Source organism: Aquarana catesbeiana, linkage group LG04, assembly GCF_042186555.1.
Source record: "Aquarana catesbeiana isolate 2022-GZ linkage group LG04, ASM4218655v1, whole genome shotgun sequence".
NCBI lineage: Eukaryota > Metazoa > Chordata > Amphibia > Anura > Ranidae > Aquarana > Aquarana catesbeiana.
In genome coordinates, this window is record NC_133327.1 from 216,365,517 (window position 1) to 216,653,874 (window position 288,358).

The window sequence follows — 288,358 nt, forward strand, 5'->3', positions numbered from 1 at the left end:
CACCAAAAATTGCAAATATGTTTTGATATACTCACAAAAAATGCATGGGTAGATGATATCCCATACATTGTGGTGCAATGTTGGCCCGGGTACATTGACTCTCCCCCGGGGTTGAGGCAGAGAGCACGCTCCGTAAGACCGTCGGCCCCGACCGATAAAATGGCCGGAGCACCTGCAAGGGCCACCAAGAGGGAAGGTGATGAGGCCCAGGGAGTGGGAAACACACTGGGAATGAAAAAAGATTATATGAGTGTAAGTGGCATGAGTGAGAGATAAGTAGTGAAAGTGGAAAGAAGGACAAGGAATGGAACCCAAAGTGTGCATAGATGTGGAAATGTGAGTAACCCAAGACCAAGGGGAGGGGTGTGTGAGGCAGAAAGTGAATGTGCAAAATGGGAAGCCACTGCAGGTGTCAGTGGAGGATTGTGAAGGTATGCAGGGGGAATTACCTGTAGTGAGACTGCCGGGCCAGATGACGTGCCCCCAAGGAGACATGATGAGCGCTTGAGGTGCCCGGCCAGTGACGGCCGTTTTAAAGCCGAGGGCTAGGGGCGTGCTCACGCCAACGTCATGAGCAGGCGTGATGACGTGGGGGGGGCGGGCAGCCAGAAACATCGTACGGCCAACCTCCCAACCCCGCAACGTCAAAGCCATAGATGGTGATTCACCAAAGGAGCTCCGCCTCTGGCAGCCGGAGGCGGGACCTGGGAGTCATGACGCCGATGCGTCGAGGCCAGGGCCCGCCCCGTCAAGGGTAGGACGGGTGGCGGGTCGTGGGCTGGACGCAGCGCAACCCCGGGAGAGGACCAGATAGGTCCCGGCACCAACTGCATCAAGGGGTAGTGAAAACATAATATGCATGAGCGAGGAGAATAAAAATGTAAATATTATGAGAAAAGAAAAGAAAAAAAAAAAAAATAAATAATAATAAAGTGGAAAGAAAAAATGAAGTAAACAAAATGAGCAAGCCTTATAAAAGGCGAGTAGTCTCCCCTTTGTGGGCGGAGAAAATAACATAAGGGCCACAAAATCTTGCAATGAAGAAAATCATTGAGCAAGAGAGTGTGGAGATAATTAGCTATAGCTCTGAATAATTGTAGGGTATGACTAAGGGGAAAACCGAAATAAAAGGGTAAGAATAGGGAACAAATAGGAAGAAGGTATATAAAGATGAGAACATAAATAAAAACGCACACAAAAAAGCAACAAACAAACAAACAAAACACAGAAAGCAACTTTAGCCCTGAATTGAATCAGTTTATATTGTCTGACTAAAGGAAGAAAAACAAAAAACAAAAAGAAAAAACAAAAAACAAAAAAGAAGAAGAACAACTTTAGCCCTGAATTGAATCAGTAATTACCTGACTAAAGGGGGAACAATAGCAACATAGATTTTTAGCCCTGAATTGAATCAGTATTATTTTAGCTAAAAAAGGATATGCTGGCGGTATCGATAATAGTGTTAATGTAACTCTAGCACTGAAATAAATCAGTAGGCGAGAGGGGGACCATCGGTCTCTATAACAAGAAAGATACCAAGGAGAAGAGGAAGACGACAAAAACAAAACAATAATAAGGGATGAGTAATGAAAGGGAGTAGAGGGTGAGTAGAATGGGAATTGGGTGAGTATGGCAAGAGAAATAAATAGGGTTGTGAGGATTGAACTAAACAGGTGGATTATCAGGTCACAGAGAACGGGTGTCTACCACCCTGGTAATTATGTGTTAAAATTGGAGTTGTGACCTGTCCACTTATTTTTGTATATATGCACCAACATGCCTCCATCCCATAGTGTGCAGAAAAAATGAAGATAGAAAGTAGGACTTTGTGTGAGGCGTGTTGGTGAATGGGTCCACATGACAAGAATTGTTGAGAGGGAATATCTGAGGTAGATCCTATATTGAGTGATGATACCCACAACATATATTACAGGAAAAATGATGTATACTTTAATACAAACAAATGAAAAACAAAATACAATATAAAAAGAGTACATTTGAGCTACAATGAGACATGTTAGCATACGTCAGTTTACAGACATAATTGGAATAGTAATTGTACATATACATGTCACAATAAGATGGTATAGTATATATCGGTCGGGGCCGACGGTCTTACGGAGCGTGCTCTCTGCCTCAACCCCGGGGGAGAGTCAATGTACCCGGGCCAACATTGCACCACAATGTATGGGATATCATCTACCCATGCATTTTTTGTGAGTATATCAAAACATATTTGCAATTTTTGGTGTCCATTTTTCCACATTTTTATTGACACATAGTCATTTTTTCAATGTAGCTATACTGCATCAGACTCCTGACGATTGGTTCCAAGCCAAGAAACGCGTAGAGTTAACATCTATTGATGCATACTCTTATCCACTGTATTATATACTATACCTTGACTCTCCCCCGGGGTTGAGGCAGAGAGCACGCTCCGTAAGACCGTCGGCCCCGACCGATATATACTATACCATCTTATTGTGACATGTATATGTACAATTACTATTCCAATTATGTCTGTAAACTGACGTATGCTAACATGTCTCATTGTAGCTCAAATGTACTCTTTTTATATTGTATTTTGTTTTTCATTTGTTTGTATTAAAGTATACATCATTTTTCCTGTAATATATGTTGTGGGTATCATCACTCAATATAGGATCTACCTCAGATATTCCCTCTCAACAATTCTTGTCATGTGGACCCATTCACCAACACGCCTCACACAAAGTCCTACTTTCTATCTTCATTTTTTCTGCACACTATGGGATGGAGGCATGTTGGTGCATATATACAAAAATAAGTGGACAGGTCACAACTCCAATTTTAACACATAATTACCAGGGTGGCAGACACCCGTTCTCTGTGACCTGATAATCCACCTGTTTAGTTCAATCCTCACAACCCTATTTATTTCTCTTGCCATACTCACCCAATTCCCATTCTACTCACCCTCTACTCCCTTTCATTACTCATCCCTTATTATTGTTTTGTTTTTGTCGTCTTCCTCTTCTCCTTGGTATCTTTCTTGTTATAGAGACCGATGGTCCCCCTCTCGCCTACTGATTTATTTCAGTGCTAGAGTTACATTAACACTATTATCGATACCGCCAGCATATCCTTTTTTAGCTAAAATAATACTGATTCAATTCAGGGCTAAAAATCTATGTTGCTATTGTTCCCCCTTTAGTCAGGTAATTACTGATTCAATTCAGGGCTAAAGTTGTTCTTCTTCTTTTTTGTTTTTTGTTTTTTCTTTTTGTTTTTTGTTTTTCTTCCTTTAGTCAGACAATATAAACTGATTCAATTCAGGGCTAAAGTTGCTTTCTGTGTTTTGTTTGTTTGTTTGTTGCTTTTTTGTGTGCGTTTTTATTTATGTTCTCATCTTTATATACCTTCTTCCTATTTGTTCCCTATTCTTACCCTTTTATTTCGGTTTTCCCCTTAGTCATACCCTACAATTATTCAGAGCTATAGCTAATTATCTCCACACTCTCTTGCTCAATGATTTTCTTCATTGCAAGATTTTGTGGCCCTTATGTTATTTTCTCCGCCCACAAAGGGGAGACTACTCGCCTTTTATAAGGCTTGCTCATTTTGTTTACTTCATTTTTTCTTTCCACTTTATTATTATTATTTTTTTTTTTTTTTCTTTTCTTTTCTCATAATATTTACATTTTTATTCTCCTCGCTCATGCATATTATGTTTTCACTACCCCTTGATGCAGTTGGTGCCGGGACCTATCTGGTCCTCTCCCGGGGTTGCGCTGCGTCCAGCCCACGACCCGCCACCCGTCCTACCCTTGACGGGGGCGGGCCCTGGCCTCGACGCATCGGCGTCATGACTCCCAGGTCCCGCCTCCGGCTGCCAGAGGCGGAGCTCCTTTGGTGAATCACCATCTATGGCTTTGACGTTGCGGGGTTGGGAGGTTGGCCGTACGATGTTTCTGGCTGCCCGCCCCCCCCACGTCATCACGCCTGCTCATGACGTTGGCGTGAGCACGCCCCTAGCCCTCGGCTTTAAAACGGCCGTCACTGGCCGGGCACCTCAAGCGCTCATCATGTCTCCTTGGGGGCACGTCATCTGGCCCGGCAGTCTCACTACAGGTAATTCCCCCTGCATACCTTCACAATCCTCCACTGACACCTGCAGTGGCTTCCCATTTTGCACATTCACTTTCTGCCTCACACACCCCTCCCCTTGGTCTTGGGTTACTCACATTTCCACATCTATGCACACTTTGGGTTCCATTCCTTGTCCTTCTTTCCACTTTCACTACTTATCTCTCACTCATGCCACTTACACTCATATAATCTTTTTTCATTCCCAGTGTGTTTCCCACTCCCTGGGCCTCATCACCTTCCCTCTTGGTGGCCCTTGCAGGTGCTCCGGCCATTTTATCGGTCGGGGCCGACGGTCTTACGGAGCGTGCTCTCTGCCTCAACCCCGGGGGAGAGTCAATGTACCCGGGCCAACATTGCACCACAATGTATGGGATATCATCTACCCATGCATTTTTTGTGAGTATATCAAAACATATTTGCAATTTTTGGTGTCCATTTTTCCACATTTTTATTGACACATAGTCATTTTTTCAATGTAGCTATACTGCATCAGACTCCTGACGATTGGTTCCAAGCCAAGAAACGCGTAGAGTTAACATCTATTGATGCATACTCTTATCCACTGTATTATATACTATACCATCTTATTGTGACATGTATATGTACAATTACTATTCCAATTATGTCTGTAAACTGACGTATGCTAACATGTCTCATTGTAGCTCAAATGTACTCTTTTTATATTGTATTTTGTTTTTCATTTGTTTGTATTAAAGTATACATCATTTTTCCTGTAATATATGTTGTGGGTATCATCACTCAATATAGGATCTACCTCAGATATTCCCTCTCAACAATTCTTGTCATGTGGACCCATTCACCAACACGCCTCACACAAAGTCCTACTTTCTATCTTCATTTTTTCTGCACACTATGGGATGGAGGCATGTTGGTGCATATATACAAAAATAAGTGGACAGGTCACAACTCCAATTTTAGCGAGTATTGTAAGTAACTGGTAAGTATCGTGAGTAACTGGTGAGTATCGTGAGTAACTGGTGAGTATTGGGAGTAACTGGTGAGTATTGGGAGTATCTGGTGAGTATTGTGAGTACTGGGAGTATTGTAACTGGTGAATATTGTGAGTAACTGGCGAGTGTTGTGACTACTGGGAGTATTGTGAGTAACTGGGGAGTATTGTGAGCACTGTGAGTATTGTGGGTAACTGGTGAGTAATGTGAGCATTGTGAGTAACTGATGAGTACTGTGAGTAACTGGTGAGTAATATGAGTAACTGGTGAGTACTGTGAGTAACTGGTGAGTATGGTGAATAGTGTGAGGTCTGGTGAGTTGTGAGAAATTGGTGAGGATCTGTGAGTAACTGAGTACTGTGAGGTTAACTGGGCAGAAGGAACCGTGCATTCATCTAAGGCTTGCCATTTCCTAAATGTCTTGCAGGACAATTTCATGGGTCAGATGGTGAATGCACCAACAAGAAACAATGCGTTACTAGACCTACTAATTACTAACAATACATTGTGGATCACAAATGTAGAAATACAGGGCAATTTAGGAAACAGCGATCACAGGTCAATTCGTTTCAGTATAAATCACCTGAAGGGTTCGGTATGGATTTTTTCGGGGTACCCCTACACCATTTTTTTTAATTTGGCGCAGGGTTCCCCTTAATTTCCATACCAGACCTGAAGGGCCTGGTATGGATTTTGGGGGGGACCCCAATGCAATTTTTTTTTTGTGGTTCGGGGTTCCCCTTAATATTCATACCAGACCCAAAGGGCCTGGTAATGGACTTGGGGGGGGGGGGACGCATGCTGTTTTTTTCAATGAGTTTATCTATATTGCCGAGACCCGACAATTCATTACAGCAGCAATCAGTTTTGAATGACAATTTTTCCTTTAGAAATGTCATTTTGCTGTTTTAATCTACTAAACACGGGAAAAATGCACCACTTTACAGGGATACTATAGACACCCCCCCGGCATGATATTTAAAGGAATATTTCATTTTTACTGTTTCACTTAACTACTTTCGGACCGCCCACCATCGTTATACATTGGTACTTTGAAGGAGGATATCGTTGTTATGGCAGCAGCTAGCTGCCATAACCCCGGTATCCTCGTCTTCAGCGGGCAGTCCGTTTTAGGATAAAAGTGGTCTCAGCAGTGGATTCGCCGCAAGATCACTTTTATCAGAGGCGGGAGAGGCCCCCCTCCCGCCGCGATCCGGTGCCCTCCACCGCTTACCAGAGCCGTCGGCAACGGCGGAGGCGATCATGTCTGTCCCCTGCCTGGGTATGGAGATGAGTGAGGGGAAGATGGCCCCCACCCGTCTCCATATCACTGCAGGGCGGAAGTGACGTCAAAACGTCACTTCCGCCCATAGCTCTTAAAGGGCCATTTTTTTTTCATATTTTTAAATGACAACATTTTTTTTTTTAATTGCATTTTAATATAAGTATGAGATCTGAGGTCTTTTTGACCCCAGATCTCATATTGAAGGGGTCCTGCCATGCTTTTTTCTATTACAAGGGATGTCCTTGTAATAGGAATAAAAGGACTTTTTTAAAAAAAAAGGTAAAATAAATAAGAAAAAAAAAATTTAAACTCGCCCGTCCCGACGAGCTTGCGTGCAGAAGCGAACGCATACGTGACTAGCGCCCGCATATGGAAACGGTGTTCCAACCAAACATGTGAGGTATTGCCGCGATCGTTAGAGCGAGAGCAATAATTCTAGCCCTAGACCTTCTCTGTGACTTAAAACATGCAACCTGTAGAATTTTTTAAACATCACCTATGGAGATTTTTAAAGGGTAAATGTTTGTCGCCATTCCACGAGCGGGTGCAATTTTGAAGCGTGACATGTTGGGTATCAATTTACTCGGCGTAACATTATCTTTCACAATATAAAAAAAAAATGGGCTAACTTTACTGTTGTCTTATTTTTTAATTAAAAAAAGTGTATTTTTTTCCAAAAAAAGTGCGCTTGTAAGACCTCTGCGCAAATACGGTGTGACAGAAAGTATTGCAACAACCGTCATTTTATTCTCTAGGGTGTTAGAAAAAAAATGTATAATGTTTGGGGGTTCTAAGTAATTTTCTAGCAAAAAAAACTGTTTTTAACTTGTAAACAACAAATCTCAGAAAGAGGCTCGGTCCTTAAAGCGGAGCTCCACCGAAATGTTTTTTTTTAAAAAGTCAGCAGCTACAAATACTGCAGCTGCTGACTTTTAAAACATGGACACTTACCTGTCCAGGGGCCCGCGATGTCGGCACCCGAGGCCGAACCGTCTCTCGGTCCTCGGGTGCTGCCGCCTCCATCTTCGGGAAGGGAATCAGGAAGTGAAGCCGTGCGGCTTCACTTCCCGGTTCCCTACTGCGCATACGCGAGTCGCGCAGCGCAATACGGCTGGTCCCTGCTGTCTCTGGGACCCGTGTGTTTCCCAGCAGACAGCGGGGGGGGATGACAGGATGTGGCGTAAATAACCGCAGATTCTGCGGCTATCTACGCCGGAAGTGGGTACAGATACCTGTAATATACAGGTATCTGCACCCCCCTCCCCCCTGAAAGGTGCCAACTGTGACACCGGAGGGGGGGAGGAATCCGATGAGTGGAAGTTCCACTTTTGGGTGGAACTCCACTTTAAGTGGTTAACGCATTAAAAAAATCACTGCTCCTGAAAAAACTGACTTATTTTAAAACAAATTTGCATTGATACACGTCCCCTGGGGCAGTACCCGGGTCCCCAAACACTTTTTATGACAATAACTTGCATATAAGCCTTTAAAATTAGCACTTTTGGCTTTTCATGTTAGTGTCCCTTAGACTTTAACGGTGTTCCGCGGCCTTCGAATTTGCCGCGAACACCGCATAATGTTCGTTGTTCGCCGAACAGCCATACAACCAAAGTTCGGCCGAACTTATGGTTTGCCCGAACCGTTCGCACATCCCTATTGGTCTATAACTATGATGAGTTGCCCCATTGGCCAATAGTAATGTGCAGAAGGTAGAAAAAGGCAGACAAGCTTTACCTGCAGTAGTTTCTTAGGTTTTACTGTCCAATTTTAAATCAGGCAAAGTATCAGGCAATACTAGCTCTTTAGTAGAAACAAAAAAATAAGACTGACACATACTGTATTATTATCTGACATAGACAAGTAACCTCAGACACAGCAAGACTTTCACTGCCCCGATACATACCAATTATATTTAATCCTGAATCATAGTCAAAGCCATTAATTCCTTTCGTAATGTTCAGCGATGTTGTCCTCAGATGGGTTTTGCCTTTCTCTCTCCAGGCCAGAATCACTGTGTTATTGTCACTTGTACTACACGACAGAAATGCCTCCAAATGAGAGCTGTAACTAACTGCGGGTGAACACAGAAATATCCTCATTAGTTTTGCGCAAGATGCTATTTGAAGTTACATCTGCAGCCACGAAAAATGTCAAGCAAATCCGAAAATGATCTTTATTACCATGACAGATTGAAAATGTTACAAGAGTACTACAGTTCTATTAAGGTCAATTAAGAAGCTGTCATATTTTTAATCAAACCTTTTCTACTGAAGCAAAACATTTCTTGAAACTACCTGTGAAAATGGGCAGCCGCGTTGTGTGACTTCATTACACCATAATGCACAGAACATGCTTTTTCTAAATGTACTGGAAATAGGAATATCAATCAAAGGGTTTTAGGTCAAACTAGACAGGAGATTGCAGGTATGCTTCTTTGTGCAATTAGATTACAATATTTCTGCAATGTTAACAGGGAAGTATTGTCATCTTCTGAGCAGAAAAATGTTGCCTGAAGTATCTGAAGCAAAACCAAAGCATATCTTTAGCAGTAACCTTCCAACTGCTAAATGTGATGTGATATTATTCAGGAGAAAGGATTAAATACTGTTACATTAACACGGCTGAAAGAATTGCAGTGTTCGCTCAGATTTTCATTTAAATGTGCCGTCCTGTTGGAAAAGTTCAGCCCAGCAGTAGACAGCTGGAGTTACTTTGTCTGCTTATTACATAAGGTATACATCATCCTTAGTCACTCAGCAGATGATAGGATTTATAATTTATCACATACAATTGTTCTCTATTTTGTACCTAAATGCCAATTACCTTTTTTAGAACTGCTATCAATCACGTTTACACATTTGTAAGAGTTTGTTTCTTTTTAATTAGAGTAGGACTAAAGACAAAACTTTTTTTCCCCTTTTTGATACAGTAAGGGAGGATTACAAACTGTCATTTTTTTTTTTTGCCATTGAGGGGACTTCCCTTCACTTCCTATTGCAAAAACAGGAAGTGAGAGGAAATCCCATCAAAGTAAAGCTGGCTTCACACTATACAATTTTATTTCCTTTAGATTTACCAAAACCATATAACATAAGGTCAAACATAAACACTTTAAAATTGTATGCAATTAGGCAGGCCCTTGCACTACATAGCTGAAGGTAAATCTAAAGGAAATTGAACAAAACTTGTATAATGGCGTATCCAGCTTGTCACCAGAACTAGGGTTCCATTTGAGGATTTCTCATCTTGTACTGATCTGGTGACAACCCAACATTTGGGATTTTCTTTCACTCTCAATGATAACGGTAAACAGGACAACAGGTGATCAGACAGCAATAACAAGGTTTATCATTAAAAAAAATAGCTTTTAGTAATACTTTATTTAAATGCAAGTACAAAGTGCCAATGTATTCTTGGCAACTGATATCTAGGGTAAACATACATGTCATGCAGGCAGCTACCTTTAAATTATCCTATCATAAACTTAAGATATTCAATCTCTTCTCAAATGTTGTAATCTGTGGTTGTTAAGATGATAAAATTCTATGTACTACAATTTATTATGACTATTTTTCTGTAAATCTACAGATTTGTTATTTTCTCCATTCTCCTGAAGAAGTGGGTTATATCCTGCAAAATGTGTTAGGGAAATAGGATCCCTATGACAATTTTGATGCACATATGGCAATCCATTGCCTTACTAGGTCTTCAGTTATAAAAGTCGATGCTGTTTATGCTGTTTAAGATGTTTTAATAAATTGTACATTGTAATAATTTTTAATAACAAGTGTGTAGTCCTTAGGCACCTAAAAAGTCAATTTCAGTTGGAACTTTCGATAGCTCTTATGTAATCAGGATGTGGTGCCCCAATACATAACCTGTCACAATGACATACAACTATTTTGCATTTTTGGGCAAATGTGAAGTCTTTCAAGTCCGAAGTGTCATTCAGGCAGCTACTTTTAAATTGTCCTATCATAAGCTGAGGAAACTCAAACTCTATTCATGATGAAAAACATATCATCCAAAGTTACCTTTTAGTGAAAACTGTTGTCTTGATTTACTAAAGCTTCATTTCAATGGGCTGCCGTATGAATAACAAATGCAGCAAAGTAGCTCATGTACTGTACTTTTTTGAGCATCAAGCTATACATGTTTTTTTAACTGCATGTTTTCTGCTTGCTGTGTTTGGGTTCCCATTTACAATGAATGGCACCACAAGCACAGCACAGGGTTTTTATGTATTTTTTGTGCATTAATGAAATGCTAAAGTGTAAATGCAGCCTTAAAGAGAATATCTATTTGCTTCTGTCCCAACAGGGGTTTTTAATTTGTGCCCACTCTGTACAAAACTAGAAAACAATGTTTTCGGCTTGACACAGTATTGTTCATACAGTTTACAGTACATCATACCAGTTTACATGAAAGGCAAAACTTAACATATTTCTTTTAAAGCCTATCTTTAGATTAAACTTTTTTTTTACGTTTTAATTATATATAGCAGTTCATTTATGTATATTTGTGATAAAAATACCTGCATTTCACTGTTTGGTGTTACAATACATTTGAACTGAGAATGTATTTGTGTGTTGGTGTGCATGATAATATAGTTATATACTGTATACTTTGAACCACAGTAAAATATAAAACATGCAGTCAAAAAAGCCAGATCTCCAGAAGTAATCTGTTCTTCACACTGGCCAGGGAAAGAACTAATACTGATCCAAAACTGGTGTAAATTGTCTTTTATATATAATGGCATAAACTGTATTTTATTTGTAATGGTGTCAATTGTATTTTATTTATTACAATATGTCACAAATTGTATTTTATTTTGCTGCTATGCATTCTTTAAAAGAGCTATTTTTTACTTTTGAACTAGAAGTCCTTCAGTGTGGGTTACTCGTACTTAGTACAACTAAGTACAAGGTTACTTGTAACTCAGTGTGGGTTACTTGTAACTTAGTACAGTATTTGCTTTTCTTGTTTATGACAATGGTTTAACTGCTGTACAGGGTAATATTTGGATGGGGCATGTGATTTATCTTTCACTTAGGTATGCAAAGGCCATGTTGGGCTGCCCTGCCTCCTCCCTCTCTTAAAATTTTTTTTTTTTTTTAAGTTTTATTTGTGCAGAACTTCTGCAAGTTTCACCTAGGCAAGAATTTCCACTCCCTGTGCGTGCATAGATGTGCTGCGCGGCTTGGGTACAGAGAGAGCAATACAACATATCCGCACATGCGCAAGGTCTCCCAGGCATCTGTGCACACGCAGGGTTTCCCACACATGAAAAAGAAGGCAGCCAGAGAAGAGTGAAATCTTCCCTGTGTTTGTGCAGGCATGTCGACGGGCTCTGCCAGGAGTCCATGGGTACATCTGAACATTCGCCATATTGGTGGCATCTGAGGGGGGAAGAGCCACCAGGGAGGAGGAGTTTGCTTCCAGGGAAGTTCCATTTTACCAATTAGGTTTAAATTGTGAAAATACAGCTAAGCAACACCATCGCCATTTTCACTCTTCTGTTAAAAGAGATTTTCTACATTGTATAATTTTATAATTACATTTTTTTATCATAAGTTATAAAAGCTGTATTGTGTTTAAGACAATTAGATCGATTTATTAAAGGACTAGAGGCTGTTCACTTTCCTTAGTAAATAGGATGAAGTTGTGTTCATTTAAAATCTAATCATTTGAAGGGGAAATTTAAATAAAACAGGACCCTTGCTCACACATGATTAGACATTCAGGGGAAGACAGGTTTACTTCATTCTGTAAGCTAAGTTATCATTTACATTACAAAGTGCGCATGCTCTATTCAGCTAGTAAAACAAACTCACTAACTCCTAACTTAACTATGGCCAGTCTCTATTTTGTGTAAAGGCTAAGAGCCCAATTTAGGAACAATCTCTAATCACAATATATATGTTCTCTGCCACATGATGTGTGCACTTGTGGGAGCCCTCCATCCACCTCATTTGTGTAACTGAATGAAAAAAAAACGAACAGTGTATGGGAAGCTTAAGACTTTGAGAGAGATCTAGAAGATATTGAGACCAAGCTTAATGTCTGAGAACCAGTGTATTTGGGGATATTCTGATCTGTACCTCACCCTCAGTCCCATGTGACCATGTGCAATAAACTTGCGATAAACATATTTTCTTTTGTAAAATCTATTAAAGTGACTGGCACCCTTTTTTTCTGAACATCCAGAGAAGGGAACCACATCTGAGATAAATGTTTCTGGGACTTTACTGTAATTAAATGAATTTAGAGCATTCTTAAGTTGTTTTCATATACAATAAAAATATAATCAGCTTATACTAGGGCACTCTCAGGTTTAAAAGTACAGTATTCAGGTTTATTGTAGGATGTACAGATATAGCATAGATGTATAAAATCTGGATATAGAGCAGAAATACAATACCTTGGCGCACCCAGTTGCCTTCATGGAGTTTGTGTTTTAAAATACTACAGCATTTGTGGAAGCCGGAAACTAACTCATTCCAAGCAATGTAGAGAGTCATCTGTTGGTCTTCTGCAGCATTGGCAGGGCGTTCAAACAAAGATATCAAAGCTATTGTGAAACAAATAGCCTGGACCTGCAACAACAGCAAATCATATTAAGATAGTCAAAGAAAATGAGTTTGATATTATTTTTTTCTAATCAGGTTGGCAAAAAAATGCTAAAAATAATTATTCTTATAGAACTGCTACATTCTATAAAGGGACAGGATGCATGTGGTTTTGTACTGCATAACAAGCACATTATAGCCAAAAAAAAAACCTCCACAGAAGGTGGTTGATCATACACCTACAGACTGTCAATTGCCTATATTCAATAAGCTGTTACCCTGTGCTATATTGCTTCATCTTCACTGCAGGGTATAATGAACGTACATTTCGAATAAAGGAAGGAATACCTAGGGATATTATTTTTAATTTCCAAATAGTATATGGGCAGTCTTTTTACAAACAAGCAAGTTTACATTGGACAAACTTCCATTTTGGGTCATTGGATTAGGCTTGTTTTGGGGAAAACAATAGTTGGTAATGGTTAGGATTGTGGAAAGGCCTACAAACATACAAATGTTCCCTGATTAAACTGCTAATGACCAGATCACACAACAATTCTCTTTAGTCTAAGGAATGTAGGGTGGATAGGGTATGGTTGGTATACTGTAACAATAACGTGGACCTCTCTGATAAAAAGTGAAGCTAAAGAAAAAGACTATTATTATTGTTATTAATATAGTGCTGGCTATTTATGCAGCACTTTTTATACTGTACATTTATATTAGTCCCTGCCCCTGCCCTTAAGGAAATGTGCTCACACACATACATACACACGTACTACGGTCAATTTAGACAGGAGCCCCAACAATTAACCTACCAGCATGTTATTGGAGTGTGAGGGAGAAGCAAAGGAAATCCACAAAAACACATGGAGAACAAGCAGTGTCCTGATCGGTGTTTGAATTGAGGACTCCAGTGTTGTAAGACAGAAGTGCTCACCACCAAACCACTGTGGTTAGCACAGGAAAGAGTCCTAGACAACCAATCAGCATGTCTTTGGAGTGTGGGAGAAAACCTGAGTACCTACAGGATATCCACACAAGCACAGAGAGAACATGCAAACAGTGTCCTGGCTGGGTTTTGAACTGAGGACCCAGTGCTGCAAGGCAGAAGTGATAACCTCTAAGCCTCTGTGGTTAGCACAGAAAAGAAACTGGTGGGTAGGCACCCTGGTACCTCGCCAAACATAGCTTCTCTCTGTAGCAGCTGCAGCACTGGGTTAACTTGCAAACCTCATTTTTTGTAGAACGTTACCTGGCCATTAACATCTCCAATTGTCAGAATGGCATTGTTACCATCTTCATGGTCATGCCAGTAGTCCATAGATATTGGTGTACCAGGAAGTCCTTGAAGTTTATACTGACAAAATATGTCCTGCTTGGAATTCAGATCATAGAAGCATATCTCCTTACTGGTAAAGGCAACTGCAATCTACAAGGTGTAAACAAAAGAGAGGTAAGCTTACCTAAACTGAGACTATAATGTATTGAGCATAAATTATTGTTATTAAATATTTTATCTTTCTCTCAGAAGGAATGCAGTGTTTTTAATAAATCAGCCAATATTAATTTGTATTGCGTAAGAGCAGTAAAGTGCAATTTTTGTGTAGCACTGCAAAGCAGGGAACCAATTCTATGTTGGTAATGGGAAACTCAGGCTAAAATACATTTACAAATAATACATGGAAATAACGTTTTTTGGAACATTTAACACTTTTTTTTTATAAAATTGTTCACAGCAAGCCTCAAATGTCTAGGCTCTTGGTCTGATGATGTCTACTGAAGGCAAGGATCATAGTTTAGATGTTCTTTGTTTCAGTGAACCCTTAAATTATACAATTCCTAGGCATTTGGGGAAGTGACCAGTTGCCAAGGCATGATATAGTAACATTTTTTTCCAGGCCAAAATGTTTAAGGCTTCCTCTTTAGTGTAAGTAATGTACAGTATTTATGAAAGGGAAGGGGGTAGCAAGGGATTTATATTAATAATAGGTTTGGCTAAGAAATGTACAGTGTAATAATCTGGCGCTAATAAAGGATCTGCACATAGAGTTAATTTTAGCCTCTCTCCTTTGAGTCCAAATGAATACAAACATAATACGCCTTCCCATGTATACAGCACGCAATGGGGGAGATTTACTAAAACTGGTGCACACAGAATCTGGTGCAGCTGTGCACAATAACCAATCAGCTGCTAACGTCTGCTTGTTCAGTTAAGTTTTGACAATAAAACTTGGAAGCTCTTTGAATACAATGCACAGCTGTACCAGATTCTGTGTGCACCAATTTTAGTAAACCCCCCTCACTGTCAGTGATATCTTGGAAACAATAATAAAAAAAAAATACAACATTATAGACAGTTTTTTCCTTCATGGTCACTCAAACATGGGTGTCTGCTAAAGTCTGACAATCAGTAAAGCCACCCCACTCATTAAATGATCCTCCTGCCCTTAGCAAGATTTAGTGATGTTTACCAATTGTTTAGGGGTAGCTTAAATCTAATTGGTGGTTTTAGACAACCCCATTGTGTTTTCATTATTTCTATTGTTATAAATGAATTTGTTCAGAAAAATAGTTAAGCTACACACGGGCTGAAAATGGTTTGGTAGTTACGGGCCGACGTTTAGCCCATGTATACAGCTCCTCACCCAATCGGCTTATGAGCATGCTGGAAAACCAGCATCCAATCAGTGCTCGCAGCCATTGGTGATCAAGCACAAAGGGGGGGCAGAGTAGGAAATCTAAAAACTCTACTTTGCAGTGGGGCCACATCCGCATTCCAAGGGTTAACTGGTCATTTGTGTCTAGAGGACAGAAAAGCCATTTCACTTACCTGATCCTCTGCTCCCCCAGGTGGTGCACTCCATGCTCCAGCGGTGGACTGTTCTTCAGCATCCTCATTTCCAATGTCAGATGGTCCATGCATCAATCTTGATGATGTCAGAGGACATTGGACCACTGAAATATAGGGGAGAAGAGGCTGCAGGGACTGGTCTAGCAGCACAGAGAAGCCTGCAGGAGCAGAGGATCGGGTAAGTAATAGTACTTTACCAAATGATTTTGACATAAAATAGCAGTCTACCCTTGCAGAGCAAGTGCAGGCCTCATTCCATGGCTGAGATTCTGGGTTTCCTGGAGTTCAGCTTCAATAGTAGGGATATATCTCCCACCCCCTCTTCACGCAACCCCCTGGGAACCCACCTCCCACCCCCCCCTTCTTTTTTTTGTTTTCTCCTTCTCTCTTTCTTCCCCCCTTATTCGGTGCTTTCCTCTCTCCTTTTTCCCCTTCTTTTCCTCCCTCCCTGTCTTCCTATACCGATTTTATATAAGGAAAGAGTTGGTGTAGCGAGCCGAACTGGGGTCGGGCGCTACCCATCTTTTTTACATGATCTATAGTACAACCAGGGCTTGTTTTCAGCTGAAACTAGTGGAACTCAGTTCCACCGCTGGCTCGAGACCTTTGCTCCCTGCTCAGCACTATCACTTGTAAACACAGAAGTCCGACTTCTGTGTCAGAAGTGACAGCTTGTCTCTCAGCAGCTCTCACAAATCTGGTGTCCTGAGTGGCTCCCACTGAGTGCAGGATGGGGGCAAGGGAGATGTGGGTGCCTGGGGTGCAGTGCAGATGTTGACACCCCCACTGGATGATCTCCCTTCAAGTTAGAAAGGCGGAGCCATTTACAGTGTGCGGGGGGAGGTCCTGGAGCCGGCTGGGAAGAGGAGTGAAAGTGAGATATGGATGGGGGAAGCAGAGGTAAACAGCTGTGGAAGAAGGCTGAACTCTGCACTCTGTGTGTAGCACAACCCTGAACTCTGCACGTAGCGCACCCATGAACTCTGCACTTTGTGTGTAGCGCACACCTGAACTCTGCACTCTGTATGCAGCGCACCCCTGAACTCTGCACGTAGCACACCCATGAACTCTGCACTCTGTACATAATGCACTGCTGGTATTTAACCACTTGCCGACCGCCTCACGCATATATACGTGAGCAGAATGGCACGGGCAGGCAAAATCACGTACCCATACGTGATTGCCTTCCCGCGGGTGGGGGGTCCGATCGGACCCCCCCCCCCCCCCCCGGTGCCAGCGGCGGTCGGCATTTGGCTATAAGCGATGAGAGACGAGGGGGAGACCATCCGATCGTGGCCCCCCCCTCGCGATCGCTCCCAGCCAATGAGGAACATCCCCTGCCTGTGTATAGTACACACAGGCAGAGGATGTGATGTCATCTCTCCTCGGCTCGGCAGTTTCCGTTCTAGCGCCGAGGAGAGAAGACATGTAAGTGCACCAACACACACACACACACAGTAGAACATGCCAGGCACACAAAACACCCCCGATCCCCCCCCGATCGCCCCCCGATCCCCCCCCCAATCATCCCTCCCCCCTCCCTATCACACTGACACCAAGCAGTATTTTTTTTTTTTTTTTTATGATTACTGCATGGTGTCAGTTAGTGACAGTTACTGTGGTAGGACAGTGAGTGTTACCCCCCCTTTAGGTCTACGGTACCCCCCTAACCCCCCCTAATATGTTTTAACACCTTGATTGCCCCCTAGTTAACCCTTTCACCACTGATCACTGTATAACTGTTACGGGTGACGCTGGTTAGTTGGTTTATTCTTCATAGTGTCAGGGCACCCGCCGTTTATTACCGAATAAAGGTTTAGCCCCCTGATCGCCCGGCGGTGATATGCGTCGCCCCAGGCAGCGTCAGATTAGCGCCAGTACCTCTAACACCCACGCACGCAGCATACGCCTCCCTTAGTGGTATAGTATCTGAACGCATCAATATCTGATCCGATCAGATCTATACTAGCGTCCCCAGCAGTTTAGGGTTCCCAAAAACGCAGTGTTAGCGGGATCAGCCCAGATACCCGCTAGCACCTGCGTTTTGCCCCTCCGCCCGGCCCACCCAAGTGCAGTATCGATCGATCACTGTCACTTACAAAACGCTAAACGCATAACTGCAGCGTTCGCAGAGTCAGGCCTGATCCCTGCGATCGCTAACAGTTTTTTTGGTAGCGTTTTGGTGAACTGGCAAACACCAGCCCCAGGCAGCGTCAGGTTAGCGCCAGTCGCGCTAACACCCACGCACGCACCGTACACCTTCCTTAGTGGTATAGTATCTGAACGCAACAGTATCTGATCCGATCAGATCTATACTAGCATCCCCAGCAGTTTAGGGTTCCCAAAAACGCAGTGTTAGCGGGATCAGCCCAGATACCTGCTAGCACCTGCGTTTTGCCCCTCCGCCCGGCCCAGCCCAGCCCACCCAAGTGCAGTATCGATCGATCACTGTCACTTACAAAACACTAAACACATAACTGCAGCGTTCGCAGAGTCAGGCCTGATCCCTGCGATCGCTAACAGTTTTTTTGGTAGCGTTTTGGTGAACTGGCAAGCACCAGCCCCAGGCAGCGTCAGGTTAGCGCCAGTCGCGCTAACACCCACGCACGCACCGTACACCTCCCTTAGTGGTATAGTATCTGATCAGATCAATACCTGATCCGATCAGATCTATACTAGCGTCCCCAGCAGTTTAGGGTTCCCAAAAACGCAGTGTTAGTGGGATCAGCCCAGATACCTGATAGCACATGCGTTTTGCCCCTCCTCCAAGCCCGGCCCAGCCCACCCAAGTGCAGTATCGATCGATCACTGTCACTTACAGAGCACTAAACACATAACTGCAGCGTTCGCAGAGTCAGGCCTGATCCCTGCGATCGCTAACAGTTTTTTTGGTAGCGTTTTGGTGAACTGGCAAGCACCAGCGGCCTAGTACACCCCGGTCGTAGTCAAACCAGCACTGCAGTAACACTTGGTGACGTGGCGAGTCCCATAAATGCAGTTCAAGCTGGTGAGGTGGCAAGCACAAGTAGTGTCCCGCTGCCACCAAAAAGACAAACACAGGCCCGTCGTGCCCATAATGCCCTTCCTGCTGCATTCGCCAATCCTAATTGGGAACCGACCACTTCTGCAGCGCCCGTACTTCCCCATTCACATCCCCAACCAAATGCAGTTGGCTGCATGAGAGGCATTTTCTTTATGTCCTCCCGAGTACCCCTACCCAACGAACCCCCCCAAAAAAGATGTTGTGTCTGCAGCAAGCGCGGATATAGGCGTGACACCCGCTATTATTGTCCCTCCTGTCCTGACAATCCTGGTCTTTGCATTGGTGAATGTTTTGAACGCTACCATTCACTAGTTGAGTATTAGCGTAGGGTACAGCATTGCACAGACTAGGCACACTTTCACAGGGTCTCCCAAGATGCCATCACATTTTGAGAGACCTGAACCTGGAACCGGTTACAGTTATAAAAGTTAGATACAAAAAAAAGTGTAAAAAAAAAACACAAAAAAAAAAAACACATACAAAAATATAAAATAAAAAAAAAATAGTTGTCGTTTTATTGTTCTCTCTCTCTCTATTCTCTCTATTGTTCTGCTCTTTTTTACTGTAGTCTATTCTGCAATGTTTTATTGTTATTATGTTTTATCATGTTTGTTTTTCAGGTCTGCAATTTTTTATACTTTACCGTTTACTGTGCTTTATTGTTAACCATTTTTTTGTCTTCAGGTACGCCATTCACGACTTTGAGTGGTTATACCAGCATGATGCCTGCAGGTTTAGGTATCATCTTGGTATCATTCTTTTCAGCCAGCGGTCGGCTTTCATGTAAAAGCAATCCTAGCGGCTAATTAGCCTCTAGACTGCTTTTACAAGCAGTGGGAGGGAATGCCCCCCCCCCCCACCGTCTTCCGTGTTTTTCTCTGGCTCTCCTGTCTCAACAGGGAACCTGAGAATGCAGCCGGTGATTCAGCCAGCTGACCATAGAGCTGATCAGAGACAAGAGTGGCTCCAAACATCTCTATGGCCTAAGAAACCGGAAGCTACGAGCATTTCATGACTTAGATTTCGCCGGATGTAAACAGCGCCATTGGGAAATTGGGAAAGCATTTTATCACACCGATCTTGGTGTGGTCAGATGCTTTGAGGGCAGAGGAGAAATCTAGGGTCTAATAGACCCCAATTTTTTCAAAAAAGAGTACCTGTCACCACCTATTGCGATGATAGGGGATATTTACATTCCCTGAGATAACAATAAAAATGATTTAAAAAAAAAAAATATGAAAGGAACAGTTTAAATATAAGATAAAAAAGCAAAAAAATAAATAAAAAAAAAAAAAAAAAAGCACCCGTGTCCCCCCTGCTCTCGCGCTAAGGCAAACGCAAGCGTCGGTCTGGCGTCAAATGTAAACAGCAATTGCACCATGCATGTTAGGTATCACCACGAAGGTCAGATCGAGGGCAGTAATTTTAGCAGTAGACCTCCTCTGTAAATCTAAAGTGGTAACCTGTAAAGGCTTTTAAAGGCTTTTAAAAATGTATTTAGTTTGTCGCCACTGCACGTTTGTGCGCAATTTTAAAGCATGTCATGTTTGGTATCCATGTACTCGGTCTAAGATCATCTTTTTTATTTCATCAAACATTTGGGCAATATAGTGTGTTTTAGTGCATTAAAATTTAAAAAAGTGTGTTTTTTCCCCAAAAAATGCGTTTGAAAAATCGCTGCGCAAATACTGTGTGAAAAAAAAAAATGAAACACCCACCATTTTAATCTGTAGGGCATTTGCTTTAATAAAATATATAATGTGTGGGGGTTCAAAGTAATTTTCTTGCAAAAAAAAAAATTTTTTTCATGTAATCAAAAAGTGTCAGAAAGGGCTTTGTATTCAAGTGGTTAGAAGAGTGGGTGATGTGTGACATAAGCTTCTAAATGTTGTGCATAAAATGCCAGGACAGTTCAAAACCCCCCCAAATGACCCCATTTTGGAAAGTAGACACCCCAAGCTATTTGCTGAGAGGCATGTCGAGTCCATGGAATATTTTATATTGTGACAAAAGTTGCGGGAAAGAGACAATTTTTTTTTTTTTTTTTGCACAAAGTTGTCACTAAATGATATATTGCTCAAACATGCCATGGGAATATGTAAAATTACACCCCAAAATACATTCTGTTGCTTCTTCTGAGTATGGGGATACCACATGTGTGGGACTTTTTGGGAGCCTAGCCGCGCACGGGACCCAGAAAACCAAGCACCGCCTTCAGGCTTTCTAAGAGCGTAAATTTTTGATTTCACTCTTCACTGCCTATCACAGTTTCGGAGGCCATGGAATGCCCAGGTGGCAAACCCCCCCCCCAAATGACCCCATTTTGGAAAGTAGACATCCCAAGCTATTTGCTGAGAGGTATAGTGAGTATTTTGCAGACCTCACTTTTTGTCACAAAGTTTTGAAAATTGAAAAAAGAAAAAAAAAAATGTTTTCTTGTCTTTCTTTATTTTCAAAAACAAATGAGAGCTGCAAAATACTCACCATGCCTCTCAGCAAATAGCTTGGGGTGTCTACTTTCCAAAATGGGGTCATTTGGGGGGGGGGTTGTGCCACCTGGGCATTCCATGGCCTCCGAAACTGTGATAGGCAGTGAAGAGTGAAATCAAAAATTCACGTCCTTAGAAATCCTGAAGGCGGTGATTGGTTTTCGGGGCCCCGTACGCGGCTAGGCTCCTAAAAAGTCCCACACATGTGGTATCCCCATACTCAGGAGAAGAAGCTAAATGTATTTTGGGGTGCAATTCCACATATGCCTATGGCCTGTGTGAGCAATATATCATTTAGTGACAACTTTGTGCAAAAAAAAAAAAAAAAAATTTGTCACTTTCCCGCAACTTGTGTCAAAATATAAAACATTCCATGGACTCAACATGCCTCAAAGCAAATAGCTTGGGGTGTCTACTTTCCAAAATGGGATCATTTGGGGGAGGTTTATGCCATCTGGGCATTTTATGGCCTCCGAAACTGTGATAGGTAGTGAGGAGTAAAATAAAAAATGTACGCCCTTAGAAATCCTGAAGGCAGTGATTGGTTTTCGGGGCCCCGTATGCGGCTAGGCTCCCAAAAAGTCTCACACATGTGGTATCCCCGTACTCAGGAGAAGCAGCTAAATGTATTTTGGGGTGCAATTCCACATATGCCCATGGCCTGTGTGAGCAATATATCATTTAGTGACAACTTTTTGTAATTTTTTTTTTTTTGTCATTATTCAATCACTTGGGACAAAAAAAATTAATATTCAATGGGCTCAACATGCCTCTCAGCAATTTCCTTGGGGTGTCTACTTTCCAAAATGGGGTCATTTGTGGGGGTTTTTACTGCCCTGCCATTTTAGCACCTCAAGAAACGACATAGGCAGTCATAAATTAAAGGCTGTGTAAATTCCAGAAAATGTACCCTAGTTTGTAGGCGCTATAACTTTTGCGCAAACCAATAAATATACACTTATTGACATTTTTTTTACCAAAGACATGTGGCCGAATACATTTTGGCCTAAATGTATGACTAAAATTGAGTTTATTGGATTTTTTTTAGAACAAAAAGTAGAAAATATCAATTTTTTTCAAAATTTTCGGTCTTTTTCCGTGTATAGCGCAAAAAATAAAAACGACAGAGGTGATCAAATAGCATCAAAAGAAAGCTCTATTTGTGGGAAGAAAAGGACGCAAATTTCGTTTGGGTACAGCATTGCATGACCGCGCAATTAGCAGTTAAAGTGACGCAGTGCCAAATTGTAAAAAGTGCTCTGGTCAGGAAGGGGGTAAATCCTTCCGGGGCTGAAGTGGTTAATGTCCCTTTAAGACCCTCCCACTGTTAGTGAAATATGACTACACCCAGTATTTGATGATGTTTGGAGAGTGTGTGTGGGGATCAAGGGAGTTTTGGGGGGTCATGGTTGAGTTCCTGCACCTATTTTCTGAGAAAAAAAGCCCTGTAACTATATACTACCGTATGCTTTTTTGCTCTAGCCCTATCCCTTAAAAGCATTAATAGGTTTATAATGCACTGCTGCAATCCTTCTCTTCTTAATTATGCCTCGACAACTTCTTCAGGGAACTTTAGGAAATTTCTGTCTAGACCTATTAGGGTATAAGAGTTTCGGGCACTGACTATTGGTTTGTTTTTGTTTACAAGTGATTGAACTTTGATATTTCCTTGAAACCAAGTATATTTGTCTACACATGTTTGTTATTGTACTTTCTGTATCACATATGAAAATTTTCAATAAAAAAATTTGTGGGAAAAAAAATAGTAGGTGTATACATAAACATAAGAATTACAGTTTAAAAGTAAATTCCACTTTTGTTAAAAAAATATATTATATAAAATTTCAAAATATATCATCACTTGAGTTCATCTTTAACAAATGTATTTTCTATTCCAACATGAAGTTGCTGTAACTTTCCAAAACTGGCAAAAAATTCAATGCAACGTGGCAACCTGGAGGCATTCTGTAAACAGTTGGTATATAGACAATCCCCAGAAATGTCATTCCTGATTGTGTGCTTGGTTCACTGATTTTCTCAGATGTCTGATACAAGTAAAATTTTAGGCATTTCATTTTTGGTGAGATGCCCTCTAAGGGTTCATTACTTTTAAAGGGATGCAGACACTGCAACATTCCTCATTAGAGCACTGAAAGTTTGTCATGTGATTATAATGAAGTCCCTCCCATTCAGGAATCAGTCTCGCCAGAACATAGAGGAACAAATAGCTTTTTATTCTGAAAAGAAAGGCTGAGTTCACACCTAGCTATCAATGTTTTACTGTGCAGTCTAGTGCAGTGTCTGCTTTGACAGGGAGTAATGTAATGAGTGTTTCATCATACTGCCTGTTTTTTATTTCTTCTTTTTTTTTCCAACTTTTTTTTATGTCACTGCACAACAGCATGCTGCATTGCACTGCCATGCAGGGACATGCGGTGCCATTCAGTTTGGCGCATAAAAAATGCAGACATGCACTGCACTGCAATGCACCTCACATCACACCAGTGTTGTGGTGTGAACAGGGCACAAAGAAAACTATTTTCTAAGTTCTCCAGCAGTGACCTTTGTTTATCCAATGTGGAAAAACGCAGATGAGGGCATATGGTGCGATTAAGACCAAAGTTTGGTAAAGTCTTTGCAATGTACATTGATCAGAGAGGATCGTTTTACACAAAACTGCAGTTTTTATCTCTGTGTGTACCTTTACAAATGAACAGCCAATCAACAGCAGCTGACAACAAATGATAAGAGAATCTGATTGATTCCAATAGGCAACATTTGTACTGTCCTCTTCCAGTTATGATAGTAAGTTATGAATGAGCTGTTGGGATGAATCACTTTTGTACTCTGTTTACTAACCCTATTGGTATTCCTCTCCATAGCGCCATATAATGGATGTACCGTTTTTATTTATTTTATTAGATTTATGCCTTTCATTACTCGTTGACATTGCTCGTTTATTTAGCCTTTGTACAATGACTGGCAATTACATTTCCTGATCCTGATCCTATGCTGTGCCAGCACAGAACACCTCTCGCCATGCTGGAGCGGTATGACAGACAGAATTAATAAGACAGACAATGGCTCCCCACCTTCTGCATATTGATATATGCATTACTTATATTTACATCCATATTTACCTTGTTTACATTGGCCAGAAACACCAAGCCCGTCGCCCATAAATCTTTCGGCTTGACAGTATCAGTGCAAATCCGCAGGCTTCTTTGTAGTTTTAAATTCTCTCCCCAGACTGCCAGTAATCCATCTTTGCTCAAAGTTACGTAGCGGCAAGAACCTTTCAAATAAACTACTTTTTGGATGTTTTCCTTGTGAATTAATGGGAGGCTGCGAATATCCCTCCACTGGGGAATTACTGATGATTTCACTCGTTCATCTTTCTCGTAAAGCTCAAGCAGCATGAAGGATGTTAATTTGTCCCAATCAATGAAACCTTCGCGACTCACATCTATCTTATCAAATAAATCGCCGTATTCCTCTTTCAGTCCGTGCCCCACGGCCGCGTATGTTCTCTCCATGAAATCCTCTTTGTTCATACATTGTGGCGGCTCTAACTCCGGGGACTGCAGAGGAAACACAGATATGTGACATTGTCTTCAGGAGGTGCCACAAAAATTCTATAATTCCAGAAACAAACAAAAGCAATAACGCAATATGATTGAACCCACAGAGGACAGGTTAGAGCAGCACTTGGGACAAACTGTTCACACAAAACCATCTGATCTTTTTCTTTTAGTTCAAAGGATATTACATTCACATTTTCCAAAATTCACAGGGACAAACTAGATTTAGATTTTGTCCCTTTGGCTATCCTAGGCCCTGTGCATACTGGAGATAGTTGAAAAGTACATCAGTTCTTGGAAAGGCAAGACTAGCCCACACAGTAAAGTGCAGTCAGCTACCAACCTGAGATCCAGCAGAGGGCAGTACAATGCACATTTAAGTGTATTGCAATGTTTATGTTCTCCTTTTTTTTAACTTTAAAGTATTATACAGGTTTTATATAGCGCCAACAGTTTGCGCAGCTCTTTACAACATGAGGGCAGACATTACAGTTACATTACAATTTGGTACAAGAGGAATCAGAGGACCCTGCTCGTTAGAGCTTACAATCTAAAAAGGAAGGGTCAATTGATACAAAAGGTAATAGCTGTGGGGGGGATGAGCTGATGGAGGAAGTAAAACAGTGTTGGTTAGAAGCAGGATAGGCTTCTTTGAAGAGAAGGGTTTTCAAAGATCGCCTAAAGATGGATAGATAGATAAAGTTTTAAATAAAGTTTTACAGAGTGACACTTCATTCATGTCTCCACAGCAGCATGGTGTATTGTTCTGTAGTGCAGTGACATGCAGTGCCATCCAGTGTGTCTGCATTTTTCCACACTGCATCACACCGCACATCGTTCTCTATGGGTCCTTGCAGTGACGGGTGTTTATGCAATGCGGAAAAACACCAGTCACTGCAGATAGTATGAACAAGCTCGAAATGCATATCTGTTCACTTCATAGGAAAAATACAATCACAAAAATTGTGTTTAACCTCTTCAGAAAGATTTTACCCCCTTCCTGACCAGAGCACTTTTTGCGATTCGTCACTGCGTCGCTTTAACTGACAATTGCACAGTCGTGCGACGTTTCACCCAAACAAAATTGATGTCCTTTTTTCCCCACAAATAGAGCTTTCTTTTGGTGGTATTTGATCACCTCTGCCGTTTTTATTTTTTGCGCTATAAACAAAAAAAGAGCGACAACTTAAAAAAAAAAAAAGCAATATTTTTTACTTTTTGCTATAATAAATAGCTCCCAAAAATATATAAAAAACACATTTGTTCCCCATTTTAGGCCAATACGTATTCTTCTACATATTTTTGGTAAAAAAAATCGCAATAAGCGTATATTAATTGGTTTGCACAAAAGTTATAGCGTCTACAAAATAGGGGATAGTTTTATGGCATTTTTATTATTTTATTTTTTTTACTAGTAATGGCGGCGATCTGTGATTTTCATTGTGACTGCGACATTATGGCGGACACATCGGACACTTTTGACACTATTTTGGGACCATTGTCATTTATACAGCGATCAGTGCTATAAAAATGCATTGATTACTGTGTAAATTACACTGGCAGGGAAGGGGTTAACCACTAGGGGGCGGTGAAGGGGTTAAGTGTGTCCTAGGGAGCGATTCTAACTGTGGGGGGGATGGGCTTCAACTCACATGACAGCGATCACTGCTCCCGATGACAGAGAGCAGTGATCTCTGTCATGTCACAAGGCAGAACGGGGAAGTGCCTTGTTTACATAGACACTTGCCCATTCTGCGGCTCCGTACCGAGTCCGCCGGTCCCATAGGCACGGTCACCCTGTATGCGGCGGGCGCGTGCGTGCCGCTAGCCCCGCCAATTAAAGGGGACATACAGGTACGCCCATTTGCCCACCACTGCCATTGTTCCGACGTATATCAGCGCGCAGCGGTCGGCAAGTGGTTAAAGAGAAACTTCAGGGCCCTTTAGCTTGGGCCTTGCCATCCTCTCTGTTAGTCTGGCGCATTCAGAGATGTGCCAAGGGACATTGCCCTGCCATTGGGTCCTGGAAGAGCCCTGTGGCAGATCTGTGTGGGTGCAGGGGGTTTTCCATGCCTAAGCTTGCGGCTTCCATATTAGCTCCGTCTTCAATCATGCACGGGAAACTCATGCATGTGCAGATGTGCTGCAAGGCTCTGCCAGGAACCGAAGCTCTGTGGAACATCCCTGTACGTGCAGGCTCCAAGCGGGGGAGTGAATGTTATTCTTGCCTAGGTGAGAAAGACGCTATGAAGACCAAAAAAAATGACTTTCAAACATGAGAAAAGGAGGTAAGAGATGGCAGGGGAAAATACATTTTTACGTCTTTTGTTTAGAAGAATAGGGAAATGCATTCTGTTAAAATGTAATCTAGAATCAACTATATTTTTTCATATTGTGCATACATACATACAGTACTGGTAAACCGGTCGACTTTTGGTACATGTGTACTCAACTTTAGTTTGGAAGGTAAAGCAGCAGCAGAATGATGAAGTCATAACTAGGCTCACTTTGCTCCTGTCAGCATGTTCTTTGGCAGCACATGTGCATGCAGCAACCTGGTTGACACCTAATGCTACCCCTCCTCACCCCTAGTTCTTCAGGAGGGGATTACCTGATGTCATTACAAACTCAGTGCTTACACTAGTTGTAATTAAAATACATTTTAAGTGACACTATCACTATATATATATATATATATATATATATATATATATATATATATATATATATATATATATATCAAGTGAATCAATTGAACAGTAATAACTAAGACCAAGGCAATATAGCTCAATACTATATTCAGGTTGCTTTCAGGGGATTCCAAACCTTAGAATAATCCCAAGAGCAGAGGAAAACACTTCAACAATACGATCACTAATGGCGACTTAACCATTTCAGCCCCGGAAGGATTTACCCCCTTAATGGCCAGACCATTTTTCGCGATACGGCACTGCCTCGCTTTAACTGACAATTGCGTGGTCATGCGATGCTGTACCCAAACAAATGATGGCTTTTTTTTTCCCCACGAAAAGAGCTTTCTTTTGGTGGTATTTGATCACCTCTGCGGTTTTTATTTTTTGCCCTATAAACAAAAAAAGATTGACAACTTTGAAAAAAAAAAAAAATGTTTTTTTTACTTTTTGCTATAATACATATCCCCCCAAAGAATGTAAAAAAATAAATGTATCCATCAGTTTAGGACAATATGTATTCTGCAACATATTTTTGGTAAAAAAATCCCAATGAGCATATATTGATAGGTTGTGCAAAAGTTATTGCATCCACAATATAGGGGATCAATTTAGGGACTTTTACATTTTTTTAATTGTTTTTACTGGTAATGGCGGCGATCTGCAATTTTTAGCGGGACTGTGTCATTGCTGTGGACAAATCTGACCCGGAGTGACACTTTTTGGTGACCAGTGACACCAATACAGTGATCAGTGCTATAAAAATGCACTGATCTCTGTATAAATACACTGGCAGGGAAGGGGTTAACACTAGGGGGCTTAAGTGTTCCCTAGGGAGGGGCTTTCTTACTGAAGGGGGAGTGGACTAACAGGGAGTAGAGAGAGACCGCTGTTCCAGATCACTAGGAACAGCAGATCTCTCTCTCCTCAATTGTCAGAACGGGGATCCGCCTTGTTTACATTGGCAGATCCCCATTCTGCCTCTATGAGGATTGATCGTGAGTGGCTGGCGGACATCGAGACCCACGCGCCCACACGATCACATGCACAGACCGACATACTGGTGGCCGCCTTGCAGCAGTATATCTGTGCTGGGCGGTCGGCAAGTAGTTAAATCAGATTGGTTACCTCCACTTAAATTGGCTCTATGAGTCCAGACAGGAGGAGAGCAGAGGAATGACCCTCTCTTATGTCAGACCTCTCTCTTCTATCCCCTGACACCACAGGTCCAACTACAAACACTGTACCCAAATCAACATTCAATGGCTTAACTTCCGAGTCAGACTATCCCGCACATACACCACACATACAGAGCCCTGAGTATGCGTGTGCGTGTCCATATGACACCAGTAACTTTAGTCCCTTAGAAGAAGAATGAGGCCTTGGAGGCCTCTTCAGCTAGCCACTTTAGTTGGTGCACTTAAACTCCTGCTTGACAAAGTTTAACTGTGGTATGCTGACAGTATCCGGATATCAAAGGCGGACACTGTGACTGCTTAACAGGGCGTCAATGAGACCCAGGTTCTGGTAAGTGTGGGCAAAGTGAAGTAACTCTGTGTGCAGTGTCCTTGTTTCCTGCAAGTGGGCAAGTGCCCTCTCAACAGTCCTGCGGTCAAGGCCCAATGAACGTCCTGGAACAGGCAGGCTCTTCTGGTAACCCCCACCATTCCCTCCTCACAAAATGTGACTAACAGTAGCAGGAGCCAACAGCTCCACTGCTCTCATTGTCTCCTGTGAGACCAGGAAGAAAGAGCAGCGGCGCTGCAGATGGAGACAGCCCTGGATTGAGAGAGAAGTCAGCTAAGTGTTTAAGGAGGGGTGAAGGTATTGGAGGTTTTTTTCCTTAAAGTATAACTTAGACCCTTTTCACACTTGTGCGACTTCAAAGTCGCACGATTTTACCGCGATTTCGTGGCCACGATTTTACCGCGATTTGGGAGCAATACTACTTTGTACGACTTTGCTACAACTTTGGCATTAACCATTCTCAGCTTGTGCTTACAAAGTCGTACGGAAATTGCGTCTATATTATTCAGGTATGATTTGCATGCTACTTGAGGGTTTAACATCGAGGTCTATGGACATCAACTCGCATGGAAGTTGGACCAAAGTAGTGCAGAGACTACTTTGAAGTCGCCACAACTTAAAGTCGTGCCAATATGAATGGTAGTCATTGAAAATCATGGAGAATGACTTTTGCAGTGCAAAATCGTGGAACAAGTCGTATAAATGTGAAAGGGGCCTAAGGGTAAAACTTTTTGGATAGAGTGCAAAGGGATTAGAACACGTGTCAGTTGTTATTACTGTCTGTGCCCCTGTTAAGGAGATACACCCTCTCTATTTGTCCTGTTTACCATTATCATTTAAAGTGAAAGTAAAAGAAAATCCCATATTTTGGGCTGTCCCCAGAAAAGTAATAGAGAGGAAATCTTCCAAAGGGATCCCCGGGTTCTGATGACCTGGTAATCCCAAAGGAATTCCCTCAATTTGCAGGGATTTCCTCTCATTTCCTGTTCGGCTGTGGGACAGGAAGTGAAGGGAATTCTCTGCAATGAGACAAAGATGGCAAAAAAAAAAAAATCTGACTCTGAGGTTTTGCCTTGCCCTATCCAAAATGAAAAAAAAAGTTTTGCCTATAGCGCTACTTTAATGCAGAGAATGAACCTTTTGAGTTTAAAACCACTTTGAGAGTACATGTGCATGCTTAGTATTACCTAACTCAGGAGAATACTGGTACTACAGGAAACACCAGATCATTCACATCAGTTTCTGTCCCCAGAGGATCTTACAATCTACTGACCCTAAAACAATCATACAGACACACGCAGAACGGGAAAGATGTCACTTTTGAGACATCTGTGCCCATTCATTGTTTTGTTCGCATTTTGACAGCAGACTTTGGCAGACCCGTGTTGGATCTATGGGCTGCCAGATGTAAATGGACTGTTTACATCAGGCTACCTCTGATCCATCACATTTAGGTATGGAAAATAGAAGACGACACAGTCCTTTTTTTGTTTTTATTTATTTATTTTGAGCTGGAAGGACTCTGATGTAAACAGACAAAAGTCGATTTACATTTGCCTGTCCAAAGACCTGCATTGAGCTTCTGCTCAGGTCCAAAAACTGACAGGTGAGGCGGACCTGATCAGAAAGCCGGTATAAAAAGAGCATTAGTGTCCATGCTTTTTTGGGTTGTGGTAAGGAACCCGAAAATACACAGGGAGAACATACAAACAGCATTTATTTAGAGTTCTTGCTGGTAGAAGGTCAGGATGCTAACCACCGTACAGTCAATATGTTGACTGAGACAATGACAAGCAGATGTTAGGTTACCCATTGTTATTAATAGAAGGTTTACCCACTTACAGAAGCCCTAAGGCCGGCCATACACAGTGCAAATTTCTTTCCTGCAACCATAGGCATGATTCCCCCTACAACACAGACAGTGCTGACCAGGGAATCAGCAATTGTCTTCTCCCAGCGGGGATGGGAAGCCAGTGATTATCGCTAGAGGCTATAGCAGCCACTTGCGATGATCGGAAGCGAATCTAGCAGGCTGGTTGTACCCAAGTTGATCGATCAATCAACTTGGTACATTCAGCCTGGCCATTAACAGTTTGAATGAATCGGCGGATCAGACAATGAAAAAGTCTTCGGAAATCTCCTTATGATAAATAATCAATCATTCCCTTTTACTTCTTTACGCAAAACCAGGAACAAGATTGCAAAGGGTCCCAGCACATTCAGTGACACCAAAAGTCCATCATTGTCAACGAGTCATCTGCCTGTGTATGAGCATCTTTAGTCTGCTTTTGTTTGAAATGTATTAAAAATAACACAATGCTTAGCCTAGGTTCACACTACTGCAATGCGATGTACTGCAAACTTGAATCATTTTTTGTCCTGTGTGAGGTGCGAATTTGCCTTGCGTTTTGAGGTGGACAGGTGCGAATTTACTGGGATCTTATTGCAAATTTACCGCCATTTTACCACAAATTTCAGGAGGCAGACAGTGAACAATTCGCAGAGATGTGAACTATGTGCTGTGAGTTTACTGCAAGTTAAATTGAAGCCTATGAAGATAAAATTCGCACTGCACCGTAGGAATTCACCCACAGTCAACGCGCACAGGACCCTTTTTTTTTTCTCGCACCAAATTTACAACGCATAGATGTGAACCAAAGCCATGAAATACTATGCTTTTTATCTGACCTGTGAATCTGTGTGTTCCTAAAGGCATCAAACCCGCTGTGAATTCGCATCAGTGTGAACCCAGGCTGAATATTTACTTCCCTTAAAAAAAATACATGTAATCAGTATGTATGGTGTAGTTTTTACATTTGTATGCTTACAGTGCCTTATGGAAATCTTGATATTTGATTTATTCATTGCAAAGATGCACCTTTTGATAAGTATACCTATTTATAGATCGCCTTCACCTATTTATAGATCACCTGCACAGCTTCTCTACAAAGATTAATATTTAACATGTCATGGCATGCTTATCTGAGAGACATTTACTCTTCTCATACAGAGCATCCTCCTATGTGTATACTTTGACCCTCAGGTACATTAGGGTTATTTCTGCTTTTCACCATTTAGGACTGTAAAATGAGTGGTTATGTAAAACTACTGAAATGTGAAGCAAACGTTTATTTTCCTATAATTATTTAGTGAAGGCTGACACAGGTAGTCCATTACTGGCAATGAAAGAAATGTTATGTAATAAAAGCAATATATTTTAACTTCTATCAGAATTGGGTATGTTGTTGGCTTGGAAAATGTCACGTACAAGACAGCCAGACCTATTCAGTTGAGCCTTACCTCTCCATTTAATTTAAAGTGATAGTGTCAATAACCAATCAGATATTTTCATATTTTACTCTCTGAGGTTGACTGCTAACAGGTTCATAGGACTTACGACCTCTTCCCTTTCTTGCAGTTATTCTACATGACCATGACGGAGATCTTTTAGAAAAAGGGGGTGATCTTTAAATGTCTCATTTATCTGTAATGCATTTTCTTATGATTGATTACTAAGGGCCCTTTCACACTGGGGTGGGCGTCGGCGATAAAGCGCTGCTATTGTAAGCGGCGCTTTACCGTCAGTATGCGACCTCTAGCGGGGCGGTTTTACCCCCCGCTAGCGGCCGAGAAATGGTTGAAAACCACCACAAAGCGCCTCTGCGGTATAGCCGCGCCGTCCCATTGATTTCAATGGGCAGGAGCGGTGAAGGAGCGGTATACACTCCGCTCCTTCACCACTCTGAAGATGCTGCTAGCAGGACTTTTTTTACCGCCCTGCCAGCGCATCGCTCCAGTGTGAAAGCCCTCGGGGCTTTCACACTGGAATGAAAGCAGCGGCACTTTCGGGTCGGTTTGCAGGCGCTATTATTAGCGCAATAGCACCTGCAAACCGCCCCAGGGTGAAAGGACCCTTATGGCAGGGGTCTCAAACTGATGGCCCTCCAGCTGTTGCAGAATTACAATTCCCATGAGGCATTGCAAGGTTGACAGTTACAAGCATGACTCCCATAGGCTGAGGAATGATGGGACTTCTAGTTCCACAACAGCTGGAGGGCCGCTAGTTTGACTCCTCTGACTTATGGCCACTGAGCAAGTGGGCCTCACTCAGGGTTATGCTTTAGCCTTGGTTCACACTAAATGCGACTTTGAAAATGTGCTACTTCACTTGAATTAGCATGATTTTAAAGCTGCAGGTCAGTACAATTTTAGGTGCGACTTGCCTGACATCGGCGCGACTTCACACACAGATCTCTATTCAAGTTGCACCTGAAATTGGCAAAAATAGTGCAGGAACCTTTTTTTTCAAATCGGTGTAGCACCACAAAGTCAAAGTCACACCGATTTGAACCCCAGCAATAGGGTGCGACTTATCGTATGATTAGGAACTGTCAAATTGCATGACAAGTTGCACCAGTGTGAACGAGGGCTTAGAGACTCCATGTTTATATTTGATATACACATAGGAATCTCCCTTGAAGTCTTCTTTTCTCCATCATTGCTTTCATAGGAAAAACTGAGATAACATTTATATGGCCAGGAGTGACCTTGGTTGCTAGGCAGTCAATTGACACGTAATCTATGCTTCTCTCTTAGCTGTGGAAAAGTATTTGTCGATTGTAAAATAAAATTAGATATCTTTCAGACTACCATCACAGACATCCCAACCTGCAAAAACTCATTTCAGGGAGGTGGCAAACTCATTTCAGGGAGGTGACGCTTTGTGCCTGTGCAGGTGTCTGTGAGCCCGCAGCCAAATGCGGGAGACTCCCGTGACTCGTGGGAGACTTGGGATGTCTGCATTCTGCAAAGTAAAGAAAATGAGGTGAAAAATCACACCTGTAAAAATTAATTAATGAAGTTGTCCTGTGCAACACAATATCCCCAACACATGTACGGTGGCGATGGTGTACCTAGCATAGGTGACATCCAGGCAAATTATACTGCTTGAGCAGTACAGTGTCAGGTTAGGGCAGTAAAGTGCCAGGCCAAAGCTTTATATATTTTTTTTCATTTAGGATAGAGTAAGAGAGGGGGCAGTATAGTGACAGGCTAGATCTGTATAGGGGCAGACTAGGGCTCTATAGGGGCAGGCTAGGGCTCTGTAGGGGCAGGCTAGGGCTCTATATGAGTAGGCTAAGGCTCTAAAGGGGCAGGTTAGGGCTTTATAGGGGCAGGCTGGGGCTCTATAGGGGCAGGTTAGGGCTCTATAGGGGCAGGCTAGGGCTCTATAGGGGCAGGTTATGGCTCTATAGGGGCAGGCTAGGGCTGTATAGGAGCAGGTTAGGGAAGTGTAAGTCACCAGCTGCAGCAGCCTGGACAGTGTGAATAGTATTGAGCAGATACCGCTGCGAGAACTAACTCCATGCAGTGTTGCCTGAACATCAGCTGCTGACTGTGGAGACAATAACCTCTCTGCTATAGTGTGTCATATACAACAAAGCTGGGGCATGAAGGGGTCAGAAAGGAGGCAGCTTTCTTTTCAAACATGCAGGAGGTTGATAGTGCTGGGCACATGTCTCCTGGTGGGTCCCAGCACTTTAGCTGCCATTTTCCAAATAATTAGTGCTGCCGGCCACTGTGCTGCAACCTGCATCAAGCCACCTGCCATGTTATCACAGAACAGCGCATAGCTCTCCATTCCCGGCTGGTAGAAGCGGTATTGAGCAGATCCTGATGCTCGAACTAACTTACCCCCATGTGGCTCACAGGCTGTGACTGAACATCAGCTGCTGGGGGAGAAGGTAGGGGGGGGATTGATATCCGTGTTCTCTGTGGGCACCCCATCCGGCAGCACACACAAATTCCTGCCTCCTATGATACACTCAGCCACAGACATAAGACAGAGCAGCCTGAGGGGCCACTGTGGCCGTACTCCTAGGGCTGCTCGGGCTGCTCTGTCCTATGTCTGTGGCTGAGTGACAGGCTTAGCTGAGAGATCTCCCGGTGCTCGCGGGTGTCCGAGAGCCCGCAGCCAAATGCGGGAGACTCCCGCAACCCGCGGGAGAGTTGGGATGTCTGCCATCAAATGTGTGTGTGATTTCTCTGTGTACACAGCTTTAGGCATATTTTTGCTATATTTTATATAATAGTATACAGGAGATAGCTTCTGAATTTAACACCACTCATCAAATTCATTGAAATATTTAGGCTGAGTTCACACATGTGCGGTGCGAATTCCAGTTCCGTTTTCTCTGAGAAGAGGAAAAACAGCTGTTCAGCGTTTCCTCTCTGTTGTAGCTGCGGATCAGTGAGCAGGGAAAAGGGGGAGAGGGGGGAGGTGTAGTGAGGAGAAGGAGAGAATTTGTGTTCAGAACGGAATGCATCTGTGAATCAGATGCGTTCCCATAGAAGATAATGTGCTTGTATTTCGCACCGCAATGCCAAGAAAACTCACACGTTTTTTGGGCAATGCACAATGCGAATGCAACGCACGTATGTGAACCAGATGCATTCAAATGAATGTGTTTTAAAATGTCCTGCGAATTGGATGCGGTGTAAGCCGCATCTAATTTGCATAGGTGTGAACTGGGCCTAAAAGTACTGAGTGGACTTGTGCTTCTCTGATAAAGAGGAATAATAGGATGAAACTCCAATCAGTCAGGAGTGTCAATCTCCTGTGTCCTTAGTAGCACAGTGGTTTCTCCTGCCAACCCATACATCACTAAAGAACACATTAGTGATGTAAGGGCCAGAGGGAGAACCCAGTGAACACTGAGTAGGGAGTCGGAACACAGGAAATCGACACTTCCAGAAGTGTCAGGTTTTTTTTTTTTTTACAGACTTCATTTAGCAATTCCTCTTGATTGGAGCAATGTTTGGGGGCACGGGCAGCTTAAGAGGTTGATATTTACATATATATATATATATATATATATATATATATATATATATATATATATATATATATATTTTTTTTTTTTTTTTTTTACAGGGGCATGATTTTTTTTTGTACTTTAGACTTGATAACATTTAGGCTGGATGTATAGTGTTGCACTGCTTGCATGCTTTATGTGCACTGCTGCGCGGCTGTGCCATGCATTCTGTATTCAACCCCACACACCTGTGCTACAGCGCAATACAATGCCATGTGTTGTGGTACACTGCTTTAGTACAGCTTTCTTTGTACAACTGGTGCGTTAGGCAGCCTATAAAATAAATGTTCCAAAGTGTTATCCAAGAGTTGTGAGGTCTTCAATGCTTGTTTATACAGAGCAGCAAAGGTCACTCTGAGAGCGCACTGGCTGTAGTTAGGCGGTTCACGTGCAAACAGGGCTACCTTCCAACAGGTCCAAAACAGCTTTAATGATTCACAAAACAACGGTTAATGCATTTTGGGGGCAAACCAAGCTCCACCATCATCAGGGTTCAGTAATATTTTGAGACGTTTTAATGGATTCAGGGAAGCAGATGGCAGATACATTTTAGGCTTGTGCCCCGTACACACGGTCGGAATTTCTGACAGAAAAAGTCCGACGGGAGCTTTTCATTGTATATTCCGACCATGTGTATGCCCCATCGGACTTTTTACGTCGAAAATTCAGACGGACTTAGATAGAGAACATGTTCTATATTTTTCTAATGGAACAAATTCCTATCAGGAAAACCGCTCGTCTGTATGCTGTTCCGACGTACCAAAAATGACGCATGCTCTGAATCAAGTACGAGATGTCGTACGTGTTGTCCCGTCGTACGTGTTGTACGTCACCAAGTTCTTGACGGTTGGAATTTGGTGTGACCGTGTGTATGCAAGACAGCTTGAGCGGAATTCTGTCGGAAAAACCTTCAGAGTTTATTCCGACGGCAAAACCGGTCGTGTGTACAGGGCATTAGTGTTTAGAAAGAGATCAGATGTGACAGAATTATGTCAGTAAAATTGATGACCAATGGTCAATCAAATAAAAAGGCTTTCTTTGTGAAATGAATACTAATGCACTTCACAGATGTGAATCCAGTATTACAGTTTAAATGTGTAGATAAATATAAAAACATAGTCCAAAAAAAGGTAAAAAAAAAAGAAAATTGACATAATAGTGTATACCTGTTCACAGATACAATAAATGCATGGTGCGCAGAGAAAGGAGAAATACTTTATAGAGTAATTTCCTGAGGCTATGCTCACTGGGTAAAAATACCTACATAAAAAGATAGTGGGAAAACAGGTTACTTTTTTCAGATTTTAGGCACTTAAAACAAAAAAAAATTGATGTCAAAATTCTAACAGAGAAAGCATTTATTTTCCTGGGAAAACGTAATTTTATACACAAAACTGAATAAAAAAACAGAAAAAAAACTACAGCATTTATGTTAAATAAGATCACATTTTCCCACTGGGTTTGTTTGGGGCAATTTCAATCCCACCTCCTTTTTGAAACCACCATTCAGTGTCTTTAATTGCAATAAAAAATGGAATTGGACTTTTAGTTACGCAATCAAATTGCCACATGTATGGTCAGTAGGGATGAGCCGAACACCCCCCCGGTTCGGTTCGCACCAGAACCTGCAAATGGACCGAAAGTTTGCGCGAACTTTAGAACCCCATTGAAGTCTATGGAACTCAAATGTTCAAAATCAAAAGTGCTAATTTTAAAGGCTAATATGCAAGTTATTGTCCTAAAAAGGGTTTAGGGACCCGGGTCCTGCCCCAGGGGACATGTATCAATGCAAAAAAAAGTTTTAAAAACGGCCATTTTTTCAGGAGCAGTGATTTTAATAATGCTTAAAGTGAAAAAAAGTGAAATATTCCTTTAAATATCGTACCTGGGGGGTGTCTATAGTATGCCTGTAAAGTGGCGCATGTTTACCGTGCTTAGAACAGTCCCTGCACAAAATGACATTTGTAAAGGAATAAAAGTCATTTAAAACTGCTTGCGGCTTTAATGTAATGTCGGGTCCTGGCAATATGGATGAAAATCAGTGAGACAAACGGCATGGGTACCCCCCCACCCCAGTCCACTACCAGGCCCTTTGGATCTTGTATGGATATTAAGGGGAACCCCGCACCCAAATTAAAAAAAGGAAAGGCGTGGGGCCCCCAGGTCCTATATACTCTGAACAGCATCAAAACTCTGAACTCCCATTAAATGATTCTGTGCAGCTATTGCCTTTTGTACCATCACCCCCTCCCTTTAGAATGTAAGCTCTACGAGCAGGGCCCTCCTGTACCTTTTGTATTGTACTGTAATTGTGTTGTCCCCCTATACATTGTAAAGCGCTGCGTAAACTGTTGGCGCTATATAAATCGCGTATAATAATAATAACAGCAGTATACAAACAAGACAGGGACTGTAGGTTTGGTGTTAAGTAGAATCTGTTTGTAATTTTGAACTGGTAAATTTTTAAAGTGTAGCTCCAGCCAAAAAATCTATTTGTAAGCTTTTTGGAAAACATAGGGAAGGGTTATCACCCTTGTAACATTTGTTTTGCTGTCTGTGCTCCTCTTCAGAAGATTTTACCTCACTTTCTGTTTCAATGACAAATGTTTTTAGTGAGTGGGGTTTTTAGTGAAACAAGGATTGGTGATAAAGCATCAGTGAAGAGGAGAAACGTTTTTCCCATATTAACTCTTACAGGAGAGAATTTCATCTCACTTCCTGTTGTCTCCTTCCGTTTGCAAGTAGGAGTCGTTTGGAAGTTGGATGTTTGAAAGTAGGGGCCTGCCCTATATACTCTGCAGAAATTGGGGCCTTAGGTGTTGGTGTTGCCACAACACTGTAAGCCCTCACAGTTACTCTTGGTGGGCACAGGAACGGGACCTGCTGTGAAATATTAGATCAAGAATTGTAATTACATGCCATTGTTGAACAGTGGTAGAAAAATTGGGCCTTTGGTGGTGGTGGTGCTGCGGGTGCCACAACACTGTTATGCCCTGTACACACGATACGATTTTCTGATGGAAAATGTGTGATAGGACCTTGTTGTCGGAAATTCCGACCGTGTGTAGGCTCCATCACACATTTTCCATAGGAATTTCCGACACACAAAGTTTGAGAGCAGGCTATAAAATTTTCCAAGAACAAAATCGGTTAAATTCCGATCGTGTGTACACAAATCCGACACACAAAGTGCCACGCATGCTCAGAATAAATTAAGAGACGAAAGCTACTGGCTACTGCCCCGTTTTTAATACTGACGTACGTGTTTTACGTCACCGCGTTCAGAATGATCGGATTTTCCGACAACTTTGTGTGACCGTGTGTATGCAAGACAAGTTTGAGCCAACATCTGTCGGAAAAAATCCATGGATTTTGTTGTCGGAATGTCCAATCAATGTCCAACCGTGTATACAGGGCATAAGTCCTCACAGTTACTCTTGGTGGGCGCTGGAACGGGCCCTACTGTGAAATATTATATCAAGAATTGTAATTACATGCACCTGTTGAACAGGGGCAGAAAATTGGGCCTTTGGTGGTGGTGGTGGTGTTGCCACAACAGTGTAAGCCCTCACAGTTACTCTTGGTGGGTGCAGGAATGGGCCCTGCTGTGAAATATTAGATCAAGAATTGTAATTACATGTCCCTGTTGAACAGGGGCAGAAAAATTGGGCCTTAGGCACTGGTGCCACAACACTGCAACCCCTCACAGATGCTATAGTTGGAGCGCAGGAATGAGCCCTGCTGCAAAGTATTGCATCAAAAATTGTAATTATACACCCCTGTTAAACAGGGGCTGAAAATTTGGGCCTTGGGCACTGGTGCTGGTGCCACAACACGGCAACCCCTCACAGATACTCTAGTTGGAGTGCAGGAATGAGCCCTGCTGCAAAGTATTGCATCAAAAATTGTAATTACACGCCCCTGTTAAACAGGGGCTGAAAAAATGGGCCTTGGGCACTGGTGCTGGTGCCACAACACTGCAACTCCTCACAAATACTCTAGTTGGAGCGCAGGAATGAGCCCTGCTGCAAAGTATTGCATCAAAAATTGTAATTACATGCCCCTGTTAAACAGGTGCTGAAAAATTGGGCCTTAGGCACTGCTGCCACAACACTGCAACCCCTCACAGATGCTATAGTTGGAGCGCAGGAATGAGCCCTGCTGAAAAGTATGGCAGCAAAAATTGTAATTATACGCCCCTGTTAAACAGGGGCTGAAAAATTGGGCTTTGGGCACTGGTGCTGGTGCTGCAACACTGCAAGCCCTTACAGATACTATAGTTGGAGCACAGGAATGAGCCCTGCTTCAAAGTATTGCATCAAAAATTGTAATTACACGCCCCTGTTAAACAGGGGCAGAAAAATTGGGCCTTGGCCACTGGTGGCGGTGCCTAGAACCAAAAATGTTCTTACAAGCTATCAGCATGAAAATTGAGGAGGAAGAGGATTGTCACTCAGCATAACAGGATAGTCACTCAGCGTCAGCATAGGCAGTCTTGAAGGGATCTCACATAAAAAAAAATCAATCGGTTACATCAGCATCAGGTCCTTAGTAGCTGGTGATCCAAGACTGATTCATTTTTATGAAGGTCAGCTGATCTACCGATTCGGTGGACAGGCACACCCTGTGATTGGTTACAAAGCCTCCAGCACCACTGAATGTGCGTTCCAAAAGAACGCTGGATGCAGGACAGGCCAGTAGCTCAATTGCATACTGTGCAAGCTCTGGCCAGTGATCCATCCTCAAGACCCAGTAACCCAGAGGATTTTCGGTGGGAAAGGTGTCCAAGTCTGATCTTGCCCCTAGGTAATCCTGCACCATGTGAATCAGACGCTGGCGATGGTTGCTGGAACCGATCAGACCTTGGGGCTGCGGACTAAAAAATTGTCTGAACGCATCGGTCAGACGGCCACCTTCTCCACCGCTCCTTCTGTGACTGACCGAAGCCTCAGCAACACGTTGTCCAGGAGGACCAGGAAATTGTAACCTCCCAGGCTCTGGAAACGCGTTGCACAAACCTTTCTGCAAGGCCTCCTAAAGATGTTTCATCCTCTGCTCCCTCTGCAATGGCAAGATAAGGTCTGCAACCTTATCTTTGTAACGTGAATCAAGGAGGGTTGCCAGCCAGTAATGATCCCTCCCCTTGATACCATGAATACGAGGATCCTTCCGCAGGCTTTGCAGGATCAGGGAGGCCATGCAGCATAGTTTTGCTGAAGCATTCGTTCCAGAGTCCTCTGGGTCACTAAGGACGACATGATCCGCAGCCACCTTCTCCCAGCCATGTACAAGTCCATGGGTTTCTTCAGACTGTAAATGATCCCTTGAAGACTGCTGCTGATGCTGAGTGTCAGGCTCCACCTCCATGCTGACACAATCCTCCTCCTCTTCCTGTGTGATCGGCGGGCACACAGGAACACTGTCTGGATGAAGGGGGCCTTGAGAGGTAAGGAAGTCCTCCTCTTCCTCCCTCTGTTCTGCCTCAAATGCCCTGTCCATTATTCCACGCAGCGTGTGCTCCAACAGATGGACAAGAGGGACAGTGTCACTGATGCATGCACTGTCACTGCTCACCATCCTCGTGGCCTCCTCAAATGGTGACAGGGCAGTGCATGCATCCCTGATCATAGCCCACTGGCGTGGGGAAAAAAAACAAGCTCCCCTGACCCTGTCCTGGTACTATAGTCGCATAGGTACTCATTGATGGCCCTCTGCTGCATGTGCAGGCGCTGCAGCATGGCCAACATTGCGTTCCACCTGATAGGCATGTCACAGATTAGGCGGTTCTTGGGCAGGTTAAATTCCTTTTGGAGGTCAGCCAGCCGAGCACTGGCATTATATGACCTGCGGAAATGCACACAGATTTTCCTGGCCTGCCTCAGGACATCCTATAAGCACGGGTACCTGCCCAAGAACCGCTGCACCACCAAGTTAAGGACGTGAGCCAAACAGGGCACATGGGTCAGTTGTCCCTGTCAGAGGGCGGAGAGGAGGTTGGAGCAGTTGTCACAAACCACCATACCTGCCTTAAATTGGCATGGCGTCAACCACCTCTGAACTTGCCCCTGCAGAGCTGACAGAATCTCTGCCCCAGTGTGGCTCCTCTCCCCCAAGCACACCAGCTCAAGCACCGCATGGCATCTTTTTGCTTGCGTGCTTGCGTAGCACCTACAGAGCACTGCTGGTTCCGAGGACAAATCAGCACAGGAAGAGGCTATGGAGGAAGAAGAAGAGGAGTGGGTGGAGAAGAGAGGTGTGGCGGAATCACCACTAGTAGAATTTTGGAGGCGTGGTGACGGAACAACCTCCAACACTACTGCACCCTGTCCTGCATCCTTCCCAGCTGCCAGAAGAGTCACCCTGGCTTTGGCCAATTACGGCTCTCTGTACAGACGGCGCTGTGATTGGCCAAGCATGCGGGTCATAGTGCATGCTTGGCCAATCATCAGTCAGCAATGCACTGCAAAGCCGCAGTGAATTATGGGCCGTGACGTGCCACTCGAATTTGGCGCGAACGGCCCATAGCGTTCGCAATTCGACGAACGGCCGACCAGGCGATGTTCGAGTCGAACATGGGTTTAACTCGAACTCGAAGCTCATCCCTAATGTTCAGCTTTAGATATTTAGTTGGTATGTAGGTAAAGACAGACTGTTACAAAGCAAAGGGCATGGTGATAGCTTACCAGTGCAGTTAGTGATATGGGGATAAAGGATAAAGTTGGCCATAGATGGTGTCATTTTCTATCATGCAACCTAAGTTGCAGTAAATATAATCGCTTGATTCCCCCATTAACACAGGCAGCATTGATGGGGGGATTTCTCCTGCGGAGCCATTGTGTTCTCCCGGCAGGAGGGGAAGCCATGCTTGCCCGGGAACACACACATTATGACAGCCGCTAGCAATAATCGCATGTAAACTCTGGCAAGCTGGATGTACCCATGTAGATCAATCAATCAACTTGGGTACATTCAGCCTGCCCATACATGGTTTGAATCTTGGCCAGTTCAGCGGGAAAGAAAATCGCACCGTCTATGGCTGGCTTTATCCTATATCTCTAGATCACTAGCTGCACTGATAGGTTGCCACTGTGATCTTTAACTGGCTTTAGTCACACACCACGTTTGTTGGCATCCACTGTCAATGGAAAAAAAAGGTGAGGGTAAATCTATCAGTGGGGACACAAGTTTAGTTGCAGCTATCTCAGATAGAGTTTTCTCTAAAGTTGGCTGTACACCAGTAACATTTCATTTGAATGTTCATTCCTAAATTCAGAAAAATCGTTTATAACAAAATCTTTCAAACTTTCATCCAATTGCCATGCCAATGTTTTGAATTTTATGTTCATGGTAAGTACATTTTTTTTTCAGAATGAAAACTGCATTCAAAGATAGAATTTCATTTGTTTGAGAAAAGAATGTCCATCCTTTCACTACAATTTCCCATGTCACTTCAGTTGAAAATGATCTTCAATTTGATCCTGATAATGTAAATGGAGTGTATGATACAAAGACACATTTTTCTACTGGTGTATGGTCAGCATTGGAAGAAATTCATTTTACATTCTGTTTGGTTTCTGGGACACAAAGTGAAGGAGAATTCCCGCAACAGAACACACACAGCACTGGAAATGCGTATCTCAATGCAGCCATTGGGAAGCATGAGCTGAAGTTTCCATACTTGTACTCTGCACTGCAGTGCAAGCACTTCCATGGCATCTCACAAACTGGCCAGCATTATAATGAGTCCATGTAAAAATATGATGTACCCGGAAGGCATTTCTCCTCTCAAAAGAAAGAAATCTTTCTATTTGTGTATTTGTATTTTAACTCACCTTGAACAGATTTTGAATTGCGGTGAAATCCTTTATACTGAGCCTGTTTTCAATCGATTCCCCTAGATGTCGGCCTCCTTCAGACCCTTCCTCGCTTAACGGGACGGCGGCAGGCACACTGGGTTGTCTTTCATTAGGGTGAAGGAACTGGCTGTTCATCTTTGCTTTCTAATCAACACCTTTGTGTTTTGCATTGAAAACATGTCAGAGGTAGATTACAATCAGGGATTTTCATTGGAACATACAGAACAGATACAATGTGAATTATTTATAGTTTGGTAATAAGAAGTACAGTGAAGTTTTCTTACATACCTCTGTAAACATGAAGTTTGAACTTCTTTTTCACATTTGCAAAGCTGTCTTCTGCCCAAAGATTTGCTGGGTGTGAGAAATTGCATTGACAGGAATGGAGGAATGTTTATGTCTTTACTTCAAGGCTTCTCAGTGACTGGTTACTTGGCAACTCTATACAAAGCTGAGCAACACACACCCCTACCCGTCCCAACCAAGTACTTTTCATATGACCTACTCTGCTAGCCAGGGCTCTTCAATGACACAATGCAACGTTTACACGTATTAATCAGACATCACACTGACAACTGACTTTATGTCACAAAAAGCAATGTAGTGCACACCAAATCCACCCTTCTCACAAAGTGAAAAGCAATAGAGATCCTAAGTGCATTGAATTATGAGACAAATACTGATATCCTTATACTAGCCAACAAAAAGTGCTGTGTTCTTATTCCGAAATTAGTGATTGAGATCACTGAAGAGCATTTTCACATCGACAGATGAGGGAATATAGATAGAAATTGAGAAGGGTGCATCAGATAGCACATCTGTCTTCTGTTCATTTCATCCATATACGATGTATACCTGTTAAATTTTACAATGTCCATATTGTTTAACCACTTCAGCCCCGGAAGAATTTACCCCCTTCCTGACCAGGCCATTTTTTGCTATACGGCACTGCGTCGCTTTAACTGCCAATTGCACGGTCGTGCGATGTTGTACCCAAACAAAATGTATGTTCTTTTTTCCCACAAATAGAGCTTTCTTTTGGTGGTATTTGATTACCTCTGTGGTTTTTATTGTTTGCACTATAAACAAAAAAAGACCGACAATTTTGAATTAAAAATAATATTTTATACTTTTTTGCTATAATAAATATAGAATAAGAAACATTAAAAAAAAACGAATTTCTTCCTCAGTTTAGGTCAATATGTATTCTTCGACATATTTTTGCTATAAAAAAAAACGTAATAAGCATATATTGATTGGTTTGTGCAAAAGTTATAGCGTCTACAAAATAGGGGATATATTTTTGGCATTTTTATTACTAATTTTTTTTTTTACTAGTAATGGTGATCAGCGATTTTTAGCGGGACTGCGGGCAGATCAGACACTTTTTGGGACCATTGACATTTATACAGCGATTAGAGCTAAAAATAGCCACTGATTACTGTATAAATGTCACTGGCAGGGAAGGGGTTAACACCAGGGGGCGATCAAGGGGTTAAGTGTTCCCTGAGAGGTGTTTCTAACTGTGGTGGGAGTGGAAAGAAGAAAGAAATGGCCGCACATCCAGAACTTCCGTTTGCCTTTTATTTTGTTTCACAAAGATAACACCAAAGACACCAAACTGTGGTCACGTAGACACGTTTCACACATACATCTTATGCTTAATCATTAGGGGGGAGTAGACTGGCTGGGAGTAGAGAGAGATCGCTGTTCCTAATCACAAGGAACAGCAGATTTCTCTCTACTTCCCTGACAGAACAGGGATCTGTTTGTTTAGGTTGACAGATCCCTGTTCTGGCTCTCTGCGGAGCGATCGCGGGTCGCCGGTGAACATCGCGGCCACGTGCATCAGGTCCAGCATCGCACTGCAGGAGCGTACCCCCTATAGCTCTTAAAGCGGCCTACGTACACCTACGGCAGTTTGCGCAGCCTGCCACAGTATGACAGCAGGTGGTCGGCAAGTGGTTAAAGGATAAGTTCACCTGTACAAAAAACATAATAAATGTACTTTTCTTGCAGGTAAAAAATTATTTGGAGCCTATAAAGCTTTACACCCCCGATCAGCAGATCACAGGTGTAATACCAGGCTTCTGCAGAATGTCTGTGTAGCTGAGGAAGTCCCGCCCACTGGGATGATACAGGCGCAGGAAGACTCTGTGACGTTATCCGCAGCCACCTTTCATTGTCTGATTGAGACGCTCGCTGTATGCTTTGCATACAAGCACTGGGATATCAGTGCTTTGTATGTAAGTGCATTTTTTACTTAAATAAATTATGTTTCAAGCCAACCAGAAAGCACTATGTACCTTTCATTGATTTTTACATGATTACCACGTCTCCCATCTGGCATTGATGAGTGTGCCATTCTGCCGCTGCTGTGGAAGTGTATGAGTCCAATCCCTGGATCCTTTAAAGGCATCAACCTTGTTACCTACTTGAGTGGGAATGCTTGACCTGTCTGCTAATTCAGGGGTGCACAATCTGAGGTGAGCGGCCCGCATTTTTTGTGGTGGAGGCACTGGCACGGATGCACATAGAGGATTTTACTTTCTGAGCACTCTGGTCACCATTGAGGAGAACAACTTACGTCTGTTAAGTGTCTCACCTCTGTGTGGTATTCCGTTTTCAACCTTTTGGATTGGCTTTAATCTTATGAACTGGGACTTTTATATGGCCTCTCTTGTCATAATTGATTTTAATTACTTTTAGTGTAGATTTGTTTTTAGCGCTGCACTGTATTCTTTTTATGTTTGTATAGCTGTCTGCCTGTACCTCCGATACGGGCAGGCAGTTAGTAATAATGTTTTTTTGAGATATAACTCAGAATGTGGCACCACATCCAAAAAGAGATCGTGGAAAGATACTGGACTTTAAATTGGTAGCCACTTGTAGACCCAAATGAAAAAGAGAGAGTACTCAGTATAGTAAAATACTAAATTTATTATGGCAACATTAAAAAGAATCACTTTAAAATCATGGAATGAATTCAAAATAGAATAGTACACATTGTATACATATGGTATCGTTCCATGTGGGTTGATCCTATGTATGTGCAATATGGCCATAGATATGGTGAGCTTGAGACTTGAATTAAGGTTGGTCATCCATATCAGGGCCCCACAGAGAGTGAAAAGTACCAAGGGATCACTTGGTACTTTTTAACCCACATGGGACGATACCATATGTATACTATTATTAATATTATTATACAGGATTTATATAGCGCCAACAGTTTGCACAGTGTTTTACAACATCGGGGAAGACAGTACAGTTAGTGCCGGTTCACACAGGGGCGACTTATCAGGCGACCTAGTCGCCTGACAAGTCGCCTCCCGTTCTGTACAATGGAACCGTTCTATTAGGAGCGACGCAAGTAGCTCCGACTTAGAAAAAGGTTCCTGTACTTCTTTTGGGGCGACTTGAGGCGACTTGCATAGACTTCTATACAGAAGTCGTTTTGCAAGTCGCCGTGGATGTCGTGTGCAGGTCGCCTCAGTGAGGCGACCTGCAAGTCGTGCCGCCCCTAGTGTGAACCGAGCCTTACAATACAATTCAATACAGGAGGGATCAGAGGGCCCTGCTCGTTAGAGCTTACAATCTAGAAGGGAGGGTCAAGTGGAACAAAGGGTAGTAGCTGTGGGGGATGATCAGATGGACAAAATTAAAATACAGTTGTTAGGTGTGGGTAGGATAGGCTTCTCTGAAGAGGTGGCTACCAATTTAAAGTCCAGTATCTTTCCACAATCTCTTTTTACAGGCAGGCAGTTACTGAATGACAGGAATCTCAATGAACTTCCTAGAGCACTTACCAGCACCCTTGTAGTTCATTTAGAACTAAAGGGAACTTGATAACTAGCTACAACGGCTCGCGCAGGGGAGCCAACCTGCCGCAGTATAACTGCGGCGGTTGGTCGGGAAGCGGTTAATGTGGTTGTAAAGCTCAGACATGAATTATGAACAAAGCATATCCTTCTATAGTGTGTACTTGTCTCAATCCAGTGCACGCGTTGCTGACTGCTGTTTCATTCCTCTGCTATTAGCATGATCATGTGGTACTGGACAGAGGGAGCATTAACGGCGGGCAGACTCCTCTTGAGTAGGGGGTCCGTCACAAGTCGCTTCTGACAAGTTTTCCTGACACCAAGAGAAATGAGATGACAGGGAGGGATCTCCAGCTGATTGACAGCCTCAGCTCTGTTCCTGTGTGCTGTGTGAAGGAGGGTGTGTCCTTTTCCTCCAGTCAGCTCTCAAAGTTCCCCTCACTGTAACTTCAGCTCCCCACCGCCTGTTTTCTGAAAGCTTAGACAATCTTTATAAATTCTGGACTTTGAACTGATGTAGCGAAGACTGCAGATAGAGAGGTACAACTTATGTAGGAGGATTTGTTTCCTCTCCGTGTACAACCTGAGGCTAGTCACTTCACTGGATATATGTAAAGATTTACATCCACTTGAAATTGCCGTAGTTTGCTTGTGTATATATCTCCACTGTATCACTGTACTGTTTGAGGTACAGCCCCAGTCATCAGAAAGGAGTTGGATGAGTGTCCACCCCTTGCCATAATGACACCTTTCCACACTTTTCCTAAACACAAGATGGATACTTCCTGTACATGCCCCACTCTGTCCCCAACATCAGTCAAATGAGCCCTTGACCTTCACTTTCTATTATGATCTATACTTATGACATCCATTTACTTCACTATGCCTGCATAAAAAAATAAAAGGACACAAACTTATTATGTCTCCCCATGACTAAGCTCCAGGGGCAAAGCAAAACACGTTGGGAGGAGCGTGGCCTGGTTGGAGCCCGGGCTGAGGTAATTATACTTCCCCATGTTGGATCTGTAGTGATGTGCAGCTTACAGGACACCTTTTTCCCTGTACATTGATGTTGGAGCTGGGGCAAGCTCTGGTCCTGGCTGGCACTCACAGCGGTTGGCTTAATTATTGGGACCCTTAGGCCCCTTTCATACATATACGTCCGTTTTGATGGACTCCACTTGCTCAGCAGGGATGGATCCATTGATCCACGCTGAGCTGGCGGATGACAGGTCTGACTCCGCTCACTGTGCAGGGACGGATCTGTCAGAGCTCCGCTCTCCTCTATGGGGGATCGGATGAAATCGGATCGCCTGTCCGTTTTCATCCGATCCCATCCGCTAGACGGATGGAAAATAGGGTTTCCATCCATCTGCTTTTAGCGCTGACATCCGTCGCTCCATAGAGGTACATGGAGCGCCCGTTCAGGTCCGCCTGAAAAACTGAAAGGGCAGACCTGAACGGTCCGCATGTGTGAAAGAGCCCTTAGAGCCTGAGCGGCGCCTATCCTCTCTGCTTTCATTCTGTTTCTAATTGTGGACCTAAAGAGACTGATGGTTTTTAGTATACATCTGCGGTGGATCACTTTTCAGAGGGCATTTGACAGGCGATATGTCACCTCCTCACCACGTGTTTTAACCTTCAAAATGCTACACCACCACCACACATTGCATGTGGTTGTGTTACGATCCCATTCACTTAAATGAGTTACATTTGCGTGCAATACCACTGCCCAAGAGCAGTTGATTTTTTGCCACAGAATGCATATTGCCCTGAGCGGCTGCATGCCCTTGTTTAGACAGTTGGTTGAGGGGCTGTAAAACCGTGGCTTAACTGCCTGATTTTGCCATCCAACTGGCTGCTTATGTGACCAAGCCCGTACTGCCTGTTTCCCTTTGCAAAAAAGAAGGGAAATTTTAAAAACGGACATATAGAATGCCTGTGTGAAAGGGGCCCAAATGTTTTTTTTTTTTTTTTCCAAACTGTAACCTCAATGAGTACCATTACAAAAAAAAAAATATACAACAAGTAAACTTCTCTTTTCTTTGAAGCTGTTTTCAAGAAATTACACCTATGTTCCTGTGTGACATGCTTAAATTGTACCTAAAGACAACACTTTTTTTTTTTGTATTTTTTGATAGAGTAGGGAATGATTAAAACCCCTGTCATTTTTTTTTTTTGCTTCGCTTCCTGTCCTGTAGACACAACAGGAAGTAAAAGCAAATTACGCTAAATTGAGGTAATTCTCTGCTTACAGTGGAACTATACCATACTATCCTTTTCAGCTAAGGAAGCTACCATCTTAGCTTCTGTTTGGTCTGCAACTGCTATGATGCTGCACATGTGATCAGTTATGACACCAGCCATTTGATGGTTTGACAGTTCAGTTGAGAGCCCAAACATATGTGACAGTTAACATTTCCATCATGGAGGGAATTTAACTGCTTTTTTAAACCATATATTGATGTGTTTCATTCCACTTTAAACTGTTTTCAGTCAGCCAGCATGCTGGAAAAAAAAAAAACATATCTGCCCCACCGAGACATTGTATTCTGACATTGTCACCTGCCGTTGCCAGAATACACTGATTAGCATATGCATTTTATTGTTGTAAAAAATTAAAGTTACACCCAAGCACATAAAATCTCCCCCAAAAATGTTTGAGGCCCCCCCACCCCCACATACAAACGTAAACACATACAGTGGATATAAAAATGTTACACACCCCTGTTAAAATGTCAGGTTTCTGTGATGTAAAAAAATGAGACAAAGATAAATTATTTCAGAACTTTTTCCACCTTTAATGTGACCAATAAACTGTACAACTCAATTGAAAAACAAACTGAAATCTTTTAGGTGGAGGGAAGTAAAAATTAAGAAATAAAATAATGTGGTTGCATAAATGTGTACACCCTCTTATAACTGGGGCTGTAGCTGTGTTCAGAGCAGTGGTGTCGCTAGGGGGTGGCTTTTGGGGCTATAGCCCCGAATCTGGGGCCCATAGCCCCGAGCCTCTGCAGGGGTCCCCAAGGGGAGGGGAGGCTCTCTGGGGACCCTGATGTAAGTGGGGGGGTCTCTGGGGACCCTTATGCAAGGGGGAGGCTCTCTGTGGACCCTGATTTAAGGGGGGCTCTCTGGGGACCCTGATGCAAGGGGGAGGCTCTCTGGGGACTCTGATGTAAGGAGGAGGCTCTCTGGGGACTCTGATGTAAGGAGGAGGCTCTCTGGGGACTCTGATGTAAGGAGGAGGCTCTCTGGGGACTCTGATGTAAGGAGGAGGCTCTCTGGGGACTCTGATGCAAGGAAGGGGCTCTCTGGGGACTCTGATGTAAGGAGGAGGCTCTCTGGGGACCCTGATGTAAGGGGGGGGTTCTCTGGGGACCCTGATATAAGGGGGGGCTCTCTGGGGACCCTGATGTAAGGGGGGGGCTCTCTGGGGATATATACACACACGTCTATTACTGTATATACATGTGTATGCCCACCCAAGCCTAAGACTTTCTTTACTACACTGCTATGGGCTCTAGCCCCAGATCTTTTGTAGACCTAGCAACGCCCCTGGTTCAGAGTTAAGCAACCACATTCAAACTCATGTTAAATAGGAGTCAGTACACACCTGCCATCATTTAAAGTGCCTCTGATTAACCCCTAAATAAAGTTCAGCTTTTCTAGGAGGTCTTTCCTGACATTTTCTTGGTCGCATCCTACAGCAAAAGCCACGTTCCGCAATGAGCTTCCGAAGCTTCAGAGGGATATCATTGTTAAAAGGTATCAGTCAGGAGAAAGGTACAAAGAATTTGCAAGGCATTAGATATACCATGGAACACAGTGAAGACAGTCATCATCAAATGGAGAAAATATGGCACAACAGTGACATTACCAAGAACTGAACGTCCCTCCAAAATTGATGAAAAGACGTTAAAGAAAACTGGTCAGGGAGGCTGCCAAGAGGACTACAGCAACATTAAAGGAGTTGCAGGAATATCTGGCAGGTACTGGCTGTGTGGTACATGTGACAACAATCTCCCGTATTCTTCATATGTCTGGGCTATGGGGTAGAGTGGCAAGACGGAAGCCGTTTCTTACCAAGAAAAACATCCAAGCCTGGCTAAATTTTGCAAAATCACATCTGAAGTCTCCCAAAAGCATGTGGGGAAATGTGTTATGATCTGATGAAACCAAGGTTGAACTTTTTTGCCCATAATTCCAAAAGATATGTTTGGCGCAAAAACAACACTGCACATCACCAAAAGAACACCATACCCAACGTGAAGCATGGTGGTGGCAGCATCATGCTTTGGGGCCGTTTTTCTTTAGCTGGAACAGGTTCAGGGTAGAGGGAATTATGAACAGTTCCAAATACCAGTCAATATTGGCACAAAACCTTCAGGCTTCTGCTAGAAAGCTGAACATGAAGAGGAGCTTCATCTTTCAGCATGACAATAACCCAAAGCATACATCCAAATAAATAAAGGAATGGCTTCACCAGAAGAAGATTAAAGTTTTGGAATGGCCCAGCCAGAGCCCAGATCTGAATTAGATTGAAAATCTGTGGGGTGATCTGAAGAGAACTGTGCACAGGAGATGCCCTCGCAATCTGACAGATTTGGAGTGGGCAAATATTGCCAAGTCAAGATGTGCCATGCTGAAAGACTCGTACCCAGAAAGTCTGTGTGCTGTAATAAAATCAAAAGGTGCTTCAAGTATTAGTTTAACCACTTGCCGACCATGTCGTGTACATTTACTGCAGCACAACGGCACCGCTGCACGAAATCCCGTACCTGTATGTGCCGCACTCGCGACCATCGGATTTGTTTCAGAATCGATCAATCTTCAGGTCCAGGCCAATGATTTATGGCCTGGACCTGCTAATCGGTTCTGGCGCATTAAATCCTTCTCCTGCCTGTAAGTGTAAACACAGGCAGGGGAAGTGATGTCATCTCCCCTTGTGGAACTATTTTCATTCCAGAGAGGGGAGAAAGAACATCTCACAGTAAGTTGCACCAACACTACACTAACACCAGTACACGTAGGTACACTTGTCACCCCCCGATCACCCCCCCCAGTTAACCCCTTCACTCCCTGTCACAGTGTCACCCAGTGCAGTTGTCAGATTTTTCACTGATCACTGTACTGGGGTCACTTGTGACACTAATCAGCGTTAGGTCAGTTAGTGGTATTCCCAGGTAGCTCTAGGGTACCCCCCTAACAAAGGTTTAACCCCTTGATCACCCCGTCACCAGTGATAACCGTGTTAGTGTTACGGGTGACGCTGGTTAGTTAGTTATTTTTTGATAGCGTCAGGGTACCCACCGTATATATCACCTACCTACCATATATACCTAAGTAAAGGTATAACCCCCTGATCACCCGGGGGTGATATCAGTTAGGTTTTAGTGTCAGTTAGGGTCTGCGTTGCCCCAGGCAGCGTCAGATTAGTGCCAGTAGCGCTAACACCCATACACGCACCATACACCTCCCTTTGTAGTATAGTGTCTAAACGGATCAATATCTGATCAGATCTATACTAGCGTCCCCAGTAGTTTGGGGTACCCAAAAACTCAGTGTTAGTGGGATCAGCCCAGATACCTGCTAGCACCTGCGTTTAGCCCCTCACCCAGCCCAGCCCAGCCCACCCAAGTGCAGTATCAATCGATCACTGTCACTTACAAAACACTAAACACATAACTGCACTGGTCACTGACAGTCAGGTGCTCTTTTTTTCCTGTGAGTCTCACTAGTTGTACCAGTAAATTTAGAGGCCAAAATGTCCAATTGAAGGTACACTAGTGAAGAGGCCTACACGTTTCTGAGCATGACAGATGAAAGTGAAGAGGAAGTCACCCATCTGTCAGATTCAGGCTCAGAATACGATCCTGTAGACAGCAGCAGCAGCACCCTGACAGATAGCTCTGATGACGGAGTAGTGGTCCTTGCCAAGGTCAGGCGTACCCGACCCCGCTTTTCTGCTGTTGTTGAGGTGCAAGAACCGCAGGGCTCTCGTATGGAGCAGAAAGCCAGTACTAGTACCGCTGATCCTTCTGGTGAACTGGCAAGCACCAGCGGCCTAGTACATCCTGGTCATATATCCAGCGCTGCAGTAACACTTGGTGATGTGGTGAGTCCCAGAAGAGGAGTACAAGTTGGTGAGGTGGCTAGCACAAGTAGTGTCCCACTGCCACCAAGAAGACAATGACAGGCCCATCAAGCCCATAGCGCCCTTCCTCCACCACTTCTGCAGCACCTGTACTTCCCCCATTCACTGGCCAACCAGTGGAATTCAGGTGGAAACAGTTGATTTTACGTCACTTGATTTTTATTCGCTGTTTTTCACCAAAGATCTCTATAGATCTATTGTGGACCAAAGCAATTTGTATGCTGGTCAATTCATCACCGCTATACCCCAGTTGACCCTTGCCAGAGATTGGAGACCTATTACGGTCTCCGAATGTAAGACCTTCCTGGGACTATCTCTCCTCATGGGCATAATGAAAAAAAGTGAGTTGCGGTCATATTGGTCCACTGACCCAATTCACCATATGCCCATGTTCTCTGCTTGCATGACCAGGACACGATACGAGCAGATCTTGCGGTTCATGCATTTCAATGACAGTGAACTCTGTCGTCCTCGGGGTGACCCTGAATACGATCGGCTCTACAAAATTCGGCCCCTCGTAAACCACTTCAACCAACAGTTTTCAGCCTTGTTTACTCCCGATCAAGTTGTCTGCGTTGATGAGTCCCTGATTAAGTTTTCTGGCCGCTTGTCAGTCAAACAGTATCTTCCCAGCAAGCGTGCCAGATATGGGGTCAAGATGTATAGGCTCTGTAACAGGGCAACAGGCTATACATATAGTTTTATAGTTTACGAGGGAAGAGATAGTTACGTAGAGCCAAAGAACTGCCCAGACTACATAGGGAGCGCTGGTAAGATTATGTGGGACTTGGTGTCGCCCTTATTCGGAAAGGGTTACCACTTGTATGTGGACAATTATTACACAAGCATGCCACTTTTTAGTCACTTGTTTGATCATGGAATTGGCGCATGTGGCACCGTGCATCTAATCGCCGGGGTTTAACCCAGCAGCTTGTAGATTCACGTCTTAGGCTGGGGGAGAGAGCCTGCTTGAGATGTAATAATTTGCTCACTGTGAAGTGGAGGGATAATAAGAATGTTTTCGTTTTGTCCTTCCTTTACGCAGACACGATGGTCCAAATTCAAACAGCGACTGGTGTTGTGGAGAAAACCCTCTTTGTCCACGAATACAACCTTAATATGGGAGGGGTGGACCTCAACAACCAGTTGATGGCACCATACTTAATTGCCCATAAGGCCAGACGCTGGTACAAAAAAGTGTCTGTATACTTATTCCAATTGGCTCTGCTGATTGCTTATGTGCTACACAAAGCTTCAGGACTAACTGGATCCTTCCTTAAATTCCAGGAAGAGATCATCACGGCCCTTCTGTTTCCAGACGGTGCTGTGGCCCAACTTCCCAATGCAAATGCAATGAGCCGGCTGCATGGGAGGCATTTTCCGTATGTCCTCCCTGGTACCCCTACCAATTGATTACCCCAAAGAAGACGTCGTGTCTGTAGCAAGCACGGATTTAGGCGTGACACCCGCTATTGTTGTCCCTCCTGTCCTGACTAACCTGGTCTCTGCATCAGTGAATGTTTCGAACACTACCACACACTAGTGGAGTATTAGCGTAATGTACAGCACTGCACAGACTAGGACACACTTTCACAGGGTCTCCAAAGATGTCATTGCATTTTTAGAGACCCAAACCTGTAATTGTTACAGTTACAAATAAAAGTGTAAAAAAAATAAAAATGAATAAAAGTTGAAAAAAAAAAAAAATATATAAAATAAAAAAGACAAAAATAGTTGTTGTTTTATTCTTTCTCTATTCTCACTCTATTGTTCTGCTTTGTTTTACTGCATTTTTTAACTGCAATGTTTTATTGTTACTATGTTTTATCATGTTTGCTTTTCAGGTACGTGATTCTTTTATACTTTACTGTTTACTGTGTTTATTGTTAACCATTATTTCCTGTCGCATCATGGCAGCATACACTTTGGGTTGTGACTCCGCCTCCACAACCTGATAGGACCACATAGCTATAAATTGATGAGTAGGCACCTGCCCCAGTATTCTCTTATTTTTCCTCACCTGGCAGGACCGCACGGATCAGCACCCCCTTACCGCTTCGCCCCAGCCAGGTTCTAGCCTCTCCTGGGTGGAAGTCCTCCCTGTACAGCCTCTAAACGAGCTAAATGGAAGGAGCCCCACTCTGGTGATCTCAGGGGCACTCTCTTTTTTTCATATGTCTGCCTGACCATGATATAAGCCTTAAACAGGCTTGACGTGTTAGCAGTCCATATATGGCCTTAAATAGGCTTGCTGGAGGAATGGCCTCTGAAGTTTCAGTTTGGTCTCAGGAAATAAGCCTTAAATAGGCTTAGATGTGTGCAGTGGTCTCCCCCCTTCCCCCTCTTCTACTCTCTCCTACCTGCTGGGCTCTGTTGTCCTCCAAATCATCCTCTGTGGTCGCCGAGCGTCCTCGGCGTTCTCGCGCATGCGCAGTGCGTCGTCTCAGGGCGCTTCTCTGCCTTTGCCAGGTTCTAAGATGGCGCCGGGCATCTCGCGGCGCTACTGCGCATGCGCGAGCGCTCTGCGCTAATGGTGGCAGATTTAAAAAGCCCCAGTGTCAGTTTTTCCTTGCTGCTGCTGCATGACTGACCTGAGACAGTTTTTTCTCTTAGAAAACACTCTACAAAAGTAGGTATCCTGTCTTTTTGTCCAGCTGTCCCCTAAACCTTATTTCTTTCTGTATATCTTAATCCTACTGTTTCTGCGGGTTTCACCACTCTTCCTTTATGGAGACCACCGCCCCAGCAGATCACCGCCAGCCTAATAGGTAAGGGGGGGAAGACATGGTAAGTAGTGAAGATTGAAAAAGAGAGCTCTACTAATGCTACCTAAATTGGTCAGCCCTACCAGGTCCTCAGGAACGTCTGCTTCACGACAGAGAGAGACCTCGCATAGAAGAAGTCGCTCCAGACACAGACGGAGCCGTTCCTATCTCAGGAGAAGCCGCTCGAGAGGGAGTCGCAGAAGGAGACGGTCTAGATCATATTCTAGACACAGTCGATCCCGCCATAGAAGATCTCCTTCGCGCAGACCCCGGTCTCCCGCACGCCACTCCCGTCCCTCCGGGAACGCCTGCTGGATTTGTGGTGCGGTGGCCCTCCCGGGTAAACTGGCCTGTCAAAAATGTCTAGAGGAGGCCACAAAAGAAAGGATCTCAGATACCGGAGAATCTGCTGGAATCTCAGCTCCGCAGGCCTTGATGGCGGTTGCAGATTTTTCTACCCACAGTGCCTCTCCAGCCTGGGCCAGCACATCAAGGGAGCAAGACTCTCTGTCCGATAATGAGGGTCTGGAGGTATCGGCCGGATTTGACTTCTCTCTAATAGAGCCGTTTGTCAAGTCGGTCAAAGAGGCAATAGGATGGGAGGACCCCCAGGAAGTTCAACCAAAACAAAGGAAATATTTCCCTCACCTTAAGAAGGATCCAGAGGCCTTTCCGTTTATAGACAAACTGGATGACCTGATTAAGGAGGAATGGCAAAGACCAGAGAGGAAATCTAGTCTGAATAACAGACTTCTTAAGCTGCATCCGCTCAAGGAGCCTAAAGTGACCACCCTGGTGTCCCCTCCGGTGGTGGATGCATCTTTGATGCACCTAGCCAGGCACGTTACTCTCCCGTTAGAGGACACGATCGACACGGACCTCAAGAGGGCTTACCTGTCGGCAGGAGGCGCCTGCAGGCCTGCGATAGCGCTTGCAGCAGTAGAAAGAGCCATCTCGAGCTGGTCTGCAAGCACCGAGAAGCTCGTATTGAAGGGTGCAGACCAAGAAAAAATAGTTAAAGCTTTGCAAGAACTAAGCTTGGCGGGCGACTTTGTGGCAGAGGCCTCTGTCGATACCATTAGGTCTGCATCAAAGTCTATGCTGGCCTAACGGGCAGAAGAGCGTTATGGCTGAAGCCCTGGACGGCGGATCCAGCCTCCAAGTCCAATTGGTGTCGCATCCCGTTTGACGGGGAGAATCTCTTCGGGACAAAATTGGACTCAGCCATCTCTAAGGTGACTGGTGGCAAGTCTGGGCTCATCCCCTCGGATAGAAGGCCCAAACAGCAGAGACCTCCTCCCTTTAAGCAAAACCTTCCGGAAAGGTATAGAGACGCAAAAGCGTACAGACCTAGGAAAGAGTACCGAAGGAGCTGGAAAAATCCTCAGTCTTCTTTTATGAAGTTCTAAAAGCCCAAGACCCCCGCTTCCAGTGACCAGAAGCCCTTTTGAAGGTGCGCCCGTCCAGCTAGCAGTAGTGGGAGCAAGACTCTCCAGATTCAAGCTGGTCTGGGCGGAGACCATAAAGGATACCTGGACTCTGGCCACCATCAGTTTTGGCCACAGGTGGTCCTTCAAAAATCGACCCCCAAGGGATCAATTTTGTCCAACCCGCATTCCTCCATCTCGGGAAAAAAGGTTGTCACTACTGAATTATGTTCAGGATCTTCTCCAAAAACGGGCAATAGTAAAGGTCCCGCCAGTACAAAGGGGCAGGGCATTTTATTCTCCACTATTCCTCGTCAAGAAGAAATCGGGGATCTATGTCCAGTTCTAGGTTTAAAGAACCTCAACAGATCCATCTGGGTGGAATCATTCAGGATGGAAAGCTTGCAGTCTATCCTCCAGGCCATAAATCTGGGAAACTGGATGCTTTCCATAGATCTCCAGGACGCCTACCTGCATATTCCAATTCATGCGGCATTCCAGAGATTCCTGCGATTCTCGGTGTGTCATGGGCACTTTCAGTTTCAAAGTCTTCCCTTCGGGATCTCGACAGCCCCCAGAACATTCACAAAGGTCCTATTACCAGCAATAGCCTCCTTAAGAGAGAAAGGTCTAAGGGTTCACCACTACCTGGACGACATCCTCCTCCTCTCAAACAGCCGGGAATCACTGGTGCAACATCGCGAGATCCTAGTTTCCACTCTAAAAAGTTTGGGATGGATAATAAATTGGGGAAAAAGCAACACCCAGCCTACCCAAAGGATGGCCTTCCTAGGGGCCGAACTGGACACCCGAGCAAATACAGTGGAACTGCCACGGGAAAAAATATCTCTACTAATCCAGAAAGTAAAAAAAATCAATCCCGGCTCCATTCTTACCAGCCAGGGCATGCCTCAGCCTCCTGGGTTCTCTATCAGCAACCATTCCAATGGTCCAGTGGGCGCAATGGAATACCAGACCCCTTCAAGCCTCCTTCTTGCGCTAGTGGGATGGTTTGTCCATGTCCCAACTGATTTACATCTCGGAGGAAGCCAGCCTATCTCTGCAGTGGTGGACACGCCCCTACAATCTCAGCAGATGCAAACAGATAGTCATCCCCCATCAGATAGTAGTGACTTCGGATGCCAGCCTGGAGGGATGGGGAGCACACTACCTACATTATGCAGCGCAGGGCCGCTGGCATTTCAAAACCCAGGACTTGGTCTCAAATGTTCTAGAGATGAAGGCAGCCTTCCAGGCCCTTTTGGCATTCAGCACCTTTCTGAGAGGGAAAGAAGTTCTCATAAAGATGGACAACTGAGTGGCAGTAGCCTACATCAACAGGCAGGGGGGTACCAGGAGCGTCTCTATGATGCAGGAGGTCGGCCCGGTGATGCGATGGGCCCAACTGAACCTTCTGGATCTGAGGGCGGCTTATATTCCAGTCGTCAAGAACCTCCTAGCGGATTCACTCAGCAGAACATTCATTTCCAACGAGTGGTCTCTGAGCTCCCAAGCATTCGCCCTCATATCCCAGACATGGGGTCGTCCGGACATAGACCTCGCAGCAACACCAGCGAACACGAAGTGTCAGAGATTTTTGTCGAGGATTCCTTTTCCCTCAGCGGAGGGAACGACTGTCTCCCACAGCCCTGGAACTTCCACCTAGGCTACATTTTTCCACCAACTCCTCTCATAGCCAAGTTTCTTCTGAGGCTCAAGCATTCAGCAGCTCTAGTGCTGGCTGTGATTCCCTTCTGGCCACGGAGGCCTTGGTTCACTACCCTCCTACAGCTGAACACAGCGGATCCACTTCCACTCCCAGTGTCGGCAGATTTACTGACCCAGGGCCAACTACTCCACCCGAGCCCGGAGACGTTACACCTAACGGCCTGGAGGCTGAGAGGTCTAGATTTCTAGGCCAAGGCTGCTCTCAGAAGGTAGTGGATACCCTGATCCAGGCTAGGAAGTCTACCACGAATAGTACCTACGGAAGGATTTGGGAAAAGTTTATTTCCTTTGCTCAGAAGCAAGGTTGGGACTCTTCTTCCCCATCAGTAGCACAAGTGCTCGAGTTCCTCCAGTCAGGCCTGGACAAAGGTCCAGCACCCTAAAAGTACAAGTATCTGCCATCTCTGCCTTGACAGGAGTTAAGTGAGCCCTCAATCCACTGGTGGTTCAATTCCAAAGGGCCTGTCTAAAACTAAGGCCTCCTAGAAAGCCTTCATTTCCGACATGGGATCTCTCAACTGTCTTGGAAGTCTTATCCAGAGAACCATTCTTTCCACTTGAAGACATCTCCCTTTGGGACCTGATACTAAAGGTCTCATTTCTAATCGCTATTACATCAGCGACGAGAGTCTCAGAAATGCAAGCCTTGCTAGTCAAAGAACCGTACCTGATGATCTACCCTGACAGGCTAACCCTGAGGCCCTCGGATCGATTTATCCCAAAAGTCTCCTCTTCATTTCACTTTAACCAGGAGATTGACCTCCCAGCCCTTGTCATGGATCAGGGCTCTCCTCATCCACTGGATGTCAGGGGCAATGTTTTGCAGTACATCTCAATAACCAAGCCGTTCAGAAAGTCTGAAAACCTCCTAATCATCCCACACGGGTTTAGAAAAGGCCAAGCGGCATCTGCCCGTACCATCGCCTCATGGTTGGTAAAAATTATGAAGAAGGCCTACTCCTTGAGCACCCTGCAGATTCCAGAAGGCTTAAGGGCGCATTCTACCAGGGCAGTGGCTACTTCATGGGCAGCTTACTGTAGAGTCTCAGCGGAAACCATTTGTAGAGCGGCCACCTGGTCCTCCAGAAACACCTTTATATCCCATTATAAAGTGGATGCTGCACGCCTATCAGCAGTAGAGTTCGGGAAAGCCGTTATACAGGCCAACTCTTCTATTTCTTGTCAATAAACTTACTTTGCATTCCCACCCAGTCTGGCGAGTTACTCCCCAAAGTGTATGCTGCCATGATGCGACAGGAAAACGGAAAATTGTATACTCACCTTTCCGTAATTTTCCTTTCTTGTCGCATCTGCATGGCAACATGCAATCGCCCACCCTTCTGTGATTTATACATACAGAGAATACTGGGGCAGGTGCCTACTCATCAATTTATAGCTATGTGGTCCTATCAGGTTGTGGAGGCGGAGTCACAACCCAAAGTGTATGCTGCCATGAAGATGCGACAGGAAAGGAAAATTACGGAAAGGTGAGTATACAATTTTCCATTTTTATTTTCAGATATGCCATTCAGCTAAAGCACTAATTTATTTATCTTGACAGCAACAGTGTTTGCTCTCACGATACATAAATCAGCGACTCCAGCGCTGTAGGAGGTGATTTCACCACCACAGTTTAAAAAATATGGTGTATGCCCATCATTAGAAGTGGGTGGATGCAGGGCGGTATTCTAATGGTGGGCATACCCACTGATCAATCTCTTTTTTCGTTCAGCCCACAGGCTGCATGAAAAAAAGAACATTACAATATATGCCCAACAAGGACCAGCAACGTACTGGTATGAGGTATATAGGACTTTGAGTGGTTATACCAGAATGATGCCTGCAGGTTAAGGTATCATCTTGGTATCGTTCTTTTCAACCAGTGGTCAGCTTTCATGTAAAAGCAATCCTAGCGGCTAATTAGCCGCTAGTCTGCTTTTACAAGCAGTGGGAGGGAATGTCCCCCCCGTCATCTTCCATGGTTTTCTCAGGCTCTCCTGTCCCAACGGGGAACCTGAGAATGCAGCCGGTGGTTCCACCAGCTGACCATAGAACCGATCGAAGACCAGAATGGCTCCATTCATCTCTATGGCCTAAGAAACAGGAAGCTACGAGCATTTCGTGACAATATAAACAGCGCCATTGGGAAACTGGGAAAGCATCTTATCACACCGATCTTGGTGTGGTCAGATGCTTTGAGGGCAGAGGAGAGATCTAGAGTCCAATAGACCCCAATTTTTTTAAAAAACAGTACCTGTCACTACCTATTGCTATAATAGGGGATATTTACATTTTCTGGGATAACAATAAAAATGACAAAAAAAATGAAAGGAACAGCGTAAAAATAAAAAAAATAATTAAAAAAAAAGCACCCCTGCCCCTCCCCCCCGTGCTTGTGCGCAATGGCAAACGCAAGTATCAGTCTCGTGTCATATGTAAACAGCAATTGCACCATGCATGTGAGGTATCACCGCGAACGTCAGATCGAGGGCAGTCATTTTAGCAGTATACCTCCTCTGTAAATCTAAAGTGGTAACCTGTAAAGGCTTTTAAAAATGCATGTAGTTTGACGCCGCTGCACTGTTGTGCACAATTTTAAAGCATTTCGTGTTTGGTATCTATGTATTCGGCATAAGATCATCTTTTATATTTTACCAAACATTTGGGCAATATAGTGTGTTTTAGTGCATTCAAATTCAAAAAAGTATTTTTTTCCCCAAAAAATTGCATTTGAAAAATCGCTGCGCAAATACTGTGTGAAAAAAAATTGCAACACCCACCATTTTAATCTGTAGGGCCTTTGCTTTAAAAAAAAAGATATAATGTTTTGGGGTTCAAAGTAATTTTCTAGCAAAAGAAAAGTATTTTTTCATGTAAACAAAAAGTGTGAGTAAGGGCTTTGTCTTCAAGTCGTTAGAAGAGTGGGTGATGTGTGGCATAAGCTTCTAATGTTGTGCATAAAATACCAGGACAGGTCAAAACCCCCTAAATGACCAATTTTTGGAAAGTAGACACCCCAAGCTATTTGCTCATAGGCATGTTGAGTCCATGGAATATTTTATATTTTGCCACAAGTTTCGGGAAAATGACAATACATTTTTTTTATTTCACAAAGTTGTCACTAAATGATATATTGCTCAAACATGCCATAGGCATATGTGAAATTACACCCCAAAATACATTCTGCTGCTTCTCCTGAGTAGGGGATACTTTTTGGGAGCCTAGCCGCGTACAGGACCCCGAAAACCAATCACCGCCTTCAGGCTTTCTAAGGGCATACATTTTTTATCTCACTCTTCACTACCTTACACAGTTTCGGAGGCCATAAAATGCCCAGATAGCACAACCCCCCCATGACCCCATGTTGGAAAATAGACACCCCAAGTTATTTGCTGAGAGGCATGTTGAGTCCATGGAATATTTTATATTTTGCCACAAGTTTCAGGTAAATGACAGTACATTTTTCTTTTTACAAAGTTGTCACTAAATGATCTATTGCTCAAACATGCCATGGGCATATGTGAAATTATACCCCAAAATACATTCTCAGCTCCTCCTGAGTACGAGAATACATGTGGGACTTTTTGGGAGCCTAGCCACGTACAGGACCCCGAAAACCAAGGACTGCCTTCAGGCTTTCTAAGGGTGTAAAATGGTTCACTTCTCACTACCTATCGCAGTTACGGAGCCTCTGAAATGTCCAGGTAGCACAACACCCCCCCCCCCCCCTCCAATGACCCCATTTTGGAAAGTAGACACCCCAAGGTATCTGCTAAGAGGCATGGTGATTATGTTGCAGCTCTCATTTGTTTTTGAAAATGAAGAAAGAAAAGGAAAACATTTTTTTTTAATTTTCAAAACTGTGACAAAAAGCAAGATCTGCAAAATAACCAACAGGCCTCTCAGCAAATAGCTTGGGGTGTCTACTTGCCAAAATGGGGTCATTTGGGGGGGGGGGGGGTTGTGCTATCTTGGCATTTCATGGCCTCCGAAACTGTGATAGGTAGTGAAGAGTGAAAAAAAAAAATAAAGCTTGAAGATGGTGCTTGGTTTTCAGGGTCCTGTGCATGGCTAGGCTCCCAAAAAGTCCCACACATGTGGTATCCCTGTACTCAGGGGAAGCAGCAGGATGTATTTTGGGGTGTCATTTCACATATGCCCATGGCATGTTTCAGCAATATATAATTTGTGACAACTTGTGTAAATTTTTTTGTTTTTGTCATTTTTCAATCACTTATGACAAAAAATAAAATATTCAATGTGCTCAACGTGCCTCTCAGAAAATTCCTTGGGGTATCTACTTTCCAAAATAGGGTCATTTGGGGGGGTTGGTACTGCCCTGCCGTTTTAGCACCTCAAGAAATGAGATAGGCAGTCATAAACCAAAAGCTGTGTAAATTCCAGAAAATGTACCCTAGTTTGTAGACGCTACAACCTCTGCGCAAACCAATGAATATACGCTTATTGATTTTTTTTTTTTACCTGAGACATGTGGCCGAATACATTTTGGCCTAAATATATGACTGAAATTGAGTTTATTGTACAAAAAGTAGAAAATATATATTTTTTTCAAAATTTTTGGTCTTTTTTCGTTTATATTGCAAAAAATAAAAACCACGGAGGTGATCAAATACCACCAAAAGAAAGCTCTATTTGTGAGAAAAAAAGGAAGAAAATTTTGTTTGGGTACAGCATTGCATGACCGCGCAATGACCAGTTAAAGCAGCGCAGTGCCATATTGTAAAAAGTGCTCTGGTCAGGAAGGGGGTAAAACCTTCCGGGGCTGAAGTGGTTAAGAGTGTGCACACTTATGCAACCATATTATTTTATTTTTACTTCCGTAAACTAGAAAGATTTCAGTTTGTTGTTCAATTGGGTTGTACCGTTTATAGGTCACATTAAAGGTGGAAAAAGTTCTGAAATGATTTATCTTTGTCTAATTTTTTTATATCAGAGAAACCTGACATTTTACCCAGGGTGTGTAGACTTTTTATATCCACTGTATTTGTGACTGGACTCTGGGACATAAATAAGCAAGCACCACGCCCCTCTGCTGCATTTGCCCTTCCACCTGGGAGACCACGCATAGGCTCCATCTCTATGCCTACTGTCCATTTGCACATATGAGGTTATTACATCTCCTATAGGCATGACTTCTCCTCTAATGATCTTTGTGCAACATGTTTTAGATAACCCTTCGCATACATTATTCTTACGCAAATTGTTTTGATTCCTACTTTTAGCTTTATGGACCTTATACTGCCAATAAGCCTCATCTTTCCCCTTCTGCTTTATCCACCTGTTCCAGAAGCATCTTACATATGTCTTATTCTTGACATTTCATTGTCTTTAAAAATCCAAGTGCCCTTGTGGTTTGTTTTATGCTCAGTGATTATTGTGACCATTACTGAATACTTTTGTAACTCCTGATATACGATTAAATCATGTATTTGTTGCAGAGATTTTTGTGAACCATTAACCAGTGTCAACCCCCTGAGGAAGATTACAAATAGTTGAAACATGTCAGAGTTTCTGCTGATTGTGTATCAACTTATTATATTTGTGTTTGCTTTGCTTGTGTATGAACTCGTGTTTGTATGCTTTATAACATTACCTTCATTTTTTTACTATTCTTAGTGGTTGCTTTGGTATACCACATGGCCCCTGTTGTCTCAGGGGTCATTTTAATGTTGTCCAATAAAATCATGTACTTTTAGATACATCTCTTCTTTGTATATTGTTTTCATTTGTGGTATCGTAAAATCCCAAATCCTTGTTTCTTCCCACTGCGGTGGGTCCTGCTAATCTTCAGGCTTAAAATTATTTTTTTTAAGCATGTGTGCAAAAAAATGCTCTGGCAGAGAAAGGGTTAAATAAGTGACATTGGTTGAGCAGGGGAGCCCACACACTGATCAAACTTCACCCCATCCCTGATGGACAGTCTATGGTATACAGTTGTCACTGATACTGATGCATCTATTGGAAAAATCCTGTTCTGGTGGCAACTCAAAATTTTACATTTCTTTCAGTTGCAGTGACATTGGTCACTAGGAAAAGAAAGGCTTAGCAGGGGCACTGACAGCAATACAATCTTAACAGAGGTTCTAATCTTTCCATACTCTATCCAAAACTTTATAAAATCCTCCTGCCTTTGGATATACAGTACATTAATTCTGTATGGGTAAACTGAGCTGATGTTCTCAAAGAGAGGAGGCTTGCATTATTGGTTATTAGTGGTCACAATTTACAGTGTCCTTGATAAGTGTTCTTGTTTATCCATAGAGCAGCCTTTCTCAGCTAGGGCTCCTCCAGAATTTGCTAGGGGTTCCTTGAGCGGTTACAGATTGATCTTCTGATGGGTCCTGCATAGTTCTGGGGGCTGATATCACTCAGCAGTGCCATCAAGGTGGGTCCAGTTGAGCTTTGCCTCTCATCTCTCAGGTAAGATCTTTTAGCTGGCTGTCAGGGAGCCTTATTCCCTCTAATCAAGTAAAGAACATTGCTTTCAATGACTACCAATAAAGGAAGGGCATGCCTCCCACTGACCACCAATATAAGAAGGGCATGCTTCCTACTAACCACCAGTGTAAGAGGACCCTTCTCCACTGTCCAGTAATGGAAGGGGCACCTTGCTTTTCTACTTTCTAATATTACTTCTTTCAAATTTGGGTGTCAAATACTCTAGGTATGTCACATTTTTCATTCCTTTATTATTGTATCCACAACTTGCTGATGGGAAGATTCCTGGGAAATGAAACCACTTTCAAGGAATCCTTGAGGGTAAAAAAAAGAATAATGCCCTGTACACACGACCGGACATTCCGACAATAAAATCCATGGATTTTTGTTCTGACGGATGTTGGCTCAAACTTGTTTTGTATACATCCGATCGTTCTGAACGCAGTGACATAAAACACGTACGTCGGGACTATAAACGGGGCAGTAGCAAATAGCTTTCGTCTCTTCATTTATTCTGAGCATGCGTGGCACTTTGTGCGTCGGAATTGTCCACACACGGTCGGAATTTACGGGAAAGGATTTGTTGTCAAAAAAATTTTTTTTTTTTTTTTTTGTCAAAAAATTTTATAGCCTGCTCTCAAAACTTGTGTGTGGGAAATTCCGATAGAAAAAGTCCGATGGAGCCCACACATGGTCGGAATTTCCAACAACAAGCTCCGATCGCACATATTCCATCGGAAAGTCCGACCGTGTGTACAGGGCATTAGAATGATTGCCATAGAAGGTACCAGTGCTGTGTTGGCAAAACTGGGATCATCATCAGCCCAGTTTTAAAGAGGGCAATGATTTACATAGCTCACTTTATTCATTTTTAACAAGAGTGCTAATCTGGAAACAGCACCAACAGTTATTAGGGAAGGTGCTGCTAAATATATTCATAAACCTAATAGCCTTTTGTGGTCACCACCTCAAAGAAAAAAAAAAAAAAAGAAAGAAAGAAAATTCCAACCATAAATGTAATATATTGTAGCTTATCAATCATTAGATGTGGCGGCCACATTAGTTTTTTTGGGGGGGGCTTTTATTCCCTTTGTTTTCACCTGGTGATCTGGCCAGCAACACACCTCCTGAATTAGAGTGCCCATATGCTGGAAGAAGGAACACAGGGGCACCTTTGCACAGCAGTAGAGATGCACCAAAACCATTTCTTACTGGCAAGGAGTACCGATACCTTTGTCAAGTACTCACTGATAATTTTGTATGGGCTCAGACCGCACCACAAAAGTAACAGATTGAAATCACTGACAAGCCTGGGTTCACACAGGAGCGGTGCGGGAAACTGCATGCGATTTGGACAGGAATCACACCACATTCCTGTTCAATTTGCATAATATTCTTTGCAGTGCTACTTGAGCACATTCATTTTGTACAGGCTCAAATCGCACCACAAAAAGGTATCGGTTTCGGGTATCAAAGCATTTTCACACGTATGCAAATTCTCAATATCAGTTTTGATGCAACCCTAGACAGCAGCATTGTCAGTCTGGGGGGAGGCTAGTTTTAAATGTATTAGCAGAGTTAGGGCTCTTTCTCACGGGGCGGATCAGTGATGATCCGCCCCGTGAACACCCGCTTGCTCAGCGGGGATCGCTCCGCCGATCCCCGCTGAGCAGGAAGATGACAGGTGCATCGCTGCACGCTGTGCAGCTACGGACCTGTCAGAGTGCCGCTCTCCCCTATGGGGGGATCGGATGATGACGGACCGTAGTGTCCGTCGTCACCCGATCCGATCATCACGGATGGAAAAGTAGTTTTTTTCCTCCGTTACACTTTTCGGATCGGAGCGGGGTCGGATGTCAGCGGACATGTCACCGCTGACATCCGACGCTCCATAGGGATGAATGTATGTCCGTTTTTCATCCAAAAACGGAAGGATGAAAAACGCACGAGGGATCCGTATGTCCGTTTTTCATCCAAAAACGGAAGGATGAAAAACGGACATACGGATCCCTCGTGCGAAAGAGGCCTTAGACACACTAACAAATGGAAGCCAAACTCCAGCTAACACTTTATAAGCAGTTACATCAGTTTTGTTTTCCTTTTGGGATAAAGGTTTTACATACACTATATTGCCAAAAGTATTGGGACACCTGCCTTTACATGCACATGAAATTTAATGGCATCCCAGTCTTAGTCCGTAGGGTACAATATTGAGTTGGCTCAACCTTTGCAGCTATAACAGCTTCAACTCTTCTGGGAAGGCTGTCCACAAGGATTAGGAGTGTGTCTATGGGAATGTTTGACCATTCTTCTAGAAGCGCATTTGTGAGGTCAGGCACTGATGTTGGAAGAGAAGGCCTGACTCGCAGTCTCTGCTCTAATTCATCACAAAGGTGTTCTATCGGGTTGAGGTCAGGACTCCTCCACCCAAACTCACTCTTGTCTTTATGGACCTTGATTTGTGCACTAGTCCAAATCATTTGGTGGAGGGGGGATTATGGTGTGGGGTTGGGCTTGGCCCCTTAGTTCCAGTGAAGGGAACGCCTACAGCATCAGCATAGCAAGACATTTTGGACAATTTATACTCCCAACTTTGTGGGAACAGTTTGGGGAGGGCCCCTTCCTGTTCCAACATGACAGTGCACAAATCAAGGCCCATAAAAGACATGGATGAACAAATTTGGGGTGGAGGAACTTGACTGACCTGCACAGAGTCCTGACCTCAACCAGATAGAACACCTTTGAGATGAACCTCACAAATATGCTTCTGGAAGAATGGTCAAACATTTCCATAGACACACTCCTAAACATTGTGGTCAGCCAGCTCATAAGAGTTGAAGCTATTCTAGCTGCAAAGAGTGGGCCAACTTAATATTGAACCCTACGGACCAAGACTGGGATGTCATTTAAGTTTGTGTTTGTGTAAAGACCAGCATTCCAGTACTTTTGGCAATATAGTGTACATAAAAGCTGATCATTGTAAACACCCCTGTCAGTGTTAAATGGTTCATCTCATCTCTAACGTTACCTTCTGCTGGACAGCTTGTTCTTTTGAAAAACAGACTTACTGGCCAGGTCACCAAATCAAAATAGAAGAACTAATGCAGCCATCACATCTAAGAATTGGTAAACTGTAATACAATAAACATTTGCTTTTTTAGTCTACTTTATCATCGGAGCTCAGACTTTTTCTAACCCTTAGCTCTTCCATTAAAGGTTATAAGCAGAAGGCCGGAAATCACTGAATGGTACCACCTTGAGTGGAAAGCAATTAACTCTGTTCTAGAGAACCTTTTGAAAGGGTAACTCAAAACAAAACATCAAATGTGTGAAGTACTTATGTGGTCAGTTAAACCTTGGAACTATGTCAAAGTCCTCCCAATGTAGCTGTATCTAAATTGTATGTAGCCTAACACAGCTAGATTCCAGAAAATAGGAATTTATTGATTTCTCTGTTCTCTCAGGTCAGTTGATTAGGTGCTGTATTGTAGAGGAGCTGTGGTATACAGCACTGGAAAAGAAAGACCTGTGTTCTATCGAATAGTGCCCTCACATGCGCAGAACGGAAGGGCACTCCAGCTGATTTCCTGATCAGCTGGCGTGACATCACCATAGCGCATGCGCACATCGTAGGAGGCTTTTTTTGATGAGAGATACCATTTTGCGGGTACAATTGAAAGCAAGAGCTGAGGGACGCAGTAGTTGTCAGACTGAGCCTAGTTGTTGCAGGGTGGGTTGTGGATGTGTTGAAGGGCGAGTTTTGTCTGTGTTGCAACCTTAGACACAGGCAAAACCCACCGTTTAACACAGCAAACCCGCCCTGTCACTCAGACAAAACTGGACCTTGAGTATACTCTAAACCCACGCTGCAACGGCGAGGCACAATATGACAAAAACAGTGTCCCTCTGCTGTTTGCATAGCATTCAATTGTGGTCATCAAATGGTAACTCCCGTCAGGGGAAAAAAAAAAAAAGCCTCCTACGATGTGCGCATGCGCTATGGTCACGCCAGCTGATTGGGAAATAAGCTGGAGTTCCCTTCCGTTCTGCGCATGCACAAATCGACAGAACACCTGCACTTTTAGGTAGTAAGTGTTCCTAGAACACTACATTATCAGAAACAAGAAAATTTAAGGCAGGTGGTGACCTGATGCATACAGAAGTTAATATAAAAAAAAAAAAAAAAAAAAAAAAAAAAAAAAAGCCCTGAGCATCTACGTCCCCTTTCTCTGTATAACAAATCTTAATTTTTAATTCTACTTTGTAAATTGAGTGTAATCTGAAGTTTTATCTTTATTAAAAGATCAAATCATTTACAGCTGTAATAATTTAGGATTTATCTGGAATAGTGTATGAATGACTGTCAAAATCTTATCTAAGTCATAGACAATAAAAAGGGTGGTCACTGATTACACACAAGTGTAATTTTTATTTAACACAGAGGAGTGGTAGAGTTATATCACACGGTATGTTAGTGTAACCTTAACACAAGTTTGAGTTTGTGTAGACAATTAGTATGACCAGCACTTTTCAGCGGCCATGAATGTTTACTGAAGCAATTATTATTATAATACAAGATTTATATAGTGCCAACAGTTTACAATATAAAGGGGGACAGTACAATTACAATACAGTTCAATACAGAAGCTGTAGGAGGGCCCTGCTCATGGAGCTAACAGTGTAAAGGGAGGGGGAGGTGGTACAAAGAGGTAATAGCTGCAGGGGATGATCTGATAGAGGTGACTCAGTTCTTAGGTGGAGGTGGGTTAGGCTTCCCTAAATAAATGAGTTTTTAAGGATCGCCTAAAGGAGGACAGGGTGGGAGCTGACCAGACAAACTGGGGCAGGGAATTTCAGAGAATGGGAGAAGCTGTAGAGAAGTCCTAGAGGCCAGCATGGGAAGAGGTAAAAGGGGAACTAGAGCGCAGGAGGTCCTGGGAGGAGCGGAGGGGACGATTTGGGCGATATCTGCAGATGAAGTTGGTGAAGTAGCTGGGGGCAAGGTTTTGGATGGCCTTGTATGTTGTGATTAATATTTTGAATTTTATACGATGGGGTAGGGGAAGCCAGTAAGGAGATTGGCAGCAGTCACTGATCGGTTAGTAAGGCATATTGATGTAGCAGCAGTATTCATGATAGACCAAAGGGAGATAGTCTGTAAAGATAGGCCAGTGAGGAGGGAGTTGAAGTAGTTAAGGTGGGAAATAACCAAGGAGTGAATAAGTTATTTTGTGGTGTCTTTAGTCAGGAAGGGGCGAATTCTGGAAATGTTGCAAAGGTTAAGGCGGAAAAAACTAGCGATTTGATGTGGGGGCTGAAGGAGAGGTAAGAGTCTAGGATTACACCTAGCACCCTGGCATGTGTGGAGGGACCAATGGTTGCACCATTGACCTCAACAGCAAAGTCACTGGGAGGGGATCGGGGAGGAGGAAATATTACAAGCTCAGTTTTAGAAAGATTGAGTTGGAGGAAGTGGTGTGACATCTATACTGATATGTCGCTCAGTAAGTTTGTGATATGCAAAGAGATTGGGAGGGGGGGAGCTGAGAGATAGGTCATCAGCATATAGAGGTGGTATTGGAAGCCATAGGAGGTTATCAACTGGCCCAGAGAAGAGGTTTAGAGAGAATAGGAGGGGGCAAGAATGAAGCCTTGGGGTACCCCAACAGAAAGAGGAGCAGAGGAGATAGTGTTGTAGGACACTGAAAGTGTGCTGGATCGGTAGGAGAACCAGGAAAAAGCAGAGTTACGGAGGCCAAGAAAGTAGAGTTAATTGAGGGGGAGTGGGTGGTCAACTGTGTCAAAGGCAGCAGAAAGGTCCAAGAGTATGGGTATGGAGTACTGGCTGTTGGTTTTTGCAGTCAAGTCATTGGTGAGTTTTAGTAGGGCAGTTTCAGTAGAATATTTTGAGCAGAAGCAGGACTGTAGGATTGAGAAGGTTGTCAGTGAAGTAGCAACCCATACAGTTGTGGACAATGCATTCAGGAAGCTTGGAGGCAAATGGGAGCAGGGAGATGGGTCTTAAGGTATTCAAACAGGTGGGGTCCAGTGAGGGTTTTTTTTAAGTATAGGGATAACTAGTGCATGTTTGAGCAGGGAGGGTGCCGGAGGAGCGCGAGAGTTTGAAATTGTGGGTAAAAGTTTAGGGTAGAGCAGAAAGGTGGTCGCAGTAATTTTAAAGGGGACAGATGGAGAGGTGGGCCATGGAAAGGCATTTGACAACTTCTTCAGTGGTAACAGGGTTGAAGTAGGAAAGCATCGAGTGTGGTGTTGTACCTGGTGTGTTGGTTGGGGAAGGAAGCTGGACGTTGGATCTCTCATCATGAATTGTGTGGATTTTTTGTTTTTGAAATGATTGGCAATCTTCTGAGCAGTAAGTTGGTGGGTGGAGGCAGTGGGGGGTGAAGTAAGGATTAAGGGTAGAAAAGAGTTGACAAGGTTTGGATGGGAGGGTTTTAATGAGTGGTGTGGAAGATTTGTTAAGCAGTGTGGAGGCAGGAGTTGTATTTGAGAAGAGCAGTTTTGTAGAGGGTAAAGTCTTGCAGTGATTTAGTTTTTCACCATGCTCCCTCAAGAGCACAGCTAAAGCTCTTAAGAATTATGGTGTTGTCTGTTTTCCAGGATTGTAGCAGGAGTGACCTGGCTCTGCGTGTAGAGGCGCGTGTGTGTCCAGGGAGGATGACAGTATGTTATTGTAGACAAAAGTGGACAGGTCTGGGCAGGACATGGGCCCAATTTTATCATAAAGGCTGTCAGTAGCAGAATGAAGAAGGGAAGGGTTGAGGTGGTGAAGGTTCCTGCAAGTAAATGTTTGCAGTTTGGCAGCATGGGAGGTAGGAGACAGGAAGAGTGTGAAACTGATATGGTTGTGATCAGAGAGAGGAAAATGGGTGTTTGAGATATTGCAGGGAGTACAGAGGTGGGAGAATACAAGTTTGAGAGTGTTGCCATTGGAGTGAGTGGTGATTTGTGTCTATTGTGTTAGGTTAAAAGAGGAGGTTATGCACATTGTGCTTAAAGTATATGTAAACCCTATCTGAATGACATTGAAAGCCCAACTCCAGGCAAAATAGTGCATTACTTACTTCACTCCCCAGTCTTGATTCCAACCACGTCTTCCTAAGCCATCCTGCAGTTTAATGGACCAAAATCACAGTTTCCTATATGAGCCATAATATTTCCTGCCCTGGGGGACTGGGCATTTTTCCCTGATCATAGATAATAAATACCCAAAATTGGTGCTAAATCCAAAAAATACTACAAGACAATAAATACCATACACAAATATGCATTGGGTATTGTACAATTTGTGTAAAATAAATATGTGAGAAAGTTATTAAATAAAGGGAATGGTTGTTTTCCTAATAGTGTTAAATCACAAGTGGTACAAGTCCAAATTCCTATAAAGTAAGAAGAAAAAGTCCTAATAAACAATCTGTAAAACATGGGGACTTTGGTGATAAATCGCTAGAAGTGTCCCCACACTCCCATTTCGTTTTTACCCTGCTATATGTGTAATTTTACAGCGATTGTGCCCACTTACATGTATTTTTAGATGGGATGAAGGATGTACTTTGTGCCTGAAAAATCATCTGTCGGATATGTTCGAGCCCTATCCATTTATAATTTAATGGGCCACACTGTCCGGTAAAAGGCTCCTTTAAAGAGTGTCACCTGGTGGTGGATGCATGCTCTCTGCAACAGGAAATAAGACACTTCTAGAAATGTATTAGCTATTGGTATCCCAATTGCATAGTGGCTGCTTGGTTAAAACAATACCACCTCAACTGAGTCCCCCCTCCCCCACATCGCTATCCTCTTGGGCACTGGTCACTGCCCCTGGATCCTATGAGAGAGTACCTGGTCGCTGGAAGTGGTTCCTCCACCAATAGGAGATATCCACATCACACAGTCAGTGATGAGGACACTAAAGAAGACTCCAGGAAGTAAACAGAAGGAGAGGGAGATAATGCGAGTGGGCTTCAGGTAAGTAAAAAAGACAGTTTTCATATTTTGTTGCATCGTAATGCTGCTGATGCACTCGGATTGTTTATGTTTGGATCCTAGTCTGAATCGACCAGAGCATTTCCCTCAGGAAGCCGTCACTGTGCACCACCAATCAAAAACTGACAAGGCATCCCCTGCCTTGCAACCACACGTATACATGCCCATTATATTGGGAATGTGGTGGCAAGCACCGGTTTCCTGGTGGTGTAGATTGTGTTGAATTTCAATCATTTCTAGCCTATTCCTATTAATCCAAATGATCTTAAAGATTAAAAGCCTTCGTTTTGAAGAAATGCACACACTTACTGTGGATATGCAGTACTGTGTCACACATTTTACAGAGGCTGCTGTCTAAACTAAAGTAAAGCATGGAGGTGGCAATATCCTGTTGGGGTGTTTCTCTGCAGCAGGGACTGGAGCACTTGCCAGGATAGAAGAAAAAAATGGATGGGGCAAAATACCATCAAATTCTTGAGGAAAATATGCTGCCCTCTGCTAGAAAGTTGTCAATGGGAAGAAGGTTTACCTTCCAACATGACAATGACACAAAGCACGGAGCAACAATTAACACACAGTGGTTGAAAGAGAAAAGGGTGAATGTGCTTGCATGGCGCAGTCAGAGCCCAGACTTAAACCCAACTGAAAAATCTGTGGAATGACTTGAAGACTGCAGTCCTCAAACGCTCACCATTACATTTAACTGAACTTGAGCAGCACTGCAAAGAAGAGTGGGCAAATATTGCAAAAAGTCTAGATGTGCAAAGTTAGTAGAGACATATCCCAGACTAAAGGCCGTAATTAAAGCAAAATGTTGTCCAACAAAATACTGACATAAGGAGGGGGGGGTGGGGTTGGGATTGTGATCTTTTTTTCAGATCAGTGATTCGGTTTCATTTTTTTCTGACATGTTGGTGTTCTATCCATCTTTCAATTGGATGTTTTAGGTTGCACTAGTAAACAGCTGAAGAATAAAACACAAAAACAAAAAAAATATAATAAAAAAAGGTCTTCATTTCAGGCTCCAAAGCAACAAAATGTGATTTTAAAAAGGGCGTGATTCTTTTCTATACCCACTGTATATAGTATAAAAAGAGAAACTTAATAAATATAAAATTTGGCAACATGTATTTTATCAGAAAAAAAAAAAAAAAAATCAAAGAAGATCATAGGTTAAGAGGCGCTGCATAACAAGATAATCTCTACAATTGTAAGTGCCAAATTGTCCCAAAAGGAAAACATAGAAGCTGGTGAAATACATTGTCAAAGAAAGCTGGTGGCAGCCCAGAAAGGGATGGACAAAATAATGAAAACAAAAAAAAACCAAAAAAAAAACAAAAAAAAAAAATACTGAAACAAGTGGAACTTCCAGCAGCAGTTGGAATATCAGTAACAAGTATCTTTTACCAGTTCCAGTATTTGCAAAACAGTATAGTACCATCTCTGTCCAAATCCATCAAAATGTAAATATTACTGCACAAAGAGACGCAAGTTAAAATAGAGTTTAACAGATGTAAACTATTTATTGAATATTTGCCACCAAATATTGTTAAATACATAATCTTGCAGCTTTTCGGTTTCAAGTTAAAATGTCAGAAACAGAACACCAATATTTACAATTCTTATAAGGAATGTTATATAATGACACATTAAGGCGTAAATTTTTTTGGCTTATAATTCTGAAAAGAATGATAATAGCAAAAAAGTGATGCAAAATCTTCATTGTAAGATTATGATAAGCTACAATAAATCTTACAAAAATATGGTGTAAGATGGCAATAATCCCATTTAACATCCTGCATTTATGTCCCTCTTGCGGAACTGATAATTTATACAGTCAAAACTTAATTTACATAATAAAAGTAGCTCTCTGTCCACCACTGAAAATTACAGCTCCCAGTCATTTACACATTTCAGGCCACAGTTTTAAAGGTCTGGAGTATCAAGTTGGTTTGATGAATTAAGCGGTTGGCACTTATAAATACATTTAATGCCCTAAAAAACAAAAACACAAAACATTTCATTATATTAGTGAAAAAAAAGGCAAAAAACATGAATTTGTTACAATAATGTTACATATTACACAGATACTTAGACAAAAACTGTAAAGTTAAAGCACACCATAAATTGTGCAATTTCATCTTTTTAGATACACCCATCACTTTAAGACCTACTAAACTGAAAATGACAGTAAAAGGCAATACGAGAGCTCTTATCCTTGTAAAACGCTTGTCATTGTAAGGACACACAGAAAAAAATTGTGTTCCATTCATACTGCAATGCAGCCGGGAGCGGTGCTGCAGCGTGCTGTGGAAAACTGCAGACATGCTGCATTTTATCCTAGCTTACTGTACAGAACCGCATGGCACTGCACAGCAACAAAGCTGCTGTACAGCGCCATAATGTGTACTTATGTGCAGTTATTACAAAAACACAAAGCAAAAAAAAAAAAAGGGAGAAGAAAACTAAAAAAGGGAGCTGTATGATGCACTGAATCACACAAATCTCCCTATACCACAGTTTGGAACAGATAGCTTCCGGACAGGTAAAGCACTCCGGCAGCTGTCCTTTCTATTGTGAATTCGGCCTTAGCCTTTTTTCACTGCCAATGTATGTCATACTTTGGCTTCTGGAGAAGGTTTTTACACATCCTCACAGCTTCTACAGCAGCTGGAAGTGCTTGTTAACCTGACAAGATAATTGTCAGGTGGAAGTGACCTTGGCAAGTTAAAATTTTGGGTACTAAAAAGTTTGTCGTTTTCTCCCAGACACATGCAATTTCAAGACCGGCCATGCTCGATATTCATTTACTTAGTGCAACCTCTAATTTTTTTAGATTTTACCAGTCCCTGGTCTTCACTGTGTCACCTAATTTCCCTCTTACAGGATTTGTGTGCAAAGCCCTGCCTTGCCGATCGCTCCACCTCCACAAATAAATCTCTGCCCCTTGATGGCCACTACTCTACTCAGTATATCTTAGCTACTTGTTGCCAAGGACATGAGTTGGACATGAGTTGCTAGGGAAAGAACCATGTATATGGAGACAGAGCTATCAGCAGGGTAGGGCAGATCAGAGGAACCCTGTTTTGAGTAATGCCTGCTCCATTACTGTGCAAAAGAACAGCAGTTTTTTTTTTACTTACCAGGATCAGTTTAAGTGAATGAGTGGCATTGTCCTTTTTATGCAATAAATTACAGCGCTTGCAAGAGTGCAAAAAAAAAACAAAAAAAAAAACAAAAAAAAAAAAAACAAAAAAACCACCACACGACAAATAAAACATTCAGTATAGAAACCTCATCACGATTGTGCGATTGTGTCCATATGTAGTGCCCTTGTGCTACAAAAAATTACGAAAGGTATATACAAAATATTACAGCGCTTGCAATAGTGCAAAAATTGATATCAACGTCATACAATATGTGAACAAAACACATTTATATTGTAAAATGTAATATATTGAATTTATATTGTAAAAAAGTCCCAATAAAAGTGCTCTTGTGCTATAATCCTCTGAAAAAGTGCCAAATGCTCCAAACTTCCACTCTGTGGTGTGACACTCCCTGTTTTTGCAATATACAACAATATCATTTCTATGTGTTTTGTTTACATATTGTTTGATGTTATCAATTTTTGCACTATTGCAAGAGCTTTAATATTTTGTATGTTTTGTGTACAGCGGCTGTAATTTTTTGGAGCACAAGAGCACTTTTGATATTTTTGCAATACACATGAGCACAACTGTGATGAGATTTTTTTTTTATATTGAATGCTTTGCCTCTTTTTTTGCACTATTGGGAGCGATGTAATTTATTTATTGCATAATCTCAAGTGAATAGCACTTTGTGTACAGCAGCTGCAATTTCATGCTATATTATTTTTTATCTGCATAATGGTTTTACACGTTAACCTTAGCGCGAGTATTTAAAATGTTCATTGTCCATTTTAGTCTTTTACTTACAGGAGGTTATGTCCTTTACCTTTATATGGGTGCAGAACAAAGATCTTTGAAAAATTATCCCTCCTTTAACTCCCGCTCTGTCTTCCTCTGCTTCCCTATTAAAGGGTTCCTATGACCAGCACTACCCCCTACCTCCGCAAACACTGTTCTGTCCCTCGATGTCCTCTCCTCGGCTCAGTTTCTTGGCAACTAGGAGCCAAAAGTATGCTATGGGCTTAGTCAAAATTAAGTAACAGAGCTATTAACTGAGGCAGGGCAGAGCTGATCATAGGAAATCTATAAGTGCAATGCACACTATACAGTAGTATGCAGCAAAGGGCAGGCTTCCTATTTTGTGAGATTGCTATCAGCTACATAAAATGACACTTGCAGATCCCACTTTGCTGCAACTCCACAAAGCAGAACTTTTTGAATAGAGTGATGATGTCACTCAAGACAAGACAATGATTTATGCAGTACAAAAGCAGGTTCATTGGAAAATTCTTAGCAGTGACTGCTGTGGAGTAGGAAAGGGGTGTTTCTGTATGTGAGTAGAACCTGAAGATCAGCATTAAAATATGCCTGTGCTTATTACCTTAGAGAAGAATAAAAACACTTTCACAAGGTACTTACTTTCCATCTTTAAAATAGGTTTTCAGAGTATCGCTAAAACTTTTAGAGTACTTTACAAATTCTTTCTTTTGGTGCTCAAGCGCCTGTAGACAGAAAAGGTTATGTTAATAAGTGGACAATACCACGAACATTAGTAAGGAAGAACACTTTATAATTGAATACATGCTTTAACGTAGATGTAAACTAACTGAGCAGTATATAGTTTCCCAAAGCACTGTGTGTCAAACAAGTGTGTATTGTAAGCGCCACTTGCAGTCTAAAGGAAGTGCCTGGACATGGATAGTCATCACAGAATTACCAGGTATTTTTAAATGAAAGCTGCAAATTTAAAAAACACACTAAAGAGAACATGAAATCATATTAACATGTTAAAGCTTATAATATTTATTGGTTGGGTTTACACCTACTTTAAACCACTTGCCGCCCGACCACCATCAAATGACGGAGGAGCGGTGCGGCTCTCGTTCTGGAAGGACGTCATATGACAGCTCTCTTTAAAAATGTGATTGGCTGTATCCATTCACAGCCAGTCACATGTAAATACGGAAGTGCCGTTAATTGGCTCTCCTCGCCTCACACAGAGTGTGTGGCGAGGAGTGCCGATCAGTGGTATCTCCTCACAGGAGAGACCAGGACAGGTAATCGGGGCACTGAACATCAGTGCCCCAATTACAGGAAAGCCCCAGCAGTGCCCATTAGTGACACTAACCAGTGCCCAGTGATGCCAGTCAGTGCAGCATATTAGTGCCCATAAGTGCCGCCCCATCAGTACACATCAGTGAAGGAGAAAAATTACTTATTTACAAAATTTACTGACAGAAACTAAGAAAAAAAAAAAAAAAATAGCAGTGATTAAATACCACCAAAAGAAAGCTCTATTTTTCTGAATAAAATGATTAAAAAGTAAATTTGGGTGCAGTGTTGCATGATCGCGCAATTGTCAATGTGCGACATCGCTGAAAAATGGCCTGGGCAGGAAGGGGGTGAAAGTGCCCTGTATTGAAGTGGTTAAAAAGTGAACTAATCTGTACTAATGGACTTTGGTACACTATAGCAAACATGCACTCCTAATAGTGCTGTCCAGAAGCAGAAAAAGGATGCCCAATAATGCATTAGCCAGTTATTCTATATATACACTAGGGATGAGCCCGATGTTCGAGTCGAAAGCATGTTCGACTCGAACATCGGGTGTTGGCCTGTTCGAACATTATGCGCTGTTCGCTGCAAATTCAGAAGCCGCGGAACACTGTTAAAGTCTATGGATCATTAACATGAAAAACTAAAAGTGCACATTCTAAAGGCTTATATGGAATTTATTGCCATAAAAAGTGTTTGGGGACCCGGGTCCTGCCCCAGGGGACATGTATCAATGCAAAAAAAAAAAAAAAAAAAAAGGTTTTAAAAACTGCATTTTTTCGGGAGCAGCGATTTTAATAATGCTTAAAGTGAAACAAAAATGAAATATTCCTTTAAATATCATGCCTGGGGGTGTCTATAGTATGCCAGTAAAGTGGCAGTTTTCCCATGTTTAAAACATATCGTAGCAAAATTACATTTAAACAAGTCTTTTAAAACTGATCACGGCTGTAACGAATTGTCGGGTCTCGGCAATATAGATAAAACTCAGAGGGGAGAGGGGAGGAGAAACCCCCCCCCCCCCCCCCCGAACCGTACCAGGCTACATGCCCTGTATAGCCCCCCAAAGCACCTTGTCCCCATGTTGATGGGGACAAGGGCCTCATCCCCACAACCCTTGCCCGGTGGTTGTGGGGGCCTGCAGGCGGGGGGCTTATCGGACTCTGGAAGCCCCCTTCAACAAGGGGACCTCCAGATCCCAGCCTCCCCCCCATGTGAATTGGTAACGGGTACATTGTACCCCTACCATGTCACCACAATGTAAATCCATTTCACGTCGCCGAGCTAAAAAAAAAAAAAAAAAAAAAAACAAAAGAAGCCGCAACAGCACCGCCTCCATGGGAGGCTCCCGCCGAGTGACGCTTCTTCTCGGTGACAGCTGTTATATAGCTGAGGGCGGGGCCACCCGGTTACCCCACCCCCGTGATGTCAGAGGAAGGCAGGGTCTCTTTTTAAAAAAAATTTGGCGCAGGGTTCCCCTTAATTTCCACACCAGACCTGAAGGGCCTGGTATGGATTTTGGGGAGACCCCAACTTAATTTTTTAATTTTTTTTATTTTTGGTTCAGGGTTCCCCTTGTAATGGGCTGGGGTGGGAACCTATGCCGTTTTTTTTCAATGAGTTTTATCTATATTGCCGAGACCCGACAATTCATTACAGCCTCGATCAGTTTTAGATGACTTTTTTTCCTTTAGAAATGTCATTTTGCTGTGGTACTGCCACTTTACAGGCATACCATAGCCACCCCCCAAACACCGATATTTAAAGGAATATTTCATTTTTATTGTTTCACTTTAAGCATCATTAAAAAAAAAAAAATCACTGCTCCCAAAAAAAACTTTTTTTTGCATTGATACATGTCCCCTGGGGCAGGACCCAGGTCCCCAAACACTTTTTATGACAATAACTTGCATATAAGCTTTAAAATTAGCACTTTTGATTTTTCATGTTCGTGTCCCATAGACTAACGGTGTTTGCCCGAATTCTTTGCCTGTTCGCATGTTCTGGTGTGAACCGAACCGGGGGGTGTTCGGCTCATCCTTAATATACACACACAACTTTGATTTCGTTTTTCGTAGCCAGTGAAGTGCTGTCCAGCAGAATATAAAATTACCATCCTTTTACTTTCCCGCTGGTAGCAAAGGAAAGCTCTGTTTAAGCTATGGGTTACTAAAGTCATGGCCTCCCTGTGTGACATTAGTGACTGGTCCAATGCTGTTACATGGAGTGAATTACACGTTCTGCATGCCTGGAAGTACCAGGTATTTATTTTGAGACTTGGTACTAAATGAAGTGGCAGCGGAGCAACAGAAAGAAGAGTAGTGGGGGATTAAAGCAAAACAGTTTGCTTTGCCCTGAATGGGTAAAACAGATTTGCTTTAAGCATTTTAAATTTTGCAATCTGCATTAGTAGAATAATGTACGCTGAAGAGGACATCTTGCAAAATGTACAACTGACATTGGAGTACTCAATACATCCAAGCCCCATTTAAAGCAGCATTAAACCCCAAAATGTAATATGTTGTAGTTTACCAATATCTAAATGTGGTGGATGAGTTTTTTTTTTAGGCCCTTCCCCACCCCGGTTCGAAATTCACCCGGTTCCTGTTTAAACTGAAGCTGCACTCTAGGTCAAATTTTAAAGCAGTTACATCAACAGTTTTTGTTCCGTCTGGAATAAAGGTTTTACTTAAATAAAAGTCTAATATTGTAAACACTCCCAATATTGTTAAATGGCTTCTCTCATCCCTGTAACTACTACATCTGCAAGACAGCTTGTTCTATTGAAAAACAGAGTTATTGGCCAGATCTCCAGAAAAAAAATAAAGCTTTGAAAAGAAAAAAACCTAAATTTACAGCCATTGCATCTAAGAATTGCCAAGCTGAAATATAATAAAAATGTTTTAGGAGTTAATACTGCTTTAACCCAAGACAAACATCACCCCCCCCATCCCCCCCCCAACCTTTACTTACCCTACGATTCTGGTACTGGTACTTTTTGAAGACATTGTTGACTGTGTCAAGAAGTTCCTTTATTGCACTAGCAATATCTCTGTATAAGTAAAGATAAAATTGTAGTTGTATGCCTTTACAGCAATTTAGAGAACATTGCTACTGTATGCACATATGAAACAGTGCCATTCCTATCCATTTGCTTGGTGGTTCTTTCAATAAAATTAGATTTACTTCATCTTTGGATAGATGCCAAATTAATATGATCTGCTGGTGACCACCAATCCCAACACTGACAAGTTGCCATTATCTGGCCAATGAATCACATGTGGTGGCGAAAATGTTTTTTTCTAATAGGGCTCTGAAAAGAACTCCATTCAATAAAAAGGAAATGCTGCTCTGTAAGTAGGGATTGCACTTGGCTAGTACAGACCCAAAGTCACAGAAATGGAAAAGGAGTTCCCAAAACATACTAAAGGTTTTCTAAATTACACCTAAGAATAGTTGATAAGTTAATTGAGATGTTCCCAAACGTTCTACAAAGCGTTACTACACAATTAGTGTGCTTATATTAGGATAGAATTCTACAGTTAATAAACGAATGCATGTTAAGTAGATACAAATCTCCCCTTATATGGCATATACATGCATATACATGCATTTCGCCAAAGGAAGAGCGAATGTCTTAACACTTACTAGGATTTAAATAAATGGTGAAATTATGCCATGGGTTTTTCAGTACTTTTAGGATGGCGACCCAAAACGCCATATATTAACTAAACAAAATTGGGCAATTAGAAGATGTATATTAAACCACTCCCAATCAGAAGTTATGGCACCATCAAAAAAAAAAAAAAAGGTTAAATTTTGGTGAAAAACCCAAAAGCAAAAAAAAGTGATAAATGCACCACAATAAATGCCGATATATCTTTCATACAATAGAGCCAGGACATTGCATAAAAAATACTCTTGGTTATATTCCAAAGTATCTGACAACTTCTCTGTGGTTATTACCAATTGGGTTTCCTGGCCACTATGGCTGTAATTATGCCAACTTTGCCCCCATACTGGCCTGTTCCAATAAAAATATTCAACCAACATAGCGTTATTAGTCGCTATGACACTGGCATTGCTAGCTAATGTGTCACACAACATCATCCAGCTTATTGACATTCAGCTATAGAGCTGTCAGTTGTGGCAAGAATGCACAAGAAGATGGTCTTGCGCAAGCTCTTGTGTTTGTTGGCAGGTTGCTGTTCTTTGTGATGGACTATATATCCCCATCACTAGACTAACAGAAAAACTTTTAAAACGGTGTGTGTTTATTTACAGTCCACTTATTTTGTGAATGAGTAACCATGTACCTCTTACATTATTATTATTATTATACAGGATTTATATAGTGCCGACAGTTTACGCAGCGCTTTAGAACATTAGGGCAGACAATACAATTCAATACAGGAGGAATCAGAGGGCCCTGCTCACTAGATTACAATCTAGGAGGGAGGGTCAAGTTATACAAAAGGGTAATAGCTGGGGAGGATGAGCGAATGGAGAAAATAGTGCAGTTGTTAGATGGAGGCAGGATAGGCTTCTCTGAAGAGGAAAGTTTTCAGGGATCGCCTAAAGGTGGATAAATTTGGAGACAGTCTGACAGATTGGGGTAGCGAATTCCAGAAGATGGGCGAGGCTCAGGAGAAGTCCTGGAGGCGGATATGGGAGGAGGTGATGAGGGAGCTAGAGAGCAGAAGGTCTTGGGAGGAACGGAGATGGCGATTAGGTTGGTATTTTGAGACTAGGTTAGTGATGTAGCTGGGGGCAGAGTTGTGGATGGCTTTGTAACTTATTGTTACATGTTCACCTGGTGGTGGCAGGAGGGAGGCCATGCTGATATCTGGGCACCTCAGTTTTTTTAAAGGGTGCTTCCAGATTCCTCCCTTCCCCTGCAGACACCAAAACAGGGTTGTGAGGGGAAATGAGGCACTTGTCCCTATCAACATGGGTACATTGTGCCTTTCCAGGGGGCTCAGGAGAAGGGATAGACAGGCTTGTATGCTCAGATAAGGGTCTGGTAAGACGCTATTCCATTTTTATTCATTTTTTTGACTGGCTGACATAACTAACCATGACCATACATGGTTAATAACCTCACCTGGAATGCCCCTGATGCTTTCTTTACAAACAAAAGCACAACAGAGAGGAACTGTCATTTAGCGCCATTTATTTCTTAAATGCCACCTTTGCTTTAGTACAGCCTACAGATGTGCCACTACATAGGCACGGTCTAAGGCACCCCCAGGCATATTATTTATATGAATTGTGCATTTATATTGCTTTATTTTAAGCCTGCTCCCTGCAAAAGTACTTTTCAAATTATTTTGCATTGGTACCTGTTCCCCCGTAGCAGTGCCCAGCTCCCCAAGCCCTTTGTTTGACAATCCTTTGCCATTGGCCATGAAAATTTTTCCAGAATTTCAAGATTCAACCCCCACTGCCTTCTATGGGGTTCACATTGTTGAATTTTATGACGAGCTTGCCCAATATCTCATAATCAGGTTTATAAATTTGCATTCAAATCTCTTCCATTTTCTGATTTGTAAAAAAGTAGAATGAACCTGAAAACCAAAATTAAATCAGTTCTGGGCTGTTAACTCTGAACACAGAAGGCAAGGGGTATGAATGCTTCTGTAAAAGCAAGGTACATATATATTCTGGAGATTTTCCAAAGAAACCACTCTAGCCATTTCCAGAACAGAAGGGAAAAAATGAAAGTCAACACCAAGATGGTTACTACAGCAAAGTGTCTGCCTAACCTCTGTTTTAGATGCACACAAGGAAGAGTATGCCAATTAGCTGCAAAGAGGTGGCAGCAGCTAAAAACACTGTACAAATGATGTGAAGTGGTTTGAATATAACAAAAACCCTGTCACAGAAGGGATTATCCAGGGTATAAATCATCTGAAGAGCTACTTCATCAGTAGCAAGGAAAGAAGGCCATATCTGTTCATCCAGACCAGTACCTGCATTTGGTTTTATTACTAACCAAAATCAGAAGAAAAGCTGTAAATAGCATCAGTTTTTAGTAAATTTGTAGAGCAGGCACTCACTTGATTGTCTGAAGGAACCTCACTCTGTCATTGATTTCATCAGGTATCTTGCCAAGGATCTGCTTAAGTGCTCGTGCTTTCTCATTTAGCTCCTGGAACTCTGGCTCAGGCCTTTCAATCATATATTCTGAAAGCAGAAAAAAAAAAAAAAAGTGTATGAAGCCTGTGACACAGCATTGACCAGAAACTTTCAATATACTACAAACTAGATAAAAAGAAAATAAAAAAATTACTACATCTCAATGCACTGGACAGGATTCTGCTGTACATAAAAAAAAAAAAAAAAAAAAAAAAAAGGGAAGAAGATTTAAAAACCTCACCTTCCACATCAGCAGCTGCCATACGCAGGAGAGATTCTGTAAAATTCACTTCTACACTCTTCTTTTCCAGAATTTTTGTAATGATATCTTGCGTGAGCCCTGGATTCTCTTTTTCTGCCTATGTGGGAAGAAAAAAAAATAAATAGAAGCCAGTACAGTAACATTCTTAAGCAACTACAGAACCACAAATCCAGAAGGTTCAGGGTTGGAAATGCACATTTCTGAACAGTTTTCTTTTTAGGCCTGTTACTGCAAATACCTCAGGTACAGTATAAAACAGGTGAACAGAATTTGGAGACGGTACAAGTCCTTTTCGGCTCAAATTAAAACTTGATGCATTTTAATAACAGTACAGTAACAGCTGCCATTTGTCCCCAAAGTGACACCCAGAGCTCATTTGGAGTTCCGAATTGTGTTTACTTTAGGTGGGTAGTGAAGTCATGAATGCAGTGTTTCTATTGCCGCGTACACACGAGCGGACTTTCTATCCTACTTGGTCCGGCACACTTTCCGACGGACTTTGTCCGCCAGGTGCGCCGGACTTTAAAACGAACGGACTTGCCCACACACGCCGGGATTTTCCGGCGGGCTAAGTCCGCCCGTCTTTCCGACGGACTTTCGCCGGAGTTCCGGCGGACTTTCAGAATGAACGGACTTGCCCACACACGGACAAGTCCGTTCATTTTGAACGTGACTCAGGTGCGACGGGACTAGAAAAGGATGTCAATCTTGCCGCTTTTATCGGCTAGATTGACACCTTGCGAGCCCCGTCGCGGGGCATACCAGGCCCTTAGGTCTGGTATGGATTATAAAGGGGAACCCCGCTACGCCGAAAAAACGGCGTGGGGCCCCCCCTAAAATCCATACCAGACCCCGATCCGAGCACGCAGCCTGGCCGGTCAGGAAAGGGGGTGGGGACGAGCGAGCGCCCCCCCCCTCCTGAACCGTACCAGGCCGCATGCCCTCAACATGGGGGGTGGGTGCTTTGGGGGAGGGGGGCGCCCTGCGCCCCCCCCCCAAAGCACCTTGTCCCCATGTTGATGAGGACAAGGGCCTCTTCCCGACAACCCTGGCCGTTGGTTGTCGGGGTCTGCGGGCGGGGGCTTATCGGAATCTGGGAGCCCCCTTTAATAAGGGGGCCCCCAGATCCCGGCCCCCCACCCTATGTAAATGAGTATGGGGTACATGGTACCCCTACCCATTTACCTAGGAAAAAAGTGTAAGTAATAAAACACACTACACAGGTTTTTAAAATATTTTATTAAACAGCTCCGGGGGGGGGATCTTCCTCCGGCTTCGGGGGTCTTCTTCCGGCTTCGGGGGTCCCTCCGCTTCATCTTCTCCCGGCGTCCGGTTGGTTCTTCTCCGCTCTCCGGCCTCTTCTCCCGGTGTCGCAGGTCTTCGGCCGGCCCCTCCGCTCTCTTCATGTAGCTCTATTGCGAGCGGAGGTCCGGACTTCTGGGCTTCTTGGCTTCTTGGCTTCTCTTCTCTTCTCCCAGATGTTGACACGACGCTCTCTCCGGCTGGACTGGTGTCTGAGGGCTGCGTTGTGACTTATATAGGCGGAGACCCCGCCCCCATATGATGTCACAGTCCTTGGGCATGCTGGGACTGTGACGTTTTAGGGGGCGTGGTCGACCACGCCCCCTAAAACGTCACAGTCCCAGCATGCCCAAGGACTGTGACATCATATGGGGGCGGGGTCTCCGCCTATATAAGTCACAACGCAGCCCTCAGACACCAGTCCAGCCGGAGAGAGCGTCGTGTCAACATCTGGGAGAAGAGAAGAGAAGCCAAGAAGCCAAGAAGCCCAGAAGTCCGGACCTCCGCTCGCAATAGAGCTACATGAAGAGAGCGGAGGGGCCGGCCGAAGACCTGCGACACCGGGAGAAGAGGCCGGAGAGCGGAGAAGAACCAACCGGACGCCGGGAGAAGATGAAGCGGAGGGACCCCCGAAGCTGGAAGAAGACCCCCGAAGCCGGAGGAAGATCCCCCCCCCCCGAGCTGTTTAATAAAATATTTTAAAAACCTGTGTAGTGTGTTTTATTACTTACACTTTTTTCCTAGGTAAATGGGTAGGGGTACCATGTACCCCATACTCATTTACATAGGGTGGGGGGCCGGGATCTGGGGGCCCCCTTATTAAAGGGGGCTCCCAGATTCCGATAAGCCCCCGCCCGCAGACCCCGACAACCAACGGCCAGGGTTGTCGGGAAGAGGCCCTTGTCCTCATCAACATGGGGACAAGGTGCTTTGGGGGGGGGGGCGCAGGGCGCCCCCCTCCCCCAAAGCACCCACCCCCCATGTTGAGGGCATGCGGCCTGGTACGGTTCAGGAGGGGGGGGGGCGCTCGCTCGTCCCCACCCCCTTTCCTGACCGGCCAGGCTGCGTGCTCGGATCGGGGTCTGGTATGGATTTTAGGGGGGGCCCCACGCCGTTTTTTCGGCGTAGCGGGGTTCCCCTTTATAATCCATACCAGACCTAAGGGCCTGGTATGCCCCGCGCTCGCCGCAATAGGAAGATTTGTTTTTCCTATTGCAGCGAGCGCGAGATGCAATACCATGCCCTCGTGTCGTATTTGGTCTGTCGGACCAGCCTACACACGAGCGGGCTTTCCGTCGGACCAGCACACACACGAGCGGACTTTCCGCCCGAAACTGAGTCCGACGGAAAGATTTAAAACATGTTTCAAATCTTGGTCCGGCGGGCTTTTGGGAAAAAGTCCGCCGGAAAAGTCCGCCGCCGCCCACGCACGGGCGGATTGTCCGGCACACTCTGGTCCGCCGGACCAAGTATGCCGGAAAGTCCGCTCGTGTGTACGCGGCATATGAATTCCAAAGCTGTGCGATTAAAAAAAAAAAAAAAAAAAGCAAAAAAATAAAAGCTGTGTGATGCGATAAAGTGCACATCATAACCCCCCCCCCGCCACACGGCTCTTGCCCAAAATGCTATGTGGGCTGTAAAGCAGTGTGAAAGGGCACAGACAGAAAGTTCTTGTGATCCAGAAGAGGTCAAGGGGAGTCTAAGAAGTTGAAGTATTTGAGTACCATGCCCTCCTGGGCCAGTTTGAAGCCAAAAGAATCACCAGAATGCCCACCGATTCAACCCTGCGTAGCAGATATGGAAGGATTTTTAATGGAGAAGAGGCAAAGAGCAGGTGAAAATGTTGACCAGACATCATGGTCTATGACAGTGATGGCGAATGTTAGCACTCCAGAGGTTTTGAAACTACATTTCCCATGATGCTCAACTACACTGCAGAGTGCATGAGCAACATGGGAAATGTAGTTCCAAAACATCTAGCGTGCCAAGGTTTGCCATCACTGGTCAATGACCTGAGATAAGTTTTTCCTCCCCTTATCTCTCGCTCCCACACTCCTTTCATGCGACTGGTCCCCTAAAGCGGCTTTCATTGGCAATCCGGCCAGCAGTCACAGCTCTGACCTATAGTCCTGCACTGCAAGCAATAGCACAGAGGGCCCAGCTGCTAGAGAGAGGGATAATGTATGTAAAAGTGCTTTTTTTTGGGTACTCTAGGCAAAAACAAGCATTCAACCATTGCAGTGTGAAGAAGCCTCATTACAAGGGTAGATTCTTCCATGGAGTTCAAGCGACATTAAATCCAAAAGCAAAGATTATAATGCAGTTTACTAATTTCTAGAAATGATGGATGCATTTGTTTTCTTAGGCTCAAATTTTCACCTGGTGATCCTGCCAACAAGGCTGTTTTTCAACAGTAGGAGCTGTCCTGTAGATATGGCAGTTAGAGGGTTCAGACAAGCCATTTACCACTGACAGGTTTTTATTTATGCAATGCCTTTATTCCAAAAAGGAACGGTTTGTTGTAACTGCTTAAAAGTGTGAGCTGGAGTTCAGCTTCAATTTGTCAGTGTATCCGAGGCTCTGTTCACACCTAGGCATTTTGTTTTCAGACAGCAAGTTACGTGATTTTGCACAGGTCAAAAGGTCACCAATGTAAAAAGCAGAAAACGCCTGTAATCTGCCAAAATAAAAAAAAAAAAAAAAAAAGCTCCTGTACTTTGAGGAGCGTCAGGTGTTTTGCTTCAGATGACAAAAACGCTCAGATGTGAACAAGGGCCATTGGAATGAATGGGATTTGTCTTGTTGGGCGTTTTTAGAGCAGGCTTACAGCAGAAAAACGCTCAAAAACACCTAGGTGTGAACAGAGCCTCAATCTGCTTGTATATCCAACACTCCCCTCCCCCCAGACTGCCAATGCTTTCCAAAAAGGTGTCTGTTGCACCTCCATCCAGAGCAGTGTTTCTCAACTACAGCCCTCAAGGAGCCCCAACAGGTCAGGTTTTCAGGATTTCCCTTAGATGAAACGGCTGTGGTAATGACTAAGGCAGTGAAACTGATCAAATCACCTGTGCAAAATAATGGAAATCCTGAAAACATGACCTGTTGGGGCGCCTTGAGGACTGGAGTTGAGAAACACTGATCCAGAGTGTAGGCACCCTAATACAGGAGACGTGTTATGGGTCAGATCACAAGGGAAAAAGAGAAAAGAAAAAGCTAAAGGCAGTTACCAGATCTAAGGATTGGTAAGACACAATATATTACATGTTTGGTTTTGAGGTTAATACCGACAAAACATTTTTACCTTCAAGCATTCCCTGCATTAAAGGATAAGTTCACCATTGAGAACATGCTACATGTTTCACCCGCTGTCACACTTTGACAAGAAAATGGCCAGGCGGAGCTCTGAACTACCAGGGCACCGATAAGTGCTCTAGTTAGTTCATGGATACTTCCTGTTATTTAGTGACTGCCGGCCCATACACAGTTATGCGAGATTGCTTGAGATGTGAGAGGTGAGATTTAGAGGCTCCTTAAATGCACATCTTTTTGTAGGATTTTTTTTTTTTTTTTTTAATTATTTTGTCCAGTGAAAGTATCACCTCCTTAGATTTATCCGAGTCCTGTCTAGATCCTGCACTGTGCCCGTCTGTCTCTTTCTCATCTCACAGGACAGGGAGGCAGCAGCGGGAGCCATTGGCTCCTGTTGCTTTCAATAAAATCCTGTAGGCAGAGAGTGGGAAAGTCTGACCAAGCTGTAAAAGCACACAAGCCCAGCTTGGGAGTGAGCTTGCAGGTGCATTCCCATAGGAGGCAGCTTCCTATGATGGCGCACTAAGAGCAGGAGCCTGGAGCACCAGCATGGGACCACAGAAGAGGATTGGAGGTTAAGAACCACTCTGTAAAATACCATTGCACAGAGCAGGTATTTCCAAAAAAAAACAAAACAAAAAAAAAAAAAAAAAAAAAAAAACAAACACACCACGACAGCCTTGACATACACTAAGAAATGCTGGGCAATGAAGGGCCACATTTTCATAACATTCCTGTATTTACTTCCAATAAAGGTCTGTGTCCCGAGTATTTGTTCACTTCAGAAATGCTCCTCTCCCAAGCAGGTCAAATGCAGGTCAGCTGCATCTGCAATGAATTCTGAACGATCTCAGAAGTGTCTCAAATTGATGTCAAAAGCACTGACATTTGCCCATCAACACCCAGCCCTCATGTAAATCTGCTTAGAAGTCATCACCTAGCTTTTTTGTTTATTTGTGGTTATAAAAAAAAAAAAAAAAAAAAAAAAAAAAAAAAAAAAAAAAGAAGGGGGAGTGGATTCCCCATTGGCTTCCATCAAAGACCAACATCAGGAAGGGGATTGATCAAACTGACATGAAATACTTTGGATTACCACTTCTGATTTTCTGACGGGCAGCTGTAGGGCTGCCGATTCCAGTGTAGAAGACATGTACTCATTTTGCCACATCTCAGTTTCCCTAACTGCTCCAAAAGAGTAGATAAAGGCAACTATGATGAGAGAGTGCTCTATGGCACTAGACATCAAAAGAAAAAAGATGATCAAAGTGGCCCAACTCTCCCAGGTCACTTCCTTTATCTGAAAAAACTGTACCATCCATATCAACCACCTTTCTGAATATTGAAAAACGTGAACGAGTGAATCTTGTCAGGACAAAATTAGACGACTCCATCCAATGCTTTAACAAACACCTGTTTACTAGTAGAACAAAGTCCCTAAAATAGGCCACCTTCATGGAACAGCCATGCCTGAACACCTTTGTAATCAGTAATGACTCATTTACATTGAGTGGCACACCTATGCTCTGTGCTGGGTAAATTGGGCCATTAGTGTTTATTATTTTCTTGGTGTAACCTCAGCAGGGAGAAGTACATGAGGTTGCTTATCTGAAAACTCTGCAGTATCTGTTACCTATTGCTGGTTAAATAATTAGCTAAAAAATTAAACAAAACCCCTGCAATTCTATAGAAGGCTATGCAAGATATGTGGATAGGGGTCAGTAACTAACATATTAATAAGAGCATGATTCATTACATCTGCCAGCTTTAGAAGAACTCAATCTGCCACATCTAAAACGCAGTGTAGGTCACCTTGGCAAACAAACAGAGGTAGATATGCCCCATGGGTCGCATGGGAAAGCTTTAATTACATTTGCATTTCATCTGCCTGATTAATGATCTCACATGGGAAGATGAGAAAGGTTTGAGGCCTGACGTCTGCTTCATTACAAATCTCAGCACACGTATAAGTAGCAGGTATAAAGAAAAACTTGTGTTACAACAATCAGAAGAATTTTAAATACTACATGAAAACAAACCTGCAGGAATGGCCAGACAGTATTCCTGTTACTGAGGTTTAGTGCTTATATTACACTATAGTGAAAATTATGCTAGTACCGGGTTGGACCCCCTTTGGCCTTCAGAACGGCCTTAATTCTTCGTAGCATAAAATAAACAAGGTGTTGGAAACATTCCTCAGAGATTTTGATCCATAGTGACATGATAGCATGACGCAGTTGCTACAGAGTTGTCGGCTGCACATTCATGATGTAAAATCTTCGTTCCACCACATCCCAAAAGGTACTCTATTGGACTGGATCTGGTTACTGTGGAGGCCACTGGAGTGAACCCATTGTCATGTTCAAGAAACTAGTGACGAGATGATTTGAGCTTTGTGACATGGTGCATTATCCTGATTGGAAGAAGCCATCAGATGGGTACACCGTAGTCATAAATGGATTGACGTGGTCACAACAGTACTCAGGTAGGCTGTGGTGTTTAAACAATGCTTAAATTGGTACTAAAGGACCAAAAGTGTGCCAAGAAACCCCCCCCCCCCCACACCATTACAACACCAGCCTCAACCTTTGATACAAGGCAGGATGGATCCATGCTTTCATGTTGTGTATGCCAAATTCTGACCCTACCATCTCAATGAATGTTGCAGCTGAAATCCAGACTTAGACCAGGCAACGTTTTTCCAATCTATTGTAAAATTTTGGTGGGCCAGTGCGAACTGTAGCCTCAGTTTCCGGTTCTTAGCTGACAGGAGTGGCACCTGGTGTGGTCTTCTGCTGCTGTAGCCTATCTGCTTTAAGATTTGATGCGTTGTACGTTCAGAGATGGTATTCTTCATACATTGGTTGTACCAAGTGGTTATTGAAGTTACTGTTGCCTTTCTATCATCTTGAACCAGTCTGCCTATTGTCCTCTGACAAGGCATTTTTTGTCCACACAACAGCCACTCACTGGATATTTTCTCTTTCGGGCCATTCACTGTAAACTCTAGAGATGGTTGTGTGTGAAAATCCCAGTAGATCAGCAGTTTTTGAAATACTCTGACAAGCCCGTCTGGCACCAACAACCATGCCACATTCAAAGTCGCTTAAATCCCCTTTCTTCCCCATTCTGACGCTCAGTGTGAACTTCAGCAAATAGTCTTCACCACGTCTAAATGCAAAGAGTTGCTGCCATGTGATTGGCTGATTAGCAATTTGTGTTACCAAGCAATTGAACAGGTGTACCTAATAAAGTGGTTGCAGGAAAGAAACTCGCACAGTCTATAAAACAGCCTTAGATAGGATTTACTATACTGTAGAGAGTTTCCCTGTCACTTTCAGCTATATCTTCAGAACAGAAAGTTAAAAGCCCAATAGAAGCTAAATTTGAAATGGAGCAGAAGCATGTTAAGCTGTACAAGCTTCAGTGTTTTTTTTCCAGTGCTGGCTACTGGTACAAGCTGTACGAAAGTAGAACTGCTGGGTTTGTACAGTAGTTTGATTGGTCTTCACAACAGTGCACCAATTAATGCTGGTTGAGGAGCACAAGTATTGCTGTTTGGTGCTCTGAAGTGACAAAAAATCTGACTTCCAGCAGCATGTAAAATGGATTTGTGGCCAGTGCAGAACAGTAAGCAATTCTACTAGGCAAATAAAGCATGTACAATACGCTTACAAATTTCTGCCACATTTTGAATTTGGCTTAAAATTAGGCTATAAAAGAAAATGCTCCAAAAAAGGGACACAGGTCAAAAAAATAAAAAACCCAGCACACACCATTAAAACCTTACTAAAGTCTGCCTGCAGCTTGTGCAAAGTGACAGTCACTGGTTGCATTAGGATCTTAAGTTGGAGCTGAAGGCTGCTTCCAAAATCTTTACCAAATCCACCTGACTGGCAACACAACCACACACATTGCCTGTTAACAAGTCAAAGCTGCCGAAAAAAAAAAAAAAAAAAGGAAAAGTGAATTCTCTCAAGAATGGTGCTAATTTCATGAACATGTGCTTGGCCTGTTTCAAATTTTAAAGAAACCACTAGTGATGCAAGGGATATAAAGTGTCACATAGAATGTAGGAGCCAATCACACCTATTCAGAAGACAAATCACATGTGACAGCAATAGAAAGACAAGTAATCAAACTGCAATATATACTATTGTACTATGTACTGTTTTCTTTACATCACAGGACATGGGATTGGGCAATTCATAGACCAATTTCCAAAAGCAATCCCAGTGGGGAAAAGGGGTTGGGAGGATTTGCAGTTTTATTTTTTTTTTTTTTATGGGTACCCAGATACCCCAGAAGCTTAGTGCCTCCAAAAAAGCTCCAGGTGCTGAAACAGAGGAACCTGCCCTTAGTGCTCCAGGATCCTTAACCATGCACTTGGCCCAGACTTATCAGGCCTGGGCAGAACCCAGCTGTAGATATTGAAGGCTACTTCCCAACTCGGAAAAGACCTAAGAAGGCTTCAAGCTTCTGATCTGAATGTTCCTTAAATACCAGAATCTCATCCACAGGAATGGTTAGGTCTAGTGCAGGTGCAAGACAGCAGCATCTGCTACAACTGCCCAATTCTCAGAGTTCCCCTCCACAGGGGATTGCTGTGCAAATTTTGCGGAAGCAGAGATCTTGCATGGCACCCAGTCTTCAGTAAAGCACCTCCTTCAGATTTGAAAGCAGGAGTAATGTTTAAAAAGCTTGGGAGATTTTTAAGATCCCAAAAAGGTGACCTTCAGCTTAGTTAGATGTTCTCCTACAAAACAAAAAAAAAAAAAAAAAAAAAAAAAAAAAAAAAGAGAAAGCATAGGAAAGTTTTTGGAGGAGGTGGAGCTTACATTAGACCCCAAACTGGTGACCAGGGGTAAGGTCTGCACTGGTTGCTGCAAGTTATTATAAACCAAGTCTGTATAGATGCCCAAGGGAGAATTGTAATGGTTAGAAAGATGCTAGTCATTCGCTCATCCTGACAGGAAATGTCCTAGGCAGACTGGGCCTCTTCCCCTGACAGTTGTAATGCAAAGAGCAAAGTCATCAGAAACCTGGCAGCGAGGGCAAACAGGCACAGCTCTTATGCCACTAGCTACAGCAGTAAAATTGCCTCCAGAGATAGAGAAGTATAGGACGCAAGTACCCTTGAAGTAGAAAATGCTTCCAAAATTGACAAGGGGTCAGTAAGAGTTATGCGGCAGCCAGTGCTGGAAGAACTTGAATTATCACTGTAAGCCACTGGTTATCAGAGCTCCTGCTGTTATCTGCATGGCATAGAAGGGAGGCTTTACAGTGGTGTTCAGGCTGGTGCACAGTGTTAAGAGTGCCAAAGTGTGCATGCATGCACTGTATAGATGTGCTCACTGAAGCCCCATCCTCCAACGTCATAGCTTTGGCAAAGCTGGAAAAACATAGCACCCAATCAAACAAAAACTGGACAGCACAGCACCATCAGTGGCTGCTGCTCTTCTGTGCCCAAGAGCAGCAGAACGCATGATTTTGCAGATAACAGCACTTACTGGCCATTCTTTTTCTGCAGCAGAGCTTAAAAGGTTCAGTGGCTTGGCCCAACGTTAACCCCCCGCAGACTTACCCAAACAGGGGCCATCAGTATCTGAGCTTCAGTGCAGCACTCTACAAAGCTCTGCAACATGCCACTCAGTGTCAAGGTGTGAGCTTCCCCAGAGCATCCAATGCTATTAGCAGATATGCCACCCCTGGCCTTCTGTCTCCCGGGTCTGGGTACAGTCCCCCAAGTCTTACAGAGAGGCAACCATATTTCTTAGTGGAGAGGAACAGGTCCATCACTTATGGACACATACAAAAAAAAAAAAAAAAAAAAAAAAAAAAACGCAGGCATGCTGGAGTGGAAAGGGTTGCAGCTCTGCTCTTTGCCAGTATCTAAATCACCTAGAAGTGGAGCAGATCCCATTAGTGTAAGAATTAACCAATCCGGTGTCCTGTGATGTACAATAAAGTATACACCACAGCTGCTTGGACCTCAGTGACAGAATAAAGCACTGCTTTGCACTACGTGGTAATGCAGAAGCTGTAAAGAATGCTTTAAATTAGATCTGCAATTACTATTTGTTGAGGATATGGCCAGGCATAAAATGTGCGTTACCATATAGCAGAAAACATTCTGAAAAGGTTACAAATCAAGGCCTCCTTACCTTTATAAATGCTGCCCGGAGAGTCTGAGCTGCTGAAAGGTTTACACGTTCTAACTGTGGGAGAGAGATAAAAGACAATTACACAATGCCATTTAATGTATTTTTTTTTTTATCATTGCTCCATAACAATATACAGGTGCATCTCATAAAATTAGATCAAAAAAGTTAATTTCAGTAATTCAAAAAAAAAAAAAAAAAAAAAAGTGAAAACTTCTATATTTTATATAGATGCGTTACACACAGAGTGATATATTTTAAGCATTTCTTTCAATTTTGAGGACTATGGCTTACAGCTAGCGAAACCCCAAAATTCAGCATCTCAGAAAGTAATATTACAGAAGACCAAAAAAAAAAAACAAAATATATATAAATAAATTTAAATACTGAAATGTTGGCTTACTGAAAAATAAGTCCATGTACAGCATAGAATGCACTCAATACGTGGTCAGGGCTCCTTTTGCATGAATTGCTGCATCAATGTGGTGTTGCATGGAGGCGATCAGCCTGTGGCACCGCTGAGATGTTATGGAAGCCCGGGTTTGATAGTGGCTTTCAGCTCATCTGCATAGTTGGGTCTGGTGTGTCTCATCTTCCTCGTGACAATACCCCAGAGATTCTTTATGGGGTTTAGGTCAGGCGAGTTTGCTGGCCAATCAAGCACAGTGATACCACCATCATTAAACCAGGTATTGGTACTTTTGGCAGTGTCGGCAGGTGCCAAGTCCTACTGGAAAATGAAATCAACATCTCCATACAGCTGGTCAGCAGAGGGAAGCATCAAGTGCTCAGGAACTTCTTGGTAGAGGGCTGGGCTGACTTTGTACTTTATAAAACACAGACCAACACCAGCAGATGACATGGCTCCCTAAATTATCACAGACAGTGGAAAACTTCGCATTTAATTTGGAAATAAAGGTCTCAGAGTTTGGAGGAAGAGTGAAGAGGCACAAAAATCCAAGTTGCATGAGGTCCAGTGTGAAGTTTCCACTGACCGTAACGATTTGGGGTGCCATGTCATCTGCTGGTGTTGGTCCACTGCATTTTATCAAGTTCAAAATCAGCGTACCCCGCTACCAGGAAATTCCAGAGCACTTCATGCTTCTTCCCTCTGCTGACCAGCTTTATGGAAATGCTGATTTCATTTTCCAGAATGACTTGGCACCTGTCCATACTGCCAAAGTACCAATACCTGGTTTAATGATCATGGTATCACTGTGCTTGATTGGCCAGCAAACTCGCCTGATCTAAACCCCATAGAGAATCTGCGGGGTATTTGTCAAGAGGACAATGACATACCCAACAATGCAAATGAGCTGAAAGCCGCTATCAAAGCAACCTGAACTTCCATAACACCTCAGCAGTGCCACAGGCTGATAACCTCCATGCCACGCCACACTGATTCAACAATTCATGCAAAAGAGCCCTGACCAGGTACTGAGTGCATACTATACTGTACATGGACCTATTATACAGGATTTATATAGCGCCAACAGTTTGTGCAGAGCTTTTGACCTACTTTTCAGTAAGCCAACATTTCTGTATTAAAAATCTTTTTTTTTTTCCTTTTAATATATTGGTCTGATCTAAATATTCTAATTTTCTGAGATACTGAATTCAGGGTTTTCGCTAGATGTAAGCCATAATCAAAATTAAAAGAAAAGAAATGTTTGAAATATATCACTCTGTAAACGCATCTATATAAAAATATGTGTTCCACTTTTTGAACTGAAATAAAAATGTACTTTTTGATGATATTCTAATTTTAGCAGATGCACCTGTGACAGTTAAAAAGTTTATTACATCATCCATCATTTCTCTGCGATAAAAGATTACACTTGGCACAATTCATTGCAACACTCCCTGCCATAAACCACTGCGCCATTCACCCTTACAAATGTATATCCATGTTCCCCCAAAGATCTGCATTAGCCTAGATAGAACTTGTTACACCCTCTGAGATTAGGTTTGCTCAGGCACAGAAAATTGCATGAGAAGAGGAGCACCTTTCCCCAATATCAAAATAGGTTGTAGCTTTCCATCATGAAGGCAACCACATATCCTACAGTGTGGAACCCAAGTTTAGACCATTACATTTTTATGCTCAGACATACTTTTCTTTGTCGTCTATGGCACCTGGGTTTACCTGCTAGCTATCTACAGCATTACCTTGCACAGAAAAGGACTCAAAGTTTGAAGCGGTTAACACATGGTAAAACTGCCTAAATGCCCAAACAATTTTGGAAAGCAAAGACACTGGAGAATAAAATGTTGGTAGTTGCAAGTTTTTATGTCATAACATTAGCACACATACATTTATCAAAGCCATATCTTCAACACACACACAGTATATTAGTAAGGTTTGGTAATATATTAAAGATGAGGCAGTGTCAAGTAAAGGGATTCCTATGTGGACAATTTTGGGTACTAAAGTTTAGCAAAGCTTTAAAAGCCTTTGCCGGTTCACACATAACACGTTACGTTCACACGTAACCAGTGCGGGTTCCCGCATGGCATAAAACTCACAGGCAGTTCACACTGCCCTAAGCGAAACACTGAGGGTGTCAATACAAAGTTAATGACACCTTCAGATCAGTTCAAATATCGCAGTGTGAACTGTGAATTTGGACAGGAATCGACAATCTGCGTGGCTGAATTCGCATCACACAGACAGCAGTGCGGTGAGAATCACATGCGATGTCTGATCGTAGAAGTGTGAACCAGCAATTACAGGTTATCAGTTTAGTGTTAAATACATACCTAAATATTTGTAATGAAAAATTAGTGTTTTTGTGCACTGTGTTGTTGCTTACACTTCTGTATATATGTGCAGGGGTATTAAACGCTCCTTTAAAAGTGCCTGTACACAGATATACCCAGATGAAACAAACCCTCCTACATAAATTGTACCCGTGTATTACAGCTGTCTTTTCCCTATATCCAAAGTGCAGGATTTACAGAGGATCTCTTAACTCTGAAAAGCAGGGGAGCGGTGAGTTGAAGTTACATCAGTGAGGAGAGCTCTAAGAGCTGATTGGAGGGAAGGGACACACCCCCAAGAACAGAGCTGAGGCTGTCAATCTGCTGGAGGTCCCTCCCCTGTCACCGTTTTTCTCTTGGTGTCAGAAAAACTTGTCAGAAGTGATTCATGCTGACAGAGGAACGAAGCAGCACACAGAAATAACACTTTGTGTTAACACTCGGTGAGACCAAGACATTTTGGACAATTTCATGCTCTCAAATTTGTGGGAATATCCCCTTCCTGTTCCAACAGACCTGTGCAACAGTGACCTTAATCTGATAGAACACCTTGGGGATGAATTAGAGCGGAGACTGAGCCAGGCCTTCTTGGCCAACATCAGTGCCTGACATCACAAATGCGCTTCTGGGAGAATGGTCAAATATTCCCATAGACACATTCCTAAACCTTGTGGACAGTCTTCCCAGAAGAGTTGAAGTTGTTATAGTTGCAAAGGATGGGACAATTCAATATTGAACCCTACGGACGAAAACTGAGATGCCATTAAAGTTCATGTGCATTTAAAAAGGCAGGCGTCCAAATACTTCTGACAATATAGTGTAGGTGGCTCCATAAATCCCTAAGGCTGGATTGAGCCATCTGTGGCGTGGGAAAATGGATTACAGGGCACAGCAATTTGGGATTAAATACTACAAAAAAAAAAAAAAAAGGAAAGAGGTGATCACTACCACATAGGGAGCTGACAAAAACACATGTTCTGCTGGTTGTGGAAAGGATTGGGCAGCTTTACAGTTGACCAAATCACTTCCACTGGAAAGCCAACAGTCAGTTTGACAGTGCGGGGGTGCAGAGAGCTGAAGAATTGTGTGTGTATAAGACAGCAGTGTGATCCAATTTGGGGGGCAAAGAGCCAGAGCCATTGTGTGTATAAGGCATGTAAATTTCATCTTTGAGGCCTGCGAGATTCAAAAATTGTGAATTTGGTAATCCGTGAGGTCCAAAAAAGTTAGCAACCACTGGATTGAATCACTATGCTGTGCTTCAAGTCATAAGTTAAGATATAATGAATGGTGTTCGTGCCTTTTCTCTTTTTTTCTTTAAGAGCATTGGGCACTAGAATGCATGTCAGCCCTTTAAATTGCAGTAAATGAGGTCAAAGTTAACTATTTTATTTAGCAGTTTAACAGCTCCATACTTTGAAACAAGATCCCAAGGATTCCATCAGATAACACTACTACTTTAAATGTTTCATACATTGCAATCTATTTTACTACTGCAATCTCAAAACACTGCATTGCAGCTCAAAGAGGTGAATTTAGATTTCAAGGGTTAGCAGATCAGAGCAATAAAAGCTTTCACATCTGCAAAGCTTGCAGTGCCTTGCCCATTCTACAAAGCGCAGTATGGAAAGTATGCAGCATCACGTAGAGAACTGCACCACAAGACTTCTAGCAGGTGAACAAGCAACCAGCATCTTCTATATGACAGAGAAAATAGCTACATCTGATTCTGCAGCATCTGCATGTTTTGGTATGCAAGCACAAAAACAATCCGCCAAAAGCAATGTGTCTAAATGATCTCCTATTGGAGAGGGTTCTGTACAGATGCACAAGCATTACGGAGCAGTCTGTTTACCAGCTGCCCAAAAATAATACAATGGTCTTTTCTAAAGCCAAATCTCTGATTGATTCAAGTTGGAGACACTGCACAAATTGAAGCTATAATTTTACACACAGCCTTTTGTCCTCTTACACTCCCACGGTGCTCATAAATCAAATTTATCACATCAGAAAAAGCTATAAAAAAAAGGGAAAGCAAAAGCAAAGCAGAATTATCTGTATAATGCAGGAGAAAAAAAAAATAAAAGCTTTTTTTTCTTTCCCTAAGCACAGATCATAAGAAAAGATTGTGGCTCTCTGTTTATAGGAAACGCTACATGAGTGGAAACATTTGTATAGTGCCTAAACCCTTGTAGATTACAAGCCTTGAAGAAGGGTCTAGCTGGAAAAGGTTAGGATTCATCTCTTCTACAAATAGCCTTTATCTTGGGATGATAGGATCCACAGTGGGAAAGCAGAGTGCTTATCTGGTAATTGATCATTTTACCTGGGCCTTTCAAATGATAGATTTGGTTCAACCATGGCCATACAATCCAATTCCTCAGCTTTCACCCATTCACCAGCGTCAAGTTTTTAGATTGATTGTGTGACATGGGGGTTGATTTACTAAAGGCAAATCCACTTTGCACTACAAGTGCAGTCGCTGTAGATCTGAGGGGAAGATCTGAAACGAGGGGAATCTCTGTTGATTTTATCATCCAATCATGTGCAAGCAAAAATGCTGTTTATTTTCCTTGCACGTCCCCCTCAGATCTACAGCGACTGCACTTCCAAGAGTACTTGTAGTGCAAAGTGGATTTGCTTTTAGTAAATAAACCTCCATAGTTTTACTGCATCAGTTATGTAAGAGATTAAGAGCAATGCCAAGCTTCCGTCCTCTTAGGTTATAGACTGGAGAAAGCTTTGTTTATCCATATAGACAAATAAAGCCTGTCTAATTGTATAGGTGAGTACATGGGTACACTTACTCCTGATACATCTGAACATCTTCTCTGTTCATATAGGAACATGAAAGCTGCTCTTCACAAATGAAAGTGTGTATAATCAGAGGAAAGCAGAATGGCAAGTTGCTTCTGTAGGATAGAGGTCACTGTTTAACCACTTGCCTACCGGGCACTTTTACCCCCTTCCAGCCTTGCAACACTGCACCAAATCTAAATTTATCATTTGAGAAAGATAGAGCTTTCTTTTGAGGGCATTTAATCTCCACTTTTTTTTTTTTTAGCAAAAATAAGACAAATTTTGAAAAGTGTTTTTTCTAGTTTGTGTTACAAGTAATTTTTCTCCTTCACTAATGAGGCTGCACTGATTATCAGTGTAGATGTCCGCTGTGTGGATTTGCCAGTCACCAGCTCTACTCTAGCACTGTTAGAGCCCATTCACACAGGGACGACTTGTCAGGCGACCTAGTCGCCTGACAAGTCGCCTCCCGTTCTGTGCTATGGAACCGTTATAAGGGGAGCGACACAAGTCGCTCTGACTTAGAAAAAGGTTCCTGTACGACTTCGGGGGCGACTTGCATAGACTTCTATACAGAAGTCGTTTTGCAAGTCGCCCGGGCAGTCGTTTGCAGGTCGCCTCGTTGAGGCGACCTGCAAGTCGTGTTGCCCCTGTGTGAATGGGGTCTCAGCATGAGGAGAGGATTGCCGATAACCAGCAAATCCTGTTTACACCGATTAGCTGTGATTGGACACAGCTGCTCACATGGTAAAGAGCCGTTGAGAAAGTCAGCTCTACTCATGGATGGTGCTGTCAAACACTGGGAACAAAAGGATGACCTCAGCAGCAAGTTAATGCACCTTTCTAAGCCCAAACAGGTGATCTGAAAAGGCAAGCCAGTATCAAGCTATAAAAAGGAAACTTGAGAGAAATATGAAGCCTGCACATTACTGATCTTCTGAAGATGCTAGTTAGTTACCTGGCCTCAGCATGAACCAGTAATGGAAAATGTGTGCCGCTCAGGCTACAGGGGAAGGAAATCCTGTGTCAACCACTGAGTGCAGGCCAGGGAAGGAGCTCTTCTCATCTCCAAACAACTGTTGAGCAAAGGATGGATCCTATGAAGCTGCACATCAATGAAGACCCACCGGTATTTTTTAATGCAAAAGCGCTTGGAAAAAGGTGAAAGGGCCCTAAGTATTTCACTTTACATGTAGCCAGTTGCCTTGAGTTCCAGCATATTACTTTCCCCACAGAGAAATAATGGGGCCATCACTGCTGATCTTGTTCTGCAAACACTAGTTTGACTAGAACAGGGGAAGTCAGAATAAAGACATCTACATGCTTCTAGGTCAGATTATTGAAGCCAGAACGTCAAAGTTACAGCCAGATAACTAGCATTTACAGAAGAAGCCAGCAATGGCAGCCTTCATATTTTTCTAGGAAAGGTTTATGTATGTAAAACCAAAAATAAAAGCTCAGCGCCGGGTTTACCATGACTTAAAGTGTTACTAAACCCAGGACCCTGCATTCAATATATCTGGTCTCCCACAGTAGACCCTCTGTCTGGACAGTGCTGATTGGCCCTGTGCTGATCACATGCACTCACCCAAGGAAAAAAAAAAAAACCTATCAATACATACTAAACTGAGCATGTGCAGAGTGTCCCCAAGGCTCTGTCTTATCAGGAGATGGATTGGGTACTGTGAAAGAAGGGGAGGATCAGAGAAGACAGGATCAAACAGCCTTTTTACACAATGCGCAGGATTAACCCCTCAAGTCCCACAGTGAGTATAACAAGCATGCTTTACTGCATATACAGACTGACTTTACTGTTGTAGGTTTAGTAACACTTTAAAAATAAATACCGTATTTATCGGCGTATAACACGCACCCCAAGTTTAAGGAAAAAAAAAAAAAAAAAAAAAAAAAAAAAACAACTTACATTAAAATGCCCATTAATGCAGCCTTATCTGTCCATCTGCAGCCTTTTCAGTGTCAGTGCAGCCTTGCCCCAGTGCAACCTTGCGCACTCGCCGCCAACATACACAGCCGTGGTTAGATTCAAATATGGCGCCGAGACTGCAGGGATTCGTCGGAGCGAGATACACATACCCGAGTGTTCTCGGCTTTTTTCGGCGCCGCTCACAGTCACGCCCAGTCCTGCCCTATGATGGACATAACACAGGTCCAAGGGGCGGGACTGGGCGTGACGGCGGCGCCAAAAAAAGCCGAGAACACTCGGGTATGTGCATCTCGGCTCCGACGAATCCCTGCAGTCTCTGCGCCATATTTGAATCTACCCACGGCTGTGTATGTCGGCAGCGACCGCAGCAATTGCCGCGATCGCTCCGATGACACAAAATCGGCGGGGATCGGCCTATAACACGCACCCATGATTTTCCCCTGATTTTCAGGGGAAAAAAGTGCGTGTTATATGCCGATAAATACGGTCGTTTGCTTGGGCCAAGCTGGTTCAAACTTTTTTCATTTACTAACAGAGGTGCCTGCTGGGAACACTGTATAAACCTGTTTGCAGCATTAGCCACATACAATATACAGCACTGTGGTTCCGCAGCAGTACAGGTACTTTTCGTCCCCAAAACAAAATCTAGTCCAGCTGGAGCACTGCTCAGCCATTTAGAGGAAGCTTTGTATTTACGAAAACAAATCTTCCTCTGACTGGCTTAGGTGGAGATCGTGACGTCATCTGTCCACTTCTCCACCACCACATACATGGCTTCGGCTTCCTAGGAGTTGCTGAGCAGTGGTCAACATGACTCGATATTTGTTCAATTTAAAAGCAGGGACATTAATCCTTTCGTGACCACAGTAAGTTTTTAAAGCCAAAAAGAAAAAAAGAGCCACTTCTCACAACAATGTTGGTTAACCCTTGCAGCATAAAAATAGGACTGCGCCACTGAGTGTTCCTAGTTCTCAGACCCAATCAGACAAACTAGTCATAGTTATGGTCAAGCTAGCAGACGCATAGGGGTTTATTTACTAAAGCTTGCGAGTGCAAAATCAGTCTCACTCCCGTGGAGAAACCAATCAGCTTCTAACCTCAGCTTGTTCAATCAAGCTTTGGCAATGAAACCTGCAAGCTGATTGGTTTCTTTGCAGAAGTGAGACATTTTGCACTCTCCAGCTTTAGCAAATAAACTCCATATTAAAAAACACTGCTAGACTTGGTCTGGGCAAGGAAGCTTAAAAAAAAAAAAAGACTTCCTCAGGCAGAGGCATGATGGGACTTGTAGCTCCGCAACAGCTGGAGGGCCACTAGTTTGAGACCCCTGCTCTAGAGGGTAGAAGAATAAGGTGTAATAGTTACTGTATTCCTTACTCTGGCAGGCTCACGCCACACCTTGCAACCAGCACCTTGAAGTCTCGTCCCAAAAGCAATTCAGCTGCTTTTGCGTTCTGATGTCATCAGATACAGTGCAGAAATTCTGGCACTGCATTGTATGCGAGGACAGCTGGGGGCTGTCCTCGCATACAGTGGGCTTGAGGGCTGGCCCACAACTTGGAGCAGAGGTAAAAAGTGTCTGAAGTCTGCCAGAATACAGAAAAAAAATAAATAAATAATATGAAAAGTAGCATATATTTTTTTCCCATATCTCTAGACTCCAAACACTTAACTTTTGCAGTGCAGCCACCCCTGCTGCATGCGTTATTTTGTCATCCCCCCCCCCCCCCCCCAAATACCATGCAGCTTTAACCCCCTTAAGACCACCCCAACACATGGCAAGAAAGCGGGCTTTATTGCCCAAACATGCGTCACTGTGTGGTTGATGTTCACATGCTGAGCTCATGCTTACTGTGCACGCTCAGCAAAAAGACTGAGCTGGCAAAGACAGCTCTTGGTCTGGAGTAAAAATCAGTAGCTGACATGACCAGCTTTCGATCATGTGACCACTGTGGTCACCATTCCTTACTGACCTCCGGGCGTTCAAAACTATTAAAAACACAGGGGTGGGCAGGAAGGGGTTAAGAAAATCACAGAGAAATAGGTGAAGACATTACAGACCTCCTGAAAATGCTTGTTACCTGGCTGTCATGCAATTCATCTGGCTTCAATGCTAGCACACATTAGCCTGCATAGTTTTTCAGGGTGAGGGTCCTGACAGCTAGGCTACTAGTATTTTAGAAGTAGCACTCAGCAGTGGTATACCATTCCTTTCCTTTACACGCAGTCATAAAGTCAGTATGAGTTCTTGTCAATAGGAGTCGGTATTATGAAAAAAAAATAATGTGCGTTAAATTTTTTTGTGCAGAAAGACACAGGCTCCTGCAGACTCTTTTTTCTAAGTAACTACCTTCTGTTATGGGGCTGCAGGCAGTAAACAACGGCAAGTATGGTGATGTTCCTGACCTTGTGCTTCATTGAGATCTACACGTCCTTTTGCCCAGTGGCAGATACAACTTAGTCTTCCATTCACAGATCCCCATGAATAGGAGGTGCTGAGGAAAGTAACCATGTTTACACCCTTAATATGGGTGCAACATTAAAACATGGCATGAAAGGTGGAGTATGGTTTGGTAAAACTTGAAACACAAATTACATTTGTGGTCACCTGACAATATGGCACACATTAGCAGGTACTTGCTGACTTTCTGCTTATAAGTGGGTACAGAGGTTGAGTAACACTAGTCTGTATGAACAGAGATACACATCAATTCTACATAAACTGTAAAAAATAAAAGGGGCACAGAAATAGAATATTACAAACCTTTCCTGTCAGCATTTTTTTTTTTTTTTACCAGAAAAACAAAGTATATTTTTGGAAAAAAATCAGGAAGTGTGTAAATAGCTTAACTATACCCATACTGACCTCACCCTAATTGAGCTGTTACTGGGATGTGTCATCACAGGAGTAGTAGAGCAACATATCACAGAATGACCAACAGAGAAAACAAAGACACTGCAGTTAATGTCTACTCCAACTTATGCCAACTTATTTGCAGCATAGGAAGTGTTCAATACATACACACACCCCAAAAGAAACACCCTTTTTCTGTAGTCTTGTGTAATATGGAAGGCTCACTGAGTCTTCCCATCAGCATGTGATGTGAAATCTCTCCAAACTAGAAAAATTACTGGAATCTCTGCCCAGGAATTAAATTCTAAACATTGATGATGCCCGATGCCACCATTTTCAGGTGGAGTGCTGTGATCGATAATAAATACCTCTATTACATTTACACATTAGTAAATATATTCTAAGCCAAGCCCATTTTATTACGTTATACTTTACAAATCGAAGTCAGTGAACCTGTGAGACAGGGAAACTTGTGGGATAGGGAAATTGGGGGGGGGGGGTTTGAGGAACCCACACATCCACCTCAAACTAACTTCATCTATGGCCGGCTCAATAAGTGTAACTTTTGTGTTGCCAGAAATAGGCTCCTTGATTTGACCATTTTACAGACTTGTAAATTAAAACAGAATACTAACCTCGTTGAAGACTGGATACATAACCGCATATAGGGGCATGGAAACCATGGTCTCTGATTCATTCTTCAACTCTTCCATTGTCATCCTCATTCAAAGAGACCAGGCTGTTAGAATATGATGCTATGGAAGCAAGTAACTCCTCATTCAGTGTGCTGGATCTGGTGGTTCTTCTAATATAAGAAATGGTTCAATATTACCCTATGAAAGAAGAAACAAATCCCCATCAAGTACTTCTGCAATTTAAGGAAAATTATATTTCATTTCCAGATCTTTTGATCAAAGTTTCTGGCAACTGTTAAATGTTAATTTTTAATGATGGTCATGATCAAACAAAAACACACACACACACACACACACACACACACACACACACACACACACTACAGCAGCTCACCCCCCACTATTCAGACATTGTCATTTAAAAATGGTTTTCTTGCACATACCGTATTTATCGGCATATAACACGCACTTTTTTCCCCCTTAAAATCAGGGGGAAATCGTGGGTGTGCATTATACACCGATCCCTACTGTCTGAGGGAAGAGGAACGAGCACCACTGAATTACATAGAGCTGCAATCTCCTGTGTACCCAGCGCTCCGTCACAGCCACGCCTCCTGGCCCTGGATTGGGCCACTGTTCTATCATATGAGCAGGACCAGGAGGCGTGGCTGTGAGTGACGGGTTCACAGGAGATAGCGGCTCTGTGTAATTCAGCCTCCTCCTCTTCCCTCGAAGACAGCAGGGATAATCCAACACTGGCGAGGCAGCAATGATGGGAAAGGTGAGGCTGCAGATGGGCACTGAATAGGCTGCATTGTTGGGCAAATTAATGGCTGTAGATGGGCACTGAGCAGGGTGCATTGATGAGTTATGACCCCAATTTTGTTTCAAAGTTCTTTTTTTAAAATGTACGTTTTTTTCCTTAAACTTTCCTCCTAAAACTGGGGTGCGTGTTATACACCGATAAATACGGTATATAAAAACGGATTAGAGAAGTCAGACTGCAGTGGTTCATTCATCTACTATTAAAGAAGGCCACTATAGAGGAGCGCCCCAATAGCAGTGCTTCCTCACAACCCAATGGCTTAGGCTGGGGATACATGGCTTGAATTTAGGCAGATTCCTGCTGAATTGGCTGGAATTAGATCTGTGGGTGGCCCTGTCAGCATCACCTGACTCAACAAAATTTGATTTGAAAAAAAAAATTGAAGGAGCCAGGTGGAAAAATGCCAGCTGAACAATGACTGTTACTATCAGATGAAATCACTGTTGAGGTATTAAGGCAGGTGTGGATGCTGGAATACAAGGGCTAGTAGAACACCCTGTATAGCATGAATGGAGGAATCTAATGATTTTCTCTCATTTGGGCCATGGGGCTGAATAAGTGAAATCTAACAGCATGGCCAGTTTTAGCTGACCACTCCACATCCATCACTTATTAGGCAAAGGGAGTAGGAGTAGCATTTAGAGGGGGTGATGGAGAAGTACAGATCACTCCAGTAGTTGCCTATTCACAGCTTCGCTGATAAAGCAGTGGAGGAAATAGTCACAAAGCCACAGCAGCCCACTGCTAGGATCCCCTCTTAGATGTTGCTTCAAAACAAAAAACAAAAAACAAACATAAATGGGGCTAATCAGGAATCAGCATTCTGGCACATAAAATGATCTTCAAAAACTGGGTGTCCAAGTTCACATAAAGTAGCCAAATTGCCAAAGTAATGCCAGGCAAAAACAAACACCATCCCTGAAAAATGACACTTGAGTCATTTTCTCATCTTTCCATCTATTAAATCTTTTGCTCTTGTTGTTTTAACTTTGGATAGCAAAACATTTTTTTTCTGCCATTAAATACCTTATACAGCCCACTTCTTCTTTCTTGTATGGTAAAAAACCTAGGCTTATGACATCATGTACAGGTCTCTCTCATGAGAGTTTGCCAGGAAAGGGGGGGGGGGGGGGGGTTGGGAATGAGTCACAAGAGGGCCAATGAGAACTGCAGAGCTGGAGGTGCGCCCCAGTGTAAATCCAGGAAGTGAACAGGCAGCAGCTTCAGTTGCCCACAGTTAAAATGAAGCAGCCAGACGCAGTGGAGAGAGATTTCTGCAGCATATTTGGCAAGTACAGAATTACAGTATATATAAAATTATATGCAAAGCGGTTGGAGGGAAGCTTCAGAATGCCAAAGATGTTTTTAATACAGTTTATGTGAGCAGACTGAGGTTCCTCTAGGTAGCAAAAGGAACTTTCATAAAAGGCAGGGAATGCTAAATGCATTTGAAGTCAATACATACCAGAGTGTTTAAAGGTGGTGCAGGGTTGTTAGTGCACTCCATTTTGTAAGTATGTTTCTCGTTTTTGGTTTTAATTAAAATAAGGGCCGAAACAACTAATCGTGGTTTTAAAGTCAGAAGTATTTTTATTTTGCTATTGGGGCCCTCTGAAGGCAGGAGGAGACGGATGCAACAGTGGGGTACCCCCAGAAGAGGAGAATCAGGGCTGCTCTGTGCAAAACCATTACAAGGAGAAGGTAAGTATGACGACATGTTTGTTAAAAAAAAAAAAAATAAAAATAATGGACTTTACCTGCTTCCGGACCAGCCGTTTTACTGTGGCAGGCTAGCTCCCCTGCGCAAAAGCACGTTACTGTACGTGATCTCGCGAGGTCCGGAAAGCAGGTGCGCGCCCGATGCACAGCAGGGGTGCCAATGCTGGTGGCAGCGATGACCGCCAGCCACGAGCGATCGTGACCAGGAGACACAAAACAGGGACATGTGTGTAAACACACACTCCCCTGTTCTGACAGGAGTGACAGATCGTGTATTCCTATTAGCTAGGAACCACGATCTGTCACTTCCTGTAGTTAGTTCCTCCCCCTCCAGTTAAAATCACCTCCCAGGGAACATAGTTAACCCCTTCACCGCCCCCTAGTGTTATCCCCTTCACTGCCAGTGACATTTTTACAGTAATACATTTTTAATCGCACTGATTGCTGTATTAATGTCAATGGTTCCCAAAATGTGTCAAAATAATCCAATGTGTCCGCCATGTCAGTCACGATAAAAGTTGCAGATCGCCGCCATTACTAGTAAAAAATAAAAATACTATTATTATTATTATACAGGATTTATATAGCGCCGACAGTTTACGCAGCGCTTTACAACATTAGGGCAGACAGTACAAGTACAATACAATTCAATACAGGAGGAATCAGAGGGCCCTGCTCGTTAGAGCTTACAATCTAGGAGGGAGGGTCAAGTTATACAAAGGGTAATAGCTGTGGGGGATGAGCTAATGGAGAAAATAGTGCAGTTGGTAGATGGAGGCAGGATAGGCTTCTCTGAAGAGGAAAGTTTTCAGGGATCGCCTAAAAGTGGATAAAGTTGGAGACAGTCTGACAGATTGGGGTAGAGAATTCCAGAGGATGGGCGAGGCTCGGGAGAAGTCCTGGAGGCGGATATGGGAGGAGGTGATGAGGGAGCTAGAGAGCAGAAGGTCTTGGGAGGAACGGAGATGGCGATTAGGTTGGTATTTTGAGACTAGGTTAGTGATGTAGCTGGGGGCAGAGTTGTGGATGGCTTTGTAACTTATTGTTAGTATTTTGAATTTAATTCGTTGGGAGAGTGGTAGCCAATGGAGGGATTGGCAGAGAGGGGTAGCAGACACTGAGCGGTTTGTAAGGTGGATGAGTCTGGCAGCAGCATTCATGATGGACTGAAGGGGGGATAATCTGTTTAAAGGTAAGCCAATGAGGAGTGAGTTGCAGTAGTCAAGGCGAGAGATAACCAGGGAGTGAATCAGGAGCTTTGTGGTTTCATTGGTTAGAAAGGGACGTAGTTTAGAGATGTTGCAGAGGTTGAGGCGGCAAGCTTTGGAAAGTGATTGGATGTGGGACTGAAAGGAGAGTTCAGAGTCCAGGATAACACCTAGTACCCTGACATGTGGGGACGGGTGGATGGTTTTGCCATTGCTCTTGACAGAGAAGTCGGGAGAAGAGGAACGTGGGGGAGGAAATATTATAAGCTCGGTTTTGGACAAGTTGAGTTTGAGGAAGTGGTGTGACATCCAGACAGATATGTCGGTTAGTAAGTTAGTGATGCGTGAGGAGACTGATGGAGTGAGTTGAGGGGTGGAGAGATAGATTTGTGTGTCATCAGCATAGAAATGATATTGAAAGCCGTGAGAGGCTATCAGCTGACCCAGGGAAGAGGTGTAGATTGAAAATAAAAGAGGTCCAAGAACAGAACCTTGGGGGACCCCGACAGAGAAGGGAAGGGGAGTGGAGGAAGTAGAATTGTAAGTGACACTGAAAGTGCGTTGGGATAGGTAGGATGAGAGCCACTGAAGAGCACAGTCACAGAGACCGAGGGAGTAAAGTTTTTTGAGGAGGAGGGGTGGTCAACCGTGTCAAAGGCAGCTGAAAGATTCAGAAGTAGGAGTACAGAATAGTGTCCGTTGGTTTTTGCAGTTAGTAGGTCATTTGTGAGTTTTAAAAGAGCAGTTTCTGTGGAGTGTTGAGGGCGAAATCCAGATTGAAGGGGATCAAGAAGGTTGTTTTTAATGAGGTGGTCACTCAGTTGGTTGTAAACCAGGCATTAAGATTGGTAGGGTCCAAGGACGGCTTTTTGAGTATGGGGGTGACCAGTGCATGTTTTAGAGCATCGGGGAAGATGCCAGAGGTGAGGGAGAGATTGAAGATGTGGGTTAGAGAGTGTAGGATGGGGTCAGAGGGTGACCGTAGCATTTGACAGGGAATAGGGTCCAGGGGACAGGTGGTTAGGTGGGCGATAGAAAGGAGTTTAGCAACTTCATCTGTAGTAGTAGATTTGAAAAGGGGGAGTGTCAGTTGTACCTGTTGACATGGGGTCTTAGCTGGGGGAGATACCTGTAGAATGGAGATTTCATCACGGATTGTATCAATCTTGTTTTTGAAGTGATTAGCGATTTCCTGGGCAGTGAGTAAGTCAGTGGGTGGAGGTGGTGGAGGACAAAGTAGAGAGTTGAAGGTAGAGAAGAGTTTACGGGGATTGGATGAGAAAGTGTTAATAAGAGTTGTAAAATAGGTTTGCTTGGCAGTGTGGAGGAAAGAATAGTATATTTGGAGGGCAGATTTGTATTGGTTGAAGTCTTTGAGAGACTTAGTCTTGTGCCACAGACGCTCAAGAGCACGACTATGTTTTCTGAGAATTTTAGGGTCATCTGTTTGCCAGGGTTGTAGGGGTCGAGGCCTGATTCTGCATGTAGTGAGGGGAGCGAGCTTGTCCAGGGTGGAGGACAGAGATGTATTGTAGATGGACATGGCTTGGTTGGGGCAGGACAGGGGAGAGATTTTGTCATAGAGGTGGTCAGTAGCAGAATAGAGGAGACAGGAGTTAAAGTTGCGAAAGTTTCTACGGGTGATGGTTAGGCGATTGGAGGGAAAGGTGATGGAAGACAGGGGGAGAGAGAAACTAATAAGGTGGTGGTCGGACAGAGGAAAAGGATTGTTTGAGAAGCTGCGTGGAGTGCATAGGTAGGAGAATACAAGGTCAAGGGTGTTGCCATCAGAGTGAGTAGAAGCCTGTACCCATTGCTTCAGGTCAAATGAAGAGGTTAGACTAAGAAGTTTAGAAGTAGCAGGAGTGTTTGTATTAGCAGGGATGTTGAAATCACCGAGAAGGATTGTGGGAATATCCGAAGAGAGAAAGTAGGGTAGCCAGGCAGAAAACTCATCAAGGAAAGTCGATAATGGTCCAGGGGGCTGGTAGATCACAGCAATTCTTAGGGAAGTAGGAGAGAATAGACTTATACAGCGGGCTTCGAATGATGAGAGGGAAAGAGGGAGGAGGGTGAATAACCTGGAAGGTGATCTGGGGGGATAGGAGGAATCCCACTCCACCTCCCTTGCGTCCATTAGGCCTAGGGGAGCGAGTCCAGTGAAGGCCACCCTGGGAGAGGGAAGCAGGAGAAGGGGTGTCATATTCGTGGAGCCAGGTTTCTGTGAGAGCAAGTAGATTAAAGGAATTCGTGACAAAGAGGTCATGAACAGCAGTGAGTTTGTTGCAGACAGAGCAGGCATTCCAGAGGGCGCAGGAGAGAGGGAGGCTGGCGTTGGGAAGAAGAGGAATGGAGACTAAATTGTGTAGATTGCGACTACTGCCAGAGGGTGTAGGGTGATGGTGATGGGTGTGTTGGGCACAGTTAAATAAGGGAGGCCCAGGGTTTGGGGAAATATCTCCAGCGATTAGGAGAAGCAGAAGAGTGAGGGAGGTAATATGAGAATATGATTTGTATGAGGGGACATGCGTCAGTATCCTGGGAGGTATGTTAGCAAGTGGGCTTAGAGTTAGAAAGAGGTGATGAGTGCAGTAACAGGGGGAAGGGAGAAGTGAGGGTGATATGTACAGATTGTGTGGTGGAGCAGAGGGATGAAGAAAAGAGAGCTTGAGGAGAGAGGCTGCAATTGTGAAGAGGAGGAGAGGTAAAGAGAGCATGTTTCAGAGAAGGTGAGATAATATGAAAATGAGATCACCTGCAATCTGCTATGGTTAGCTTTGTGCAAATCACTGAAGTGCAAGAGCAGAAGTGCCACTTATTTTCAGAACCCCACTTCTATGGAAGAACCCCCTGTATGTGCAGCCCCCTGTATGTTCCCCCGTAAAGAAGGCCTTGTTATATACTGTGTTGGGTGTGGATGGAATCTGGCAATTAATCAATTAGGAGGGGATATTAGGAACACAGCAAGCAGGGCATAACTTTCACACCACAATCAAACTGCAAGGGGACTAAAAGGCCAAAATTGTAAAGATAAGGAAACCCATAATTTAGGTAAGACTTAATGGCTAAATAAACATTGAAATAATGTGAGCATGGCTACAGATGTAGTTGAGACAGCGGTCAGTCAATTTTCAGTTTGCAGGACATGGGAATATAAATGCAGATTACCTGTGAAGAGAGAAGAAAATGTTCAGATGGATGCTGTAAGAGCAGAAGTGCCACTTATTTTCAGAACCCCACTTCTTTGGAAGAACCCCCTGTATGTGCAGCCCCCTGTATGCTATAAATCTATCCCCTATTTGGTAGGATGTCAATTTTGTTTGGGTACAACCTCACACGACCGCGCAATTGTCAGTTAAAGCAACGCAGTGCCAAATCGCAAAAAGTGCTCTGGTCAGGAAGGGGGTAAATTCTTCTGGGGCTGAAGCGGTTAAAGACTGTGTGCAAGGAAGATCAGTATCTGAACCAAGGTGGAGGCTGATAGACTGGAGGTAAAAGAAGGCATTACAATTACATTTAAAGTAGACTTTTACCAATATTGTGCATTATATTTAAAATAATATCCATAAAAAAAAAAAAAAAATTAAAAATAAGGTCTCAGCCTTTAGTACTACTTTAATAGAAACGATTTATATCTCCCTTCATGTCTGACTCCCAGTTATAATGCCCATATATCCTACTTCTGGGTATGAATATATATTTACTATACAGTATAGTATATTTACTAAAGTTTAATTACTTTCACTGTTTCACAGTATAAATGAACCCCTTATGGTAGCGATTATCTGTTCTTTTTGTACTATAAAAAAAAGGGGATACATTTTTAAAACCATGAGTGGTGATACAAAAAAACAAAAACAAAAAAAAATGCATGCTGCTGCTGACACTAAAAAAGTCTTAGGCCTGGTTCACACCTATGCTTTTTTTGGTGCTTTTTGCAGAAACGCACTACAGTTCATTTAACAGTTTCCTTGAGGACACGTTCACATCTTTGCTTTTTTCAGCCGCTGTGCATTTCAAAAGGGTCCAGCACTTTTTTCAACGCAAAACGGTGCTTTTTTTGGTTCAATAGACTTCAATGGAGAAGCTGCAGAAAAGCAGGCAGTACGTTTTTGCAGCAATGTGTGTTTTTTAATCTGTCCAACAAATTGGTAAAAAAAAAAAAGAGAAGTAGAAAATTTAAAAACGCAAAATCGCATGTGCAAAAAATGCAAAACAAACACAGCAAAAAGCACTGTAGAAATGGATCAAAAGCAAAACTGCATAGGTGTGAACCCAGCCTTATGTTGGCCATACAACATATCGATTTTCGGACGAGAATTTTGTACATGCGCTGAATAAAAAGATGTCATTTGACAATTTCACTTGCTTTTAACATTGTTTTAAAATTAACGTAATTTCTGAATCAAAACCACATACACTGTCTGAAATTCCTTTGACCAAGAAGTTTGCTATTCTGCTCCTTCAAATGTTTCCATCACTCTGGTCGAAAAGAACGTCGATTTGACCCTTCTAATGATTAGAAAATCAAACGAACGTTGTTAAAATTACATTTTTTTTTTTTTTTTTTTGAAGGAAGCTATTGTTTTTGTATGGCCAGCATATAATATATTAGAGTTCTGTCTGAAAATCGGCTAAATAGTCTTTAAATCTTTTTTTTTTTTTCTTTAAATAAAAAATATGTTATCGCTAGTGGCCGAGAAAGGGTTAAAAACCACCGCAAAGCGCTTTGCCGGCCCGGCGGTATAGCCACGCTGTCCCATTGATTTCAATGGGCAGGAGTGGGGAAGGAGCGGTGAATACACCGCTCCTTCCCCGCTCCAAAGATGCTGCTGGCAGGACTTTTTTCCCCGTCCTGCCAGCGCACCGCTCCAATGGAGACAAAGAAGCTGCACTTTTGGGTCGGTTTGCAGGCGCTATTATTAGCACCTAATAGGGCCCTAATAGTATATACAGTATATTTTTTCTGCCTGTTATTCTCAGAGTGGATTTGAGATTTTGTTCCCCAACCATATAGCTGGTTATTTATATTTACCACTGCATATAGATATTTAAGAACAAAATTGCTTTTTTTTTTTTTTTTTTTTTTTTTTTATACATATTAAACTAAAATTATACACTAAGGGCTCTTTCACACGGGGCGGATCAGTGATGATCCGCCCCCGTGAACACCCGCTTGCTCAGCGGGGATCGCTCCGCCAATCCCCGCTGAGCAGGAAGATGACAGGTCCATCGCTGCACACTGTGCAGCGATGGACCTGTCAGAGCGCCGCTCTCCCCTATGGGGGATCGGATGTTGACGGACCGTAGTGTCCGTCGTCACCCGATCCGATAACGGATGGAAAAGTAGGGTTTTCCTCCGTTAAACTTTTCGGATTGGAGCGGGTCGGATGTCAGCGGACATGTCACTGCTGATATCCGATGCTCCATAGGGATACATGTATGTCCGTTTTTCATCCGAAAACGGAAGGATGAAAAAACGGACATACGGACTCCCCGTGTGAAAGAGCCCTTAGGTTATTATCCAAAACAATTTTTTTTTTTTTTTTTTTTTTAAATACGGTATCATACTATTTAAACCCCCTTTTGTTTTCTGAGTGGAGGAGCCCTGGAGGTTATGTGACCCTTGAAATGCAATTCCTCACTACCATTGGGGAGGATCATGGAGAGCAGTGGTGGCCTGGATCTAGCCCCTCAAATGGGAAAAAACGCACCTGATCTATTTTAACAAATAGGTCCATTCAGTAAGGTGAGAGCAAAGTGAGAATGGTGGTTGGACCCCCTGCACTATTTTTTAGCTCACGATTAGGATACTTGTTGAATCATGGCGATTGTAGGCTGTGGAAATCTGATTCCCAAGCACCATTGAGGAGCATGGAACATAGTGACTGTCTGGAGTAAACCCCTTAAAAAGGGGAAAGCACACTTGAATTATAATAGGTCCATCAAATAAAAGATGAGAGCGTGGTGGTGGAACTTAAGGCGTTTTGCTTCAGGTGCCATTGAAATGAATGGGATTTTGCTTGTTGGGCGTTTTTCAGGCGTTTTATGAGCTGAAAACGCTCAGGTGCGAATGCAGCCTAAGTAAGGCTCAGTTCACACTAGGGGTGGCACGACTTGCAGGTCGCCTCACCGAGGCGACCTGCACACGACTGCCTGGGCGACTTGCAAAACGACTTCTGTATAGAAGTCTATGCAAGTCACCCCCAAAGTAGTACAGGAACCTTTTTCTAAGTCGGAGCGACTTGCGTCGCTCCCCTTAGAACGGTTCCATTGTACAGAACGGGACGCTACTTGTCAGGCGACTTGGTCGCCTGACAAGTCGTCCTAGTGTGAACCGAGTCTAAAGTATGGCCAAAAAACAAAACTTGGCTATACTTCTATTAACTGAAATTCTAGCTGTGTCCATGTTGAATCCTCAATCATACAGAGGTTAAAAAACATTGTTTTTTCACATGATTGGATATAGGGGAGAGAAGATTTTCAAACTCCTTTTGTAAATCAGCATGTGTGGGCAATGGATATGGCAAAGACTGCATGAAACTTGAGTAGATACCATGGGGATTAATGAATGGGGTAGAAAGAAAGGCAATTATGAGGTACTTTTTGAATATTTTGAAAGTGCAACTAGTCTATTAGACCCCTTTCACACTGAACCGCCCCGGGCGTCAGCGGTAAAGCGGCGCTATTTTTAGCGCCGCTATTCGGCCGCTAGCAGGGTGGTTTTAACCCCCCGCTAGCGGCCGAAAAGGGGTTGAATAGGCCCGCAAAACACCGCTGCAGCAGCACTTTGCCGGCGGTATAGTAGTGCTGCCCCATTGTTTTCAATGGGGAAGAGCTGTGTATTGACCGCTCCTACACCGCTGCAAAGAAGCTGCCGGCAGGACTTTTTGTGACGCCCTGCCAGCGCAGCACCCCAGGGTGAATGCACTCAGGCTTTCACACTGGGTTTGCAGCTGAGGCTTTTTTCAGGCGCTTTACAGGCTCTGTTTTTAGCGCTGCAGTGCCTGAAAAACGCCTCAGTGTGAAAGGGGTCTTAGGATAAGATGGTTTTCTAAAGAACTAGGACTGTAATGGACAGAGGTCATGTAACCTTGTGTGGGATACATTTATGGGTAAGTACATTAGTAGTTTAATGGAGAAGCAGAGAGGGTGGTGTGGAGTGTGTTGGTTTCTTAGGTCATAAACATTGGTGGTGCGGATATATGAAATGTTATTGAAGGCAAACAACTTGAAATTTTCACATTGGTTAAAAGCCAGTAAGTAACAATGACAAAAAGGAACAGCAGAAAAGTGGAAAAGTCTTGGTGCAGCACTGATAAGACTACACAAGTGAGAAAAACCATCATTGCTTTTAAAATGCCCCGATACATGAACCCAATTGCAGGGTAGGCAACCTAGAACATTTACTGCTAGGAAAATGTGCACAAAACTTGATTGTTAGCATCTGCTAGAATTCCTAATATTTAGCACATCATAAACATATTGGTCTGAACCAGTGACTGAGAGAATTCCATGACAAGTAATGAACTTACTCTGTCCGTAATATAAAATTTTGCTAATTTTTACAAGAGAACACTATGAGGGTGAACAATATTTTTAAACCCAATTATTTTACAAAACGTAGTAGGTCTAGGATTTGGAACATCATTACGTTTTTTTCAGGCCTCAGCAGATAACCTTAATCCAACTGGGTTGCCAGATTTTAGGTTATGTGGAATCGTTACTTGTCTGATGGCTACAAAACTACTATAAGCAAATCTTTTTAGATATAGGCGATATGCTTGACAACGAAGGAGCACAAATGGGAGGCAGTTGTCACTGAACATGTGCCCTTCACAGCAGGATCACCAGGAATTTTAACCACTTGCTTACTGGGCACTTAAACCCCCCTCCTGCCCAGACCAATTTTGAGCTTTCAGCGCTGTCGCACTTTGAATGACAATTGCGCGGTCATACAACACTGTACCCAAATGAAATTTTTATCATTTTTTTCCCACAAATAGAGCTTTCTTTTGGTGGTATTTAATCACAGCTGGGATTTTTATTTTTTGCTAAACAAAAAAAGATGGAAATTTTTGAAAAAAAAAAAATCATGTTTAATAGTTTGTTATAAAATTTTGCAAACAGGTAATTTTTCTCCTTCATTGATATGCGCTGATGAGGCGGCACTGGTGGGCACTGATAGGCTGCACTGATGGGCACTGATAGGCACAGTTAAGGCGGCACTGATGGGGACAGATAAGGCGGCACTGATGGGGACAGATAAGGCGGCACTGATGGGGACAGATAAGGCGGCACTGATGGGGACAGATAAGGCGGCACTGATGGGGACAGATAAGGCGGCACTGATGGGGACAGATAAGGCGGCACTGATGGGGACAGATAAGGCGGCACTGATGGGGACAGATAAGGCGGCACTGATGGGCACAGATAAGGCGGCACTGATGGGCACAGATAAGGCGGCACTGATGGGCACAGATAAGGCGGCACTGATGGGCACAGATAAGGCGGCACTGATGGGCACAGATAAGGCGGCACTGATGGGCACAGATAAGGTGGCACTGATGGGCACAGATAAGGCGGCACTGATGGGCACAGATAAGGTGGCACTGATGGGCACAGATAAGGCGGCACTGATGGGCACAGATAAGGCGGCACGGATAGGTGGCACGGATGGGTGGCACGGATGGGCACTGATGGGTGGCACTGATTGGCACTGGTAGGTGACACTGATGGGCCTCTGATAGGTTGCACTGATGTGGGTGCTGATGGGTGGCACTGTGGGCACTGATGGGTGGCGCTGATTGATGGCACTGTGGGCACTGATGGGTGACTCTGGTGGGCACTTGTAGGCAGCACTGCTGCCTATTGCTTTGTGTTGTAATAGCGCCGTGATCTGGACTAATGTCCCGATCACGGCCGCCGGTGATCGGGTTTTTTTTTCCTCCTCACGCTGTCAGCGCGAGGAGGAAAAATAGCCGATTACCGGCTCTGTTTACATCACATGATCAGCTGTCATTGGCTGACAGCTGATCATGTGGTAAGGGGTCGGGACCAACCCCTTACTCTGATCTGTGATCAGGCGAGTCTCATAGACTCGCTGATCACCGAGCGTGCCGCGCGCGCCCTGCAGGGGGCGCGCAGGCCGCTCGTGCACGGGACGACGTCAATAGACGTAGTCCCGGCAATTTAGATCCGCGCTGTTGCCGTCATTTGGCAATGGCCCGGATCTGAAGCTGTTAAGGAGAGATTTAGACTTAGGGTACACAGGCATTGCTGTCAAATACAGGTGTTTGCATTCCAACAAACCACTGCGTAAACACGCATTTAAAGTGGTTGTAAACGCTTACACACCACTTTTACCTACAGGTAAGCCTATAATAAGATGAAAAAAAATAAAAAATTTATATACACACACACACACACACACACATATATTTCCCCCCCTGATTTTCTGATATAGATATGCTTGTCTATTACCAAATGAGTCGCTACCTCACCAAAACCTTCTCGACCCCCTACAGTCCGGCTTACGTCCACAACATTCCACTGAAACTGCCCTACTAAAACTCAATGACTAACTGCCAAAACCAATGGCCATTACTCCATACCCATACTCTTAGACCTCTCTGCTGCCTTCGACACAGTTGACCACCTGCTCCACCTCAGCAAACTACACTCCCTTGGCCTCCATGATTCTGCTTTATCCTGGTTCTCCTCCTACCTACCTCAGCGCGCTTTCAGTGTCACAACTCCTCTTTCTGTTGGGGTACCCCAAGGCTCCATCCTTGGGCCCCTCCTATTCTCGCTCCATACCTCTCCCCTGGGCCAGTTGATAACCTCCCATGGCTTCCAATACCACCTCTACGCTGATACCACCTAGATCTATCTCTCCACGGATCTCAAACTTACTGAATGACATATCGGTATGGATGTCACACCACTTTCTCAAACTCAATCTTTCTAAAACAGAGCTGGTTATATTTCTTCCTTCCCGATCCACCCCCCCCATGACGTTACCATTAAGATCAACAGTACAACCATTGGTCCCTCCACACATGCCAGGGTGCTGGGTGTAATCCTTGACTCTGACCTCTCCTTCAGCCCCACATCCAATCTCTGGCTAAATCCTACCGCATTATCCTCTGAAACATCTCCAGAATTCAACCCTTCCTGACTAATGACACCACAAAACAACTTATTCACTCCTTGATTATTTCCTGCCTTGACTACTGCAACTCTCTCCTTAATGGCCTACCCTTACACAGGCTATCCTCCCTTCAGTCTATTATGCTGCTGCTAGACTAATACACCTCACTAACCAAACCATGATTGCTGCCCCTCTCTGCCAATCCCTTCACTGGCTCCCCCCCACCGTATAAAATTCAAAATGCTAACCACAACGTACAAGGCCATCCATGACATCGCCCAGGACCTCCTGCTCTCTAGCTCCCTTGTTACCTCCTCCCATGCTCGCCTTCAGGACTTCTCCAGAGCTTCTCCCATCCTTTGGAACTCCCTGCCCGGTATGTCTGATCAGCCACTAACCTGTCCACCTTTAAGAGATCCCTGAAAATTCATTTATTCAGGGAAGCCTATCCCAAACCCACCCCCATCAAATCATTCCCTGCATCTATTATCTTTTGTACCACCACCCCCTCCCTTTAGAATGTAAGCTCTACGAGCAGGGCCCTCCTGTCCCTTCTGTATTGAACTGTAATTGTGCTGTGTCCCCCCCCCCCCCTCTACATTGTAAAGTGCTGCGTAAACTGTTGGTGACTGTCACACACAGTATTTATCCGCGTATAACGCGCACTTTTTCCCACTGAAAATCAGGGGGGAATCGTGGTTGCGTGTTATACACAGATTCCTGCTGCCTCGAAGTGGAAGGAGGAGATGAGCGTCGCTTGATTACACACAACCATGATCTACTGTGTATCCAGCGCTCAGTCACACACAGTCCTGCCCCCTGGCCCAGCATTGGACCACTGTTCTGTCCATAATAAGAGACGGGCGGGACTGAGTGATAGATGCACAGGAGATGGTGGATCCAGCACTGGTGAGACTGCAATGATTGACAAAGTCGAGTCTGCAGAAGGGCACTAAACAGGCTGCAATAATAGGATTTTTATAACAGCTTACCTGTAAAATCCTTTTCTTTGAAGTACATCACGGGACAGAGCCATAGTAGTTACTATGTGGGTTATAGGCCACCTTCAGGTAATGGACACTGGCACACCCTAAATTAAAAAGTGCACTCCCTATATAACCCCTCCCACTGGTGGGAGTACCTCAGTTTTGTAGCAAAGCAATACACGTGTACACTAAGAAGGGACTCTGTGTCCTGTGATGTACGTCAAAGAAATGGATTTTACAGGTTAAAAAAATCCTATTCTTTTATCGTACATCAAAGGACACAGAGCCATAGTAGTTACTATGTGGGATGTCCCGTAGCAATGCCAACTGAAGGGAGGGAGACACAATAAAAGTAAAGCACCCAGAGACTAGAGGACTCATACTGCAGCCTGCAGTACACTGCGCCCAAAGGCAATATCCTCATGATCTTTTATCATCTAATTGATAGAATCTGGTAAATGTATGGACTGAAGACCAAGTTGCAGCCTTGCAGATCTGAGCCATGAAGGCTTGGTGATGCACTGCCTAAAAAGCACTAATAGCCCTGGAAAAATGCGCTTTAATATGAACAATCACTTGACGGATCCATTCATAAATAGTAGATTTCGACGCTGCCCGTCCTCTTTTAGGACCATCTGGCAACACAAACAAAACATCTGTTTTATGAATCTGAGCGAACACTTAATAGACTTTGACCGCTCTCGCCGGATCAAGAGAATGTAATGATCTTTCTTACACAGAAAGAGGTTCTGAAAAAAAAAATTAAGGCAGAACAATATCCTGATTTAAATGAAAAACCGATACTACCTTTGGTAGGAATTCAGGATGAGGCCGCAATACAACCTCATCCTTATGAATAAACCAATATGGCTCTTTACAAGAAAGAGCAGGCAACTCTGATACTCTTCCTGCAGAAGATATGGCAACCAAGAAAATTATTTTTCCTCGTCAAGAGGACCAAGGGAATATCTTGTATTGGCTCAAAAGGCTGCTTCTGTAAAGCCAACAGGACTAAATTTTAAGTCCCAAGGGTTCAGGGGTGACCTGACTGGAGGATTAATCAGAGTTATCCCCTGAATAAAGTTATGAACCAGAGAGTGTGAAGCAAGTGGTCGTTGAGAAAAAAAAAAAAAAAAAAAAAAAAAAAAAAACACCACAAAACCACAAAACCACAACCACAGATAAGGCCAGCTTCATTTCTAATCCTATCTGTAGGAATTCAAGGATCTACCCATGACATTTTTCCTGGGGTGCCAACCCCTGGATTCACACCAGGAGACATATGCCTTCCAGATTCTATAGTATATGGACTCTGGAGGCCGGCTTCCTAGTATTAACCAGGTAGAAACTACTGAAGCTAACAGCCCACAATCTTTTAGAATGTGAGTCTCAATAGCCAAACCGCTAAATTTAGCATTTGTAAAGTAGGATGGAATATCGGACCTTGCGAGAGAAGGTCTGGCCATAGCGGTAGGGTCCAAGGATCCCCTACGACCATTTTTACGATCTCGGGAAAACCAAGATTTCTGGGGCCACAAGAATCACCTCCTTGCTTGATCCTGCGAGAAGTCGCGGAAGCAGTAGAACAGGAAGGAACGCATAGATCATAGAAAAATTGATCCTACGGAAAAACCAGGGCATCTGTTCCGTATGCCATCGGATCCCTTGTCCTTGACAAAGTTGTCGATCTTGTTGATGAACCTGGACGCAAAAGAGATCCACAACCAGAACTACCTATTTTCGGCATGACGACAGAAAGATGTCGAGGTGAAGGGACCATTCTCCCAGGAACAATTGTTGGCCACTCAAGTAGTTCGCCTGCCAATTCCCTATCCCTGGAATGAAAATTGCTGATAGAATAGGATTCACCTCTTTCTGGGCTGCACGTCTTCTCGTGCCTCCATGGTGATTGATAGAGGCCACAGCTGTGGCATTGTCAGATTGGATCCTGACAGGACAATTCTGTAGTCTGAGCGTCCAGGCCTCCAGGGCCAGGCGTACTGCCCGAATCTCTAGAATATTGATGGGCAAGGTAATCTTTGATTTGGACCATTTCCCTTGGACAAACGCTTCTTCCAGGACTGCTCTGCAGCCCATGAGGCTGGCATCTGTTACCACCTTCCGGGCAACTAGTAGAAAGGATTTTCCTTTTTGAAGATTCGTGGATATCAACCAATTGAGGCTCTGATGCACTTTGGGGGATAAACACATTGGGGAGTCCAGAGCTTGGACCTTTTTGTTCCAAGTTGACAGGATAATGTTTTGCAGCAGTTTTGAATGAAACTGTGCATAAGAAACGGCCTCGAAAGAAGCCACCATCTTTTCCAACAATTTCATGCAAAGTCGAATAGAAGAAGGATTCTTTGTTTTGATCAACTGAATCAGTTCCCTTATGGAACTGATGCTTTCCTGGGGCAAAAACACCCTCTTCTGAGCTGTATCCATGATCAGCCCCAAGTACTACAATCTCCTTGATGGTTTTAAGGAGGATTTTTCTAGGTTGAGAATCCAGCCTAGGTATTCCAGGTAGCTGACTGTGGTGACCAAACTTTGGTTTTAGGAGGAGCCAGGACATTTGTAAACACCCGAGGTGCAGTAGCTAGACCGAAGGCAGAGCTACAAACTGGAAATGAAGACTTTCTACCTTGAAGCGTAGAAATTTCTGGTGAGCGGGGAAAATCGGCACACGGAGAAAAGCATCCTTGATGTCGATTGACGAAGCTCTCCCCCTTGTAGGATGGAGACTACTGATCGGATTGACTCCATGCGAAAAGAACGGTATCCAAAACTGGTTTAGATCTTTGAGACCTAAAATGGGTCTGATATCCCCGTTTTGGAATCGTGAAAAGGTTTGAATAAAAACCCTAATCCTTGCTCTTCCAAGGGGACCACCGATATCACTCCTTGAGACAAGGGATGATACAAAGCTAGAAAAAAAAAAAAAAAAAAAAAGAAGGAGACTTCTTCACTGGATCTCTGGGAATGTTTGAGAAAATGAGGAGACGGGAATCCTTGGAATTCTAGTTTGTAACCTAAAGAAATTGAGGAAGCCACTCATCTGTCTTGACATTGTTCCTGCCAGACCCTTGAAAACTGTAGAAGCCGTCGCCCCACTTGAGCGAGTGGGGGTGCCCCTTCATAAAGAGGCTTTAGTATTTTGTTTTGTGCGTTTCCTCCCCCAGGTCCTCGGACTAACCTTGAGGTTTATCTCTTGAACCTGAAGGTGGAGGCCATCATGACTGCCTGGAGACTGATGCCCCTGGCACTGGAGAAGCAACACGTTTTAAAAGAAAAAATGCTTAAACTTTTTTCTTTTTTTTAACCGGTAAAAAGGGAACTTTTCCTATTAGAAATTCTTTGGCTATACCTATCCAGATTGTCTCCAAAAAAACAAACATTCACCATGAAATGGGAAACTGGCCAAGAGCTTTTGCATGGCGCTTTGGCTGACCAATTTTTCAACCATAGGATTCTATGCACATGTATTAACCCTAGCATGAGCCGTGAGGCCTGGAGAATAGAATCTTTCATTGCGTCTACTGATATCCTGGCCAAATCTTGAGTACATCCATAAACTGGTCCTTTAAGGACTGAGATAGTCTGATCGCTGCCAGCGCAGGCTGAACCTGCGAGCGAAATATAGCTTTTAAAAAGGAATTCCAACTTCTTATCTGTTGGCTCCTTTAGCATATGAGCATTGTCTACTGGACAAGTCAGGTACAGAGGATATAGCAGCATCAACTGTTGGAAATCCCCATTTCTTATAGAACTTTTCCTCCATAAGATAAAGTATTGAAAAACTTTTTGGGAGGAAAAAAACTGTTTATCTGGGTGCTCCCACTCAGAATATATAAGCTTTTTTAGCCATGAATGGATAGGAAAAGCATGAACAGATTGAGGAGGCTTTAACAAACCCAAACCAGAAGTGGGCTCATCGATTGACTGCGCTTATTGGCAGTAAAAATGTGGAGTGGACCAATTCAGCGAGAGACTGTACCAACCAAATTTTCCTGCGAACCTGATCCTTTCGTATTAGGTTCCTCAGACATCAGCCTTTTCCTGGTCCCTTGAGAGAAAATTAGTCATCTATCGCCCGTTGTTCCTCATCATGAAGGTCCTGAGCAAAGGGCAGGGATCAGTTATGCTTAGTCCCACTCTGGGATGCAATTAAGCATCAATTTTTTGCTCCAAAGTTAGAATGGTTGGAGAAAAAAAAAAAAAAAAAAAACCTCCTTAGTCATATATACAGGGGCTGTAATGCTAAAAGCAGCTGCAACACTTGCCCCTCTTGATGGCTCACTCTGACCAGCCATATTACTCTCAGGGGGAGGATGCCCTCTTTTCTGAGCTGGGTCTAGGCTCCCTAGTGACTATAGTCTTTCTAGAGCCCTTTTTCGAGGTGATTTTATGTGTCACCACCCCCAGTGGTGACACATAGGTATGACAACATTTACTAATTAAAAAAAGAGACACTCATAAGAAAATTTTGAAAATTTCTTAGAAAAACTCCTTACCTTTCCCGCTGTAGAGTTTTCTGTTGTAAACCAACAGACCCAATCTTTACCCTTCACGGTGGGTTCCCGTTAAACCTTCAGGAGCTGGGGATCCTCGAGGAAACCTACAATCCTGGACCTGTAATAGCACCTCTGCCAGTAAAACGGTGGCAGATGCCGGGGTCCAGCTCTCTAAAAAGAGAAGTGTTACAGGCATATACGAGGCCCAAGTACTATTCAATTCGGTATGGAAAAGACACTGAATGGATCCGGTTGCATGGCTTGCCCCAGTAAGGAATATTCCATCAGAACACCTGACCAACACCTAAGACCTTGGCGAAAAAAAATTGGAGGTACTCGCGGTAAGGGGGGGGGGGGGTTTATATTGGGAATTGAACTTCCTGTTTAGGGTGTGTCAGTGTCCATCACCTGAAGGTGCTATATAACCCATACAGTTATTACTGTGGCTCTGTGTCCAGTGATGTACGATAAAGAAAATGAAAGCTCAAACACCTGTAGGAGCAGCTTCTTTGCACTGCATTGTGCATGAGCCCTTAAAATAAATACGACTAGAATGCCCTGCAGGACAACCCCAGCAGCATTAATAGCAGCTCCTCCAGGAAGGCTTACTGTCATTTTATAATTATATAGTAGTGCACTGTACTAGTTAATGTGGACCAATAGCAACGTCACAAACACACGTTGTGCTGCAACTTGGTACCTCCAATCACCCTGAATACCGATGATTTACTGGGCCCGAATAGCGTCCATCTACAAATCCAAAATAGAACTATAGGCAAAACTTTTCATTTTGGAGTAAGAGAGGGTTATAACCTCTAAGGTTTATTTTTGCCCTCTTTGTCCCATTGGGGAAACTTATCTTCACTTCCTGTTCCATAGCCAAATCCATACAAAAAGGGAATTTTATGGGGATCCCCAGGTCAACAGAACTAGGACTCCCCATTGGAAGACTTCCCCTCTAGGTCCATGTGACGCCACAAGATATAAAATATAGCACAGTTCAACTAAAATTGTTTTTCAAACCGCTATTTATTGTCAGATACAGAAAGTAGAACAGCAGCAATAGCAAATGGTGCATTAATTTGGCACCTGACAGAGGCTCAGGCTAGTCATAGCCAGTAGTAAAGATGCAACCAACTTCGACTAAACACAAACCAATAAAATTACGTGCAAGTTATGCTCATAAAAAAAAAAAAAAAAAAAAAAAAAAAATATGAATACTCCCTGTTAAAAACCACATCAAAGTTTCACTCATCTGTATAAACATCACAAGGAAAATAAAAAAAACAAAAAAAAAAACAAAAAAAAGGTAGAGAAGGCCCCATCGGAAGTTCACACAAAAGACAGCTTAATCAGAAAAAAAAAAAAAAAACAATCACAAATTCTTACCACTCATCCTAAGGGGGGGGGGTCAGGATCGTGACTGAATATACATTATTCTATTAGAAGGGTATCCATGTTTATCTAGTCACAGACTGGACTGACAAAACCACCTTAGATGTTTGCAAAGACTAAATGCTAGGCACGAAAAAAACAGGTTGGTTGTACTTAGAGTTGCGTCGATACCGATACCTTTTCATTGCTATTAGAGTCCATACAAAATGAACAGGCTCAGTTTGAACTACAAAGAATCAGATCCAAATCCACAGCTGCTTGCGAGATGTATAGGCAGTCTGCCCCCAAGCTGACATCACTTCCGCCCTATATCCACAGGGGTCCCAGAACATCCTACATCTTCTCCAGCCCTATGAGCACTGCAAGCGGCCATGCTTTTTGATTTGACATGCAAGATATATTCACAGGGTGTGAAGTCAGGGGCACGTTGTAGTTTGCAGCTCATCCAATCCATCAGTGAGAAAGAGGTCAATCAAGGTAATCTCACACGTCACCTGACCAGTGTGGTGGTGCACCATCCAACTGGAGAATAAAGTGGTCACTGTCGTCCTGTAACTGTGGCATCAACCAAAGACTTAACATATCCAGAACAGAGCCTCCCGTGACAGGTTCTCTCGTGAAAAAAGAAGGGGCCATACACATTTTTGGACATAGAAGACATTTACCTTGGGTGAATCTCAAACATGTTGCAGTGTAAATCTGGGATTCTCTGTTCCCCAAAAGCGAACATTTTGCCGATTTACCTGACCACGCATGTGAAACGTAGCGAAAAAAAAAAAAAAAAAAAATTGCATTTCCATAACAAAAAATTCACAGCGCTTTGTATGGTCAAGGTCAGAGAGATTTTGCACTTGTATGGAACAATTTTCAGTTTCCTCTCCCAAAATTCTCCAGACAGTGGGCTGTGAAATCTGCACTTCACGACACGCACTCGGTGTTGATTTTCCCAGGCTTCGTTGAATGGCGGTGCAAACACTAGCGACGACTTCCTCCGATACATGCGGTCATCCAGGACTTACGTTTGCACAAACAGCCTGTAGTTTCAAATTTTATATGCCAATCTTAGATAGATTTTCTGGTTGGAGGTTCTTTTCCAAATCGTATTTGAAAATGCTGTTGCACAACAGTTACAGATTCTGTTGTGCTCAAATCAAGAACACAACGCTTTCTCCATTGCAGGCGCTACCATTTTGAATTACTAGTCCTATAACACACGCGCCTACATCACTAACCTCAGTAGCGGGACACAAACTTTAGGAGTACATCTACCTAAAGGTTTGCAGTTGTGGTCCGTGTCTTCAACTGTTACAGTTTTACAGCATCTGGAAACGGTTCTTGGTCACCTCCCCAATTAAGGCCTATCTCCTCCGATCGCTCAGTTTGGGCAGGCAGCCCACTCTAGGAAGAGTACTGGTGGTTCCAAACATCTTCCATTTACAGATGGAGGCTACTGTGCTCATTGCTCAATTTTTCTGTACCCTTCCCCAGATCTGTGCCTCGATACAATACCATCTTGGAGGTCTACAGACAATTCCTTGGACTTCATGGCTTGGTTTGTGCTGACATGCACGGTTAACTGTGGGACCTTATGATTTGGAAAGGCACACACCTGTCTATATATTTTAAATCAACCGAATTTACCACAGGTGGACTCCAAGTTGTAGAAACATCTTAGGCCAGGTTCACACTGGTACAAACAACTGGCTATCCGACTTTGCCCTGCAACATCAGTCCTACTTCCATCCGACTTGAATGAACGGGATACGATTTTGCACCAACTGAGATAGTCTACCTTTGACCAAACAATTTCAGTGTGACAGATTACTTTTCCTGCTGCTGTAATCACCATGTCGGATGTCACAATTCCAAATACCAGTCAATACTGGCACAAAACATTCAGGCTTCTTATAGAAACCTGAACATGAAGAGCAACTTCATCTTTCAGCATGACAACGACCCAAAGTATACATCCAAATCAACAAAGGAATGGCTTCACCAGAAGATTAACCCTTTCATGACTAAGCCTATTTTTGAAATTTGGTGTTTACAAGTTAAAATCCATATTTTTTGCTAGAAAATTACTTAGAACCCCCAAACATTATATATATTTTTTTTAGCAGAGAATCTAGAGAATAAAATGGAGATTGTTGCAATATTTTATATCACACGGTATTTGTGCAGCGGTGTTTAAACGCAAATTTTTGGAAAAGTGACACGAATTTTAAAAAATCCAAACAGTAAAGTTACCCCAATTTTTTTGTATAATGTGAAAGATGATGTTACGCCGAGTAAATAGATACCAAACATGTCACACTTTATAATTGCACGCACTCGTGGAATGGCGACAAACTATGGTAGCTATGAATTTCCATAGGCGACGCTTTAAATTTTTTTACGGTTACCAGGTTAGAGTTACAAAGGAGGTCTAGGGCTAGAATTATTGCTCTCGCTCTGATGATCGTGGCGATACCTCACATGTGTGATTTGAACACCGTTTACATATGCGGGCGCGACTTCCGTATGCGTTTTCTTCGCTGCGTGAGCTCGCGGGGACGCTTTAAAAGTTTTTTTTTTTTGTTTATTTATTTTATTTTATTTATTTTTATACTTATAAATTGTGTTTAAAAAAAAAAGTTTTTTTTTTTACTTTTATTGCTGATTGCTGTCACAAGGAATGTAAACATCCCTTGTGACAGTAATAGGTGGTGACAGGTACTCTTTATGGAGGGATCGGGGGTCTAAAAGACCCCCAATCCCTCCTCTGCACTTCAAAGTATTCAGATCGCCGAAAATGGCGATTCTGAATACTGTGTATTTTTTAAAATTCGGCGCCATTGGCAGCCGAATAAACGGGAAGTGACGTCATGACGTCGCTTCCACGTTTACATTGAGAAGGCTGGAACGAAGCCGCCCACAGCTTCGTTCCAGCCCGCCCACAGCCGCCGGAGGCAGCCGATTGGACACCGGGCCTCCCGTTCGCACGGGAGGCCCGGTAAGAGCGGCGGGAGGGGGGCGTCCCCTCCCGCTCCTCCGGTATAACAGCCGAGCGGCTTTTAGCTGCATCGGTGGTTATATACGGATAGCCGATCGCCCACTCGAAACAACGGTACCCCCAAAAGAGTATGCAGATGTGCGTAAGGTCGGCGGGAAGGGGTTAATCAGATTGAAAATCTGTGGGGTGATCTGAAGAGGGCTGTGCACAGTAGATGCTCTCGCAATCTGACAGATTTGAAGTGTTTTTGCAAAGAAAAGTGGGCAAATATTGGCAAGTCAAGTTGTGCCATGCTGATACTTATACCCAAAAAGACTGAGTGCTGTAAAAAAAAAAAAAAAAAAAAAAAAAAAAAAAGGGCGCATTAAGGAGGGAATGGAAAAATCTCCTTATGGGGGTACCTGTTGCAATGCTTGTGTAGTTGACCAAATGAGGCCACACATGCCAAAAAACAGGACTGATCAGGATGATAGAATATGAAGATCCAAGGACTGATAAGGTGGCCAAAGAAAACCTGAAAATTATATGCGAGAATAAAAGCAGATCTTCACCTTAAAAACTAAAAGGTCATGTTGCCCGCCTCCTCCACCTCCCTCTTGCACAACTGGGATATAATTTTTTAAATTTTTTTTCTATTGCATTTCTCATCCGAGTTGGGAGTAGGATGGAGTCACTAATGACGGGACTGAAGTTCCTCTAAGGCTGAGTAAGACCTACAATTAGCAGGCAGTTTCTGAACACCTAGGGTTGGAGGTTCTTTTCCAAATCGTAACTGTCGTGCAACGGCATTTTCGATTACGATTTGGAAAAGAACCTCCAGCCACTCCTTTGTTGCCTTGGCCGTATGGTTTGGGTCATTGACATGCTGGAATAACCATCCACGATCCATTTTTAATGCCCTGGCTGAGGGAAGGAGCTTCTCACACAAGATTTGACAGTACATGGCCCTGTCCATTGCCCTTTGATTTAGTCACCCTCTCACCAAGCTGCTTGGCGATGGTCTTAGCCCACTCCAGCCTTGTGTAAGTCTAAAATCTTGTCCCTGACATCCTTGAACAGCTCTTTGGTCTTGGCCATGGTGGAAAGATTGGAATCCGATTGCTTCTGTGGACAGGTGTCTTTTATACAGGTAAAAAGCTGCGATTAGGAGTATTCCCTTTAAGAAAGTGCTCCTGATCTCAGGTCCTTTACCTGTATAGAAGACACCTGGGAGACAGAAGTCTTGCAGATTGATAGGGGATCAAATACTTATTTAACTCATTAAAATGCAAATCAAATCAATTTACACCTTTTTTGAAATATGTTTTTCTGGATATTTTTGTCTCTCACTGTTAAAATAAACCTGCCATTAAAATTATAGACTGATCATTCCTTTGTAAGTTGGCAATCATACAAAATCAGCAGGGGATCAAATAAATACTTTATCCCCCTCACTGTAGCTGCCGGCTGGTGTGAATGTCAATACCAGTACTACACTTGTGCTATGGTCATTGTCTGACAGGTTCTCATCTGTTATCAAATAGACTTGGGATATGATGCACAAAGTTATACCCGAGCAAAAAACGCCATGGCCAACAAGAAAAAGTTCTAAATAAAATTTGCACTGCTTCAGGTCTTGTATTTATCGCTTAGGTCCCTCACTGCACCAGGTGAAAGCTACAAGGAGCTTGTTTTGCTTAACAACTGTATCAATAAAAAAAGAAAAAAAAAAAATCCTCAGTAAAAGTCATGCCATTGATATATGTCCACACAGTCCCCGTGCTAAGAAACAGCCACCTGATGCGTTTCTCTACCCCCCCCCCCCCTAACATATTGAAGAATGGAAGCAATACAAGACTGAAACATCGTTGCTCAATGAGCCACCAGACTTTCCATGCCTACAGAATATATAAAATGTTAAGCTACAAACAACTCATACTTCATTGATTTACCTAGCAAGTGTGCTGCGCACCACTCGTGGCTTCACACGCCGCTTCCGGACTCCCATAGTGCCACTGCACCGAAGCAGAAATAGGCGGCAGCTTCTGCCCTGCCTCCGCCACTGGAAATAACATCGGGCGCTCACCCGGTGCCCTATTAGGAAGTGTCACTTCCTGGGGGGGCCGAGAATTCCTCTCGGCCAACAAAAAAATAGCGGCAGTGCACGCGCAGCCATCGCTCCCAGGACAATGGAGCGGGTCATCTCATCAGACCACAACACTTTCACCCAGTTCTCCTCTGAATCATTCAAATGCTTATTAGCTAACTTCAGACATGGCCTGTACATGTGCAAAAAAATAGCGGCAGTGCATGCGCAGCCATCGCTCCCAGGACAACGGTGCAGGTCACCGGATCTTCTGCAGCTCTCACCGAGCACCTAGGAGGTAAGAGGAGTCCGAACCCACCGATTCCAAAGCCCTGGTAAGATAGGAGGGCTGAAGGTCTCTAAAGAGGAGGAAAAATGAAGAGAGGAGACCCTGTCTCTCAGGAGCACCTAAGAGGTCCTGGCTCCCATCCACAAGATGTTCCCTCCGGGCCGAAGGAAACACAAAAAGTGAGATGTGGTAGGGAGGTGCCTCCCTTTAAAGATCTGGAGGGAGGTGGTGTTTCCTGTGGTCCGGTGGGAGAAGTCACTATCTCTCAGATGCTGTCCTAAAAAACGCCTTGGGAAAATTGTGATTCTCATTTTAGCCAGAATCGTGCAGCTCTAGTGCTAATACATCTAGTTCATTGAGAGTCTGTCATGGAGAGGTTTGGCAGCTATCAAGTAAAGCTAAATGCTTTGAGCTTCACCGATGGCTAACTAGCCACTGGTCAAATATCTATAATGCTATACACAAGGCTTTATAAAAGACACCCCTTACAGGTAGAAGGGGCACACCATCCATCGTTACTTGCACATTGGCGACAGGTTGAGGCTGGTTTACTAAAGGAGACGAGAATAGTTACAAAGAAAACAAAAACAAAACAAAAACAAAAAAAACATTAAAATAAATGTGAATGTTCACACACATTTCTATTATCACATAAAAATCAAAATTCCCAACTATTTGAATAGCCAATCGTGGATGAATGAAGATGCCTTTTACATGGTTGGATTTTTTAAACACACAATTTTAGTGAAGATTCTCAACTTCTTCAGTAAATCAGCCTCATCGTGTCAGGCTGAGGGAAGCCTGGGGACTGCCATCCATAACTCCCGTTTATAAATGCTAGCTGCCCAGCTTTGTCTGTCCTTTGTATTTCTGTGTCACTGACCTAGCAACTCAAAAGCCTGAAGCCTATGGATCAGCATAACAGCCAAGCAACTAGAAGTTTTAAAAAAGGAAGCTCAACCTCTGATTTGGGCTTTTAGTCCCTTCATACATATAAAAGAGGATTTAGGCTGGGTTTACACTGGAGAACACAGCGGCTCACAGCAGGATTCCGGTGCATCTCCATTCACTGTTTCAGGTCCAATTTCAGCCCAAATTCTAGGCTGAATTTGGACCGAAATGGACCAAAAGACGCACAGAACTCCTGTGCAATTCGCACCAGAGCCGCTGCATAGATGTGTGAACCGGCTCCATAGACAGCCAGTCACAATCTACTATGCAAATTGGATGTGGGGAAACCCACACCCAAGTCGCAATAGTGTGAACCCAGCCTAAAGGATAATCATAAAAGCTCAAAAATAAAATAACCACAACTGCAAAAGGGGGAAAAAACAATATATAAGCCATGTACAGTTGTCTAATTCTACAAAGAAGTTTCTACATTCTTTGCAGTGGCCTTTATTGAAGTATATTATTAACTTCTACCACACCTGATAATTAAAGCTTCAAGAGCAAAAATGTCAAAGACATATGTATAGAATATGTAAGAAAGACAATGCTTAGTTTCCTTTTACAGATCAATGTCCCAGTGTGCCCTGAAAATTATCTTTTGATCACCAGAACTATTGCAAGCGTTTCACTATTCAAAAGATCTTTGACAGTTTTTACACTAGTATGAATTGGATGTAGGTTTCTCCACAGCCAATTCATGACAGGAGACTGACAGCTCTCAATTGAGCCCGTTCACATATCTCCGTTGCGGCTGCGGAGCGGTTTGCACAGGAGTCCCGTGCATTTTTGGCTTAGTTTTAGGGCCGAATTCAGGCAAAAATTCCGGCCTGAAATGGAGAACAGGGACGCACCGGACCCTGCTGCGAGCCCCATCCGGCAGTAGTGTGAACCCAGCCTTAAAGGATAGGTTCACCATTAATAACATGTTACCCTTGTATTTAGGATGTACCAGGTTACTATGCAGCAGCCCCCTTGCCCTGAGAAGGGCAAAGTACTAGGGATTTGATATTTGTAGTGAGCATAGAGCAGTGCACATTACTGCAATGAATGTGCACTGAAAATGGAGAGGGGGGAAAGGAAAGGTTCAGATCAGGTGGTGTCACAAGGAGGTAGAAAAATAAAAACCATTACATAAAAACAATTTCATGAAATAGATTATGGGACCATTAACCACTTGCCTACTGGGAACTTTCACCCCCTTCCTGCCCAGGCCAATTTTAAGCTTTCAGTGCTCTCACACCTTGTATGACAATTGAGCAGTCATGCAACACTGTACCAAATTTGAGCTGCACTGATCTGATAATCTAGACAGTGATAAATAGTGCCCTGTCCCTTTTACACAAGCTGGTTATTGGCGCTCTTCTCCTCACGCTGTCAGCATGAAAAAAAATGCTGATAACCAGCTTCTGTTTACATCGTGATCAGCTGTGATTGGACATAGCTGATCATGTGGTAAAGGGCCGCTGATTGGCTCTTTACCTCAATCTGTGATCAGCAGTGTCCAAAGGACACTGCACTCACAGAGCACACCTTGGCGGGTGCGATCACAGGAGGACATCACACAACGTTCTCCTAGAACTGGCCAACCACGCTGTAGCCATCACTTGGCTATAGCACGGGAGGTAAGTGTTTAAAGGAGAATTCCAAGCAAAATCTACTGTAACTACTGCTTTCGCACCATGTGATTTCTCTGTGGTTTCCACACCCGCAAACACGCTGCATTTTTTGATGCACGGGGTTCCCATTCAGAATGAACAGCAGTTAGTTTTGACTGCCGGTGGTTGTGGGTAGCACTACGATTCCTGCACCTGCATTGATGTGCGAACTGAGCATTAGAAAGAATTGATTGCTACAGGTATTTTTCTGACCCTTTGATATAAAGGGCAAATTTATGCCAGGGGCCAATTAATCATTTGTCAACTATGGCAGAACTACCAGTAAGTCATTCTATTTGAGGTCCTATGACAAAAACAGTAAGCTATCAAGCCTTGGTTAACCAAAATAGCAATGAATACTGCAGCATAAAAATATCCTAGTCCTGACCTTTAAAAGTGAAGCAAATTCATAACCATTAGGGCTGGTTTACGCTTGCTTCAAAATGTGGAATTTGTCACATTTTTAAAGCACTCTGAAAGCCAATCAAAGCACCTGTGACTAAATAAAATAGAAAGCTTACAGTTCCGTTTACATGTTGCTTTCTTGGTGCTTCAAAGTTTTGCTAAAAACAACCATAGAAGTCTATGACAAAGCTCGCTAGCTGCACTTGCAGCTTTTGAGAGGTTTTTATTCAACTTTAGCTTTGTTTTGAAGGTGTTGCAGGTATGAAATATCCCAGGATGCACTGGGAAACCAACAAGCGAAAAGGAAAGACATCAGCAGTCACTTCCAGTTATGTGTATATATATTCTGGAAGAGTCTGTTGTAGACATCACATCCCTGCAGGATGGCTCGCAGGGTTCGGAGGGGAGCAACAAGCAGACAGCACGCATGGTGTGCAACATGTGAACGCTATAGCGCAAGATGAGTGGGGACCAGAGACAGGGGAGGATCAGCAGACCTAGGGGCTACCACTGAGCGGGGGCACCAGCAGACCTGGCGGCTACCACTGAGCATGAGACCTGCTGAACAAAGGCACCAATGAGCTGGGGTTTCAACTGGGTCCCTTTAAAACAAAACAGAAAATCAGGACACACACGGCATTTGCCAAGCTTCAATAAAGATTCAAAAAGCATCACCGTAGCATCAAAAACACATCAAAAAAGCATGTTGAAGTGGTAGGCACTTTAATGTGTGTTGAAGTCAAAGCAAGTGTAAATGAGCCCTTATTACCTCACTGAACTTGATATGTTGGCGCTATACAAATCCTGCATAATAAGAAGAATGTATACAATAGCAGCCAAAGGGCAATTTTATTTAACAGACCCCAATGTAGTGAGAAGGCTGGAAAAGGGATTGCTCCCCCTTCCCTTATGCATTTGTTTTGTATGCTTTCAAGGAGATTGTTTCTAGACTCTGACCATGTACAGAGTATAGTCATCTATAGCGTATTAGGTGTTTAGAACTGTTCCATCACAAAGCTCTGATAACCGGTCTGGGTTGGCAGATAACAATTGTCAGGGCTACACTTTGGTAGTGGTGTGCAGACTATTGGTGTTCCCACAAAAGGAAAATGTAAACATTTGCAAATGTGCACCACAGACATCTCAAACAATTGCACTGCCAAGTACCCACACAGACACAATGCATCAAAGTAGCTGATGAGCATCATTTGCAGAAGAGAGGCCTGAGACTAAAGAGTAAGGCAGGGTAATATACACGGACCAAAAAACATTCAGCAGGAACAGGGATGGTAAAAAATCAGCATTCGATCAGCACTTACAGCCAATAGCCACAAAGCTGATCGGAGTATTCTGACTTATAGAGTAGCGCGTGAGGGGTGGGGGGATGGAGATCCCTGCATCAATATAATTTGTCATATTGATGCAGGGATCAATATGATTAGTCTGCATCAATATTTGTCTGTTAAAAAAAAAAAAAAAGGAAGAAGAAGGGGGGGGGGGACACATTGCCTTATTGTGGCCATAACAGTGCAAAAAAAAAAAAAAAAAAATATAATAATAATAATAATAATAATAATAAATAAATAAAAACCAGACATGTTTACACAGAGATGGGAATCTGAGGAAAGCAGAGCACCATTCATTGCATTTGGGGGGGGGGTAGCAAATACACCAAGAGGAGGAGGACAGCCTGATCAGGAGAGGTTTCAAAACCATGTGACCAACTTCTCTTTCAATCGCAGGGTCCTCCACGGCATCATTCAAAGGGAAACTGTAGGCTACACACTGTGGTTGGCATTTTATGAATTACTTAAATATTTGATGTTCATGCACTTCTTTCCATTAAACGATTGTTCTATCTGCATTGCTGTGGCTCCCAGGTTGGCTTTCCAGTTTATGAACCCAAGGAAGTACACTATATTACCACAAGTATTGGGACGCCTGCCTTTACATGCACATTTAATGACATCCCAGTCTTAGTCCGTAGGGTTCAATATTGAGTTGGCCCACCCTTTGCAGCCATAACATCTTCAACTATTCTGGGCAGGCTGTCCACAAGGTTTAGGAGTGTGTCTATGGGAGTGTTTGACCATTCTTCCAGAAGCGCATTTGTGAGGTCAGGCACTGATTTTGGATGAGAAGGCCTGGCTCAGACTCCATTCTAATTCATCCTAAAGGTGTTCTATCAGGTTGAAGTCAAGACTCTCTGCAGGCCAGTCAAGTTCCTCCACCCCAAACTCACTCATCCATGTGTTTATGGACTTTGCTTTGTGCACTGATGTGCAGTTATGTTGAAACAGGAAGGGGCCATCCCCAAACTGTTCCCACAAAGCATGAAATCGTCCAAAATGTATTGGTATGCTGCCACCTTAAGCGTTCCCTTCACTGGAACAAAGGTGCCAAGCCTAACCCCTGAAAAACAACCCCACACCATAATTCCTCCCCCACCAAATGATTTGGACCAGTGCACAACACAAGGTCCACAAAGAAACTGCTCCATCACCACTTTATTGCCTGAGCTGCAGTGACACCACTCCCATGCACAGGGGTCACATTATCATGGCACAGAGTGGCGACATAAAACATATGCGGAGACAGAGAGAGAGAGAAGCATAGGCAGAATAGACCAGTTGGGTCTCTTCTCTCAAACTCCTACCCATCAGGTTCAATTCCACTTTGATACGCAGTAGGCTAACATTTGCCTTTTCTTGTAGGGTTTACAAATTTACATACAGAGTTTCATTACTGGACAATAGATCTGGGAGACAGTGTGTGAGGTTAGGCAGGGATCAGGTGACCTAACTCACCTTTGACCTAGGATTTCCTAGAGTTAACCTTAAACAAAATAAAAGTAAATAAAAAGGAGCAAGTGTAAATCTTACATAAGCTAGATCACTTGAAAAATTAATGAGGAGTCCAGTCATAACAGGTCCTCTTCAATCACCGACTCCAGTCAAAAAGTTAATCAGTTAACAGCTAATGCTATCCATAAAACACCAAAGGCCTAAAGTCAAACTGCTACTAACTCTTATGCCGCGTACACACGGTCGGACTTTTCGTCTACAAAAGTCCAACGGACGCCGACGGACTAAAGCTGGCTGGTAATCCGATCGTGTGTGGGCTTCTCCGGACTTTCAGCAGACTTTTTCAGCCTCAAATCCGACGGACTTTAGATTTGAAACATGCTTCAAATCTTTACGTCGTAACTACGACGGACCCCGAAATCCGCTCGTCTGTGTGCTAGTCCGACGGACAAAAACCCATGCTAGGGCAGCTATTGGCTACTGGCTATGAACTTCCTTATTTTAGTCCGGTGTACGTCATCACGTACGAATCCGTCGGACTTTTGTGTGGTCGTGTGTAGGCAAGTCCGTTCGTTAGAAAGTCTGCTGCAAGTCCGCCGAAAGTCCGCAGGAAGTCTGTCGGACAGGCTGTCGGACTTTTGTAGACGAAAAGTCCGACCGTGTGTACGCGGCATTATGCCGCGTACACACGGTCAGACTTTTCGGCTACAAAAGTCCGACAGACTTTTGGCGGACTTTACTACATACGACCACACAAAAGTCCGACGGATTCGTACGTGATGACGTATGACCGGACTAAAATGAGGAAGTTGATAGCCAGTAGCTGCCCTAGCGTGGGTTTTTGTCCGTCGGACTAGCATACAGACGAGCGGATTTCTACGTCCGGCTGAGTTACGATGTAAAGATTTGAAGCATGTTCCAAATCTAAAGTCCGTCAGATTTGCGACTGAAAAAGTCCGCTGAAGCCCACACACGATCGTATTGTCCGCCAGATTTGGTCCGTCGGCATCCGTTGGACCAGTCCGGTTGAAAAGTCCGACCGTGTGTACGCGGCATTAGTCCACTAGAACAGGGTTTCTCAACCCATGGTACGTGTACTCCTGGGGGTACATGCACCAAGAACAGAGGGTACATCGCTCAGAGCTGGCGCCACCATAAGCAGGGCTCAGATCCTGCAGGAACACCATTCCTGGATCCGATCCTCTTTCCTCCTCTACTCGTGTGTGACATAGCGGCGATCTCCCTCTGTCATGGAGCTCTGGTCTGAACTGTTCAGCATTGTAAGTCCTGCCTCCTAGACAGGTGCTCCTGTGATAGACGGAACACTGATCCAATTGAATCAGTGCGGCGTGTATCATAGGAGGTGGGGCTTTGTTACAGCGGCCATTCAGGCGGCCAATTTAAATACAAGCTACGTGACAAAGCGGGAGATCATGACCCAGGCACTGGTAGGCTGCATTTGGTGGGAACTGCACTGATGAGGCTGCATGTGTCTACTTGTGTGTTAATTTCGGATCATGTGCGTGTTCGCAGCATGCACACATACAAGGATATTGCACTCGAACAAAAACCATCACAAACACACACACGGATCCTTCCAAACATATAGTGACATTACACACAGAAACCATGACACCCAAACAATAGAAATTACTTTCACAAGACAGGGGTACTTAAGACATTTTTTTTTTAGATTTCGTGGGGTACTTCATTGTAATAGGCTGAGAAACAATGCACTAGAACCGTAACTCTACAAGGCACTTACACAAAATAATGTATAGGACTGCACCCTCCTGTCACGTTTCCATTCCCTCTCTCTTGGCCTAGGCACCAGTGAGTTTGCAATGAGCCATGATCTGACCTGCACAGTCACACAGCTCAGCAGCAATAAGGCCATATAAAGCAAAGCAGGACAAATCAGGGGAGCCAAGCAGCCAATGCTCTCTAACAAAATACCTAACTTTTCAGGTTCTTTTGTTGCTGTTAATGTAGATATCTCCTAAAACCAAAAATCCTGCTGGCTCCTAAATTCCACATTAATTATCCATCCCCGATTTAAAGCAGTGGGTGGACTTAAGCACTAACTTTACTTCTGTACAGCTTCAAGGAGACCCAGCAGGTAGGTTGCGTCTATCCCAAGTGGATGACCATAAGACACCCCAGGTATTCTGCTGGGTGTGGATGAATACCAGAAGCCCCGTGTAGGTATGCCATGTGTATTTCCTACCAGGACGAATGACCACCAGGTAGGTACACAGTCCTATTCTGCCGAGTGTGGATGACAACTAGATGCCCAGGCATGTTGTTTGTGTGACTTTACTAGCAGGAGTGAATACATTCCAAAAATCTAGGGCAGGAAGACTGGGTGTCTATCCTCCATGGAGCAGATGACCACCAGAAGCCTAGCACAGGTAGCCTCTATATCTATCCTGCTTAAAAAGGGGGTCCACCTATCTATCGTTTTTTTTTTTTTTTTTTTTTTGAGTTCATTCACAAACTTTTCTTCTCAGCATTACATACTCACATATTGTGTGTAATATGTCTGCCTGTGTCAGATGTCGTCGGTAAGAATAACATATTATTCACTGCAGGCGGTTTCCATCTTCATTGTGGGCATTTGAAGCCCACAAGCATTTATTTCCTGGATGTGGTGAATGCTGTGCTCCCAGCATTCACCTCTCATTCCCGCACATGCTCAGTGGCACCTGGGAAGCCTGAGACTAGCTCCCAGGAGTCTGGGAGAGGCTAGAAACATGCCTACTCCCACGGGAGGAGAACCAGGAAGTGCAAAGAAGAATAGAAAAATAAAAAAGGTAATTACAGCGATTTAAATTTTTTTTAAACGGCATGTCAGCATCTAGGCAAGGAAGAGAATACATACAGATATTGTTCAAAATTTGGGTGGAACCCCGCTTTAAGGGTCAACCAGGAGCCTTGTGGCTAGGCCATGTGTGTCCAGCCTGGAGTAAACACCAAAAACCCAAGCCTGTAGGCTGTGTCTATCCTCCAAGCCAAGAACAGTAGAATGTATGTTTATCCTGAATTTAACCATCAGAAACCACAGGGCAGGCAGTGGGTTACATTTATTCAACCAGGAGTAAGAAACCACCAGAAGCCCAGGGGAGGTAGGCTGTGTGTCGATCCCCCATGCAGGGGTGGGCAACTGCAGCAAGTCACATCGAGCCCCTTCAAGTCCCACCCCTGCATTGAGTGAACACCAGATGCCCAGGATAGGTAGCCTCTGTATCTATCCTCCAATAATTGAACACCACAAGCCCAGGGTAGGCAATGTGTCTATCCTCCATGGGAGTGAACAACAGAAGCTCAGGGTAGACAGGCTGTGTATATATCCTCCATGAAAACAACAGAAACCCTGGGCATGTAGGCTGTGACTAATCTCTAGAGCAGGGATCTCCAAACTATGGCCCTCCAGCTGTTGCGGAGCTACATGTCCTATGACGCGTTGTAAAACTTTAACATTCACAGGTATGATGGGATTTGTAATTCCTGAACAACTGGAAAGCCATAGTTTGGAGACCCCTGCTCCAGAGTGAACAGAAGCTCAGGGTAGGTAGGCTGTATATCTAACCTCTAGAGTGAATAGAAGCCCAAGGCAGGAAGGCTGTGTGCGTATCCTCCATGGAGTGGATGCTAGCAGGTAGCATCTGTCTCTATTCTGCCAGAAGCATGTGGGCAGGTAGGCCCTACGCATCCAGCTTGTAGTGAATACCAAAAGCCCAAGCATGTAGGCTGTGTCTGTCCTCCATACAGTGGATGAGTGCCAGAAGCCAAGACAGGTAGAATGCATGTCTGTCCTCCTTGGAGTGAAGAACCATCAGAAGCCCATGGGATAGGCAGATTAAGGTCTATTCAACCAGGAACAGATGACCACCAGAAGCACAAGTCAGATATGCTGTCTGTCCTCCATGGAGGGGATACCAAGCTCAGGTGTGTAGCCTCTATAGCCATCCTCCATGGAGTAAACAGAGGCTGAGGGAAGGAAGACTGTGTGTACCCTCTGTGCAGTGGACACCAGAAGCCCGGGATAGGTATCCTCTGTATCGATCTTCCATGAAGTAAACAAATGAATTCCATGGCAGGTAGGCTGAGTGTCTATCCTTCATGGAGTGGATTCCAGAAGTTCAGGGTAGGTAGCCTCTGTATCTATCCAGCATGGAGTAAACAGAGGCCCAGGGAAGGTACACTGTGTGTCTATCCTCCATGGAATAGCTACCAGAAGCCCAGGGCAGGCAGGATGCATGCGTAACATCCATAAAGTGAGCAAAAAGAAGATCAGGATACTTAGGCTGTGTGTCTATCCTCCAGCCTCTCCTCCACTAGGTGGACATCAGAAGTGTAGGATAGGTAGGCTGCCTGTCTATTCCTCCAGCCTCCCCCCATGCCTCGTTCCTCCAGCCACCCTCCCACCTCAATCCTCCAGCCTCCCCCCGCCTCGTTCCTCCAGCCTCCCCCCGCCTCGTTCCTCCAGCCTCCCCCCGCCTCGTTCCTCCAGCCACCCCCCGCCTCGTTCCTCCAGCCACCCCCCGCCTCGTTCCTCCAGCCTCCCCCTTGCCTCGTTCCTCCAGCCTCCCACCCATGCCTCGTTCCTCCAGCCTCCCACCCATGCCTCGTTCCTCCAGCCTCCCACCCATGCCTCGTTCCTCCAGCCTCCCACCCATGCCTCGTTCCTCCAGCCTCCCACCCATGCCTCGTTCCTCCAGCCTCCCACCCATGCCTCGTTCCTCCAGCCTCCCACCCATGCCTCGTTCCTCCAGCCTCCCACCCATGCCTCGTTCCTCCAGCCTCCCACCCATGCCTCGTTCCTCCAGCCTCCCACCCATGCCTCGTTCCTCCAGCCTCCCACCCATGCCTCGTTCCTCCAGCCTCCCACCCATGCCTCGTTCCTCCAGCCTCCCACCCATGCCTCGTTCCTCCAGCCTCCCACCCATGCCTCGTTCCTCCAGCCTCCCACCCATGCCTCGTTCCTCCAGCCTCCCACCCATGCCTCGTTCCTCCAGCCTCCCACCCATGCCTCGTTCCTCCAGCCTCCCACCCATGCCTCGTTCCTCCAGCCTCCCACCCATGCCTCGTTCCTCCAGCCACCCCCCCCGTCTCGTTCCTCCAGCCACCCCCCCCCGTCTCGTTCCTCCAGCCACCCCCCCGCCTCAATCCTCCAGCCTCCCCCCTGCCTCATTCCTCCAGCCTCCCCCCTGCCTCATTCCTCCAGCCTCCCCCCTGCCTCATTCCTCCAGCCTCCCCCCTGCCTCATTCCTCCAGCCTCCCCCCTGCCTCATTCCTCCAGCCTCCCCCCTGCCTCATTCCTCCAGCCTCCCCCCTGCCTCATTCCTCCAGCCTCCCCCCTGCCTCATTCCTCCAGCCTCCCCCTTGCCTCATTCCTCCAGCCTCCCCCTTGCCTCATTCCTCCAGCCTCCCCCTTATCTCATTCCTCCAGCCTCTTGCCCTCCGTGGTAGGTAGGTATGCTGTGGTGTACGATGACACAATGAGGCCAGGCCTGTGTCAGGAAGGACTGTGGTGGTGTCAGGCCGGTTTGCAATGAGGCCGGCAGGGATTAGCAGACACCTCCAGGCCCGGATTAGCATTACTCAGCAGCGGCCAGTGCAATGGACAGAAGGGAGGGAAGTGTCGTACCTGTGATCCGGCCAGCGGGCTCGGCAAATCCCCCCCTGTTTCGTCCTCCGCTCTCGCTTCCCCTGGCACCGGAAGTCCGCTCTAGGAAGCGTCCGCCGTCCTGAAGAAGAAGTAAGGCGTTGCCCGGAATTAGTCGGCCGAGTTTACCTTTCGAGGGGGCGTGCCTACCACATACGGAGGAGACGGCGGCAGGGACGGCGGGACGTGTAGTCGTCTGCTGGCTGAACAGCGCCACTATGCCCGGGCCGAGGAACTACACTTCCCGAGAGGCTGTGCGCGGCCTCCGCCTGTCATAACAAACATGCGGTTTGTCAAATAGGGAGCGGAAGTCAGGGAGATAGAGCGGAGCTGGCGACCAATGGGCGGCGGGGGTGTGGGCGGGCAGCAGAGGATTGGCCGTCGGATGGCAACATGTGGGCTCTATGGGAAAAGCGGTGCTGAGGCAGGGAGGCTGAGCCTGCAGTCAGCTGGAGGGAGAAGGAGGCGGCGCAGCATCTTCGGGAGCTGGGGTATGTACTACTGACTGATGGATTATAGGAGGGGGGCATATACACCTGTCATCCTTCTTCATTACTGCCCTGGTCTCCATGGTGACCACAAGCCTTGTGACAGCACGACCTGTGTCATCAGACAGGGTTGTCTATTCACTCGCCTCACCTCCACACCCCTCATCTGAAGAATACACCTCACCTACCACTACCATGGGCCCTACTGTATACTCTACTACACCTATAGTACTCAACAACTTCCATTCAGCACTATACACCTAAAGCAGTATTAATCCCAAAACAGAAATGTAATATATTGCAGTTTACCTATCATTAGATGGGGTGGCTGCATTCGTTTTCCCCCTTCCATTTTCACCTGCTGATCTAGCCTTGTAACACACTTCCTGTATTAGAGTGCCCCCACTCTGCAGGAAGGAGCACAGGAGGAACAGCAGCAATGTCAGTCTGGGGAATGGGGAGCGTTAAATGGGCCATATAGAATGATATTCATCCAGTTTAGCAGGGATCGACCACATTTTAATCCATGTGTGAGCACTGTGGTTCTAGAAAATTTCATCTGCCGATCGATGTCTGTACAACAGCCCTGTCAGGTTTTACCTGCATGATCGGTGCTGCTGGCTATAGCCTGCTACGCTAATCCTGGATTCTGACAGCAGGGGAAGTCTCCCCACTAGAAGAGTAAAGATTCAACAGGGAGGATTCCCCCATCCTGGAATGTTTGGATGGGGGAATCGGGACATTTTTTCCATTTAACCCTCTAATTGAACATAAAAAAAAACAGACTCATGTATGGACTGCCCTAGATGTACTAGCAGATTGAAATACACTAAAAAATTGAAGCTAAACTCCAGCTCACGCTTTATAAGCAGTTACAGCGAACCATTATTTTGCTTTTGAGATAGAGGCTTTTCATTAATAAAAGATGATCATTGTAAGCACCCCTGCCAGTGGTTACTGGTTTGTCTCCTTCCTGTAACTGATACATCTGCAGGACAGCTTGTTTTGATGGAAAAACAGCAAACTTACTGGCCAGATGAACGGGGAAAATAAATAGAAGAAAGCCTAAACAAGAAACCGAATGCAGCCACATCTAAAAATGGGAAGCTGCAGTATAGTAAATGCTTGCTTTTAGGTTTAATGCCACTTTTTAAAAGAATTAAAATCCCAGTGATCCCTCATGTCTATATTCAGAAATCCAAATGTAAGTCTAAAAAAAGAGTTCATCGTTCTCCAGTATATAACAGATCCCTATCTGATAAATAACTCCATCAATAAACAATTAAGTGTTAAATCTGTGCACAACCAACTTTGCTTCTGAAAAAAATAAATACAAATTATCATACAAACAAAGTATCTATGCCCATACAGTAGGACACTTTTTGTTCCTGTAAATAAAAAAATAAATACATTAAAAAAAAAAAAAAAAAAAAAAAAATATATATATATATATATATATATATATATATATATATATATATATATATATATAATTTTTTTTTTTTAGTTAAAAAAGTGTGTATATATTTTTATATTATATATGTTTGTTATTATTTATAATATTTTTTTCATAAAAACAAAGCTGGCCCTCCACCTATAAATGAGGACCAACTTTGTTTCTCTTAAAAAAAAAAAAAAAATATATATATATATTTTTTTTTTCTAGAGAAACAAAGTTGGTCCTCATTTATAGGTGTGTGTGTGTGTATGTATATGTGTGTGTGTGTGTGTGTGTGTGTGTGTGTATATATATACACACACACACACATCACAAGCATGGAAAGTACAGCACCAAACTGTGGCATGTTTATTGTATTGGATGAGAAATCCGTTTATAAAGGATAAAAATATTTTGTAGACAACAATATCTTCTATTTGTAAATCTGGATTGAGTAACTTCTTTTCTAAGTCACTGATGCAAGAAAAGAAAAAACAAAACGAGAGCATGTAAATGAAAAGTGCGTGCTTAGAATAGCTACCTGTAGGACATAGACAATTGGCGATATGTATTCTTAGTTTGATAATGGATTTTTTTTAGGTCAGTCCTCATTAAAATATATAAGGATTTTCTCACGTAGGTAATGATACTTGTTCATAGAATGTTCTTGGCAACTTTTTTTTTTTTTTTTGTTCTTGTAAAAAACTGGTCACCAAGTCTCTCCTCGACAGGCAGCATGCTCTTGGGACCACAATGTAGAATGTTATCACACGTGCACAGCCAATTTGCACACACAGACTGTACATTAGGGTCAATTCAGACACGAGCCAATTAACCTACAAACATGTCTTTGGAAACCAGCAGAAACACAGGGAGGACTTGCAAACGCCATGCAGATGGTGCCCTGGCCAAGATTTGAACCAGGGACCCTAGTGCTGTGTACTGTGCTACCTGTTCACAATGTACTGGTTTCTGCAATCAGGAAAAATTGTTCAATAAAGTTGATTTCGCTGCTAAAAGAAAGCCTGCTCTTAAAAAACAGGTCTATAACGTAAATCACCTGTTTTTTCTTATTATAGAACCAGGCAGAATGACACCAAATGCCTTCTCTGAGAGGTTTTGTCTCCCGTCATTTATTTTCTGTTGTTTTTCATGTTCTCCAGCTCCGCGGAGCTTTACAATCTGTCCATTGGGTAATATTAATACACAGCTGCAAACTGGGTTTCCCTAACAATATACAACTAAGTTTAAACTATATGTAAACCCGCACATTTTCAAACAAACTATTCTGTTTAAAATAGAAATGAAAAGGAAAAACGTGTGTGTGTGTGTGTGTGTGTGTATACGTACAGTGCCTTGAAAAAGTATTCACGCCCCTTGAAATTTTCCACATTTTGTCATTGCAGCCAAAAACGTAAATGTATTTTATTGAGATTTTATATGATGGACCAACACAAAGTGGCACATAATTGGGAAGTGGAAGGAAAATGATAAATGGTTTTAAAGGTTGTTTTATTTGTAAAAAAAAAAAAAAAAAAAAGTGTCTGAAAAGTGTGATGTGCATTTGTATTCAGCCCCCTTTACTCCGATACCCCTAACTAAAATCTAGTGGAACCAATTGCCTTCAGAAGTCACTTAATTAGTAAATGGAGTCCACCTGTCTGTAATTTAAGCTCAGTATAAATACAGCTGTTCTGTGAAGCCCTCAGAGGTGTGTTAGAGAACCTTAGTGAACAAACAGCATCATGAAGGCCAAGGATCACACCAGACTGGTCAAGGATAAAGTTGTGGAGAAGTTTAAAGCAGAGTTAGGTTATAAAAAAAAAATCCCAAGCTTTGAACATCTCACGGAGCACTGTTCAATCCATCATAGGAAAATAGAGAGTATGGCACAATTGCAAACCTACCAAGACATGGCCATTCACCTAAACTGACAGGCCGGGCAAGGAGAGCAATAATCAGAGAAGCAGCCAAGAGGCCCATGGTAACTCTGGAGGAGCTGCAGAGATCCACAGCTCAGGAGGGAGCACCTGCCCACAGGACAATTATTAGTTTTGCACTCCACAAATCTGACTTTTATGGAAGGAATCACTTTAAAGTGATTGTTAAGGAAAATATTTTGTCATACTTGCCTGCTCTGTGTAGTAGTTTTGCACAGAGTAGCCCCGTTCCTCCTCTTCACAGGTCCCCTGCTGGTGCCTGTGTGTGCTCATTACCAAGCCAGCTCTCTGTGCCCATAAGACACAGAGAGCACAGCTCAGCCCCGTCCCCTCTCTGCCCCACTGGCTGTGATTAACAGCAGCAGGAGTAGGGGTGCACCGAATGGAAATTTTGGTACCGAAAATGAAGGATGCACTAGGCCGAAAACCGATACCAAAAATGACAGTTTAAAAAAAAAAAAATGATATTTTTATATGTAATTGAATTATATTCAACTTTTTAATTTAATATCATCAGATTAAATTAATATGAATTTATTGTTGGCCATTATTGGCACCTTTTAGTGCAAGAAAGGTCAAGAAAAAGTCTGCAGTCTCTAGCCATCTTTTGTATCATGTCCTCAGTCTCTAACCATCTCTTCATGCACTTCTAGCTGACATGATACAAGAGATCAATGCTGCCTGCCTGTGCCCAGCGGCCTCACCAGTGCCCGTCATATGCAGCCTCACCAGTGCCCGTCATATGCAGCCTCACCAGTGCCTATCATGTGCAGCCTCACCAGTGCCCATCATATGCAGCCTCACCAGTGCCCGTCATAAGCAGCCTCACCAGTGCCCATCATATGCAGCCTGCCAGTGCCCAGCAGCCCTACCAATGCCCGTCATATGCAGCCTGCCAGTGCCCAGCAACCCCACCAGTGCCCATCATATGCAGCCTGCCAGTGTCCAGCAGCTTCACCAGTGCCCATCATATACAGCTTGCCAGTGCCCAGCAGCCTCACCATTGTCGTCATATGCAGCCCACCAGTGCCCATCATATGTAGCTTGCCAGTGCCCAGCAGCCCCACCAATACCCATCATATGCAGCTTGCCAGTGCCCATCATATGCAGCTTGCTAGTGCCCAGCAGCTTTACCAGTGCCCATCATATACAGCTTGCCAGTGCACAGCAGCTTTACCAGTGCCCATCATATGCAGCTTGCCAGTGCACAGCAGCTTTACCAGTGCCCATCATATGCAGCTTGCCAGTGCACAGCAACTATACCAGTGCCCATCATATGCAGCTTGCCAGTGCACAGCAACTATACCAGTGCCCATCATATGCAGCTTGCCAGTGCCCAGCAGCTTTACCAGTGCCCATCATATGCAGCTTGCCAGTGCCCAGCAGCTTTACCAGTGCCCATCATATGCAGCTTGCCAGTGCCCAGCAGCTTTACCAGTGCCCATCATATGCAGCTTGCCAGTGCACAGCAGCTTTACCAGTGCCCATCATATGCAGCTTGCCAGTGCCCAGCAGCTTTACCAGTGCCCATCATATGCAGCCTGCCTGTGCCCGCATCAGCGGCAATCTTTGTGTGTCATGGAGCTGGATTTGAATTTCCCGGGCCGCAGTAACAATGTCCCGCCTTCTGTAAAATGTCACGCTGATCCAATGTCCCACCATTAGGTCAGTGTGCTGTCTATCACAGGAAGCGGGACATTGTTGCTGCGGCCCGGGCAATTCAGCTACGTGAAACGCGGAGATTGAGGGGAGAAGGATGGAGTGGAGGACTGGGCGTGCCAGGATGATACTCCCACAATGGGTGGCACCCAGGGTGTACCACGCCCCCTTTCGGTATCGCCTGTGTTTTTTTCATTTGGCCGAATGAAAAATAATAGTTTTCGGCGGCTGAAATTTTGGTGCACCTCTAAGCGGGAGCCAATGGCTCATGCTGCTGCATCTTAGCCAATCAGGAGGAAGAACCTTGGGTCTTGTGCACGTCACTGGATTGAGCATTGAGCTTGGGCTTAGGTAAGTATTAGGGGGGATAAGGGGGAGCTGCACACTGAAGGTTTGCAATCTTCATGCATAGAATGCATGAAGGTCACAAACCTTAAGGCTCGATTCACACCTATGCATGTTGCTTTTGAGCGTTTTTGGAGGTTTTTTTTTCATGCTTGGCACGTTTTTGAGCAGCGTTTTTGTAGCGTTTTTGCGGCGTTTTTTTTTTTTTTTTCTTTTTTTTTTACAGTCTTAAAAAAAAATTACAAAAAAAAATAAATAAAAAAAAAAATGGCAAAAACGCACCAAAAACGCACCAAAAACGCTGCAAAAAACGCTGCAAAAACGGTGCACTTGCGTTTTTGATGCTTGTCCATTGAAATCCATTACATGCAAAACGCTGCTTTTTGCATGAAAAAAAGTCCCCGACCCTTTCCAAAAACGCAGAGATACAAAAAAGCATTGATGTGAACATGTTCCATAGGAACCCATGTTAAAAAATTCCCATGCATTTCTGCAAAATGCAAAATGCATCAAAAAACGCGCTAGTGTGAATGGAGCCTTAGCCTTTACAGCCACTTTAAGGCTCCATTTACACTAGCGCAAAATGCAAATCGCGGCAAAAACGCGGCAAAAACGCTGCTCAAAAACGTGCCAAGCATGAAAAAAAAAACCTCCAAAAACGCTCAAAAGCAACATGCATAGGTGTGAATCGAGCCTTAGTCTGAAAGTTCCTGCCCTTCAAGGGCTGCTTCGCACCACCAAGCCATATACGGCTAAAAAAAAAAAAAACTGGCAATGCACTGATCCTGACTCATTGCACAGTTTACCGTTTTTTTTTTTGTTTTTTGTTTTTTTTTTGTTTGTTTTTTTTCCCAAGCTGACCTTTTTTGAAATGTCACAAGTGACATCTAATTCAGTTCTATTGCTGGCAGCGCAGTGTGAGGCGATAGATCACATTGCACCATGCTGTGCTGAAAATATGTTTTTCCCAGTGAACACCACCACACCACTGTGGTATGAACCTCTAGGGAACAAGGCTTTTTGCCTTGTCTTGCATTAGAACAGTGCTGGGCAATGCTCCCCGCTCGCCTGGTATGAATGATCCCTAACTCACATGGCCTAATTGTCCCCCAGCGTCTGAGTGTGCATAACAATGAGGTTTTTGTTTTTCCCTCTTAACTATGGGGTTCTGTTCTTTACTATTGTTATGTAGTCTCGGGAGCTGGGAGATGATGTAATGCTGATAATCTACATGGTAATTTTAAGACATTATCAACCACTTTCAATTAGCTTTCAACAACAGCTGGATGGATCAAGGCAAACTGCCACCAGCACTTTCTATTAGATCCGTGAAATAATTCAAATTGCTGGTTGTAGGTCACTTTGATCGTTTGATCTTTTTTCTGAGCTTTGTAAAAGCAGAAATTGCCTGAAAATTACCGATTGTGTGGTCACAATACAGGTTGTGTGCGGCACATCAGGAGGAGCCCTCAATGTTGGCCTCCGTATACATTCTATTGAAGCAAGGCCCTCGGGTTAAAACAAATGGAAGATATGCATGTCTAAGGTTACAGTAGACACTGACCTGTGCCTTGCACTGAATAAAATACCTCGCCTATGCTGCAACCTGTGGGACTTGCTTCTAAAAAATATGTGTGTGTATATGTGTGCGTGTGTGTGTGTGTGTGTGTGTGTGTATATATATATATAGATATAGATATAGATATCTATATCTATATCTATATCTATATATATATAATTTATTATGTGTGTGTGTGTGTATATATTATATTATATAATATTTTTTTTTTTTTATTATAATATAAAATCTCCTAGATTGTAAGCACTAACGAGCAGGACCCTCTGATTCCTCCTGTATTGAATTGTATTGTAATTGTACTGTCTGCCCTAACATTGTGCTGTGCAAACTGTTGGCACTATATAAATCCTGTATGTGTGTGTATGTATATGTGTGTATATATATATATATATATATATATATATATATATACACACACACACACACGATCTCGCAAAAGTGAGTACACCCCTCACATTTTTGTAAATATTTTATTATATCTTTTCATGTGACAACACTGAAGAAATGACACTTTGCTACAATGTAAAGTAGTGAGTGTACAGCTTGTATAATAGTGTAAATTTGCTGTCCCCTCAAAATAACTCAACACTCAGTCATTAATGTCTAAACCTCTGGCAACAAAAGTGAGTACACCTCTAAGTGAAAATGTCCATATTGGGCCCAAAGTGTCAATATTTTGTGTGGCCACCATTATTTCCCAGCACTACCTTAACCCTCTTGGGCATGGAGTTCACCAGAGCTTCACAGATTGCCACTGGAGTCCTCTTCCACTCCTCCATGATGACATCACAGAGCTGGTGGATGTTAGAGACCTTGCGCTCCTCCACCTTCCATTTGAGGATGCCCCACAGATGCTCAATAGGGTTTAGGTCTGGAGGCTTGCTTGGCCAGTCCATCACCTTTACCCTCAGCTTCTTTAGCAAGGCAGGGGTCATCTTGGAGGTGTATTTGGGATCGTTATCATGTTGGAATACTGCCCTGCGGCCCAGTCTCCGAAGGGAGGGGATCATGCTCTGCTTCACTAGGTCACAGTACATGTTGGCATTCATGGTTCCCTCAATGAACTGTAGCTCCCCAGTGCTGGCAGCACTCATGCAGCCCCAGACACTCCCACCACCATGCTTGACTGTAGGCAAGACACACTTGTCTTTGTACTCCTCACCTGGTTTCCGCCACACACACTTGACACCATCTGAACCAAATACGTTTATCTTGGTCTCATCAGACCACAGGACATGTTTCCAGTAATCCATGTCCTTAGTCTGCTTGTCTTCAGCAAATTGTTTGCAGGCTTTCTTGTGCATCATCTTTAGAAGAGGCTTCCTTCTGGGACGACAGCCATGCAGACCAATTTGATGCAGTGTGCAGCGTATGGTCTGAGCACTGACAGGCTGACCCCCCACCCCTTCAACCTCTGCAGCAATGCTGGCAGCACTCATACATCTATTTCCCAAAGACAACCTCTGGATATGATTCTGAGCACGTGTACTCAACTTCTGTGGTCGACCATGGCGAGGCCTGTTCTGAGTGGAACCTGTCCTGTTAAAACGCTGTATGGTCTTGGCCACCATGCTGCAGCTCAGTTTCAGAGTCTTTGCAATCTTCTTATAGCCTGGGCTATTTTTATGTAGCGCAACAATTCTTTTTTTCAGATCCTCAGAGAGTTCTTTGCCATGAGGTGCCATGTTGAACTTCCAGTGACCAGTATGCGAGAGTGAGAGCAATAACACCAATTTTAACACTTCTGCTCCCCAATCACACCTGAGACCTTGTAACGCTAACAAGTCACATGACATCGGGGAGGGAAAATGGCTAATTGGTCCCAATTTGGACATTTTCACTTAGGGGTGTACTCACTTTTGTTGCCAGCGGTTTAGATTTTAATGGCTGTGTGTTGAGTTGTAGCAAAGTGTAACTTCTTCAGTGTTGTCACATGAAAAGATATAATAAAATATTTACAAAAATGTGAGGGGTGTACTCACTTATGTGAGATACTGTGTGCGTGTGCATGTGTGTGTGTGTATATATGTATGTATGTGTGTGTGTGTATGTATATATATGTATATATATATATATATATATATATATATATATATATATATATATATATATATATATATAAAATGCCATTTTTTTTAATGCTACTTACAAATATACTTTATTTTTCATGAAATTACAATTTAAATATTTCCTGAAAATTGCTAGGTTTTATTGCAGATGTAAATTTCATGGGGCTTTACTACCAGTAAATTGTCAATGTGAAACTGCCCTCATATTTAACAGCTTTGTTGTTCCTTTTGAATTGCCACTTGTACACATGAAAGCCTTTCACACTTCCTAATGCTTTCTTGCTGCTCGCAGTTTTGCTCATATCTTATAAATCTTATGCTCTCTGGAAGTGGCAAAGATAGTTTCTGATATAAATACAGTGTATATTCACACCACTGACAAGTGTGGGTTTTTTTTAATTTATTTATTTTATTTTTTATTATTCTTAGCTCAACTCTTCACCACCGTTACTGTGTTCTTTTCACACATTAAGTGTCACATTTGCCTTTTATTTTGACTGTTTTAGGTGTAGTGGAATGGAACTGTGTACGTCCACAAAATGTTACTGGCTAAATGATATTAATAATAGTATTTGCATCCACTCTATGGTAATGTGGCTCACTCTTTCAACTACCTGTATTATAAAGGAGAGCTGGACAAAGGCAATTGTATTAAAAGAAGATTCATATGCCATAGCACCTTAAAGTGAACTCGTGCCCACAATTTGCACACTAAAGTACGGTATTTGCATTTTATGAGCAAGCTATGAAAGCACCTTAAAACAAACTCATATGCACCTCTATAGCTGCAGACATTGTAAAAAAAAAAAAAAAAAAAGATCAATTTCAAAATTGACGACAGTGGCACAGAAATATGCCAGCCCTCTAATATAAAGTTAAGTTATTTTGGGACATTATTTCTATGCAATGCACCTCTTTATGCAAGTAGAAGTGCATAACTGCGTACATCCGCCTTCACCCATTCATGTCTATGGGCAGCTGTACACAGCACCATGGGCTCCCAGGCACTGAAATCTGCCCATTTGTACATTCGCAGCAATGTGTGCAATGAGCCCTAAAAACCAGTTACATCACACTACAAATAACTAGAAAGGTCAGTAAGGGTTTGTTTGCTTGTTTTACTTTTCATTAAACATATGTAAATACTTTAATGTCTTCAGTCTGTATACAAATGCACTTTAAAGTGAACCCATACTAACCCCCAAACTAAACCCCTCCTACCATTATGTAGAAGATGCCCTCCAGTGCCTTTACCTTTACAGCTTTTCCCTCACCTTCTAGATGCCCCTGCAGGGTATGTCATAGCAGAGAGTCGGGCAATGGGATCCCACATAACAGAAGTGGAACAGGGAGCAATAGACCACACAGCTTTCAGCACAGAACGATAGGGAAGTGAAATTGTGAGGATGAAATGGCATACCAGTTCTCTGTATGATTACCAGTGTTCTCTGTATGATTACACCTTGTACAGTATGCGGTGATGCTCGGGGTGAGTTCTGATGCCCTGCACACACAGTATGTCCTCAGTCTTTCAAGATTGAGTGCTGTTGGGGGTCCTTCAACCTGGAAGACTTATTTATTTATTACAGGTACTAATTTCCGCAGCGCTTTACACATATACAGTATTTTGCACATTCACATTAGTCCCTACCCTCAAGGAGCTTACGGTGTAGGGTCCCAGACTCACATTCATATACATACTACTACCAATTTAGACAGGAGCCAAATAAAGTGGTTGTAAATGATCACCTTGTAAAACAACCCATTCAGTTTAAAATAGAAATGAAAGGCAAAACATTTTCGTATAGATATAAAAAAACATAAATCCTTTTTTCTTTTTTTTTCTCCCCCCCCCCCCCTTTTCTATAAGTGATCACACTCCCTATGTTCTCAGCTGCATAAGAGCTGGGGGGAGGAGAAGCAGCAGCACACTGAGCTTCCTAGTGAATGGCTGTGCAGGATAAGTCTGATCATTGGAGGAGAACACACGGAGTTCCCAGCACAGCTAGAAAACTGACCACAGTGTGTTCTCCTGCTTAGTGTGATCAGTTTTTAATAGGAAAGCAGAGGGACTGTCAGGAACACCAGGGATTTCACACAAAGGAAGCAATATAAAGAGAACAGGATACTTTCTCATACAAGTACATGGTACAGCAGGCACATATATAAAATATGAAGTGTTTGGGTAACAAACGCTTTATGTCTTTGGAGCGTAAGAGGAAACCGGAGTACCTGGACTAAACCCACGCAGGCACAGGGAGAACATGCCAACTCCAGGCAGGTATTGCCATGGTTGGGATGATCATAGTGTACTGCCAAATATAACATCAATTGGCCGGTTTTTTTTTTGTGTTTTTTTTTCACTCTTGCTGAAGGTTATTGGTAAGAAAAAAATGCCTGGATTAGGGTTTTAGACAGCCTATAATGAGTTCACAATTACTTGATAAGGGGACAGTAATGTCTATGGTGAAACCGAGAAGCCTGCTGGCTGAATGCTTCCAGGGAGATCACTGACCAGAAGGATAAGAAAACATGTGACTATAGTTCTCCATGTAGAATGAACACACTGCTTATGCCATTCCCTTTATCTTCATTAATGAAAACACTCGTGTAGGAATCGGATAAATCCTGTATCTTTTCCCACTCTGTAGTGCTCATCCATGTCCTCACTCCTCTGTGTGATCATTCTTCCTAACGTCCATCAAAGCCCTTCCTTTTCTCAGATCATTTCTTTCCACTACAACTTCCAGTATACCTGTTCTCCTCTCTGATCATCCTCCACTTCTCTTCATAACTGCCTTCATCTATGGCATTCTTCTCCATTTCCATCCTTGCTGGCACTACTCTTTCACTCTGTAAAATGTTCCTCCCTGGAATGATCAGTTATATTACACAGATGTACATACAGTAAAATCTCCTGTATTTTTTACATTAAACAATACACTCAGACAAAATAACTGCAAATGTACCCACTCCCAAAATGACTCCATTCATACTTAGGCGCATACTTTTGTATTTTCCCCAAAAAATCATTTTTGACTTCTCTTGCTTCTTATAGCATTAGCATTTTTTTCTCTATTGCTGGTCATCCACTGTCTATACCCAAGTACCAAGTATTTTTTTTTTGTCCATTGCATTTGGATGCTTTGTGTATTAAGCTATATGCATATCACAATCTGTCTTCTATTAGTTTTTGTTTAAAGTAGTTCTAAAGACAGGACATTTTTTACCTTAATGCATTCCCTGCAAGGTAAAAAATGTCCCATTGGTTATATCGCCCCCTCACCTCCCTAAATACTTACCAGAGTCCTATCTCGATCCAGCATTGTGCCCCAGTGAAGCCGCACTGCTCTCTCTTCCTCTCCTCACAAGAGAGGAAGGGGGAGCCACTTGCTCCTGCTGCTGTCAATCAAATCCTGTGAGGAGGGGGCAGGGCCGAGCTGTGCTGTGTTTGTATTAATGGACGCACACAGCCCGGCTCAGGAGCAAACCAGCATGTGCACACCCACAGCAAGCAGCTTCCTATGGTGAAGAGGAGGAGCCAAGAAGAGGAGGAGCTAAGAGTGTCAGCAGAGGACCAGAGAAGAGGAGGTTTGGGGCCGCTGTGTGCAATACCACTGCACAGTGCAGGTAAGTTTTACCATTGTTATTTTAATTTAAAAAAAAAAAAAAAAGTTGGCGAATCTTCAATCTTCAGTTCCCTGCAAAAAATTTTAAAAGTCAGTATTTTGAAAGTGATTGTAAGATCTCTTTAAAAAAAAAAAAAATAACAAACATGTTATACTTACCTGCTCTGTTCAGTGGATTTGTACAGGGCAGCCCGGATCCTCCTCTTCTCGGGTCTCTCTTCTGTGCTCCTTGCCCCTCCTTCCTGTCGAGTGCCCCCACAGCAAGTAGCTTGCTATGGAGGCATCGAGCCAAGCTGCAGCTCCGTATGTCTATTCAGACACAGAGCTGCAGTTTGGCTCCAGGAGGGAGAGTCTTGGACAGCTGAGGGACTCATGGACATCGCTGGATCGAGATAGACTGAGGGGGGCTGCTGCACACAGAAGGCTTTTTTTTATCTTAATGCAAAGCATTATGCATTAAAGTTGGGCAAAGTTCCGCTTAAATGGTAAACTGATTGAGGTAATTATATGGTTATATTTTATTATATGTTATTGCTCTTTTACCTTACCATCAGAAATAGACCAGTTTATTTTTTGTACAGGGTCTAGTGCAGCCTTTTTCAAACCTTTTTACCCCAGTGGAACCCTTGAAGTACTTTTCAGGTCTCAAGGAACCCTTGCTGCAAATAGGGATATATATATAATATAATATAATTTTTTTTTTTTTTTTTTTATTGTCCGTTTTGTTTTTTTGCCAAGTGCATCCTAAATTTTCATTTTCAGTCCAGAATTTTCATTTTGGTGCACAACTAGCTAAAACCAATTCATTGTAGGGTAGTGGTAAAATCTCCTTTACATTGGTGGTCGTTTCGAGGAATGGCCCCTATAAGGGTGGTCCAATTGCCACCCTTACGAACAGATACAAAACTCATTGTGTCTTGATACTGGCTGTGCGAAGCGGTGCATGTTTTAGAACCATGCAGGCACCATTGTATGGAGAGGTCAATCAGGCCCAGCTCAAGGAGCCCCAGAAATCTATATGTGGATGATGGCACTGTAATTATTTAATAAGAAAAAAAACATGCAAGTACATTTTTCCTAATTAATATACAGCTGTCACATGACCCAGCTCTTTCCCAGCCTGTCTGTAGGGAAACATAAGCAGGAAGAGCTTCTAGTCCTCTGCTGGTTACATGTTCAAAATAAAAAAACCTTTGGAATACAAAGTAAAAATTAATATCAAACTGTTTTAAATTGGCATACAAATATATATTTGAAATCATATCTCTAACATGGTGTGGGAAGATTTCTGCCAGCCAGGCTGTGTCACACCCCTCCAGCCTGTGTCTTAGAATAAGAGGAAGGTGAAGCCACCATTAAAGAGGAAGTTAACCCTGATGGGTTTTACTTTCTTTATGCTTTTACTTTGCAGGGTAAAAAAAAATGTGCCAGCTGACAATTACCTGCAAACAAAAAGCCCGCGCCTTCCCCCTGCAGGCCTCATCTGTTTTCCCCTCTTTCTTCCAGGGGCTGCGGACCTTGGCTCTGTGACTGGCTGGAGCCATGTGACATCACTCATGCACATGCATGCGGGGGGCGGTGGTCACGGCACTCGCTCGTGAAGAAACTGCACGGGAGGGCTGTTTCTTCATAGTGCATGCGCGGATGACACCATCAACACAGTATACAGTAAATATCTCCTAAACCAGATTAAATTACAGTACAGGTAGAAATGGGTAGATCCCCAGGCTTCTGGTGTCTGAAATCTAAATGGGTTCATAATGAGAGGGTACAGGAGCTGCTGCAGGACTCAGGTCCTCACTACTTGAAGGTGAATTAATCCATGGCATTCCCTCAGTCAGTGTGGGATGCCTTTTAAAGCTTTTACCCTTGGTCAATTTATCTCAGCCATTATATTCAACTGCAAGAGTTGAATATAACTCAGTTGTCCTTGACTACCGACATGCTCTGCGCATGAGCGATCGCTTTTTAAACATCTGTATACAGGACTTTTTTACTTGCTAGCAACTCTTTGTTTTAAACCTGTTTTTTTATGCTAATTGGAGACTTGTGGAAGCTCCCAAACAGCATTTTATCATTTACTCCAATAAATCTTTTTGATGAGACAATGTCACACTTTTTAGAGTATCGTATCTTTTTTGCAAGATTTGCACAATCTTTTGAACACTTGGGATACTTACCGTGATTGAGAGAACGTTCGGGACACAGAGGTTATTGACAAGAGATGCCCAGGAGATCTGGAGTTCATTTCTGGGGATCTGTGATCCAATTTGCCCTCTTTGACCTCCCTCAGTAAGGGGGGTCTTTGGTGGTCCGGTAAGCCTTCCTTTTACTAGAGGTGACGGGTATCACGAGGTCAAGCAATCACACCAAGTCACATATTCATATGAAGATTTTTTTAGTCACTTTTATGGACTTTTTTTTTTTTTTTTTTTTAGATATTTACTATATATTCTTTCCACCATATTTTTTGCACCTTTATTATAACACTCTCTCATATATTATATGATCTTTTGGTCTTGTATATTCCTCAGTTTTGCTTGATTTATGCTAGTTTCATTTATTGGCAGTATTTAGCATTTTCTTGCTTTATATGTTTAATTCCAAGCCTGAGTATGTCCAATAGGCTTTGTTTTGTATTTTTCTTTATATTCTTACAATAAAAAGGAAAAAAAAAAAAGAAAGGGGCCAGATTTGATGAAGTGAACATGCATGAGGGGCGACCATTTTGTGTTTAAGTGTGTTTGTTCGAGCACTAATACACTGCCCAACAAGAATTCTCTTGCCTTTGTCCGTTGCTGAGGACGTCATGTGACGAAGCGCGCACAACGGCATCACGCTCTGTCAGTCAGCTCCAAGGCATACGAGAGAGGAGGACGCTGTGTAGTGGCTGGTAGATGCATACCCCCACCTCGCTGTTTATGCTGTTTTGGAGGGACTTTTTAAACATTATACTGTTCAGGTTTACTGCTGTCCTAATCCATCTGGACAGAGGCACATAACAGTACCTGGATTTTGCCTTTTTATTTTTTTTTAATTTTTGATTGCAAATCACTGTTTGCGGTCTAGTCTTGTTTGTTTGAATTTAACATTTTTTAGCCCAGTATCTTTGTACTGTGGGCATATATATACTTTTTAAATAAAATGGTTATACTTTATTACGCCATGGAAGCTCTTTCTTCTTTTTTGGATGTATGAGGGGAGCAACGCCTCTAAGGAATGAAAAATATAGGAGTCACCCAGCACAATATACAACAGCTAGACGGCCCATTTCCCACATAGGAGCATTCCCCCGGTGTGGGGTCTGGGAAGCTGATTACAGTAATATCTACCAGATGAAGCAGCAAGTGGAGTGACCCGGCATACTACACCACAGGCGTTATACCCCCGGTGGGGTTCCGGGAGCTGGTGAGTAGGCAACCAATAGGGGGAGCACGAGAGTCACCTGACAAATTGATCCATCACTAAAGTCACCACTGGGAATCTGAATATTGTCATAGTAACATCAGTATATGGACTGTTATGATATATATTGGAGATTTGATTGCTGGATGCTCTGTGGTTGTACTAGCTGTTTTGTTTTCATGCGATTTTAAGATATGTCCAAAACGCATATGATATGAATATAGTATATGCAACCTTTATACACATCACCGCATTGATATATGGTTTTTAGTAAATGCACACAATGGAATATAGCCTCTGGTCTCTTTCCTAAACGCTGTAAGACCTTCTATGGTGTGCGACACTTGACATGTGTTACATATCTACCATAATTTTTAATTTTTGATTAGTAGGCATATAATTGGTTGCTGGGGTACTATTTATACCATAAAGGGAATTTAGATAACCTACACACTTTATAGATTCATCACTACAAGTAAGGGGGGATATACTACCAGGCTATCCCAGTGTATTATACTTACAGGTAGCGCCAATATACCCTAATTTTTTACCTATATATATTATGCAAAGTACCTTTATAGGGACTTTGTGGAAAGGGAGGCAGCAACCTTTGTTTTCTGACCTTATAGCCAGCCCTAAAGCGCAGTTCTGTCACTATTTAATTCACCTATCAGTGGTACCTATCAGTGCCCATCCGTGCCACCCATCAGTGCTGCCTTAACTGTGCCCATCAGTGAAGCCTATCAGTGCCGCCTCATCAGCGCATATCAATGAAGGAGAAAAATTACCTGTTTGCAAAATTTTTAACAAACTATGCAACATGATTTTTTTTTTCAAAATTTTCCATATTTTTTGTTTTTTTAGCAAAAAGGAAAAATCCCAGCTGTGATTAAATACCACCAAACAAAAGCTCTATTTGTGGGGAAAAAAATGATAAAAATTTAATTTAATTTGGGTACAGTGCGTCAAAGTGCGTCAGCGCTGAAAGCTGAAAATTGGTCTGGGCAGGAGGGGGGTTTAAGTGCCAAGTAAGCAAGTGGTTAAAGCCAGTAAGAAGACTAGAATACTTGGGTTTGGTTATAGATACAACCCAGAAGAGAGTGTTTTTACCCCAGGCAAAAATCAGCGCCATAAAGGAGCTGGTTCAGGTTGTCAGGGCAAAGAAAGGTCCTTCTATTCGCCTTTTGTATGAGGTTGTTGGGAAAGATGGTGGCTTCATTCGAAGCGGTTCCCTATGCTCGGTTTCATTCAAGACTGCTGCAAAACAGTATCCTGTCTTCCTGGAACAAGAAAGTCCAGACACTAGATCTTCTGATGCGTTTGTCGCCAATAGTGTGTCAGAGCCTGAGTTGGTGGTTGATACCCGAGAATCTGCGGAAAGGGAAATCCTTCTTACCAGTTGCCTGGAAGGTGGTAACAGATGCCAGCCTTTCGGGTTGGGGAGCAGTCCTGGAAGAGACGACTGTCTAAGGGAAATGGTTCAGAACCAAGAGGACCTTACCCATCAACATTCTAGAGATTTGGGCAGTGTACCTAGCCCTGAAGGCCTGGACATTCAGGTTGCAGGGTTGTCCTGCCAGGATCCAATCTGACAATGCCACAGCAGTGGCTTATATCAATCACAAAAGGGGCACCAGAAGTCGTGCAGCCCAGGGAGAGGTAAACCAGATCTTAACCTGGGCAGAAAGGCATGTGCCGTGCATATCGGCACTCTTCATTTCAGGAGAAGAGAACTGGCAGGCGGACTACTTAAGTCGCCAGCCGTTGTTCCCGGGGGAATGGTCTCTTCACCCTGACATCTTCCTGGCTATATGCCAAAGATGGGGGATCTTGGATGTAGATCTGTTTGCGTCCAGGTTCAACAACAAGATCAACAACTTTGTGTCAAGAACAAGGAATCCACTTGCATGTGGGACAGATGCGTTGGTGACCCTGTGGGATCAGTTCTCACTGTTTTTATGCATTCCCTCCTATTCTGCTGCTACCATGACTTCTTCGCAGGATCAAGCAGGAAAAGAGTTTGGTGGTTCTTGTGGCCCCAGCATGGCCCAGAAGATCTTGGTATGCAGAATTAGTAAAGTTGGCAGTAGGGGTCCCCACGGACCCTGCCACCACGTCCAGACTTGCTATTGCAGGGACCAGTGTTCCATCCTACCTTACAAACGCTAAATTTAATGGTTTGGCTATTGAAACCCACATTCTGAAGAATCGCAGGCTTTCAGGCTCAGTGATATCTACCTTGATTAATGCAAGGAAGCCAGAGTCTGGAAGGCATATGTTTCCTGGTGTGAATCCAGGGGTTGGCATCCCAGAAAGTATGTCATAGGTAGAATCCTTGCTTTTCTGCAAATGGGGTTAGAGATGAAGCTGGCCTTGAGTACTATCAAGGGCCAGGTCTTGGACTTATCGGTATTGTTTCAACGTCCGCTTGCTTTGCATTCTTTGGTTTGAAGCTTTATACAGGGGGTTAACGTGGCTTAATCCACTGGTTAGAGCACCCCTGAACCCTTGGGACTTGACTTTAGTTCTGTCGGCATTACAGAAACAGCCTTTTGAGACGATATGACATATTCCCTTGGTCCTTTTCACAAGGAAGCTAGTTTTTCTGGTAGCCATTTCTTCGGCAAGAAGGGTATCAGAATTGGCGGCTCTTTCTTGTAAAGAGCCATATTTAATCATTCACAAGGATAGAGTAGTATTGCGTCCTCATCTTAGCTTTCTACCGAAGGTGGTTTCAGGTTTTCATCTAAATCAGGATACTGTTCTGCCTTCATTTTTTTTGGAAACCTGTTCTATGGAAGAAAAGTCATTGCATTCTCTGGATGTAGTGAGAGCGGTCAAAATCTATTTGGAGGCGACTGCTCAGGTTCGGAAAACAGATGTGTTTTTTTTTTTTTGTGTTGCCTGAAGGTCCTAGAAAAGGACAGGCAGCGTCAAAATCTACTATTGCTAAGTGGATTCGGCAAGTAATTATTCAAGCTTATGGTTTGAAGAAGAAAGTTCCACCTTTTTCAAATCAAAGCGCACTCCACCAGGGCTATTAGTGCTTCATGGGCAGTGCATCACCAGGCCTCCATTGCTCAAATCTGCAAGGCCAGAATTGACCAGATTCTATCAGGTGGATGTAAGAACGCATGAGGATATCGCCTTTGGGCGCAGTGTGCTGCAGGCAGCAGTATAGGTCCTCTGGTCTTATTGCACCCTACCAGGGGCGTAACTACCACCATAGCGACCCATGCGGGCGCTATGGGGCCCGCAGCCGAGTGGGGCCCAGTGAGGATAAGAGCACCGCCAGCACAGTCTCCCAGCCAGGGGAAGAGAGAGGAAAGGAAGAGGCGAGCTGTCCGTATCAGCAGAGAGCTGAATTGCCCGATGTAAGAGCTTTCATTAGAACTTCCAGTGTTCCCGGGGCTCACGTCACATAGCTCCACCTTTTGGCCCGGTGCCTTTGATAGACAGAACGCTGATCCAATGCGGGACATGTGATGTCATCAAAGGCGTCGGGCCAAGAGGTGGGGCTATGTGACGATGAGCCCCGGGAAGACAGGAAATTCAAATGAAAGCTATTACAGCGGGCAATCCCGCTCTCTGCTGATCCGGATGGCTTGCCTCTTCCTCTGCATAGGTGGGGCTGTATGGGGCACAGGCAGACCAGGCTGTATTGGGCACAGGTCACGCTGTATTGGGCACAGGTCACGCTGTATGGGGCACAGGTCACGCTGTATGGGGCACAGGTCACGCTGTATGGGGCACAGGTCATACTGTATGTGGCACAGGTCACGCTGCATTGACACTAGGGCAGCTGTGGGGGGTCTGTTTGCAGGGGGGCCCCATACAACATTTCGCTATGGGGCCCTGCTATTTCTAGTTATGCCCCTGCACCCTACTTTTGTTGTCTCTCCCTCCCTTCAGATAGCATTGCTCTGGGACATCCCATACAGTAAATACTGTGGCTCTGTGTCCCGTGATGTACGATAAAGAAAATTGGATTTTTATAACAGCTTACCTGTAAAATCCTTTTCTTGGAGTACATCACGGGACGCAGAGGTCTCTCCCCTCTTTCTGATTACACGTGTATTGCTTTGCTACAAAACTGAGGTACTCCCAGTAAGGGGAGGGGTTATATAGGGAGATAAACTTCCTGTCTAGGGTGTGCCAGTGTCCATCACCTAAAGATGCCTATATAACCCATACAGTAAATAATGTGGCTCTGTGTCCCCTGATGAACCCAAGAAAAGGATTTTACAGGTAAGCTGTTATAAAAATCCATTTTTTTGCAGAAAGCAAATCTCATGGTAACTGAGTATGAACAGCATGTATGCAGCATTTATTGATCATTTTTTATGCTATGGGTTTAGTGACACTTTAATGATTTCATTATAAAATATTAGTAGTTGTAAGATTGTTTATTCACATGTGTGTGTTTTATATGGTGAAAAGGATCGAGAAGGAACTCTGGGAGATCGTGTTGCTATGCTTTATTGCCCCTAGTTGCTCTTCTACCGCTTGAATTTTGGCTGCAGTGTCATGCCTCACTGATGTCCTTTCTAAAAATGACATTATCAAATATGGGGTAGCTGTAAGGTTGTTTGCTGGTATATATTTAATGAAGGGAGCCAGTGGGGTTTCTGTTTGCAAATGCACAGTATTTATTTAACAATATCATCTATTTATTTTCTTGCTATCATTGGAAAAAGACCTGGCGGTTTAGGTATCTTTGCTCACAGTGTTTGCTCTTGGCAAGAGTCTGTCTACTTTTCTGAGTGTAAACAAAGCTAAATGCTAAAGACAAATACGGAATAATGAAGTGTTAATCTGCCGGGCATCAAAGCTGGCGCACACGTTCCTGATGATGCTTAAACACAGAACTCGGCATTCACACCATCTGCTTTGTCAGCATGAGGGCAAAGTATATTGAATTATTACAGCTGCACTGAATGGAAGAGCTCACAATGAATTAAGGTAGCATTGCAAGTGATGACTCTACCAAGAGCCAGAGGGCCTGGAAGTGAAAATTGAGATGGGGCTGCCAAAGCTTTTGGCCTAACTTGAATATTAAAAGCATACACATGAATTATTTTGGTTCAAAGCATCACTGTCAAGTAGAGCTGAAACAACTAATCGATTAATCGACAACTAATCGATTATGAAAATAGTTGTCAACTATTTTCATAATCGATTAATCGGCCAGCCGATTAGTTGACCTGCATATAGAATGCAATATGTGTTTACATATCAGGAAATACAGTGCAGCACACATACTGCTCAGTACACCATCCATACATGTCAGTAAGTGCCTGAGAACTTGTGAATGTGTGAGGAGCAATGCCTCATTGGACATGTAGTCCTGGGCAGCAAGTGAGTGGGTCTAAAGGCAGAAGTTTTTTTTTACCTTGCTATAGGGGTACGCTATACTATAATTTGCAGCTTACTATTGGGGCACTCTGAAAGCACGAGGAGCCAGAAGCATCGGTGGGAGAAGAATCAGGACTGCTCTGTGAAATCATTACACAGAGCATATAAGTATAACATGTTTGTTGTTTTAAAAAATAATTACTTTAAAGACTGTGCAGGGAAGATCAGCATCTGAACCCAGAGAAGGTGGAGGATGATAGACCGGAGGTAATAGAAGGCATTGCAATTACATTTAAAGTAAACTTTTACATGGAGGCAAGCCACATTACGTGGGAGCAGGGTACATTTTAAGGAGGCAGGGAATATTACATGAGGGCAGGGCACATGGGAACAGGGCACTTTACAGGGGGCAGGGCACATTACATGCGCCCCAGTGTGAGAGGGGTCTAAATAAAAAACGTGATCTGAGTCTTATGATATTTACCAGATTCAACCTCCAATAGTATAAACCGTATATCTGTTCTGTCTGTTATTCTCAGAGTGGATTAGAGATGTTGCTCCCTAACCATATAGTTGGTTATTTATCTTTACCATAGAGATATTTAAGAATAAATTGCCTTTTTTTTTAACTTTACATATTAAATTATGCACCACACTTTTTTTAAGGTTATTATCCGATTAATCGAAACAATAATCGGCCAACTAATCGATTATGAAAATAATCGTTAGTTGCAGCCCTACTGTCAAGTATGCCCCTTTTCTTAACGTCCCCATTTATCACCCGGTTCAGCCAGGAGATTAGAGACCAATACTTCCATCATTATAGCGTAAACTCACCCGAAAGCGTGCATTTGACTGGCCATCAATATATCACAAATGATAAAAACATGCAGCGCTATAATGTCAAATAAATTGCAATCAAATAAAGAAATTGATGTATACAAACAGTGAAAATACCAAAAAAAAAAAAGGGGGCTTTTATAGGCAGAAAAAAAACCCTCTGGCTGCTGGTAAACACATTTTGCTACTGTTCCCGAGTATGGGGATACCACGTGACAACTTTTTCAGACCCAAAATCCACTGAGCCATTTCAGGCTTGCAAGGGGCATAAATTACGGATCTAATTTCCTGACCACCTATATTTTTTAAGAGGCATGCACATTCTCCCAAAAGGATTTTGTCTTCCTTAGTCCATGATCATACAAGACAGGCTGGTCGTTGCGGAGAACTATGGTGTCAGATCCTTAGAGATTACTCCTTTCGATGATCATCTTGGAATTTCCTTATTTATGCATGTTTGACCCTTTTCCACTGGCATTTGAGTCCATATATTCCGGTAAGGATGTTCACTCTCTCTCCTGGTTGGTGGCATAGCTCCCAAATGTCCCTGATTTCGAGGGACTGTCCCTGATTTGGAGCAATGTCCCTCTGTCCCCCATTCCTCCTCATTTGTTCCTTATTTTGGTCTCTTCTATATAGTTGTATATAAAATGCACTTTTTATCTATCAAAAAGTGTTTTTCAGCACTAAACCTGTCATTTGATTTCTAAATTGCTGCATTTGTAAAGCCAGTATAAAGGAATAGTAGTGGTGAAAAAAGCACTTGTAGGTTTAACCAAGCTTGGTTTTTTTTTTTTTTTATGTACAATTCTCCTTTTAAGAGGGCGTGGCAAGGGGTGTGTCCTATGCCTGCATACTTTTGCTGATAGGTGTCCCTCATTCCCATCGCAAAAAGTTGGGAGGTATGTGGTGGATGCACGTGTCATGGTGACTCCTTAAGTGGACTCTGGTTGTCTCTTATAACTATTACTGGAACGGATCAACGTCCTATACCTGGACTGTCTTACCACACAGTTGCTGCTTCATATTTGCACATATTCACTTATTTGCACATTGCACTTTATTATTTGGTTGATGGTATTTTCACTGTTTGTATATATCCCATTTATTTATTTGATTGCAATTTATTTCACATTATAGCGCTGCACATTTTTATCCTTTGATCGTTATACAATGTTCTGTTAGATTGTAGTGCTAGCAGCTTTTCTTACACAACGTTGGCGCAATAATTTTTATATGATTTTTTTAAATATATCATAAATGCACTATTATGTCAAAAGTATTGGGACGCCTGCCTTTACACGCCCATGAACTTTATTGGCATCCTAGTCTTAGTCCGTAGGGTTCAATATTGAGTTGGCCCACCCTTTGCAGCTTCAACTCTTCTGGGAAGGCTGTCCACAAGGTTTAGGAGTGTGTTTATGGGAATGTTTGACCATTTTTCCTGAAGCGCATTTGTGAGGTCAGGCACTAATGTATCTTAGGCCTGGCTCGCAGTCTTCGCTTTAATTCATCCCAAAGGTCTTCTATCGGGTTGAGGTCAGGACTCTGCAGGCCAGTCAAGTTCCTCCACCCCAAACTCACTCATCCATGTCTTTATGGAATTTGCTGTGTGCACTGGTCCAAATCATTTGGTGGAGGGAGGATTATGGCGTGGGGTTGTTATTCAGAGGTTGCGCTTGGCACCTTAGTTAGGTGTCAGCATACCAAGATATTTTGGACAATTTCATGCTCCCAACTTTGGAACTTTTGGAAACAGTTTGGGGATGGCCCCTTCATATTCCAACATGATTATGGCCCTTGCTTTGTGCACTGGTGCACAAAGACCTGGGTGAGCCAGTTTGGGGTGGAGGAACTTGACTGGTCTGCAGAGTCCTTACCTAAACCCGATAGAACACCTTTGAGATGAATTAGAGGGGAGACTGCGAGCCAGGTCTTCTCGTTCACATTAGTGCCTCACCTCACAAATGCGCTTCTGGAAGAAAGTTCCTGTGCATGTAAAGGCAGGCGTCCCAATACTTTTGACAATATAGTAAGTCTGATAGCCCGGGTGCATGCAATTTGTACCTCCGTTAGCATACACATACTGTAAATCGGTCTTATTTTTTTCTTCTTTTCTTCTTCTTTTTGTTTTTTTTTTTTTTAATTTGCGCATTTAAATTTTCTGTCTAAGACCATGTTCATAAATTGCACATTTGGGGCCAGTTCACAGCACATTCAGTCCAGTGTGTTTTCTTTCTGCATCAAAAATGTATGGAAAGTAGTTTATATGGTTTCCAATGTCATAGTTCACACCAGTGTGGTCAGTTCCAGGAAAAAAAGTAGAACATTCTGCATTTTTCCTGCACTGGGCTGTACTGGAATGTGGTAAAATGCATTGGAATTAACTAGAATGCATAAAAAACACACCAGACCCCAGTATTGTGAAAAAAGAACAAAAAAGCATCTGGAATGCACCAGGAAACGCTGTAAAAATGTGCATGCAGAAACGCATCTGGAGTGCATTTTTGTGGTGTGAACCAGCCCTTAAAGTGGCTATTTACTGAAGGGACTGGCCTCAGGTGATAAACAGATACAACTTTGTATGGTGATTTGTGTATCGGCCCTCTCTTCTCTATATCCATTCAAAGTCCAGAATTTACACAGCAAGGGGCAGGGATTGGATTTCACACACCGCTCAGCATAGATCAGGGAGCTATATGTAATCTGAGAACTGAGTGGATGAAATGGACACCCCCCTACACAGTCTCATAGGGAAACATGCACAACCTATGCTGTCAATTATTTGCTATGTACTGGAATGCGGGGGGGGGGTTGTGCGCATCCTTCAGGATTGTATGGTATCGACATAGACTGTCAAAAGTGACTCGTGCAGATAGCTGGGGAGACAGATATCACGTTTGCATGCATCAAGCATTTTATGTACTTGATCCTGCACTTCTGCCTCATAATTCACAGCAGAAACTGAACTGTGGTTCCCGGGGACTCTCTGTCCTCCGGCACCCAGCGATTGTCAGTAAAACACAGATAACTGAGATATACCTATGTAAACAAGGATTATCTCAGTTCTGACAGCAGGGAATATATATATATATTGGATTCTTTTTACCAAAAACATGTAGCAGAATCCATATTGGCTTAAATTTATAAAGGAATTCAATTTTCTTTTACATTTTTTTTTTATTATTATTGGATATGGCTTTTATAGCATAAAGCAAAAAATATTTATTTGATTTTTTTCAAAATCATCGCTCTTTTTTGTATTTATAGCGAAAAATAAAAAACGCAGAGGTGTGCTGAAAAGCATTTTCAAGCTTAAAAAAAATGAATAGCAGTACTTTGCCTACTTTTGGTGGAGGCATGGTGCGCTGAATAAAAGTACTGAATGCAGCAGTAAAGCCCCTGAAATTATAGATGGAGATACAGATAAAGAGACCTGACTGTGGTTTTTTTTTTTTTTTTTTTTTTTTTTTTTTTTTTTTTTTTGTATCGGCATCTTTTTGCAAGTAATGAAGCAGGTGAATCTGCATACCAGCCAGGCAACTAGTATTTTCAGAAGATCCGCAATATTGCCTTCCAGCTTCTTCTCATGAGAGGTTCATTATATACTCCCCATGGGCTTTATGATTGTACTCCATATTCATTGTTTTATGGTGAATTGCTTGCTAGCAGAGAGGAGAGCTGATCTTTCGTTCTATTAGATTGTTTTGTATTCTGAGTTATTTGAAGGCTAAATAAGCTCTCTGATTATTTCATTTGATTCTTTTTTTTTTTTAACTGCATAATCGCCTAATCATTAAAAAAAAAGGCTGGTTGGGAAAGGGGTTTTTTTGTATCTATTTAGTTTAATTTACAATTTATATTCAGTGTGTCATTTCTGCTAAATTCATGACAGCAGCACACCTTCATATAATAGGATTCTTTTTATATGGGACAAGCGCCATCCCTACCTGCACTCTTGCTGACAGTAGATGAGGACCTGATGGAGCCTTCATCAGCACCCTTAGTTTTTGCATAGGTTCACATAGAGATATAATATCGTGAAGGAAGACCTTGCTGGGCCCTATTCTCACTTAGCCCTGGTTCACACTGACGCGATGCGTGAAATGCACAAGATTCACTGTTTCTCCGCATCGCACTGCATAGCAATTGCATGGCGTCCATGCGATTTGCTGTGGGTGTCGTTAATCTAACAATCACAAAATGCAGTGCGATTATGTGAACACCCATGTGATGAGATTCAGGAGCGGGTAAAAAAGGGTCCTGCACCATTTTGGTGAGGAAGCAATGCAATTTGAGCCATGCAAAATGTATAGCTCAAATCGCACCGCACAGACATTGCATGTGATGTGCACAGGAACGCGGTATGATTCCTGCACAAATCACACGCGGTGTTCCGCACGCACCAGTGTAAACCTAGGCTTAGCTTTGAGGTCCCGAATTTAGTCAGCTGTGATCCTTTTCTCTGTGGATTCTTAGGAGAATGTCATCTCCCCTGCTCACTTCCACATCCTGGAATAACAAAGGCGTTTGCTCAGTATGACCTTGACGTAGTCATTGGGCCAGTATGACCTTGACGTAGTCATTGGGCCAGTATGACCTTGACGTAGTCATTGGGCCAGTATGACCTTGACGTAGTCATTGGGCCAGTATGACCTTGACGTAGTCATTGTTCTGCTAAAACCATACACTGTGGTGACCACCAAATACGATTTTTACCAGTATTATTTTTTTTCCCCCTTTTTTAATTTTTCATTTGGAAATTTGTCTGAAAATAGAGCGCGAGTGTCATAAGCCATAAGTTCCCAGATGGGGCATGATACATATCCATGAATTTTTAGACACAAGTAAAAAAAAAAAAAAATGAATGTTGCTAGTCAAATGACCAAGCTTTTTCTGCATGCCACAATGGCAGGAAAGCAGGGCAGAGCCTTCCCTTTGTGCTGTACTACACACCAACCTGTCGTTTTCTAATATAGGATACCATGACCTAGCAATAAAAATGATGCGCCTCTGGTAGTTAGAATTTACAGGTGTGATGATAGAACTGAATGTAGCAATCTATGGAAAAGAATCCTACTGCTGGAAGAAATGAACACGGTTCGTTCCAACATGGCCTGGAGCTTTCTGTGTTAATCAGGCCCTCTATTAACAATCAGGAGCTATGGTGTTTTCTGCTCGTGACATGTAGTTGTCACTTGCTATGCGGTTGTTCATTACATAGACATTTTGATTAAAATGAACAACATTGTATGTGATGGCTTCTTGGAAAATGTAAATTTACATTACGTGCAGTATGATCAAATTGGGGGAAACGTATTCGTTTTCGTATAATATTCCATTTCACCTTCCAGTATGCAATGGTTACTAGCACCACTGTGTGATACACGCTTGATCTGTATTCTCAGCATGTGTCGTGTGTTCTAGAATTGCATACCTCCCAACTTTTTGAGATGGGAATGAGGGACACCTATCAGCAAAAGTATGCAGGCATAGGACACACCCCTTGCCACGCCCCATTAAAGGAGAATTGTACAAAAAACAAGATTGGTTAAACCCACAAGTGCTTTTTTTTACCACTACTTAGAGCTGCACGAATAATCATCAAGAATCGTTACCGTGATTTTTTTTTTTTTTTTCCTGTTGCGATCTTGAAAAAAGTGTTTCATGATTCTGTCTATGCAAAGAATTCTCTCTGCTCTTCTGAAGCCACGGCTGTCAAACGAAAGGAAGAAAAAATCTGGGCAGTCTGCCAAGAGTCAGAACATTCTTTAGGCTGGGTTCACACTGGTCCGACAAACGTTCCGACATTGGGAGCTCATGTCGCATGACATGTGAAATCCAATGTTTCCCTATGGGAGCCGTCCTAACTGGTCCAACACAAGTCATTCTGACTTTAGAAATGCTCCCTGTACTACTTTGGTCCGACTTTGATCCTACTTCAACCCATTGACTATCACTGAAGTCGAATCAAAGTCGGATCGCCGTCTCGCATGATCCGACTTCGGCATGCGACTTGTGCTCAGATGATCTTGAGGGGGAACTCCGCACCAAATTTTAAATAAAAAACCGTCATGGGTTCCCCCTCCAAGAACATACCAGGCCCTTGGGTCTGGTATGGACCTTAAGGGGAACCCCCCTACACTGAAAGAATGGCGTGGGGGTACCCCCCAAATCCATACCAGACCCTTATCCGAGCACGCAGCCCGGCTGGTCAGGAATGGGGGTGGGGACGAGCGAGCGCCCCCCCCCCCCCTGAACCATATGAGGCCGCATGCCCTCAACATGGGGAGGTGGGTGCTTTGAGGCACGGGGGCGCCCTGCGGCCCCCCCACCCCAAAGCACCTTGTCCCCATGTTGATGAGGACAAGGGCCTCTTCCCGACAACCCTGGCCGTTGGTTGTAGGGGTCTTATCGGAATCCGGGAGCCCCCTTTTAATAAGGGGGCCCCCACATCCCGGCCCCCCACCCTTTGTGAATGAGTATGGGCTACATCGTACCCCTACCCATTCACCTAGGGAAAAAAGTGTCAATGAAAAAACACATTACACAGGTTTTTAAATTAATCTATTAGGCAGCTCCGGGGTCTTCTTCCGACTTCGGGGGTCTCTCCAGCGTCTCCTCCCGGTGTCCTGATCTTCTGCCGTCTCCTCCGCTATCTTCTGCAGCTCTTTTGCTAGCGGTGGCCCGGACTTCTGCCTTCTGCCTTCTTGTCTTCTTGTCTTCTTCCCTCTTCTTCCCATGTTGACACGACGCTCTCTCCAGCTGGAATGCTCTCTGAGCGCTCCGCAATGGACTTATATAGGCGGTGACCCCGCCCCCTTATGAGGTCACTATCCCGGGGCATGCTGGGACTGTGCCATCATAAGGGGGCGTGGTCAACATCACCCGGTGACCACGCCCCCTAAAACATCACAGTCCCAGCATGCCCAGGGACTGTGATGGCATAAGGGGGCGGGGTCACCCCCTATATAAGTCACATCGGAGAGCTCAGAGAGCATTCCAGCCAGAGAGAGCTTCATGTCAACATGGGAAGAAGACAAGAGGCAGAAGGCAGAAGTCCGAGCCACCGCTAGCAAAAGAGCTGCAGAAGATAAGCCCCATGTTGAGGGCATGCGACCTGGTACGGTTCAGGAGGGGGGGGGGGGGGCGCTCGCTCGTCCCCACCCCCATTCCTGACCGGCCGGGCTGCGTGCTCGGATAAGGGTCTGGTATGGATTTGGGGGGACCCCCACACCCTTTTTTCGGCGTAGGGGGGTTCCCCTTAAGGTCTATACCAGACCCAAGGGCCTGGTATGCTCTTGGAGGGGGGGAACCCATGCCATTTTTTTTTTTATTTAAAATTTGACGTGTAGTTCCCCCTCAAGATTCATACCAAACACAGTGCCGGGCATTGGCGGGGATCCAAGTCTGATCCCCGTTCATTGAAAGTCGGACGCATGCAGGCTTCATGTCGAAGGGCAAAGTCGGATCCAAAGTAGGGACGGCTGTCGTGTCGCACCAGTGTGAACCCAGCCTTAGCAGTGAACTTAACTAGAAACATTGTAACAATTTGTCGAAAGTTTAACCACTTAAACACTAAACCTTTTTCTGACATTTGTTGGTTTCAACTTAAAGCGGAGGTTCACTGAAAAAAAAATAATAAAAGCCAGCAGCTACAAATACTGCAGCTGCTGACTTTTAATATATGGACACTTACCTGTCCAGGGAGCCCGCGGTGTCAGCAAACGAAGCTGATCCGTCCTTCGGCTCTTGGCTTCTGCCCCCGCCATCCTCGGTAAGGGAATAAGGAAGTGAAGCCGTGGGGCTTCACTTCCTGGTTCCCTACTGCACATGTGCGAGTCGTGCTGCGCGTCCGCTCAGGTCCCTGCTGTATTCTGTGTCTCACAGAATACAGCGGTGGAGGAGGACAGAGTAGGTGGCGGAAGTGGCGTAGATCACCGCGGTGATCTATGCCAGGAAGTGGGAGCAAATACCTGTATTAGACAGGTATCTGCTCCCTCCTGTCTGACACCGGAGGGGGGGAGGAATCCAAAAAGTGGAAGTTCCATTTTTGGGTGGAACTCCACTTTAAAATAATTTTTTTTTTTTGCTAGAAAACTACTTAGAACCCCCAAACATTATTTATTTATTTATATTTTTTTGTAGAGACCCTAGAGAATAAAATGGTGGTTGCAATATTTTATGTCACACTGTATTTGCGCAGCTGTCTTTCAAATGCAATTTTTTGGGAAATTAAATAACCAGTAAAGTTAGCCCAATTTTTTTTTTTTTTTTTTTTTTGTATAATATGAAAGATTTTACGTCTCGACAATCGTGATCTTTTTATTCTAAGCCAAAAAATTGTGATTCTCATTTTGGCCAGAATCGTGCAGCTCTACCACTACTATTCATTTGATATTGGCTTTTGGAATTTTACAAATGCAGCAATTTAGAAATCAGATGAAGGGTTTAGCAATGGAAAGCACTTTTTGATAAAGTGCATTTTATATACAACTATATAGATCAGACCAAAATGAGGGACAAATGAGAAGGAATAAGGGACATTGCTCCAAATCTGGGACAGTCCCTCGAAATCAGGGACAGTTGGGAGCTATGGAATTGCCATATTTGTCTGTGGTTGTTTTATTGTAGTGTTTGTGTCTTTGGGCAATGCAGATTAGAAGGGTGTGTAAGATGTAGCTCATGGTGATTGAATGATTGCCATTAATAACATGACTGTATATACTAACACAAGTCATTTGGGAACTTCCTAGGAATTGGTCTGCTTATATGGCCCTTTTGCCTAGGGGAAGGCACCATAGGTGACTGAATATGAGAAAGGGGCATCGGTAGTATTTACATTTAGTTACAATTGCTAGGGCTTGTCCACATTACTACTTCAAAGGTGGCAGGAACAGAGGGCTAGGCAAGAGGATGAACACATACATTTACAGGGAAGTGTACCAGAAGCATTTAAAACGTATATCAAATGCTTTGCGTAATCTTTCAGATGTAAGTGAATACATTTGAAACATACCTTTGTATTGCTTCATGTTGCTGGGCTTCCGTTTAGACATTACATGCAATGTTCAGCAGTTGTTGAATCCTTTGGCTGTTTTTGACACCTGTTACAGTCGATGGGATAGCTTTTAACCAGGTCCAGGCCAATTCTGACAGTCCATTTCTAGATGTAAAAATCAGCATTTTTTTTTTTTTGCTAGAAAACTACTAAGAATCCCCGAACATTGTATATTATTTTTAGGCCCTAGAGAATTTTTATGTCTCACGATATTTACACAGCATTTTTTTTTTTTTTGCAACTTTTTGAGCAAAAATGCATTTTATTACTCCAAAACACAATATAATACCTAATTGTTTGGTAAAATATAAAAGATGATGCTACACTGAGTAAATAAATACCAAACATGTCACGTTTTAATGCCTCATGCACACTGCAGTTCAAAGCAGCTGCTCCTACAGGCATTTATGCGTTTTCCTACTTTTTTGGGTGCTTAGGTGTCTTTTTTTTTTTTTTTTCTGCTCAAAAGCTCCTCTCAAAACACGAGTTTGGTGGTGGTGGTGGGGGGGATTCTGCCTGTAAGCTTGTAAACTTCTGAAAATGCATATAATGTGCATGAACACATACAAACAAGGCCAAGGATAAATCCATGGGAAAAACCAAACTTAACATATGCATGGACACATAAGCTATGGAGGGGAGTTTCCAGGCAGAAAAAAAATGAGAACTCAAAAGCCTGTAGGAACAGCTCCTTTTGAGATGCAGTGTGCATGAGCCCTAAAACTGCATACGCCTGTGGAATGGTGCCAAACTATGGTATCTAAAAATCTGCATAGGTGATGCTTTAAAAGCCTTTACAGGTTACCAACTTAGAGTTACACAGGACATCTGGCGCCAAAAATGATTGCTCTCGCTCTGACGTTCACAGCAATACATACTTCACATGCCTGGTGTGATCACTGTTTACATATGCGTGCAAGGCTGACATTCGCATTTGCACAGGGGTGCTTTTTACTTTTTTTTTTTTTTAAGTTTTTACTATTTATTTTATAAAAAAAATTGACACTGTCCTTTTTTAATGTTGTGGTTTTTTTGTGGGTTTTTTTTATCGCTTTTATTGCTATCACAAGGAATGAACAACATCCCTTGTGATAGCATGGGCTGTGGCAGGTCCTTTTTTATGGAGGGATCTGGGGTCTAATTGGACCCCAGCTCTTTTCTCTGACCTCCAAATCAAACCAAAATGTCGCAGGTTGCATCTTTATCGGGCTCCCCAATGGGAAATGAGAGCCTGGTAAAGGCGGCATCAGAAGGGGGGGCCCCCTTCCACCACCTGTAAAAGTAATCCAGAAGCTCTCTGATCACTTTTACCTTGTGCATAATCACTGGCCCTAAAAAAAAGTTGTTCATCCCTTCTGATGGCAATAAAAGTGATTAAAAAAATTAGATACAGTGTAAATTTTGTTTTTTAATAATAAAATTCTAAAATGCCTCTGTTCATCTGTGCTCATGCCCAAATGTGAACATGCACGTAGGTCCCACACACATATTTAAACAGCAATTGCACCACACGTGAGGAATGGCAAAGCGAGGGAAATAATTTTAGCGGTAGACCTATGTCACACTAAACTGGTAACTTCCAAAGTAAAGTAGTAACCTATGGAGATCTTTAGGTACCGTAATTTGCCGCCGTTCCACAGGCGAACTAAATTTTAGAGTGTGATGTGTTTGGTATCTATTTACGCAGCATAACATCATCTTTTATATTTTACCAAACAATTATCATATTGTGCTTTTTGTGAATTAAAATTAATCATTAAAGTGTATTTTTTTCCACAAAATCTGCATTTGAAAAACCACTGCATAAATACTGTATAACTTAAATAATTGCAACACAGACCATTTTATTCTCTAGGGCGCAGGGGTAGTGAATTAAAATTCAAGGAGGTCCGGTCACTAAAAAAATTATACGGCCGAGGTTCGAATCACAAGTCTGTGCCATGAAAGACTGTATGCGTCTTCTTTCCTTTTTTTGACGCAAGCCACACTTTCTTGTGCTTTTCTTACTGTTTCCTCCACACACTGTGGTAATACTCTGGAAATGTCCCCAATAGTGTTCCCCCTTACATCAAGCGCCCCTACCAGAGTTATTAATTATTTTGGGTGCCCCCATCAGACTAGCCCCATAAATCAGTTGCCACCATCAGGGCACCCTCTTATATCTGAGTGCCCCCTTACATCAAGTATTCCCATCAAGGTGCCCACTTACATCAGGTTTCTTCATCAGAAGGCGCCCTTCTGGTTTCTCCCATCAGTGTGACCTCTTACATCATTTTGTCCTCATCAGGGTGCCCCCTTATATTGGGTACCGTCAAAAGAGTGCTCCTTTAAATCAGGTGTCCTGATCACATGAGGTGTCCCCCATCAGGGTGCCCCTTTACATGAGGTGTCCCCCATCAGGGTGCCCCTTTACATGAGGTGTCCCCCATCAGAGTGCCCCTTTACACGAGGTGTCCCCATCAGAGTGCCCCCAATAGCATAATATGTGCTCATCAGCATGCCCCTTATTTTTATGCTAAAGGGTAACTAAAGCTTTGTTTAAAAAAAAGAAAAAAAAAAGAACATGTAGTCATACATGCCTCCTCTGTGCAAGGGTTTTGCACAGAGTGGCCCCCGATCCTCCTCGGGGCTCTCCCTCGGGGCACTCATGCAGGCGCACTCCCGTGTCCTGCTGCTATTGACAAGGACAGCACAGCTCGGCCCCGCCCCCGCCTCCCGTGTCATTGGATTTGATTGACAGCAGCGGGAGCCAATGGCTGCACTGCTATCAATCTATCCAATCAGGACACAAGACACCGGCTGGAGCTAGTGTGCTCATCTCTGTCATTCGAAAGACCGGGTTCAGGTAAGTAAAAGGGGGAGCTCTGGGGGGCAGTTGCAGCACAGGAAGTTTTTCACCTTAATGTATAGAATGCATTAAAGTGAAAAAGCTTGAGGGTTTACAACCCCTTTAAAGGGGGCGCTCTGATGGGCACAACAAAATGTGCCCATCCGTGTGAACCTTGACATAAAATATGCCCATCAGAATGCCCCTTATTTCGTGTTAATGGGTACACTGATGGGCATATTTTATGTATAGGGGCACTCTGATGGGTACATTTTGGTGTGCCCATCAGAGTGAACCCGAACATAAAATGTGCCCATCACCGTGCCCTTTAAGACAAAATGTGCCCATCGTTATGCCCCTGTATATAATACATCCCACATGCCTTGAGGGCAAGCAGGGATCAGAAGCCAGCAGAGGTAGCAAGTTGCAGAGGGAGAAGGCTGTGCCTGCAGTCTTGCTGGAGGGGGCGGAGCGCACATCATACCCCACGGCTGGCAAGGAGAGCCGGGAGCTGCAAGAAAACGAGCAGCAGTGGTTGGGCGCGCACGTAACGTCATGCCTTACCTCACTGCCTGGTCAGGAGCTGTGAGAGAGGCAGCAGCAGAGGGCGGGGCGCACATGCAATATCATTGGCTTATAAGGGACTCTGCAACCAATGACGGCAGAGCGGAGGCACTTTACATTCGGACCGCGGGCTGCCATTTGATGATGGCTGCTCTAGAGCCCCTGCTTAAAAAATATATAATGTTTGGGGGTTCTAAGTAATTTTCTAGCAAAAACAGTGTAGATTTTTATATGTAGTAGAGAAGTGTTAGAAAAGGCCTGGTGTTTGAAGTGGTTAATGTTTGCTGTCAGCCTGTTCAAAGTTAGGGGGCTGCCCTAACACATTTATGACTCGGGTATCATAAAGGTATGTTGGGTTAGCTGATTCAAAATTCAGCTCTTGCCAGTTATGGGTCAGCATCAAAGTTCATACAGAAAAGTAAGTTATGTGACTGAACATCTTATTTTATGTGTGGGGGGGAAATCGGCCTCATTGAGTTTATGTAGAGCACGTTTTCATTATACAAAAGAGATTTCCAGCATTATTTTGTGGTGTTTCTATGTCGGTGTGAAATTTTGTAATATTTCTGCATGTAGTTATAATTGTCCGTTAAAATATGTGTTTAAAATATGTGTTATGGATTAATCTGGAACGGGAATGAAGATGGTTGCTGCTGGGACAGAAAGACGCTGGAAAAGTTCGCTTTTGGTATGGAGTGTGTAAGGTTTAACATTTTTATTGCCATCTGTGACTCCATTAGGGATATTTCCCCTAAAGCCTGGTACACACGATGAGATTATTGGACGAATAATTGTCTATTTTTTTTTTTTTTTTGCATGCTAGTCTCATATCGCAAATTAAGAGGTTACTCTGCTTCCGAAAATTCTCGTACAACAGAATACAACTTCAGAATTGATGTAATGTGTTGTATTGTATTGTTTTGTAATATATTCTTTAATTTCCGAGCATGCGTGGTCTTGCTCTTACGATTTTTTTTCAGACGAAAACTGTACTAATTAAACGAAAATCAGACGTTGTGTTCACTTATGATAAATTTTCTAACCTACACCTTCAGATTTTGTCATCAGAATCAGCTGTCGAAAGTACTATACGAACGATCAGATAATCGCCTGATCGTTCGTCATGCAAGATTTTTCTTCCGATCTACTTATTGTGTGTACGGGCCTTTATTGTGAGCCTCAGTGAAACCCTCTGACACTAGGATAAGAATTGAGGGAACTGGGGGTCACTGGGACAGAAAGGGGTACACACAGCAGTAAAAATCTGACCACATTTCTTAATTACCCCATCGCAGTAAAATGTATTTTCGTTGCTTTTTCTGTCCCTATTGAAACATTTCCCATTTCCTGTCCTTCAGACTCGCTGTCCCTGGGAAAGAGATAATGTAAAGACATTTGGGGGCACATTACAATAAAACCTCTCTGACATTCTGTGCATTCACTACTCTATTTAAAACATAAAGAACCATTTTGGGCTGGAGTTTGGTGTTTTTAGGAACATAGTGAATGCTACTTTACAAGGTAAGCAAAACTGATTACAGATTTTTCTGACATTCAAGTGCCTCTGGGAGTATCTGGATTTCTTTAATATTTTTCAGAGGTGTTTATGGTATTTGTCAACTTTTATGAAAAAGAGTTTTTATTATTTTTTTCAGGATTTATATAGCACCAATAGTTTTGTGCTGTGTTTTACAAAATATAGGGTACAATACAATTCAAGACAAGAGAGTGAAGCTGGTCATAGATGAGAAGTATTTTTTTTTTTTTTTATTCAGCCATCAGGCTGAATGAAGAAGGAAAAAAAAAAACAGAGTCCTCCATCCACACAAACTGAATGTAGGAATCCCTCCTGCTGGGACATTGCATTCTGACAGCGGGACACGGTGCTGTCAAAATAGGCTAAGCAGTGGCTGCAGCTGTTGATTGACAAACATTTTCCAACTTGTCCAATCAACAGAATTCAATCTAATGAACGAATGCTGTTTAAACAGAGACAGCCACATACATAATGACTGAAATTTGCCTGGTCCCTGCTGAACCAGCTGAACTTCGAACAGACTATGGCCAGCTTTAGGTGGGCTTTGTTCATGAAAGTTTACAATCTAAAAGAGTTACTGCACTTAGTGGTAATAGGCTTTGTAGTAGTCAGCTCTCTGTCCCACTTTACATTCATGCAACATGCACACATACATCGGTGTAACACCTCTAACCTTCCATTATGTTTTAGAGAATCAAATTCATGAGATATATCTGTCATTCTCATGTGATTTATGCCATACTTTAAGAAAGCTGTTTTTAATACTGGGGAGAAATGTCTGTTTTTTATGAGTATTTGTTTTGTACCTAATCTTGTTGTATTGATTTTTTTTTTTTTTCTAGATTATTTAGAACTATGCATGTCATTGGCTTCCTCACATTGATCGCTGTCCAGGCAGCCGTGCTTGGCAGTAGCCTTCATGATGACACCATTACTGAGTTTGCAGTGAAGATGTACCATGAACTAAGAGCTGCAAAGGAAGATGACAATATATTCTTCTCTCCTCTGAGCATTGCTCTAGCTGTTGGAATGGTGGAGCTGGGTGCTCGTGGATCCAGCCTTAAAGAGATTCGACATGGTCTGGGTTATGACAAACTAAAGAATGGTAAATACTACCCATATACAGTCTCTTATTTCCAGTCATATTGAATGTCCATAGTGGAATTGTTGGGAGTGTACAATTAGTGTAGTATGTTAGATGGCTATAGAATACAAATACAAGTTATCTGAATTCCCAAAGACTTTTCTGAAATCGTAAGATAAATCCTGTTGAAAACAGCACAAGGCTTTATTCACACTGGGCTTAAAAAAATGCCAGTTCCCTTGGCAGAAAAAAAAAAAAGCTCATATAGAGTGTTTTTGTACACTGTTTAGGAGAGTTTAGCATTTTTTTCTGCCACAAAGCTCGAATTAAAAACGCAAACAGAAAGGGTTTTTTCCTGCCTCTAATTGTCCTAATGTGCATGGACACATAGGATAACATTGAGCTGCTTCCACAGGCAGAACACAAAACTCCTGTAGAAGCAGTGATTTTTAAGTCAGTGTGCATGCAGCCTAATGCTACCTCATGAGTATAGCACTCCAAGCAATTAAAGACCTAAATTGCTCATTTATCTCCAAAGTTTTGGCCAAACCCTTAATTACTCTTGCATCCGACAATTAGTCTGCCAATGTGATGGGCAACCTAACTGGCCAACAATGATGTGCAGAAGTGGTGGACCTGACTTTGAAGGTGGAGGAGAGAGGTTTGTAGGCTCTCAAGCTGCTCTGAAAGTTTAGTTAACTTATGCACAGGCTTTTTGATATTTTGGTATGTAACCACTGCTAAATTTCTTTAGTCTAAAGACATTGTCAGAATGAAAGTCAGTCTGCACAGCCAGATTGTAGCGCAAGCACCTGCTCATGTTCATAGTGCTACTCCTAGAATTGTATATGATCTGCTATTTAAGGCTGAGATCTGCAGGACTCCATTGCTGAGAGATCTTCAGCTGTACTACTCAGACCAATATTTCTGCATCCAATCCTGATTTCTGTTACTGACCTGGCTTGTTTTCTGATTAATCTGTGGTTCTTCCCTGTCTGTCCATCTGCTTCTGTTCTGACCCCAGCTCATTCTCTGACTAGGATGCCTGTCTGTGGCTGTTTAAACCTAACTGCCCACGAGTTGCTGACCCAGTCTGTTTCTGGCTCTGTGTCTGCCTGCCGAATTGGTGTCACCTAGCCGAGCTGTTGCTGACCCTTGCCTGTTGACGACATCTCCTTATCTGTGACACTAAGCTCCCATCACCTCTAATCTTCTTGACAGCACTCTCAAGTTCCAGTGACATCACTGTCCTATGGCACTCTTTCCACTGTGTTTTCCCTGCACTCCCTGTCTTCCCGGCCAGTGTCAGAGACCATGAAATCAGGCCTAGACAGAAATATAGTTAAATCACACTTGTTTAATAATAAGTCAGGGATCAATGTAGTGTAACAGCAAGCAGGATTTGGAGCCAGAAGGGATGTCAGCAAAGCAAGTCTTGAACAGGATCGCAGGCGATGGTTTCGGTGATGTTGACCAAGGCGAAGGCAGAGATCCTCTGGACTGGGTGGCTTAAGGCTCGGTTCACACTAGGGGCGGCACGACTTGCAGGTCACCTCACCGAGGCGACCTGCACACGACTGCCTGGGCGACTTGCAAAACGACTTCTGTATAGAAGTCTATGCAAGTCGCCCCAAGTCGCCCCCAAAGTAGTACAGGAACCTTTTTCTAAGTCTGAGCGACTTGCGTCGCTCCCCTTAGAACCGTTCCATTGTACAGAACGGGACGCTACTTGTCAGGCGACTAGGTCGCCTGACAAGTCATCCTAGTGTGAACCGAGCCTTAGTAGGCAGGACTGACGAGCAGGATATCATCAACAACTGAGTAACTGTGGAGAGATAGGAGCTGGCAATTAGCCGACAGCTGAGCAGCCAGCTCAGAGAAGGAAGGGCTGAGCCAAGCCCTGACACCCAGGGGTACTTGGACTGGAGAAATAAAAATGCCTTCTTTGTCATCTCAGGCTCCCCATCCAGATATGTGACTATATCTCTCAGCACCTGGGTTTTGTAGGTCTTAAATAGCCCACTTGGCACCACAGCGTGTGCATGCCCTGAGATTCCTGCATGGACATGCTTGTGGGCAGACCCCCAACTATTAACAATTCTATGATCAGAACTATGCACATGCACAGGTGCCCATGCTAAAATCCGTCTTTGTTGGCTGGGTTGATCTTCCTCACATGCTTATTTACTTTAAGTTATAGCTCAAGTATAGGTTTACTTTAACATTCTATATGACCTCAGTGATATCTTCAATCAAGCCAGTTGTGTTGCAAATGCAATGGTAACTTTAATCCAGGACTGGGGCTATTCACATTAATCATGGCAACGACTAGCAAATGGGGCATTGAGACCTGTGCCTTTGTGGAGGCAGGCACTGAAATGCCCAGGCTATTTTTAAGTAAAGTCCACACTGCATGAGAACATAGCAGCTAACATGATTGTATTGATAGCCGGCGTTGCCTGAGCTGAGTCCTGCTGGCGTGTGAGAAAGATGAACTGAGTTCAATCTGTTTTGTGCAACGTCAGATGTCAATAGTCACAGATACTACTTTTTTGCATAGTGCAGATTTTACCCAACGAAAGAGTCGGCATTTCCACACCCACCTCCTCCCTGGCAATAGCTATATCAGCATGTTGGGAGAAACCCAATGCCCAGATGTTCCACCCTCTTCTCAAGCTAAAGTTTGCCAGCAACAGGAGAATGTCTTGTCTTTGTTGTGAAAGACAGATGAAGCTACCATAATGAAGAGAAGCCATGGGACCATTTGGCACTTTCTGGTTATTTGTAGGGCTTTTGCACATGGCCTGCATGAGCTACTTCAGCATAATTGCAGCCGTAATTCCTCCATCCAGGTAGCCTAGGTACATCGTACAAAATTTTCTATTTTTTTAAAACGTTTGTGCGTTGTTCTCATGTTTATGATAGCACTTCCACAGACATGAGTACAGCAGCACACATCATTCATGATAATGACAGGCCTTGTGCAAGATCCCTTATTGCTCTACTGGTTAAGTAATTTTTCCATATTTTTATTACTTAAAATAGTTAAAATTAAGTCTGTTCAAAATTTACAGAACAAATGTTTTCCTTTTAACTGTATGTATGCTTTAGCTCCCTATAAAGTCATATGTAGGTTGCGTAGTTCTGGGTGAGATTTGTCCAGACCATCTGTAATCAATGCTTTACCTAGTATTGCACATCAGATTCACTACATGACATGCTGTTGTTATACCAAGCTGCTAGTGTAAACTGAATGACGAATGTCTCGGCACAGGTCATTTGAGCTGAGAAGAGGCAGCGAGATAATCAGGAATACAGTTTGAAATTTGTTTTCTTATGTGTACTAAGATATTTATGTGCAAATGTCAGAAAGTGATGTTTTTTTGATGTTTTTGACCAATTATTGTGGATTATTGCTTCCCCAAACATTATGTGTTTTGAATGTAGTTGAGGTTTCATTTACTAGTGCTGCTGTACAATTTAGTATACAAAATGACCTCCTTTTTGTTTGTTTTTTTGCAGGAGAAGAATTTTCTCTGCTAAAAGATCTCTCCAGCATGATGACAGCCCAAGAAAGACATTATGTGCTCAGCATTGCAAACTCCCTATATTTACAGAATGGATTTCATATCAGTGACAAGTTCATCCAGTTAATGAAAAAATACTTCAAAGCAGAAGTAGAAAATGTAGACTTCAGTCAAGGTTCAGCTGTAGCAATTCACATCAATGAGTGGGTGGAAAATCACACTAATAGTATGTTATCAGCCTCCATAGAGTATTTGGGGCATTTTTTTTCATTACATAGTTTCCAGCAATATTTCCATCCAGTTGTCAGTGTAAAGTTTGTAATGTTTTGTTGGATGTTTTCTTTTCCATCTAGCGAGAGATGAGCAGTACGTTTAGGGGTTACACAATTTTTTTTTTTAATTTTTTTTTTTGCACAATGCCAGCATTCATCAGTTACATGAAATTCTTTTTTGCATATACGGTATGACAATGTGGGATTTGCTTCTTAGCAAAAATGTGTAGTAAGCGATCGTGACCAGTCATGCAAACCTGAACTGGTCAACATAGGGCTATTTACCTGCTAGGATAAGCAGGATATATTAAAATGTTAAATGACCATTTTCAGTTCAGGAAATGCAGTGTGATTTTGACATCAGTTTGAGATGCTTCTAAGATCATTGAGGCTTGCCATACATTATACAATGTTCTTGTACAATTGTCCTTTAGAATTTTCCTTCAGAACCATATAATATTTGTTCAAATCTAAACACTTTCAATTTGTATGCAATCAGACAGGCCCCTGCACTACATAGTTGAAGGTAAATCTAAATACAATTGAATAAGAAAATTGTATAATGTATGGCCAGCCTTAGGCCGGCCATCAACGGTGCAAATTTCTTTCCTGCATCCACGGGTTTGTACAATTCCCCCATCGACACAGACAGTGCTGACAGGGGAATCCCTCCTGCCGAGACATTGTATTACCGATGTTAGTGAGTCTACATAACAGCCAGTAAGTTAGCATATTCAGAAGGAGGGCAGCAGTTGCCCCCACCATGTTTCAGCATGGCATATATATGTTTTTTAAACCATCAAGAACCACACTTATGATATTGCACTCCTCTTTGTCCTGATAGTTGGGAACAACTGAGTACCGGTTGAAAATGTTAACACAAAATCACTTGCTGTGGGCCAGGGTAGTAAGCCTACTTACTAGTGAGTGAGTCTACACGACAGCCAATAAGTTGGTGTTTTCAGGAAGTCAGCATTTTGGAGCTTTCATATTTCTCCCATGACCCGTTTACAGCATATACATTGGCATTTCTGTTTGTGGCTTTGCTTTATCATCATCTTGCAACTTACGTAGCCTAAAAATTATAAACGGGGACAAAGTTAATTAACAAAAAAAAAAAAAGAATTGCCCCTAACATACCTTCATTACTAAGCCATACTAAGAAGCCTAAATAGTTTCAGCATTTTTTTTTTTTTTGTAGAAAAACAAGCCACAGATATACCTACGATGTTCTTGCCTGCATTTTTTTTTTTTCACAACCAAAATTACGGCTTACAAAGCAATGCATCTGCTCAGTGATCTCTGATATGTCAATGCTGTGAGTCAACATGCTCCCCTATTCCAATTATTCCAATGACCTTGGTCCTATTACAACCTGTCTGACAAACCATTAACAGCAACAAAGCAGAAATGTATTGATCCTAATAAATCGGAAAAAAGACCCTGAAATTATCATAAATGGTGCACTGCTGAACAGTTCTTGAGAACTGGTTAAACATATCCTGAATATAGGCATATATGCAAAACCAGATAATATGTATATAAAAGTGCTAATTACAGTCCTGACAGAATACTCAACTTTCCTTGTAAACACAGTAAACGGAATGATAAAAGGAAATGTGACAAACTGTTTGCCCATTGTGTTCCACAGGTCTCTGCAAAGAAAGCATTGGAGTTAATTAAGAGTATATTTATATGAAAAAAAATTGCAGAGCTATTTGTCTTGTCTTTGTCTAAAACTGAATGTACATTTGTTCTGTGTGACTGGGAAAAAATCAAATTTGTATTAGGCTATTATCTCTATACTCGTCTAGTTAAATGTTATAATTCATACAGAATATAAGTAATCAGCAAGATACTGCAGTATAGCCACTAGATGGAGATCATAGTAAGAAAGTACTCATTTGCTATGATCATTTGTTCCATCTATTGGCCATATTGTGGTATTTTCCTGATTTTGCTTGGTTCTGTATGAATGAGATACAGTACATTCAACCCAGGGAGAGAAAATGGCCTAATAACGTTCATTTTTGCCCTTCTTTGCACAGAACAGATAAACATGCACTTTACAGGATTAATAGCTTTGCTATTTTTTTTTTTTTTTTTTATATACAGTGGGGACGAAAAGTATTCAGACCCCCTTACATTTTTCACTCCTTGTTATATTGCAGCTATTTGCTAAAATCATTTAAGTTCATTTGTTTTCCTCATTAATGTACACACAGCAACCCATATTGACAGAAAAACACAGCATTGTTGACATTTTTGCAGTTTTTAAAAAAGGAAAAACTGAAATATCACATGGTCCTAAGTATTCAGACCCTTTGCTCAGTATTTAGTAGAAGCACCCTTTTGATCTAATACAGCCATGAGTCTTTTTGGGAAAGATGCAACAAGTTTTTCACACCTGGATTTGGGGATCCTCTGCCATTCCTCCTTGCAGATCCTCTCCAGTTCTGTCAGGTTGGATGGTAAATGTTGGTGGACAGCCATTTTTAGGTCTCTCCAGAGATGCTCAATTGGGTTTAAGTCAGGGCTCTGGCTGGGTCATTCAAGAACAGCCATGGAGTTGTTGTGAAGCCACTCCTTGGTTATTTTAGCTGTGTGCTTAGGGTCATTGTCTTGTTGGAAGGTAAACCTTCAGCCCAGTCTGAGGTCCTGAGCACTCTGGAGAAGGTTTTCGTCCAGAATATCCCTTTACTTGGCTGCATTCATCTTTCCCTCGATTGCAACCAGTCGTCCTGTCCCTACAGCTGAAAAACATCCCCACAGCATGATGCTGCCACCACCATGCTTCACTGTTGGGACTGTATTGGACAGGTGATGAGCAGTGCCTGGTTTTCTCCACACATACTGCTTAGAATTAAGGCTAAAAAGTTCTATCTTGGTCTCATCAGACCAGAGAATCTTATTTCTCACCATCTTGGAGTCCTTCAGGTGTTTTTTTTTTTTTAGAAAACGCCATGCGGGCTTTCATGTGTCTTGCACTGAGAAGAGGCTTCCGTCGGGCCACTCTGCCATAGAGCCCCGACTGGTGGAGGGCTGCAGTGATGGTTGACTTTCTACAACTTTCTCCCATCTCCCGACTGCATCTCTGAAGCTCAGCCACAGTGATCTTTGGGTTCTTCTTTACCTCTCTCACCAAGGCTCTTCTCCCCCAATAGCTCAGTTTGGCCGGACGGCCAGCTCTAGGAAGGGTTCTGGTCGTCCCAAACGTCTTCCATTTAAGGATTATGGAGGCCACTGTGCTCTTAGGAACCTTAAATGCAGCAGAATTTTTTTTGTAACCTTGGCCAGATCTGTGCCTTGCCAAAATTCTGTCTCAGCTCTTCAGGCAGTTCCTTTGACCTCATGATTCTCATTTGCTCTGACATGCACTGTGAGCTGTAAGGTCTTATATAGACAGGTGTGTGGCTTTCCTAATCGAGTCCAATCAGTATAATCAAACACAGCTGGACTCAACTGAAGGTGTAGAACCATCTCAAGGATGATCACAAGAAATGGACAGCACCTGAGTTAAATATGAATATCACAGCAAAGGGTCTGAATACTTAGGACCATGTGATATTTCAGTTTTCCTTTTTTAATAAATCTGCAAAAATGTCAACAATTCTGTGTTTTTCTGTCACTATGGGGTGCTGTGCGTACAATAATGAGGAAAGAAAATGAACTTAAATGGTTTTAGCAAATGGCTGCAATATAACAAAGAGTGAAAAATTTAAGGGGGTCTGAATACTTTCCGTCCCCACTGTATATAATATAATATATATATATATATATATATATATATATATATATATTGTGTGTGTGTATTTATGATGTAGGGCTGTAACCTAAACAGTCTTGTGCTCATCTGCATTCAGTCCTATGGAGCGTTTAATAGGTTTAGACAAGCATCTGTGTGGTGCCCAATAGCAGTTCAGCTGATATATCATTGGATCAGGAACATGTGAGCTTAAAGCTTGCTGCAACAATATAAGTCTAACAGCATTAAAGGTGCTGCTGCACTTTAAGGGGCTCTTTCGTAAAGGTGCATTTGCTTTTTTTTTTTTTTTAGGTCATTGAGACACTTTGCTAACCCCAAAATAATACTCACAGTTTGGGTGTAATATTTCCTCCTCTGTCTGTTTTCTTACTGAAGAATAACTTAAAAAATGTGATGCTGGCTGTTTCCATCTTGCTTGTGGGCATGTGAAGCCCACAAGCATTGATTTCCTGGATGCGGTGAATGCTGTTCATTCACAGCTTGTTCACACGCATGATCATTGTTTCCGCACTGAATCTTGGGAAGCCTGACACTAAGCTCCCAGGAGACAGTGCGGTGTCGGGGAAAGGCAATAAACACGCCTACTCCCATGGGAGGAGAGACAGGAAGTGCCGCAATAAAGTACAATATAAAGGTAATTATAGCGATAAAAAAATTTTTCGTGCGGCATTTGAACATCTATGCAATTACCTGAAGGGGGTAAGATTAAGTTAAAAATTTGAGTGGAACCCCACTTTAAGGAACTCCTTCATAACGTTGCAGTTGCACTTTAAGAGGCTCCTTCATTCATATTAGCTGCCCAGTTTCTGGTTAAGAGCCCAGTTTGACTACTTTTTTATTTTTCCATTTATAAAACAATTTAGTTGTTAGGTTTCCAGAACATAGAGTTCCCAGTACCCCATGCTTTACAGTTATCGCTGTGGCTTTCGAGCATTGTAATAATGACATTATCTCCAGAAGCTGGAGAACCACAAACAAGCTGTCTTGAAACTTGCGTGTAAGATTACCGTGCTGTCAGCCACATTGCACATGTAGATAAGGGATTGGTTTGGAACTAGTTAACACTTTTATCTGTCAGGCTGACACAAGTGTCTTTCAAAAACCCCCAAGGAAAGGGATCTTGACAAGTTGTTGTGAGATGGAGATGCAGGTCAGTGAACAAGGCTGAATAGATTGTAAAGAACTGAGAGAAAATCTGCTGAGTTATGGTACACTCGGATGTGCAGCTAGCAAAATAAAGTAATGTTCTACTTTGGGAGGGGAGCGTATCTAACGCCAATATATGGCAGCTTCTTTAGCTGTGGTAACTGCATTTTTTTTCCAGGCCTTATTTTCATTTGATGATCCTGCCAGCAACCTACTTTTTGTCCCCAGGGGCTGCTCACTTGGTTTAGATTATAGAATAATTCGCTCTCTCTTTATTTCCATAATATAGAAGGGGTTTTAAAGTGGTATTAAACCCAAAATAAAAAATGTATTATGCTGCAGCTTACCAATTCTTGAAGTGGTGGCCGCATTCGTTTTTCTTTTTTTTATTTTTTTATTTATTCATTATTTTTAACTAGTTGATCTGGCCAGTAAGTGACATTTTTCAATGGATCAAGCTGTCCAGCATAAAAAGGCAATTAGAGTGTTGAGGTAAACCATTTACATTGACAGGGGTGCTTACAATTATTTGTTTATATTCATTTACATAAAACCTTTATTCTAAAAGGAAGGACGAAAAAATTTACCGTAACTACTTAAAAAGTATTAGCTGGAGTTCAGCTTTAATTTGTTAGTCGAGTCCATCTAAAGCTGCTAGTCCATCTAAAGGCCCGTACACACGATCTGACTTTTTGACAACAAACAAATTAGCTGTTTTAAGGCAACATCCAACCGTGTGTACGCTCCATCGGACAAGCTTTTTCGGTTTTCATCGGACTTATGTTGGCTGTGCGAACGGACAAACTTTCTGGCAACAAAAGTCCGATGGAGCAAAGTCCAATGGTGTGTACACAAAACCATTGGACTTTTGTACAAACTACAAACACGCATGCTCAGAACCAATGCAAACGATCAGACAATACAGAAGTTGACCAAAGGGTGGCGCCGGAGAATTGAACGTCCTCTTACGTTCGTGTTTGTTGCCCAAAAAGTCCTGCCGTGTGTATGTTTAAATCGTTTACGACCAACGCCCTTTGTACAAAAATCCACGGGAAAGTTTGTACGATCATGTGTATGAGGCTTGACACTATCCTCCCCCCAGACTGATATTGCTGCTATCCAAAAGTATCTCCATTGCTTCTTCATCCAGAGTGGAGACATCCTTTAAACTGGCCATAATTGGATCATAATTCAGCTGGTTCAAGAGATCAGCTAAATTTCGATAGTATCTATGGCTGTTCCCATTTCAAGACAGTCAATCTAATGATCAACTTCTCATAAATTGGCATGTTGGAACATTTTCCTTTTTAATCAATGCTGCAGCAAATCGGCCCTGCTGTCAGAATACAATAAGGCTCTTTTTAGACCTGTCCGTCTCCATCCGACTGTCATCTGAACCACCAGTCTGTTTTTTAGCAGATCGGATGTCGACGTGTCAACAGACAGAAATCCATTGACATCCGCCATAAAGAGCAATAGATGGTGCGATCCGGTCTGCCTAAAAAACTAACAGACTGACCTGATTGGTCTGCCTGTGTGAAAGGGGCCTAATGCAGCAGGGAGAATTCCTTCACCCACCTCGCTTATGTGTATGGGGGAGTCCGTTAATTTTTTTTTTTTTTTTCTTTTCAATCAGCCTGCTGATTTATTGCGTAAAACTGATACATGTATGGCCAGTCTAATGGCCCGTACACACGATCCGAAAATTGGACGAAAAATACCGCATTCGATTGTACGATAATCGGATCGCTAGTACAGAGCTTTTAAGAGCCGATCACGACAGTTAATCCGATTGGACAAACACGAAAATTGTTCTTGTATGATACCAGATCTTACGATTTTCATTTATCCAGTACAGTTGTCATCCGAAAATACAATAGAAATACACTACAACACATGACATCACTTCCGATTTTTTTTTTTTTTTTTTTTTTATATTCTGTCGTACGAGAATTTTAGTAACCTCTCCATTTTCAAAATGCGACTAGCATGCAAAAAAAAGATGATCTGTAGTCCGATTTTTGGATCGTTTGTACAGGCCATTAGACTGGAAGGGCGTTGCTGGTGGGATCATGGGGTAAAAATTAAGGGGGAAAAAGCCAAAAAAAAAAGAAAAGCAGCCATCACATTTTGAAGATTGATAAGCTGCAATATATTAAGTTTTGGGTCTAATACCACTGAGTAGTTGACAAAGAAGAACTGGTCAGGGATGATGACACTGCTTTTGGATTTCAGTGTAACGGAGACACTTTGTTGTCAGCTCATTACAGAAAGTAAGGAGCTCAGTGGATTTCTTGCATACTCAACAGAAATGTTGTTGCAATTTGCAAACCGATATAACAAAGCTCTTTTAGTGGTATGTATAACAGACTAAAAGGGAGTAAATAAGAGATCATTGTCAAGGTTTACATATTTTTGTTATCAATACGCTAGAAAAAAAAAACCTTCCCTTCAATTCCAGATATTTAAAATTGGGAAATAATTTTAATTTAAAATAAATTAATTTGATCTAGTTATTTATTCATTTAATTAAAATAATCAAAATATCTCTTTATACATATCAGACTGACAGCTTTAGTTTTTTTTTCTTTGTTTTTATTTTGAAAGGAGTATTTTTTTTTTTTTTGGGGGGTTTTTTTTATCTATACCACAGGTCACCAACAAGTTTCTCTTGTTTATCGGAAATTGATTATAGAGGGTTTGGAACTGCACACTTGCCGAGCAGTTGCCATGAGCAATGCTATGGCTGAGGTGTGTGTGGACCCCTAGTTGCTGTTGGACACCACCTTCTTTTTTTTTTTTTTCCTGAATGTTAAGTAACCTCTTACTTCTAAGTAACTGCCCAAAAGAAAAAATAGATACCACTAAAACATAAAAAGGCAATATCTAGAACTCGGGCAAAGGGAAGACACACTAAGGAGAGATATACGTGCTGCTCACCCCAATGTGAACATAAAAATGGAGAAAGGGTCCCCCAGGGGGGGTTTTAGGCAGCCAACTATAGATATGAGCAAAAAAACATTGGTTAAAGCATTGAAATTCTTTATTAAAATGATGAATAAAAAGATTGATAAATGAGTGTTGAAATATGAGCTCAAATGGGAATATGTCCATGCCAAATACAGGTAGTAGCAAACATATAGGTTATACATAGCATGTGGTAATAACTATTGCATAACAATCTGACGCGTTTCGACCCATGGTGTTGGGGGTCTCTTCAGAGGATGAGTTTGCTAAAAAAAACAAAGTTTATAATAACATATCAAATTTATTTGAAAGGATTATAATGTATGCAAAATTGTTAAATAACACATTGCACATAATTACCACTGAATTTGGATATCCCCCTCGGTCAGAGCCTCCCCACATAGCCGTCAGACCATCCTACATTATAACCCTCAAATGAATTTGATATGTTATTATAAACTTTGTTTTTTTTTTTTTTAGCAAACTCACCCTCTGAAGAGACCCCAACACCATGGGTCGAAACGCGTCAAATTGTTATGCAATAGTTATTACCACATTCTATGTATAACCTATATGTTTGCTACTACCTGTATTTGGCATGGGCATATTCCCATTTGAGCTCATATTTCAACACTCATTTATCAATCTTTTTATTCATCATTTTAATAAAGAATTTCAGTGCGTTATCCAATGTTTTTTTTTTTTTTTGCTCATATCTATAGTTGGCTGCCTAAAAACCCCCCTGGGGGACCCTTTCTCCATATCTAGAACTCAAATCCCTACTTTTTTCAACCATGAACTAATAAAATGTGTCCTGGAGTGTGGATACTGTGGGCCACACTTGTTTGCTAAATTTTGAACAGCAGCTCCAGTCTTAAAAAATGTTTATTTAATATCTTGTGCTAGTATAGTTAAGGTTTTGTTATGTTTTGGGTTTTTTTTTTTTATGTAGCTCATTGGCTATAGCCAATTGTCCCTGTGATTGTCATATATGTTTTGTTATTCTTGGACTTTTCTCTTCCTAATATCCACCTAGCCCCAACCTTTTTGCCCACTAGGAATCAAGTTGTCACTAGCCCTATTACTCACTCAATGCTTTGAATAAAACTTTGGGATATGCAATGAATTAAGATGCTTTTAAAGTTGTCTAGTCATTGAAAGTACCACTGCCTTTCTCTTGGTTTAATACATGGGATTATCAGAGCAAATTTAGTGCTGGTGATCCTAGTGATGGAGATGTGGAAACATTTTGCATGTCTTGAAGTTGACACTATTACTCTGTGCTGTTGTCAAATGTGCTTTTTATCCAACAGATCACATACACAATCTTTTCTCTTCTGAAGACTTCACTGATCTAACAAAGCTGGTTCTCGTCAATGCTATCTATTTTAAGGGTAACTGGAAATCCCAGTTCAGACCTGAAAACACCAGAACATTTTCTTTCACTAAAGATGATGAGAGTGAAGTGCAGATCCCAATGATGTACCAGAAAGGAGAATTTTATTATGGTAAGTTCATGGTAATTGCCTTTTTTGGACTTTTATCAGCCTTTGAAGATTTTCCCAAGTATTTCAACTCGACAATCCTAAGATTTATTTATAATGTAACAGGAAGCCCATAATTATAAAATAAAAACACAAAGTAGCTGGTAGTCACCAGCTCCTTGGGCAGCTTCTCCAGCGCTAGTTTTTTTAATTGGGGATTATCAATTAGTCAATCTAATCTTGATCAGTAGATGGGGCAAGTCAGATACGTGCTTTAAATATCTAGTCAGCAAGCTGAGGGTATGTATTGAAATAAGCTTTTTTACAACTGCAGTGACAGTTTTGGGGCTGGCACGGTGTTTGGATCATAAGAATGAATGAACAGTATTACCAGTCTTTTGGTGGGAAAGACCGTTCACATATATGAATTATAATTGTATATTTAGCTGCTTTCCTGGCATTCATCTTTAATTGTGCTGCCATCAAAATATTATTCCATCTTGCACATTTTTACATATTTACCTGCATAAGCATTTCTAAACATCTAAATGTGATTTATTTTTTGTTTTTTTCTACTTATCTGATCTTCATGGCTTTTGTGATGAGGAAATCTGTAATTTGCATACAAATTCAGGAGAGAATGGATGGGGTAATTGTCTTTGCGGACTGGACAAGCTTCTGAATTGATTTATCATTGGGGTAGAGATTGTTAGCACCAGATTTGCTTTTGTTTAATCAGCTAAATGTCATAAATATTGGATTTATAAGGGGACGATAAATTGTGTGAGGAAGAATTGCAGCATACAGTCTTTACAACAGCCAAACAAATTAACTTTTTCAACTTGTGTACTTCACAAACCGAATGTAAGAACTAATCTGATGGCTTATGTAGGGAATACCAGCTGGTTCTTCCACAACTTTGAACTGCATTTATAATTGTGATATACAGTTGTGCTCAAAAGTTTGCATACCCTGGCAGAAATCATGAAATGTTGGCAATAGATATTGAAAGTATAACTGTCTTTTATTTAAGGATAGTGATCATATGAAGCCATTTATTATCACATAATTATTTGGCTCCTTTTTAACCACTTCAACCCCGGAAGGATTTTCCCCCTTAATGCAACTGACAATTGCGCGGTCATGCAACGCTGTACACAAACAAAACTGACGTCCTTTTTTTCCCACAAATAGAGCTTTCCTTTGGTGGTATTTGATCACCTCTGCGGTTTTTATTTTTTGCGCTATAAACAAAGAAAATACAGACAATTTTAAAAAAAAAGCAATATTTTTAACTTTTTGCTATAATAAATATCCCCCCAAAAAATGTAAACACATTTCTTCATCAGTTTAGGCCAATATGTATTCTTCTACATATTATTGGTAAAAAAAATCACAATAAGCGTATATTGGTTTGCGCAAAAGTTATAGCGTCTACAAAATAGGGGATAGATTTATGGCATTTTTATAGTCTATTTTTACTAATAATGGCAGCGATCTGCAATTTTTTTTTAGAGGGACTACGACATTGTTGCAGACAGATCCGACACTTTTGACACTTTTTTGGGATAAATAGCCACTGATTACTGTGTAAATGTCACTGGCAGGGAAGGGGTTAAATGTGTTTCCTAGGTGAGGGGATAGGACTGACTAGAGGAGGTGCCAGATCATTGTTCTTGCTTAGTTGGAACATACTGTCTGTTACTCCTCCCCTGTCAGAACTACGCAGACTACGCAAATTCGCTCTACGTAGGACTACCCCAATATCAGATTGCGCGCTTGCAACTCATTCAAAACACGGCGACAAGACTCTTAACAGGAAAAAAAACCCTGGGAATCCATCTCCCCATCCTTAAAGAGCCTACACTGGCTAACCGTGAAGAATCGGATCACATTCAAGATCCTCTGCCTCACCCACAAATGCATACAAGGAAACGCTCCGCTATATCTCCGGGAGAAAATAAAGCACTACAAACCGAATCGCAGTCTTCGATCAGCTAACCAAAACCTCCTTATCATTCCCAAATACCGCTACAAAGCAAAGGGAGAACGAAGATTCGCAGTCCAAGGACCTCGACTATGGAATGCTCTTCCAACCAACATCCGCATGGTAGAAAACCACCAGGCCTTCAGGAAAAACTAAAGACCTTCCTTTTCTAAGAAGCTGACTACAGAGAATGTATATAGCGCCTTGAGGCGATTCAGTTCACATTTGCAGCGCTCTACAAATTATTCATTCATTCATTCAGAACAGGGATTTGTGTGTTTACACACACAAATCCAATTTCTGGCTCTCTTGCCCGCGATCATGGGTGGCCGGTGGCCTGCTATAGCGCTTTGAAGAGCTGACGTACCATGACGACGATTTGCGCAAGCCGTGCCAACCTGACACAATATAACTGCGGTGGATGGTTGGCAAGTAGTTAAATCATAATAAAAAACAGAAATTGTCCAAATAGCCTTGATAAAAAGTTTCCATTCCCTGGAATGTTTGGCCTTGGTACAGACACAGAAGGTGGCACACACACAGGTTAAAGTTAAATTAAAGGTTAATTCCCCATTTATATGGCTTTTTAAATTGCATTTAGTGTCTGTGTATAAATAGTAAATTTGTTTGTTAGATGCACTGAGCAGGCTAGATACCGAGTCTTGGGGATCAGAAAAGAAATGTCAAAAGACCTGCATAACAAGGTAATGGACCTTTTTAAAGATGGGAAAGGTTATAAAAAGAAATCCAAAGCCTCGAATATGCAAGTCAGTACTGTTTAATCACTTATTAAGAAGTGGAAAATTTGGGGATCATTTAATAGCAAGCCAAGGTCAGGTAAACCAAGAGATTGCAGCCACAACTGCTAGACGAATTGTTCAAGATACAAAGAAAAACCCACAGGTAACCTCAGGAGAAATACAGGCTGCTCTGGAAAAAGACAGCGTGGTTGTTTGTTTTTAAGGAGCACAATATGATACTAAAATATATGGTACAAAAATGAACTGCATGGTCAAGTTGCTAGAAGAAGCCTTTGCCACAAAAAAGCCCTGTTACAATGTGCCCAACAACACCTAGACATGCCTCACCAGGCTTTTTTGTGGCGTTGGTGCAGTAAAGGCTTCTTTCTGGCAACTCGACCATGCAGATTATTTTTGTTCAAGTATCGTCATATTGTGCTCCTTAAAAACAACCTCATAATATTTTTCCAGAGTCGTCTGTATTTCTCCACAGATTCCACAAAAAAACCCGGTGAGGCATGTCAAGGTGTTGTCAGGCATATTGTAACTGGGCTTTTTTGTGGCATTGGCGCAGTAAAGGCTTCTGTCTGGCAACTTGATAATGCAGCTCATTTTTGTTCAAGTATCATCATATTGTGCTCCTTTAAAAACAACCACATCATTTTCCAGAGCAGCCTGTATTTCTCCTGAGGTTACCTGTGGGGTTTTTCTTTGTATCTTGAACAATTCTTCTGGCAGTTGTGGCTACAATCTTTCTACCTGATCTTGGCTTGGTATCAAGAGACCCCCAAATTTTCGACTTCTTCTTTATAAGTGATTTAACAGTACTGACAGGCATATTCAATATATCCTTTTTATATCCTTTTCCATCTTTATAAAGATCCATTACCTTGTTACGCAGGTCTTTTGACAGTTCGTTTCTGCTCCCCATGGCTCAGTATCTAACCCGCTCAGTGCATCCACGTGAGAGCTAACAAACTCATTGACTATTTATACACAGACACTAATTGCAATTTAAAAAGCCACAGATGTGGGAAACTCGCCTATTCCAGATTATGTAAACTTTTGATCAGGGCCATTTGGGTGATTTCTGTTATTATGATTTAAAAAGGATCCAAACAACTATGTGATAATAAATGGCTTCATATGATCTCTATCCTTAAATAAAAGACAGTTGTTGTTTTGTTTTTTGCATGATCAGTCATATTTTTAATATTAATGGCAAAATGTCATGATTTCTGACAGGGTATGCAAACGTTTGAGCAGAACTATAAATATACTTTGAAAAATTTCAGATTGCTACTCCCTCCTCATATAATTACCCTTACATAGGCTATCCCCCCTTCAGTCCATCATGAAAGTTGCTGCCAGACTCATCCTTCTTACCGAATGTTCAGTGTCTACTACTCCTCTCTGCCAATCCCTTCATTGGTTGCCATTAAATTCAAAATACTGACAATAACTTACAAAGCCATTGCCTAACCTATTCTCAAAATACCAATCAAATTGTTCTCTTCGTTCCTCCCAAGACCTCCTACTCCCTAGCTCCCATGTCTCCTCCTCCCACGCTCACCTCCATTATGTTTGACAAGTCTCTCACATCCTATGGAACTCTCTACCCCAATCTAGCTATCTTCTACACTGTCCATTTTATAGGCGATCCCTGAAAACCCTTCTCTTCATAGAAGCCTATTGCGCGTCCACCTAACAACTGTATTTCCACTTTCTCCATCAACTCATCCCCCACAATTATTACCTTTTTTGTATCATTTGACCCTTCCTTTTAGATCGTAACCTCTAACTAGCAGGAGGTTTCATGGAAGGTCCACTTTGATTTGCCAGGGACATTCAAGACTTTCAGAATTCAGCCGTTAGTAGCAGTTATTATTATACAGGATTTATATAGCAACAGTTTGCACAGTACTTTACAACATGAGGGCAGACAGTACAGTTACAAAAAAATTCAATACAGGAGGAACCAGAGGTTGTTATTGGTTATTTAAAGTGGGTGTTCAGTCAAAATCTAACTAAGGCTTAACCTATTCTTACCCCCATTCAAAGACTATTCTATGTCTCTAAGTGAGCCACTCTGTGGAACACTAAGGTTCCTCCAGGGTTGGCTAGGGGTTCCTTAAGCTGTGGCTAACTGTCCTCCCATCTGATGCTGCCTGCATAGTTCCAGGTCTAATGACACTTGGTAGAGCCAGCAGCATGACTGCAAGAGGGTCATCCTGGCCACTCCTTTAATGGCAGCATTACCACCACCAAAGCCAAGGTAAGGGGAATTTTTCCCAGTGATGTCTGATGGACTAATCTTACCTGGGGTTCCCTGAGATCTGAAAATTATTTCAAGGGTTCCTCTGAGGTAAAAAAAAGTTGAGAAGGCTGCTCTATTCTATGCTTATGCTTCCCTATTCTGAAGCCGCTCCAGTCAGATCACATGATCAGGTCCAAGCGCCTGCTTCAGTGTAGGGGAGGGACAGCTGACAATGGGTGCCCCATAGAAATCCTATGGGTGATGTCACAGCACAGGCATTTGCAGCCATTGTCAGTGATCTCTCCTCTTCACTGAAGCTGCTGCTGGTGAGATCTTGTGACCGGACCGGAGTGGCTTCAGAATAGGTATAAGCATCTTTTCTTTCACAGGTTAGATAGCATAATATTAGAATGGGAGTGGGAGTAGGTTTAGCCTTGGTTAGATTTTGACTTGACTTCCACTTTAACTGTGTGGGACTTTCAGTAGAGCCAACCGTGTTCAGGGAAGGCTCACTTTAATTAGCTGCTCAGTACTTCTTGCGTTTTGAATTTTGCCAACAAATATGTCTAACATGGTGCCCCTCTCTTGACTTTTTATATTATGAGAGGAACTAGAAGATGGATATCTGTATTGACCTCCTTCAGTAAAGTATCGTTTAATAGTTATAATGTTTAAAGGGCAGTAATGCTCCATAGCTAAAGAGATATGTAGCTTCCTGATGATGTGGAAACTCGAAATGCATTGAGGCTGCTTGCTTTCCCGCACTGACGCCACTTCCTATACGCCTGGTTCCCATCTCTGGTGTGTTGGAACGCACGCCAAGAGCTCCAGGATGGGTGTGGATCCCTGCGGTGCTAGGCTATTAGCACCCACAAATGTAAGTGCATTACCTGGCAATTTGGCTTACGATCTTTATAGGCTGTATTTGCGCTATGGGATGAACTTTGCTTTTTTTTTTTTTTTTTTTTTGAGCTCCTGTCTTTGCACAAGTCTCCAAGGATACACCAGCTGATGGTGTTAAGTTATAAGGACCTTCCCTCCTGGGTATCCCTACCTCTTAAGGAATCGATTTTGTATTAGCTACAGTTTTTCAGTTATCTGGTGAGTTTGTCATTCTCCGGCACGAGTGATGGTGGCGCACAGATAACTCAGGACACTTTCAATCACACCAATTTCTTTACATAGTATTATTTTCTTTGGTGTATGAATGTTTCTTTAAAGATTTTCAGATTTTTACTTTACTTATTCACCCAATTATGATGTGATTTCTAAAATTAATTGTGTTATGTTTATGTACATTTACTTGAATTGGCGCTGACCTTTTATATAGGGCTGTTACTGATTAAAATTTTCGTGTTCGATTAATCGTTTTTTTATCAATTGACTAAGATGCAACTACTTTTAGCTGATTTAGCAAAATTGTTATGGCAACGGCCAAAGCCGGACATAGCGGGGCCTGGCTAGGACGTCACACGTCATAAACTCAGCCTCACCGTGCCCCTAATCACAGCCTCACCGTGCCCCCAATCGCAGTCTCACCGTGCCCCTAATCGCAGTCTCACCGTGCCCCTAATCGCAGCCTTACCGTGCCCCTAATCGCAGCCTTACCGTGCCCCTAATCGCAGCCTTACCGTGCCCCTAATCGCAGCCTTACCGTGCCCCTAATCGCAGTCTCACCGTGCCCCTAATCGCAGTCTCACCGTGCCCATAATTGCAGTCTCGCTGTGCCCATAATCGCAGTCTCACCGTGCCCATAATCACAGTCCCACCGTGCCCATAATCGCAGTCTCACTGTGCCCATAATCGCAGCCTCACTGTGCCCATAATCGCAGCCTCACTGTGCCCATAATTGCAGCCTCACTGTGCCCATAATTTCAGCCTCACTGTGCCCATAATCGCAGCCTCACTGTGCCCATAATCGCAGCCTCACCGTGCCCATAATGCTGTCTCGCCGTGCCCATAATCGCAGCCTCACCGTACCTATAATCGCAGTCTCATCGTGCCCATAATGCAGTCTCACCGTGCCCATAATGCAGTCTCACCGTGCCCATAATCGCAGCCTACTTTAGTCAGTGCCTGTGCCTGGATTACACAGTCTGCGGGCATCTCCCACTGAGTGTCTCAGAACTGCGTGTGAAAACTTTGGCCGCACTGTGAGAAAAGTCCTGCCCTTCTCCTAGATCAGCTTGTGTGTTAGACAGAACACTGCGTCTATCACACGAGCTGATCTAGGAGGAGGGCGGGACTTTTCTCACAGCACGGCCAAAGTTTTCACACTCAGCTCGGAGACACACAGCGGGAGAAGCCCGCAGACTGTGTATGACATATAGTGGAGGAGGAGGAGGGAGCAGAGTGCTGCGCTGCAGCCACAGCTTGGCCCAAAGCGGTCCCAGGGCAGGCAGCCTACCGATCAAAAAAATGTTTATCGATCAAAAAAATAACGATTAATCGAGGAATTAATCGTTAATTTCCGCAGCCCTACATTATCTTTTAATTAATTTAGATATGTATTGTAAACAGATTAGTGAAAATATTATATGGGTTATTTTTACAGTCACTGTTCACTTGCACTGTCTTATCAAATAAGCTTAAATCTAGCCTGCTATCAGAATTGTCCTTTCCATTGTGGAAGAGCAAGCCTTATTCTCCTCATCAACATTTGATCACACATGTCAAACTAGTGTTTTGCGGGCAAAAAAAATGTCCCTCTCATTTCTTTCTTCTACTTAGTGGTTTAAGAATAATAAAAAATGTGCCCCCCAGCTGTTCTCTATTTGATAAGTTCTACTTCCATACAAAAATTTGCAGCTAATTTGTATCATGATGCCTACAAAAATATATTTTCCTGCTTGTGTGGTTTGCTCACTGATTTTCCTAGAAGTCTACACTAAGATACAAGTCACATTTTAGAAACCCCCGGTAATAGAAGTGTAAGTTTTGGTGGGATACTCCCTAAAGGTTGATTACTTTTAAAGAGATACAGACCCTACAGCTTTCTTCATTGGAACACAAAAAGTGCACCAGGTACCAGATCATATTAATGAATCAGTTACTCCCATTCAGAATGAGTATGTGATCAGTCTAGTGAAGCAAACAGCTATTTCTTCACAGCAAGAAGTGTGAATCTGGTATGTTTGTTAAAATCCTCAATGTACAGTGCATCCTGAAAGTATTCACAGCGCTTCACTTTTTCCACAATTTGTTAAGTTACAGCCTTATTCCAAAATGGATTAAATTCATTATTTTGCTCAAAATTCTACAATTTGACGTGAATGATATTTGTTTTGAAATCTTTGCAAATTTATTAAAAATAAAAAAACAAAAAAAATTCTATGTACATAAGTAATCACAGCCTTTGCTCAATACTTTTGTTGAAGCACCTTTGGCACCAATTACAGCCTTGCGTTTTTTTGAGTATGATGCTGGAGGAAACCAGGCACCGCTCATCACCTAGCCAATACATCCCTACAGTGAATCATGGTGGTGGCAGCATCTTGCTGTGGGCATGTTTTTCAGCGGCAGGAACTGGGAAACTAGTCAGGATTGAGGGAAAGATGAATGCAGCAATGTACAGAGACAGGTAGCACTTTTTTTGGGCAGTTTCTCCCATTCTTCTTTGCAGGTCCTCTTAAGCTCCATCAGGTTGGGTGGGGAGCGTCGGTGCACAGCCATTTTCAGATCTCTCCAGAGATGTTCAATCGGGTTCAAGTCTGGGCTCTGGCTGGGCCACTCTAGGCCATTCAGAGTTGTCCCATAACTACTCCTTTGTTAACTTGGCTGTGTGTTTAGGGTCGTTTTCCTGTTTGGAAGATGAACCTTTGCCCCGTCTTAGGCCCAGAGTGCTCTGGAGCAAGTTTTCATCAAGGATGTCTCTGTACATTGCTGTATTCATCTTTCCCTCGATCCTGACTAGTCTCCCAGTTCCTGGCGCTGAAAAACATGCCCACAGCATGATGCTGCCACCACCATATTTCACTGTAGGGATGGTATTGGCTAGGTGATGAGTGGTGCCTGGTTTCCTCCAGATATTACGCTTGCCTTTCAGGCCTAAGAGTTTAAGTTTCATCAGACCAGAGAATTTTGTTTCTCATTCTCTGAGAGTCCTTCAGGTGCCTTTTGGCAAACTCCAGGTGGGCTATTGTGCACCTTTTATGGATGATGGAGGCCAATGTGTTCATTGAGACCTTTAATGCTGCAGACATTTTGCTGTGCTCTTCCCCAGATCTGTGCCCCAATACAATCCTGTCTCGGAGGTCTTCAGACAATTCCTTGGACGTCATGGCTTGGTTTGTGCTCTGACATGCACTGTTAACTGTGCAACCTTATATAGACAGGTGTGTGTCTTTCCAAATCATGTCCAATCAATTGAATTTACCACAGGTGGACGCCAATCAAGTTGTAGAAACATCTCAAGGATGATCAGTGGAAACAGGATTCACCTGAGTTAAATTTTGAGTGTCATGGAAAAGGCATGAATACTTATGTACATGTTATTCTTTTATTTTTAATACATTTGCAAAGATTTCAAACAAACGTCTTTCATGTTGTCATTATGGGTTATTGTTTTGTTTTTTTTTTTTCCTCAGCAAAAGTGGAGTTACTCTTTAATGATTTAGTCCACCCAATTCCATCTGCTGTTTCAGCTGAGTTTAATATGGCTATATTAGATAGTGATGATCTAAGACAGCATTTACACAGATGTTTAGCCACGCCACAAATCCCAGCGACAAGAATCTACTGATTCCTGAAGCAGGGATTGACAGCTGTGTGTGGATAGCTGCGGCCTCCAACCGCCTACAGTGCAAAGACAGGCTGACAATGGCTGCAGCTACTTGTGACTGTTCGTATCAGCGATTTGCCTGCTGTGATCATGGCTGAATGCAAACAAAGTGTGAATGCTGCCTAAGAAAGCTCCTTTATAATAAAGATATTTTATAGACCATTATTCTCATAAAAATACATCTGCAGAGTTACGTTTTTTTTAATCCTTTTTCAGTCACATGTTTGTTATTCCATAAGGTAACCGAACAACCACACACATACATAATTATTTCCTGTACCTGAAAGCATCAGTTTGCAAAGTACACACTGATTGTGCCTGATAACATCAAACAATCCATTCAGCAGGCAAGATTTGTTACATTTGATTGAATCCCCTTTTTACAGTCTGGTGAGCAATGTCTCATGCAGCTGATAAAATGCTCCCATACAACACAAAATAAAAAATGCCAGCTGGTATTCAATAGTGGTGTGTACATGTAACCTGTGGCGACTGTAAGCTACCATGTTCCATGTATTCAGTGTGTGTGTTTTTGTTTTTTTTTTGGTTTTTAGATTGTGCCGGGACACTATAATTCTATTAAAGACAAACTGTTTCTATTAGCAAAACCTGATAGATGGGAATTATGCACCTGAATAAATAAACCAAAGAAGTAAAATATACTTAATCTATAATAATTGACCGTTGTATGGTCCATTATTTTACTACAGCCAGGCAGGGAGATATGAAACACAAGTTGTTAATGCTAATCACTTCACGCTGGACGAACGCATATATGCAACCTCTCGGTGTGTGGACCTTTGCGCCGAGTGGCTGCATTCATGTGGCCCTGTGTAAACCACTAGCCGGCGGTTTCCGGAAAGCTCCTGATGCATACTAGCAATCAGGAGCGTTCCAATCATATGACCGCTGTGACAGCTAATCACAGCAATCACATGACCCGAATGCCCGCCTCCTTTTAGAATCGTTAAAGGGCTAGGAGGTGGTCGACGGGAAGGAGTTGAGAAACTCACCACATCTCTAAGAAAAACATCCTCGTTTTTCCCCGAATGTTTAGCCTCTCCGATTATTTCACTGATTTTGATTGCAGGATCTCAGTGCTCCTCACTGAAATACAAATAGCACATGTATCAGATGGCTGGAAATCGTAGTAAACTGTTCTTGGTCTCTGCTGAAAGTTGCCATTAAAGCGGTACTTAACTCCCCCCACCCACCCCAATGTTTTTCTTTTCCTGCTCATCTGTAGTGCTCTTTTAAAGCGCATACTCGCCCGAGAGCGAGTAAAACATTGTCCGGCTGCGATCCCACTGTTCATATGCCACGCAGCAGGTCCTGTGCCGCCATCTTGGTCCTCTTCATATGGCTGCCTCTTCTGGGTATAGGCAGCTAGTTACAATGACACGCTGAACCCGCCCCTTGGCTGCTCTATGTGCTGATCTTGCAGCCTCCTGGGAAATGGTATACAAGTTTTCCAGGAGGCTGAAGTGCCAAGTTCATGACATTCTGGCAATGGTGGTGAGATTGCAAGGCTAACAAATATTTTAACAACCAGTAGGCTGTCAGTTTTACTGCCCCCTGACTGTCTGCCTGAGCACTAACATACAGCTGCTCTGGGCTGTACACATACCATGGCCGCGATGTTGTGCTTCATGGCTGCGGCAGAACTTAAGCATCATGTTGTGCCACCACTAACCATGACCAATGCAGTTATATAGGGCCACACTGCAACAACGGGCAATGCACGCAATTGCAGTGCAATAGTATGGCAATTATAGGGTAAAATCATGCAATAAAGAGGTGACCTATCCTCACTGCTTGTCAAACACACAGAAATGACAGCCCATGCCGCACATGTGAATGTGCCCTAAGATTGTAATCTGAGACAGAAACCTGGTTGAGATTGAATAGACTATGCAAGTTACAGAGGGTTACTGGAGCAGTTTATATCAATATTGGTAGACTAAATTTTAGTATGGTATGTTTGTAACTAAAATTCTAGGTCTGTTCTAGGGCCGGGCATTCTTTACCATTTTGCTGTCTCTTTTAGCTATTCCATGTTTCTCTCCTATTTACAGGAGAGTTTACTGATGGATCAAATGAGGCTGGTGGAGTTTACCAAGTACTGGAGATGCCATATGAAGGAGATGAACTTAGTCTTATGCTCCTGCTGTCCAGACAGGAAGTTCCTCTGGCAACACTTGAACCGTTAGTCAAAGCCTCTCTTATTGATGAATGGGCAAATTCTGTGAAAAAACAGAAAGTGGAAGTTTACCTGCCAAGGTAGGATTCATATTCGTATGTATAGATCTGTACACATGAATGTCACCTTTTGCTTGTTTTTGTAGCTTTGGTGTATATCCTTTGTTAACCCTTTCATGACTAAGCCTATTTTTGAAATTTGGTGTTTACAAGTTAAAATCCATATTTTTTGCTAGAAAATTACTTAGAACCCCCAAACATTATATATATTTTTTTAGCAAAGAATCTAGAGAATAAAATGACGATTGTTGCAATATTTTTTATCACACGGTATTTGTGCAGCGGTGTTTTAAACGCAAATTTTTGGAAAAGTGACACTTTCATGAATTTTAAAAAATCCAAACAGTAAAGTTACCCCAATTTTTTTGTATAATGTGAAAGATGATGTTACGCCGAGTAAATAGATACCAAACATGTCACCCTTTATAATTGCACGCACTCGTGGAATGGCGACGAACTACGGTACCTTTAAATTTCCATAGGCGACGCTTTAAAAAAATTTTACGGTTACCAGGTTTGAGCTACAGAGGAGGTCTAGGGCTAGAATTATTGCTCTCGCTCTGACGATCGCGGCGATACCTCACATGTGTGGTTTGAACACCGTTTACATATGCGGGCGCGACTTCCGTATGCGTTTTCTTCGCTGCGCGAGCTCGCGGGGACAGGGGCACTTTAAAAAAATTTTTTTTTTTTTTTTTTATTTAATTTATTTATTTTTGTACTTTATAAATTGTGTTTAAATTTTTTTTTTTTTTTTTTTACTTTTATTGCTGTCACAAGCAATGTAAACATCCCTTGTGACAGTAATATGTGGTGACAGGTACTCTTTATGGAGGGATCGGGGGTCTAAAAGACCCCCCATCCCTCCTTTACACTTCAAAGTATTCAGATCGCCGAAAACGGCGATTCTGAATACTGTGTACTTTTTTAAATTCGGCGCCATTGGCAGCCGAGTAAACGGGAAGTGACGTCATGACGTCGCTTCCGCATTTACAAGAAGAAGGCTGGAACGAAGCCGCTCGCAGCTTCGTTCCAGTCCGCCCCCAGCCGCCGAAGGCAGCGGACCGGACACCGGGCCTCCCGATCGCACGGGAGGCCCGGTAACAGCGGCGGGAGGCGGCGGGAGGGGGGGGATGTCCCCTCCCGCTCCTCCGGTATAACAACCGAGCAGCTTTTAGCCGCATCGGTTGTTATATTCGGGTAGCCGATCGCCCGCTGAAAACAACGGTACCGGGATGATGCCTGCAGCTGCGGGCATCATCCCGGTATAACCCCGGAAAGCCGAGGACGCATATATGCGTTCGGTCGGCGGGAAGGGGTTAAAATAAACATGTTACAGATGTGATCAATTCAAGCTTAACATAATATAAAGAGGAAAAATGCATAAGCAAAGGTTACATTAAATGAAAACTGCACTGCACTGAAATGATCAGTAGATCCAGATATAAAGGCATTTGAAATCCTAGTTACAGTACATAGTCAAGTTGAAAAAAGACACAAGTCCATCAAGTAAATCGTTAGAAAGTTACTATTTTTCCTATAGAAGCTGCAGTCAAATTTTTCATTAATATACCCACACATTTCTTCTGAGATTGTAGAGTATTGTACTTTATTATATATGTCAATAAGAGTAGAAAAGATTATTTTTCTTTAATGATAGTTATCCAAGTGTGTCCACATACACATAAATTCACTATTCTGGTTTCTCTGAGTAAGTTGAAAGTAACTTTGTAATGTTTGCTATTGAGACGTTTACAAAACACAAGGAAAGAAAGTGAAACACTGTCATCCAAAAACACATTACAGCTTATGACAGACATTGTAAAACCTCAAATACCTATAGATTGTGTAAGAACTAAAAGTCGTCCTGCTGTAATTATCAAGGCTGCCTATCATTAGGTCTTCGGACATCTATGTGATTATTCTAACTTCCAACTGTTTGTGCTTTTTGAAGAAGTTCTAAAGATATTTTTCTTAGGCATGAGTGGGGAAACAATCTCCCTCCAATTTTATTGTTGAATCTGTAAGGACATAATAATTATACTTGTGCTGTATATAGGTCTCTCCAAAAAGCAATGAGAGAAGGAAAAAATATTAAGATCTGAAGGTTAAGAAGTATACAAGAGTGGATAATAAGAGGGGGTAGTGGGTGGCAGGAGAAAAAGGGGGGGGGGGGGGGGTCAGAAGAGTAAGGTGGGAAAGGCAGTTCAGACTTTTCTCCTTTTTTTTTTTAGTTATTTGTTCCCAATAATCAGTTACAGGGAAAACCATCATGCAAAGGGTTTAACATAAAGGGGTTGATTTACTAAAGGCAAAAAGACTGTGCACTTTGAAAAGTGCAGTTGCACACGGCAAGAGCAGTTGCTCCAGAGTTTAGTAAATGAGCAGAAGCTCTTCTGACTTTCATCAACCAATCATGTGCAAGCAAAAATGCTGTTTTTTTTATTTTCCTTGCATGTGATTGGGTATTTTTTAAAAACTTTAATTTTTTTTAAAACTTTACCTCATTTACTAAGCCTTGGAGAAACTGCACTTGCAGTGTGCAATTGCACTTTCCAAGGTGCACAGTCTATTGGCCTTTAGTAAATCAACCCCAATGTCCACTGAATTAGCTTTAGGGTGTTTTTACATATTTTATTTTTTTTTATTACCTTGTAATGACATAAAAGTGACCTAAAAAATAAACAGTAGATCTGTGAATTACAGTGAACGTAATTGTGTAGTGGAATTGCCAGTTTTGCGTTTGCTGAAAGTGCCCTCTAGTATCACCTTGTGGCACCACAACATTTTAGTTCACGTTTGTGTTCTTTGCAATAATGTGGTAATACACATATTTTACTACTTGTTACCGCAACGCAATGATGTAAAGCCAAATTTAAGCTGCCATTGGCCCAAAAAGTGCGCAAGTCCAGGCAATTTGTAATGTCTGCATGGATCTGTGTTAGCCTTCTAATTGATAACTGTAGCTCCCCTTGGATTCTAGTACCAGGTTGTACATATGGCCCTCAATTTCTTTTACAATTTGCATATTGGGCCCCCCTCCCTCCCCCCCCCCCTTTGTAACGCCTTTTATTTTGACTGTCTAAATCTTGACATGGAGGAAAGTTGAAGCCCTCTCTCCAGCCTTCAGCCTAGGATCTAAGCGATCTCCATAGGGAAACAGAGTTTAAATAAAGACTAACATAAGTATTTGTACCCACCTCAAGACAGCAGGACACATGGTCAGTGCTGTCACATGGGAGAAAGGGTATTTATGTGTACACTTCTATCTGAAAGTACCAAGAGTTTTATCTTGGCTATGATAAAGGCTAACAGCCGAAACGCGTAAGCCGATTTGTATTTCCTGTACTCCACCTGCAATAAATACTAAAATTTTTGAAAGAACGAGTTGCTTCCTTTTTCCTCCTTTTCTCATGTTGTTTGGGTGCTGGGAACACACCACAAGCTAGTGCACCGTTTGCTTGCCTTCTCAGAGAATTGGCCTGGGCACTGCCCGACTTTCCATCTTTCTTAACATTTGGGGGTTGAGTGAGGAACGAAGGAAGGTGAATGTGTCAAGTAGGTGACCCATTGCTTTGCCTTGCAAGGTTAACTTTAAGCTAATGTATATATCAAAATTCACATTCAAATTTTGACATAATGTACAACTAACAGCACTTTTTTTTGCTGCAATAAATGTGTTTTTTTTTTTCTTTTATATTGTAGTACGTGTTTTTATGTAGACTACTCACACATTTATATATAAAATATATATATATTATACACTATGTGTTTGTCAAAAAACAGATTGCTTCCTAGTAAATGATCTTTTATTGGAGTTTTTACATTTTCTGTAAAAAAAAAATGGAACTCCATACTGTAGATATAAAGATCCAGTTCAGCCAAAATGACCGACCTACGGCCATCAGATGGCTCTAAATTAAAAAAAAAAAAAAATGCATACACACACTTGTTTTTCTTAAATCCCATTGGGAAATTATGCAAATCTAACAACTGTTTTGAAACACATGGGCATCTTAAAGAGCATTAGTGCCAACTAGGCCTTTGTTATAATAGAAGAGACTTGCTTGTGAAGGATTTATATTTACCCGTATTTATTTTGTCTGAGCTTGGCACTTCATCACCCTATTAATTTCACAGTTTTTGTCTTGTTAACTTGCCTAACCTCACAATGCACACACCGAAGATAGAAAATGTGTGAGGTCAGACAGCTCAGCAATTGTCAGGCTTCAGGTGTCCTCTGACCTTCTAATTGCCTCAGCAATTGCAGCTTTCATATTTGTATTTTGAGTAATGCAACTCCTGAATGTACCATACTACAGTCCATCCAGTAAGGTTTAGTCTCTTATTTTTGGGAGGAATCTACATCTCGCCCTGTGATCATAATTGCCCTTGATTACAATGTTTAAGAACAATGGGTACTGTTGAAAAAAACATCCATCCAACTCTTCTTTTTGAGTGCTCAGCATGACGAGCAAAGTATTGTTTTCAATAAATAGGCTTTTTGTCCAGTGGGCAAGCCACTTAATCATTTAGATGATTCTTCATGTTTGACAATGGCTAATTCATATTTCCTTTCTGATCAGGGTGTTGGTAGTGAAACTAATCTACAGCAATGTCTTAAATGAAAATCAATCCTGTCCCTAGTAGGAAAAAGTTGAGCTCAGTTTTTGCTTTATTTCATTTTGATGTATGGCATTTTGTAGGATAGCAAGATTGAAATTTGATGTAGTGATTCTGTAATTTCCCTACTTAGGGCTGTGAGATTAACTGCTGCTTTCTGATTCCAAATGCTCGAGCAGCGTGGAATTTTATCAAAGCATTAAATAAACAGTTATAAATATTTATATCTACTGACTAGAAGAGGCATTCTGCAAAGTGCAGAATCCAGATAATGTCTACAGAGAATGAAAACCAAAAGACCAAAAGAGTAAGAATGATAAGTTCTCCTTTGCCTAAGCCTTCGTCAGGAAAACATTAGCAGGAAACTCATTTCTTCAAGATTAAAATAACAAGGCCTACAGTGTGCATTGTATGAAAGCGAAAATACCTTACCAATGTAAATCTCCGGAATCGATTTTATGCCTTCATTTATGAGCTGTACAATAGGAAAAAAATGTATCTGTGTTATAAAGAATATTTTGTGTTGAAGAAAACCACTGAACTGAGGATTGTTCTAATGAAATCTGGGCAGGTTTACTGTCAGATGTAATAAAGATGAATAAAGCCAATGTATTATTAGGTAGTCTGCACCATTTTCAAGTGCACCTGTCACTTTTGCACAGCAGCAAATTTATACATACAGTATCTCACATTTTTGTCAATATTTTATTACAATCTTTTCATGTGACAACACTGAAGAAATTACACTTTGCTACAATGTTAAAGTAATGGGTGTACATCTTGTATAACAGTGTAAATTTGCTGTCCCCTCAAAATAACTCAACACACAGCCATTAAAGGAGTTGTAACGGCAGAAGGTTTTTTATCTTGATGCATTCTATACATTAAGATAAAAAAACTTTCTGTGTGTAGCAGCCTCCCCAGCACCCCCCCCCCCCCCCCATTTACCTACCTGACCTCCTTCTCTCTCCAGCAATGTCCACAATGCCCTCAGCCATGCAGTACACTCCTCATGATTGGCTGAGACAGAGCAGCGGCGCTATTGGCTCCCGCAGCTGTCAATAAAAGTCAGTCAGCCAATCATGGGAGAGAGGGGGCGGGGCCAGGTTGGGGCTCTGTGTCTGAATGTGCTCTGACTCGGCTTGGGTGACAACCTGTAACAAGCTGCTGGCTGAGGGACACTCAAAGTAGGGACTAGGAGCAGCAAAGAGGGACCTGAGAAAAGGTGGATCTGGGCTGCTCTGTGCAAAACCAACTGCACAGAGGAGGAAGTATAACATAAGATATATATATAATATCATTTTTTATTTTCATTTTTATTATATGAGGTGCCATGTTGAACTTCAAGTGACCAGTATGAGAGCGTGACAGCGATAACACCAAATTTAACACACCTGCTCCCCATTTACACCTGAGACCTTGTAACACATATGCCCCGTACACACGGTCGGACTTTGTTCGGACATTCCGACAACAAAATCCTAGGATTTTTTCCGACGGATGTTGGCTCAAACTTGTCTTGCATACACACGGTCACACAAAGTTGTCGGAAAATCCGATCGTTCTAAACGTGGTGACGTAAAACACGTACGTCGGGACTATAAACGGGGCAGTGGCCAATAGCTTTCATTTCTTTATTTATTCTGAGCATGTGTGGTACTTTGTCCGTCGGATTTGTGTACACACGATCGGAATTTCCGACAACGGATTTTGTTGTTGGAAAATTTTATATCCTGCTCTCAAACTTTGTGTGTCGGAAAATCCGATGGAAAATGTGTGATGGAGCCTACACACGGTCGGAATTTCCGACAACAAGGTCCTATCACACATTTTCCGTCGGAAAATCCGCCCGTGTGTACGGGGCATAACACTGCAGAGATCGGGGAAATGTCACTGTGCCTGTGATTGGTTTTGCACGCTGTCAGCTTCCTAGTGGCTCTGGCACATCGACTTTTGAACACGCCCAGCCACACACCCCCTAACAATGAGCGCGGCGCTCGGGGATTTGTTCAGCTAAAGAAAATAGATGTATTCACAGAAAAAAAAAACATAACACGGCCGAGCTTGGGGGCCACAGATGGATATATATGTAAATTCCAAGTGGGGGCCACATCAAACCGGAACACTGTTCCTGTCATTCAATGAGAGGCACTGGTGGATTAGGCCGGCTGAAGGAAAGATTATCATTTAAAAAAAATAACAGAAAACACCTGAGCTCATCCTTACAGTGAGAGGTGCTTGGGGATTGGTCAGAGGCTAAAGAAGATATATATATATATATATATATTTAGATCTATAGATATATAGATAGATATATAGATATATATCTATAGATCTATATATATATATATATATATATATAGATAGATATATAGATATATCTATATAGATATATATTTTTTTTTTTTTTTTTACATGACACGCCTGAGCTCATCGTTGACCTGAGAAGAGAAGATATATATATTATAAATCATCATATATTGTCATCAGTGTTACGAAATGAATAGTATTCCGTTTGCAATAAATTTTGCATAAAATATTTAATTTGCATTTAATTTTAATGGTTCAGAAAAAGTCAGGCAAAATGGTTGGCCCTCACGCATGTTCACTTCATGAAATCTGGCCCTCTTTGAAAAAAGTTTGGACACCCCTGATCTAACACCTACAAGATTATAATGTTGCTATTTATATAATACTTTGGCTGTGTTGCTAACTACATGTGAATATATTTAGCCTTAAAAATTACTGCTGATCTTTGTAAACATAAATGCAAACATACATTATCTGTGTAAAGTGCTGAGCAGGCCTTCTATTCATCATCTCTAGCCAGATGGTACTTAAAATCTGCTTTGAACTAATAATGCATTTTTAATTAGTATGATTTAGTCTGCTGAGTCCATCATATGGTTGACCCATTCTGTACATATCAGAATTCATAATTGTTTGATATTTTGGTGTTTAGAGAATTGATTTTGAATTCCTTGTCTTATATTACCTCTGTTGGTGATCTGCATTACCTACCATTACCATTACAGACTTTGTAATCTCTTCAAGCTGTGAATTGACACTGGACACTTTGTCCTGAAAAAAAATATCCAAATTTCTATGCTTACTGGGGCGTAATTACCTTCATGCTAAAAATATATTATATTGCATTTTTTTTAACTGCTTACTATGTGTTAGGTATCCATACATGTCAAGGTCATTCACTGAATGATCTACAGTGAGGGATTTAACCATTCTTATACTTATTCTATGACAGGTTGATGCAATTTGCTGGTCACAAGTCAGAGGATCAGTAGTGATGCAAACATTAGTTTGCAAATTTAGGTGTTTATAGTTGACCTTTCTGCTCATTGGTTTTTACTGTACTTTGTTTGTTTAGCAAATGGAACACATTCTAGTTTGTCCCCCATTGGATGGGCACTTTCATTCTTAAGAAATTTTAATTTATTTTACAAGCCTGTTTAATACCAAATGTTTTAGTCTAAATATAACAGTAATAAAGGTGCAGTGCCTAATATAGCAACAACAAATTAAATAATCAAGCAAATAATAAATTAAGACCTCCACTATAAAAACATGATAGTGAAAATTACACACAAAAAATGCATTATTAAACTAAGTCCAGAAATGTCCATATATTGCTTCTACCATCCAAAAAAGGGGACAGCGTGTGCAAATGAGGGTAAGGCTGCACTTCCCAAGCTCACCAGTGCTCTCTTACGCCCAGCTGCACATGGTGTCCCCTTTTTTTGGATGTTGGAAGCAATATACGGACATTCCTGGAGGTAAAGCACTTCTTCGTTTTTATTTATGCGTTATTTGTGTGTGATTTTCACTTTAATGTTTTTATGCATTTGGTTTAAAGTAAACCTTTTAATTATTTACCTATTTAATTTGTTGTTGCTATATTAAGGCGCTGCACCCTAATTACTGTTGTATTTAGTTTTAGGTTTTTTTTTTGCATGCTTGCCTATTGCTAGCATCCTTCTATTTATTTTTATTGTTTTAGCGCTGACTTATTACACTTCTCTTTAAACATTTTAGTCTATTTATTGTAGATAAACTGACAACTGTAAGCTGTTATTTTTACATGTATTACATTTTTATTAATATATACTGTATATTGCTTTAACATGTTGCAAGGCTGTAGACAATATCGGTATGTAACATTTGTGTCAGTCCCTGCCCTCAAACTGCTACAGTTTACAATACATTCAACAATTACAGGTATATAAAAATTAACATTAAGGCCACAGTGTGGAAAGCTTCTTGCTACTGGTATGTTTTTGGATTGTGCAAGAAATACATAAAAGGAAACATGTAGAAATCCTGCAAATATTGTCCACATTGTGAACTCATGACTGCAAGTCAAGAACACCCAACCACCTAACCCATGCAGTTTCAGAGAACCACCCTGTCTTATGTTAGAAAGTTGAATAATGAAAATTTAAATAGAATACCTTTTCTAGTACTTTGGGAATTAAAACATTAGAGATTATTTATTACAGTTTTAATAAGAGTAATAGAAACTTCCCACTCAAATGATGGAGGCACAAACTCTGTTAACCAATCAGAAGAGAGAGGGGTCAGGGCCGAACCGCAGGTCCGTGTCTGAATGGATACCTGAGAAGAGGAAGATCCAGGCTGCCCTGTGCAAAACCACTGCACAGGGCAAGTAAGTATAACATGTTTGTTATTTTAATAGAAAAAAAAAGAGACTTTACAATCACACCTAATTTAAAAAAAACGCTTTAATGCTTGAGACATTTCCATGCATTTTGATGCATTTCCCAAAGCAAACCTGGAGATCAAAATGGTTTCTCCAACACCACACAAGACCCAATGTAAAGCCTGCCAGGGTGAATTCTGAAAAGATTTAAGGAGGACCTAAACTATGGAAGCTGTTCCCAAAAAAAGCACTGTGAACTACCAGTATTGCCTGTGTCACCCTGCAAATTACATTTACCCCATTACTGACTTGAATGAAGAAGGAACAGAAAGGTGCTTGTCTTCAGGTCCTCAGATACAAATTCCCCTCCAGCAAAGAGAACACTGAGCAACACCGTTGTGACTGCATCAAATCTCTCTCCAAATCTAGTGAAACTAGCAATCAGAGGCAGCACTGTTTTACATGATCTCACTTTGCAAATAGACAGCTTTGAGGCTCAAGGCATAGGAGTGTCTAGGCACACAAGTGTATAGCTACTTTAGGAGGACAAAGGATTTGTTTTTGTTTTTTTGTATTTGTTTTTTTTTTTCAGGGTACGGTCTGGACATAGTTAACGTTTCTAAGTTGCCATATAACTTGGCATACCATAGCAAATATTTATAGGTCTGCTTTAATTTGTTTTAATTGTACTTATTTGTATAGTTTAGACCCTATTTTGCAGCACTTTACAGCTAACACTGAGCTGTTCGCATCAATTTCTGTTCCTAGTTTACAGTGCAATGTTCCCACTTTATTCACACATACAGGCACCCAATTACTAGGGCAGATTCAGCCATACAAGTATGTTTATTGACTGTGGGGAAGAAAGTGGAGCACCAGGAGTTGAACCAGTGTGTGTGTGTGTGTGTGTGTGTGTGTGTGTGTGTGTGTGTGTGTATATGTATGTATGTATGTATGTGTATATATATATATATATATATTATATATGTATGTGTATATATATATATATATATATATATATATATATATATATATATATATATATAATGCACACACACACACACATACATACTGTATTTATTGGTGTATAACCCATACCTTTCTACCCTAAAAATCGGGTGCAAATAGTGTGTGCGTGTTATACGCCAATACTTCAATTTTAGCTGCCTCGGAGGGGACAGGGAGGGGGGCGGGACGAACGCTGTCAGATTACATACAGTGAGAATCTCTTTACTTGGTGGCCTCTGTAATAAGAAGTCCTGTCTCCTGGGCCGCCATTGGACCACTGTTCTGTCTATCATAGGAGATTCTCACCTTATATAATCTGACAGCGCTCATCCCACCCCATTCCTGTCCATTTTAGGCTGCAGATGGGCATCGATCAGGCTGTTGAGGCTGCTGCATTGAAGGCAGTGGTGAGGCTGATGTATTGATGTGGACTGATGAGGCTGCTTTGATGGCACTTGTGAGGCTGCAGATGGGCATTGATCAGGCTGTGGCAATGGTGAGGCACTGACCCTTATTTTGCTTCAAAGTTCCTTATTTAAAATTTAAGTTTTTTTTTTTTTCCCTGAAACTTCCCTCTTAAAATGAATGTGCGTGTTATACGCCGATAAATATGGTGTGTGTATGTATGTATGTATGTGTGTGTGTGTATATATATATATATATATATATATATATATATATATATATATATATATATATATATATATATATATATATATATATATATATATAATATAATTTTTTTTTTTTTTTAATCAGCAATGTTCAGTATTCTTAGTAGATTGCATATGTACTCAGTTGCCTATATCATGGTGGAAACATTTTAGCAGAACACTGCTTTGATCTTGGTTAACTTGTCTTGTAGGTTCAAAGTTGAGGAGACAGTCAATCTGAAGGATGTGCTGACAAGACTTGGCATCGTAGAGATATTTGGAAGAAAAGCTGATCTGTCTGCAATATCCGGTATGATACCGCTGTGGTATTTGTAACTACCATTTTCCTGCTCATTTTGTTGTCACTATACTCTATAGCTTGCATTTATCTTTATTATTTATTATTTGACACAGCGCATTAATAATGTACTGAGTAATATCCACACAGGTCTTATTTGTTCTGTATGCTTCAGAATAAACCAAAAGAAAATTGTTCTTTTGCATGTGTGCAAGTTACAAAATATGCAGTGTGTAAGAGTAACTGCTTTAACTTATCTAGGCTTCATTATGCAATCATTGTCGAGAAGTAATTCCCCTCAAAGTGTTAAAAGGGACCATTAATATTTTGAACTGCTGTACAAAGAATTGCAGTTATCACTTTATTAAAATTGCTCAAATTCAGAAAGAAAAATGTATACTATTTTTGAAGGCTGAAGCTGAGTGTTTTCTTTACTGCCCAGTAGTTAGTATTAAACTAGTCTGTCCTGGCCACATAAAGCCCCAATTAAGGTTGCAGAGAAAAAAAATGTATTTTAATTGAGGATGCATAAAAACTTTGTTGGTGAGGGAGTTTGAGCGCTGCAGCAGGGCTGCTGCTCATACACACATAGTAGCAATTCTTCTCTAATGTCTGGAGATAAGGATATTGGATTGGCGCTGAAGCTCTATATATATAAGCTTGCAAAACATTACAGGTCTCCTGCAAACTGTCAGTGTGATCCATCTGGCTGTACTTCATACAGGCAGGCAGTTTTGCACTGACAGGAAGAATCCATGAACTACTACAGCGCTCAACAGTGACATGTCATTGAGAGCTACAAGCCGACAGCCGCATTCACTCACAGAACACTGTGGAGCCCCGCACGGCCACACTCTTTTAGATTGTGGCAGTAAATGGGGGGAGAAGATCCCCCACACACTGCCAAAACTGGGGACCAGAGGGGTGCGCGGGCAGGTACATTTGTTATTATAACAAAATGGCTGCCAATGCACCAAATGTCCAGCAAATCAGACATGTTGCAATATTCCTAATGCAACTCGCTGCAGTGCACTATGGTGCATTGCCTTCATGCTTCAAATCGAATGGCAACACAAACACATGTAATGTGCATTACATAAATAGGCCTTCAGCCTGTGATGACAAAATGCATATGTAGTGGTTCCCTGCTGTGAATGTCGCATGTCAGAAGGCTCATTCGTTTTGGGGATATATAGAATGCTGCAGAGTTATGCAAATATCAGGATTTTTTCTTTTTCTCTTGAAGCACAATGCCTCCCATCCTGAGGTTCCCTATTGAACCTTCAGAGCCTGTGTTGACGGGCTTCAGGATTATGTCAATGACATCAGTTTGATATAATTTTAAAATGCTTCGGAGATCATTAAAAATTAACAAGTGACAGGTGCATTGACTTTCTTCTGACCTGCATTTTACCTGCTTCAAGCATGTTTTGCATTTCCTTAACCTTGTAGAGAAATTAGAAAACCTGTTTGATATGTACAAAAATCTGTTGACATAAAACCTTAAAGTGGAACTATAGTCTGCAGTATTTACATCTGCTCCAGCAGCCCGATGTCTGTGGGTTCCTCCACTAGAGCCAGCAGCTTTTCCTTGGCTTGCTCTAAGTGACAATCTTTAGCAGTTGTGATTGGCCGGCATGGGAAGATGCAAATACTGTAAATGCGCAGATGTTCGGTCATCCTGGCATACAGGCACCATGGCGAGAATGTAAACTAATCTGCATATGCACAGCTCAGTTTACATTGTAGTGAAGACTACAAGCAGGCAGATGTTTGTTTTATTGCAGAAGAGACAGTGGGGGAGAGTAACTAAAACTGGTGCACTCAGATTCTGATGGAGCTGTGCATTGTAGCAAATCAGCTTCTAAATTCAGCTTGTTCAATCAAGCTTTAGCAATAAAACATGGAAGCTGATTGGTTTCTATGCAGAGTTGCACCAGATTTTGTACTTTCCAGTATTAGTAAATAACCTCCCAGTGTGTGTCTCTTTTGCATTAAGTTTGTCTGCTTAAATTTTTTTATTTATACTTCAGTTTCAATTTAATGCAAGAAGCAGCATCCTTGAAAAGTGTTTGTAAACCCTAAAAAATTGATACTGTTCCCTAAAGCATGTTATACAGCACAGTGCCTGTTCTGTGTAATTTTTTTTGCCCCCTGTAACATATAAAATACCTGATCCTGCCTGGTTCTGCCCCCCCCCCCCGGTAAACTGACCACAGTTTATCATGGCTGCTGAGCTCTGACACCGTGGTCAGTTTACGTGCCTCCATCATCCGCAGCCCTCCTCTGTCCTCCCCCCCCCCGCCTGTCACCTGGTGACAGTGCCACTCTGCTCCCCTTCCCTTCCTGCTGCAAAAAAAAAAAACTATGATATGATCATACATAGAGAATATGCAACTAGTGCATTAGGAGCCGCCCTGGTGGGTATTGCCAACAGACAACAAATTGTTGGCAATACCCACCGTATGTATCTAAATAAAGTGGCACACAGTTGCCTTTTATATACTTCTGTACCTTTTATACTTCTTTCTGCCTTAAAAGTCCAAGGGAGTGGCTCCTAATGCACTAGTTGCATGTTCTCTATGTTTATATTATAGGATGCCGGCAGTCCCACACTTTCTATTCCCCAGCAATCTTTTCTTTATGATATGATCATACAATTCCCTCTGTTAAATAAGGATATGTGCCCCAATGCATGTGTGTTTTATAAACGAAAAATGTTGATTTCTACCTTATTTTACAGTGCCTCCCGGTGCTCACGTGACAGCTCGCCTCTCTCCTCTTCCCAGCTGACGTCAGCGGGAGTTCTCAGTCCCTCCTGGTGTAGCTGTCTGCCAAGCAGAGGAGAGAGGTGAGCAGTCACGTGATGGCTGTCTCTGGATCTGCTAACTATTTTGCCATGCACTGAAAGAAAATGTCTGTGCGTTTTTTTTTTTTTCATTACTATGATTTGCCCAGGTTTACTTTACATTTTCTTTTCATGGGTGAAACTTATTTTGCTAATCTACTCCAAAAATGTAATCTATGTTTTGGACATTCACGCTTTCCATTTTTGTTTAATACATACCTGAACAAGCGCAAAGTAACCAGAAAGCTAACCCATTTTAGCTGTATGCTTATTTCCAGAACACAAGGACCTTTACGTGGACAAAGCTGTTCACAAGTCTTATTTGGAGGTTAATGAAGAGGGAGCTGAAGCTGCTGCTACCTCTGGTACAGTATTGCATGGTTGTTTTTCAGTGTAGTGATGGCTATCCAATTCAAGTTCTATTCTAAAAATCTGCTTTAGAAAATTGTTCACTCACAGCTGTCCAGCTACATTTTTCGGTACAGTATATACTCGAGTATAAGCCGAGTTTTTCAGCACATTTTTTTGTGCTACAAATGCCCCCCTCGGTTTATACTTGAGTCAAGCACTTTTCTGCAGCAGGGAATGACATTTTGCGAACCGACTTTGGGGCCCCATATCTCGGGGCCACTTGGTGCTAGGAACCCCACATTTGGTGTGCAAACTCAGTGCACTACAACATATTCAAAGCTGGGGTTTCTAGTACTAAGTGGCCCCAAGATACGGGGCCCCAAATTCGGTTCAGAAAATGTCATTCTCTGCTGCAGAAAAGTGCTTGACATTTTCCAAACCGACTTTGGGGCCCTGTATCTCAGGGCCACTTGATGCTAGGAACCCCAGCTTTGGATAAGTTTTAGTGCTAGTTCCACTGGGTTTGCACACCAAATGAGGAGTTCCTAGCACCAAGTGGCCCCACAGTCAGTCAACTGTGTCCATCTGCAACAATGTCATTTTGGGACCCTTTGGGTCCAGAGACCCCAAATTTTGGCTGCAGCTAGGAGGCATCTAGGAACCCTTAACTACCGAGTTTGAAGTTTGTGGACCTATGGCTGCAAATGGGCACAGTGAGGCATGCAAATGGGCACAGTGAGGCTGCAAATGGGCATTGTTGACCCTCTTTTCCACTTGCAGTACAGTAGCTGCACATTTCTCACCCTAGACTTATACTCGAGTCAATACGGTTTCCCAGTTTTTTGTGGTAAAATTAGGTGCCTCGGCTTATATTCGGATCAGTTTATACTCGAGTATATAAGGTAAGTCTATTAGGTTCACTGGACCTGGAGACCAGCAGTGCCCTGAATGTTTTCTGTATTTGAATGGCTCTTGCCAATTCATGTAGCTATGGACAGTGAGTTATAGAAAACTTCTCCTGTTACCTGCATTAAAGACAAACAACCTTCTTTTGTTACTGCAGTAAAATCCGACAAGCTTAATAGTGAGCATGGGAAATGCAGTGAGTCTTTCGGGTTCAAATTGTTTAACAATCACTGTCTAATGGATAACTTGTTTTGGTAAATTTAGGCTTTTTTATTTTTATTGGGCAATTATGAATCTAATGTACATACTTCATCTTGGTATGTGATGGCAAGTACTCTTTGTCTTGGTAAAGTGCGTATAAAGAATGGACTCTTCTGTATTTAATGTATCCCAAGATGATTAAAGCTCACAGTGGGAGACTTCTCATTTATTTAAAATGCTGATTTAATTGGCATTTTTAAAAGATTGTCAATTAAGTGTTTGTTCCCGCTGCTTGAGTTAGGTAGAAATTACATTAGTTTTGCATTACTGCATATACAGTGAACCTTACTATTTAGAACATACAAAAAGACGAACCCAAACATGTTTAAAAGGCAACACTATTTTAAAGCTGACATTTGCATTTTCCTTGGATATGTTAATTTGAATCTTATGCTGGCTACATTTCTGCCAGTGACTCCGGTAGTGAAATCTTCCCAGTAGAATAGCCAGTTATTCCCAAGTACTGTAAAGCTTAAAAAACTAAGAGGCAGGCTCCATATTCCTGTAAATCACAGGGAGTCCAACACTGAAAGGTGACACCATTTATAGTCTTGTGGGAAAGGGCCTTGACACAAACTTATGGCAAAATCTTGCTACTGGTCTCTGTGAGGCGTAAGAAGCTGGCAGGTTTTCTATATCATTAGGTTAGGTGACATGGTTGATTCTGATAAAATAGAGTTATACTGTGCTTACAGGAGATCGAACACTAGCAAACAATGCTGTTTGTCAGCAAGGTATACAGCAACTGCTCCCACTCACATCAAGCTCCAGTTTTTTACTAGTGTCTAAGAGAATGAAGGTTGTGCAAAACCTTTTCCACAAGATGATTTCCATTTCTAAGATCCCCTTGTTCTGCTATCAAGATCCTTTAGTTTTTGGGATTGGTTGATCCTCAATGTAGTGTTGGATGCCGTACCTGGACATTGCCCTAGAGCACTGGGCTGTGCTGTCTCCATGGTACCTGGTGTACTGTGTGAGTTAGCTGTAGAGTGTTTTAAAGGTCCAGGGCCATGGTAAAACCTTATCCCTTAAGACTCTTTAGAGACTATGCTCGTTAGAGGGGGTGAAAACTGTCTGGATCCAGCTTGGCACTTTCCAGCTTCTAACATTTTGGGGGGAGAAGGGCGTCTTCTGGACTACTGCCACGGCAATTTGAGGGTCTTGCTTTTTAAGGGAGACTAATGCATGCTTGGTACTATTGCTCCAGTTGCATCCCCATGGAAGTTAACACTGGAGCTCAGGTGGCAACACTTTATGTTTGCAGGAGCAAGGCATTACATCATTTTTGGATTTGGTGTTCAGTGTCAACTCTTCTGAGTCTGTGCAGGCCATTTTGAAATCTGCACTCAGCAACTGCTCTGTTGAGCTTGCTTGCACCTCTCTTGTGTCGCTTCACTATGCATATGTGTGCCACATCCTACATGTGCACACACTCTCAGCCCTTATTCCGATGAACTGACTTTTTTTCATAATTTTCTAGGGTTCCCAGAAGGGACAGCCTGCCCCTTGCTCCCCTATAGCTAAGTGGCTTAGACAGCTCATCATTCAAGCCTAAAGGGTTGAGCACAAGGTTTCACCTATCAAACTTTGTTCCATTAAATCATTGAGTGTCTCTTGGACCTTTCAGAATTAGGCATGTGCATCTCAGAATTGCATCTGATCTTCTGTTCATCGCTAAATTGTACCAGATGAATGCTTAGGCCTTTTCTGACGCCCACTTCCTCAAGCAGCTATTTAAGTTGGAAGCTTCCCCAATTGTACTCCGTTTTGGAGGGCTTGTTAGCATTTTGCTTGCTGTGTTGCCTGCCCCTCCGATGGACTGCTTTTGGCCAACCTTTTATATCAGATTTAATCCTGTGTCCACTAATGAACAATAAAGAAACAGGATTTTTGTCCTTACCATAAAATCCTTTTCATGGAGTTCATTTGAGGACACAGGTCCAACCAATCTGTTCTTTGATCCACTCCTACTACTACTTTTTCAGAAATCTGCAGCTTGATGGAAGTGGGAGCATTATACAGTATATGGCTGTCTAACAGCATTGTTTGCTGGTGTCCAGTCTCATGTAGGCAGCAGTATACTCCTGCTTGTATCAGAATAAACCCTGTGTCCCCTTATAAACTCCAAGAAGATGATTTTACTGCAAATTCCTTACAACCTACTAGTACCCTTTTCATAGTGAATACATGTTATACTGTATATACCCTTCCAGAGTGAATACATGTTATACTGTGTATATAGTCAGTGTTATTTAAAATACACCAGTCTTTATAGTTACATAGAAACGTAGAAAAGTGACGATAGAAAAAAGACAGAGTAGTCCATCGAGTCTGCCCGTTTTTTCCTTTTTATATATATATTTTTTTTTCTGTACTTTTTTTTGTCTGAGTATAGATCTTTGTTTATCCTGAGCATGTTTGAAGCCATTTACTGTTGACTGACTCACTACCTCTGCTGGAAGTTTATTCCAAGCATCAACTAACCTTTCAGTAAAATAATAATTTCTAAGATTTGTTTTGAACTTTCCTCCAGTTAGTTTGAGGTCATGTCTCTGTGTTCTTGATTTTGGTTTCTTATTGAAAAAACTGCCCTCCTGATCTTTATTCACCCCCTTGATGTATTTATTCATGTCTTCCCTTACCCTTCTTTCCTCCAGACTGTATATATGTTTTATCCCCCACACCTTTCACCATTTTTGTTACCAATCTCTGAACTTGTTCTATCTTATCATTATGTTTTTGTAAGTTCAGTCTCCAGAACTGGACACAGTTCCTCCTGCTGGTGATCCCTCCAGTGATGCATCCTAGAATTCTATTTGCTTTTCCCACTGCCTGTTCTCACTGCTCATTTTGCAATCATCTGAAACAAGTAACCACAAACTTTTTTCCTCTGTAGTGCTGGCCAACACTGTACCCCCAATGTTGTACTCTCTCAAAGAATTATTTTTCACTAGGTGCATTATTAGAAACCTTGAGCTGCAGTTTCCACTGACTTCCACTGTTTTCTTGACCAATCTTCCAGCAATGCCAAATCATATTCACAAAAATAGAGTTAAACTACTTACCTTGCTAACGCAAGATGGACACCTCCCAGATGCCGATCAGTAGTAGTGTCTTTACAATGACTGATGCAGGACACCCTTAGGATCACCTTTCTAAAGCTGGCCATAGATGAGTTAGTTTTGATATTGCGGTATTAGGGATCCAGACAACTAGCTTTGTCAGGAGGTCAGCAATGGCACCCTTTTTGTATTCCTTTTTTTTTCAGTTTTCTTTAAATGTCACTAAGCATTTTATTTATGATAGCTCTGAAACAGAACCCAAAGGGCTGCAACAGATGATATATGCAGTGACTCTGAAATGAAGAAAGTGTCATATGAAGATTCACTAATGTGGCATAATGTAGGTTTAAAGCCTTCTGTTGTGTTTATAGGAATAATTGCCAGTAGCAGAATGGCAGTGCTGTACCCCCAGGTTATTTTTGACCATCCATTCTTCTTCGTGATTAGAAACCGCAAAACTGGTGAGTTGTATCCTAACCTTCATGTGACCTTGTACTGTGCTTCCCTATAGTGTGTGTAGTGCTGCCAAATGCAATGCACTCTTTACTGTTCCCATTGCATGATGTGGAGTTTTCTACATTTAAAGGCACCTCCTAGGTGTAAAAAAAAAAAAAAAAAAGACTGAATTACTTTGTAGCTTATATTTAACTCTATTGGGCTTATTCGATGGTGAAGTTCGAAGAACTGTGATGATATATAAAAAAGTGAAAGTTAAAGATGAGTCAGTCTAGAATATCTTGCTTATCTTATTCTCCAGTATATGCATGTTTTGTCTGCACCGATTCCCACGAATAATGAATGGTGTAATTATTCAGATCAGTTATCATAAGCATATTAAGGTGAAGCAAAAAAAGTCTTAATTGACTCAAACTAAGATTTATACATTTACTATTACATTTTAACAGTAACGGTAGCAACCAGTCGTTTTTAGTTTGGAGTCAGGTCAGGGCCAACTGGATTTGGAATACCCATGTTGTGCTAGGAAATGTTTTAACTCTTAGGCCTCATTTACATGGGCATGCACCTGCAATTATATGCAGTAATATTCCCTTTTAGGACAATTCTAAATGCATGTAAAAGCATGTAATTATTTAGTTAGTATTATTCACACTGCATTTACCTGTTTTGAGATGCATTCATAGTCAGACGACACTGGTCAGGAAAAATTCAACAGGCTGATTGTCTATTGATCTAATAAAACCAGCCTGGCCATACATGGATCGCAATTTGTCCAGTCCCTGCTAAACTGGACGAATTTCCATCCCTGTATGGCTGGCTTTAGTTTTGTGCATCAGTAATGTGAATCCAGGCCAGCATGATGATACACCATAGGCGATGTAACCATGACAGTGTGGGCTGACAGTAAATAGAATGGAGTAAAACTGGGTGTCACTTACTCTAGATATTCAACACCAGTTTGACGGGTGGGGAGTCTTAAAGTGATATTAAAGGCTTGGCTTTAGAAACACTTTTAACCACTTACAGACCGGTAGATTTTCCTGCTTAATGACCAGGCCTTTTTTTGCTATTCGGCACTGCGTCGCTTTAAATGACAATTGCGCAGTCGTGCCGGTGTACCCAAACAAAACTGACTCCTTTTTTTTCCCACAAATAGAGCTTTCCTTTCTTTTGATGGTATTTGAGCACCTCTGCGTCTTTTTTTTTCTTTTTTTGCGCTATAAACAAAAAAAGAGCGACAACTTTGAAAACAAAATTTTTAACTTTTTGCTATAGTAAATATCCCCAAAAATGTTTTTAAAAAACACATTTCTTTATCAGTTTAGTCCAATATATATTCTTCTACATTGGATAGCTGATACACAAGTTCCGCGCTCCTGAACTAAATGTGTCACCACTGCACTCATGAACACAATACTACCCCCTAAAGCTGCCAACTTAAATCTAAATACATAAATCAATAAAGTGTTTAAAAGAAAAAACAGTGGCGCTGTATGAATGAATCCGTGACAGAAAATCAAAAACGAAATAAAACAATACATACATTTGGTATCTAATTACGAATTAAGAGAAAAATCTCCATGTGTGAAAGTGTCCAGAGATGAATCAAGCACAAAGTCCATGCATAGTGATAAAGTTCATATGCAAAGTGAAAAATCTTCTTAAATTAGAGCAATATAAACATATCTTCCACCACACCAAATGTGATCATGTTCCACTACCCATTGAAATCACACTCACCAGACGAATATGCCTTGCATTCTCATGCTCGGCACATAAGCTGTTTAGAAACCCCCAGGGTTTAATTAGACTTCAGCTCTTCAGCAGCATTCAATAAGGGAGGAAAATCCCAACCGTGGACATGAAAAAATAGAAGCTGTTGGAGGACATCCTGCAAATGAACACCTACAATACACAATGCAATACATTTCTTCTAAACACTTTATTGATATTCTTCTACATATTTTTTGTAAAAAAAATCGCAATCAGCGTATATTGATTGGTATGCGCAAAAGTTATAGCATCTACAAATTATGGGAAAGATTTATGGCATTATTATTACTATTATTATTATTGTTGTTGTTGTTTGTACTAGTAATAGCAGTGATCTGCGATTTTTAGTGGTAGGTACTGCGACATTGCGGCGGATAGATCGGACGCTTTTGACACATTTTTGGGACCATTGACATTTATACAGTGATCAGTGCCATAAAAAAGCACCGATTACTGTGTAAATGTCACTGATAGGGAAGGGGTTAACACTAGGGGCGATCAAGGGGTTAAATGTGTTCCCTCATGAGGGTTTCTTACTGGGGGGGGGGACTGACTGGGGGAGAGGACATATCGCTGTTCCTACTTACTACGATCTGTCTCCTCTCCTCTGACAGAACAGAGATTTGTGTGTTTACACACACAAATCCTCATTCTGGCTCTCATGCCCACCAGCCACACGCATCGAGTCCCCCACCGTGCAGGCTTCGGCTGCCCTTAAAGGGGACAGCGTACCCATACATTGTTTTGCGGGAACATGCCACTTTGCCGATGCATATCGACGTGAGCTGGTCAGCAAGTGCTTAAGTAAACGGCGTCAGCAAAGAAGTGGATACTGCAGCAAAAGCTACATTTTTTTTTTTTTTTTTTTTTTTCTACTTACAACTATTGAGCAATTTATTTTTAATTATTTAAAAGTAGGTTGGATTTTAAAGAAAAAAAAAAAAAGATGCAGATTACAAATGGCGATAAATAGGGTGATGAAAACTGTACAAAAAAACTTGTAATCTATCAACACGCAGGCGGAACGCATTAAAGAAGGTTCCTTTTAAATGTTGAATAAAGCAATGTTTATCTGCCTACTCAATAAAACTTAAACATGAAGGGAAGCTGTCCCTGCTGGGAGAACACAGTTATTGCTAGCGGCTAGCAATAAGCTCATGTAAAATCCGCTGCTTGTACCCAAGTTGAGCGATCAATTGATCAACTTTGGTACAGACAGCCTGTCCATACATGGTTCGATTTACATCCAGTTCCAGCTGAACTAGCCGAGATTTGAACAGTCTTTGGACTGCTTTATTCCCAAAAAGAAGCCATTCATTTCTTACATAATGTGCTACAAAATCATTACCACATATGTTCATAGCCATACAGCCTCATATTTGTATTTATAAGTTAATGTATGTGCAGTAAGATTTAAACCCTCTTTATGTTACACATCATTATGGTTCACATCATCCCCAGCACAAGCAAACACTTAATTAGATGTTTGTGAAATGTTTTACCTGCCAAATGATTTGAAATTTTGTTTAGTCTGCTCATCCAGATAGCAAAGCCTAACACTGTTTTTCTAGACAGCAGGTAATCAGTGCCCTGATTATCAGTGCAGCCCCACCAGTGCTGCCATTCTGTACCCATCAGTGCTGCCCGTCAGTGCAGCCTCATCGGCACACATCAGTGGTGGAGAGAAATTACTTATTTACAAAATTTTATAACAGAAACTAAGAAACAGTTTGTTTAGCAAAAAATTTAAAACCCAGGGGTGATTAAATACCACCAAACGAAAGGTCTATCTGTCTCAAAAAAAAAGATAAATTCTTATGGGTACTAAGTTGCATGACCGCACAGTTGTTTATTCACAGTGCGACAGCACTGAAAGCTGAAAATTGGCCTGGGCAGGAAGGCGGTGAAAGTGCCCTGTATTGAAGTGGTTAAAAAAAATCACAACTTCAAATAGGAGTGCCTACAGGAGGAGAGGTGAAGAACACACACACACAGCAGAAGGGACTGATCCGAAACATTATTACTGTCACCCTTATCGTAGATATGGTAGTATTGTATCCACGAATACTGCAAGGTGATATATAGACATTAAAAAGATTAGGTAGACGTTTGTTAGGAGGTAGAATTGCATTTTCCAAAAAATAACAGCTGCAGGATCAGTTGAAGGAGAGCAGCTAAATGGTATTTAAGGCACCAATGGACAAAAGGGCTGGCTGCACATAAATTGCATTATTGGTAGGCAGTGGTCATCATAACTGCTTGGGGGGAAAAAAAGCACTTTTTCATTTTTGATTGGAGTTTCTTGTTTAATATTGCCAGCACATCTGTTCTCCTATGTAGCGCCTCATACATTGTCCCTAGGGCACTTTTGTTTCGTTTTGCCTACTTCATCCCATCCACACGCCAAGTGAACATGCAATCCTGTTATATAACGTCCTTTCCTGAAGCAGTTTTGCATGTTTATCACCACTTCCCAGCTTCTGCTTGACACATTTTAACAAATTAAAATAAGGCATGTCCTACAAATCCATTGTAATCTGTTTTTGCTTCTATTTTAGGCTGTGTCTTGTTTATGGGAAGAGTCATGCATCCAGAGGCATTGAATTCTGGAGGCCACGATTCTGAAGAGCTTTAGTACTTTGTGTACACATTCGGGAAATAATATATAAGCACATTGTTTCCTAATAATATCATTGATGTTTGTTGTATAATTTGTTCTTTCTTTTATTTCATGTTTAAACTTTTCAGGATTTTGTGTTTTACACGGTAAGTGAACTACGAGTGGGGCTTCCGTTATTTTTGAAATTGAGAACCAGGAGATCTGCTAGATTTGTTTTACAGGCTGTCCGATGCGGTAATCCAGTTGTAGGACCTTGGCATTACTATTTCTGATAGTCTGTGTGCTCATTTATAACCTTTAGCACAAACAAAAATGTGGGTCTTGGCAGCCCATCAGATTGCAGGAGAGGTTTTATTTTTCTAGTGTAGCTGAGAAAATGAAAGATTAATTGCCATGAGCAAAACAATTTCTTGTTTCTTTGCAAAAGTTTGTATTAAAAGAATGGTTGAGTCTGAGACATTTCAGTTGCAGATTCCTGTTTGAAACCACTGAAATGGTCCTGAGGATACATAAGTACGTGGAAGCCCTTCATATAGGCATATCGCCTACAGTGTTACATTTAATGTGTTCTGTGGATCTTGTAACTGCCTGCCAAATAAAGTTGTATACATGTGAAAATATATTTTTAATTTGGAGCATAAGTGTATGATATCTGATTTATTATATGTCAAAGTCGGGGGTCAAGTGAGTGCAATATTTGTTGTGTGTTGTTGTGCTATAAAGTTGGTGTTTTGGAAATATTAAGATTGTTGTATTTTCATTATTTCATTACATGTTGACCACTTAAACCTTGCCTTTCAAGTGGAGAAAAAACAGATATTTTAACAATTTGGGGAAGGGTTAAAACTCCTGTCCAGTGATTTTTTTTTTTTTATTATTAATAATGTTTATTGCCATTTAAAATAACAGGAACACAGATCCGTAATGCAGTACATGCAAGGCAACAGTGTAGGACCTCTTGAACATTTACAGATGGTTAAAGTAACAGAAGCGCTAATACATTCGGGTGTTCATAGTTGCATACAGAATACATAACCAATATACCCCAAACACAATAAATTCAGTGAAGAATTGCCTCTATTGTCAGACACTGCAACTGGGAGAGTCAGACCGAGCCCATTGTAGGGATAGTGCTGCACTAGACAACTTTAAGGCACCATAAAGAGAGGGTATCCTACTATAAGTGGGCCATCCAAGAACATTATGGCTCTGGGAGAGAAACAAACAGGTTGGAGCAGAGAGAAAGCAGATGGATGGGTAAGAAAAAACAGAGGAGGAGGAGCAGGGGAAATAGAGAGGGAGAGGGAAAAAAAGAAAGGGGATGGGAGGGCTCGCAACCCAGGATCCACCAGGCACCCAACACAGCCCAGCCAGCAGTGTGTTGTCATGGAAATGGCCAAAGTTTGGAAGATGCAGAAAAGTCAATCCATGTGAATTATAGTTGTACAAATTGAGAATAGCTATTATGTAGACTGGCATTTAATTTCTCCATCCATAATAGAATTCAGTTCCTCAACCCATCCCTTGATGGAGGGGTCAGTAGTGAATTTTCAATGTCTAGGGATGGGTGCACAGGCTGCAACAATGGGAAGCGGAAGATACTCTTTTTAAGGTGGGCAATAGACCCAGGCATGACGGAAAGTCGAGCCCTCTTTAGGAGTTTCCGGCCATGAACGACCCATGATTAGATGGCTTAACTTAAAACTGAAGGTTCAAAAGGGCCTAAGAGGGGAGCAGGACCCCTGTCCAATGTGTTGTATCTTCTAATTATTTATTTATTTTGCTGTATGTTCCCTAGGACAAAAACGGGACATAAGCATAAAGCTCTCACAAGAAATCTCTCTGAGACAGTTGTCACCAGAACAAGTATCCCTTCCCATTGAAAGATTTTCTCACCTCCAGTTCCTGTGACAACTCTAAAAGTTGAAATCGGAAATCACTTCTGCTCCTGTAACAATGGTGACCAAGAAAAACAGACAGGGTGAATAGAGACCACACTCTCTCCAAAACTAAAAACCGAAGAAAAAAATGGTTTTGGCTTCACATACACTTTGGTCTAATTAGAATGATTTGTGAGACCAAATTTTACTTATCCAAGAAAATCTGCTACGTGTCATGGCATTGTTCCTCTAGGTACCAGAATAACATTTTGGGCACCGCACATTTGCCAAAGACATCTTCTAAAGTCTCTACTTGGAAGACTACACAGCTGTACTTGTACTATAAACCGTAAAATCTGCTGAGACTTTCATATTTTACCTACACATCCCCAAGTTGTGTTTTAGTTATACTTACACACATAGATGTGTTGTTTATTTGCAATGGTTTTAAACCACAGTAAACCAGCACAAAATGTAATAATCATGTGAAATAAGAGTCCATGATACTGTAAAACACAGTAAACCAGCACAAAATGTAATAATCTTGTGAAATAAGAGTCCATGATACTGTACATTTGAGATCAAAAATACTGAACATTAACCACTTGCTGTCTGGTGCATTTTAAAAATGTTCACACAAATTCAAATCCGTATGAAACCCAAATGTTATATATATTTTTAAAGCATAGATCCTGCAAAATGGTGACTATTTTACATTTTTTATGTCACACAATTTTAGCACAAAATCTCAGGGAAAAAAAAACAATAAAATTAATTTTAGTCCATACAAACACAATGCAATGCCAAATTTTTAGTAAAATATATAAGATGATGTTGCCTTGAGTAAATTGATACCAAACATGTCACAATTGCATGCTTCCAAGGAATGGAAACAAACTAAGGTACCTAGAATGTTTCATAGGTGACTCTTTAATGCCTTTACAGGTTATCAGTGTAGGGGTAATCATGAAGGATGGCACTAGAATTATTTCCCTCACTCTAATGCCCCGTACACACAATCAGACTTTCCGATGGAAAATGTCCGATCGGAGCGTGTTGTCGGAAATTCCGACCGTGTGTGGGCTCCATCGGACATTTTCCATCGGATTTTCCGACACACAAAGTTGGAGAGCAGGAGATAAAATTTTCCGACAACAAAATCCGTTGTCGGAAATTCTGATCGTGTGTACACAAATCCGACGGACAAAGTGCCACGCATGCTCAGAATAAATAAAGAGATGAAAGCTATTGGCCACTGCCCCGTTTATAGTCCCGACGTACGTGTTTTACGTCACCGCATTCAGAACGATCGGATTTTCCGACAACTTTGTGTGACCATGTGTATGCAAGACAAGTTTGAGCCAACATCCGTCGGAAAAAATCCTAGGATTTTGTTGTCGGAATGTCCGAACAAAGTCCGACCGTGTGTACGGGGCATAACACTCAAAGGGATACCTTATGCTGGCAATACATGGATTGAAATGTGTCCGGTTCAGCAGGGCCTGGCCAAATTTCAATCCATGTATGGGCAGGCTGATTGTAACTCGATCCATCAATCTACTTGGGATTAAGCTATTTGCTGAGAGGCATGTTGAGTCCATGGAATATTTTAATTTTTGACACAAGTTGCGCGAAAGTGACAATTTTTTTTTTTTGCACAAAGTTGTCACTAAATGATATATTGCTCAAACATGCCATGGGCATATGTGGAATTACACCCCAAAATACATTCTGCTGCTTCTCCTGAGTACGGGGATATCACATGTTTAGGACTTTTTGGGAGTCTAGCCGCGTACAGGGCCCCGAAAACCAAGCACCGCCTTCAGGATTTCTTAGGGCGTAAAGTTGTGATTTCACTCCTCACTACCTATCACAGTTTTGAAGGCCATAAAATGCCCAGATGGCACAAAAACCCCCCAAATGACCCCATTTTGGAAAGTAGACACCCCAAGCTATTTGCTGAGAGGCATGTTGAGTCCATGGAATATTTTATATTGTGACACAAGTTGCAGGAAAGTGACAATTGTTTTTTTTTTGTTTTGTTTTTTTTGCGCAAAGTTGTCACTATATGGGCATATGTGGAATTACACCCCAAAATACATTCTGCTGCTTCTCCTGAGTATGGGGATACCACATGTGTGGGACTTTTTGGGAGCCTAGCTTCATACGGGGCCCCGAAATCCAATCACCGCCTTCAGGATTTCTAAGGGCGTAAATTTTTGATTTAACTCCTCACTACCTATCACAGTTTCGAAGGCCGTAAAATGCCAAGATAGCACAAAACCCCCCAAAATGACCCCATTTTGGAAAGTAGACACCCCAAGCTATTTGCTGAGAAGCATGGTGAGTATTTTGCAGCTCTCATTTGTTTTTGAAAATGAAGAAAGACAAGAAAAATGTATTTAATTTTTTCTTTTTTCAATTTTCAAAAGTTTGTGACAAAAAGTGAGGATTGCAAAATACTCACTATACCTATCAGCAAATAGCTTGGGGTGTCTATTTTCCAAAATGGGGTCATTTGGGGGGGGGGGGTTTGTGCCATCTGGGCATTCCATGGCCTCCGAAACTGTGATAGGCAGTGAAGAGTGAAATCAAAAATTTACGCCCTTAGAAAGCCTGAAGGCGGTGCTTGGTTTTCGGGGTCCCGTACGTGGCTAGGCTCCCAAAAAGTCTCACATGTGGTATCCCCGTACTCGGGAGAAGCAACAGAATTTATTTTGGGGTGTTATTTCACATATTTCCATGGCATGTTTGAGCAATATATCATTTAATGACAACTTTGTGCAAAAAAAAAAAAAAATTTCTTTTTCCCGCAACTTGTGTCACAATATAAAATATTCCATGGACTCGACATGCCTCTCAGCAAATAGCTTGGGGTGTCTACTTTCCAAAATGGGGTCATTTGGGGGGGGGTTGAACTGTCCTGGCATTTTATGCACAACATTTAGAAGCTTATGTCACACATCACCCACTCTTCTAACCACTTGAAGACAAAGCCCTTTCTGACACTTTTTGTTTACATAAAAAAATTATTTTTTTTTGCAAGAAAATTACTTTGAACCCCCAAACATTATATATTTTTTTAAAGCAAATGCCCTACAGATTAAAATGGTGGGTGTTTAATTTTTTTTTTTCACACAGTATTTGCGCAGCGATTTTTCAAACGCATTTTTTGGGAATAAAACACACTTTTTTAAATTTTAATGCACTAAAACACACTATATTGCCCAAATGTTTGATGAAATAATAAAAAAGATGATCTTAGGCCGAGTACATGGATACCAAACATGACATGCTTTAAAATTGCGCACAAACGTGCAGTGGCGACAAACTAAATACATATTTAAAAGCCTTTACAGGTTACTACTTTAGATTTACAGAGGAGGTCTAATGCTAAAATTACTATCCTCGATCTGACCTTCGCGGTGATACCTCACATGCATGGTGCAATTGCTGTTTACATTTGACGACAGACCAACGCTTGCGTTTGCCTTTGCACGAGAGCAGGGGGGGACAGGGGTGCTGCTTTTTTTTTTTTTTTTTTCTTTATTATTTGCTTTTTAATCTTATTTTTAAACTGTTCCTTTCATTTTTATTTTTTTTAATCATTTTTATTGTTATCTCAGGGAATGTAAATATCCCCTATGATGGCAATAGGTAGTGACAGGTACGCTTTTTTGAAAAAATTGGGGTCTATTAGACCCTAGATCTCTCCTCTGCCCTCAAAGCATCTGACCACACCAAGATTGGTGTGATAAAATGCTTTCCCAATTTCCCAATGGCGCTGTTTACATCCGGCGAAATCTAAGTCATGAAATGCTCGTAGCTTCTGGTTTCTTAGGCCATAGAGATGTTTGGAGCCATTCTGGTCTCTGATCAGCTCTATGGTCAGCTGGCTGAATCACCGGCTGCATTTTCAGGTTCCCTGTTGGGACAGGAGAGCCAGAGAAGAACATGGAAGACGGTGGGGGGGCATTCCCTCGTTGTAAAAGCAGTCTAGAGGCTAATTAGCCGCTAGGATTGCTTTAACATGAAAGCCGACCGCTGGCTGAAAAGAATGATACCAAGATGATACCTAAACCTGCAGGCATCATTCTGGTATAACTACTCAAAATCCAGCAACATACCAGTACGTTGCTGGTCCTTGTTGGGCATATATTGTAAACTTTTTTTTCATGCAGCCTGAGGGCTGATCGAAAAAAAGAGATTGATCGGTGGGTATGCCCACCATTAGAATACCTCCCTTCATCCACCCACTTCTAATGATGGGCATACATGCACCGCTTTTATATGCCGAAGCATGGGGGCATCCTCCCGCAAAAGGCAGGAGCAAATCGTTTCTCCACCCACTGCTGCCCCCACGCTTCGGCATATATGCTGAAGTATGTAACTGTGGTGGTGAAATCATCTCCGACAGCGCTGGAGTCACGGCTTTATGTATCGTGGGAGCAAACGCTGTTGCTGTCAAGATAAATAAATCCGCGCTGCAACTGAATGGCGTACCTGCTAAGCAAATGATGGTTAACAAAAAAAACAAAGTAACATTACAGTATAACAGTAATACTTACCATACCTGCAAAGCAAATACAAAAAAAAAACAGTAAAAAATAAAACATTTAACGCAACCTGTGCCTACCTAAAATATATATATATATATATGCCGAAGCATGGGGGCATCCTCCCGCAAAAGGCAGAAGCAAATCGCTCCTCCACCCACTGCTGCCTACACGCTTCGGCATATTTGCTGAAGTATGTAACTGTGGTGGTGAAATCACCTCCGACAGCGCTGGAGTCACGGCTTTATGTATCGTGGGAGCAAACGCTGTTGTTATCAAGATAAGTAAATCCGCTCTGCATCTGAATGGCGTACCTAAAAACAAAAAAGTGGTTAACAATAAAAAAACAAAGTATAAAAAAATTGCATACCTATAAAGCAAACATGATAAAAACATAACAATAAAACATTGCAGTATAGAATACAATAAAAAAGAGCAGAACAATAAAACAACAACTATTTTTGGTTTTTTTATTTTATTTTTTTTTTTGTATTTTTTTTTTTTTTTTGTATTTTTTTTTACACTTTTTTTTAGTAACTAACTTTTTTAACTGGTACCAGGTTTGGGTCTCTTAAAATGCGATGGCATCTTGGGAGACCCTGTGAAAGTGTGTCCTAGTCTGTGCAGTGCTGTACCCTATGCTAATACTCAACTAGTGTATGGTAGCGTTCAAAACATTCACCAATGCATAGACCAGGATTGTCAGGACAGGAGGGACAACAATACCGGGTGTCACGCCTAAATCCGCGCTTGCTGCAGACACGACATCTTTTTTGGGGGGCTTGTTGGGTAGGGGTACTCGGGAGGACATAAGGAAAATGCCTCTCATGCAGCTGGCTTACTGCATTTGGTTGGGGAAGGTAAGGTGGAGCACCGTCTGGAAACAGAAGGGCTCTGACGATGTCTGCCTGGAATTTAAGGAAGGATCCAGTCTGTCCTGAAGCTCTGTATAGCACATGAGCATTCAGGAAAGCCAATTGAAATAAATAAACAGACACTTTTTTGTACCAGCGTCTGGCCTTACGGGCAACTAGGTACGGCGCCAACAACTGGTCGTTGAGGTCCACCCCTCCCATATTGAGGTTATATTCGTGGACACAGAGGGGTTTCTCCACAACACCAGTCGCCGTAGTAATTTGGATCGTCGTATCTGCATGAAGGGAGGTAAGAACGAAAACATTCTTATTGTCCCTCCACTTCATAGCGAGCAAATTATTACACTGCAAGCAGGCTCTCTCCCCCAGCCTAAGACGGGAATCTACAAGCCGCTGGGGAAAGCCCCGGCGATTAGGTCTCACGGTACCACATGCTCCAATCTGTTGATCAAAAAGGTGACTAAAAAGTGGCATAATTGGCATAATAATTGTCCACGTACAAGTGGTACCCCTTTCCGAATAAGGGTGACACCAAGTCCCACACTATCTTGCCAGCGCTTCCTATGTAGTCAGGGCAGTTTGTCGGCTCTACGTGACTATCTTTGCCCTCGTAAACCATAAAACTACATGTATAGCCTGTGGCCCTGTCACAGAGCTTATACATCTTGACCCCGTATCTGGCACGCTTGCTGGGAAGGTACTGTTTGAATGACAAGCAGCCAGAAAATTTAATCAGGGACTCATCAACGCAGACAACTTGATGGGGAGTAAACAAGTCTGCAAAACGTTGGTTGAAGTGGTTTACGAGGGGCCGAATTTTGAAGAGCCAATCGTATCCAGGGTCTCCACAAGGACGACAGAGTTCATTGTCGTTGAAGTGCATGAACTGCAAAATCTGCTCGTATTGTGCCCTGGTCATGGAAGCAGAAAACACGGGCATATGGTAAATTGGATCAGTGGACAATATGACCGCAACTCACTCTTTTTATTTATGCCCATGTTGAGGGAAAGGCCCAGAAAGAGCGTAAAAATTCGTGGAACGTAATTGGTCTTCAATCTCTGGCAAGGGAGGACTGGGGAATAGTGACGATGTGTTGACCAGCGTATAAATTGCTTTGGTCCACAATAGATCTATAGAAATCTTTGGTGAAAAACAGCGAATAAAAGTCCAGTGGTGTAAAATCAACTGTTTCCACCTGAATTCCGGGTTGGCCAGTGAATGGGGGAAGTACGGGTGCTGCAGAAGCGGTGGGTTCCCAATTCGGATTGGCGAATGCAGCAGGAAGGGCACTATGGGCACGATGGGCCTGTCTTTGTCTTCTTGGTGGCAGCGGGACACTACTTGTGCTTGCCACCTCGCCAGCTAGAACTGCACTTATGGGACTCGCCACGTCACCAAGTGTTACTGCAGTGCTGGATGTACGACCAGGGTGTACTAGGCTGCTGGTGCTTGCCAGTTCACCAGAAGGAATAGCGGCACTAGTACTTCTCTGCTCCATACGAGAGCCCTGCAGTTCTTGCACTTCAAGGACAGAAGAAGAAGATTGGGGTCTGGTACGCCTGACCTTGGCAGGGACCACAACTCCGTCGTCAGAGCTATCTGTCATGGAGCCGCTGTCCTCTACAGGATCGTATTCTGAGCCTGAATCTGACAGATGAGTGACTTCCTCTTCACTATCTGTCATGCTCAGAAATGTGTAGGCCTCTTCACTAGTGTACCTTCAATTTGCCATTTTGGGCTCTAAATTTAGGGGTACACTAGTGAGACTCACAGGCAAAAAAGCTCCTGACTGTTAGCGACTGATTCAAACGCTACCAAAAAACTGTTAGCGATCGCAGGGATCAGGCCTGACTGCGAATGCTGCAGTTATGTGTGCTTAGTGTTTTGTAAGTGTTAGTGATCGATCGATACTGCACTTGGGTGGGCTGGGCAGGGCTGGGCCGAGGGGCAAAACGCAGGTGCTAGCAGGTATCTGGGCTGATCCCGCTAACACTGTGTTTATGGGAACCCTAAACTGCTGGGGATGCTAGTATAGATCTGATCGGATCAGATATCGATCCGTTCAGATACTATAGCACTAAGGGAGGTGTATGCTGCGTGCGTGCGTGGGTGTTAGCGGTACTGGCGCTAACCTGACGCTCAAAAACGAATAGGGATAAATTCAGCGCTGACTAACCAACGGACAACTCACAAAAGATAAATGCAAGCAGACACTAAGGCAAATTCAACAACACCTCAGTAACATATAACAGAAAGTAGTGCTGCGCAAATATAAATGTCCTTGAAAAAATATATCAGATGTAACAGGTGAAGTGAGCAACAGGAACCACCAGTGGACACTCAAGACGACAGGGGATGAATTTACAGTGACTGTGATCCCTCCACCGCACATGGATGGCCCCTCACCTGAAATATTCGACCTGAAGCAGGTCATACAGCATAAATAGCATACAATAGGTAAACCGATCCAGATGATGGTAGCTTCGTTTTCAGAGTTCAGCACTCATCAGGTTAAAAGGAATGTTGTATATGTAATATAAAAATAGCAAACATAGTGCTCTCTGTGTATATTTTATTGAATTAAAAGAGTAAAACAATGCACTTACAGAGACCGGCACTCAGACCCGAGTGCCGGCTGAACAGCGTGTGTTGGTGCACTTACTTGATGTCTTCTCTCCTCGGTGCCGGATCAAAATGACCGGCTCGAGGAGGGATGACATCACTTCCTCTCCCTCTGTTTACATTACGGGAGCGATCGGGAGGGGGTGGCCAACAATGGATGGCCTCCCTCTCACCTCTCATGGCCCGTGAACAAATGCGGGCCGCCTCTGGCACGGGGGGGGGGGGGTCCGATCGGACCCCCCTCCCGCGGGAGGCAGATCACGTATGGGTACGTGATTCTGCCTGCCCATGCCATTCTGCTGACGTATATCAGCGTGAGGCGGTCGGCAAGTGGTTAACATTTTTTTTTATTTAACTTTATTGCTATCATAAGGAGACCAACAAGCCCCCTGTGTGCTCGCTTTGGGCAGTGATAGGTCCTACCTTCTGAAGTAGCACAATTTCAAAGCTGCACCGGTTTAAAATGGGGCCTCAAGGGATGCGTTTTATCTCCACATGATGTTATATAATGTTACCTGAGAAGGAAAAAGAAATGTAACCCCATATTAACCCTTAGCTAATCAGCCCTAATTAGCTCCTTCTCCCTCAACTATTATTTTTATTAATTTTTCCTTAACCATTAAGGTTATGGGCAGGCTAATTGTACCCAAGTTGATCCATTAATTGACTTGGGTACAACCACATATTGGGTTTTTAGGATGTGATTATAACCAGTGGTTATAGCCTCTAGCAATAATCACTGTATTCTCCTGGCAAGGACAGGTCCCCCCACCTCCCCACAGGGAGAACACAAGGGCTCTGCGAGAGGGATTCCCCCATCAACACCGACTGTGGTTGCAGGAAAGAAAATTGTTTCATCTATGGCTGTCTTTGGTTAATATAGATGAACCCCATATTAACCCTTTGCTAATCAACCCTAATTACTTCTTTTTCGCCTTTTTTTTTCTTTTATATTTTATTAACTGTGTATATTTAATATTTAAACAGTTTTTGTTTTGTTCATTTTTTTTTTTTTTTATTGTTGCGTTTTAAAAACACAATTACAAGTGAAAAAATGTATTTCATTTGTAAATAACATTGCAATGCTATGTACTAAAATTATATTTTTAGTGTAATTTTAAACAGGACAACTTCTAGAATTAAATTTATCCTGTTTATCTACAGTAACTTGTTCTTTTTAATCGAACACTGGTCAAAAGTGCATTTTTTTTTCTTGTTTTGTTACTTTTTTTGTCTAAGGAATGCATTAAAAAATTATTTTTGCAAGACTGGGAGGTTAATTTACTAAAGGCAAATATACTGTGCACTGCAAGTGCAGTTGCTCTAGATTTGAGGGGAAGATCTGAAATGAGGGGAAGCTCTGGTAATTTCTATCATCCAATCATGTGCAAGCAAAAATGGTGTTTTTTTTTTTTTTTCCTTGCATGTCCCCCTCAGATACACAGCGACTGCACTTCCAAGTGCACTTGTGGTGCACAGTATATTTACCTTTAGTAAATCAACCCCAAGACCCCATAAAGAAAGCATGTTTTATCCAAATATATGTATTACTTTGTTAACTTAAATGACAGTTATTGCTGAATAAACAGGTCCATATACTGTAATGCAAAATCGTACTCCACAGGAGATGTACAGGGATGAGAGCTGAATTAGTGAAGTTGTGCAGGGGGGTGGGGTTGCAGTAGATTAACCCAAGAACATGAGTTGGGTCTTGGGTGCTGGTGTGGCAATATACAGAATTATATAGACGACATTAGAATCCTCTTCTACAGTGTCCTTTAAAAGAATGAGCAGAGCTTTTGTTAAAATGGTTGTGTGACTATAGCTCATAGTTCTAATATCATAGCTTGGAGTCACTATATCTCATAACTCTAAGAATTTATTTCTTTATAGTAAGAGCAGTTTATTTAGTGGGGAATAAGGACTTTAGCAGTTTTAGAATATATAGCAAGTTTTTAGTATAGGTGGTAATCTCATGCAGTTAAGAGTGAAGCGACCCTCGTAAAACAGTCCTCCATGTTTGGGCCTTAAAATCTTGGCACTGGTACATCCCCATCCCCATTCCCATTCTGAAAATAAGGAATAATGGATGAAGGTTTTTTTTTTCTGTTTTGTTTTTTTAATCTCTAGAAATGTTGTTATTTTTTAATTGAAAATACAACTTTCTTTTTGTTTTCTTTTTCTTTTGTTACTAAAATTCTAGAAGGAAACACATTTTTTGGTTATAACTTTACATTTGCTAAATAAACGCACACTTATCTTCCTGTCTCCATTCTGTAATTGGAGTGGTTAATCTTGTTTTCTGCTGAAGATATGTCCTTTTTTAAAAGCCACTCTACAAGAACTTTTGTAAATATGACGTCCTTGGTTAGATCCCCTCTCTCTTTTTCAATTGTGTTGTTTTCAGGGCAAGGTAAGTGAATGAGCAAGACATTGTGCTTGTGATGTACAAAGGCGACCACACCTTCCTATTAAAGCTCGGCTAAATAAATAGTAAGTGCTTGTGTTGAATAATTCCTACCACTGAGCCTGCAGTAGGTTAATATGTTTCCTAGCACAGAACGGTGCTAGAACTGTATACGTTTTGCTATTTATATAAGAAAAACTAAAGTGGACAAGATACAAGAATGGGATTTTTTTAGAGCCCAGCACGTCTTGATTAAATAGAGTAATGGTAAAGGAGTGTATTATATAGGTAAAAGTGAAAAGCCCAAAGTTCAACGTATCTGTCGTTAATAAGGGTCTGCTTGCCAAGCATGGAACTGCTATTTGTGCTAGTGATTTGTCAGAAATAGAAACGTTATATAAGCTAGTGAGTCATTTCCCTATGCAACCATGCATTTCTGGTCTGTCAGGATAGGAGTATATTTAACTTTTTAGAGGCTCATTTATGAAAACTCACATATTATCTTTGAAAATGGAATAATGAATATGGTTTCTCTGGTCAACAGCCTAAAGCTCTGTACACATGAGCCAAACATCAGGAGACATCAGCCGGTTCAATAAGAACTGGTCAACATTTAGCCCGTGTGTATGTCAGCCAGTCCAACGGAAGCCGCTCATTTGGAAAACCAGCAGCCAACCAGCTCCTGATCAGCTGAGCGCGCTGACCAGAGTGCTCCGGTGGGGGGCATTCCCCTGTTAGAACACAACAGCGACTCCGAGCAGAGCTGTCAGTTTGTTTTTTTCGTTCAACCTAAAACCATTAGTGTGTACCAGGCTTTACTTTGTTCCACTTAAAAAAAAAAAAAAAAAAAAAAAAACAGCCATTATAGCATTAAATACTAATATATGTGGCGCTTACTCAATAGACAGTAAATAATGGGATAAATCTTCAAACAGTGAGTAGTACAAATATGTGAAAAGTGACAGTGCACAAAAATAACGTTTCTTCAGACACAATAAAGGGTATATAATATATGAAGTTTTTTTCACACACCATAAAGGTGCAACAGTTTTAAAGTGACAATGAAGTGAATAAATGTGATAACGTGCCTAGTCCAAAAGTTCACAAAGTGCTTGTGCAAGATAAGTAGAAACCAATAAATCCAAATGCTTCCACCAGCTGTAGTGTGCCAGTGGTTTGCCCTAGCTTCTCACCTCAGACAAAGCCCCCTACAGGTCTAGTTAAGTCTTTATTTATGCGTGACTCCAAGTTCCAAAGCAATGAAATCCTTCTCCTGGGACATCCAGCCAGATTGATAATAAGGCTTCCACTGGTGCTGATATTCTCCTTTATAAACTCTCACTCCCCTCCATATACTGTTCGCATGTAACATAAGAAAATCTCCATGGTGCAGTAATCCAATAAAGTATTTTATTAACACATCAGCAAACTTACAGTTAAAATAGCGATAATCAGCTTCACAAACAGGACTTTCGGTCTCAGCTGTGACCGGAAGTGACATCACCCGGCTCCTCCCGATGCATTTGCGTCACAGATCATGTGACTTTATCAAGCCATATAGCATTAACACTTTTCAGTCCATCTGGCAGTTTTTTAAAAAGGCTTCTCTCCCCTCACACAGACTCCCGCAAGCTTGGCAGAAAGCAGCAAGAGCCTCTGGCTCCTGCTGCCGTCAGTCAAATCTTTTGGATGGATTGAGGGTGAGGGGGTACCACTCAACATGTGTCTATGGACGCACACAGCCTGCCTTTGGAGCATGCCCACATGTGTGCCCCCATATGAAGTGGCTCCTGATGGTGGTACATGGAGAAGAGGAGGAGTCGGGAGCTCCAGCGAGGGACCCCAGAAAAGGAGGAAGGGGCTGTTCTGTGCAATACGTTTGTACAGAGCAGTAAAGTATAAACCTGTTAATTATTTTTGAAAAAATGACTTTACAAGCTATTTAATTTCCCATGTTAGCGGTGTCATTGTTTTTTTTTTTCTCAGGTTCGTTTACTATACTGTATTTAGGTAGTGGAGAATCCAGTCTCTAAAAATCTCAAACAAAAACAAGGTGGAAACTGTACTTTATGGTGATCAACATGCCATTTGATTTTGATACGCTTGTGTGTCATATGTGCTTTAGCAAACAATATATCACATTACCGTTTACACTTTAAAATCATTTATCTTAGGTTTACAGCATGTTTTGTGGAAAACAGCCTTTCCACATTCTAGAATATATACCGTAGCTAAAAAAAAAGTCTAAAAAATGCTCTGTTACCTAAAGTACCACTTTCCTGGCTCGAAACCTGTGATTTCTCTGGGTACTCTAGTTCAGAGCCATTCCATTGGCTACTAGGAATAGTCTTTTCCAACATGACAACATGTTGTAGCTGAATCCTACAGGAAGACGAGAAAAGGAATATTGTCAAAATTATACTTTATTACAAATAATCTTTTCTTAAATTTATTCTAAAGGCAATTTTTTAAAACATAAAATAAGATGTTGAACAATATTGCAAAGAGTAGTCTCTTACCTCTTCTTTGTCAGTCCCTCACCGGTGCTGTCCCCTCCTTCTTCTGAGTGCCCCTCTCAGCAAGAGGATGTTGCTCTACAGCATCGGTTAGCCACTCTCTCCTCACAAGAGTTTAACTGACAGCAGCAGGAGTCTATGGCTTTACTCACTAGTGCACCAACCACGCTGGTTCAGTGACAGGACTCAAGTGTTTAGGGATGGGGGGGGGGGGGGACAGGTAGTAGCTTTTTTTTTTCTTAAAGTGGAAGTTCACCCTAACGTTTAAATTCTCCCCTGCAATCATTTATGTGAGCTAAGGTCAGCCTTATGCCAGAAAATGGAAAAAAAAAATTTCTACCTTCATTTTGCAGTATCCAGTGCCGTCACACGATTTCAATTCTACTTCCTTCTGAGCCTAAAAGCAACAAGTGGGTGTGGTTACTGAAAGCTAGTGACATCACTTCCAGGGAGGGACAGTGTTCCTGTGTAGCCAGTGGGCGTATACAGGATGGGAGGAGTTGATCATAGGTTGCTGCCCAGTGTTCTCTCATTGTACATCCTAATTCATGAAGAAATAAAAAAAGACCCATCCACACAGGACACGGGGAGGGGAGGTGCAGTGCACATATACATATAGCTGTGCTGGGCTTTGAGTGAAGACTAGTACAGGAGAAGGGCGCTGGACATAGAAATGGGGGAACTGTGTAGCTGGAAGTGCTCTGGGGTCTCAGCTCACAGTCTACAATGATTATAGTACAGGCAACCACACTAAGGCTCCGTTTCCCTAGTGCGTCTTGTCATGCGTCTTTGGACACAGTCGCATGACAAGTCACAGCCCATTGATTTCAATGGCCTCCGTTCCCATCTATGCGACTTTGAAAATCAGTGACTTTGAAAAGGTACCTGCACTGCTTTGATGCGGCTTTTGATGCAACTTTGATCCAGAGAGTGTAAAGTTGGACCAAATCTGCACTCAGAGTCCCATTAAAGTCGCTTCAAAGTCACACTCAAGCCTTCGGCTACATTTCCACTAGTCTGGCGATTTAGAGTGCGGCTTTGAGTGCAGCTTTGATCCAACTTTACACTCTGGATCAAAGTCGCATAAAAGTAGTGCAGACACCTTTTCAAAGTTGCTGATTTTCAAAGTTCCATAGATGGGAATGTTTGCCACTGAAATCAATGGGCTGTGATCCTTTGCGACTTTGTGTCAAAAGTCGCATGACAAGTCATACTAGTGGAAACAGAGCCTTAAACTCATTATTCACATGTAATGAGTGATAGAAATGTATCTGTATCCTTCCAAACTTTCAAAAATGTTCCTTTATACCCTATTTATTTCATATTTCTTCCCCAGCTCCCTCCGCCGTTCACAGCGTTTGGGCGTGTGCCACACCATGCACACGGTGCCCATCACAGTGCCACACCATGCACACGGTGCCCATCAGTGCTCATGACAGTGCCACACCATGCACACAGTGCCCATCAGTAATCATCACAGTGCCCATCCGTGCTCATCACAGTGCCAGACCATGCACACAGTGCCATCGCAGTGCCACACAATGCACACAGTGCCATCACAGTGCCACATCATGCACACAGTGCCATCACAGTGCAACACCATGCACGGTGCCATCACAGTGCCACACCATGCACACAGTGCCATGCAGAAACAACCATGTGGATGTACACTGTAGAAAATAATGTAGCATGTTGCATTGTAATCTATCTTATAGTTTCTAACAAACATAACATACTTCCAAAGCGCTCTCTCTCTCTCTCTCTCTCTCTCTCTCTCATATCATGTTCTGTGAAGGGTAGGAGGGGTGGGGCTGGGCAGGACTAGGCATGCCTGTCTAAGATGACCGACAACTTTTTTCAGGAAGTGAAAGACAGCTTAGCAAATTTAGATAAAGGGAGATAGCGTTGTCGGTGAAGAACAGGAAGAAGCTGATTTGTCTACCTTAAATTAGACTTTTTAAGCTAAACAATCAGCTAGCCAGAAAATGAATAATATCAAAGATAAAGATATTTAACATAGTGGACTGGACTTCCACTTTAATGCATGGAATGTATTAAGGTAAAAGACAGGTTGGGTTTAGACCCACTTGAAAAAGTTGAAAGGAAAGGAATTAGGTTTTATATTATCCAGAAGCCTGTATTTGTTTATTTCATTGTCACTTAGATTATCTACATTTTAAAGGGCCAGACATTTACTAAAACCAAATTCATCCACTAGACAAACTCCTGGAAATAGTAAATCATTGGCTTTGCAAATCATGTCCCACAGGAAAATATTGTGACCTTTTGTAGATAAACCTGCGCATTCATTTTCTTTAATTGCAGCTGGGGAAAGCATTCCATTAGAGCTTTGTGAACTGTTAGACCCCTTTCACACTGGGGCCGTGGCTGTGTTAGCACTAAATCGCCACTTGCTCTAGCGTCACTTTACCACAGTTTAAGCGATGCTTTTGCACCACTTTTCGGCCACTAGCGGGGTGATTTTAACCCGCTTTGAAAGCACTGCCCATTCACTGCAATGGGCAGGGGTGTCTTGGGAGTGCTGTATACAGCACTTCCAACCCGCCCCAAAGATGCAGCTTGCAGGAGTTTTCAGAATGTCCTGCAAGCGCACCGTCCCTGTGTGAAAAGTCACACTTGAATTAATTTTGTGGTATTTGTGGATGAGGATCTTTATCTTCTCAGATGATAAAGCTGCCCATTCATCTTGGCAAAAGCCTCCAGTTCCTGTAAATTCTTGGGCTGTCTTGCATGAACTGCACATTTGAGATCTCCCCAGAGTGGCTCAATGATATTGAGGTCAGGAGACTGAGATGGCCACTCCAGAACCTTCATTTTATTCTGCTGTAGCCAATGACCGGCCGACTTGGCCTTGTGATTTGGATCATTGTCATGTTGGAATATCCAAGTATGTCCCATGTGCAACTTCCTGGCTGATGAATGCAAATGTTCCTCCAGTATTTTTTGATAACATACTGTTTTCATCTTGCTATCAATTTTGACCAAATTTCCTGTGCCTTTTGCAGCTCACACATCCCCAAAACATCAGCGATCCACCTCATTGTTTCACAGTAGGAATAGTGTACCTTTTTCATCATAGGCCTTGTTGACTCCTTTCCAAATGTAGTGTTTATGGTTGTTGCCAAAAAGCTAAATTTTGATCTCATCACTCGAAATGACTTTGTGCCAGAAGGTTTGAGGCTTGTCTCTGTGCTGTTTGGCGTATTGTAAGCGAGATACTTTGTGGCATTTGCGTAGTAATGGCTTTTTTCTGGCGACTTGACCATGCAGCCCATCTTTCTTCAAGTGCCTCCTTATTGTGCATCTTCAAACAGCCACACCATGTATTTTCAGAGAGTACTGTATTTCACCTGAAGTTATTTGTGGTTTATCTTTGCATCCCGAACAATTTTCCTGGCAGTTGTGGCTAAAATTTTAGTTGGTCTACCTGACCATGGTTTGGTTTCAACAGAACCCCTCATTTTACACTTCTTGGTTAGAGTTTGAACACTGCAGATTGGCATTCTCAATTCCTTGGATATCTTTTTATAACCCTTTCTTGTTTTATACAGCTCAACTACCTTTTCGCGCAGATCCTTTGACAATTCTTTTGCTTTCCCCATGACTCGGAATCCAGAAACGTCAGTGCAGCACTGGATGAGAGAAGCAAGGGTCTGTCAGGAGTCCAGAAACTCATTGACCTTTTACACACACACACACACTAATTACAAGCAAACAGATCGCAGGTGAGGATGGTTACCTTTAATAGCCATTCAAACCCCTTTGTGTCAACTTTGCATCTTATCTGGCCAAAATCACCAGGGTATGTAAACTTTTAATCAGGGTCATTTGGGTAGTTTCTGTTGTGATTATAATTTAAAAAGCGTAAACAGAGTTGATTGATACTATGGCTTCAGCTAAACACTAACCATGAGTGAAAGAAAAGTTTGTGTGTTATTATTCATATTCTTTGAACAATGGGCAAAAATTCATAAATTCTGCCAGGGTATGTAATCTTAAGAGCACAACTTTAAATATATATTGCACATATTGGGGTTGATTTGCTAACACTGGAGAGTGCAAAATCTGGTTCAGCTATGCATACAAACCAATCAGCTTCCAGTTTTTTTTTTGTCAAAGCTTAACTGAATAAGCTGAAGATAGAAGCTGATTGGCTACCATTAACAGCTGCACTAGCTTTTGCACTTTCCGGTTTTAGTAAATCAACCCTATTGTATATAGTTATTTTGTTAGGCTTGTTACTTTGGCATTTTGCTTGTTACCTATTCTCTGGTGTGTGGATGTCTTTTGTTTTATTTTTAATAAATTTACTTTACTTTATGTAGTCTGGTCCCATTTTCAAAGTGTAGCCACGCAGTCCTGGCCATCTCTGCTGCAGATTCCTGCTGGTGATCCCTCTAGTGGTGCAGCCTCAAACTCTATTTGCTTTTTCTACTGCATGGCTACACTGTTTGTTCATTTTGCAGTCATCTGAAATAAGTACTCCAAATTCTTTTTCCCCTGTAATGCTGGCCGACACTGTATCTCCAACAGTCTAGTCTTTCAAGGTATTCTTTTGCCTTAGGTGCATTATTATACATTTTGAAACATTGAACTGCAGTTTCCACAGCTTTGACCAATCTTACAGCAATGCTAATCATGTACCATATTGCAGACACCTCCAGGGATATCAACACTATTGCACACCCTTGTGTCACCAGAAAAAAGGACATACCTTACCCACCAAACCATTAGTTATATCACTGACATATAGAATAAATAGAACAGGACCTTGTACAGAGCTCTTTGGTACACCACTAGTGAAGGGTCTCTGTTCCAAAAGAACACCATTTATAACCACACTCTGGTATCCATCTTTTAGCCAACAGCATATACACTGAACCACCCAAGGGTTAAGTCCTAGCTTGTACACCTTTTATTAGATTATTATGTGGAACTGTATCAAATGATTTGCTGTCCACAGCACCATCCTGATCCAAAACATTAGTGTTATCAAAAAATTCTGGCAGTTTAGACTGACATGATCTGCCCTCAGTAAAGCCATGCTGCTTTGGGTCCAGCAAATTGTGTTTTTAAGTGATCAGTTATCTTTCTTTAAGGAGTGATTCCATTAACATGACAACAGATGTTAAACTCACTGGCCTGTAATTGCCAGCTTCTACCTTGCTGCCCTTCTTGTGGATAGGTACAATTTTAGCTTTCCGCTAGTCATTGGGAGCTTCTCCTGTTAGCAAAGATTGTTTAAAAGGTCTGTTAATGATCCAACAACTGTACCTTGAAGTTCACTAAAAACTCTGAAATGAATACCATCAGGACCCCTTGCTATATTAAAGTGTAAACCCACTCTCATCTTTTTTAATAAAAAAGATGCATGCATCCTTACCTTTCAAATATGTCCCCCTTCTTTAGAGACCCTTCTTTGGAGCCCCGTAAAACCCTGGATTCAGTGGATGGGTCTGTTGTACGGAGCTCGGTGGGCGGAGTCATGACATCACCAGACTCCTTGCCCACCTTTACACTCGCGCCTGGCCGGAGTGAAAAGTGCGCGCGCAGGAGAAGAGCGCGCTCATTGCTCCTGTCACTTCATGTGTCACTGTCCAGTGACAGTTGGGATGATCGGTGCGGCGGGGACAGCTGTGAGCATGGATCCCCCTGAATGGCTTTTCCGCTGAAAGCCACGGGAGGGAGAGAAGGAGAAGCGGCTGATCAAATGCCATACAGGGAGACCGGTGCTCACGGCTGTCCCTCCGCTGCACCGATCACCCCTGACTTCCCTTGTCTTCCTCCTCCAGCACCTGACGTGTTCTCTTCCACCACCATCACCTCCCCTTCTTCTCTGGCCCCCCTTCTGTCCTCATCCGCCTGCTGTGTCTTCCTCCTCCACGCTCCCCCTCATCCCCCGAAGCTGGCTCCCCTCCTCTCCCGCGGGCTCTGTCAGGATGGAGAGCGGAGGAGCTGAGCTGAGCCTGTCACTTCTTTTCTCCTCCCGGGTGGAGCAGCTGCACACTGTGTGTGTGTCCTCACCAGCTGCCGCCCCGGGTGTATATTGTGTATATATACCTGAGCCGCCCACCCTGTCCCTGAGCTGGGGGTGTCCTCCGCCGCTGGAGCCCGAGGTGAGCTCTTGCAATGGGGGGGTGTCATGGACACAGCTGTTAGAGATATATATATATCTATTATATATCTGTGTATATAGCTGTGTCCAGCAGCACCCCTCCTCCCCAGTAAATACCTTCAAATTCCAAAGTTTACTATATTGCCTCTCTGAGACATGGGTAACACTTTGCACCTGTCCATGTCCAAAACACCTATCTGCAAATTCCCATTTATCCAACTCATCAACACTTTCTATGCTTTGCAGTAGGAGACAATCACTTCCAGTTTGTTGCACTGTTTTTTGTTTTTTTCCTCAGCTCCCAGAGTATTCACAAAGGTTCTAGCACCTCTTCTTGCCCTTCTAAGAACTTAGAGCATCCAGGTCACAGGTTATCTTGACAATATTCCCCTGGAGGACTACTCTCCCTTTCAGCTATATGCAAACATCCACAGGCAATCCAGATGATCCAGGGTTTTGACTGTGTGATCAATTTCTATTCTCCTCTCCAGCTTTTTCTTCACTTGCAATACTTGGGTCTGATCCTGGACACATCCCAAGCAAAGGTTTTCCTTCCAGAGAAGAAACTGTTTTCTCTCAGAGCTCCTGCTCCGGAACTGAGGTCAAGAAGACATCCCTCGGTGAGATTCTCCATGAGGGTTCCAGGTCGCATGGTATCCTGCTTTTGAGGCTGTTCTATTCAATTTAAATCAAGACCTCTACGGCAGAGCATTTTGTTGGCCTGCAGCAATCCTGCCATTAATCCCAATCTACTCATGCTCCTGTCCAGCCAAGCACGTCAATTCTTAGCTTGGTGGATCTCAAGCTCAACCTCAACAATGGGGGTGTCTTTCCTTCCTTATCAGTGTAAAGTGATAACAACATATACCAGTGGTTCTGCAACACTGGGCCAGGGTGCAACCTGACAATGTCACAGCTGTTCCCTACATCAACCACCAAAGGGGTAAAAGCAGTCATGAAGCCTTGAAGGAAGCAATAAAGCCGGATCATCTCATGGATGAAGACTTGCTGTTCGGCAATCTCTGCTGTCCACATCCCAGGATTGGACAACTTGAAGGTGGATTGCCTCAGCAGTCACTGCCTAGAGCAAGGGAAATGGACCCTTCACCCCAACATCTTCAACTTGATATGTCAGAAATAAAGGGGACCCTGACTGTGGATATCCTGGCCTCTAGAATCAACAACAAGTTACCTCTGTTTGTGGCCAGAATAAAGGATCCTCTAGCACTGGTATCGGATGCCTTGAAAGTCCCTTGGTCTTAGTTTAGGCTACTCTATTTCTTTCCATATCCCGGCATACAATATAGGGCACAGTACACCCTCCCTTCTATTCCTGGGTTATTCTGCATTGCTTGCAAAAAAGCTAAGGACTCATAAAGTGGAGTAAGGTTATAGGGAAGGTCTCAAAAGCTTTGCCAGTGTCCAGTGCCCAGGGTCTAGAAATACACAGCCTATGTAATGTATTATGCTCCAAGATGTGGGATTTAATGGTAAATCAAAATTCCTCTTATTGTGTTGCGTTCTCTGTCACCTTTAAAGAGATTTCCCATGACTTTCTGTCTCTCTGATAATTATCACTGTGACAGGAAGTGCATTGAAATCTGGGGACACAGCAAAAAGCGTGACTAAAGCTCTATCCTTTCCACAGTGTATTCAAAACTAAAAATAGTCTGGAGTTTTGCAGTAACATTCCAGTATGTTTGTTTTGGGGTTTTTTGCAAAAAGGGAAACAGCCACATATAAACTACATGCATGTTTCATGGGCTTTAATGTGTGTATGACTAAAACATGTCTTTAATAATACCATTTCCTTTAATTTCACACTTTGGTAAATCTAATTTACATATCTGCAAAAAATGTAGCTATTACATTGCTTATCGTTCTGGCATAATAGGCAATTGCCAACCAATTGGGAAACATGTCTGAGCAAGAAAACCATATACCTGCTACAAATACAAAGAGGTCAGTAAGCAAGATCACCCAGAAGCTAATAAGGTCATCCGTTATCATCTACAAGATAAATATACATAAATGTTCTTATCTGTTATTTGCTCACCTATAAGGAAAGCGCTATTTAGTCTGCTTTGTGTGTGATTTAGACTTCCAGTAATTTAAAATATAATTTTGGATTCCTTAGCATAAACCCAATCTTTGCTTATATAGAAATAATTTTTAAAGTGAATTTAACCCAAAAACAAAAATATAATATATTGCAGCTTACTAGTGCTTTGAGATGATTGCTACATTTGTTTTAGTTTTTCAGGGTTACAGCATTTTCAACAAGCACTGAAAATACCTGTTGATCATACCAGAATGCAGTGTCCTTGTCACTTCCTGTAAGCCCAAAGGAAGCAACAAAACACCTTATCTTTATTAAAGCGGGAGTCCGGCGACCAATCTTCTTTTTTTTTTTTTTTTTTTTTTAGGTCATTGAGACACTTTGCTAATCCCAAAATAATACTCACAGTTTGGGTGTAATATTTCCGCCTCTGTCTGTTTTCGTACTGAAGAATAACTTAAAATATGTGATGCTGGCTGTTTCCATCTTGCTTGTGGGCATGTGAAGCCCACAAGCATTGATTTCCGGGATGCGGTGAATGCTGTTCATTCACAGCTTGTTCATGCGCATGATCATTGTTTCCGCACTGAATCTTGGGAAGCCTGACACTAAGCTCCCAGGAGAGTGCGGCGCCGGGGAAAGGCAATAAACCCACCTACTCCCATGGGAGGAGAGACAGGAAGTGCCACAATAAAGTACAATATAAAGGTAATTACAGCGATAAAAAAAATTTTCGTGCGGCATTTGAACATCTATGCAATTAACTGAAGGGGGTAAGATTAAGTTAAAAATTTGAGTGGAACCCCGCTTTAAGGAAATTACTAATCTCATCAATCCACCATGTAATAGACATAAGCAAAGTCAGATTCGTTTGAAGTCCAGCCTCTGTGACAACCACGGCTTCCTCCATAGATACAATGCAGAAATCAGTGTTGACATGAAGGGACAGGAAGTGCAATATTTGCAAAATTACTAGGTCAAAATAACAGAAAAAGGCCTGAAAAAATAAATCTAACACAGCCACCTCATCTAAAGACTAGTGTGCTGTAATAAATTACATTTTTGGTTCTGTGTTAGATATGCTTTAAATTCTAGAAATGTATGTCCACCCAGTTTACCATAATCTGAATGTTATGGAATCAAACTAAATGAAATGCAGCTAGTCTGCAATACTTTTGTTTAGATGTGTAAGATCCTGGGACCAGATAATTGTGGCAACAAAAAGTCAAGCATCCAATGTATGGAGTGTTTAGCAGTTAAAGGAAAACCATGAATTAATAAAGTCCCTTTTCTTTCCCATTACCACATGGCTATATTTTCACTCACTTAAACTATGTTTAAAGTGTCAATATATCCAGACTATAAAAAACTTGCATTACATGTTGAATGAATTATGGCACTTCTCTGTTTAGTATCACGTTACCTTTTTACTTTATAGTTCATTTCCAGCATACCACCCCTCCACCCAATCAATATTTAAAAAAAAAAATCCTCAAATACATTTCATTAATTGAAAAAGTGTAAAAAATACAGATGTTCTCTAGCTAGTCAATTGATGTCATAAATCCTTCATCTTCAGCTCTGGTAGTTGGTCGTTTTGCAGCACAGAATGGCACGCACAATGTCCAGACCAGCATGATGCATCCCCAGAGGATGTGTCTATGAGAGTATGGACCCACTAGAAGCTGATTGAATGATGCTGGGCATCATTCAACCCAGAAGGGGCATTCCATGTACTGGAGAAGAGGACTTTCGGTGAGGGACAACACCAGAGTTGAGGTGAGCATTGTTTTTTCATTGCTGGGCAAAAGACTGGGTAAAAGACTTTTAATGACTGCCAGGAATTTTGATATGACTGGAGCATACTGGGTCTTTAAAAGGTTGTACAACTGACACAAATTCACAATTTGTATTTCCCAATGAAAAAAACACCAACTGTCAATCCTAAAGGTAGCCTGCTGAGAAAATATCCACCAAGTGTCTGGTGACTTACCGGCTTGACCCTTTGCAACTACCATGAGGAAAGGCAGTGTTTTTTTATGTCATCAAATTTTAGAATATTTTATGGTACTTTCAATTTATTTTTGAAAGTGAAGGTAAGATAGTCAGCAGCTAACTGCACACAATAAGGTGGCAGAAGGTAGAATACCATCTGGCAGGTAGTCCATGTCTCCTATATGAGCTTAAAAGTACAGCTTTCATGACTTGCTGCTGATTGACTGGGAGAAAATAGTCTGGTCAGATGTAACCAAAATTGAACTCTTTGGATGCCATAATACACACCATCTTTGGAGGTCAAATGTCACTGCAAATCGCCCCAAAAACCCCATACCAACAGTGAAGTTTGAAGGTGCGAACATCATGATGTGGGGCTGTTTTTCAGCATACGGTACTTGCAAAATTCATGTCATTGAAGGAAGGATGAATGGAAAAATGTACCAAGACATTCTTTATAAAAATCTGCTGCCATCTACCAGGATGATGATGAAACAAGGGTGGACTTTTTTTAGTAAGGCAATGATCCCAAACACAAAGGAAAGGAAACTCTCAATTGGTTTCAATGAAAGAACATAAAGCAGCTAGAATGGCCAAGCCAGCAGACTAGAATCCAATAGAAAATCTATGGAAAGAACCAAAATCAGAGTTCATTGAATAGGCCCAAAAACCTTCAAGATTTGAAGACTGTGTGGAAGAATGGACCAAAATCACACCTTAGTAATGCATGCGACCAGTTTCTACATACAGGAGGCATCTTAAAGCTGTCATTACCAACAAAGGATTTTGTACCCAGTATTAAATACATTTCAGTTTGTATGTTCAATACTTTTTCCCTGTGTCATTCCATTTTATTATATGTAACTTAATTTCTGAACGTATTTGTTTTGGTTTCTTTGTAAGTATGGATTCCATGGGTTGTTACCAACATGTGAAAATTTCATCTCAATAGCACCTTTAGAAATATATTTACCTAGAAAAATGGTGACGTTTTCAATACTTTTTTTACCTGCTGTTTTATTGATAGCACTGGTGCTTTTGAGCTCTATGTACTCTGCATCTTTGCATATTCATTAATTATTATGGTGATGTAGGAGTGTCCAGTATAAACACTCTAGCCTCAGTGCCAGATTTTTAACCCAATATGCTACTTCTCCCTCTGTAAATGCCATCAGATTTTTGTTTTCTTTCTTATCTCCAAAGCAAGTGGAAATCCTCTCCTTAGCCTATAGGACACTGTATGAGGAGCAACAAAGCTTAATGTATCATGGAATTAATATAATGGATTAAAGTGGGTGTGCTGGGTCTAATACTCCAGATTGAGGTCACCCATTAGATGCCATTTCTCAAGAGCACTGTGCCTATATGTAGGCCCCTCGTAAATGCAAGCAGTGCAACAGACATTGAGTAGTAGGCTTATCAGTGGTGACAGCGTAACCAGCGCTAAAGTTGGGTGACAACACTGCAAATAATTCACTACAGGCTGTTCCGTGCTAAATAGGAGGAAGGTGGATTCACTGACAGGACCACCTGAACAGAACAGGTAACCATTGTGGGCTTGATCCCGAGCCGGGCTGTGTGCATCCACTGACGCACAGCTTTGGTAGGCCTCACCCCCCACTCCCTCAGGATCTGATTGACAGCAGCAGGAACCAATGGCTCCCAATGCCTCAGCAAGGCCTGTAGGAGCAGGCAGAGGGGAGAGAGCCGCTACAGACAGGCACAGAGCTTGACCGAGTGAGAACCCAGATAAGTAGTTGGATGAGGGGACGATATTATCACTGGGAATGCATTAAGGTAAAAAATGTCTAGCCTTTAGAATAACATTAATTAGTATTTATACTGTTGGGTCTCTGAAATATAAACACAGCAAATTATACTAAGGAAAAAAATTGTTATATCCATACTCAATTCTCTGCATTGCCAGCTGTGCCATAGTAGCAGAACTGTTAATATTACCTAACTACAATGTAAAAATTTTGATTCATTGTATGTTGCTTACACCATTGCAACCTGAGTTGATGTTTAGGTGACTCTGTAATATGTAATATCTGGCAATATAGTATATCAAATATATAGAGAAAAGTCTATTTTAATGACTAAGATGAAATGCTAACTGTAGTTCCAAAGAAACACACAGGCTTGGAATAGTTACAACAATTACTACATTATAGCTGATATAATTAGGTAATACATTACCGAGCTTAGTACATAATAACAGGTGCAGATCATTGTTTCCATCTGCTCTACCAGCAAGGGGGACATAATAAATGACAGCTGGTCTATAATAAAGCTGAACTATGGTTGGTTATAAAAATATATATATGTGCGGCAGCACTTCATTATAATTGCATCTGCAGTTACAATTTTCTCTTAATCCCCCTGCGAAGTGCGATAAATACCTGTGGAGACTGACAGTAAGGTCCACCTAATGCAGCTTCCTGTGATGGTGTGACAATGGTGCTGCAGTGCTCCTGAATTCAGAGTAGAATTTACACTATCATGTAGTTTGAGCCTGATTGCATTACAGTGAGAGGAATAAATGTCCAGGGGGAGCTCTGTTGACATTGTCACTACTAACTCGGGAAGCCTGGAGCTTGGCACTCACCACCTGGATGCATCTAGACCTACCCACTGCTTTCTGGATTTACAATACTGCTGTCTTCTTCTAAAACCATCCTAATGTGCGCTGTAGTGTCTGGGAATGGGAGCATATTAGACACAAATAAAAGAGGAAAACCAGAAATGTTTTGTTTACTTTATGAGGCTTGTGCATCACATAGTAACTTTAGCTGTACCTTAAAGTGATTGTAAAGTCTTTTTTTTTTAAATAACAAACATGTTATGCTTACCTGCCCTTTGCAGTGGTTTTGCACAATGTAGCCCAGATCCTCCTCTTCTCGGGTCCCTCTCCCTTGCTCCTGTCAAGTGCCCCCACAGCAAGCAGCTTACTATGGGGGCAACTGAGCCGAGCTGCAGCTCCGTGTGTCCATTCATTCCTTCATCCAATGGCACCGCTGCTGTGTCTCAGCCAATCAGGAGGGAGAGTCCCGGATGGCTGAGGAACTCGTGGACATCGCTGGATAGAGATGGGGCTCAGGTAAATATTAGGGGGGCTGCTGCACACTGAAGGATTTTATCTAAATGCATAGAATTCATTAAGATAAAAAAAACCTTCTGCCTTTACAACCACTTTAAAGAACAATAATAATTCCTGTGTCAGCTAATAACAACACAGGGGAAAAATGTAAAAAAAGATTTTATAAATCAGTATATACACAAGGCTCCCCAGCTTTTATCCCAGCAAACAGGACCTAATTAAAGTGTGTTAAACCCTAACAAGGAACTTCTGGTATTTGCTCCCTTTATGGTCCATTAAATATACCACTGAAAAGTATTGTTATATATGTTCTATATACCTGTTGACAATTTTGGTTTGCCATGACTTCATAGTGGATCCAGCATGTTCAAAGTTTGTGGTCCCAGGGCAAATTGCCAGACCAAATTCTTTGCAACTATAGGGCCCCTTGGACAAGGGCGTCAAAATTTACTAATGTTTACTCAGGAACTTGTAACGCCCATGTGCAAGGGGACAAAAACTGTGTGTAAAGATCTGAGTAATGTTGAGCATAGGTGAGTAAAGGTGCGTAAGCGTATAGTCCAGGGGTCTCCAAACTGCGGCACGTTGCTTGCCTTTATTCAGCACTTGGGGCGCTATTCCTTCAATTGACATCAACAATGGAGAATCATTCTTGTTGCTGATACCAACAATGGGGCACTATTCCTTCCATTGACACCAACGATGGAATCATTCTTGTTGCTGATACCAACAATGGGGCACTATTCCTCCAATTGACACCATCAAAAGGGTACAATTCCTTCCATTGACACCAATGATGGGGCACTAGTCCTCCTACTGACACCAAAGATATGGTATTGTTTACTCCCACTGGACACCTGGACATTTTGTACTCCCAATGGCCCTAGTCCAGCCCCCCTAAAGTCTGAAGGACAGTAAACTGGCCCTTTGATTTAGAAAGTTTAGAGACCCTTGGTATAGACGAGTAAAAATCTTGTTTATTGCCAGTATTGTACGGACGAGTAAACACATGTATGCAAGTGAATTACTGCATTAAAATGAAACATTTTCTATTTTTGTTTTAATGCTCTGTACTCAACGCTGTATTACTGATCTTTATTCAGCTGTGTGCATTGTTCCATAAACAGCAATGCATCTCATTTCATATCAGTAAAATTTTTTACTCCCATGTGCAAGGGGCCTAATCCACCACTGCCTTTGAACTGAGGTCTGCGGAGTTACAATGGCCAATAATTGCAGGTTTTATGTGCTAACCCCTTCACTATAAAAGGATGATTTCCTAGCAGCAGTTTGTCACTTTGTTTAGGGAACGTTAGTTGTTGTAAGGTGCTATAATCTGCTATAATGCACTAAATGTCTGTAGATTGCAGTGTGTTCACACTTCAGAAACCCAACAGTCCTTATAAGTACTTGACCTCTGGAAAGTTTTACCCCCTATATGAGCAGACCATTTTTTGCTATTCACACTGTGCTATTTTAACTGCCAATTGCGTCGTCATGCAACACTGTACGCAAATGAAATTTATATAATTTTTGTTTCACACAAATAGAGCTTTCTTTTGGTGATATTTGATCACCACTGGGGTTTTTTATCTTTTGCTATATAAATGAAAAAAGAGCGAAAATGTAAAAAACAAAAACAATATTTTCTAATTTCTGTTAAAATCATATCCAATAAAATCAAATTTCTCCTTGAATTTAGGCTAAAATGTATTCTGCTACATGTCTTTGGTAAACAAAATCCCAATAAGTGTATACTAATTGGTTTGTGTGAAAGTTATATCATCTACAAACTATGGTATATATATTTGAAAATTGATCAATCCTGATGTACTGACAGCCTATTTAATTTCTTAAGGTCCCTCAAATGTCATACAAATCCCCCCAAATGACTCCATTTTGGAAAGTACACAGTCTGAGGTATTAACTAGGAGTCATAGCGATTTTTTTAACTTTGCAATTTTTTGGAAAATGAAATATTTAACTTATGAAGTGCTCTTCAGCTGACTTTGCTTTAAAAGCATTATTAATTTCTATATGTTCTAAGGTTGGTACTTCCAACTCCCATGGCTACACTTCAGAAGGGTGCCTTATGTTTGCAAATGTACGTGAGAGAGATCTTGGTCACTATCAAAATGTTACACATTGATATGACCTAATTTTCTATTTTGGAATTCAATATTATTGCTGTTTCATTCTGCTGTATTTTTTTTTTCATCTGCCATTGTGCTTATAGGCCTCTGCTATGAAATTGTCAGTAGTATTATGAAGAACTATTTCCCCACAGTCACAAATCAGATTCATGCAGTTCAATTCAGACTGAATTTGATTTGTGCCCATGGGAATCATCTTCTATATTAATGTAGAAACTTTGATAAATCAAGTCCCATGTTTTGTTGAAGCAGAATGAGGTTGCCAGTCTATACTTAAATTAAACGCATATGAAGGGAAATGTGTAAGTTGCTGATCAATTTCCAAATATGCTACCTGTTTTATTGCTTGATTTGCATAGTTGTTTCTGTTTGGGACTCAGATAACCATCAATCAGGGCCCTTTTACATTTGTGTGATCCGATGATGTGTAGTAAGGCACAGTCATTGTTACCACAATACATAGGTCTGAAAGGGGCCTTAGTAATACAGACAGGCAACAAACATTTTCAGAAGGAGAGGTCAGCATTGGCAGCCCACCTATTTAGCTCAGGACTGCTTTTTTGTTTAAACTCAATCGAAATTATCCACTGGACCTAACCCCCAGAAAGAAAATTGCGCATAGATTAAGGAAACTTACATTTAGACAAATACTTTTTCTGACTGACTACTGTGCCCAAAGAGTGCGCAGCATTTACTTCACATGGCTTTTGTCTCTTTGTAGAGTATATTCTCCCTTTCATGTGCAGAATTCAGCCATAGGGAAAAAATGGCAATTCTTGGATCCATGTGCCAAGGTCAGCTATTATTCACTATAGCTGGATCTCAGGCATGTGTAAGTTGCTGGACGGCAGCCTGCAGGACCCACATGAAGTAAACACTGCCCAGCCATTGGACAAGTCAGACAGTAAGAAAAAATCTGCATCTGAGGTTTGTTTATCTATATACTGTGCACAATGAAGGTTTTTAAGAATCAGTAGTAAGACATCAAAATAGACTTAAATAAACATATTTTATCATTACATCTGTTCATATATATATATATATATATATATATATATATATATATATATATATATACTGTACATGTTTTGTGTTATGCGGTCCAAATCACAAACAGTACATATCTCAATTACAAGAATTATAATGCCTCCCAGAATCCCAATTATTTCTCCAGATAAGCAAATATAATCATACTTAGTTTCGTAAGAATCCTAAAACAGTTACATCAGTAATGACTTTTTTTAAAATAACTATATTGTTATTTGTTTGTGCTTCTTGTCGACCCTATTAAAAAATCTGGGTAAGTCCATTTTTGTTATTCTGCCTGATCTACCAGCAAAAGTGTGTCCTTTCAGAAAATCGAAGGAACCACAATTGCCTTTTCCAGAATAGAACATTTGTACAACAAATTCAAAAATTTGGGAACTTCATTCATAGTTAGCTTTTCCTGCCCCGACTGTGGGCTGCAGTCCTTGCAATAGCTGAGAGACCAGATTTGCTGAGTGAAAGATCACTGGTTTTGTTTTAGTTGCCAGAATAAAATATAGTGCCTTGAAAAAGTATTCACACCCCTTGAAATTTTCCACATGTTGTCATGTTACAACCAAAAACGTAAATTTATTTTATTTGGATTTTATGTGATAGACCAACACACAGTGGCACATAATTGTGAAGTGGAAGGAAAAATGATAAATAGTTTTACATTTTTTTTTACAAATAAATATCTAAAAAGTGTGGCGTGCATTTGTATTCAGCCCCCTTTACTCTGATACCCCTAACTAAAATCTAGTGGAACCAATTGCCTTCAGAAGTCACCTAATTAGTAAATAGAGTCCACCTGTGTGTAATTTAGTCTCAGTATAAATACAGCTGTTCTCTGAAGCCCTCAGATGTTTGTTAGAGAACCTTAGTGAACAAACAGCATCATGGAGGCCAAGGAACACACCAGCCGGGGGCGTGTCCAGAATGGCACTGGGAGCAGACGTATGTGTCTGAGCTCCCTAGGACCGGCGCTATAACCCTGCTTTTATCGGGTGCGGACCCACCTAAAAAGACGCTCCTGTGTCCCCTCAGCTTCGGCAGCCTCTCCGGGGCATGCACAACAGGAAATCCCAGCCAATATCCTGGAAAAAGGCCGCAAAGCCGGACATCACGGGCAAGGCTGTAGCCGCGGCCTCGCCTAAACATCCTGCCCGGATGGTGAACCAGGCCGAGGACCCCGAATGGCTGCCTGCTACTGCGGGTGATTTTAAAGCGGTCATGCAGGCTATATCTACCCTGACCGATAAGGTAGACCATATACAGGCCAATGTGGAGTTTATAAGGAAGGACTTTGATACATTCCGTGGCCAAATGACTGAAGTGAAGCAAAGGCTCTCTCAGACCGAAGACACAGTACGTGACCATGGGGCTGACCTCCATACACTAAAGACCAAGGTTAAGGTGCTAGAGGCCCGGGCAGAAGACGCAGAAAATCGCAACAGAAGAAATAACTTGCGTATTCTGTGGCACCCTAAAGGGGCTAAGGGTGCAGACCCCACTGCCTTTGCTGAATGTTTATTGCAACAATTACTCGCCTCAGCATGTTTTTCTCCATTTTTTACTGTTGAGAGGGCTCATCGCATACCCTCCACTAGGGGGCCCCAGGGAGCACCGCCTCCACTTTAATTTTCAAGCTGCTTCACTTCCGGGATAGGGATACAGTAATGAAGGAAGCTAGAGCCCAAGGTGAACTCCGCTTTGAAAATGCCAAACTCCTGATCTTCCCGGACTATTCGTTGGAGACCCAGAAGCAGTGCAAATCCTATGATGCAGTAAGAGCCAGGCTTCGCTCCAAACACATCAAGTACAGTATGCTGCTCCCGGCCAGGTTGCGGGTGGAAGATGGAGAATCTGTTCGGTTTTTCACATCGGCAGAGGAGGCCTCCATGTGGATCGACATACTGCCGCGCAGGTAAGTACTAAACTTGTTTACCTGCTCATACAGACCAAATTCACCTGCTGCCTTATGCATGTGCCTTTTTTGTATACACTGACCTGGGTCTACCTCCTGGATCCTAACAGCTCCCTCACATCAGTATACATTCATCTATTTGCTGGACTGTGGATGCCATTCCGCACACGTTTCCCCATTGCAGGCATGTTTGCCTTTGTTCCGAGTTGGGATCCTAAGCCTCCCCAAAGCTGGGGTCGGGGTTGGTGGGGTGGGGGGATTGGTTGGGACTGTTCTGTTATGTTTTGTTTTTTCATTATACTTTCACAAGCAATGTTTTAATATATGCCATGGGATACTTGGGATGCCATGTCCTGATTTGTGCGGTGGTCCGGATTCAGCTCCTGGGCCCAGTGGTCGTGTTCAAGCTTAATGTAGTGCCACAGGGCGAATATGGCTAAGTGCAATATAATTTCATGGAACACTAGGGGTCTAAACTCCTCTATGAAGAGGTCTATGGTGTTTCAGTCCCTCAATACATTACTTACCGTCCCCAGATCTGCATCCTACAGAAGACTCACCTAACAGGCAGCAAACTTCTTAGGAGGCCCTGGGTGGGACATCAGTACCACTCCACCTGTACTAATCACTCCAGAGGGGTTAACATTTGAAGTTGCTTGCATGGGCGGATGCCTCCAACTTGACTGATGTGTGGAGGTGGCGTTATCCTTATCAGCGAGCCTACACAGGTCACTCAGCCTCATACAAAACCTTCTCAAGCATAGACCTGGCCTATGCTGGGGGGGTCTGTCCTTTCTAGGGTTTGGGACATATCCATCCTCCCCCGAGGCATATCGGATCATGCTCCTCTTGCATTAAAGCTGAGCGTGTCCATGGCACCGGGGGAGAGCCTGTGGAGACTGTCCAGGTTTTGGCTGTCTGGCTCTAGGGTCTCTGAGCCATATAGATCTGAGGTGATACAATACTGGCAGGACCTTGACCATTCTATACCCTTGACCACATCCTGGGATGCATTCAAGGCCTTCTCTAGGGGCAGTCTGCAGGCACATTTACGTAGGATCCGAAAGGATATGAGAGAGGACATACTGAGGGCTGAGACAAAGGTGACTACACTTGAGACAGAGTACTCCACTACTAGGGATCCCAGGGCATATTCTGAGTTTCAGGTGGCATTAAGGGATGTCCTCCTGCTCCGAACATCCACTACAAAAACTACATTTTTACACCAATCCCAACGCATATTTGAACATGGAGAGAAGACATGTAGTATGCTGGCATGGCTGGCGAGGGAGAGCTCCTCACCTGTGACTATCTCAGCTATAGCTGACTCTGACGGGTTGTTGCTGACTGACCCTTCGTCCATTAATGGCCGATTTGCATCATTCTATCAGGAGCTGTACAGTTCCCAGATGACGTGTACAGACGAGGAGCTCACAGCATACCTGGAGTAGATAGAGCTACCTTGCTTGACAACCACCTACAGGGATGCACTAGATGCGCCTATTACGGTAGAAGAGATTCAGCGGGCGGTGGCCTCCCTGCAAAATGGTAAAACGCTGGGCCCAGACGGCATCCTTGCGGAACTCTTTAAAACATATGTGGAGGAACTACTCCCCACATTTAAGCTCATGCTCCAAACGGCTGTGGAGGAGGATTGTCTCCCCCCGACTATGGCCGAAGCAGTTATTGTAGTCATTCTCAAGCCAGGCAAGGCCCCAGAGCAGTGCTCTTCATACCGACCAATATCCCTCCTAAATGTTGATGCCAAGCTATTGGCCAAGGTATTGGACGGACGCTTGAATGCTGTGATTACTGCCTTGGTACATGTAGATCAATCCGGATTTATGCCGGGACAGGGAACTGATATTATTATCCGGTGGCTCCTTACACATCTTTCCAGGGTGGACGGGGACGGTCCAGAGGTGGTGGCCTCCTTAGATGCTGAGAAAGCTTTTGACTCGACAGAGTGAAGCTACTTCTGGGCCATCCTACATAAATTTGGGTTTGGCCCTCAGTTTATCACAACCCCACGGCATGTATTCACACGAATAACTCACTGTCACCTCCATTTCCCCTGACCAGAGGCACTAGACGGGGTGCCCGCTCTCCCCCGGCTTGTTTGCGCTAGCCATGGAACCCATGGCGGCCCGCATTAGAGATGCCCCCTCCATTGAGGGCATTCGGGTGGGAGTGATCACAGACAATATTTCCTTATATGCTGATGACCACCCTCCTATTCCTCAAAGACATCTCCTCCCTCCCACCAGCCCTCCACATTGTGGATGTGTTCGGCTCATTTTCTGGCATAAGGATCAACTGAGGTAAGTCTCTCCTCTTCTTACTTCATGCGTCGGGACATCACCCTCCAACCGGTACCCCGTTAAATTGGACTTCAGAATTCAAATACCTAGGGGTGCTGATTAGAGCTCCTTTGTCCTCATACATAGAACTGAATCTCATGCCACTACTAAAGACCCTTTCACAGAAATGCATGACCTGGAGATCTTTTCCTGTTTCACCAGTGGGTAGGGTGAACTTGGTTAAGATGATATACTTGCCTAAATCCCTATACTTTTCACCCCACTAGTGCCCCCAGCTTCATTCTTTGCCAAACTAAAAGGTACCATATCCTCATTTGTGTGGAATGGCAGGCCCCCACATTTGGCCATTTCCACCCTACAACTCCCCATTGCTCAGGGGGGCCTATCCCTACCAGACTTTCAGGTGTGTTTTTGGGCTGGCGGTTCTGGTGATGGTCGGGTGGTGGTTCTCTCAGCCCAAAGACAACCCATCGGTAACCCTTGAAGCGGCGATTATGGGATCATACTCCTCTCTCAGCAATCTGGTGTTAAGAGGACCAAGATCTCACCCCAGCTTCACAGAACTCATGCGAACAACAATCTCGGTATGGCGCAGGGTTGGAACGCGAACTGGCTCCCCTGGGATGTACTCCCCTCACCTCCCCTTTTGGGGTAATCCCAACCTCCCACACCTGAACAAGGTCCCAGACCCTCAGGTTTGGGCAAGGAAGGGAATAGTGAACACATAGTCACTAGCGGTAAATTGCGATCGTTCCCCAACCTCAGCTGCCGGGTTGGATACTATTTCGATTTTATCAACTCCGCCACACATACAATAAGCAATTCCCACCTTTTATTACCCTGGAATAGGACTCCATAGAGGGATTACTTGCTGCCAGATTTATAGATAAACCCTTATCCTCCCTATACTTCCGTCTGTCCATAGCCCCCCCAAAAAACTGGGGAAGACTTTGGACAAATGGAGAGGGGACATTCCTGACCTGACAGAGGAGGATTGGGATGCTTGCCTATCCTCCTTTGTGACCAGCATGATCTCAGCCAAGGACCGCTTCATGCAAGTTAAGTTCCTCCATATTACACTCCGAAACGACTGACACTCATGAATCCTGAGACCCCAGTGCATTGCCCTAGATGTGACCTGCAGGCTGCCTCCTTTTTTCACATGGTCTGGTCCTGCCTACGCCTGGAAGATTACTAGATGGGGGTTGTGGAAAGCCTCGGCTGCATGACTTCCCTGGATCTGGGTTCTGATCCTAGGCTGAAGCTGCCTAACATATTTAATGCTAGTGTGCGGGCAGGTATACCAGGCTGTTCTTAAGTTATGCCACATTCTATGCACGCAAAGAGATATTCCTCCACTGGAAAGATGCTGCACCCCCTACCGTGCCTACGTGGCACTCGGTTCTGAATTCAATGTTACCACTATATAAAATCACCTATAGCAATCGAAACTGCCCTGGCAAGTTTGATAAAATATGGTCGAGATGGATAGATGCCTGAGCTGAAGATCTACCACAATAATAAACCACTGGTTTGCTCCTCTGTATGTTATTGACCTGCCACAGTATGTAAACTACCCACTCACACAAGGTCCCCTCCCTCCCCCCTTTTTTCCCTCCCTTCCTCCTCCTCCCTCCCCCCCATGTGATCTCCTTGGGTAATTTTGCTGGAATATGTGACTACTGAACCAATATTCAACATGATATAAGGGTTTCGCTCCCATCTCTCCTATGGATATCAATAATGCTGTTTTCTGTGTCAATTTGTATAATACTGTTCATGTGACTAATTGTGTATTTGCATCTCTTGTACTGTAAAGATCTGAATAAATAGTTTTTCGTATTAAAAAATAAGGAACACACCAGCCATGTCAGGGATAAAGTTTTGGAGTAGTTTAAAGCAAGGTTATGTTATAAAAATAATATAAGCTTTGAACATCTCACAGAGCACTGTTCAATCCATCATCCGAAAATGGAAAGAGTATGGCACAATTGCAAACCTGCCAAGACATGGCTGTCTACCTAAACTGACAGACCAGGCAAGGAGAGCATTAATCAGAGAAGCAGCCAAGAGGCTCATGGTAACTCAGGAGGAGCTTCAGAGATCCACAGCTCAGGTGGGGGAATCTGTCCACAGGACAACTATTAGTTGTACACTCCACAAATCTGGCCTTTATGGAAGAGTGGCAAGAAGAAAGCCATTATTCAAAGAAGGCCATAAGAAGTCCGTTTGCAGTTTGCGAGAAGCCGTGCGGGGTACACAGCAAACATGTGGAAGAAGGTGCTCTGGTCAGATGAGATTAAAATTGAACTTTTTGGCCTAAAAACAAAACGCTATGTGTGGTGGAAAATGAACACTGCACATCAACCTGAGCACACCATCCCCACCATGAAACATGGTGGTGGCAGCATCATGTTGTGAGGATGCTTTTCTTCAGCAGGCACAGGGAAGCTGGTCAGAGTTGATTGGAAGATAGATGGAGCCAAATACAGGGCAATCTTAGAAGAAAACCTGTTAGAGTCTGCAAAAGACTTAAGAATGGGGTGGCGGTTCGTCTTCCAGCAGGACAATGACCTGAAGCATACAGCCAGAGCTAAAATGGGATAGTTTAGAGCTTTAGATCAAAGCATATTCATGTATTAGAATGGTCCATTTAAAGTCCAGATCTAAATCCAATTGAGAATCTGTGGCAAGACTTGAAAATTGCTGTTCACAGATGCTCTCCGTCCAATCTGACAGAGCTTGAGTTATTTTGCAAAGAAGAATGGGCAACAATGTCACTCTCTAGATGTGCAAAGCTGGTAGAGACATACCCAAAAAGACTTGCAGCTGTAATTGCAGCGAAAGGTGATTCTACAAAGTATTGACTCAGGGGAGCTGAATACAAATGCACAACATACTTTTCAGATATTTATTTGTAAAAAAATGTGGAAACTATTTATCATTTTCCTTCTACTTCACAAAAATATGTTAATTTTGTTGATCTATCACATAAAATCCCAATAAAATACATTCACGATTTTGGTTGTAACATTACAAAATGTGGGAAATTTCAAAGGGGGATGAATATTTTTCAAGGCACTGTAGATCTAGTAAGGAATGGAGACACAATGGGAGTGGTAATATGTAGGAAATTAGGAGCAGTAGAATGGTGCATAGGGGTTCCCTATTAAGAAGCAGGACCTCCCTTTTAAAGAGAATAAGAGACTATCCATGCTACCTCTATGACCCCCCCCCCCTCCTTCTGCTCAGTCAGAGCCCTCACTCTGTTGCTTTACTGGGGGCAGGGCTTATGGTATGGAGGAGCATGTGACTCCCTCACCCCATAAGACAGTGTTTAAGCCTGATTGGCCAATTACCAAGCCAAATACTGTTATATGGGGATGGCGGTGAAATCATCCACTAGGATGAGCTCCATGCAACACCAGAGCTTACCTACCTGTAGACTGCAGCAGGGAGGCAGTGAGAAGGTATGAATTGATAAATATATTTTGCTTAATGGACTGAAAATCTATTTTCATTAAGCCAGTGTAAACAACATTGGGAAGAGGGCTTAAATAATGGTTACAAACACTGGGGGTCCTCTCCAAGTTGCTATAAGAAAAAGTAAAAATTTAATTAAACCGCTTTTTAACTTTTGCAAGTTTTATTAACAGCAATTTTCACTTGTAACAACATTAAACGTAAAATGTCAGATCTTCACTACTGAATGAACCTAGAGTGAGGACTTAAGCTGGGATAAAAATGGTTGGGTTTTTTTTTTTCGGGGGGGGGGGGGAGATTCCTCCACCAACACAAGTGAGGCGGAAGGAGGAATCCCCCGCCCAGGGACAATGTATTCTGACAGCAGCCAATCAACAAAAGTTTGCCATTGCGTTTGTTCGACAGAAGTCACTCTATTGATCGATTTGCTGTCAAACAGGAAGGGCCACACACCGATCAAAATTCAGCCGGTTCTTGCTGAACCAGATGAATTTCACACTGTCTATGCCCCACTTCAGAGGGTTGGGTCCCACAAGTAAAACTTGATCTGGTACTAATCAAGTGCATCATGTTCCTTTTATAATCTTCATCTGTTGTGATACATTTCATGACACAAAAGTGATTAGATTAAGGTGACTTGAGTTACTTGTGCAGATATAAATGCAGGGGTATGGGTCCCCACACTCAAGTGTATCTTTTCAAATGTTGATTATTACTACAAATAACAGACTTTTTTTGATCCAGTTGTTTTTGCTCCAGGTTTCATAAATTGCTCCTTTTTTGTTGCTATACAGAAGGTTGTCCATTTTAGTTTACAGTACAAAATCCTGTAATAAATGTCATTGTTTCATAATTTACTAGAGTCTTTAATAAAACATATTCAATTCAAGATGAATTTCCTGTATTTAGTTGTTTTTTTTTTATAAGGATGGCGTGATCACAGCCCACATAAGCACAAATTGCTGAACAATTTATGGTTTTGGAGATAGAGTTTTAATCTGAGCAGTAATGCCTGGCAGCTTTTTATTAGCAAGAGGGTTATACAGTAAAAGACAGATGTATGTGTGTATTACTGTATTGTGCTGTCTCAAGACATTCTACGAAGAGGATGGATAGCTGTAATGAAATGAATAGCACATAGAACACTTACATAAAATGGCCTTGTGATGATCTTTCTTTTTTCTCCATCTGCAGTCTCTTCCATTAAAGGCCGATACATGCAGCATAAAGTCAGGATTATAGTGTACAAAATGTACAGGAAAGTGTACAGCAGAAAGTATTTATATCCAAATATAGACCATTTGTATTGAAGGAGCTCCTTTAAGGGTGTTATTACTAAGAGATTTAATGCCTAAAGTTGTGAAAAGAAACACAAAGTAACAGGTTAGTTGTTGGAAAGTGAAACTTTTTGATGATTTCCTTACTGCGCTTTATGTTCTTTTTATTTAGACATAACTTTACAAATTACTCTTATGCCCCGTACACACGGTTGGATTTTCCGACGGAAAATGTGTGATAGGACCTTGTTGTCGGAAATTCCGACCGTGTGTAGGCTCCATCACACATTTTCCATCGGATTTTCCGACACACAAAGTTTGAGAGCAGGCTATAAAATTTTCCGACAACAAAATCCGTTGTCGGAAATTCCGATCGTGTGTACACAAATCCGACGGACAAAGTGCCACGCATGCTCAGAATAAATAAAGAGATGAAAGCTAATTGCCACTGCCCCATTTATAGTTTTGACGTACTGTTTTACGTCACTGTGTTCAGAACGATCGGATTTTCCGACAACTTTGTGTGATCGTGTGTATGCAAGACAAGTTTGAGCCAACATTCGTCAGAAAAAATCCTAGGATTTTGTTGTCGGAATGTCCGAACAAAGTCCGACCGTGTGTACGGGCATTAGGCTTACTAAAACATTAACCTTTAACTCTTGAATTAATCTAGATGAAGAAAGCTCAAGTAAAGTGGGGTATACACTATGAGAAAATTGGAAGAAAAATTCAGTATGAGGCCCGATTCGATTTTCGTATAGTGTATACACAGCTTTCGACATCCGATGCAGACTTTCCAAGTGAAAATTTCTGAAGGGACAAACTCCAAATTTTTTCTCGTACGTGAACAGAACTAATGATTTTCATTTAATGTGTATAGTTTTCAGATGTTTTTTTGTATGAGAAAAATCAGATACAAAAGACTGCGCATGATCAGATACATTAAATAAAAAAAAGAAAAGAAAGAAAAAAGCCTTTGTCGTACAAAAATTTTCGACCATTAATTCTATCCTCGGTTTTGACCTGCTGTGAAACATCGAGGAAAACTGGACGATTGTTAACCTGATTTTCTTACAGCGTGTACTGGACTTAACATGAAACTCAAAGGATTACAATTGACTCTTTTAGCAGTTGTACTAATTATATTTAAAATGAAGACCTACATAAACACAACACATTTTCTGCAATATATATAGTAATATAATACAAGAGGTGTTAAGCTACCGATACAATGACTGATATTGGGCTGCTTGATTGTAATGCCAGTGATAGTTGAACAGTGAAGGAGATAATGCCAGAGGGATAAATAAACATACAAGCATTGGAAGTGCTTGTTAGTGATATGTGGGATTATCCAATATGTTGCCCCCAAACAATTGTTCCCTTTGCTCCTTATAAGAAAGACATGCCTATCTATGACCAAATTCTACCCTGTTATAAGAAAGATGTTTCTGTCTAATGTCACCTTCTACCACCATGCAAGAAAAATCTATTTGTCTAAGGCCACATTTTACCACCGTATAGTAAAGATCTGCCTATCTAAGGCCACCATCTTATGGAAAAAGTTTTCCTGTCTATGGCCATCTTCTACCATCCTGTTAGGAAAGATGTGCCTGTCCAAGACCACCTCTTATAACTCTAATGCCCCGTACACACGGTCGGATTTTCCGATGGAAAATGTCCGATCGGAGCGTGTTGTCGGAAATTCCGACCGTGTGTGGGCTCCATCGGACATTTTCCATCGGATTTTCCGACACACAAAGTTGGACAGCAGGAGATAAAATTTTCCGACAACAAAATCCGATCGCGTCAATTCTGACCGTGTGTGGCCTGCTCCGACGCACAAAGTGCCACGCATGCTCAGAAGAAATTCCGAGACGGGACAGCTCATTCTGGTAAACTTAGCGTTCGCAATGGATACAGCACTTTCGTCACGCTGCAATGTTAAAAATGGTTTAATACAGCGCACTCTCTTCTTCTTTATAATGTGACAAGAATGAAGTAGTTTTGCTGCTCATATTCACACACACTTCTCACAAAGTTTTATTTGTGTTTTTTTAGTGGGATTCCCTGAATATATTGTTATTAGTTGTCACATCTGACAGTTTTATATTATTTTTTTTTTTGGATTTTCAGCCTTTTTTTTATTTAATGTTTGTATTTTTTCCAAGGCTGATCTTTGTTCAATGTTATTTTTATTTTTACTCCAGAATATTTTTGTGTGTGTTTTGTGTGTCAAGTTACCCTAACACCATTGATATCTTGTATTATTTAATCTCCAGGAGATTGTTTGTTGTTGGTGTCCCTTGTTCATTTCACATTGTATATTTGAAATGTACCTGAATCCTCACAAACAAACTCTGCTTTTTGAAGTAAAACACATAGGAGAGTAGAATTCAAAACAAAAATCCTTTATTAAGGGATCAGAACCAAACAAAGAGGAAGGCAACACTGGATCAACAGGAGAAATTAGCAAAGCCTGGGACCCCCACGGCAGACATCAATTCTTCAACATCAAAATTGGTGGCTTGAGGAGTCCATATGTAAGGGAGGGCAGTCTGGTCCAGAATTCGCAGAGATCCGGATAGCAGCAGATGACATCTGTGTCCCCAGGCTGTGGTACCACAAGAGGCTGCATCTTTTGGCTGACCAGACTGAACCCAGGGCAATCACTGTCTGGTCTTCCTTCCACGCTTCCTTCCTGGCTGTGGCTGTGCAGTTGGAGATGTGGCAGGAGGAGGAGTAGGACCTGGAGGAGGAGGAGGACTGGGAGGACCTGGAGGAGGACTGGGAGGACCTGGAGGAGAGGGAGGAGGAGGAGGACCTGCAGGAGGAGGAGGAGGACCATCCCAAAGGTGTGTCTGAGGTGTCATTTGGCCCCTCATACCTTTCTCAAGAGCCTCTGATATGAGGGCCTCACACATGAATTGTTGTCCCTCCTCCATCCTCTGCATTTTATATGCAATGAAGGCAGCAATGTTCTCCTCCATAGTGTGGGGTGCTCCCAGGACCTCTGTAGCCCTCCAAAAGAATCCTATAGCAGCCTCCTCTAGGGCACTCCTCCTACTGCCACTCTCTCTTTTCAGGGGGGGTGGAGGGACCTGCAGATCAGCCAGCCGGCTCGGCCCGGCCACCTCCTGGCTGAGACTTCCCTGTGTATGAAAAAGTGACATGGTTGTAATGTTTTGCATCATCAATCCCAATCCTAAATTAGTACTCCCAATTAACATCTAGTTAACATCATTGATTGGACAAGCAGAAATATTTAGAGGAATGCTATACCTGGCTCAATCTGGGCTCCTCCACATGTGGCCTGGAAGGCCCAGGTTGGGCATCAGAAGCCTCAGCCGGGGGGGAAGGAAGCGTGGAAGGAAGACTGGAGAGGGATGACCTGGGTTCAGTCTGTCCTGCCAGAAAATGTAGCCTGTCGTAGTACAACATCCTGGGGACATAGATGTCATCTGCTGCTCCGGATTTCTGTGAATCCAGGACCTTCTTGCGCTCCCTTAGATATGTGCTCCTCAGGCAACCAATTAATATCTTTAAATAGGTGATGTCTGCCGTGGGGATCACCTGCTTCACAATTTCACACAATTGCTCCAGTGCTGCCTTCCTCTTTGCTTGGTTCTTGAAATGGGGGTGTTTAATCTCCCACAGACAGGGCAGCTCCCTTAGCATCTCTAGGAATACTGACATGAAGTCATTATCTTTGAGTAGCATATCCATGTTCACTGCAAGACACAACACAAGACAAAGCCTAATGTCAGACAAAACTCTCCTAATCTTGTTACAATATAGGCCTCAATCTAGAAGCAGTATAGGCACAAGTTTTTCTCTTACCTTCGTTCTTACGATCGGCGCGTCCAATGCTCCTTCCTCCGCTCACAGATCGTATGTAATACGCACGCGTGTTACGCTTTATACACACTGCGCATGCGTGTAACTCCGCCCACCCCTGACGTTCTTTCTAGTCTATTCCCCGCCCCTTTTCGTTTGGCGCAGTGGGTGAAGAGCACATGGCAGAGTTACAGCAGGTGCATGCTAATTCTAGCAACGAGGAGGAGGAGACGTTTTAAGGCCACAAATATGTCCTTTGGGGAGATGTTGGAGATGAAGAAGTCCGACTATGACGGAAAGTATGGGCCTTACCCCAACCCCAACATCAGAAAGGCAAAGATCATGGCGAAAGTGGTCAAAAGCCTTCACAAGAATTTCGGGGTACGAAGATCGAAAGATCAGCTCAGGAAGCGGTGGTCGGACCTGAAGTTAAGAGAGCCAGAGCAGTACCAAAAGATCCGGAGAGTGCTGCAAAAAAGTAAGTAGTTGTGCTGTGTTCCTATTCTTTCTGTCTTTATTGCGTTCGTGCTGCTCCATATGCTTTTATTAATTGTAACGTTTAAAAGGGCAACTTTAATGTTCATGGGCCCATTATTCGTTCGTATCAAACATTTTTCTTTCGGCCTCTAAAACACCATTGTTTAGGCCATATGCATTTCCCACATTTTTTTTGGGCCTACTTGGATGCCAAATATTTGTTTGTGTAGATGGGTTTGTTACTAGAATGAAATGCCAACTAGATTGTGTGTAGGGAGAGGACACTGAGCAGCTGTTTTCACATCTGGACACTGGAGCACTAGTGTGGGACCCCAGAACACCATTTTTATTAGGGGGCCACACAGGTGCTCCAGTGTATACTATAGGGGGGTCTCCATCTGTGAAGCTTGTACTAAACAGGTAAAGTATTGCAGCTTGACAAAGGGCAATAAAAAAAAGACATCTTTGAACTCGGCTAAAATAGACAATTGTACCCCACTTCCAAGCAATGTTTCCTATTTCTAGTTCGGCCATCAAATATCTGTGTGCTAATTATACCATTTTTGTTTTACATAGGGGAGAAAAGACTCGGAGGACAGCCCTCATCCGAGGAGACCACAGACCCTCCACCTCTGGAAGAAGGTGAAATACCCCAAACCCAAGCTGAGCAGGAGGAAGAAGAAGACGTGGTGGAGATTGGCACCACAACAGGTGAGTGTCTGCGACCACAGGCTCAGGTAAAAGAGATGGATGGTGGCAAATTTTTGAGACCTGTTTTTTTTTTCTTTCTCTCTTTTTAGGTGATCGTGATGTGAAGGATAGAGAACGCTTTACTTCAGAAAGTGCCCAGATCCTGATCGGGGAGATCATGGGGTGTAATGCCGAACTGCAAAACATCCAGCAAAAAATCCATGATGTTATTAAAAAAAATAATAACATCATTGATGTTTTGGGGCGAATTTAAAACCCCACAAAATCACTTTTTGGATTGTGGTCCAATCTTTTAAATTTTTTTGCAATGTTTTGAAAAGCCAAATTTGGAGGATGCACACAGTGTGCCAACATGTGCTATCTGCCATCACGGGAGATCAATGGACGCGTTTTGGGGGTGCAACCCCTTCCTCAATTATAAAGTCGCGTTGAGGAAGGGCTTGCTCCCCCAAAACACGTCCCTTGATCCCCCCTGATGGCAGATAGCACATGCTGACATTTGTAAATTGGTGTGCATCTTCCAAATTTGGCTTTTCCAGGGGTGATTTCCCCCCATCTGAACGCTATATCAAACCCAGTTCCTAAATACTGATGTCTGATATAGCCTTCAGGTTTTACCTAATGTGAACTTTGTAAGTTCAAGTTTTTTGGCTTTCTTGTTGGTTTTACACAGGCCTGTTTTATCTGAAATGGACATTTCGAATTTTGCTAATGCTACTGCAAAAATTGTTATACAACAAACATGTTGGTTTGTTTTAAAAACCTTTGGTAAATGCACATGTGATTGTGCAGGTATAAAAAAGTGGCTTACTCAAGAATGTGTGGATTATTGTCTCAACACTACAACACTTTTGGGGTGATGTAATAGCTGTTTTATGCAAAAATGAGGGTTATTTCCTAAGGGCAAATCCTCTTTGCACTACAAGTGCAGTTTCAGTGCAGTTGCAAGTGCACTTGTAGTGAAATGTGTTTTTGCATTTAGGAAATACCAGCCAACAGTGCTTTGTATAAGGTTACACAATCACGACATTTTCTGCACTCAAAACATTTATGTCAGGGTCAGCTAAAACAAACACAAGCAGTAAATGTCCACAAAGAATTTCTTTTTTTTTTTATTATAAAAAGGCTTCACATATTGTCTGGCATATTGATAGCCCCCCTACCCGCAAAGAACTCCAGGTAGCGTAACCGGACATCACGGGCACTCAGGGAGGGCAAGCCAGGACGGCCACTTTCAAGCGCCGTCAGTGTGGTTTGATGTAGGATTCCGGCCTCAGGCCCAACTGAGCCAGCATAGTTGGCCGAATGTTTCTGTTAAAAGTTATGGAGAACACAGCACGCAAGTATTATATGGTTCAGTTTATACTCCGCCATATGGATAGGTGTCAGAAATAGGCAGAACCGGCTGGCCAGGATTCCAAATGTGTTTTCCACCACTCTTCGGGCTCTGGCCAGCCGGTAATTAAAAACCCTCTGTTCCGGGGTGAGGGTCCTCATTGGGAATGGCCGCATCAGGTGGTCCCCCAGCGCAAATGCTTCATCAGCAACGAACACAAATGGGAGTCCTTCCACATTGTCCTCTGGACCTGGCAAGTCCAAGCTGCCATTCTGGAGACGCCTGTAGAACTCCTCTGGGTGATGACTCCACCATCGGACATCCGGCCATTCTTCCCCACTTCCACATACAAGAAGTCGTAATTAGCCGACACCACCGCCAACATCACTATACTATTAAACCCCTTGTAATTATAATAGTACGACCCCGAGTTGGGTGGTGGGACGATGTGGACGTGTTTCCCATCAATTGCCCCTCCGCAGTTAGGAAAGTCCCACCGCTCGGCAAAGTGGGAGGCCACAGTCTGCCATTCCTGTAGCGTGGAAGGAAACTGTTGAGGAAAAAACAATAAACATTACTATTTTTACTCTGAAACATGGCAAGCAGATTAGACACAAACATTATGGGGCAACCTCCAGATAGCATTTATTAAGGGGAATTTAACAACACCAAAGTATAAGGTACACCTATCATATTCCCCCTCCCCCCCCCTCATGGGCCATTTCTAACATTATAGGGGGTGTGTGGAAATCTTGGACAGGTAACCCTCTTCACTTCATTGAGAGATGAATGCCTAAATAATGGGGATTACTTGGAACAGCCCCTCCTTAGTTACACTATTGGCAGACCACTGGACAGGTAAGAAGTGTCTGAATACAAAGATATAAATACACACTGTACACATTTGAGGACATTTGGACATTCTGCTATTACCTATCAAGATAATAATAGGATACAAAAACTTTAAACAGTACCATTGGAAAGTATACAGGCAGGCCCTTGCACTACATGCTTTGGGTAATTCATCCATAAATCTGACCAGTAAAGAGGTGGGTATTGTGTGTATGGGTTTGGCAAAGTCAGCAGATAGATGATTGAGGATAGATAGAGAATTGGGATCAGCTGACTTAGCAGTTGGGGGAGGGAGGGTTACTAAAAATCATTTGGGGACACCACAAAAAAAAGCCTCTGGCACTCTGCCTGAATTTAAAGAAAAAATAACATTTCCAAACATTTTAGGGGGTGTTTGGGGTAAAGCACTACTATGGAGCTGATAAAATACATTGTTAAGTGACTACATGAGGTGAATATAGGGCAGGAGACACCATGCTGGGGAGGTTATTGAAGGGCAAATATGTATGAAGGACCTAAAATAATAATTACATAAAAATCCAGCATGCATGAGAACAAAGGGGACATTCACAGCATATTACAATCATGGTAATTAGGGAATGAGGAAAGAAATACAAGATATTATCAAACATTCAATACAATAAAATGTGATATTAAAGGATAAAAATCTTACCTTCATATACTCCTTCTGCAGGACCTGGATGATGGCAGAACAGGTCTCTGGGACAATGATACCCAGAGCCTGGGGGGAGATGCCTGTCGAGAACTTTAAGTCCCGCAGGCCTCTCCCAAATACCGCAAGGTAGCGACCAACCTCTGCTCCGGAGTGATGGCTTGCCTCATGCAGGTATCCTGCCTGCTGATATAGGGGGTCAGCGAAGCCAACAAACGGTGAAACACGGGGTCCGTCATCCGGAGAAAGTTCCTGAAATCATCAGGATTATTCTCACGGATCTCACGGAGCAAAGGCATATGAGAGAACTGGTCACGCTGAAGCAACCAATTCTTGGTCCATGAACTCCTCCCCACCCTGTTCATGGACTGGACTTGTGTCAAGGTCAGGACCCCAACACCAAGTCCCCGCACAGCACGAACTCTACGAGGAGTAAGCATACGAAACATGGCTAGAAAATGCTCGGCTGCTCAGAACGAAGTAACAGAACGCACTGAAGAACAGCAAGGCCTGTGAAGAGCGACCTGAAAAACAGTAATGAACGAACAAGAATACAATGACTACCTAAAGTCACACGGAACTTGCTGCATGCACTGAAGAGCAGATACAAACCCACAAGCACAAACTGAATGGCAGAAAACGATCTGAAAGCCACGAGTCTGAAAAAGCATGAATCGTCTCTCACCAAACTTTTACTAACACGAGATTAGCAAAAGGAGCCCAAAGGGTGCCGCGCTTGGTTCTGAACCGGCCTTTTCTAGTCTCGTCGTACGTGGTGTACATGACCGCTTGGTTGGCGATCGGAAATTCCGACAACTTTGTGCGACCGTGTGTAGGCAAAACAAGTTTGAGCCAACATCCGTCGGAAAAAATCCTAGGATTTTGTTGTCGGAATGTCCGAACAAAGTCCGACCGTGTGTACGCCCCATAAAAGAATAATGTTGCTGTCTAAGGTGACCTTCTACCATGTTTTATAGGAAAGATATGCTGTCTGTAGCCACCTTTTACCACTGCATAGGAACAATCTACCTGTCTAAGGCCACCTTCTACCACCTTATAGGAATTACATACTAGTGGTGTCTAGCACTTATCATTAGTCGTACACATATAAAGGACACAGGCACTTAAAGGAGCCCACAGAACAATACCCATGACAGGCAACTGTGACAATAGTTGGAATAATATCAGTGAATTTTGCCTCCACAATTGTCTCGTGTCCACAAAAATGAAATGGCAGCCTGAGTACTAAGATTTTTACTAGTGGAGTAAATGTTCATGTACCCCAACCCACCCCCAATTGGATGCTTAAAGAGGAAGAAAAGCTGTTCTACATTGGTTTTTGCGCAGAGCTCATGATATTGAGAATGATGCCCTATCTTATAACACTAGCTCCCCTTGTAATTTCAACCTTCATACTAATCCTCTCTAATATAAACTTAAAGCTGAACTCCAATAACCTAAAAATCCTCCCTTGCAGTAGGGCTGTGCCTGCACTGCAAGGGTCAACTGCTTGATTCAGCAACTATGTGATGTGGAAAAACTGTTTTCTCTTATCTGATCCTGCTGCTGCAGGCTCCTCTGCACTGCTAGACTGGTCCCTGTAGCCTCATCTTCCCAATGCACCAGTGGTCCAAGGTCCTCTGACATCATCAAGACTGATGCAGGTATCATAACCCTGCATTTAATGTGAGGACACAGAGGAACAGTCCAAAATGAAAGCATGGGGTAGCCTTTCCATCCCCTAGACATAAATAAGCAAGGTTTTTAGGTTTCCTGGAGCTGTGCTTTAACCCCTTGTTTGCTTGCTCACTTCATCTCCACACAAGATTTTAGGGGCAGAGTCTACTGTACTGAAAAAGCTGTTCCTATTCGCTAGGGATTATGAGGGGATGCAAGGGACTGTGTGACGTCATCCTCCTGAACATCATAGCAAATGCAACAGCAAAATAGCTCAAATTGCAACTGAATAGATCAGTAATTATGCAGATTGTTTGCTCATCCCTAGTTGTAAGTGTACAGCCTAGCACACACTATAACTTTCAACCCAGCAGGCTGAACGAAAAAAAACGAATGCTCACGAGGAGATCATGTACTAACAATCCGATGTTAGAATCTGTCCGCTGAGCTGTCTGTCCGCTGAGCTAAAACACACCGGTCAGCGCTCGCAGCCATTAGCTGAGAGTGGTGATTGGATGCAGATCGACAGACCTTTTTCGGTCATGCCCCTTCAACAGAAGCTGGACGTGTATGTGTGTATGGGGCTTAATATGGTTGCAAACCCCATTCATGATATCTGACGTAGACACATATATATGTAGTGTTTATTTATCTATCTCCAAAGTTCCAAGTGCCGTGTGTTTCTGCTGCTCCATTCCCCTGTTATCAGCAGAGTCACTTCTGACAATTTCTCTGACACAGGCGATAAGAGCAGAAACAAATTTTGGGGGAGCTTAGAGGGAGATTAGCAGAGAGCTTGTCTATTCACAGTACAGCTATGCATGTTCCTTCGTTCCTCTGCCTATGTGGAGGGGGGGGGGTGCCTTTCCTCCAATCAGCTCTCACACAGTGTAAGCCCTGACTCCACACCCACTACTGAAAAAGGAAACAAGATTTGTAACATGATCTGCATTTTCTAAAGAGTGTAGAAAGGGAAAGACAGCAGATACAGTATCTCACAAAAGTGAGTACATCCCCTCACATTTTTGTAAATATCTTATTATATCTTTTCATGTGACAACACTGAAGAAATTACCCTTTGCTACAATGTAAAGTAGTGAGCGTACAGCTTGTATAACAGTATATATTTGCTGTCCCTTCAAAATACCTCAACAGACAGCCATTAATTAATGTCTAAACCCCTGGCAACAAAATTGAGTACACCCCTAAGTGAAAATGTCCAGATTGGGTCCAATTAGCTATTTTCCCTCCCCGGTGTCATGTGACCTGTTAGTGTTACAAGGTCTCAGGTGTGAATGGGGGGAGGGTGTGTTAAATTTGGTGTTATCGCTCTCACTCTCTCATACTGGTCACTGGCAGTTCAACATGGCACCTCAAGGCAAATAACTCTCTGAGCATCTGAAAAAAATAATTGTTGCTCTACATAAATTTGGCCTAGGCTATAAGAAGATTGCCAAGACCCTGAAATTGAGCTGCAGCACGGTGGCCAAGACCATACAGTGGTTTGACAGGACAGGTTCCACTCAGAACAGGCCTCGTCATGGTTGACCAAAGAAGTTGAGTGCACATGCTCAGCGTCATTTCCAGAGGTTGTCTTTGGGAAATAGATGTATTTGAGTGCTGCCAGCATTGCTGCAGAGGTTGAAGGGGTGGGGGGTCAGCCTATCAGTGCTCCGACCATACTCCACGCACTGCATCAAATTGGTCTGCATGGCTGTAGTCCCAGAAGGAAGCCTCTTCTAAAGATGATGCACAAGAAAGCCCGCAAACATTTTGCTGAAGACAAGCAGACTAAGGACATGGATTACTGGAACCATGTCCTGTGGTCTGATGAGACCAAGATAAACTTATTTTGTTCAGATGGTGTCAAGCGTGTGTGGCGGCAACCAGGTGAGGAGTACAAAGACAAGTGTGTCTTGCCTACAGTCACGCATGGTGGTGGGAGTGTCATGGTCTGGGGCTTCATGAGTGTTGCTGGCACTGGGGAGCTATAGTTCATTGAGTGATCCATGAATGCCAATGTGTACTGTGACATACTGAAACAGAGCATGATCGCCAACCATCGGAGACTGGGCCGCAGGGCAGTATTCCAACATGATAACGACCCAAACACACCTCCAAGACAATCGCTGACTTGCTAAAGAAGCTGAGGGTACAGGTGATGGACTGGCCAAGCATGTCTCCAGACATAAACCCTATTGAGCATCTGTGGGGCATCCTCAAATAGAAGGTGGAGGAGCGCAAGGTCTCTAACATCCACCAGCTCCGTGATGTCATGGAGGAGTGGAAGCGGACTCCAGTGGCAACCTGTGAAGCACTGGTGAACTCCATGCCCAAGAGGGTTAAGGCAGTGCTGGAAAATAATGGTGGCCACAAAAAATATTGACAATTTGGGCCCAATTTGGACATTTTCACTTAGGGGTGTACTCACTTTTGTTGCCAGTGGTTTAGACATTAATGACTGTGTGTTGAGTTATTTTGAGGGGACAGCACATTTACACTGTTATACAAGCTGTACATTCACTACTTTACGTTGTAGCAAAGTGTAATTCCTTCAGTGTTGTCACATGAAAAGATATAATAAAATATTTCGAAAATGTGAGGGGTGTACTCACATTTGCGAGATACTGTATATATGTAAAACTTATGTAGGGAGATTTGTTTCATCCCTGTGTATCATCTGAGGCTACTACCTTCAATGGGTATAGGAGAGGGTTTACATCCACTTTAAGTATACATATAACCTGAAATGCTGGTTGCTTAGGATGGCATGGGAAAGAGTTCTAATTTCTGTTATTTTTATCTGTGGAACCCAAAGGTAAGCTTTCCCTTTACTTCTTGCCCCTGTGATACCAAAACAAGAAATAATGGGAGGTGATGACACTAGGAAGGCACAGACAGCGATAAACACATCCTACCCTTTCCTCACGCTTTTGTTTTTGACTGTGGCCCATTTGGAGAGATTACCCATCACTTCCCATCTTTCTGGAAGTGTGGGGGAATGTTCCCTCAGGGATCATATACAGCAATAAAACCTGTCAAAAGTTATAGCTCTGTCCAAAGCAAAATAAAACATTTTGGCTGCAGCTGGCCTTTAAAGTGGGAGTAAACTTCCATACATGAATTTTACCTATAGGTAAGCCTATAATAATGCTTACCTATAGGTACTGTGAATATCTCTTAAACGTGCACCTTTTAGGAGATATTTACTATAGATGCACCTGGTGACGTCACCGCAACTAGCACTCTGAAGGAACGGCCACCTGGGCCGTTCCTTCAAAGTCCTGTGCTGTAAACCATGGCTCCATGCATGGGAATGACATCATTGCAGCTCCGACCACTCACACAGCCGGAGTCTGCGAACCCAGAAGGAAGACCAGGTGAAGATGGGAATGCCTTCAGCGGTGACAGCGCATCACTGGAAGGCTTCGTTTTCAGGTAAGTTTCACATAATGTGCTAGTATGCAATGCATACTAGCACATGCTGAAATTGCCTTTCAGGGTTTTAAAAAATAAATTAAAAATCCAGCGGTTTAGTACCGCTTTAAACTAAACCTTACTTTCTTATGTTCATAAATTGTCTTATTTTTAAAAATGTTTATACTATACAAACATATCTCCATTTCTATTTTTACAGCAGTAGATATGGTGAATCATGCCGAACACACATTCAACCTAGAACTGATTTTTTTTTTTTTTAATTTCACATAAAACTTTCTATACCAAGGCTATTAACTGGAAACTATACAATTTTTGTAATTAGACTACAGTCATTTTCTCAGTAGCACTCCAGATGGCATTAATTATCTTTTACAATTTCAGGGGTTATTATTTTCTTCTTTTTTTTTGCAATTGAACAAAGAAAGTCAGTTTTTGATTGTGTTCAAGTACAATGTACTTACAGCATTCTTGTTGCAGGTACATATAGTATCAATGACTGACAATTTGTCATTTCACCAGTGGATTTGTGGTAAATCATACAGTGTGGACTTGAGGGGTCCAAAAGACCAGCATACATTTTTTTCTTTTCCATGAAATAATTAAACATCAGTGAAGGACACAGTTATTCATTACTACTGTAATGCAATTTTAAAGAATGTGCAATCTAGTTATTGGAAAAACTTGTATTGTAAGACATTTCAAATTACAAAAAAATTACAATTTCAAATTACTCATAAAAAAGAACAGAAAGTCTTTAGATTTCTATACAGATTGACCAGCAACTGAATGAAATAGGGAAACTGTTTCCACCTGGGGAAGCAATTAGTGAGAGTGAATGATTTAATTAATGCTATTTGTACAGAGCAAAATGAAAACGATCCTGCATAGTACATTTGTAAATTAAATATTTTATTTCCTTTGCCCCTTCAGTTATTCCTTTGTTAGGAGAGCTGCCAAAACAACCTTATAGTTACAAATGAAGTGCCCAAATCAAGTACATTTTGCAACAACTAGGTGACTGCTGGTCTGTGTAGGGATTTTCTTAGATGACAATACACAATCACCACAACTACACCAACATAGGAGCAATTCTATAAAACTGCTGTGCCACTTTTCTGACGTTAATTTCCCTTGTTCCAACAGCGACATGTGCACCAAGTTCAGGTAGTTCTAATTTTCTCCACTTCTGCATTGTGGGACAACACTTATGACAAACCAGACCCTAATCTGAGCATGCAGCCTGGCAGGCACTACCCTCTTGTGACATTGACTGAGGGCATGCTGGGTCAGTGAAGTCACAAGAGCTGTTAGATGGCAGAGCTGTCAGATGTCAGGAGCCTATGTACCCCTACTCATTCACGTAGGGTGGGCCGGGATGTGGAGGCCCTCTTGTTAAGGAGGGCTTCCAGATTTAGATAAGCCCCCTGCCCACAGACCCCTGCAACCACCAACCATGTTTTTTGGGAAGAAGCCTTTGTCCTCCCCCCCCCCCCCCGTTTTCCTGGCCTGCCAGGTTGCATGCTCAGATAAGGGTCCAGTATGGATTGGGGAGGGACCCACACAACATTTTTTCACATTTTATTTATTGCCGGCAATGTTTTTTTACATTCAGGTAGTTCTAATTTTCTCCACTTCTGCAATGTGGGGCAACACTTATAAGAAACCAGACCCTAATCTGAGCATGCAGCCTGGCAGGCACCACCCTCTTGTGACATTGACCGAGGGCATGCTGGGTCAGTGAAGTCACAAGAGCTGTCAGATGACAGGAGCCTTTGCCAGGACCAAAATATTTTTTTCTTTTTTTGGGCTGTCGGTGGCAGCAGGCATCGTGATTGATGGATCTACAACAGGGGGCATTTTTCTAATTTTTGACAAAAACTTGTGTTAGGTTTTTATTTACTTCTTACACTTTTTTGGTGAATGAGTAGGGGTACTATGTACCCCTACTCATTCACGTAGGGTGGGCTGGGATCTGCGGGCCCTCTTGTTAAGGAGGGCTTCCAGATTCAGATAAGCCCCCTGCCCACAGACCCCTGCAACCACCAACCATGGTTGTTGGGAAGAAGTCTTTGTTCCCCCCCCCGTTTTCCTGGCCTGCCAGGTTGCATGCTCAGATAAGGGTCCAGTATGGATTGGGGAGGGGCCCCCACAACATTTTTTTCACATTTTTTTTATTGCCGGCAATGTTTTTTTACATTCAGCTGTCAGCGGGAAATCCCGCTGACAGCTGATGACTCATTCATTGTTCAGAACGCGGTGGCTAGCTTCCCCACCCACTCCTTCACAACCAGCTATTCACTGGTTGTTAAGGATGCCGGCGGCCCCGCTCCTTAATGCTGAAGCTACAAAACATAGCTTACACACTAGGCAAAACACTGCTAAACACCGACAAAAAACGCTAAAACATTTGTTTTTTGTCCAGCCTTTCTAAAGCAGTTTTTAGCTTTGTATTGTGCATGAAGCCTAAAAGAAACCATAACTCTATAGGCATTGGGTAAAAAATGATCCCAGTAGACGCTCAGTGTATAATGTAAATGAAAAGCAGTACAAAGGCATACAGATCTTGTCTGGCTACTAATTCTTATTTGATTAGTGAGATAGAAGTCGGTGATAGATGGGAATAGGTTGTTTTTTAAAATCCAATAAAAAAAGTCTAGTAATGTAAGGTATGTCAGAATAGCTTAGCTAAAATGCATTGCATTATTTGTATTTCTAAGAAATGGAATCCATAGTGGAGAAGTGAGCAAAATCATGTCTTGCATTAAGAGAAGTATGGACTTCAGAGACAGAGATATAATTTTGCCCCTGTACAAATCATTAGTAAGATCTCAACTGGAATATGCAGTTCAGTTTTAGGCACCAGTTCTCAAAAAGGATATCGGGGAACTGGAGAAAGTGCAGAGAAGGTAACCAAACTGATAAGATGCATAGAGGAGCTCAGCTATGAGGGACTAAATGTATTCTCTCTTGATAAGAGGAAATTAACCACTTAAGGACCAGCCTCGTTTTGGATTTTAGGTGTTTACATGTTTAAAACAGGTTTTTTTGCTAGAAAATTACTTAGAACCCCCAAACATTATATATGTTTTTTTTTTAACACCCTAGAGAATAAAATGGCGGTTGTTGCAATACTTTTTTTTGCACCGTATTTGCGCAGTGGTCTTATAAGCGCACTTTTTTGGAAAAAAATTCACTTTTTTGAATAAAAAAATAAGACAACAGTAAAGTTATCCCAATTTTTTTTAAT

General features: G+C 42.5%; 3 protein-coding genes and 1 pseudogene across 7 annotated transcripts in view; 1 reads left to right on the forward strand and 3 right to left on the reverse strand.

Annotated features, from left to right (window-relative positions):
• WDR49 (WD repeat domain 49) overlaps nt 1-44,299 on the reverse strand; it is a 204,440-nt gene extending 160,141 nt beyond the window's left edge. For 3 of the 4 annotated variants that reach the window (XM_073626143.1, XM_073626145.1, XM_073626144.1), the window contains exons 1-6: nt 44,160-44,297; nt 43,848-44,026; nt 24,483-24,923; nt 14,212-14,388; nt 12,809-12,983; nt 8,288-8,455 (exon numbers count right to left, since the gene is read on the reverse strand). In XM_073626143.1, coding sequence (XP_073482244.1) covers nt 8,288-8,455; nt 12,809-12,983; nt 14,212-14,388; nt 24,483-24,923; nt 43,848-44,006 — 1,120 coding nt within the window. In that variant the 5' untranslated portion in view covers nt 44,007-44,026; nt 44,160-44,297. Of the gene's footprint in view, nt 1-8,287; nt 8,456-12,808; nt 12,984-14,211; nt 14,389-24,482; nt 24,924-43,847; nt 44,027-44,159 lie in introns of all 4 variants that reach the window. The other variant, XM_073626146.1, reaches the window with a different exon arrangement.
• A 31,436-nt stretch (nt 44,300-75,735) lies between these two features.
• PDCD10 (programmed cell death 10) lies at nt 75,736-145,521 on the reverse strand. The gene is made up of 8 exons (XM_073626151.1): nt 145,214-145,521; nt 107,602-107,799; nt 96,612-96,665; nt 85,819-85,936; nt 85,499-85,625; nt 82,413-82,491; nt 78,804-78,886; nt 75,736-76,227 (listed from the first exon to the last, which is right to left on the reverse strand). The coding sequence occupies exons 2-8, from the start codon at nt 107,689-107,691 to the stop codon at nt 76,146-76,148; spliced, it is 633 nt and encodes a 210-aa protein (XP_073482252.1). The 5' UTR covers nt 107,692-107,799; nt 145,214-145,521; the 3' UTR covers nt 75,736-76,145.
• Nucleotides 145,522-145,564: 43 nt separating this feature from the next.
• On the forward strand, nt 145,565-232,517 carry SERPINI1 (serpin family I member 1). Of its 2 annotated transcripts, XM_073626149.1 has the most exons (9): nt 145,566-145,722; nt 182,810-183,072; nt 186,574-186,804; nt 196,043-196,237; nt 208,053-208,257; nt 219,408-219,505; nt 222,620-222,706; nt 227,293-227,382; nt 231,712-232,517. In XM_073626149.1, exons 2-9 carry the CDS (start codon nt 182,823-182,825, stop codon nt 231,786-231,788), a joined length of 1,233 nt encoding a protein of 410 aa, XP_073482250.1. In that variant the 5' UTR covers nt 145,566-145,722; nt 182,810-182,822; the 3' UTR covers nt 231,789-232,517. The 2 variants fall into 2 exon arrangements, with proteins under 2 accessions (XP_073482251.1, XP_073482250.1); XM_073626150.1 differs by lacking the exon at nt 222,620-222,706 and having other exon boundaries at nt 145,565-145,722.
• A 13,908-nt stretch (nt 232,518-246,425) lies between these two features.
• LOC141141219 (transient receptor potential cation channel subfamily V member 5-like) overlaps nt 246,426-288,358 on the reverse strand; it is a 100,952-nt pseudogene continuing 59,019 nt past the window's right edge.

Bases quoted from the DNA above. Each gene is read 5' to 3' on its own strand.
- PDCD10 (XM_073626151.1), bottom strand. From the start codon at position 107,691: ATGAGGATGACAATGGAAGAGTTGAAGAATGAATCAGAGACCATGGTT. The intron at 78,887-82,412 runs GTAAGTAAAGGT...TTCTGTCTACAG, and splicing joins ACCAGTACCAGAATCGTAGG to GCGCTTGAGCACCAAAAGAA. The intron at 76,228-78,803 runs GTAAGTACCTTG...TTTGTTTTTTAG, and splicing joins ACCTATTTTAAAGATGGAAA to GGCATTAAATGTATTTATAA.
- SERPINI1 (XM_073626149.1), top strand. From the start codon at position 182,823: ATGCATGTCATTGGCTTCCTCACATTGATCGCTGTCCAGGCAGCCGTG. The intron at 196,238-208,052 runs GTAAGTTCATGG...TCCTATTTACAG, and splicing joins GAAAGGAGAATTTTATTATG to GAGAGTTTACTGATGGATCA. The intron at 227,383-231,711 runs GTGAGTTGTATC...CTTCTATTTTAG, and splicing joins GATTAGAAACCGCAAAACTG to GCTGTGTCTTGTTTATGGGA.